At 37.1% G+C, this 251,405-nt stretch overlaps 12 protein-coding genes, 6 long non-coding RNA genes, 1 other non-coding gene and 1 pseudogene across 24 annotated transcripts; 8 read left to right on the top strand and 12 right to left on the bottom strand.

Annotated features, from left to right (window-relative positions):
- Positions 1–14,964: 14,964 nt before the first annotated feature.
- Positions 14,965–17,545, bottom strand: LOC145223115 (signal peptidase complex catalytic subunit SEC11A-like). Of its 2 annotated transcripts, XR_013859411.1 has the most exons (6): positions 17,271–17,543; positions 17,101–17,210; positions 16,604–16,753; positions 16,365–16,542; positions 16,010–16,116; positions 15,852–15,916 (listed from the first exon to the last, which is right to left on the bottom strand). XR_013859411.1 is itself a non-coding variant. In XM_080089453.1 (5 exons), the coding sequence occupies exons 1-5, from the start codon at positions 17,319–17,321 to the stop codon at positions 15,860–15,862; spliced, it is 546 nt and encodes a 181-aa protein (XP_079945579.1). In that variant the 5' UTR covers positions 17,322–17,545; the 3' UTR covers positions 14,965–15,859. The 2 variants fall into 2 exon arrangements, 1 of the variants encoding a protein (XP_079945579.1); XM_080089453.1 differs by lacking the exon at positions 16,010–16,116 and having other exon boundaries at positions 14,965–15,916; positions 17,271–17,545.
- Positions 17,546–17,962: 417 nt separating this feature from the next.
- On the bottom strand, positions 17,963–24,572 carry LOC145223114 (bifunctional polynucleotide phosphatase/kinase-like). The gene is made up of 14 exons (XM_080089452.1): positions 24,232–24,572; positions 23,797–23,981; positions 23,210–23,311; positions 23,058–23,123; positions 22,435–22,605; positions 22,256–22,339; positions 21,887–22,002; positions 21,257–21,435; positions 21,035–21,131; positions 19,959–20,049; positions 19,537–19,598; positions 19,361–19,470; positions 19,206–19,292; positions 17,963–18,274 (listed from the first exon to the last, which is right to left on the bottom strand). Exons 1-14 carry the CDS (start codon positions 24,348–24,350, stop codon positions 18,094–18,096), a joined length of 1,650 nt encoding a protein of 549 aa, XP_079945578.1. The 5' UTR covers positions 24,351–24,572; the 3' UTR covers positions 17,963–18,093.
- A 481-nt stretch (positions 24,573–25,053) lies between these two features.
- Positions 25,054–44,513, bottom strand: LOC145222274 (metal transporter CNNM4-like). Of its 2 annotated transcripts, XM_080088366.1 has the most exons (14): positions 43,608–44,513; positions 42,697–43,064; positions 41,703–41,976; positions 40,494–40,699; positions 37,308–37,454; positions 34,572–34,788; positions 33,661–33,804; positions 33,197–33,357; positions 31,819–31,962; positions 31,110–31,251; positions 29,440–29,564; positions 28,815–28,930; positions 27,247–27,297; positions 26,633–26,698 (listed from the first exon to the last, which is right to left on the bottom strand). In XM_080088366.1, exons 1-13 carry the CDS (start codon positions 43,807–43,809, stop codon positions 27,255–27,257), a joined length of 2,289 nt encoding a protein of 762 aa, XP_079944492.1. In that variant the 5' UTR covers positions 43,810–44,513; the 3' UTR covers positions 26,633–26,698; positions 27,247–27,254. The 2 variants fall into 2 exon arrangements, with proteins under 2 accessions (XP_079944491.1, XP_079944492.1); XM_080088365.1 differs by lacking the exon at positions 27,247–27,297 and having other exon boundaries at positions 25,054–26,698.
- Positions 44,514–46,420: 1,907 nt separating this feature from the next.
- On the top strand, positions 46,421–67,244 carry LOC145222273 (inactive tyrosine-protein kinase transmembrane receptor ROR1-like). Its single transcript, XM_080088364.1, has 19 exons — positions 46,421–46,829; positions 51,554–51,665; positions 52,050–52,081; positions 55,933–56,053; positions 56,467–56,642; positions 58,614–58,650; positions 58,843–58,985; positions 59,831–60,036; positions 61,268–61,471; positions 61,949–62,069; positions 62,195–62,367; positions 62,662–62,784; positions 62,864–62,974; positions 63,325–63,504; positions 63,797–63,975; positions 64,501–64,630; positions 64,833–64,952; positions 65,046–65,191; positions 65,509–67,244. The coding sequence occupies exons 1-19, from the start codon at positions 46,436–46,438 to the stop codon at positions 66,455–66,457; spliced, it is 3,657 nt and encodes a 1,218-aa protein (XP_079944490.1). The 5' UTR covers positions 46,421–46,435; the 3' UTR covers positions 66,458–67,244.
- Positions 67,245–67,567: 323 nt separating this feature from the next.
- LOC145222276 (cAMP-dependent protein kinase catalytic subunit beta) lies at positions 67,568–104,792 on the bottom strand. 3 transcript variants are annotated; one of them, XM_080088369.1, is made up of 10 exons: positions 104,619–104,792; positions 80,898–80,959; positions 79,233–79,361; positions 78,129–78,227; positions 75,949–76,031; positions 74,973–75,099; positions 73,819–73,914; positions 72,706–72,828; positions 71,726–71,890; positions 67,568–69,115 (listed from the first exon to the last, which is right to left on the bottom strand). In XM_080088369.1, the coding sequence occupies exons 1-10, from the start codon at positions 104,659–104,661 to the stop codon at positions 68,990–68,992; spliced, it is 1,053 nt and encodes a 350-aa protein (XP_079944495.1). In that variant the 5' UTR covers positions 104,662–104,792; the 3' UTR covers positions 67,568–68,989. The 3 variants fall into 3 exon arrangements, with proteins under 3 accessions (XP_079944495.1, XP_079944494.1, XP_079944493.1); XM_080088368.1 differs by lacking the exon at positions 104,619–104,792 and adding an exon at positions 85,616–85,847; XM_080088367.1 differs by lacking the exon at positions 104,619–104,792 and adding an exon at positions 82,141–82,421.
- A 1,564-nt stretch (positions 104,793–106,356) lies between these two features.
- Positions 106,357–146,847, bottom strand: LOC145222272 (uncharacterized). Its single transcript, XM_080088363.1, has 44 exons — positions 146,609–146,847; positions 145,362–145,508; positions 144,888–145,014; positions 144,048–144,384; positions 142,370–142,555; positions 141,254–141,369; positions 140,544–140,677; positions 139,870–140,079; positions 137,637–137,823; positions 136,676–136,781; positions 136,292–136,431; positions 135,654–135,779; positions 134,419–134,580; positions 132,828–132,993; positions 132,205–132,354; positions 131,448–131,654; positions 130,496–130,690; positions 130,023–130,177; positions 129,394–129,513; positions 127,997–128,113; positions 127,325–127,463; positions 126,475–126,637; positions 125,511–125,615; positions 124,403–124,620; positions 123,066–123,273; positions 122,341–122,477; positions 121,515–121,677; positions 120,769–120,974; positions 120,073–120,202; positions 119,713–119,809; positions 118,997–119,101; positions 117,972–118,179; positions 116,689–116,895; positions 116,121–116,294; positions 115,666–115,768; positions 114,977–115,110; positions 114,243–114,412; positions 112,587–112,694; positions 112,105–112,263; positions 111,353–111,497; positions 110,464–110,561; positions 109,934–110,115; positions 108,368–108,578; positions 106,357–107,824 (listed from the first exon to the last, which is right to left on the bottom strand). Exons 1-44 carry the CDS (start codon positions 146,824–146,826, stop codon positions 107,642–107,644), a joined length of 7,059 nt encoding a protein of 2,352 aa, XP_079944489.1. The 5' UTR covers positions 146,827–146,847; the 3' UTR covers positions 106,357–107,641.
- Positions 146,848–149,399: 2,552 nt separating this feature from the next.
- On the top strand, positions 149,400–151,098 carry LOC145224095 (uncharacterized). Its single transcript, XR_013859562.1, has 3 exons — positions 149,400–149,603; positions 149,666–149,734; positions 149,797–151,098. It is a non-coding gene; the product is annotated as an uncharacterized LOC145224095 (long non-coding RNA).
- A 1,016-nt stretch (positions 151,099–152,114) lies between these two features.
- LOC145225416 (uncharacterized) lies at positions 152,115–154,498 on the top strand. Its single transcript, XR_013859889.1, has 2 exons — positions 152,115–152,984; positions 154,152–154,498. It is a non-coding gene; the product is annotated as an uncharacterized LOC145225416 (long non-coding RNA).
- Positions 154,499–172,489: 17,991 nt separating this feature from the next.
- On the bottom strand, positions 172,490–174,353 carry LOC145222667 (uncharacterized). Its single transcript, XM_080088841.1, has 2 exons — positions 172,719–174,353; positions 172,490–172,627 (listed from the first exon to the last, which is right to left on the bottom strand). Exons 1-2 carry the CDS (start codon positions 174,351–174,353, stop codon positions 172,490–172,492), a joined length of 1,773 nt encoding a protein of 590 aa, XP_079944967.1.
- A 2,765-nt stretch (positions 174,354–177,118) lies between these two features.
- Positions 177,119–177,328, bottom strand: LOC145224636 (uncharacterized). The gene is made up of 2 exons (XR_013859713.1): positions 177,239–177,328; positions 177,119–177,158 (listed from the first exon to the last, which is right to left on the bottom strand). It is a non-coding gene; the product is annotated as an uncharacterized LOC145224636 (long non-coding RNA).
- A 1,043-nt stretch (positions 177,329–178,371) lies between these two features.
- LOC145224119 (uncharacterized) lies at positions 178,372–179,625 on the top strand. The gene is made up of 2 exons (XR_013859568.1): positions 178,372–179,059; positions 179,341–179,625. It is a non-coding gene; the product is annotated as an uncharacterized LOC145224119 (long non-coding RNA).
- Positions 179,626–181,423: 1,798 nt separating this feature from the next.
- Positions 181,424–184,969, bottom strand: LOC145224282 (meprin A subunit alpha-like). The gene is made up of 17 exons (XM_080090748.1): positions 184,882–184,969; positions 184,755–184,815; positions 184,607–184,684; positions 184,420–184,541; positions 184,259–184,368; positions 183,989–184,164; positions 183,765–183,867; positions 183,591–183,706; positions 183,433–183,526; positions 183,157–183,236; positions 182,945–183,089; positions 182,710–182,867; positions 182,473–182,648; positions 182,190–182,411; positions 182,009–182,117; positions 181,650–181,920; positions 181,424–181,588 (listed from the first exon to the last, which is right to left on the bottom strand). The coding sequence occupies exons 1-17, from the start codon at positions 184,933–184,935 to the stop codon at positions 181,492–181,494; spliced, it is 2,172 nt and encodes a 723-aa protein (XP_079946874.1). The 5' UTR covers positions 184,936–184,969; the 3' UTR covers positions 181,424–181,491.
- Positions 184,970–188,820: 3,851 nt separating this feature from the next.
- On the top strand, positions 188,821–192,399 carry LOC145222661 (meprin A subunit alpha-like). Its single transcript, XM_080088836.1, has 17 exons — positions 188,821–188,874; positions 188,940–189,000; positions 189,072–189,149; positions 189,218–189,339; positions 189,392–189,501; positions 189,612–189,787; positions 189,944–190,046; positions 190,108–190,223; positions 190,288–190,381; positions 190,569–190,651; positions 190,712–190,856; positions 190,901–191,082; positions 191,143–191,318; positions 191,380–191,601; positions 191,674–191,782; positions 191,839–192,109; positions 192,169–192,399. Exons 1-17 carry the CDS (start codon positions 188,821–188,823, stop codon positions 192,263–192,265), a joined length of 2,199 nt encoding a protein of 732 aa, XP_079944962.1. The 3' UTR covers positions 192,266–192,399.
- Positions 192,400–197,978: 5,579 nt separating this feature from the next.
- On the top strand, positions 197,979–199,296 carry LOC145222653 (uncharacterized). Its single transcript, XM_080088823.1, has 3 exons — positions 197,979–198,039; positions 198,120–199,177; positions 199,273–199,296. The coding sequence occupies exons 1-3, from the start codon at positions 197,979–197,981 to the stop codon at positions 199,294–199,296; spliced, it is 1,143 nt and encodes a 380-aa protein (XP_079944949.1).
- A 148-nt stretch (positions 199,297–199,444) lies between these two features.
- On the top strand, positions 199,445–200,127 carry LOC145224485 (uncharacterized). Its single transcript, XR_013859666.1, has 2 exons — positions 199,445–200,007; positions 200,088–200,127. It is a non-coding gene; the product is annotated as an uncharacterized LOC145224485 (long non-coding RNA).
- Positions 200,128–201,558: 1,431 nt separating this feature from the next.
- LOC145222652 (meprin A subunit alpha-like) lies at positions 201,559–205,808 on the bottom strand (annotated as a pseudogene).
- Positions 205,809–222,414: 16,606 nt separating this feature from the next.
- LOC145222651 (meprin A subunit alpha-like) lies at positions 222,415–225,937 on the bottom strand. Its single transcript, XM_080088822.1, has 17 exons — positions 225,855–225,937; positions 225,729–225,789; positions 225,580–225,657; positions 225,396–225,517; positions 225,212–225,321; positions 224,930–225,105; positions 224,706–224,808; positions 224,532–224,647; positions 224,361–224,469; positions 224,131–224,231; positions 223,915–224,059; positions 223,680–223,837; positions 223,442–223,617; positions 223,158–223,379; positions 222,978–223,086; positions 222,649–222,919; positions 222,415–222,590 (listed from the first exon to the last, which is right to left on the bottom strand). The coding sequence occupies exons 1-17, from the start codon at positions 225,906–225,908 to the stop codon at positions 222,494–222,496; spliced, it is 2,208 nt and encodes a 735-aa protein (XP_079944948.1). The 5' UTR covers positions 225,909–225,937; the 3' UTR covers positions 222,415–222,493.
- A 7,903-nt stretch (positions 225,938–233,840) lies between these two features.
- Positions 233,841–238,513, bottom strand: LOC145225278 (uncharacterized). 2 transcript variants are annotated; one of them, XR_013859841.1, is made up of 4 exons: positions 238,305–238,513; positions 237,995–238,124; positions 237,427–237,510; positions 233,841–234,681 (listed from the first exon to the last, which is right to left on the bottom strand). It is a non-coding gene; the product is annotated as an uncharacterized LOC145225278 (long non-coding RNA). The 2 variants fall into 2 exon arrangements; XR_013859840.1 differs by having other exon boundaries at positions 233,842–234,681; positions 237,995–238,513.
- A 4,287-nt stretch (positions 238,514–242,800) lies between these two features.
- On the top strand, positions 242,801–244,888 carry LOC145225246 (uncharacterized). The gene is made up of 2 exons (XM_080091930.1): positions 242,801–242,989; positions 243,837–244,888. The coding sequence occupies exons 1-2, from the start codon at positions 242,907–242,909 to the stop codon at positions 244,681–244,683; spliced, it is 930 nt and encodes a 309-aa protein (XP_079948056.1). The 5' UTR covers positions 242,801–242,906; the 3' UTR covers positions 244,684–244,888.
- An 840-nt stretch (positions 244,889–245,728) lies between these two features.
- Trnas-gga (transfer RNA serine (anticodon GGA)) lies at positions 245,729–245,802 on the bottom strand. The gene has a single exon. It is a non-coding gene; the product is annotated as a tRNA-Ser (tRNA).
- Positions 245,803–251,405: the final 5,603 nt, after the last annotated feature.

Raw genomic sequence — 251,405 nt, 5'->3', positions numbered from 1 at the left:
GACCTTGCCCTTAATATTACTCAAAATCGCATCTTCGTTCAAGTTACGTCGGTTTTAAAACGTGTTTCCAACTAAACAAAAATGCGTTTGTAGTCACGTCATTGGTGAAACATGCATTTTCGCGGCCCGCGAAGTAACTTTTAGAAGTTGTTTTACTGAGGCGGAATACCGTGTCAGACCAGTGAGTTTACATTTACATGATACAATCATTCTCTATTAGTGGTATATGTAACGTGGTAATTGAATGATAGAAATAGCCCATCTTTAAAATCAGCAGTTGCGATTGTTGCGTAATATTTTTTTACATTGTTACGTCATTGTATGCCATTGTTTTCACACAAAGCAATAAAGCACAGTTGGCTCTTTCATTTTGCAACTTTATATATATATTTTTATATGTATGTTTGTTCCTTATTACAATGTTGTTTTTTAATGTGGTTAATAACTTTAATGAACATTTTACATTATAATCATACAATTTTGTTGTTGTCATGTTACACTGTAACAAATGTTTCGATAGTGCGGCCCTCGGCTTACTTAAAAGTTTGTTTTTGGCCCTCAAACTTGTTTGAGTTTGAGACCCCTGACATAGACAAACATTTTAGTCGCCTATATACGTTGCGCAATAAGTGTCTGCAATAAAAAATATGAAAAGGTGTCCTAAAGTAAGGCGGCTATGTTTGAAACTTTTTTTTTGCTTTTTTACTTTTATTTTTGCTTAAAATTGCTTTGCTTTCAAGTCAAGTCAAGTCAAGTCAAATTTTATTTGCATAGTCACTTCATCATTACAGTTCCATTGTTGAACGGATACGTAAACAGCAAGGACACCGAAAAAACCGTAGGTTATCGAGTCAAGTGTCCTGTCATTTGAATTGTGGTTGAATTCCGTTTTGGGTATGTCCTGCCGTAGGATCGCAACCGACCGCACGAACCTGGCGGGGTACGTCCGGTTGCATAAGACGGTGTTTGAACCCGCAGGTTCTGCTGGCCAAATGAAACCCGCCTAAACGGAAACACCAGCTCGGTTCCTCGGAACGTTTCCTGTGATCCCGTAGGCAGACCCGGGTGTCCCGAGGACAGTTCGTTGCGACGATGAAACTGTTGTCGTCGAGCATCTCCTCCTCTGCTTTTGTAAGATCGATCTCGAGATCTCTGATGTTGTTCGCTGGGGAAGGTGCTGCACTGTCTTCGACCCGGATGGCTGATCTGAAAAAACCGAATCCTACGGCATTCTTTTTATGTGACCAAGTTATCCCGTTTAATGATGTAATAGTATGGAATAAAAAGTCAAAAAGTAAAATCACACTAAGATAAAACTGAAACACACACAAAAAAAAACACGAAAGAAAAAAAGTGAAAACTGTGGTAGTTATGACGTAGGAGAACAAGCTGTATTATATGAATTCTGGTATAGGCGAGGACAGGAAAGTGAAATAATTGTTGAGGGGTGATATTGCCTTAATAAATACAAGCGAAGCTGTTTCTTAAAAGAGGACAAGCGTGACAGAGACTTAATATCGCGTGGTAAGTCTTCCCATACTTTTGGACCTCGATGACAAATTGATCTTGTGCCGAACGCGGTGTTTACGCGTGGATGAAAGTAGTTCTGGTTTTCAGCCCTTCGGGTGTTGTAATGGTGTACTGACGTAATAGGTGTGAAAAGGGAGTTGTATGTGGAAGGTAGTGCACCAGTATGAAACGAATGCAGCAGTTTGGCTACCTCAAGTTTGTAAATGTCTTTAAATTTTAGAAGACGCAAATCATGATATAGTGGAGTAGCGCGACATCGGTAAGGGCTGCGAGTAATAGCTCGCAAAATTTTGTTATGTTTGATGTTAAGGGTTTTAATTGATGCAGCGTATCCGCTACCCCACGCCGCGATCGCATATTGCAGATAGGGGTACGCAAAAGAGTAATAAATAATACGGAGAAACTGTTGTCCAAAGTAGTCACGCAGCTTGTACATGATACCGCAGGCTTGTGCTAGTTTTCGTTCCACATGAGCTATGTGTTTCTCCCATTTTAACTGATCGTCGATATAAACTCCCAGGTATTTTGTTTCTGTTGATCGCTGTATTTGCTGAGATCCTATGGAAATCGAAAACTGCTGCGTGTTTAAGCGCTTGGAAGGACAAAACAGTAAATACGTTGTTTTACTCGTATTAAGAGATAGTTTGTTGTGGCGCATCCAGTTGTCAACATAAACGAGTTCCTTGTTTACGTTGGCCTGTAGATCAGTCAGAGACTCTGATGACATGCTTAAACACGTGTCATCCGCAAAGAGTTTCGTTGTGAATTTAGATGCCGTTGGTAAATCGTTTATGTAAAGCGAAAAGAATAAAGGAGCCAGTGACGAACCTTGAGGGCAGCCACAGGTAACGTTTAGCAGTTTTGATGTTACGTTTTCTATGCGTGTGCATTGTTTGCGGTGACTTAAATAGCTACGGAACAGTTCTAAGGGGCTTCCCCGTATTCCACACTGATGCTCCAACTTCCACAACAAAACCCTGTGATCGACTGTGTCAAACGCTTTTGATAAGTCTAGGAAAATAGCACATGTATATTTCTTCTGGTCAAGGGCGGCTAACACTCTTTCATGTATGTCATAAATTGCCAGGGATGTGGACCGATTGCATCGAAAACCATACTGGTGAGTTGTTAACATTCCATTTTTTTCAACGTAGTTGTACAGACGTTGATATATAATTTTTTCAAAAATCTTAGCGAAAGGGGACAGTAATGAAATTGGTCTGTAGTTAGTGCATTCAACTTGTGAACCTGTTTTATGAATTGGTATTACTTCCGCAATTTTAAGTTCAGTGGGGTATTCCCCATGCTGTATACACCAGTTAAAAGTCTCTGAAAGCAAAGGTGAAATAATGCTTTTGACCATTTTGATGTATTTGATAGGAATTTCATGACTGGGCACAGACTTGCAACTGTCAAGAGTGGATATATACATTTCCACCTCATCTGGGGTAGTGTCATAGAAGAAGAAGGATGATGGCTTTGTCAAAAATATTTTGTAAACAACATTCAGCGTAATTAATATTCTATTGTTTCGCTGCATGGAATTGGCAAGAATGAGCAGCACTGGCTTGATTTTTATTTTGAAATACCGTTTCTCGAACGGCGAAGTGACGATATAGTATTGCCTTCCCTGTTTTTTTCTCTCATGCGGTCGCAGCCCCGGTAGTTTTAAAACTTTACGCCTGTGCATGTATTCAGTCATTTTGCAAAAATAACGTTTTTGCACGCCTGGGGTCACCAATGTAGAAAGGTGTTTATTCCAGGTACATCTTAAAAGAATGACATAACGTTTGAATACGCCGCATAAGACGAGAGTCACAGAGAGAAGGCAATCTGTCCGGTTCGCTGTAGTATACAAAAATGCGATAATCGTAGTGAAAGAGGCCGCGAAAGGGAGCATGGGCGCACACTTTGTCGTTGCTGGTTGGTTTGGATTAGTAAAAAAGAAGTCTTCATTTCGAAAGGTAAGAAACCGGGCGTTTCATTATTCAAGGGGAATTTTTGTGTGTGTTTGAGTAAAATGTCATTATCTATCCGGTAAACGTTTTTGTAACCGACATTGCAGACCAACGTTTAGTCGGACCCATACTAGAAGGTTTTTGCTTAAATAATAAAATGAGCATGCGTGCACGCTCAGCACATAAAATGAACTAAAAATTGATAACCATTCAAAATTGCTAATGTTCTAAAAATAAAGGTTATTGTGCTGCAAAGATAAATTATAGTTCGTACAGATATAAAGTTTAAATATTTTAATACCTGCACCCGGCCTATATGTCTTTCAGCAATCTTGCTCTTTGAAGCAAAAAAACTTGACAGTGACAATGACATAACTTGATATTTTTGTCCTAGTCATGCTTGATAAAAGGTTATGACCAGTTCTTAACCAGGGCCCAGAGGGGTCAGTAGCTGTGTTCCGGGGAGGGCACGGGTGTAAATACACCAGCAACACCCACTAAAACCCAGTTTCTTTTTAACTTTATTCCCCTATATCAGGGGTCACCAAACTACGGCCCGCGAGGTCATTTCATCCGGCCCGCGACCACATTTTTTAGGTTGCCAAATTGTATTAATAACTTTGTAACATTAAAAGTCAATCTACTCCTTACAAAAGTTTTTCTGTGGGAATATTCAGAATTGATATTACCGAGTTTCATCGGATTATGACGCCCAGGATTGATCCAAAGCCAGTTTGTTACGTCACAGAAAAGACTAGTGTTAATTGTGCCCAACAAGTGCCTTCTTTTGTCACTTGTGGAGTAATATACAAGCATTGCTCGTAAGATGAGACTAATTATACAGTTTAACAACCGGTTGGCGCACCCAAAAACGCCTCGCGGGCTAAGTTTGGAAAGACGGCGCTAGGGCATGCATGTAAACCAGGGGTGGGCAAACTTTTCAGCGCAAGGGCCGCATTCAAAAGTTCTTAATCTTATGGGGCCGCATAGTATTTCAAAAAATAACTGGTGTAAAGAATTGGGTTTATTTGATGTATATACCATTCAAATCCGCTTAAAATGCTCAGATTAATAATTTCTATCTTGGTGCATAAGTTTAGCTGAACGGAGCTAACTGTTTATGACGTCATAATCGAGATTGTGACGATTGCCGTGTCTGTTTTTTTGCAATGTTTGCAGACAATAAGCGGATAAAAAGCCTGGCGCATGTGGTTCTTAGGATGGTAATCTTTTTTTCAGTCTCACGAAATCCGTTTTTAGCAGTTTGAAAATCAAAATATTTGGCAAAATAGTTTTTGTTACGTCACGACAGCCAGTACATGTATTTTAACATACATGGTCACGGCCGCACAAACTCGTCTCCGCGGCCGCAGGTTGTGCACCCCTGATTTAGCTCAAAATATTAACATAGTATATTTTCAGCTATGTGCAAATACGTTTGTTGTCACTTTGTTTGCACAAACATTGGTTGAAACGCAACAATTGTAATTGTTCAAAAATAAACAAGCATTTGTTGCAACATAGGCTGCACCACGTTTTTTTGTTAATATATTCCTTGCGCCAACATTAAACAAAGCGAGCCGCATTTAGTATCCATCTTAAGTGTGGTGTGGTGTGTGTTAATGATTCTAAAGCCGTGTTTAATGTCCGTTTGCAATGTACTGCAACGACCTAAACCTGATCCAAAGTGACCAAAGTTTTGGCGTCAACAGTACAAAGTGGGCTGTATTTGAAAACGTAAATTGCTTTTACATTTATCGAACGAAGAAATTGTTTCAAGTGAATATGCGCATGATAACGTGGCAGAAACAGCAGGCTAATGCACGTAAACACCCCGGTATTTTTTAAAACTACGCCTGTGGTTATGATACTATTCAGCGTTGCTCGGTAACTTTCTGTTTAAAATTTCCCAACATTTGGCGGGCCGCATGAACTCCTTTGCCGGGCCGCATGCGGCCCGCGGGCCGTAGTTTGCCCACCCCTGATGTAAACTATGCGGCCCGCGTGAATCATTATTAGCACTCATCCGGCCCGCAGTGAAAAAAGTTTGGTGACCCCTGTCCTATATAAATCGAATTTCACATAGTATTTGTCTATATTGAGGTTTTTCACGATTACGGATTCATGTTTACTCTATTCGACCTGTTTAAAGATGAAACTTGTACCGAATTCCAACATGAGATTGTCATTTACATTTTTAAGGGGCCACGGGTCTTACAGGGTTACTTGCTGGGACCCACGAGGCCCAAAAGTTACTTTTAGGGGCCCGCGATCTACCGAGAGGGCGATGGTGACAATTTTTGAAGTTGGGGGGCGATTTCAAAATTACTGATTGTTTAAATATATACAAGAACTGTGAGACTCACATAACTTTACTTACAAGCAGATATAATTCGCCTTGCAAACAAACACCAGGGACAAGAGACGCATCAGCTTAACCATGCTGATTTTTGAATACATTGTGTTTACTGGCGATTGCTTGTACGTTTTCTCGAGAGCAAGGTTGGGCATTAAATTTGCACAGGAGATACTATATATGTATGGTGACGGGCAATACTCTTTAAATACAACGGTAACGAGCTTTACCCCAAACGTTTTGCTTTCACTCTTTCTAACATAGACCTACAAGCGCTTCCCAGACTGCGAAGTATTTGTATTATTTAGGATTCTCCTCTAACGAGTAATGCCCCATTGTTTTCAACAAAAGTTTCAACAAACTGTTTGCGCATAATCGTAGTAATGTTTTGTTCATGAGGTATCAAACTTTCAAAGATGCGTTAGAACAGTGGTTCTTAACCTGGAGTTCGCGGACCCCCAAGGGGTCCGTGAGATGGCTTTAGGGCAGGGGCGGGCAACTTCTCCAGTCGGCGGGCCTGATATGGGAAAATGAAGTACTTGGCGGGCCGGATTCGTGAATCGATACATAAATCGCGTATTTATCCAGTGATTTAAAACGGATTTTTGACCACCTAAACTAAATACAATCAAGAACGTCGCAATTACAATACAGTCCAAACAATCTAACTGATATAACATAAAATTATTCATCACAGCAAATTTAATGCATACACCACAGACTCAGATACTGCTGAAACACTAACCACACTACACGTGGGGAAACAAAGGAAACCGTGAAAGCAGGCCACACACAAGGTTGGCAGTTATGTCGTAACAATGGATGTATGGTGCAATGGTAACAACGGCGGGAAAGTTTTTTTATTATTGGGGAGCGTTACTGTTTGTTACAACTATAACTTGACGTAGTAAGCAAGTAGTGGGGGATTCGGCAGACTGTGGCCTATATTATGCCCGCGGGCCACGTTATATTATGTAAGACCAGAAACTGTCTGCGGGCCGCTCACAATCCCGTCGCGGGCCGGATCCGGCCCGCGGGCCGTATGTTGCCCGCCCCTGCTTTAGGGGGTCCACGGAGGGAAATATGTTAAGTATCATTAACCAACAGAAGAATATTTTTAGGTTTCTCAACCGTTTTTACAATCCTGCATACGAGTGCACGCTGTTTTGCGCACCTTAATTGGGCCAAGAACATATACTTTTTGTAATTGTTTTTGCTATTGTGACATCATAACACACATGGACAATAGACTTTATAGGACAAGTGATTTGTGAAGTTGTATGTACCAGAAATATTATCAATTCGATGCGTTGGCCACTACAATACAGAAATGTCATTGATTTTAAAGGACTGTAAAGGCGGATTTAAATGCTTCTAAAGCATGAAAGTGTATAATGCAAGAAACGTGAAACATAAAAAGACTCATAGTAAATTGCGTTGGGGGTCCGCAGACTTACAAAATTCAGAAAAGGGGTCCGTGACTACAAAAAGGTTAAGAACCACTGCGTTAGAAGAATTGCGTGAAATGGACCCTGCCATGTAGTAGAACTTTAATTAAGTTTTGACTGTTGACTGAAGCTTTCGTGTTGCTGGGTGAATCTAACCGCCCACATCTGCCCAAAAGGCAGAACTTTTATTCAAATAACAATCTCATAGGGGGCGATTTTGAGCCAGTGCCTTATAAAATTGAGGCGACTTGCCCAAAAAGATGGAAGACCAGCACTGGTTTAGACAAATCTTTTTGTAAATAATGGATACAGAAAAAAATAACCACAATTAAGGATACAAAGAAAGCAAAGGTGCGCCTGTTTCATGTTGTCAATTTCACAACCACGTAATTCTGCTTTTTTCGAGCCAAAACGAGAAACATATCGGACAATAAAATCGACCTTTTTCTTTCTTGCATAGGATGTGCCGTATGGCTGGGAACCATTTGGAGGTTTCCCTATCTTTGCTATAGAAATGGCGGAGAGGAGTAAATTAATCGAATTTAGATCTCAAATCGCTTGCACTTTGGGGTTAATAATTTGTTGCTACGCCATTGTGTTCAAAATGCCAACAAAAAAACAAAAAGAAAAGTCAAAAAATGTTATGTTTTCGCTTAAACAGAATGCGCCATGTTAAATTGTATTGAATGTACAATGTCAACGAAATATTTTTTATGTACAAGGCGTTACTTGAATGTTTAGGAGCATTTCTTGTTCCCTACTTGATCTTTCTGTTGATATGCGGTCGCTCTTTTTCCCTGGGTTGTCATTGGGTCAATTCAGCCTATAGGCTGGTTTCTTCCTGTGGCGTGTATCTACTACAACGTGATTATTGCATACAGCCTCCATTTCATCGTTCATTCGTTTTCGTCCACTTTGTCGTGGTCTACATGCAATAATGACTGGAACACTTACTTGTGCATATATAGACAGGTCAATCATTTTGTATGTAACTGAAACCTCATGAGCCCGGGGTATGTTTTTCAGCAATCATTCTACCTCAGCGAAGCAATTAAGTGTATCAAGGTTGATTAAAGGGATTTTGGTGAAAAAAAATTTACCGTTACATGAAAACGTATGTGTATTAAGCACCAAAACTGAACTCAAAACTAGTAAATGTAAGTAATTCCAATAAGGTAATTAAAGGACGCACATTTAGAAATAGTGATATTTTTTTAAATGATACGTTGGCTCGTTTTTTTAAAAAAATAACTACGAATGAATAATGATTAACTGAATTCTCTGTGTTATTTATATTTTTTAAACCGACATTTGAGATGCTCACAGTTCAATATTATACTAACGTTTTGGTAATATTCCGCACAGTAACTTTCTGCAATGAAAAAATAATGATTTTTATATGCAAGGTGCTTATAGCCTTTAGATCAGCGGTTCCCAAACTGGGGTCCGCGGTCCTTTAGGGGTCCGTGAGGCAATTTTGCGGCGACCGCGAAGCGGTTGAAGTAATTCTATAATCTTATTTGGCGTCAGTTTGTGCCACTAAATAAGTTTAAATCAAAGTAGAATTGAGAATCGACTGTCTCCATTGCTAAACAATGGCCTTTATTGAATGACAACTAAAAAAATGCAATTGTTCGCGCACAATCGTAATGTTTTTGTCCTGTTTGTGATGTCACATGCTGTTTTTGGATGATTATTATGCGCAATTTTGCACAACTAGCTAAAATCCTGCAATAAACTTTCGCTTTTATGAAATACACATTTAGGCTTAAGGACCGCGAACCCTTGAAATAATGGCAAGGGGACCATTTAGAAAAAAATATGAAAAAGTTTGGGAACCACTGCTTTAGATGTTGATGTGTAGGTCTGCATTAAATACAGTGTTTAATGTCCGTTTGCAAAGCACTGCAGCAGCCTAAACTTAATGCAATGTGACCTACCTTTATGCGTTAACAAAGCAAAGTCAGAAATATTTAAAACGTGAATTGCTTTCACTTTTATTTTCCGGCATAACAAGTTGCTTGTAACCAAATCGTCGTTAAAATTGCTGATTTGACAAATCGTCCTTTCGTAGATAGCCTATGCTTAGTCAAGTGACTATTTGCAAAATAATGTGACAGAAACTACAAGCTATAAAGCACGTAAACGCTATAGTTATTTGATCCCATACCGGCAAAGAATCGCACGAGTATAGCCTACATAGCGCTTGATATTTCTGTTAATTTGCGGTCGCTGTCCTTCCCTGGGTTGTCATTGGGTCAATTCGGTGCTCTCAGACAGACTTTTTATGGTGTGTATTTACTACAACGTGATTATTGCATACAGCCTCCATTTTATCGTTGAGTCGTTTACGTCCACTTTGCCGTGGTCTACATGCAATAATGACTGGAACACTTACTTGTGCATGGACAGGTCAATCATTTATATGCAACTATAGAGCCTCGTGAGCCCGGGTTATGTGTTTTCAGCATCGTATGTGTATTAAGCAGCACCAAAACTGAACTCAAAACTAATAAATGTAAGTAATTCCAATAGGGTAATTAAAGGACGCACATTTAGAAATAGTGATCTTTTTTTAAATGATACGTTGGCTCTTTTTTTCAAATAACTACGAATGAATGATGATTATAACTGCTCTGCGTTATTTGCGTTTTATAAACGGACATTTGAGATGCTCACAGTTCAATATTTTTGTTGTTGTTTTTGTAATTAGTTTTGGGCGCTTTTTCTTTTATTTTTGTTTATTCTCGTTTGTATATTTTTCAGATTGCGTCTGTTCAACTGGTTGACTTTAACAGAAACACACATAAAATGGTAAGTATCATTGTTTTCTGTGGGTTTTGTTAACAAGAAACAATAAAATATTTAACAAAATACTCAAAACATTCAAAGTTGTTCACAAATGCAGGTAGAGCTACTAACACAGGCACTCACATCACGCCGATTTGGGAACTTCCGATAGGTTGCGCAACGAAGCAGAAATGTTTACGGTTACCATAATTGCTGAGTCAACAATTATTGCCATAGAAAATGCGTTTTGTTGCGCCACCTATCGGAAATTTGCAGGCCTGTCCTGTGAATTCTTGTGTTAGTAGCTCTACCACAAATACACTTTATAACATCTGAAAAATAAAATGAAAAAAACGGTAGAAATATTCGCTCCTATTACGAAATGTGTGTTTTAACTTACTTTTGCACATTGCAATTATCGAGAAAGATTAGTTAATAAACGAAGCCCAACAAACTATTTTACAATTTCTTTTTTACAACTATTTTACAAAACTAAAACTTACATTTAGGCTATTCCGTTTGTTTCTTATATGAACGAGAGAAGCCAATTGGAAAAGTGCTATCTGGCTGGATTGAATGTCTTTTCAATGGAAATTGTCTTATGCATTTATGTATTTAATGCATTTGGCGAAGCTGCATGTGGTGTTTTTGTGTAATATTTTGTCTTCATTTTGACCTATACTCTCGGTATAAATGTCTTGGAACAAAATTTTGGTTTGCAACATTTATCACAGAATCATTTGCATGTTTTGACGCTGCTTGGTGGTGCTCCTGCAACAGCTTTGCTATGAACATCCGACAAAACCGTAGGAACGTGGCTTATCAGAAATTGTTTGTGGAGTGTGCTATTTTCTCTTGTCTTGTGCTGGCAATGTGTTGTGTTTTCACACTGTTTTGTGGACTTCTAAGCTGGTTGCTCAAATGAGCTGATCACGATATTTAGCATCGTTTATTGTTGCCATAATATACCAGATACTATAGATGCCATGATATACCAGATACTATATTGTGCTTTCCAGTATAGTCAGTACATGTTGTAAACCATATATTTGAACAAAATCGCACATGTTAATAAAAAACTAGTGTATTGTCCTACATGTGAAACATTTGACTCGGATTTGCTGGCTTGTGTACGGTACTTAGAGGCTGCGGATAACAGTAAATAGAAGCATTGTGGTTTGTGTTTGTAATGTAATTGTATATGTTTTATATTAGAGCAGCGGTTCTCAAACTGGGTTCCGTGGTCCCTTATCATGGGTCCGTCATGAAATTTCAGAGAGACCGGGAGGGGCTTAAAGCATTTGTACAATCTTATGTAGTATATGAGAACTTGCGAGTGAAAAGCAAAAAATTAGATAGATGAATGAATTTTCTGTGACAAGAAGTGGTTCTTTACTTCATTTTTAAGTAAGAGACAGAGGCGATGGTTCGCGCACTATGTTTGTCTTGTTTGTGACGTAGTAATCCTTGGGAACATTCTCACGCAGAGATCTTACGAAACTAATCTAAATTCATTCTGCATGTTGTTGTGAAAATGCGTTCGAAATAAATAAATGAATTTTTAGTTTGGTAAATGAACAGTTTTATTTTGCCAAGGTGTTTTAAATTTTATGTATACATTTAGCTTGGACCGCGAGTGCTCGAAAAAATTGCGAAGGAAGCGTTCTGACAAAAAAATAAAAAAGTTGGATGTTTCGATCGAATAAGTTGACCAAACCATCACCACTTTCGATGCTTACCATACCACTATAGCAAGTAGGCCTACCATACGTTCTCTTTTTGGAGGTCATGTCCTTTTTAACGAAAAGCAAGTTGTCCTCCAGGGCAGTGGCGGCTCGTGCCTAAAATTTCTGGGGGTGCTGCTCCAATTTTTAGCCTTTATTGGACAAATATAAGTTGCCAATAGAGAGAAAAGCCACATATCTAGTTTTCTAATCATTGTTTGTGTAGAAAAACAAGTAATACAAATCTAAATTAGCAACTCCATTGTGACGTAATGGTTGTTACGCAATAATGTACACGGGTGTAAACAGCAGACGGTATCATTGGGGAATTTTGTTTACTTGCACAGCGACGGGCCAAACTCAATAACATGCAGTAATAATGTGGCACAAAAACACACGTGACACAGTCTCGAAACAAAGCGGTTGTAAATACGGTAAAACACAACAACAGTATAAAGAAAAAAAATATTAATAAATGAGTCGAAAAAGATCGAAGTATTTCAATTGGACAACATTTAAGTAAAACTGGTTATAACAATGACTACTAACTAACACACTTGCTATTCAGTCATTAATATGGCCATGTATCATTTAAGTAACTTATAGCCACAGTCAGCATTTTCAACATATTCCATTATACACGTCACAGATTATAATTGCCACACAAAAAAATAGCCATAAAGCTTTTTATTTGTATCATAAATGACAAATTCAACAACCACATTACATTTGTGGCAGAAATTGTTTATTCAACATCTTTTCTTAATTTTTGTGTACAACTATTAATTGTTTGTAAGTTTCTTAACTGCTAAACTTGCTGCTTTATTTGGTGGCATATTGCTTATAATTCCTTTTTTTTTGAAGTACAAAACTCTGCAACCTTTGGAAATTACAACACTCTCACTTAAACTTAAAACATATTATTAAACCTTGTGCTTTTATTTTACAACCAAAATGAATCATAAAGCTATAGTTGAAGCAAAATAATTGATAGCTTCTTCCTTGATTTCCAAATGACAACCAAGAAACTGTTTTTTTTCTATTTAGTGCTATCACTGCAAATGCAAGTCTTTTTGGAAATAATGGTGTTCCTTAGAAAAGTGTGCATCCTTTTCAGTGTTGACATCCTTTTCAAGAACCGTTTTGCCTTTAAGAGACTCATGGAAACTGCTGACTAACTGGCTTTTCCTTTAAAAGTTTCAGTAACTTTTCTAACAACAGGATATGTTTGGTGGTCACTACTATCTCCCCTGTAGAATGTTCATTCTTAAGAAACATTTCCTGTGAAGCAATTTAGCAGCTACTGTTTAAAGAAACATAACATGTCCAATATATCAATACACAAGATTGCACTTGGTTGCAAATACTGTCCACATGGTGTGTTAAGAAACCAAAACTTGAAATTGTCATCACTAAGGTATTTCAAAATTCCTGTAGCTTGTGCAATTGTTTGTTCTGCATTTAATATTGCCTGAATTTCAGTGAGACATTTAACTTCACAGTCACAAATTTAATTTTTCTTTGGTAGCATTAAGAACTAAAACTGAGTATTTCTTGGTGTTGCTTATTCCTGCATGACATTGGAGTAGCAGATGTTTGTCCCATACTTTCATAAAACTTTTTAATTCAGTTATTTATTATAAAGGTTAATTGTGACTTTTCAAGGTGTTAGATGACCTTTTTTCTTTTTCAAGATGTTAGATTTTCTTTACAGTCATCTTAAAGAGTCACGACTAACAGTCAAACAATAAATTTAATGATAGCAAAATAATTATTTAACTGCACTCACTGTCGAACTTAAATATACAGTACACGGGTTTGGCTTTGGATCTCACTGACGCGAAGCAGACAACACAACTATAGCGCTAAAAAAATTTTTTTTTTCAAATAATACAAAATTTTTATTATTTTTATTTTAATAAAATGCCGATTAATGCAATAAAAATTATTTTTAGTATACACTGATCAAACAAAAAAAACTATATGTAAAGATTGTTTTGTATAACAACTTGGAAGAGGAATGTCAAGTAAAAATACTGGGGGTGCTGCAGGTCCGCAGCCCACTCGCACGAGCCGCCCCTGCAACTGGTATGAGCTAGTCGTCGTTAAATTGAAAAATAATATGAAAACAGTCTCTATTTACGCATACCAACAAAATAACTTCCTCGCAGCGAAATGCACCAACAACTTAATCACACAATAGATTACGATAAATTTCCAGCGGCGTTTAAAGTTAAACCTTTCTTGGGGTGTAATCTCATGAGCACGTGGGTTTTTCCACACTTTTACAGTTGTCAACGCACTTAGGTGTTATACAGTGTGCATGTTTAAGCCTAAACTGCAAAGGTACTCAAAATGCTGTTTCTTTTGTATGACTAAACCTGGTTAGGGCACAGCTACGTTTGTACATTCATAAATTTTTGGTTTTAACCAAATGTTTAGTTAGTGTTACGTCGTTTTCGCCAACTGTTGTGAACATAACTTTGCCCAGCAAAACGTATAACAATTATCCTGTGACGCAACAGTTAGTGTTCCATTGCGTGACAATTAATGTTCCAATGCGTGACGTCAATTGCCTGTGTACTGTGTATGTTGCAATCATTTGTAACTTGCCTCGTGGTGTACGTTTGTGAACTGCTGACAGGCATAATTTAAATTGAAGCAATCAATCTAAACTCTGATACCTTTATTTAGCAGCTAGAAAGTATAAATAAATTGCTGAGTTTGATAAAGCTGCATTTGTGAATCATTTTGCTGGTAAGTTTGGCTTTGTACTGTAATGTGAAGTTTTGTTCTAAATCTGTAAATGTTTGGTTGTTTGTGCAGGATTTGTTCGGCCTTTAAAGCATCATTTAATACCAAAACCCCTGTGGCCAAACAGTCGGTATGTTTACTTTATTGCGTGTAAAATTGTGATTCATGCTTTATATGCCTTCGTTTTTCTTGTGCAGAAAAACCGGAATTGACCATACCATTAAAACGAATTGTCGTTCCTTTATAGTGCGTTTTTTATTGAGCCACATTGTGTGACGTTTGCGTGAAAGGGGAACACGCGACAGAAAGCGTTACAGTTAGTTTGATGTGATTTTAGTATTCCATTTTTTAAATTAGAGGCAATCAGTAAGATACATTTTATGCAGCAGTTTACATTTTATTACAAGAGTCAAAGAGAACTTTTGCTCACAATAAAGTTTGAGTAGAGGAGAAAATGTTGCAATTTTAATTACCTGAACGCAAGTTTCTTAACTATAGTAATAAATTGTTGCATCCAGATTAACCCAAACGCAGCAAAACTGACCAATAAAAAGATGAGTCTATATCCCACAAAAAATAACACCTTTTTCGTCTTTAGTTAAACATAATGATACCCAACTAACATGTTTACAATTTCCAACAATAAAATGATGGCATGCATTAAGCGATTCAAATTCGATAAAATGAGTAGTGATGGGACGATACCAAGTTTTGAAGCGAGTACCACATGTATATACCTTCGATACCGAGTACTTAAGTGTAGTGTTGTACTTAGTTGTATATCACTGGCTAATTTATCTGCCATGGCCGGGGTACAGGTGTGCACACGCACATAGCGAAACATTTAATCTCCACGTGATAGCGAAAAAGATACACGTAAACTGGCGGAACTTTTTTTCCAATTTTGTGCTGTCCGAAGCAAATATTGGCTGAAAGTTGCCCGTATTCTTGTGGTGTAAATCGGCCTTCGGTACTCGCACGTTGGTATCGAAAACTGAAACAAAATATTTCGATACCGAGTGCGACGAGTATCGATACCACTGAAATCGTTCGATACCGGGTACTCATCCCATCACTAAAAATGAGGTAAGTGCAATATATATCTTACCACTAAATGAGTAAAACTAAAAAAGAGGAGTCAAACACTAAACACTTCAAAAGGATAAAAGAAAGGAGGCAGTCTAAAAACACAAGGCAAAAGTGATGGGACAAAATATCAGCATTTAAAAAATATTATGTTGTACATTTTTGCTACTTGTTAATTGAACTTTGGCCAACAGATTGATTTGACAATAAAGTTTAAGATTTCCAGGATTGATGGAAGAAGGAATGTTGTGTCCAGACTTCCAACTCATTCTGAAACAAAAATAGAAAATTTTGTTGTTGGCAAGCAGTTTTATGCAATAAAATCCATGAAAAATTGACACAACAAAAATATCAAAAGTTAACCATTTCTCCCAAGATCCACAACATTCCAGAACGGAAGGTTAAAAGATATACACCAATCATTCCCTGTGTATCAGCACAAAGATACCAAGAAGTCCAAGCACTGCATACTAAAAAGGGATAAACTAATGAATCTTATCTCATTATTGCATTTTTCTGGTCATTTAAACTTTATATAGGTGCAAAAATTTACAGTTAAAATCAGATTTCTAATAAATTGACTTGAAAACTTTTAATAGAAAAATTGAAAAAAAAGTTTTATTTCTATTTGATGGTAATCTCATGTATTAAATCAAACTCCTTAAAATTGGATCACACAAATTTAAAAAACAAAACAGGCAAATAATTAATATCCTACCTTTAATTTGGGGTAATCGTTCATTAGTATTGTTACAATGCCAATATATGGAACAAAACCCCTTGCCCTTCCTAGTACATGATTGCGTTCTACCCATAACTGTCCTGGTTTGTACAGTTCACGATCATCAACCTCATTATTATCACCTTTAGTTAGGAATTTCACCTTACCATCTGGCCTACCAATGAAAAAAGATTGCTTTAATGATAAAACTACAGAATAAAATGCCGAAAACTTACTTTTCATGTACTTTTATAACCCTGTGCACTATTGGTATGTCTCTACCCTCTATCTTGAAAACAACAATTTCTCCAGCTTGGATTTCATCTTCTTGGTAGTTTGTTAGAAAAAGAAGATCACCTCGGAAAAATGCTGGTTCCATACTTCCACTGTAGATAGAGATGCAAAATGTTAAAATTAAAAACTTTTTTCACATTTAGAAAGACAAATTATTGAATAAAAAAAATCAAGAAATCTGGCATGACAAGTTTATGACATATTGTCAATTTGTCATACATTATAATATCTAAACAGGCAGTGCCATGCCACAAAAACATTTTTTAGCAAAAGACTTTTCTGTTTCTCAAAAGCTGCTACTGTTGACTCAAGCTGGCTTGCAAAAATGTTTGTCACATTTCTTAAAAATGGTGATCAAATGTTGAATATATAAAAACCAAAATCCTCCGCCAGCCTAATATTACATTTAAAAAGGAAGAGCAAAGCTTAACACACTAACCTGAGAACAACCACAATTGGACTCTCACTTCCAGAAACAACCATTAAACCCTTCCATATCATCAAGGCAGAAGCCACAATCATTGCAATATTGAGGAATTGAAAATAAACCTAGTATCCCAAAAATGAAAACAACTTTAAAATTATAATTTAACAAAAATACACAATTACCTGTCTCTTGTTCATCCGACGCAAGTCGTCAAACACAGCCTGGATCTCCATTTTTGATTTTTAATTATAAGCGGCTGCTACAAAGGAGAAAGTCCGAAATATTTGTCTAATGCAAATAAAAATATGCCTCAAAAGTAAATGTTTGTTTTGTTTGTGCAGCCTGCAGTGAGATTGAATGAGAGAGATGTTGATCCAAGGCTACACGGTGGACTTTGTCGTCACATTTTCATTTTTATAGCGACCATTTGTAACTTCTTTTCATAACAAAAAAGTCATAATTAGTTAGTCCTGCCACTACTTGCACTTATAACGTAATTGTAAAGTTTAATTTTGTATTGCGGACAACTACAATTGCTTGGCCTGGATTTTTGTGGCTAAAGGCCACGCTTCAAATGATCGAGAGAATCAAAACAAATGCTTGTTAAAATGAAGATGTCACCATTAACACAAACATTTGCACAGGTTCTTGCTGCTTGATATGCAGAAAAAGCTCGGCAGGTGATCGCTCGTTCATTTCTACAAGACAAGAGCGTCCGACCGAAATCAGGTAAGCGCGACGCCAAACCAGACAGAACAAATAAAACAAACAAACTTGCGCAGGTTTAAGCGAGCGCGCTACGCATAGCTTAAACGGGCCTTCAGATTTGTGCAGCGCTCTACATTTTGTGTTTGTTTGTTTGTTCACAAACCGCTCACACAAAAAGTTTATTGTTTCACATTCGAATAAAAATTCACACAATTTCCGTCACCAGAAAATAAATCGAGTGCAATGCAATGTAACAAATTAAGGGTATAACAAAAAAGTTAAGGTGATCAAAAACGACTAATCAAGGAACATGCTGTACATCTTTTGTTGCTCGTTGTCATCGAATTTTGGCACAAAGTTAAACTTCACAATCGAGTCAAAACCCTCAGCCTTCGATGGTTCAACGTAGTTTTTGCGAAACGAATAAATAATCATCGCTGGTACGATGTCGTGCTCGGATCCGGACAATTCCCTAAACCTAAAATATATATAATACTTTTTGTTTATTTTGGTTTTTAATATTTGCGTGTGGAGTAGCCTATGCATGGCTGGAAAAGTGCTAAAGGCTAATGTGGCTATAGGCTATACACATTGTAGCCTAAACCAAGTATTTAACTTTTACAAAAACACTGAACGTATAAATTATCATTTAAACTTTTGTCGATCCACAGTTAGCGTATTTTGAACAACATTTTAACCCTATTTTTGGCTTGAAACACGTTCCGTTCCGCGCTGACTAGAAAAACGATTTTCTATAGGCCGAAAAGTTGGTAAAATTACGACAAAAAGGCGAGTCTGAAGGAAGCCCAAGCCTTTCTGTTTAAACTCCTTATACCTGACTTAAAAAAGAAGAGTAGCCTTATACCTGACTTAAAAATCTACTGTAGGCCTAAACAGTTTTACCTATTTTCATGAAAGTGAATTTATAAAAGCGGACCAACCACACTTTTAAAGGTAAAAAATAAAAATGCTTTGATTTCAACACCACAAAAACGTTTCTAACTAACAACGAAATACTTACGATAAACATAAATTAATGACTGGGACCAACCTTGAAGCGTTCATATAATCCAGCGATCACAGCACATTAACGTATAAATTACAATACGCAGGGCTTAATAAAGGCGGTATACCGAAAAAGTCGGTCGTGGGTTCGAATCCCAGGCTAATATTTTTAGTCTGTGCCTTGCCGTATGAGAATGAGTTGTGGTCGGCTGATTCGTTGTTGCTCAAATGGGCCTGGCAACTATGATTTAAAATTAAACAACTAGACTGAAATCGAATCAGAACCCACAAACTGATAACTACAAGGCGATTACATGTGACCAAAATATTGCTGAAACGACCTACACATTTGACAATTGTACTCCGAAGTGTGAAAAACTCACTCCCATGAATTTTTTACTTACCTGTTATTGTGAAAAGCATGTTCGATAGTCACAGTGGAAACAAAACATCTACATTGACAACCCTGAGCTTTTGCGCAATCCACATATCTGAGACACAAAATTTAGTCAAGACCAATTTTGCAGGCATTGTTGAGAAACATTACTACAGGACAAACCGTTTTCTGGATGCAATATCGGCATTAGTGTTATCAACTACAACACTTTTTCCAGAAGCAAGTGCTTGTTTGCATGCAGCCACACATTTCTGCCAAGTTTTCATGGTGTCCTGTAGAAAACATACAGTGTTTGGTTGTTGAACTTGCACACATAAATTAATCAGCCATCATTTTACCCTGTTAACATGGACATAACCCTTTGGAAGAATATTGTTTTTGACAAACGATGATTTTCCACCTATTGTAAATAAGAAATATTTCAGGTTACTGTTGTTTGTTTTATCGCTTTTCAATGGCACATATAGTCAGTAAGTGTTTGGTTAACTGCTATACAACAGCATTTTCTGAGTTTGTGGCTTCTGTCATATTGCAAAATAAAAGTTTTGCATGACGGGGTCACCAATGTAACGAGGTGTTCATTCGAGGTAAATCTTAAAAGAATAACACAATGTACCAATACGAAGCATAAAACGAGAGTCAAAGAAAGAAGGCAATCTGTCCGGTTCGTTGTAGTATGCACAAACACCATAATCGTGGTGAGAGAGGCCGCTACAACTGTTTTCTATTAAGGCTAATGTAAAGTCATAGTAAAACTTACTTGCAGGATATCCAACCATAACTATAACCTCCTGCTTGTCACTTGTCACATCACCACCTTCGGTCAGTGGGGCATTTAATGGAATGCTTTTCTACAAAAGTTAATGCATTAAATCAGTGTTTCTTACACTTTTTTTTAGTATAGAGCTTGTTGATTTCAAATGCCTCATGCCCAATATACGAAAACATTTCACCAAAATACTTGTTGTTTGTTTAAACATTAAGAGGTATATGTCCAAATGTATTTGTTTGCTGTACTGTGTTCTAACCAGTGTTTCATACCGGAACGGAACGGAACGTTATACCGGAACGAAATAAATATTTTTTGGCTCAAATACCAGAACGAAATACCGATGTAAAAAAATTCAAAATACCGGAACAGAACGAAATACCGTTATTTTTTATTCCAGTATTTCGTTCTGAACATTTGACATGAAACAACTGCTGAAAATTTCGCGCTCTTACAATTTACATTCGTTTGACCATCATTGACAAATGTTATGTGACGTAACAACTACCGACAATAATTTTTGTGTGTTGCAAGTTGCAACTTTCTTTCTTTTTTCGCTTAATAGCTGTAAAGACCAGAAAGAAATGTTCTTTTGTTAAGACCGAAATACCGAAAAATACCGTTATAAATTTATTTCGGTCAGACCGGAACGAAATGAAAATATCGGTCCAGAACGAAATAACAAAATAAATAATTTGCTCAGAACGAATAACGTTATTTCGTTTCGTTCCGTTCCGGTATGAAACACTGGTTCTAACTGGAAACATTTATTCCATCGCTCCCCAATCACCCTCTTCAACACTCCCCTTACAATTGGAAATGACCCCAGTTGGTACTGCAGCTTACTTTGAGAATTCCTCCACTAAATAAAATTTCTAAATCCAAATATAACTTGAGTTTTATTTACAACTCAAATGCTTTGAAGTTTAAATTTGGGAAAATCTAATCCAACCTTAGTTAGGCAAGTCTTTTTTTTAACCCAAATTGTTCAGATAATTTCATTCCACAAATGTTTACAAAACCATAACATTCAAAAAGTTACTTTACATAAAAATATACAAACTTACGGGATTGAATGATGGCATTTCAAACTTTACTGACTTCTGTGACAAAAAGAATTCTTCAGGAGTAAAAAATGGAACTCCAAGATTCATTGCAAACAATCTGCAAAAAGAATATATTCATACTAGGATCAGCCCTATGCTTGGTAGACCAGCTGATTCGGTATATTGCCTTTATTAGGCCTGGCGTACTATGACGCATTGTACAGAATTAGAAGCAGTTAATACCTGTCTCCACAACTGAAATCCTTCTTTTTGCCAGGGGCCCAGTTCTTTGGTCTTCCAGCAGCATCACCCACATAAGTAAAGTCTGTCAACTCTACTCCACCATTTCCATCTTCTTTCAGCCACTTCCATGAACCAATGTTTGGTTTCCTATTTTTACCACGCTTGGTAATAGCTACTACCTAAAATTATACATTTGAAATGAATTGAAATGTTTATTTACTAGAGATAAACTAATATATGTCCAAAAGCTACGAAGCCACCAAGATAGCCAAGTGTGCACAAGGTTGTTCTTGAGCAAGAAACTTGAGCGGCATTGCTCTGACCCATAGGTACCTGATGGGTTGAACTAAATTGAAGTCACCAACTGCCGTTGTTAAAAAATCAAAAAAAAAATGATTTAATAGACTTGCTATAAAACAGACAGCTTGACGATGGACTAATTGTAAGCAAAATGCATTCAGGATTTGCTCATCCACTAAGGATACAAACAACAATTGAGCAAACAAAAACTGATAGTAAACTCTTCAGGACTGTAAGAAACAATCTACCTAATCAAGCTGGCCTCCTTAGCATTCAAATGTCACAATTTATAGGCTAGGAAAAACAGGCAGTGGTAAACTTAGAACCCACCTGTGCTGCTACATTTAGTTTCTCCAGAACAGCTTCTATCTTCTTTTTAAAGTCAACTTCTTTCACCTTCCCCTTACCAATGCCAAGTTGGTTTGTTATAATGACAACTTTACCACCTGTTAAAAAAGACTATTGCATCGAGCAACCAGCAAAAACAACAGGCTTACAAATTGGTTTTATGTCCACCAAAACAAACTTATTGGTTTTAAGTTGAAAAAGCATGTTGAAATATGCAAGAGCTAGATTTTAAGCTACATTAAGTAATACAGACATTTTCTGGTAAAACAAGTTGCATTGATTGGAAAACTTTTTTTTCTACATACAGTGTCTTTTCATAACATAGTTTTGTTTACATTTTTACACACTTACCTTCTTTGATAACAGTCTGCAATTTTCCTGGAATCTGACTAAACAGAAGTTTCCAATCTTTGTTGTCAACAGCAAATGTTTTACCTAAATTTGACACCAAGATGTGAGGTAATAAAACTTAAGGTACTAACAGGTCAGCAGTTTGCCACCTTTTATTGAGATTTAGTTACAGATTTCACCTGATTTCGTGGTAATAAGGGTTGAATCCATGTCAAATGCAACCACCCTTGATGAATGCTTTAGTCCTGCTGATTCATAGACGAGCATATCCACACCAACATTGTACCATCCTGCTCCCCTTGTATTCTCCACAGATAGCAATTCATCTGATTTTTCAGAATTGATGGAACCTGAGGTTTATTAGGAGTTGGTGTTAAACTTTTGAGACATTTTAACAAATTAAGTCAGCCCAAAGACCAATTAGGTTTCAGAATGAGTAGTTGAAAAAATATTTGGTAAAATGGTGATGTTTAACTGAAAACAAAAATGCCATTTAAAGTCTTACAAACAGATCTGGCATTGATTAAACATTTCAACATTTTTTTTTGCCATCATCTGTGAAAAGAAGTAATTCAAGTCAAACAGTACTTTTAAACATACAGGGGAGGAAGGAAGAAATAATATTAGTTTCTGAGCAGTGGACTAGAATACATCATCATGTTCAGGCCATAACTTGTTTGTCAAAAGCTTTACAGTAAAGTATGGAATCAATTTGGAACAGAAAAAGTTTGTGCAATAGACTATGATATTTTTAATATTTTCACATTTTTAGTGTTTTTTTTTTATCTAGGAGCATACTAACCAGTAGAAGGTGCAAATGTTTGTTTTTGAAGTTTCTCCAATTTTGCTTTCACCAAAGCTTCATCACCTAAGTATTTATATGCAAAAAATCAATATTTCAGTTTAATGAAACAAAACAAAAATGTTACTGAAAAATAAAAGAAACCCACCCACCAGAATCAACATTGGAGTTGCTGTCGAGTTTTGGCTTTTTTGAAGTACCACCACCAAAAAAATCAGAGATAGTCCTTTTCTTTTCACTCTTTTCTGCTTTCTCTAAAACACATACAGTCAAACTTCGATACTATGCCACCCTTTGGGACCGAGAGAAAGTGGCATAGTAGCGAGGGTGGCATAATAGTGAGGGTTGGTTGTAAAAATAGCCTTGTGACGTGACAATGTACTGTGATGCCACATTGTGTTGTACGATTGTAATTTATTACAGTATACAGTATAAGGTACAGTATACTGTATAATTTATTACAAAAAACGGATAGATCGTGCATAGAACAAACAATACCTGTTAGTTTTGTCGTGATACAAGCACGGAACGGCGTTTACATAACTCGCTGCAAAGCCGTGAAACCTCTTGACATGACCATGTTTGTTTACTCAAAATTAAGCCTTTGCCAGCTGACATTATTGTTAAATTCTCTATTTGTTTGTGATGTTACTGAAAACTTTTTTTTTTAATATTAAAATGACTCGAGGCTTCAATATTCAAATAAAAACGATTGGGTACTTCAAGCACAAATTAAAACCTGGCTCTTTGATGATCAATTGGTGTGGATAAAGGTTCAGAATGATGTGCAATGTTTCATTTTCCTTCAAAGTTTTTGATTCTCCTTTTGCCATTTCACAGTTGTTAATTGAAGAAGGTGTGGTTCCAATCATTTTCATAGCAACTGATTTTGTAGAATAATCTGCACACAGTTCTAACTGTTTCCTGCAAACAAAGTATTTCAATGAATGAATTGGAAAAAATATGAATTTAACGCAATTTTGTTTAAGAGTACGAATATTAAAGTCCAATGATTTGACATGAATAACTGGCTTATCAAATACATGTACTATTTGCAAATAGTTAGCAACAAACAAATAAAATAAATGCATTGATTGTTTTTTACTGATTTTAATAAATACTCGCAAGGCATACGTGCATTGCCAAAATTGCAAATTATCTACATATAGTCTACCTTGAACATTTTTTGTCAGAAATCTTCGTCTCAATAGAACGGCCCACATATGTCGTTGTGCCGTCCGGCAAATATATATCATCATGTTTACCGTCGCAGCTACGTAAAAACATCTCCATTTTGTGTCACAAACAGGTAGCTTGCCCAGTTGAGAAGTAACTTTGCTGCATTCTCGCAGCATCAATCAATATGCGAGCAATATCGCGGTTGCACAACAACAAGCAACTCTACGATTTGTTTACTACGAGGGGATTCCCCTTCGCACAGGAACTGATGTTCCACACCGCTTGGAAGGAAAGATATTAACATCTTTTTTGAAATCAGGTCGCTGAACCCGCTGTAGAATGCCTGACTCCACGCTGTTTTAATATCGTGTAAGTTCAGCATTTACAGTTTTTAGTCAAAAGTTACTCTAAAAAAGCTGCATTAAACAAGTATTTATGGGCAAGTCACAAGTAAACGGAGTCGTTCACCAAGTAGGCTAATGTCAAGTGAGGTTTGTCTGGTGGTTACTGGGTTGGGACATACGTCCTTAGGTGCTTTCAACAAAAAGAGTACGTTTAAAGCAAAACCGGTCAGTTTGGGTAATTTACAACATGCAGCCAAAAGCATTTGTTTTTTTCGAAAACTGATGGCTCAAAAACGCTTCTGCACCAACAGTTTATCGTTTTTGTTATCTTTATGAAGTCAAATCCTTTAAAAACAATAACTTCAACTGATTTAAGTTTTTTGCTACCCAAAAAGGTATTCGCCGCCTTTGCTCAAGGATCACTTGCGTACGGGAAGTTGTTACCTACCAGAAACAAAGGTTTCATATTTCACTGAAAAGCTGCAAGAATTTTATTTTCTTTTTATGAAACACACGAAAACAGAAAACAACAAGAACGTCTACTGTGGGACGGAAAGTGCTACTGCAAAACTCAATCAATCAACAACGTCACAAACTATATGTATAATGCGTATGGGTATTAGAAAATTGGAAATGACATTTTCTCTATTTGTACGGTATGGAGTTTGCAGTACTATAAGAAATGCTACATTGGTACATGGCCGTTGTAAATTTAAAATTTTCGTGCGTTAAAACAAGTACATTGTTTGCTACTTTACTGGAAAGCAGAAATTGCGTTGAACAATTGCAAAATAAATTCAATGAACCACTGGAAACTTTAAGTGTTTCCAAAAGTATTTTTAAGTTTACGATTTTACATTTTCACATTATTGTTGACAAATCATTGTGATTACTTTTAAACAGTAGCAACATCACAAGAGAAAATCAGAGTTACATTTTGCGCTGACAACGCATATGATCACTTTTTACTGATAAATTAAAAAAGTCAAAAATAATTTAGGGAGCACTGATAAATTTCAGTGTTTCCAATTTACAAAAAAATATGTTTTGAAGCATCGAAAGAGAGTCAAAGTCAAAAACAGAATCGCAAAGTGGTTGCAACAAACTGTGAAAGGAAACACAACAACAGAACTCGAAAAAAAAATCGGAAATGAACTGTACACAAAACATCACACAAGCGCAACGTGAAGATTCAAAGTGAACATGCATATTAAAACCACACAACCACGTAAAATTGACGTTAGCATAACGTCAACACCTTGTTGGCGCTTGTAAATTTACAGGAACGCATTATATGTAATTGTATTTCCCACACAGTGGTTTTTCTGTACAAGTATTATGATCGTAGTATGACAATCTTAGCGCTGGACGCATCCATAACTTTGCACGTTTAAGGGCAAAACGAGTTATGTACCCAAAATTATTTTTATCGGCAACTTTTGTCAACATGAAATTTGTGTCAAAAACTCGTATGTTAAAATATTTTTTTTTGGTCATAAACATAAAAATTGTTTTCGGAAAACTCGTTTGGAAACCCCTACACATGCCAAGTTACGAATGCAAAAAACGCTAGTTTAATTGCAAGCAGTGTTTTAGTGGGGATGCTTCTTTATCAAACGTAATCATTACTAACATACAAGATAACAATACAAACCGCATTTAAACCATTAAACGCGTTTAAGCAGTGTAGTTCTATCTCCAAGGGCTGGTGACGTAGATGGCTCCGAGCGGCTGACGTCATCAACGATGTTGTCACGTGCTGCCGCTAGGTCGCGCATTTCCAACCTCGCGCTGCAATTCGATCTTAAACTTCGACTTTTGCCGAAGTCCAATGACCCGCGGTGTTGAAAATCGGCATCGGGAACGCTGCGAATTAGGCCGCTGTGGTGGATTCGATCGCCGGCAACGGTGGCGTATTTTGCCGCGATCGCCATCAACTGGCCCGATGACATGCTCTTGTTTTGCTGCGACAGAAAAGGTGGGTGTTTTCGGGGCGGGGCCAGGTCTGGGTGACTCTGACTGATGCCTTTGTCGTCTGACTCTGTTGCGCCACCATCCGGAAGAAGAACTGAGGTGACGTCAGCGGCTCGTGACGTAGCGGTTGGACTGTCTTTGTGGCTTTAAAAATAAGGTTAAAACAGTTATTACAACAAACAGTAGGTTCATAGTAGTTTGTGTTCTGAAACAAGGCTAATATTTACAATACTGCATTTTTTTGTTTAGACTTTTTAATAAAATGAAAAACATGCTTGGGACAACCAGGCGTATGGTTGCGATATATTAATTCCCCAAATCACAGGCAAATCATGCATTGTCAGGCACGCAATTAAGTTAAAAAAAAACAAGTCAAAAAGTGTTATCAAACAGTAAATAAGAGTTAAAAGAGCTAAGTGGAACTGTATTCGCTTGCAAAGGTTTACTATTTGGCAATAGCCTCGATGAAGAACATTTTACCATGTTTTGTGTGACGTTTCAAGATAATGTAGCTTACAACATATTGACAAAATCCTTTCAAAAAGGGCTCGAAAAAAACACAACAATCATTGCAATCACCAAACACAAAACACACATGATTGGTGCCATTTGCCACATAAAAATGGCCAGCCATTCACCAGTCTCGACTGAATGACCGGTTTTACAACGTAAAATGCATGTGCTATTCTTACCCTTGCTTCTACAAAGCATGTGATTGGTCTGCATCAATAACATCTACATGCCTGTGTATTATGAAGAAATATGAATGAAACAGACGATTAGAAGGTGAACAGCTTTGCAGTGCAATAGCATTCGTATGTAACTTAAGGCTAGCCAGGTTCAAGCCATTACCTTGTAACTTGGTGCATTGTTAATGAAACCTGTATTTACATGCATATGTACATAAAAGTGTATGATATGAAGTCAATTTGGCTTTTAGAAATGGCATGTTTTGTTGTTAGTAAGTGAAACACTTAACATACACAAATTATCACTTATGTGCAAGTAACACAGTGCAAATGTTTACAAACACATGTTTTTTTATCATGCAATTTTGTTATCATTAAATAATTCAGTCTCACAGTTTACATACGAAAATGATTTCTAGTGTGTAGATGGCAATATAAGTTCTTTTAAACAAAGACAATTATTTTGAATTATGTATGTAGACAAACTTGCATCTAAAAGTTACTCTTTCTTTAACAATTTAACTTTACATCAAAGTTTTCAACTGAAGCTACCATTTTATCTGCATAACTAGTAACTCCATTTTAACTACCATCACTACTTCTGTTTAGCTGTTTCATTTTACCTTACATCCAGTGGTGGGATTCAAATTTTTTGTCAACCGGTTCTATCACAAAAGTCATATTTTTCAGCCGGTTATGTTACAAAAAGTCCATTGACAGTAACCAGTAATGATAACCGTTTCGCTGATCTCATAAAATATCGTGAAACGGTTCTATAGAACCGGTGCGAACCGGCTGAATCCCACCACTGCTAACATCTTAACAAAACTTCAACTAACACTCTAAATCTCACAAAAAGCCACTTGCTTTTTAAATGGTGTGGCCTTTTTCTTCTCCGAAACCGAAAATATGCGCAAACAGATGCGCCCTTAAGCGGTCATCAAAGGACTGAGTTTCTTCCTCGATTTGCTGACTAAGCATATTTGTTGTACCCGGTCCTGCTCTCTGGCTCGCTCTAGCGACAAACTGTGTGGAAGCCTCGTCTTCATCTCTGGGTCTGATAAATAACAATCTGACAAGTTTACGAAACAAAACAATAAAAGCAAGAGAGATATAATTACTTATATTATGCCATAGGCCTGGTCAATACTAAGTCAAATTGAATACTTTTATGGATTAACGCGAGAGTTACATCACTTTTTGCAATGAAGACTAAACAACAGGATATTCGTAATGGAAAACATTTTTAAATCATGTTCACAAAGATATTTTGTTGTAAAATTCCATGTTTGTTTGCAAACAAAGATATTTTCTATGAGGTTAATAAGAATGTTAATGACAACTATTCAAAAATATTCACACGTATGTCTCCACCAGCATAAAATTTTTTTTTTAATAAAAAATAGTTTTATTATCTCGCACAAAATGGACAATTGCGAAAAACATCAAAAATAAACCTAAAAGAACATTTCAGGTTGCTTGTCCATATATATTGTGCAACCCCAAGGTACAGTAGCCTCAGAATAAAGTAAGTGGTGTCTACACAGATGTTGACAAACAACAGAACTTACCCTGGTAATGTGATGTCATTGCTGTGTTGGGTAGGACTAGCCACTTCGGTCGTCGTTACGTCATCTTCAGCCATACGCACAGCACGCATGGCGTTTAAGTATTGTTTACGGCCGATCTGGTGAAAATTAAAAGATTTACCATACCACCATGTAGAAAGCATGTTCAAGTTGTTATAAAACACGTAATGGCTATTTTAAATAAAGTAAATCTCGGTTAAAGGGGTTCGGTAAATCCGGATCTTCGCCTAATAGGGACAGGTAGAAATGTATTGTAATGTGTAAGGCTTAAACTAATCGACATCGTTTAATCCGGATCTTCCACGGGCATTTTTTGTCCCAACGGGTCCGTTTAACCGGGGTTTACTGTATAACATATCTTGTCTTATTCATCGTCTTGGAATAACTTAATGAACCTATTCCAATTATAAACCAAGCCATTCGAGGTATGAACGAAAACAATACAAGTCAAATCGAGTTTGTGGCGAAAAATACTCTATTCTAGTCTAGATGACAATGAAAAGAAAGCCATTCGTTCAAAAAAAATGACGTATAACTTTGTACTAATATATGTACATAGACATCAGTACCTATTGCAGAAATAAATATTTGAATAGCTTCTACTGACCTTTACGTATTTTACGTCACCCATAGCGATGAGAGAATAGTCTGGATGAAAAATTTGCGTTGACAGTGGGGTTACGTCAGTCTGTGACGTGGGTTCAATGACGTCATGGCTACTTTTGATAGAGGCTGTAAAAACAGTAGGTCGGTTTTAATGTGGGAGTTTATGGAAAAAAATGTTAAAGATGTAACTAGAAGGGTGGCTCAGCACATATTGCCATTGCACATACACTATAGCATATTTTGAAACATTAATATATTTCCTACACTTATTTATATTGGGTCCCATATTAGCCATCGTCTTTTATAGCCTTAGTTGTTTCTGCAAGCAGAAACTCATGGGTCCCCTACACAAGCAAAGTTGTAAATAATGCATTTTGCAAAAAAAACTATGAAAAATTTTGGTGCTATCTGTTTAAACAAGGCGATAAAAAGTCTGCAGACATAATCATGCTATATGAGGTACAACTATTCAAGTCACATTCAATTCAGCAATTGTTTGCAAAATTTAACCATTGCACTGTCAATATTTTTTGCAATTCAGACTTTGTTTAAAAAATTAACCGTTTTTAGGGGTCAGCTGGGTAAATATTGGGGCTACAGGGTGAAACACAACAGTCGACACCTAATTATGGCAAAATGAACAAACTGTCAAAATTTCATCCAATTCAGACATTGTTTAAAAATCACCCTTTTGGGGGGCTGGTGGGGTAAATATTGGGGCTGCAGGGTGAAACACAACAATCAACACCTAATTATGGCACAAAGAACAAACTGTCAAAATTTCATCCAATTTGGACATTGTTTAAAATTTTACCCATTTTAGGGGGCTGGTGGGGTAAATATTGGGGGTGCAGGGTGAAACACAACAATCGACACCTTATTATGGCACAAAGAACAAACTGTCCAAATTTCATCCAATTCGGACATTGTTTAAAATTTTACCCATTTTAGGGGGCTGGTGGGGTAAATATTGGGGCTGCAGGGTGAAACACAACAATCGACACCTAATTATGGCACAAAGAACAAACTGTCCAAATTTCATCCAATTCGGACATTGTTTACAATTTTACCCATTTTAGGGGGCTGGTGGGGTAAATATTGGGGCTGCAGGGTGAAACACAACAATTGACACCTAATTATGGCACAAAGAACAAACTGTCCAAATTTCATCCAATTCGGACATTGTTTACAATTTTACCCATTTTAGGGGGCTGGTGGGGTAAATACTGGGGTGATTAAGTCAAACAAACCAAAAGGCACATCTACATAACCATATCTTCAATCTGTGAAAGTTTCATCCAAATCCAACAAAGATTTGTTGCCAAAAGTGCATGGACAAACTTCACGGCGGAAAAAAGAAAAAGAAAAGAAAAAAAAACATAGTGAAATCAAGATGCGTCCCCTTCAGGGAAGGGGACCCATAATTAGTAATTGGCCCAAATTCCGAATGACCATCTTTAAAAGAGTATGTATATTACTGCACATGTGACATAAGAATTGCTGTTTGGCACGTTTAGCATTATCTAAGCTTGATGAATTATAACTGGAGTTATGTCAGTCCTGATATAACGTTAAGTTCACTTCGACTAATCACAAAACTTTAAAGAAATAGACTATAGAAAAATCCAGGTTGCAACAAACGAACAGTTTTTAAGCATAGTAAGGACTCACATGCAGTTTTGTGCAACATTCGCTGTATAGAGTTGGTTGAATGAGGTGTGGATGGAACTTGAAGGGCATTGACACCATAGAAAGAAAATGGACCACTCTGAAACTCCAGATTCTCTTTTCCAACAACCACCTTTACTTGACCCTGTGATGAGATATGAAGTTACATGGTGAAATTATGGTTAATAAAACATGGTTGCAAAACACACATGTACCATGACTGGAACAAAAATGTTTCATATACCTTTACTGTCACAGGTAAAATATTCAAAATTTCACAGATGAAATAAGATTTGTAGCTCTGAATTATACCTTTGTCTAAACATTTTAGCAGCAAACTTCTAAATTTATGCCACACAGGCAGGCAGAATACTATAAAATCAGTTTTTTGTAACTATATCACCAAACAAATCAAACTTATAAGTAACTTATGTATGCAAATTTTGGTACTTTTTTCAGTAATTGCTGTAACAGACCTGGGTAAGGAACCAGTGGCCCGTGAGCCTAATTGCACTCGAAGGTATGATGATGTCAAACTTTCTTAAAAATTGGATATTTTAGATTGAAAAATTTGAAATAACGTTTATCAGAATGTTGACCACTCAGGCAATAGACAATTACTTTTTTCAGTTATATATATATATATATCAGTACTGTGCATGGTTTCAAATTAGGATTGCCTTTTCTTGAACAAGATCACAATAGGAATTACCTCAAGAATAAGCACAAAATAGTCACAGGGCTTGCTTCTCTGATAGATGTACAACTTCTCCGGCTTGTTTTTATTTGTTTCATAACTCAACTCCACAATCACATCTTGTTTGAGCAATCGGAGCAAAACTTTGTCAGACAAAGACTGGATAAAGTAGAAAAGTATGAAGGTTAATAAAAAACAGCATAATTCAGCAGCGAGCATGAAAGATGTAGGGTTGGGATTTAGAGCCTAAATCTGAATTTGAAAATCTTGAGATCGGGATTACCTGGGATTTTCACTTCCCAAATCTGAGATTTTTAACATTAGGGAACTGAGCCAAAGAGTACATTTTTTTTAAGCTTTCGGTCATGTTAGGAGACTGTGTGTTGCATTAAATACATATCTCTAACCTTCATTGGATTATTTTAAACTTTATACAATGATTTAGACCAGTTGTTTTCAACTGGGTACCATTCACCCTTTTAACAAAACAAAAAGGATTAATTTTAAAGCACCAAGCCAATATATATATGATAAGCTGCAGGCAGTGCTTACTGTTTCTACCTATAAGATCTCATCAGTGCAAATCAGTTTTGATCTGTGGTGTATGGCCAGTTGTGGCATCGCACAGATTAGGTGAGGCATGAGTTTTTACCCTGTTACTCCCAATAAACTATAGCAGTTGGATGGCTACACTAGCCAATATGGCCAATCTCTCATGACCAACTGCACCAATGAGACTTTATGGGTCGAACCACTGTGCACTGTCTAGAGCAGGGGCGTGCAACTGTTTATCGCAGTGGGCCACAACATACAGTTGAAATAATGCTGAGGGCCAGACAATTAAGCAACATATACATTTTTTCAACAGTTTATTTAATAGTTTATTTAAAAGGGGCACACAATCAAGTAACTCTTTGAATACTCTTTGATCAATGGGATATGTGCTAACCGTTTCGTAGAATAAATCTCAATATATTTACTGCACCTATAAATCTTGTTACTGAATCATTAAAGGCTGTTCTTTCATAATGCACATGATGATGCAACAACGGGAATATGTCGTCACAGTGGTTAAAACCTTATAAGGGTGTGACGTTGTACAAAGTCAAAAATGCCAGTGTTGGTGTACAAATGGCAGCATTCCATGCTCTAACAGTAAAAAGTATTCATAATTTATAGAGTAATTTGAAGTCTGCGCGGGCCACGAAAATAGGTGCCGCGGGCCGGACACTGGCCCGCGGGCCGTATGTTGCACGCCTCTGGTCTAGAGCTTTTAAAAAGGATCAAATTTAGCACCATTAAGTCCAAACAACACTACCATAAGAATTTAAAGAATTATATATGGTTTATTTATAATCAAATCATATAATAAAGAAAGTAAGTTAGAACCTACTTTGAAAGGTTCTACTTCGGCAAGTAGAAATCTGTGAGCAGCAAGCATTAGTTGTGGAGAAATTTTGGGTTTCTTCCCTTCACCCGGTTGTTCAGCGAACAAAGAAAGATCCAAGGGAATTTTTTGTCGCATGGTGTTCAATCGCTTGTTCTTGTTATCAGCTAAGATTGAGCAGTAACAACATAATAAGCCCAACAAGAAGCTATTGCTTTGTGCTAAATAGTTATTTCATTTTTTTGGCAAAAACTAAAAATTGTGAGACTAAGAAAAAAAACTGGATAGGGTGTCAGAAGTATTTAAAAATTGCATTTCTAACAATGTTGAATAAAAACCAAGTTGTTAGAAAAAAATGGGGCAACAAAAAGAGCATATGAGTACTTAACTCAATTATGGACTAAGAGGCTATTAAGGTATTCATTTAACCACCAATGAAAATTTTCAAACATACGAATTGTCACACTTACTGTACACATCAGTTTCATCAACAATCTCAGCTTTGATAATTTCCTCAATGACATCTTCCATCGTAATTATCCCGATTATTTCATAGAAAGGGTCACCAGGACCTTCACTGTTCACCCGATGCACAATCGCCATGTGAAATGTACCTAATAACATAATGACGTAACAGGCCTGTCTTACCTTAACATTACATTTTGGATATGAGCTTTCTCCGCTATATGTCGATCCATGTTTTTAGCACTGCACATTTTTTTATGTTCCAAGGCAGTGGTGGGATTCAGTCGGGTCGCATCGGTTCTGTAGAACCGTCTCACAGAATTTTATGAGATCAGCGAACCGGTTAACGTTACTGGTTACTGTCAATGGACTTTTTGTAACAGACCAACCGAAAAAAAACAAAAACTTTTGTGATAGAACCGGCTGACAAAAAAATTGAATCCCACCACTGGTCCAAGGTAATAGCTACTAAAAAAATACAGTACTGGTGTTTTTGTGCTTGTGTGTTAATAATGTATGAAAACAGAAAGTGGTATGTAGACAAAGGTCAATGGTAAAAGAGCATACATCATGTATTTTTTAACAATCGTCAAACAGTTTTGCAAATTTAAGATCATATCTGTGATCACAGACATTTCTTTTAACTACATAGTTTGTAACTATAACTACATAATCAAGCATACATTTTCAGTATGTTTATTGCTATAATAAATGATACATTGTGTAGTTGAGTGAAGGCAAAGGAATTCATAAAATTATTTCTTTAGATAAAACAAGCAACTACTAAAGCATGGTTATGTTGCAAAAGACTAGATTGTTTATAAAATTGTGGTCCGCATCCCCATTTGAATGATATACCTCTCACTTAACGTTATATATCATCTGAAATAAACTTGAATGGAAAAACTTAACCAACCTGTTTTAAATTCGTCGAGTAGTTTGTCAAGCGTGATGTCGTTAAACACAAAGTTCAATGGATGTTGATAAAACTTGCAAACTGTGCGTAACGCCATGCAGTCGTCAGGGTCAACAAATGCAAGGTCTTTAACAAAGAGAATGGAAACGATATTGGAACGTTCCCTGTCGTATACCGGTATTCTGGTATATCCAGTTTGCATTATGCCTCTGATGGTCTAAAACAAGAAAGATTTGATAAGGGTATATAGTAAGGGTATGTAATAACTTATACTAATAAGGGTACATCCTCTTATTAAATGAGTGATTGGTGCTCATATTAAATCAACATCATACACAATATCTCACCAAAAACAAATTTTAATTTAGTACAACTATAATTATCCTCCAAAATTGTGCAATATTCATGACGAAATAACTCAAATCAGCATAAATCAGGGTTTTGATACAGGCTATGTATATAGGACATATCCAGTATTTTACTTTACATATATATATGTAAAAACATGTTGAAATGAAAAAAAATTCAAACATAATAGAATGCTTAACTAAAATGTGTTGAGATATTTTACCTATTTTTGTTATACCCAACTTTGCAATTATTCTGGCATATTTATACAACAGCAAATTTTGCAAACTTAAATTTGAATAAAAAGTTACTTTCAAAGACCAACCACAGTTAAATTTACATGAAATCACTATGAGTTGATATTGTGTTATAATAACATGATCAAGCAGTCTAACTCATAGATAGGTTAATGATGTAATATGATCATAAGACGTGACATGGCAATAGTATCCGCCCAAATTGGTTGCTAGCCTCATCACATGTTAATCATCTCAAGAAAATAAATATGAAGTAATCAATGGCAGCAAGCGTAAAATTTTTAATGTGTGGGGTTCGGTTCTAACAATACAAAAAATTGGATTTAAGCTTCAGTAAAAAAATGCTATGATAAATATAAGATAGGTTATTACAAACCAATGCCTGCCCCTGACCCTAAATAAAAATTTCGTTTGGCATGGAAAACAAATTTAAGCCACAGTTTAAAATGAACAGGCCATAGAAAAGCTGTCTAAATATCAATTTATAACAAACAAGAATATGAAATTTTTTATTTAAAAGTATTTAGTTGGCTGAGTCAATTGCGATTAAAACTGTTGTGCATTTTAATTATATTGTTAAGCAGTTGGTTTTTGACTGGTGTTGTTAACATCAAAGGAATGGCATAGGAAAAAAATAAGTTGATCACTTTTTCATCACAATAATTTAAACATAGAAATATCTAGTGTAGACCAGACATGGGGCAATTCGTATTCGAATGCATTCAAATATAGGTTTTGCCACCTTCGTGCTGTATTCGAATGATTTTGGCTTTCGTTCGATAGTGCATGAATACAATTCGAATAGTTCATGTTATCTTTTGAACCAACAATTCATGAATACAAAAGCTTAAGTAAATTCATTCGAATACAATTCGAATTGTTCTAGGTTTTTCCCGACCTAAGAATTTGCAAATTCGAATACACAATATTTTTTACGAATACAATTCGAATTGGTGTCGGCCTTTGGCAACGTAACAATTCGTAAAATCGAATACATGACTACATTTTTACGAATACAATTCGAATTGTTGTCAGCCTTTGGCAACATAAGATACATAAAATCGAATACATGACTACATTTTTACGAATACAATTCGAATTGTCGATTACCTCCAGACTAGGAGTAGTCGAGAATATTTTGCTATATATTGTTGCCAAATAGATTTGAATACAATTCAAATTGGCAGTGAATGTGACCTGATTTGACAAGTTTTTGATTATGTTACGAAACAATGACACATAGAAGTTTAATTGTGACGTTACATAAATGGAATTGTGTTACAAAGCTTGCAACATTGGGTTGTTCTTAGCACATGACAGGTGTAGCGTGTTCATGAAGCAAACATCTCATGTAAATTTGGTGAAATTTATATAACGGAGACTTAAATCAGTCAAGCTGAGGTGGCAAACAAAGCTCGTTGGTTTACATTTTTACCAATAAATTTGCAATTCATAAACCCATGTTACTTTTTTACAGAATACCTTATAAGTTTCGGGGCGCTTTTATTTCTTTTGTTTTCCGCAACTGCAAATATCCGAATCAGTTCATTTGAATGCTATTCGAATTGTTTGCTTCTTACTACAACTGAACAATTCATGAATACAAATATCTAGAACTATTAATTCGAATACAATTCGAATTGCTACTTCTTAAAAAGTACGAAGTATTCATGAATACGAATACACACTTGGGGTTATTCGAATAGTATTCGAATTACACATTGTTGTTTTTTGGTCAACTATTCATGAATACTAATACTTGACACGTTTTATTCGAATGCAATTCGAATTGCTGCCACATTAACATTACGAAACAATTCGTGAATACGAATACTTGACTCGCATTATTCGAATACAATTCGAATTGTCGAACTTTAAAAAGTGCGTAGAATTCATGAATACGAATACATGCCTTGGTTTATTCAAATAGTATTCGAATTACTTGTCATTGTAGTTTGGTCAACAATTCATGAATACAAATACTTGACTCGTTTTATTCGAATACCATTCGAATTGCTGTCACTCAAAAATTACCAAAGTATTCATGAATTCGAATACAGTCATTCAGGTATTCGTAAAGTATTGGAATACAGGATGCGTGTATTCGACCCCATGTCTGGTGTAGACAAACCTCAAAGTCCAAGTATGATGATATATCCACCATGAAGCAATCGTCGATTGGGGTCATGACCTCCTGAACAGTTTTTGACCTCAGCTCTAAAGCCCCTTGAATGATATTGACCTCATCTTTGTCCAGATCATTATACGGATCAGTAATCTATGAAAACAGTGACATTAAATTGAAAGAATAGAGCAGACAGAAACAAAAACCTTGTTATAGGTTATTCAAACATAACAATTTAACATTTGGGTTTAGAGAAAATTTTGTTCACCCCAAAGGTTTAGTGACAATTATACTGCGGATATAGCCCAGACACCAGAATTTAATATCAACCTTGTCTTTGCACTGCTATACATGGATCTGTTCATAAGGACAATATAAAGGCCCAAATAGACGCAAAAACCCGCATGCTTTATTATTCAAATGTTTCGGTAAATGCTTATGCCATCATCAGTGATATGAGAAACCACAGCCATTTATAACCACTTGAGTCACATAAAACATTACATTTTTACATCAAATTGGGCCGTTATATTCATCGATAAACAATGTCTTTATTTACAAAGGGATTAAAAACTAGAAGAGTGGCTTTCTGATATACTTCCATTTTATATATTCTATACGATATTTACCAATTAACTATACACATCATTTGATCTACACATACGATTGTTTTTGTAAACAAAAACTGATGGGTCCCCACACGCGCGTTTGTGCGGATTTACAGTAAACAAATGTTGCGGTGATTTTTACATTCTTAAGGACAAATTTTTAGAAAGCATTAACCCAACAATAAAAAAAAATTGTTCGTATTCTTTTTGCACTATTATTGTCATGTAATTACAAAATTAAAAAAACGTAACAAAGACTTAAATCTAATCTCTTGCTTTGACCCAGATATAGTCCTCCAAGGTCGGGTTTTGAACACAATTTTTTTAGAAAGCTGTAACAGTTGTGTTACAGACACTGTAAATTAAAAAGCAATTTGCTACAAGTGTATACATAACAAATTGTTTTTCATTTAACTTTGTTTCGCAAAACGAGTACCATTGACCAGTAGTAACCTCTCAGGGTGCACACGCCAAACGACTGTTTGACGTTTTGACACCGTTTTCAATAGCACACCGTCATTCGTGTTCAACAATACTGTTAAGCCTAATTTATACATGCCTTGAGTATTGACTCCTTAATTGATTGTCAAAAAAAACGCTACGTTATGAAGAAAGTTCTGAGCTGTGTTTGTAATACCGACTAGTTGACCTTAAGTAACCCATGATCATGCGGCAGCCAACCTGACAACGAGCATTTTAAAAAACATTTATTTGGCAAAACTCAAGTTAATTTTTTCATCTTAACTTTTATTAACAAAGTTTTTCTTGACATATACAAAACCGAAGCACGGTTATTAGGTTTAAATCACGTCATAGGTGTAAAACTTTCGCCAAAACTGAAAATGTGAGTGACCACTTAATAAAACGACATAGCATTGCTGTGCAAAACAGCTGATTTCTAATCACTGAAACGACAAGTCGTAAAACGTCTGTCCGACGTCAAGCTGAGCCCTCCCGCTATCGTAAACCAGTGAGTTACTCTCTTGGTACTTCTGCCTACAGTGTCTTTCTTGACCAAACGGGCGTTAGACACATTTATGTTTCGGGGGCCTATGGGTGAACCTCTGGGTCATACGGGGTCAAAATTCACATGGACCATCTTTAGACCAATATCTGCAATGTGTGTAAATTTGAAAAAGTTTGAACCATTCTTTCTAGACCAAAACGTGGGAACAATAGCCGCGCTAAAAATTTCACGTTTTGGGGGGCTGTGGGTGAACCGGGGGATCAAACAGGGTCAAAATTTACATGGACCATCTTTAGACCAATATCTTTAATGTGTGTAAATTTGAAAAAGTTTGAACCATTCTTTCTTGACCAAAACGTGGGAACAAATCTGCGTTAGAAAGAAAAAAAGAAAAAAGAAAAAAAGAAAAAAGAAAAAAGAAAAAAGAAAAAAAGAAAAAAAAATATAGACAAAAACAATATGTGTCCCCTTCAGGGAAGGGGACCCATAATTAAATTCTTCCCTGGCAAAGGTAATTTAACAAGAGTTGTTTTTATGAATAGGAGTTCAGTGGTTTGAAAAACAAACCACAAGCTATTAGCAATAAAGAGAAATGGACAGGTTAAAAGAGTTGAGCATGTACATGGATCTCATAAAATCCCTTAGGGAGTTCTATGGCCCCTGGGGTTTGGAAAAATAGATTGCTCATAAACGCCAGTGTCAATATCATATCTACACTGTAACTTAATAACGTTGGGTACTGAACTTTCGATCCAAAGAAAATATATATTCAAGGTGGAACCAATCAATTGGCCCAATAACATTGTCAAAGTGTTCCAGTGTGTAGAATGAAAGTTGGTAGTTGGACAAAGGTATAAAATTACCTTAATTTTGGTTTAGTATTTAATGTTAGGATCACTGGTATATATATAAAGACCTTTGCACATGTATAATAACTAGGGTTCCTCTATTTCTCGACTTTTTCGTTTCTCGAGAAACAAGAAATTAAAAATTCATTTCTAGAGAATTTCGAGAGTCTCGAAATTTTTATTTAGGCCGATTTTCTAACAAAAACAAAAAAAATTCTGATTCTATGCTTTTTTGCTTCTAGTAGCGACTGCAAGTAGTGATTTGCTAGCAAACAAGCAAAAAACGAAGCGACTGTTACAGATCTAACACAACCAGGCATGACTACTGCCTGGGAAAGGTGAAAGTTTAGTGGCAACGCATGTTAAAAATCAAGTAAGGTGCTCAGTGGGCTCAAGAGGCGAGTTAAAACAAAAAATACACATAACAAGAGGTGTTGCATTTACTTTTTGTTTGTGAAATGTGTTGTAATTTCTAGAGAAATATATAAATAAAAATTTCTTGAGAAAAAAATGAATCGAGACTCAAATTTTTCGAGATTTCTTGAGAAGGAACTCTAATAATAACTTTGCAATGGAGTGAAAAACAACATGCTGTATTTAAATGTTCACATAAATACACATGCTATTGCTACACTTTCTTTTATTTGTGTAAAAATACAGGTGTTTTAACACAGAAGGCCCTAAAGAACTTACAAGGTTGAATTTATAAATCATTTTCACAATAAAGCAGACAGGAATCTTAATATTATTTAAGTTAATATTGTCTTACCTTCAGCATTTCAAGCAATTTCTTCCGGTTGTAAATAGTACCAATCTCTTTGCCAAGAATGCAATCAAGTATAAGACTGATGGGGTAAGAAATGATGAAGGTTATAACCATGAAGAGTTTTGTCAGCCAACTGGTGTAAGCTCCAACATGTAGGCCATAACGTGAACATATTGCTTGTGGAACTATTTCACCAAATATCACAATACCTAAACAATGGGACAGTATTAGAGTGTATATTGCTACAAATAGGTCAAGTTTAGAACAAAAATATGAAGTTCTGTCAATGGATTTGCAAAGGTTTATACATAATTGCATACTCTACAACTAATTTAATTGTATGACTTGTGTGAAAAAATGTGTTATTTGTTATGTTTTGATAAAATAAAAAATATGAAAAATGAACATGACTAAGTAAAGCCCTTAACAGTATGTGCTAATAGTGTTTTGCCCTGTAATCCAATTACTGTTGGTGTATTCAGGGTTTATTGTGGGTATAAGTGGTGCACCATGTTTTACAAGCTGCTCTTATGAATAATGAAAATAAACATAGAAAGTGCTTTCTCTTTTACTCAGCCTCTTCCCTGTAATAACACTTGTGTACCATAAAGCCTTACTTTTTGCCCACAGGAAATATTATTTTACAACAAAAATTCACATCCGCAGTAGCTATTGTATATACCAGGGAGTCAAACCACTAGTCATATAAGTTTAGGTTCAGTCTAAGTTCACTTGTTTTAGGGGTTCGGGTTCAGGTTTTAAAAATGTATATTTTCGGGGTTTGCAAATTTGTTCAATTTTAATTCTACTCCTAATCTACATTGTTTTATCAAGCGCCAACAAAATTTTGAGTGTGCATCACATGGCACCTTACAGTTCGTTGTTTATGACACCCTATAAGTATTATCTCACATATTGTTAAGTACGCTGTTCTAAAAAAAAATCAAAAAACAATACAGGATGCATTTTTAATGGTTTGGTTCCGGTTCGGGTTCAAAGCTATATAGATGGAATTTGAGGAAATTGATTTAATTTAGGGTATTTAATGAATTTAACCGCTTAAACCAGTTTTCGGGTTTGGGTTCAGTTCCAGTTTGACTCAATGGTATATAAAGTAACTTCACCATGAAACAGATATGCTCAGAAAAATGTACAGTAATACTCCTTCTGGTTAATATGCATTAAACACAAAAAACATGTAAGTAATTTTACCAGCAGTTGAGCCAACAACAGCCCAAATTCCAGAGGTTAAGTCTTCCAGCAAAATAGTAAGAGTGTTGTTGACCAGCACATTGCCCAGCAGCAAGGTACACAGGAGGAAGTTTCCCTTCTTGCGAATAGGATAGATCTTGGAGGCATACTTTTGCTCCGATTTAGACCCGGATTTCATTATAATTTGTAGCTCCATAGGGTCAAGAGACATTAGTCCCAGGTTGAGGCCAGAGAACAGGCCTGACATCACGAGAAGGATTGAGATCAAAACAATCTGAAAAATGTAGTTTGGGTTAGACAAATATATATATATGGTTAATTTTAATCTATTCATAAAATCTATTTCAAGTTTGTGATATAGCAAATGGAATTTTAAACTTAGTCTATCAATATTAAAATAGTAATTCATCATAGTCATTTTCATAATTGAAGTTTGAAAGAGGCTTTGCAAATTAGACTTGCCATTAACTAGAACCATTTATAATTTGAACAAAAAACATCAGCAGAAAGGTAAAAAAAAAATTTTGTACAATGTTTTTTTACCTTTCTGCTGTACAAACAGGTTTAAAAACACAAATTGAAAACATTGGGGGGTTCTTAACAAGGGGTGCATGCATCCCCAAGGGGTGCGAGAACTGTTCCTAGGGGGTGCGGGGATGCTGAATTATTAAGGTTGTTTAGGTCTATTCTATATGAATACAAAACCCGGGGGTGCGAAAATTGGTTGGTGATTTGAAAGGGGTGCAGCAAGGAAAAAAGGGTTGAACCAATGCACATCAAAGCACAAAACTTTAATTTGGCCAATCAAATTCGCATTCAAGCTCTCCATGCAAAAGTTTGCAAAAATTAGGCAATTTGTGTTTTTCCCCAGGCCCAAAATGGCGTCATTCATTGAGTCCAACAGAGGTTCTCTTGCGTAACAATGGGTTGGACAACTTGTGTTTTACAGACTTTGGTTTACATGAGGGAGTTACATGGCTAAGCCAAAAGATACCTGCAATGGTAGAGGTAGGATCGTAGGTTGAACTTCTGGTGGTTTAGGTTCTGTTACAATTGAGAGCCATTCTTTAGTCCCTTGGTGTATAAAGTGACTGCTTTCGTTGGACTTCACACAAAAGTAAAACGTCCTGCTCGAAGACACATCAACATTAATGACAGCTACAGCTGTATTGTTGTCAGTGGCTTGAAGGTAAAATGGGTCTGTGTCCTTATAATCATCGCAGTTTTCACCAAACTTGAGATTTTCTTCGGCAAACACTATGCGAGCACCGGGTGCATTCAAGTCAAGGCCGTAGAGACGAATGTTGTAGTTACTGTTTGCATAAAGCTTCGGAACTCCGGATGACCATGGAACATTGGATTCTGACAAAAACCATCAAGGTTATTTACATGATAGAAACTTGCAATGTAGCACTGACAAAAAAATCAAAAGTTTCAGGATACAAAAGTATCACATGGTAAATCAGCATTTCACAACTGGGGCCTATGAACCAGAGTGAAGCTAGACAACAATCGCTCCCCAAACATGACTCCCGAACAGACTGCGAGCATAGGCAATTATAATTGCCCATTGTATACTATTGTATACAATAGTAATATTTATAGACATCAGCAGAAAACAAATTCAAACTTGAACACCTTCAATTATGAAAATGACTTTTTGGGCATTCTTGTGTTAAATATGGTTTTATGCTCTGTGAATTAGCTTTAGACTTTAAGTTCCACAAGTTTAACATCAACATTTTATTTAGCGCTCAGCTATAGGATACTTTATGGGAGTCTCAGACTACAATAGACCTAAAGCCACTGGTCTAAACTTTTCAATTGAATATTTACATATAGTTCTTGGATAATGGTAAACCACAAAAACTAAAAACAGATCATTGAACGTGGAACGTAACTTACCATACTGAAATCCAAATATTTGTAATGAAGAAGTTTGGTCAATAATCAGCAACCAGATGCAGGCTTGCAGTAAAAATGACCATGTTCGTGATTTTATAAAACAACAGCATTTACCCATTTCAGACAACTGTAATTGCAAGCACGTAAAATAGTAATTGCCAACACAATTAGTCGAAACTCGAAACACAATCACCGCTGACATTTAATAAGCATTTTGTAAATATTACCAACAGCTGTTTTTGATAACTAAACAAATAATAACAAAACGCACAAGTCGCCCACTACACAGAGAGCTTACGAACGAGCTGAAAGTAAAAACTGATCTGAAACCTATCGCTCATCCAATATTATGCTTTGGATGAGTGATTACAATAAAAATCATAAAACAAATAGACAATTTTGTTCTGTCCCCTCATTTCGCTTTGACCAAATTATCAAGTTGAGACTTGAGAATAACTATTACACATTAGTATTATCAAAAACACGTTACTGATTTAAATGTTTAACAAAATTGAATATTAATAGTTCAATAAGGCGAAGAAACGATTGGAGCCAATAACATATAGGTTTTACACAAAGTTTGACGCATTAGTTTAGCACTGAAAAGTATAATAACCAGTGGTGTGCATATTTACAAACATAAACCAGTATCAAAAACCGCATTATTGTCAAAAAACAAAAATTTCCTTTGGTTGCAGTTTGTAAAATGTTGTATTCGCAATGTGTCTACAGTTTGTTATGAATATTCATGAACTTGCTGCTGTTGACACCTCAAGCAGTTGCTTAACATGAAGCGGAAACGTCAAGACGGGAATCAATTGGCCGTGTCGTCGAGGTGCCGAAACTGCCACTTGGAATGCTTCCAGAATTGGCACCTAGCCATCACCAATGTCGCAAGCGGCGCTCTGTACCAGAGATTATATCCCAATCGAGACGTCGCCCTTTTTTCACTTTTTGTGGAGCTTGTTCGAGCCTTTGCACTCTGGTTCGCGTTCGGCTGTCGTTCGAGGATGAAAACACTCGAAGCGTGCGAGCGTGGTCGTAGGATGAATGAGCTCGTCACAGTGTCAGCGAGAACAGGAGAAATCAATTTACGTGCTGCCTTTTTGCCCGACGCAAAACCTAATTCGGGGATTACAGGATTTGTGGAAAGTATTTGGCATGAAGGTATTGCGGGCCTAAATAGGACAGGTGCAGCTAACAGAAGTGCTAGATAGGGAAAGGTTCGCAGTCTTTAGACCGCAAGTATGTATCTATCTAAATGGGTATGAGAAGAAATGACACTATAGAAGTTTGGCAAAACGAAAAAGGCATATATTGCTTGTAAAAGTGAGTTATATTGCTATGAGATTTTTAACGTCGATTTCAGTTCTCAAACGCAGTGAAACTCCAATATTTCAAATTTGACATTATTTTTTGTAGTAAATATATTCTGCCAGTATGCAACTGCAAAGCATTGCACTATTGCAGTCTGTCGTGGTATGGACGACATGTTGCATGATGTAGTCGAGGTATGAAAGGTAAATGCGTCATAGCAACGAAACTATTAGAAATTGTTATTCGTGAACCTGACCTAGTGTCATGCCACTAAAGTAACAAGTTTAACTTTAGGGTACAAAGTCCTATTTTTGGTCCGTTTTTTCGGTTGCCATTCTTCACTACTGCGCAAATACAACAGTTGCACCCCTTGTTTTCTAATCTCAATTCTCCTGGCGCGCGGCAGTTCTGTGATTGAAGTTGAAAAGAAAGCCGAACGTCGGTTGATATATGACCCTTAGTCAAACTCCACACCCCGCAAGTGGTTTGTTTGCTTGGAATAATGACAGTTATTGCTGGTAGCCGTGTTTGTATAAAACCTAATGTCAATCGGAAAAGCCTAGGCACTAAAACTTTTTATTTGACGTGGTTTTAGTTTAGAACTCCATGTGTTAATTATACACAGATTTAGTGCCACAGATTAGAATTTTGCATGTTTGTCTTGATTCATTGCCAAGTGTTGTATAGTATACGTGGTGTTTTAAACAGGGCGTAATGTAAAGTAGTAACTAGTAAGGCAATTTGAAAAAGGAATAATATCCCACCCTTTAACATACCAATATGTACACAAGGAAATTATAATTGGTTGAATTATATTTAGAAATAATTTGGGTGTAAACATATTGTTTTATTGTTATCCCCTGCACTTAGGTTCTCCAGTCATATGTAATTGCTACAGCACTTTAGGTAACTCCAAAATTCCCATTAAATCCAAGCGCATAATAACCGTATCGTTGTCACACGCTGCTAGACCAAGGGCATAATTACCACCAACGCAGCCATCACACAACTACGAGCCAGAGACGTTTTACGCCCGCCCGGCACTTCTAAATGCATTCTCGTGGGAACGAGGTAGCCGCACTTGAGGCTTGTGACATCACACTGTATTCGTTTTCGATTGTTGCGTCACAAACAGCCTGCCAACAGCCCAGATCTGAGATTTTGTCGTCTGGTAGTGTTTTTGTCTGAAAATTGATATGTGCATCGTTGACTTGTGACTGAGAGGTGTTTGTGTGGACTTAAAATCATGTTCAAGCAGCCAGACTAACTATTTGTTGCATGCTTAATAATCCAGAAAGGATTTTTGGGTTGTTTTGAGTACGTATGAATTATACCATGTTTTCGTAAAGGCGTGTACAACTTGTACGCTTAAATAGGGTTTACATACAAAACATTGGCAGTTAATATGATAGTGGTATATTGTTTATAAGCCGTTCTAGACGCCAGGTGATGTGTTAATTATACTTCTTTGCAACAGCCCCATGTGTGATAAAAGAAACGCTTTGGTGCAAATGAAGTCTTTTGAACTGTCTATTGATCATCTCTCGCAGGGACGGCATCTGGCATCACACAATGCCAACGCTGGATATTTACTCATTTCAATTTCGCGTCTTGCTTTTTCACAGGTCACCAAGCAAGATATTAGTCTCTGTCTGGCGTGTTGTCCCTGTGAGACCCGCGCAGCAGCATACTTACCACACAAAACGACCCAAATTGGATTCACGCCTGAACTGTACGGGCTGAAAGCGATAATTGGGCCGCAAAGGGACCTACTGACTACACGCGACGGCTATTGTTTCAAGACGCCTGGAACCGCCTTGGACGCCGCCATGGGCCGTATTCGACGCCGATGGAACAATGTAATCGCTTTGCACATCTTTTTATTGTTGACGGCCGCCTGTGTTGGTAAGTACCACTTTAAAGTCATTGAAAATTCGGCGACAAAACTTGATTTAGAAAGCTAGCTTGGCATGAGCATTTGCCGAAACATTTGAACAATAAAGCATGTAGCTTTTTACGTCTTTTTGGGGCCGTTATTTTCATCATTAACCTTGTGAACAGATCCGTAAATAGTGAAGCTAGCTTTGTATTAAGATTTTATTGTTAAACAAGATGTGAAATTTTAAACGTCCCTTTCTAACTGTTTGCTGCTGAAGTTGGTATAGATCGCGGAATTTTTGTTCAACTTCCAACAAAGTACCAAATCTGTATTAGGATCTTGATTTATATCGTAAAGTTTTTGTTTAAATATCCATAAAAGCGCTGAATCTATATTACGACCTTGTACAATTTACTAAATGCCAGTCAATGTACAAACCATAAGAAAAGTGCATACACGTTTATCAACGCTCAGACGCCTTGAACCACAACAGGAGGATACCTTAACGCCTCTTCGGGGCCAAGTGTTTTAGCCAGGCCCCTGCAGTCTTGTTCTAAGTTTCAAATTTCAGCTGAAATCGTGCAAGTTTTTGTAGTTTTGGCCTTTTGCCTTGATGCGTGCATTTTTAAGTGCTTGCTGGGTTTCACAGCTGTGTAGGGGGCTTGCACCGTCGACTCTTCTTTCACTGAGAGTATGTAACCAATTTCGCGGCTGTAATAAGACCATATGACGGCTCTATATGGGTATACCTAAATTATTAGAAAATCCATTTGAAATATGGCATGCAGTTTGTCTTAAACCCTCAATAAGTCTCAGTGCCCTTACTAATTTGACACATACAAATTAGTGTTTTTGGTGAGTTTGTCGCGGAATTAATTTGATTTGAAAATAGTGTTTTGCAAATTCCACACTGTTAATGATAGAGTCAATTTCATACCTTCGAAAATGCAACCCGTAAAAACGTAATTTAATCCTCGAATTTCCAAGAAAACACCAAACTAAGTCGCCAGACGTTGTCTCTATGCACGAAATGTAAGCCGAAATCCAATCGAAATCATTTTAACGATCAGACAGTTAAAGCTTTTTTCCCATGTCAGTGTGGTCCCGCTTTTTTAGTTCTACAGATTCTAGCGGTGTTATATTGCTCTTGTGAGCATCATATATTAACCCAGGTTAAATCCCCATGACCCTTAATGCCCCCTAGAACCAATTATTCCCCTCTTATGACCTTTGATAGGTAAACAACAAACCTCTCTTTTAACAACGTAAACAGTAAGAGCTTACATCTCAAACAGGGTAATCCATTTAAATCTAATTCGCCTTGACAAGTGATTTTTTACCCGGTCCTTAAACGAAGAGGGTCGTTGCTGGGGCTTTAGGGGGCTGTGAAAAGTAGATAGGGGTCATTACACGATCGACCGCTTGCGTGGAATGCCTGGCGCCCTAATGTCGCTTTATCTCCATTGCCAGATTTTTCTGTGGTTTGCCTGGTGGCTTTCTATAATGTCGTCTGGTGCCTTTCAGAAATTAACTTAAGTCTATATTTCTTGGATTGAATATACTGGGATAAATATGGAGTTTAACAGCGACATGTTTATGTTATGATATTTTGCTGAGCTATAATTACCCCTTTGTCGTCAACATATAGGCACACATGTGGTTGCTAAGACATAAATGTAAAGGTTTTTAAATAATTTGTGACTGCTGAGCGATAGTATTTTCTGCATTTAGCTAAGTGGCTGTTATTTCGCACATTTTTCGTGTTAAATACTTTAATTGAAACATATTTTAGACGTAAAATTAATACCGCTATTAAATAACCCGGAATTTATAAGACTGTGACATTATTGGACATTGTGTAACAGCTTAACATATGCCAAAACATCTCAATTTACAAAGAAAAGAAAATGCCATTCAAACCTATAAGTGTATTTGACAATTGTGGTTCGAAAATGTCGACATTTTATGGCAGAAAACAAGTGCCGTTAACACTTTTGTGTGGCGTCGCATGTTTCTTGTGTGGAAGCGGTTAATTACTGGCTTTAGCACCACGACATTCACCTATGCTTTGCATACGGACCAATGTAGCCTAAGGCATGACTGTCGTTCGCAAAGACTTCAGCCGCTGTTTTGTGGTGATGAATCAAATTGGCGACTTGAAAGACTTGCTGTCAAGTTTTTTTGTTCACGTTAACGCAGAGTTATTCGAAATTCGTTAAGCCCGAGCGTTAAGAAACGCGTAGACGTTAAGATGCGGTTTAGGGATTATGACCCTATTTGATGAAAACCAAAAATTTTAATTAGCCTGCCCATGCGCGACATTCTCTACTCCAACTTCTTATAAAAGAAACTCACTCTTTGTCTGTAGTAGATCATAATACGCCAGGTTCATTGAAGGCGTTGTACCAAATCTATCAGCCTGTCACCCAGCATTCCCATATGGCTGTAGTATTTAGTATTGAATTGTCTGTGGTCACGGGCGCCGGCACGTAGGGGCAAGATGGGGCACTTGACCCCCCTTGGAATTTCAATGTACCTCAATTTAACATATTTCGCAGCAAAACTAATTAAAGTGGCAGCGCGGGGATTTGTGACATCGTTTAATGCTCTAACTTTTAGGCAACTCAATTGTGAAGTACACGATTTATGCCTTCATATGTAACAAATTCTTGATGCGGTAAAGTATGAGCCAAAATTTACCCTCTTGCAAAATTTTCTGTCGGCGCCCATGTCTGTGGTATTAATGATTTTCATGGGTTTAAAGTTAATGATTTTAGCAGTGCACTAATACAGTTAACATTGCATACATTTTAATTCTGATCGTTTCAAAAAGTATACATTAGCGTTTTACATTTGATATTCGCATGAAACCCACAAAACGCCAATCATTCATTGTGCCTTATTTGTCATCCCAGCTGTCTAGTATAGAAAATCGAAATTGGTAATAATCAATTCCAGCAAAAAAGCCTCCCGGGAAAATTGGATAATAAACGTCGCATATCGCTTTAAACCGCCAATTTTACGGCATGTCTGTTCAGTCTGGGACAACAGTGATTTCAATCTGTCGGTTAGCCCCAATAATTATGTTTTTAATAAAACTGACATGCATACGTTTAGTTGTTTGATTTTCAATACACTACACACTTGCCTGAAAATGGCTTTGAGCTAGATTTTTGGATATGTTTTATGTTTTATAACCACTAATGTGTTGTAGAACCAAGTTTCGGCATATTTTAATAGAACAATACTTATTACCACATTTAAAATTCAGTTTGTAAACTTGCTTAGATTACTAAATATTAACGTATTAAAGGGTGCTAGTGTAAAGCCGTATGTAAGCTATTGTCACGGTTTAATGGGAACGTAAGTTTACGAAAATGTGAACGGATATGTTGACCCTAAGTACCCGTGAAAAACTGGTATCACCGTCACGGCGTAAACACCACTCCCCTTCCAGGTATTAATCCGTTTCAACAATACATTAGTTCAATAACAAGCCTACATCGGAAGTGTGGGTTTACTCAAGCTTATGTAAACTGAACAAAAAGGACTTGTAACACAAAAATCATTCACAAAAGTGCTATTGAAATATATCTAGGCGTTCATATGTAATTGCTGGTTTGCGGTGTATTATCAACTAAGCCTGGGGAAGGCAATTTTTCCTTTTCCAAGCTGTGGTATTTGCACAAGGTTTTGCGATTTCGAGCAAACTACCAACGTGCCTTTGTAGTGTTGAGCAGAACAAAGGCAATGCGATTCCTATAGTTTTTGTGATTGTTTAACGTTCGATATGAAAAGAATGGGGGGCTTATACGTAACAGTGACGGCATTGCGAAGTGTTCAACCCCCAGGAAACCGGTTGACAATCATTGAAACTTAGGTGATTCATTGTAGATTGGGTATCACTGGTTTTAAATTCAGGATCAATTGCACTATATCACTGTCAAAAGCCCGAAGGCCACCCAAAGACCATAAAAACAGAAATTGTATGTTTGTTGTGCTGTAGTATCATGCTATTTGACTGGTAACTTTGTATAAAGCAGTCGAAGCATATTTTCACACATTTTATCGCCCTGCTAGACTGGGGCGTCATGGGATTGAGCAAATGGCTCCAAGCCATGTTTGCTGTTAGTTTAGCTGCCAAAAGGCGCGAAGTTTTTTGACGCTACTAAATCTCAATGACAAACAGTCCCTAATCCGGACCAGTCTACGCCAATCACGTAAATCATTCGCCATGAAATGTAGTGTCCTCTGTTGCTTGGGATAAATACATTTCCGTTGTCAGGTGTGTGTGGATTACAAAGTCTTGCTTTATAACTGTGAGTCATATTTTTTTCGGCCAAACAATTGTTGGTTAGTCGCCAGTTATTCATGTGGGGTATATTTGGTTGTCGTTTGGAATTGAAAGTGTACCTCTGTCTTTGGATGGGTTAGAATGCGGGTAAAAATAAATATAAGGTTAAATGGGGTAAAAACACAGCTTTTTTTGTTTGTTACAACCCACTGAAATTGCGAGGAGAAAGTATTTAGTACTGTACTGCCATTGTAATATAATTCACCACACTGAAAGCATGACACTATGCCTGCGTCTTAAGATACCTGAGTTTACCATTTATAACTCATATGTTACGACTAATGTATTCCATATACCACCAACAGCAGTGGGGTTCCTGGTTTCACAGCCGAACAAACCAAGCGCAACTTCCCCCAACACACAAAACCATTATGACATTGGTTTGTTTTGTAACAGGAAAGGAAACGAAAAAGTTGAGGAGACACACCCGTGACGTCAGGTGGGTTCGCGATCTGACGTCATCGCTGTCGTCGGCCGCTTTAGGCTCAACCGGTTCTGCCCCAGCAGGGTGAGTAAATTCAATTGATTTAACGTTTTTGTTTCGTTTTTGGCCGAAAGCAGTGGTTCCAAACTTTTTCGAATTCCTCCCTCAAGAATTAAAAACAAATTTCCCTCCTAATATACTTCCCAATACATGCTAACTAAGCCATGCGAAGATCATTTAAAATGTGGTGTTTTATTAACTTTACAGGTCATATTCCCAGAGCTCAAGAGTATATTTTCAAACCACTTGTACAAATAATGTCAATTCCTCCACTCAAGTTTTAAAATTCCTCCTTGGGTTGGAACCGCTGGCCTAAAGTATTTTATTATAGATATTAGTATTACTCAATACTTAATGCTCCAGGGCGTACTTATGTTTTGATTTCTTACATGTTATATTTTTCAACAGACGTTCACCCCCTGCCTCGACATCAGACCCAGGTATGTTCTTTCCCAATACTTGCTTTAAAACATGCGGTAACTTGCCACTTAATAGGAACTTGTAGATTTCCCACACCTCACAGTGTTATGCTAATTTTTGTACGAATGTAAGCATAATTTTGGCACAAATTAAAAAAAACTCAAACAAAGCTATCGATTTCATTTCTGGACGCCAACAAACCACGACCTGTATTTTGCCATTGTGAATCCCACCTAGTAGATTAGTGGTTCCCAACCTTTTTTGTCCTGTACACCCTTTTAGTCGATATTCAAATCTAATTCCCCCCCTACAAAATCTAATTCCCTTATATATGGCAAATGCAGCAATAACACATAGCACAGACAACCAGTAAGAGAATAATATTGTGATACAAATTCCCCCCTACAAAGTACAAAGTTCCCCCTAGTAGGGAATTCCCCCCCTGGTTGGGAACTACTGCAGTAGATCAAGCATTATGACAATTGGCCCGATGCGGAACGTCCAAAAGGCCCATATCGAATCGAACAAACGAGCACCAGCTGTTCAACGCTCATATCATATGCTGCACGTTAAACTGGTAACCTAATAACGCTTTCTGCAAATGCACCTAAAAAATCCACTTAGTTCTTATAAAACGATTTTCTCGTTTAGATGCACACTTGTGACGTTAATAGCTGCAAACCTTTGTAAACCCAAAAGCAGCAGGGTTGGGCAACCTTCGTTACCGCGAGGGCCAATTATATGTCAAAATTGGATCGAGGGACGCACATGTGCACCACACAAAGTGATTTTGCTTTGTTTCTTACCAAATATGCTTAAGTATAATTCGTATTTGATTCTAGCGACATTTTGCCAGATCGCAGAAAAGCATCAGGCGCATTAATCAGCTCAAAAATAATAATTGGACTCGTTTGTACTTTTGAAATCCAAGCGTCTCTGCGGGCCGCACAAGCTTTATTGAAGGGCCGCATGCGGCCCGCGGTTTGCAAGTTGCCCACCCCTGCCCAGAAGCGTCCAACTGATTTAAGCCAGTTTGAAACGAAATAACTTACATGGCCAATTAAGGTATCGAATTCAAGACTATAAAAAATAAAATAAAAAAATAACTATATTGTTGATAAACAAGCATTTCTGACCTGTTAGTCGCAAAAAGTTCATTAAAAACTAATTTAGAGAAAAAAAATCGTTAATGTATTATCCCTAATCCATGTCAGCAGCCGTCGGGGTCAATGACCTGCGACTGACCCCGGGTCATAAAATCGCATGGCGCGAGGCTCTCTAATCGCGGGTGCTCTCTTTATAATGCGATTTGCGCCACCTTTTGACCTCTTGATGTTAGTCGCGTTTTGGTCTACAGATGGCGATTTTGGTCTGACTCCAAGGCGTGGATTGTGTCAGAAATAAACAAACGTTTTCCGATTGGTTGCGCTTGAGAGTTTTCTAGAATCCGTGTAATCTAAACATATACAACACAGTGCTGAGAAAATGGATTGTTTTTACGGATAACTGTTCGAAACATTTGTTCATGTAGAATTTGCCAATTTACAATTTGTGACGGTTTGTTACAAACAAACCTGTTTTGAACTTTTCATCGAGAAAGGTGTATCACTGCATCTCAAAGAAGTTTTTTGTCGTTAAAAATGTTGAACTCCCAAATGTGTTTGTGTAAGCACTGTACCACAACATTGTGCAGTAAGTTTGTAATTCAATTATAATTATTCGGTAAAAAAACAAATCCACTGGCATTACAAACACTTACAATGTAAAAAAAACACCTACAAGAGTGTTGTCAACATAGCCTATTATTCACACATTTTGTTTTGGTTGTTATCAATGTTGCTCTTCTATTTGGTCTTGATTATTATTGCTATACCATACTTTTGTGCAGTGCCAAATGTTAAGTGATAAAAACTCAAGGCAGTTAGCTATCACAGTCTAATGTATTGGCGCGACCGGCCTGTACCACAAAACTACCCCATTCGTGCTGAGATTTGACATTCTGCTGACCGCAAACCCAGTTAGGGCAGCGAGTCAAGTGACTGGTGAAAAAACGTAATCTTATCCCAGGATCTGTTCATCATAAGTCACGTTTACGGCATCGAAACGCCAAGAAATCAATACCCAAGGTTCGTACTCCCTTTCTGCAATCAGAAATGCTGTTGAAATCATGCGGTAACACGAGTGAGCCATCACTTATCACTGACTAAACTCCACAGAAAACGATATCAAACTATTGTACGCTTGGTGGAACGGTAATGAAGAACTTATAGTGTTTATAATATGAGAACTTGTTGTCTCAAAATTTCAAGACGGCGCCAATACCTAGTCAATTTTTACAAGAGCTTTTCGATCGCTATAAATTCCATATTTGGAGCCCGTTAAACGCTTTATCTGTCCATCAAGTTGGTGCTATCTCATTGCGCAGCGTAATCATTGCGTCAAGGCTTCGAGAATGTTGTATATCCAAAAGATATCACATACACTAAGTATATAAGGTTAAATTAGAAACTTTTTAACCTTCCGTTTTTGCGTATTGCTAACCGTGTTTTCTTAGTATTATGGTCATTTCAATTAGGATTTTCTTCCATGTAATGTTGTAGGCCAGGGGTCGGCAACCTTTTTTGCACTGCGGACCGGTTTTACAACTAAAATTTTATCGCGGACCGGTCTTCAAAAAACTACAAATATATAGCTATAAAAACGCTTAAATTAGTTTATCATGCCCGGGATACATGGGCAAAATGTTTTATAGCATTTAACCTGAAAAATTATACTGCCCGGTAACGAACTCCTCGCGGACCGGTACCGGGCCGCGGACCGGCGGTTGCCGACCACTGTTTTAGGCGATGTCAAATAAAGCTTCTTAATTTGAGTTGTCTCGTAGATACAAAAGCATTTTCTAATATTGATTTTTAACGTTAATTTCAAGCATAACAATTGCGGTCTTTGTAATTCGGCTTTCCAAATACGGGTCGTTCTAATAGCTCTGTGATAATGATACCGTGTAAAATTGTAGCAATTAAATCGGCCGATCGAAGCAATTAACTAAAATTGGCTGGAATTCGTGTAAAACCTTACCACGTGACGGTTACGTCATTAGCCAGATGTTTGGTTTAACCCATTCTATGGATAGCGTTACTTAATATCCCAGCAGAAAATTGACACAATGTGTTCTTTGGTTGTTTTTATTCACGACTTTTTTCTCTTGAATTTGCATCGTTGAATTCGAATGGTTGTCGACAAAATTGCATGCTAACAAGTCGATTGCATTGCCCATATATGTAGTGACAGCATGTTACGTCACCGGTATGACGTACAAGCATTTCTGTTGGATAAGATTAATCAACGATAACATGTGTTGAATACCACAATATTTTTAGTTTGGTCCATTACACAACATACTACATTCAATCCTTCAAGCTAGACACAACTAAGTCAAACATGGTCTATTTGTAAACTGTAGTTTTGATCAACTGGCAATTGTACTTGACTCATCCGCCGTTTTAATGTCTTTTGTTGCGTCCTCATCAGGGTGACCTATTTATTTCATTAAAAGTATTTTCTACTTTCAAATACAAACATACCTTAACAGCAGTGGTAGGAGTTAAACATTTTGTTAGCGGGTTCTGTCACAAAAGTCATATTTCTGTTACAATAAGTCCGTTGACAGTAACCAAGTAATGATAACCGGTTCGGTTCGCTGATCTCGTAAAAATTTCGTGAGACGGTTCTATAGAGGTTGAATCCCACCACTGCTTAACAGTGTTAGAAGCAAAATTATAGACAAAGTGAAAGCTATAAAACATGAACTCAACCAATTGTAAGATAAAACACAGATTCGTAGAAACTTGGAAACTTCGTTTTTTTGCAGATGAGGAAGCATTTTTGAAACTCGATGAAGATATGCTGAATCAGACTGTGACGTCCGGTGATAAAGCAAGTTTTCGATGCAAGGTGGAAGGAAATCCATCCTCTAACATCGAATATACATGGTAAGTTGTTTATCACATCCCTATCGTCTTTGACCATTACATGATATGTTATTTACGATGTCAATTGCTGCAAATTAGGACAGAGAAAAAGGAAAAACATTAAACCCGTTTATGCGTTTTTATAGGGTTTCTAAATCTTTTATTTTAGCTTGGCAAAAGGCGCCCCGTGGTTGGGTAACAATATCTTGGTGTTTTTACTTGTTTTTAATATTTACCAAGCCAAAATTGGAAATATGTTTGGTATTTAAATACATGTATATTACTTTTTAACATGGCATACGTGCGGTTCACGAAATTTTGTTTTTGTTTTTGTCCAAATTAGACATTAAATGCTTAGGCTTGATTACTTTTCATTTTAGGGAATAACTATGGCCTAATACCTCAACATAACAATAACAAAAATTGTTTTACAGGTATAAAAACCAACAGACACTGACAGACGGAATGAGAATCAAAATCAAAACAAAATCATGGGGTTCCCGACTGCAAATAAACGATGCCTATACCTCTGACTCTGGACTATACCGTTGCGAAGCTTCCAATGGTTTGCGACGAGTTCAGGCCAGCGCATTCCTACTGGTTACATTCAGTAAGTTGTGCCCGTTTTTGGTAATTTGTGGCCGTTTGCGGTCAATGCCGGGCTTTAGTGGATTGTTGCAGCTGCATGTAATGATGCGTTAAGGGTGTAAGCCACGTTAAGATAAAGGTTTTAAGCCGGATTTTGGTATTTGCTAGACCACAAATTACCCTGCTGTGGTTGTTGTTAAGTCTGGTCACGCGTGCTAGGGAAAATCTCCAACTTCAAAGCGAGTTTAACATGGTGGAAACAATTTGCTCAGTCCGTGCTTGATTAGCCATAATATGTTGTGTAATGCTTAGAATAAAAAAATACAAAAAGGGGCCTCAAGTTTTTCGTTCGGATATCTTAAAGCAATTAGGTTCTAAAGCAGGGATTTTCATCGTTTTTTCTCTATTTATCTGTTGACAAATTTCGAGATTGTATTTAAAAATCCTTTATTCAGTTTCTACACACATTTTTTACGCGCTTGTCCTCTACAGATATCTTTATATTTTTTGTTCAGATTTGTTTTTAGAGGTAAATCTAAACCCGGTATCAAACCTCGTTCTATAACTTTATCCCATTTTTTTGGTAAAAAAAAACTGAATGTAGTTTGTGATGACAAATTTAGACACAATTTTACCTTCAACAGGTCCTTTGAACTCTATTTCATGAAAGTGTTGCTACCTTACAGTGTATTGTTTGTTTTGTCGATCACTCACGCCAAATTTCAACCAAAAACTCAGTTAAGCGAACGCAACAGCTTTCGCGAACCGAACGGAATTGTTTATGAAACAAATTTTAAGCTCGTTAGACCTTGGACGCCTTCCGTCTCTTGCGTCATAATTACCAATCGATCATGCGTAACGTCTGGCTGGAGTGAAAGAGGCAGTCAGTGCAGACCTTAAGCCTGATAAATAGGTTTTAGAGTTTGGCCAAGTTTTGCAGGTGCTGAAATTGGCGCTCTTAATATAAAAATGTGTCTATCCATCAACTGTGCTAAGCTGCGGCCCTTTTTGAGGTGACAATCGTATCAAGCGTTTTACCTTAAATTCTGTAGGCTGCTACAGTACACCCGGAAAGGATTTTTACTGTTTCTATGGAGGCTCAAATGATAACGCTTTGATTTCATAGGTGTCTTAATATTATTGTCCCACAGAATACCATTTTTGGGTGTAACATTTTTATTGTAACTTTGCAAATATACGGTCAACATAGTAAAAGCGGCTATTATCACAAAAAATATATTTTTCCTTCAAAATGTTAGCTTTAATGATATAACACCCTTGTTAAACCAAATTAAACAAAATCTAGGCCTTGTGGACTTACACAAGCTTTCACCATAAAATAGTTTTTCAAAATATGCGTATCTTGCCTAAAACGGCCACAATGGTAACATATAGCTTGATGCCCTCGAGAAAGTAAGGCAATCTTTCTAGGATCAGAATCCTGTTTCATTTTTATCATCGCATTATCAGTGCTCCAGGCGTGTCTGGTGCACAAAATATCAGTTTGTTACAGGCCTATGTCTCATCGTTTCACGAAGCCTAGCCTACATTCTTTTGCAACGGATAGATTTTGAGCTCTGTTTTGGGTCTTTTCACGCCCGTCATCGCTGGTAATGAGCTCAAAGCCGATTATTTCTTATCGTGCTTATGCTGGTACCATGGTCTATGTGGATGTGTACAGCTTAAATACAAGTACCCAGTATAACCAAATGTGCGGCGCTTGCTTTACTGCAGCCCGATAGCTTACAAATAGCGTTTAGCATTTGCTTTTGTGTAAACGACACGCTTTTTTGTCGGTTTTGTAAAATTTTGTTTCACTACTATTATGGGTATATAACGGTGAAACGTTTTTATGCATTTGCTTTTGCGAGTTTGTTCTTGACTAGGATCTGTCTTATTTGGCTGCTAACGTTAATGCAATCGATAAAAATAACAAGGCGCTTCATAAAAATTGTAAATAAATCTTTAAAATCTAACTGTTTTTGTTTTGCAGACCCGTTGCCTGCAGGAGAAAACGTGATATTTGATTCGTAAGTTGTTCTTGGTTATTCTTTTGTTCCTAAACATGGAAATTAACTTTTAAACATCAGCCTTTGCAGTTGTTAGAACATATCACAATTTGCAAATAAACCAAAATCATCATTTAAGAAAAATAAACATGTTAAAAAATGTCGGCTAGAGTTTATTTTTTTGAATTTTATGATTTCGTGATTTGTTTCCAGGGATATTTTCGAAGGCAAATGTGAAGAGTACACAGGCTATGTGTGCAAGGACTATTTCCAAGATGGAAAACAAGTTTTTATTGACGCCTTCCAGGAACAGACGATCGTAGAGCAGACTTTAACGCAGGCCATAAGCGCCATAGGTAAGTGTATTTTGCTTTTCATACCTGAACCTAAAAACCCTGAAGGTCACCCGTATATTACAAAACAAACGACTTCGTAGGCTTTTCGAGACAAAATAGCTTCAAATAAGGACAAAAACCCTTCCAAATGATAGAAAATCGCAGAACGTTATCTTTTGGGATAAACCTGCTACAGCAATTCCAGACTAATGTTTATATAGTGGGCATTGATAAGCTAAGGGCTGGTAACGTTTCGGACGAGCTTAAATCCAAACTGTTGGATTTGCGGACGACAGAAACCCAAACGTGAACAGTTTTTGATTGATAGAATAGAATACTCCTATTGTGTGTGGCCATATACGGGATTTTAGGAGATAAAAGAATGGCGTCCGTCAGTGAGTGATGACTGACATAGCCGTGTATATGTTGGGTTCGCGACAGTAAAAACAGAAAGCGGCTGGTGCTGTAGTAAAACGCCAAAGAACTAAAGTTACTAAACCAATTTTAGGCACCGAACAAAAGATAAAATTTTAAGGAAAACGTACCACAATATAAACAGAGATCGATTGTTTTTGGAATGTAAAATAGCGTAGATGTAAAGTATATTATTTGGTTTTCTGATAATATTTTGGCCTTTCAGAGGCAACTTAACCAAGTCTGTAATTAGAATACATTCAAAGACAAAAGGTCTCTATAAGTTTTGTGCTTTCCGTTGGAATAATTCGTTTCTAGGGCACACATATACAATTTGGCATTAAAACATAGAGATATTACTTCTTTACTTTGATTATTATTTAAATATCAACAATTTTTTTACTATAAAAAAGGCATAAATGCAAACATACTCAAGTTTTTTTTGACTTCAGTTAAGAACTCGAACATCGACCCCAAGTGTCGAAAATACGCTGCTGAGGCTTTCTGCTTCTTTCTATTTCCCCCTTGTGCTGAGCGGGACGGCACTCCTGTTACTCCCGCTGTCCCACTGAGGTTATGCCGTGAGGATTGTGAGCTGCTAAAATATGATGTCTGTGGAGAAGCGTTTTTTCAACAACCCAATGATCTTGTTATCAAGGTAAGTGTATCAACTACATACTTAACTATTTTTGAAACGACAATTTTAGTAATGGATTGAAACCATCGACAGCATGGCTTAAACTGACGATCACTGTTTGCCTTTTTTAACTATATAACATTAAATTAAAACCAATGGAATGGATAAAACCCTCCGTAAAACAGCATCAAAGGAATATATATTTCGCATAAGTGGCATCATCAGTTGCTGGAATCGATATGAAAATGAGTGCTTAAACAACCGTGGTAAAATAAATAAAAGCAGTTTAATAGTATAACAATAAAACACGCTAATATACGCTGTATAATGTGTGAACGGCCTAAAGTTTAAAGATCTAGAGGCCCAGACACAAGTAGTCCTTCATTTAAACTTTAAAGTCAATTTATGGCGTTCAACTGAATAAGCGTTAAACCGATCTCCACATGCTTTTGTTTTGAGTCTTACGAGTTTTACACGTTAGTGAGTGACAAAAGTACATTAAACTTAGCGCAAAATGCTTTTTGGTGGTTAAACAGCCGTTAACCTTTGTTTTTACAAACAATTAATTCAAACATACCCGAGAAATTTTACCCAATAATGTGCATTAAAGCGTGAAAAGGGTTAATGCATCGCTATCTAAGTGGTGCGTTTTGGCAACAGCCTTTGCGTAAGCGAGTTATGTTCGGATATAATGACTTTCAACATCAACGCATTAACGCCACGGGGTGAAAAGGTCGCCGCACCTGATATTAGGTTACAAAATTAGAGTCTTCTTACCCATGATAACCTAAAAAGCGTTTCTTTCTCTCGCTAAATCCTGAAAGCGACCAAAACTAAAATATGTGTTTTCTGCTTGGTTTGTGACGTCATTCGACTATGACGTCATATATATATTAATATTTGTGTAACGCACGTTTTGTTATTCATATTACGTAATTAACAATTATAAAAAGATCTTTCAATTTGCAATAAAACACAGCGACGGAACAATTGCATTGTTGGCAGTTTTTAATTTGGTAGAATCAGTTTCTTCTGAACTACAATTATTGTGTGTTATTCTACGTTCTCAACCTTTTTTCGTTGTAGATTTGTAGATTTTCATGATAAAATTAACACCCGTGGTTTAACATTCGTATACCCACAATATGTATTTACTTTTCTAATTTTTCTCCAATTTACCCTTGGAAATAATTTAATCCTGTTTGAAACCCTGTTTAAGGCTTACCAGTTATCACCCGTTTTTCGTTTTTAGGAGATACAAAAGACAGCCGATTGTTTGAAGCTGCCCCCCACCACCACTGCATTAGATGGAGAATGTACTGACATCGGTTTGCCGAGTGTAGTGGATCCCGCTCACAGATGCTACAATAAGACTGGCGAAGACTACAGAGGCGTATTGAGTGTAACAGCCACCGGACAAACCTGTATGACATGGCCAAAATCTATGCTCCTCCAGGTATGTAGAATAACTTCTCTTGGTTTTGGGGCATTGTGTTAAATTAATTAAAGGAGCCTATCTTTCCTAAAAGTATTTTAATTTTATTCCGTCACAAGTCTTTATGTTTCAAAGCTTAATGGAATACCGTGTGTCTACAGTTATTTGAAGACATAAGACCTTCTAGTAGAGTAAACCTCGGTTAATCTTGACTTGTTTGGACTAAACCAATGTGTCCGGATAAAGCGAAGATCCGCAATAACCGATGTCGATTAGTTTAAGTGTTACCACATTACAAATCATCTGTACCTCAAGTTTTGTCGAACTAGCCGAATATCCGGATTAACTGAATCCGGTTTAACCAGATTTACTGTACAAATGTTTGAATATTTCATTGCTACCATTTTTCAGACCTTACAGTCGGAAAAGCTTACTTTGAATAACGGGTTCATTACGACATCTCTTTATGTTAGTAAATATTGTTTTTTTTGGTTACAGTATCCACAACTGTCCGGCGGGCACAACTTTTGCCGCAACCCTGGTGGTCACAGGGAGGCGCCATGGTGCTACGTAGATCAGAAATACACGGTTAAGTCTGAGTGCCAAGTACCACAATGCAGTAAGTATCCAAGGGGGAACTTTTTTCATAAAATCGTGAAAACCCTTGCTGAGGAAAAGGCTTTAAAAATATCAACCTTAGATGTATGTGGTGTCAATTTTTTAGAAATTTATTTTGTTTTTTAGACTATAACTCTGAATCTCCGGATTTGATCATGATCCTCATCCCGGCTGTGAGCGTCCCTCTTCTTCTTGGCTGTCTGGTGGTTGTATTCTGTGTCGCTTGTCGCAAGAGGAAGAAGGGAGTTCAACAAACCAAGGGCACCAAGATGGAAACCAAACAACTTTCGGCAAAGAAGGTCAGTGTAGCAACTTTGTTTGGAGTAGAAATCTTTGTGAGATTATTTTCTTTAATCGCCTGTTTGGTTTAATATCTTATGACGTCGTTACTTGCGTCACGGTTTTTATTAAAGTTAATACCATGCATGGCACTAACTACTTATAGAAAGAGCGTTTGCAAAAAATGCAAGCTCCTAAGCTTCTTTCCGTGTCTGGTGTTCATTAATGAAATATAACGTATTCCTATGTTAAAAATGCAACCGGATTAGTAAAAAGAGTTTTGAACTATTTTTTACTACATTTTTTTTATTTAGACAAAGGTCCCGGAATTAAGTTCCAATGTTGTCCACGTTATTGGAGAACTCGGTGATGGAAAATTCGGGAAGGTTTTTAAGGCTCAGGTTCTCAGCAATCTTCATTATTGTCCCAATGAACCGGTAAATTTGGCATTACTATCTGCAAACTGTTGACTTTTTGTTGGACTGAACCCAGTTTCAACTAACTGTCGTCTTGCAGGTTGCAGTAAAGACTTTGACAGATCGTGCCATCGCAACCCAAGTCCATGAGTTTCAGAGAGAGATGGAAACCTTTTCCGAACTCCAACATCCAAACGTTGCATGTTTAAAGGTAAATAAAAATGCGTTTAGAATACACTTTTATTTCAATTTATTTCACAGCCCGTAAGATCGTCATGTAATTTTAATTTCTTTGTTTTAAAAGAAATTAAAAGAAATTCTTACAATTTGGCGTCAAATTTTAATGTAAGGGGGTTATCATTTTAGGCATTGTTAAAAAACGTCCTAGTAAATTGATTAAATCTAGTTTTCTTAGTCACACATAAACTGTGTGTGATTGGCTTTGGTTTATCCAACGGTAATGTACCAGTTTTTGCTAAAAAGTAAATAAAAATTGATTCAAAACATCAATAATCAAATCAATAGAAAACTATTCCTTGACAATATCTTTCGTTTTTGCAGGCCGTTGTAGTCCAGCCAAGCCTGCGCTGCATGATCTTCGAGTACACCAACAGTGTGGATTTGCACGAATATCTGGTTCTTCACTCACCACAGGCAGACTTTGCCAAACCTCCAAGCAGCGCAAGCAGCCATGCCTCGTCGTGTTTGGAACATTCCGATTTCATTAGGATGGCAATTCAGGTACCACTGGTTCTGAAACTAAGTCACTTTTTTGATAGTTTATTACTGACAATATCCACACAGGGCAAATACCGTTTAGTTTAGTGGCTTCGTTTGCGTAACAACCCGAGTGTTTACGTTTTTAATGATGACGTCATTTTAAAATGTCATAGATGACGTCATAAGCTTAGAAAACTGACGTAAAGTATATGCTATTTAATGGCCATTGGTTTGGTTTTAATAGTATTTTTCGATTCTGGTGCAGCTAGAAAATAGAGGAAATTATTTGATAGTAAAATCGTGTTTTTTCCAGGTTGCTGCGGGAATGGAATATCTTTCCAGTCATAATTTTATCCACCGGGACCTGGCGTCCCGAAATATCCTGGTGTGCGGAAACATGGAATTGAAAATCAGCAATCTTGGTGTTGTGAGGGACTCGTATCTTTCCTGCTACTACAGATCACCACAGGGAGGTCAAATGCTGCCAATCAGGTACCTCAATTTACTAACGGTTTTCATATACAAACTTGTTAATCTCTAGGCGGGTTCACTAAGCAGTGTAGTACAGTCAACCGTGTGTAAGTTAAAAATATATATGCGTTGGATAAAATATATGCTCTGACCAGTGTTTTTTTTAAGGTGTTTTGGGGGACCGTTTCGGTTTCTACAGAGGTTTCCCAAAATTTGGACTTGCAACTACAGTACTATTTTTTGGTATTTAAATGAAACACTTGCGGTCTCTTAAAACTACTTAGCGGTCACCCAAACCAAACCTTAAAAAAAACCCTGGCTCTGACAATAATCAGCATTAGAAAGTTAATGTTCAATATAAGTTAAAACTTAATAGACTTTAACTGCATGGCTTTAAAAGTATATTAAACTCTTGTCTATCAACCTACTTCTTGCTTCAAAACACAGAAAATTTCTGACTATTCTATTTCAACCTTCGTTCTGTTTGAATACCATTTAGTTTTAGTAAAGGATCGATGTGTTTAAAAACGCGCATTTTACGTCTAGATGGATGGCCCCAGAGTCCTTGGAAGGCTGGAAGTTTTCGGACAAAAGCGCTGTGTGGTCGTTTGGTGTGTTGCTCTGGGAAATTTTCAGTTATGGCTTGCAACCGTACTGTGGCTACAATAATCACGAGGTAGGCATTTTTTGTCATATTTTTCACATGTATAATATTTCTTTTTTCATATTTTAACTTTAACTGGTGTAACTAAATCTCATTAACATGAAAGCTTTGTAACTAAATCTCATTAATGTGAAATTCTGGTTTAATACTCTACGTTAGTTTTGTAAATCAATTTACTGTACTTTCAATTAATTGATTATTTTGCAATGAAAAGGTTCTGGATATGATAAGAAGACGTCAAGTTCTCACCTGCCCTGATCAATGCCCAGCCAAAATCTACTCCTTAATGCACGAATGTTGGTGCGCAAATGCTCCCCAAAGACCACTTTTCAAGGTACGGTTTCTATGTTCTGTTTTTATACGAATTATGTGCCGTACTACCACCTTCAAACCCCGAATACTAACTGGAGTGTTTAATGTATACAAGGATATACACGCCAAGCTTGTCGGATGGGAAGGTAGCAGCACGACGCGTATGACGTCACAGCTCGCGCAGGGGATTCACCGACAACTGAACGTTATAAGAGGCGAGGGTGGTCCACAGTTTGGAATGCAGCCACCACAAGGAACTATGTAAGTATAAACCAGTTGAGATGAACATAAATTCACAACTGGGATCAGTCCCGAAGCGCCCATGCAGACCAGCGATCACCAGACACTGATATATATATCACAGTGTGTCAAGCCCATTGAAGTCGCCACACCGAATCAGCCGGTCACCAAGCATTCCTATATGGCAAGGCGTAGACTAGAAAAATCTGACCAATGGTGGGATTCGAACCCACGACAAGTGTCTTTCGGGACTCGCGCTCCCGTTATGTATTCTGATAGCAAGGTTGTGTACTATTAACTTGAATTTTGACCTTACTGGGAAATTTAATATGTCTTAGGATTGACCTGCCTCCAAAACACGAAGAGATGCACCACCTTCAACCTCCATTCTCTGCATCTCCAAACGCAGTTTACCTGAACACATCTCCTCCCGGAGCTCCAAACACGAGTCCTGCATCCCGTCTCTACCACTCCCCAGGAGCCACCACAGCCTCATCAGTTCCTCCACAAAATCAAAACATGTATGTCCCCCACCCGGGCTACAACATGCACCCGATGCAGCATCAAGAGATGAGAAGTCTTCCTCATCATATGCATCCCGGATCACACAGCGGGACACATTCCAGGAGTAGCGGAAGTGCAGCCTCCTCGGAGTACAACCAACATCCTCCGATCCGGGTATCTAATCTTGCCTCACATCCGGAAGAAAAAGAGGATAATTTACCTCCTCCACCTTATGGATACACTCAACAGGGAAGGTCATCAAGGCCTATGTTGGCTAGCAATCGATCCCAGGACCGATCTGATGATGGGAGGAACTACAGCAACGATGGGACAGTTGAGCTCAATGAGGAATCCCAAGGACTTTTGAAGCATTCGCGTCCAAACAGCGGAATGCGCCAAGAGGGAAGAATGCCGCTTACAGTGTATAAAGAACAAGACACTTTAGAAGAGCCTTCATCCCCGGGAAGAGATCGGCCTGTTCTTGCACCTAAACCTAACTACTACAATAATGATGAAGAACAGAACTCTAGGAGGCAAGGGGCTGTCTCAAATGCAAGAGCTATGTCGCCTACCAGACAAAGCGGAAAAGACTCTTTAGAGGTTCGCCATCATGACTCGACCAGCGGGAAAGCTATTTCCTGTGATTCTGGTCTCCCGTGCGAAGAACAGGACATTGACAGTGAAGGGGCTGACAGCCATCGCCCCCCTAATCTCGCCCACAGGATCGGGGTCGCCCCAACGCCCCCAGATAAAAAGTTCCCTCTACTCTTCGCAACAGAGTAATTCAATTAAATCCGGGTCCACACAAACCACCACAGCCTGAAGAGGTTGTCTTGTGAATTTTGGCAATGACCACAGGGCGGTCATTTACTCGAAGTAGGCCCAGTGTTTTCAGTGTTGATGTGATTTTTTTACACTTTTCTGGACAAGAAGTTACTCATTTTTCTAGCGCAGTGGTTCTTAACTTGCGGCCCCTTTCATGTGGTCCACAAAAGATTAATTACATTAACTGGATATAGTTGCGTACAATTAATTGAATATTCAGTACGAGAAAGGCTTATCCAAGTTATTGGCCATTTCTGTTAACTGTTGGTTGTTTGATATAACTCCTCGAAGTTCTGTCTTAAAGTAATTTTAAATGCCATTGTGCTTGTTGTGGATGCTTTCTTTATCCTCACTTAACAATCGACTGGTCCACGATATTCATTTAATTGACTGGTGGTTCATGGCTTAAAATGGGGTGAGAACCACTGATCTAGCGTATCATTCCAATACACAAGGCATGCTCGTTCCTACGCACTTTCTAGTTTATTTAACACAAAATCCACATTTTTAACGATTTTTAAAGTATTGTTCAGTATTCTTTTAATACCCTATTATATCGTTTTTTTGGTGAAGTGAACATAGGCTAAAACTTTGCGTACAAGGGCTGCGATTTTCGCCTATTTCATAAGCATAGCGTATTGCTTTTCGGGCATTTTCAGAGTTCATGCTGGTTTTCTTTATCTTTGCAACGTTACAATGAAACTTTGGGAATTTTGTAAATACACTTTTTTTGGCACTTTGCAAACTGTTTTTGGATCTAACGTTTACTCGTCGAAGCTGTCCACAAAAGTAAAACAGTAAACCTCGGCTATTCCGGATCTTTGCCTAATTTGGACAAAATTCGTGGTACTAACGTGTAATGTGGTAAGGCTTTACTAATCGACATCGGTTAACACGGATCTTCGCCTAATTTTTTTGGTCCAAACGGGTCCGGATTAACCAAGGTTTACTGTTTACACTGTGCAAGCAATTTTGAATTCAGCTGAACCAACAAATCAAAACACTAGCTCCAATGATCGAAGGTTCAAGTCCCGGCTAAACCTCGCAAACAAACACAACTGACGCCAGCAGTTTTCGTTTTTGTCTATTTGTTTCGTTAAATCGCTCGTAAACAAAAAACAAGGAAATATAAAACACCGAACGCAAAACGCAACGAAAAGGGGGAAACACAAAGTAAAATAGATTCGCAACAACATGAAACCAAAGCCGCCGGGCGCGAATACAGGATCAACGCTTTCTCTTACTTAGTTTTTTTATGAATGAATTGCACACGTTTTTACTATGATGACGTCGCGGTGACTGCAAACTGCTGAGCCATCATTGCACTGGTCCACACTTCATCCATATTCCAACGTTGTGACAAGAAATTTAAAAAACGAGTCGGGAATACTCCCTTTAATAACGTCATGTAGTTTCGAGGCGGGTTAAATATAGCCCGGTAAAGGTGCATGACGTCATCTTGGGAAGGGTGCATGACGTCATCAATGACGCACTGAGGGGGCAGAGGTACGTCGAGGCAGAATACAGAAACCAGCGTATAGAAGGTTTATTTTTAACACGCACTAATACCTTATGGGAGAAAACAGGTAGAATTTACGTAAAAGTGCCGACCGGTCCTTTCGCGGTTTGAAGAAGTCGGCCTCTGCAGCACACAGGTAACAACACGGCCGAAGAAAACATCTCTGAATTGAAGAAACTGACGCGAAAAGTGGGTGTGGCGGAGGAGAGGCGGCCACTAGCAGGCGCTCGCGAGCCTCTGGCCACCGTGCAAAAATTTCGCGCCGGTTAGCAAACAGTCTCTGGGTACAACAGCACAACACAAACTAAAGATGGGCGTTACGTCACAACATGACGTCACATGGAGTGACGCAGCAACAAAACGAGACTCCGAAATTCGAGGAACGTGGCCAAAGAGCAAAATTCCGCGCAAATTCGATTTTTGGTCGTTTTTGACCGATAATGTTAGATATTTTGAACACAAAAGGCGAGGGTTGAAATTTTTTTGGGAAGCACGTTTGTGGCTTTCCGTGCTTTCCGTGTAGTTCGATATATAGCAATGCATTTCTTTACATTGCATAGTCAAAATTTGATCCATGAGAGTTTCAAAATTAGTTTTGGGGTCAGTATTTTCTCCCAAAAACGAGAATTTGCAAGCAGAACTATAGCATTTCTATTAAAGAGGTTTTAGTGGGATCCATTAAGCATTGCAGTATTGGGTTAAGTGTGTTATGGTTATGCTGTAACAGCTTACAAGAAATGGTAGGAGTTAGGATTGTGCCCTTTAGGGATTCGCCACTACAGGAACTTAAACGCTCTTCTGTTATAGGATTAAACTAACATCAGTAAACTACATTGCGATTAAATGCAATAAGGTTTCTTATAGAAGCGGCGAAGACAAATCTTATCCTAAAGTTGGATTAGGATGCGAGTCAAGAGCAAGGTCTCTACGACATCTTCCGCTTTGGATGAGGAGGATAGAAGACACATCGGTCAAAAGTCAGCAAACTCCCTGGCACACTTCTCTGTCGAGTGGATGCGGAGTTGTTCTTCTTCGTACTCGTCGAAGTTCTCAGTTGAGCCAGGATGCTTAAATTTAGGGATGAAGGGTGCTTCGAGCTGTGAGAAACAGATGCTTTTGTTAGTTTCTTTCATTTTAATCCTCAGTTTAGCACATCAAACACCTTTTGCTCAAAATACAGTAAACTTCGGTAAAACCAGATTCGGTTAATCCGGATCTTCGCCTAATTCGGACAAAAGTGAGGTACAAACTAGAAGGGTGGCTTAGCACATATTGCCCTTGCATATACACTATAACCTATTTGAAAAAAAATAATATATTCCCTACACTTATTTTGTATTGGGTCCCATATCACACACTGTCTTTTATAACATTAGTTGTTTCTGCAGGCAGAAACTCATGGGTCCCCACACATGCAAAGTTGTAAATAATGCATTTCAAGAAATAACCATGTGAAAGTTTGGTATTGTAAGGTCAAACACAATGATTGGTACTGAGCATAAACAAACATGCTATGTGGAGTACAAACTATCTAAATTTTCTTCCATATGGGTATTTTTAAAGGTTTTTCTATTGTATGTTCTATCTGAAAAATGAAGGGGTAAATAGCGAAAAATTAGACTAAAACACAACAATCAGCTGCTATTATTGGAAAATGGCACAAGCTGTCCTAATTTCATTCAATTCAGACTTTGTTAAAAAAATTCACCCATTGGGGGCTAGTGGGGTAAATGTTGGGGTTACAGGGCAGAACACAAGAATCAACACCAAAAATGGCATACTCTACAACAGGGGTGGGCAACATACGGCCCGCGAAGGGATTTTGAGCGGCCCGCAGACAGTTTCAGGTCTTACTTGATAATGTGGCCCGCGGCCACAGTCTGCCACAATCCCCCACTACTCCCCAATAGCAAAAAAACTTTCCCGCCGTTGTTACCATTGCACCATGCGTCCATTGTTATGACATAACTGCCAACCGTGTGTGTGGCCTGCTTTCACGGTTTCCTTTGTTTCCACTTTCCACACGTGTAGCCTAGTTAGTGTTTCAGTATAGAATCTCAGTCTGTTGTGTATGCATTACATTTGCTGTGGTTAATAATTTTATGTTATATCAGTTAGATTGTTTGGACTGTATTGTATTTTTGATGTTCTTGAATGTATTTTGTTTAGGTGGTCAAAAATCCGTTTTAAATCACTGGATAAATACGCGATTAATGTATCGATTCAGGAGTCCGGCCCGCCAAGTACTTCATTTTCCCGTATCAGGCCCGGCGACTGGAGAAGTTGCCCGCCCCTGCTCTACAAGCTTTCCAAATTTTATCCAATTCAGACATTGTTTAAAAAATTCCCCTTTTTTAGGGGGCTAGCGGGTAAATGTTGGGGCTACAGGTTGGAAAACAACAATCAACACCTAACAATGGCACAATGGACAAACTGTCCAAATTTCATCCCATTTGAACAATACTTAAACAATTCACCCTTTTTGGGGGGCTAGTGGGGTAAATAATTGGTCTCTACTCCAAAACTAAAAAAATATCAAATCACAATAACCCAATCCACAGTCCTGTAAATTTTTGTCCAAATCGGCAAATGTTTAAACATTTGGCCACTGGAGGGGCTTTTGAGCAACAATAGTTGATGCCTCTGACGTCATAAGGCTGTTAACACCCCCTGAATGGTCAACTGCAAAAACATCCACCAAGCAACCCACAAACACTAGGAATGAATATATGGTTGCCTTTATAACATCACACAAAACTAACGTTTGTGGTGCGCACAAACCACATTTTACATTTTTGGGGCTAGCGGGGTAAATACTGGGGTTATCATGACAAACGAAGCAGATGGCACATCTACATAACTATATCTACCATCTGTGAAAGTTGCATCCAAATCCATCAAACATTTCAGGGCAAAAAGGGGTGGACAAACTTTAGGGAAGAAAAAAGAAAAAAGAAAAAAAGAAATCGAGTAAAATCAAGATGTGTCCCCTTCAAGGAAGGGGACCCATAATGATTTTTAATGTGGTAAGGCTTGAACTAATAGGCATCGGTTAATCTGGATCTTCGCCAAATCCAGACAGTTTTTGGGGTCCAAACAGGTCCGGATTAACCTGTTTACTGTTTATTGATTGTTTAGTCGCCTACCTCGGATCGTTTTCGATTTGATTATTTCTTTAACTTAGTTGTATTGGAAACACAACATAGTGAACACAAGCAGTAATATATGGAACTGGAAAAAAATCAGAAACAATGCGGCTGATAGTTGACAAACAAATTTGTTTTTCTGGTCATCATGGATGAAGGTTTGAAATAAATCGGGTTGCTTTTATACAAACTACTTTTTGACAGATTTAACTGTTCGAAACCCAGATAGCTGCACATAATAGATTTCTGCAGTCTGATTTGGTACAAACTTCAAATCAGAATGTTTGTGTTTACCCGGTTTTAAACTAAAACAAATTCTTGAAACTGGCATGTCTTGAAATTTAGGGTCACACGAGATGTATTATCATTCTTTATAAACTTTACATTTTACGCGCTTGTGTTAGCCAATCCCTTGAACCGCTTTTGCTAATAATGAATTCCTACAAAATCACACAATAGAATTTTGAGTTGTCCATCAACACTAACTAGAGTTATATCAAAAACTGATGCTGTACAGTAAGCAGAAAGCCACCCAAGTAGTAAAACCCACATGAAACTTACTTTTCGCTGATACACAGCAATCCAGTCTATGGACTGAAACCACTTGTGGTTTTTGATGTCAGCTACTCCGTTTTTAAGGTTTCCAAACCTCTTGGTGAGGTCGACTTGCAACAAGTTTCGGAGTAGGTCCTTCAACTCAGAAGTGAAGTGTGAGGGGAATCGAACCTAAAGCAACAGAAAGTGGTGATATAATGCTATATTGCATGGCTTGGTTGATACAATTGCAACCAAGCTGCCAAAAAAGCAGACTGTTATGGCCTATAAGCTCTCATCTGTGCAGCTGGTCCTAAAGACATTAACCGCATAGGCTAGTATAGCCAAACTATGTCATTTTATTGGGACTTGCGGATTAAAAAGCCAATGTCTTTTTACCAGCTGGTGAGACTTTACATGTTGAAACAGTGTACACTGTCTGTAGCTAAATTGCGCATATAGTTGCAGTATAGTTTGCTATACACATAGAATTTACATAGAATGGTAAGATTTTTTTGGTCCATTAATGTGACTGAAAAATTATACATTTGTGAAATAAAGAAACTTTATAATCAGGCAGTGTTAAAATTGTGTACATACTAACAGTATAAGAATCATTCTAACACATATAATAAAAAGTGACAGTTGTTGCACACAACTCACTAATAGATATTTTGACTTTTTAATTTGAAGTCTTTACATGCAAGTGTCTTCATGCAGTAGATTCATAGTAGGTCAAGTAAATTTATATATTTGAGATTGCACACCAATACTTCCAATTTTACACAGTTTGCTTGAGACAGAAAGTCACATTACCAATAATACTGTAAAATTGTATGTCATGGGCTTATACACTTATACAGTACAATAACAATAGAAAAAGTATTAATCACTTGGTGGTGCAAAAGATCAAACACAGGGGTGACAAAATATTTCAACATTTCTACAACATTTAAAAAAAATGTCACAGCTAAGATTATTTATGTCAAGAAGAAATATTTCTTTACCTTTCCTGAGACAATTTTCTCGTAGATTTGAATAGGTTGATCAGCAAAGAAGGGAGGATACCCAGCTGCCATTTCATAGATCAAAACTCCTAATGCCCACCAGTCAACTGCTTTGTTGTATCCCTAAACATAAAATACATAGTAAATTTAGTCTAAGTAATTCACAATTTCAACAGAAAAGCTGTGTTTTCTGATAATAGAAAATACTGAACAGGCGTTTCGTCCACCAGGTTGCATATTTAACAAATTTGTCGTTCAACTGGTGTAATGAATTATGCTATATCCCGCTGCGCTTGTGCATTTTCGCTTGTGGTGCTCGCATTATTTCGTTCATTGCTCTGATGAAGCCCTACCGTTCTGGTGGGCGAAACGTTAGCGAAAATACAAGTTATTGACAAAAACAACTAGTATTTTGTTTAACATTACACCAGTTGAATGACAAATTTGTTAAAAAGCTGTGTTTGTTGGAAAATCTACTAACACAAGAACTCACACCAGACAACTTTGCTAAATACCAATAGGTGGCGCAAAGAGCTTTCATAAATGTTTCAAATGCAATTTGTGTAAAAATGCTTTAGGGCTATTAGGGGTTGGGGCGAAGTTTCATAATAATAATAACAATATCAACCTGAACACTCAGTTCCTAACATTAAATTGAGTTCAACTGTGTTTGTAACCAATTAAGAGAAAACATAGGAGATTCTGTGTACTTGGTACCAGCAATAGCAGCTCCACAGTTGGCTTGAATCATAACAGGAAAGATAGGGGATTTTTAGAGATTAATCAAACAAGTTTTGTGTGGATGCTAATATGCATACGGTTATTGCCCTAGCTTTCAAGCAGCTTAGGAAAAGCTGTCTGATTGAGTATAATTTAAACCAGTACTAACAGCAGGTTTTTTGGAAGCTGTAGATTTAAACACAAGATGTATTGTAGTTATATTTCTTCAAACAAATATTTGGGTGCCAAACATTTTAATTAAAACAACAGCAGTATGAAAAGTCAGTTATATATTGGATGGTTGGTTAAAACAATTGACAACTGAAACAAAGTAGCAAACAACAAAACTCAAAGTTACTTTCAATCACTTCAAACACAAAATAGACAACTCACTTTGCTAAGAATAATCTCAGGGGCGAGATACTCAGGGGTGCCACATAGTGTCCAAGTTCGTCCCTTTACCCTCTTTGCAAATCCAAAATCTGTCACCTGAAAATACATCACACAGCATGAATAGGAGTGTGAATTACACAAACTTATTTAAAAGCAAACTTTCCATTATATAGATAGCCTGCTGCTGCCAGGCTGTATTAATAAATATTGCTTTAGCAGAAGAATTTTATTGTAAAATAACCAATGTTTCAATGTCCCATATATGACATCTTCATTAGGATAATGGCATATCATAAATGTATGTGTCTTGCAGGGACTGAACGTGTTTGGCTGAGCCCTGAGCATTATTGTAAGATGCTCGGTGCTCGACCAAAGAAAACATTTGCAGTTTTGGCCCATCTCTAGTGTCTTGTATGGGACATTAAAACATTGTTTTTTTTTTAAAATCTGGTGGAAAACAATAATGTTTTTTTTTTCGATTTGATGCTGCAACACCACACACATTAAGTTTTTTTGTGTGGGCCCAGTCCATTTAAACAGTTTAAACTTTAAAGGGACTGGCCATGGATGTAAGTCGCTTCAGTAAACAAATGGTTTAAAGGGAGTTCAGTAGCCCTAAGAGAAAGTTTATGACAGCCAGACTGTGCTTAAATCAACAATATCGGTGTTGGTTTTATAGAGTGGTTTTTCAATATGCGGCATATTCATATAAAACTGTTACTATGGAATTGGCTAGGACGGCATTTTGTTGTTCATTTTCGAAGACATTTAAAGTTGAGTGTGTACAGTTTGTGTGCAAATACAGGTTTACCAATTGACAACATAGAGAAAATTTTTGGGATATTCAGATAAAGATGTGTTTAAATTTGCTCCCAACATAAATATATTAAATATTTTTATATATCGTATGATTAACATGAAAATGAAAGCTTGGCTGTGTAACATTACATATATACACTCAGTTGTCAGTAGCAACACAGAACAAAGCATGAATCAACTTGCACATAAAAATGGCGTCAAATTTTAAAACGCACTGACAGTTATATGCATTGTTGGAGGTAAAAATTGTAACGACCAGCATTGTAAAATTGAACTACCTTTCAAAAAGGCTGCTTTTGTACAAAATGAAAAGTACTTTATATGCACATACATACCTGAATGTAACCCTGGTGGTCAATGAGCAGATTTTCTGGTTTCAAATCACGGTAGATTATGTCTAGGTAGTGCAAGTATTCGAAGCCAAGGACAATTTGAGCAGCATAGAATCGAGAATGGGGTTCACTGAAAATATAAGTTTATTAGTGGTGCAAAAACAAAATAGTTTATCCGTAAGTTGGATTTTTAGTCAACATTCCAGACCTTTATACAACAGGTAAAGGTGTACAGCATTAAAGTGTGAATCGGTCAGTAAAAGTAACTGTAAAGTTGACATGCCATTTATTTCCTTGGCAGATTAACAATTTTTTTATGTTTTTCAAAATAATTTTATGTGCACAAACAGTGTTTTTTTAAGGTGTTTTTAAGGTGTCAAATTTCTCCAGCGGTTTCCCAAAATTTGCCAGTAGCCTAATAAATAATTCGTTTAAGCAAATATGGCTATTTTTTGGTATTTAAATGAAACACTTGCTGTCTCTTAAAACTACTTAGCGGTCACCCAAACCAAACCTTAAAAAAAAACCTGTGCACAAAAATTTACCATTGAAACAGGTCACATTTCTCCTGACTGAAATCTTTGCATTTAAATATAGCGCCATGATAAACTTACAAAACACATCAGTTTCTCAACTTGGGGTGTAAAAAAATAGAGGCAATTTGGTAAATTTGTTAAAATTCTCTGTGGAACTTCAGCAACAGTTTTTCCATGATTGTTTTAATGGTTACTATTCTCAATACAACCTTATTTCAAAGTAATGGGGTTTTAGACTAAGTTAGCTAAAACATGGTACACATTTTGGCAGTATCTTAAAAATAAGTAACAGTGTTTAATTTTACCAGAGGGAAGTGGAGGCATATGATTTTTAGGGTCATTTCAATAGATAATTTCAAGAAGTGTTGGTTAATACACTTTTTCAAAATGGCCTAATGGAAGGTGTCAATGGTAATTTTAGTCACTTGAGTGTAGTAACCTACCTAAATCTTCCAATTCTCCGTAAATGAGAAAACATTTCTCCTCCAATCACATATTCCAGAACCATATACAGGTAACTGTTGTCCTGCAAGTTAAAAGGACAGGAATTATTACCGACCGAAAACGCTTGTTCAACCCATGGTAAGTTGCCATTTTGTGTTTCCACGTAAAACACAAGCGCATTGGCAGGAAATTCCTTAATGATATGTTGTTGCTAAATAGGTAGCATACCTCTTATGCACATGCTATTGTAGTTTGAAGTGAATCGGTTAGTTGATGCTGTTAGTCAGCTAATAATTTTTATTTGGTTCTTATTTAACTATATTTTACACAACAACAAAACACAATTGTCAGAAACCAGATATATTTATGGATCTATCTGTTGGACAGACACAAGGCATATTTAGGTATTTTTTAATGTATTTGTCAAACCATTGTACCTCTAAAAATAATTGGTAGTAGTGTGAATGTGACAAATTTGCAAGAAAACACATAAAACACACTTAAAATTGTCACAAATATTTGCCAAAATTCATTAAAATTCCTGTTGTATACAAACTTTCAAACATTTATTACGCAGCAGGTCAAATTGAATCAACCAACAATTTTGCTTCTTAATTTTTGGCCAATATTGTCATTGATTTGAACTACCAAACTGTCTTTCAAAGAAGTATCAAGAAATTTTGCAAAACAAAAAGTACATTTGAACAAATGGAGCACCCAAAAACAATGCAATGCAAGACAATGTAATACCATGACAGTTTGTGACAATAACGAATCATTACTTAGCATCTAAAAGCAGAACTAGCACCCACCGCTTTGTAACTATAATTGGATGGTGATGTACAGGTATAGGAATGGCTAACAACACAAAGAAGATAGTGCAAACATATCAAGTCAAGCATAGACACAGCTAAGCCCCATGAAACCTAAATTACTGTGTCCTTTTGTGTGTGCAACAAAATACAGTAGATATTTATGGCAGCATAATTTGAAAAAGACATTCTCAATACTGTCATCACCTTTTTAACATTATTTTGTAACAGTTTTTGTTTAAATATGGAAACAAAGTTTTTTGAGATATCCTTTTCTGAATACTGTAAATGCTTTTGCAAAAGAAAAAAGCAACCAAAATGTATAGAAACCTACACTTCGTCCAGAATAAATTGATACTTTAGCTGGAACAAGTGTTGACACATTTACAAACAAGTTAATAAGGTACATACATAATTCAGCACCTAAAATGACTTGGCTTTCAGTTTCCATTGAGGCAAAGCTATTAGTGTGGTCATTGTAAATGATTATTACTGTTCCAGTGCAAATTGGTTAGCCATTGTTAAATACAAAATAAGCCTTATTGGCATGTGTGTGTGACAAATACGCGATGACAGTATCAAGCATGTATCTTTGCAATGGTATAGGATTAAAATGTGTGAAAAGGTAATTAGGAAGAGCTACAATGTGTGTAGTAATGACAAATGCCAGTTGGTGCTAAGTGGTTGAGTGGCTGTAATGACTATATTGAAACTGTAGCACAGCATAAAATGCTTATTAGGCATTTTAATCCCTCATGACTTACTTCTTAAAAACAAAATAAATGTTGTAGAAGCCAGTGTATTGGAGTTTACTAAAGCTGTTTTTTACGGACATTAGGATAAGGAACACTGACATTTTGCTCTAGTGCAGTGGTTCTTAACCTTTTTCCTTGCTGCACCCCTTTCAAATCACCACCTAATTTTCGCACCCCCTTCTGTAATTGCCTAAATAACAAAACCATTGTAATTTAATTTTTATACAAGCATCCCCGCACCCTCTAGGAACAGTTCTTGCACCCTTGGTTAAGAACCCCTGCTCTAGTGTGTAAAATAAGACAATAGATTAGGCAATTTCATTAAAGTCTGTTTAAAGTATTCTTATCGTAAATCTTGTAAGTTAGATGCTTGGTTGTTTCAAAATCTATGACCTTTTGAAATGCTGAATCCAAACAACGATTACAAAACACTAACCTAGATATTCACATAGCAAATACAATGGTTTATATATGGCGAGCTGCACATTAGTGAAACAATTGCAACACCGGTAGTGGAGTGATTTACACACTGCTTGCAGAATGATGAATAACAACGCAACGGTACAAAAATGGCAGCACAGCCGAGACTGTGTTACATGATAAATTGCTTACTTTAAAGGAAAAGTCCATCTTGACTAGGAAGGGGAAGTTGATAGCCTGCAAAATTTTCTTTTCATTTAAGGTGTGTTCCACCTGCTTTAACTTCACAACCTGAGGAGAAAATGTATATTTGATTGGGTACATTGTAAACATTATCATAAAGCAGTGGTTCTATACTGGTGGTCCAAGAACCACCAGTGGTCTATGATGACTGTTTGGGTGTGCCACTATAATTGTTAATAAACTGGAGCGAGCTTCATATTACATATTGAAAGATGGTCAAAATGTTATGTCACTTATTAAAATTCAGTATTAAAGAAATACATTTCGGGTTAAAACGCTTGTTGTATATGCTTACTTTACTCAAACCCCAAAATGAATTAGGCCACAGCATTTTTTTAGTTGGGCTGGGGCATGGCCCGAAACGAATTGAGAACCACTGTCATTAAGTTTCTTCAGTAAATTTGTGCACAAAATATACAAAATTTCGAAGTGGTTTTATTTAAAACAATAAAGGTGAAAACCATGCTTTCAGAACATTATAAATGGGGTCCTTTAACTGGCTGTATATGTGTGTGGTGAATAGAGTCAAAATATGGCAGAAAAATCTATATTTTAACACTTGGCTTATACTGCACTTTTAAACTGTTATGCATTATCCAGTTATCATTAAAAATTTTAATGAAAAATATATTTTTTCCTTAATTAAAATCAGCTATCTCATCGTCACAATTTAACTTTTTTTACAAAAATACCAAAATTTATCAACTAAAACTCTTTATTTAAAAAAAAAGTTATAGTGGTATGTTTACAGGTAAATAAACTGGTACAGTTAACAATAAAAACATAATGCAGCATATTATCTAACAAGGTAGCCTGTTACAAATACAGCATCAGTGACAAAAACAAAGAAGTGCATCAATGACAGGAAATAAGTCTTAACTTCTTATTTAATTGATTGCACACACCAGATTTAAATGGGTGGTTCTATATTTAGCAACAAAGACTGATTTAGACTGATGCCACTATCCATCAACCCTGGTTTGTCATGCAAACAAAAGGTAATGAGTAAACAATAGATGGGTGTGGCAAAGTTTTTATGCCAGTGTTTGGTACCTTTTGTTTGTCCAAAATTTTCATGGCATAGAACTCAGTGTTTTCCTTGCGTTTAACCAGTATCACACGACCAAATGAACCAGTTCCTAGGGTTTTTAGTCTCTCGAAATCCTCCAATTTTGCATTGTTCTGCAAAATACCAGTAACGTTAGTACTGAGAAGGCTCATATAAATGTTTTTTTGTAGCTTGTGTTAAAAATAAAATGGGCACATTAGCCTATGCCTTGCACCTGAAGATGAGGAAAATGTTAACATATATCACATAATACCATGGTTATTGTATAGGTGCAACCTGGGTGAAAAAAGTTCGAAAAAAATACTGCTTCAATGGGCTATTATATTATATTATAATCGGTTAACTTTGATCATTTTGGGTAATCAAGTTTTGTTATTTCTATTGTTCAAAGTTACATAAATTTCTACTTTTTAATAGATAATATCAAATACCAGGGCCTAGTTAAAGCAGGAACACCACTTGCAAACAAAAGACCATTACACAGACCACTAGACCATTTTAGCCAAAAGCAATTAGCCGTAGTTAATTAACTAGTGAAAATGAACAAAGATAATTGAGTAACAACTGCATGCAAAGACAAACTTACAGTACAACATAAAACATGCAAGTAACAAGAATTGGTGATGGAATTTTATTTCAAGTTAAATTTATATTTTTTTATTAACAGTATTGTTAAATTTTGACACCAAGTGTTCCTTCTGTGTATTTTCTACTGACATGCTATTTTTACGCAGTAACATACTGCCTGTTCGCTTTTAATACATAGAGGAAGTCGTTTTGGACAGACACCACAAAATGTAAACAAAAATCCATATTCAAATATACAGTGGTTTAAACTAGTGATGCACCGAACCCGACTAAAAAGGTTCGGGCCAAAACCGAATATTCGGCCATGAGGCCGAATAATTTCGGCCGAATCTAAAATCCCCTTTCTTATGGATGTTTTCAACTAAACCTTGCGTTGTTGATGCGAGAGAACTCAATTTTGACAAACTAAAATCACTTTCACAATGTATATGCTTTAGTAAACATCTAATATTTTGCAGACAACGTGGCTCGTATTTTATAGATACAACAAATAGTTAGTTCCTGATGTTTCGTTTTGGAGAAAATGAAATTTAAGGCCTAAATTCAATGCAATAAGAAAGTTCGGTTTCGGCCGAATTTTTAAAAAAGTTCGGGCCGAAACCGAAACATTGGAAAACAGTGGATTCGGCCGAAATGTTTCGGCCAACCGAAACTTCGGTGCATCACTAGTTTAAACAATAATGGCACTAAGAGTGTAAGCCTAATAAATATATAAAAAATGATTTTGATTGGGTACATATATGATATACCAGTTGATGCCTAATTACAAATTATGGTTTGAATATGTTGGGACGTGAAAAAGTACAAACAAAGTTGTAATTATGTTCTATGGGTAATGTATATTTGTGCCTAAAATAGTTTTTTTAATTTTACGTACATCCCATTTTGTTACCATTATTTCCACAATGCACAATTAAAATCACAATTGAGTATTTTTAAACTGGTCTTCTTTTTGGTATTAAGCTGTGATAAGTATAAATATTTTGGCATTTGTGAAACCAATTCATATAAAATACCCTGTTTTACGAACTACATTTTAATGAATGCAAAGAAATGCACACCTGTGTAGGAGATTCCCATTTCTTTAGAAACTCTTCTTTTGCCTCGGCCAAGAATGCTTTGACTGTAAACACAAAAACACAATGCATTATTGAAATAGTTTGTAGTACACCGTCCAAGTTTACAAAACAAAGCCACCCAAAGCAGAAAGGTAATTTCCTAAGCAGTTGGACACCCGTAAAAAAGAAATTATTCTTCAAAGCAACAAAGGCATTTTAGTGAGTTTACACTGATGGCTTGGACATAGTTAGTGATAGGTTGATTGCAAAGGCATCTGTTTTGCCCCACAGGGAATAAAGTAACAGTTACAGACCAAAGCAATCAATAGCAGCAAACTTTGGTAATGTTCCAATTCAAATGAGTTTTGCACTCGCTTGCAAGGCACTGATATGTGCTGCATCATTTTGCAAGCAACAATGTACTTGTTTCATGAATAGATAGATACTAGTTCAATGCATTTGTATCAACTTTGTAGAAATTGTTATGTACCATTTGATAAAGATGAATTTAAATAAAAAAACACACATATGAAACAATAAGATCAAATGAACTTAAGATAGATATGTTCTGCAAAATCTCTGGCTTGCAGTAATTTGAAACAAATGCCATTTCTGTTATTACCATTAAATATAAATATAGTTTTACTTGGGTAAATCAAAAGTTGTATCATATGTAGCAATATCCACACACAGTGTTTTTTTTAAGGTGTTTTGGGGGACTGAAACAGTCCCCCAAATTTCTCCGGCGGTTTCCCAAAATTTGGATTTGGCTATTTTTTGGTATTTAAATGAAACAATTGCGGTCTCTTAAAACTACTTAGCGGTCACCCAAACCAAACCTTAAAAAAAACCTGTCCACACATTCAAGAAATTGACTATTTAAACAATAATGATCCAATTTTTAGCCAGAAAAGTGCATAGTTTCGTGTGCGTTCAGTTGAAATACTTGAAAACAAGTCAAGCTGAAATAAAAAGCGGAACAAAACTTTGTCAGCGTATCTGATATGTAGTGAAGCATACAGCTTAAGTGGTGCTTGACTTAATCCTCATGGTAAGCTCTTTTTATTGTAATACGTGCTGACAAAAATCTGTGACATTTTGTTGCATTATACTTGAATAAGCTTAGTGTCAAATTGAAATCCTAAACAGCATGTCCTTTGTATCATTTTCAGTGGCTATATTTGAGTTTTTAAAGGCAACCTTATATGAAACAATACTTTAAGTTGGCATATTCAGAAAGACAAACCTGTGGCATAGTAATTAGGATACTGTGTCAAAAAATCATCAGAATGCCTGTGGTGCCTGCCATCCTTTTCCCTGCCAAAGAGCGAATACAAACCGTGCATACTGAAATGATATCTCTCCCACTGTTGGACTTTACACTGACCGATCTGATAATATCTGATACTACACACTGAGAGCAACAGACACTAAACAACAGGCTGCTGGCTCCGCAGGACAATGCAAGTCAGATCATGCTTCCTTGTTTTACTTCCTGTGCTGCTACAAGTGCACGGCATGGTATGGACGGATGAGCAAGAGAGGGTGGGGTAATTGCTCATGCGAGAGAGAGGCCTCGGACTAGCGGTCATGCATTATTAATTGCGTTATGCATCAGTATGGGGTGCAACCAGGTTGCAAACTTGAACTTGTCTAATAACATTTTGGTGCTGACAAGTTATTAAATCAAAAATTATGATGGGATTTTAAAATGTGTTTTTAAATGAATTTGTGTAATATTCTAAGCATACCAGCAGTGCAGGTCTTGTCTACAACATGTATACTTTGAATAATATATTATGCTCGTTTTTCACTTGCTAAAATAGCAGCCCAAGTAGTTAAATTCACAGTGATACATAATTCAGTAGAAAATGTTTGTGTATGACTGTATACACAAACATTCCCATCTATTTCTGTAACATATAGAAAACATTGCAGCAAAACTTTCTATATCTTAATAGCTACATACATCACTACCTCAAAATTCCGCGCAAACAGTCGTAAATCACCTAAGTTGGTGACAAACCTGGATGCAAAAAAGGTTTTAATACTCACATGGGTCCTGCTTTCGCGAGCTGCCAAACCTCTTTGACATATTCACAGCACAAAGATTCAGAAAAGATAAACAAGACAAACAAATAGGGTTCCTCAAAAAAACGTCCTTAAGTGGCTCAAATCAAGCTAACCTCATGCCAGTGGTTCAGTTACCAATGCAGAATAACGACTTCTTGTCAGAGCAAGTCAAACGGACAGCTAGGAACTAAACCAACACAGTCTTTGTGCGAGTTATGGCAAAACTCACAAAGCACAATACATTCTTGAGGACACCACCATAAATGAGAGCCATCGAAATGGGCCCAACATCAAACATACAGAAATCAATGGGACAGCGATTAATGTTTGAACAGTGAGGCTTGTCAATTTGCTTTTTTTGCAAATCACAGCAACAATAGAATGACCTTTCATTTTAGAACAAAGTGTCAGAGTGGGCATTGTATGTCAAAATATCATAATACCTGATTTAGTTGCAGAAAACAGTTTTATAATTTTTTAGGCCTTTAATATTTTCAGATCTATGTTGTGATAACAGGTACAGTATTTTGTTTACAGTGTACACTCCGTCAAGATAAAAGGTATACAAAATTAAATTTTGCCACCTTTTGTAGGCAATTTTCTTCTACAGAAAAAAAAACATTCCCGGAAAAGCAACAATTGTTAATAAAAATTTTTTCTAGGTTTTGCAAGTTTGTGAAAATAAATTGGTTATAAATAGCTATTTTGTAATAAATAGACATGATATTTTTTGGAAAAAGATTTTAATATTGTGTGTCTCAAAAAGGGACTGGCTGTAGGAATGTAAGTGAAAAAACTATTAATTCAAACTTATTTTTGTTCAAATTAACACTAAAATCATTTTTTGAAAAATAAACTGTATCATAATATATATCAGAACAAAAGTAGTTTTATTCGTATCGATAATTTTTTTTAATGAGGTATTAGCTGTGCCTAGCTATGGTGGCTGTAGGCAATTTGATAACCACATTTAACAGGAAACGAGCAACATACCAACGCGTTCCACCTATTCATGTGTTTGCTTCCCATTTACCGATAGATGAAAATCTATTTATAGCGTTTACCGACTGAATGTCAAATAAACCAAGGCAATAAAAATGCCAATTTTTGTACTACCATATTTATTTTAGACCATTTGCCAAACTTACAACATATATATTTTTATATAAATTTTGACCAATTTTTTGTTGGTTCCTCATCGTTTTACAGTATTTTTCTTTCTGCAAGCAGAAATAAATAGGTGCCACATAAACATAAATGCAAATTAATAGTGCTATTAATCTGAAGTAACCAGTTCTAGATTCAGAAGATAAACCAGTAACAAGCATTAAACAAATTAGGTAGATTTAACCTAAACCGAAAACTTGTTGTCCATGTACTATTTATATATATATCTCACCAGTGTACTTTACATTAAGTGTTAAAGAAGGTCAGCTCAAAAATAGTTAAAAGGCATAAATTATTTGAAAATGCAGTTTTTGCACTTTGATGAATTTATAAAGTTCAAATAATGACTAGTAGAGTGTATATAAAACTTCAGTTTGCTGAAAACTGTCTGTGCTAGTTTGCTAGTTTTGTAATGCACAATATGATACTAATAATGTTTACAAATATTAATGTGTTTAACCACACATAAAAGCATAAATAAAAACAAACCAATATAAAGCAACTGTTTTAGAAGTCTTTAACAAATACTTTTTTTTTATTGTAAACACGTTCCCCCAAAGTAAACGAATTTGGTTTGAATATTTTACAAGAAGCTTTTTTTTGCAAAATTTAGTTAATTTAATCTATTAGCTTTAATGGAAAAGCTTGTCTGGTAAAAAACAGGCCCTTTTTAAATTTCAAATGTATGCAAGGAAATGTTAATGCAATCTTCTTACCAATATCAGTTATTATACCTATTAAAAAAGTATTGTGTGTGTACAAGGAGTGTTGCCAATGGTATCATAACATGCAAGAGTGACATTTGTGTCACTAAAATCTATAACCATGATATGAATCTCTGACAAAACAAGGAAGAAACATTGAACGGCTTCATGTATTAATATGCAGTCACACAATTAAGGAGCCTATACATGCTTTCCTTTCCTTCCTATATGTTGCTATTGTCTTGATAATAGATATAAATCATGTCTTATTAGTTTCATTTGTAAATGTGTATTTGATTTGAAATTTAATGTAGAGCTCCTAATTTTTGTAGTGTGTTGTGTAAACTTTTAAGGGTTAAATCTTTGTGTATAGTTGCAAACAACACCATAAAATCATACAATTAGCATATTATGTTGGTGGGAGTTATTTTTTTTGCTTAAAATAAAGTGACTATGTAGAAAAACAGTCGGAAAAGAATAAAATTGACCATGTAGAAAACTGTAGAAAAACAGTCAATGAAAACATTTTCTTAACAATTAAAACAAAGCAAAAAAGCAATGTACCTTTTCTGTGTAATAATATTTTTTCTAATAATATTTCTGTACCCAAAAGCAGTGCAAAAGATCAGGCTGAAATGTCAGAGGGCCTTTCCAAAACCTCAGCAGCAACCCATAATAAGAAGCATTCCCAGGAAGCAGTGATCCATTAACAAATGCATACAAGCATCCAACAATGGCACACATGGGTCCATTAACACAGCCCCCTAAATAACTTACATGGGTCCTCCTTGGGTAGCTTAGGGGACTTGTGCCCCGCATCTTTCTTTCCAAACCACGGCATTGGTTTGCCAATCAGGGAATTCTTGCATTAAAAGATCCCACACACCAGTGTTTAGTCTTTCCAGTGCTCGATGCAAGCCCTAATGCACACTTACAGAAGCAGCATCACATAAACCAAAATACAGCCTAGATACGTTTGTAGAGCCCAAAAGTGCTGTATAGAAATGGTATCAGTTGTTAAATACTGCACAAATTTCCTTTGTTATGAGCACATGACACAGCCCTGCTTCAGTATTTGAGACTGAAATGATCACTTGCTTAAAATACACACGCAAAACTTGATGCCCTGTATTGCGGCATTGAAGCAAGACTGACGTTCCACTTGGGTTAAGCCGGGCGTTTGGACTCTAAATACAGTCAGGCGCCGTAACAAAACCCCTCCAATCCACTGCAAGGGTGTGTTGCTAAACAAACGCCTGCAACGCTACAGGTCAGCGCATCCTCTCATACACACAAACAAACAAATAGAAATGCACTACCGCGATGTCAAACTGTCGTCCCCGGCAGGGCCCTTTCTTCTATAGCGACGCGAGCCACTATTTCCGTCTCAAACCTACGCGCTGCTGCTATAAAAACATGTTCCATCCTCACTGTTCACAGTAAAAGGCCAAGGAAGACAGGTTTCAACACTCTGCCTTGTAAGCTCTTTCATACGCAAACGCATAGATGATTTGGTAACTGTCATAGGAGCGCTGTAGCTGAAAGCGAATCATTGTCATTTAAGTGACTGATGCAACCGAGAAAAAGCACCATACATGTGCAAACGTCTGTTATAAAGTTTTGACGAGTATCGTTGAACCAACCACAACAAACTAATGCCATTTAACAACGATTAAAGCAGGTTGCTTTGCGTTTACCTTACATTCAGTTAAAATGTACTGAAAGTACCACGAAATCAGACTGAACACTTGCATTTACGCCGGTTAAACTGACGCTTCACTTTTTCAAAGACCTGCACTTAGGCAGCCGGGCGCAACGCTGCATTTTCCTACTCCTCAACGGGTGACCTTTAAGGCAAAACCTGAAGGAATTTCGACGTATGTCCAAAGGCAATTACTGATGCCGAAAATGTCAACTGCGAACCATGAAAGCTGACAATGCAATTGAGATTGTAAACTGACTGTGCAGCAAAATACACATTAGCCAGTTGATAAAGTGCGGTGGGCTTTCACTAACGCCGTTCCAGCGCTTGCGTTGTGTGCGATCAAAAATGATAAGTGATTTTTTTAACTGACCGCATTCGTACAGCCAACTGTAGCGGGAAATTCGGAAGACAAAATAGACAAAAAAATCTGTTTTTGAAGTTTCTCGATGCGTAATTGGAAATTTAGATTTTCAAGAAGAAAAAAAACACGTTTTTGAATGATTACTTAAAAATGCCCATCAACATTACCAAAAAATTTGGAAACTACAACTGTGCCTCTGTTTTAAACGAATCGATTGGAAAACAATTTGTTCACTTGACCGGTTTTTATTTTTATTTTGCGAATGTTGAATTTATATTCTTGCGTTTTTTTTTGTACGAAACTTGTACTCTGCAAAAAGATCAAACAAGCATACCTGACCTATAGACAGCAAACCACTGTAAACACAACTTCGGAAAATTTGTATTTAACTAGTCTTTCAAAGCAACAAAAACTTAACAGTTCGCTGGATAGCTGTATAGACAAGTCGCCTTCGCGGTTTTTGCTAAAAGCTCTCCAGCGTCTAAAGTCGATCTAAAGGCCGCATATGATGGCTTCATCTCATCAATAAACGATAGAGCTACCATCTTGCTATGCGTTTTATCTGTAAAGCGTAGGCAGCGGAAACTGATAGGGAATGTACGTTAACCGTTTTAATACCTCTGGTCTAAACGATAGGTGGCCAAAATGCTCCGTTAGTTGAATAACCCACAACAATATGAAGGCATTTCCTGGCATCGAGGGGAAGAGGCGATTGGAGATTGTGAAAGGAAAATATGCACGATGTATTCATTTGCGAAATATCACTAAAGTTTGAGTACGAGCTTATTAACTATTCTTATTACTGGCACTGTTTAAGACTTTTTTCACGTATTAGTCAAATTTAAACACTGCGCTTACGGTAGCTACATTTTGAATGTCAAGTCTTCCAATTGAAACCACGCTTTGAGCTTTATGGCACATACACAATAAAAAATCAAACCACACTGTTATAAAACAACTAAAGCGCACTCAAAACGGATTACGTTTTGCGCTTAAACATGCCAATACAGTTCCAAGTCTCAATTCAGAATTTAATCAATAATTGCTCTCACTGGAATCGAAGAGGTCAGTCTTATTACGCAGCGCTATGACGTCAAGACTTTTCTACGTCAATGTATGACGTGTTAGCTGTCAAATGCCGATTGATGGTACGCAACAACATTCGTACGCGTCTATAGGTGTGAAAAATTGTGACGGTCTAATCCTTACATCAATAGTTGAACGTTGCGCTGACATACTACTGGTAAATCGATTAAAATGTTGCTAAATGGCAACAAGTTTTACTCAGTACTAACCTTGTTAACCTGGTTGGGTTCTGCTATGTTAATTTGCTATGTATACACTACAGCGATGTTTTTCTGTCAAAGCATATGACAGTGACAATAGTAAGTTTGTAGCGTATTACAAAATACTCTGGTGATAATGAACTTGTGGGAATAACGCAATTTAATCGACATAGTTATCCTTACGCAAGCTGGAATTATGTCTCATGCCTCTAGACTTAGTAACAATGCATTTAGTTGCGGTTTTAGCTATACCCTGAAAGAATCGATAAACTGACACCAAAACTTTAGGAGAGAAAACACACAATAAATCACAAATATCAGTGTTTTGAACATTGCCCTAGAATTGATTAACCCTGAAACAAGCTGTATTTTCTTCTCAAGCTATTAGCTTTAGTTTCTATACATTTAGTTGCAAATTTAACTGTACTGAAAGTTCGATTACAACGGATAAACTGACACCAAAACTTCAGGAGAGAATACACGCAATAAGCCACAAATACTTACACTGGATGCATTTGCAGAGCGTAAATGTCGGATAACCTACATTCCCTATTAGCCAATCCTGTAGCACACGAGCTTAGATCCATTAAATGCACAAACAACACTAGTACAAGCCACGACGACCTAGGCAAACATTAACTGCTAAGTTATGCTGTACTTCCCTTGTAGACCCTATCGCTCTACTGACGAACGACCAATGTACTGGAATCTGCAATTGCTCATGCGGATTAACCAAATTGACTGATAGCTGGGGACAGGTGGACATCGACAAACGTGGTTGATTAGGACCCCCTTTTGACACTTAGTCAAAATAATTAGGCATTTTTTGCACATTTTCACCTGTTCACTGCAATTAAACCCCCTTTTTTCAAGGCACAGAACGTAAGGCGAAATAGGGCAACATTTTTTTAGTTTTGACAATAAAATGACACGTGACGTCATAAACGCATTTGTGACAATGCTATGACGATTGCGACCAACGTCACGAAAAGGTTACCACGTCATTGGATATACACGGTTCAACTAAAATTGCTCTAAATGTGGCTGTGAAGACCTAAACTCATACACAATCAAAACATATGCCAAGTGTAATGATAAATTGTGTTTGTAACATGTGTATTCATACACCATGCATTGGTCTACTAGTAGAATTTTATCCCTAACCGATCAGTCACTTGCTGTAAACAGCAGAACGTTCAAGATGTAACGGTTTCAAAACTACGTTGTACTTTTCGAAAATCTGTTATGTTCAGAACCGCCGTTTTTACTACACAAGCGTGCAAATATAAAGCTGCTTTTTGCACAACTGTAGAAAAGGATCAGGTTTCGCGCCACCGTAGGAAGTTACAATAGGTTTTAAATTACAGTGTAATTTATACCAAGTGCGGATGATTTTACACCTCTCGACGCGTGTTTTAAATTACTGCTGTACCCATGCTGTTCTGAAAATAACAACTGCACAAAAGTTTAATCCAGAATATAACGGCCCAAATATACGTAAAAGGCGACATGCTTTATTATGAAAACGTTTCGGCAAATGCTCATGCCATTATCAGTGATATGAGGCGCCACATCCGTTACAACCGTTTGTAACTACTATTGTTCACATATGCAAAAGCTGCATTGCTATCCTTTTATTGCGTTAGACACAAATGACAAAACATACAAAAACAGTTAAACTTCAAGGCCAAAACAAAATGCCAAAGTCATAACATGGTAAAAGGCCAAGTATCTTGAAAACCACTACAGCAAGGCTTCAGGCTATTTTGATGCGATGACTTGCCTCACGTTATGTTCTTTATCGACAAAACTGTTTTCAAACTTACACCAACTACTGTAGCGCATAGGTTCTAATTTACATGCAGTCAAACCCTTGTGGGAAGTCCTGTTTGCAGGCAGATATGTATTAAATGTAAGCTGCCTCAACTAAGGCTTTTCTTGTAGTTCGTATGGTTAAACGAGTCGAGCGTGTGTCGTAAACGATATATTTTGGCGTTGGTAAACATCTAAACTGCCTAATAAATTCTGACATCTCGTCACGGAAAGGCAAATAAGGTTTAATATAGTTTTATTGGCATTACCCTACCTGTAACATATATGAGTCAAGGAAACACACATTCATTTCTGTTCTGGGATATACTTTCCCTTTAAACCCAACTGTGTTTTGCATCTCCATTTTTGGTATGATCCTTGCTTGAAATGTATTTTCCAATACACGTACTTAAATATACATGTATTGTCAAGCGCATGTAGTAGTACGTGACAAAAAATGAACCTGCGGACTTTTTACACTAAACAGGAACCTGATGTAGCAAAAATTCTGACAACTGAGTCTAAAAATAGCGGTTTCCGTCTAATTCGGCGTACCTGTCGACAGTTCAGGCGCATACCGCACTACAGCAAGTGGTAATTTTACCGCGTACCGGTACTGCAACACAACTTCCGTTGCTAAGCCAGCCAACTGATGCAAGAGCATCTTCTTCTACCGGCGCTGTAATGAATGATGGCTAAAATTAATTCGAACCCAAGCGCAAGATCAATAAGCCAAGCTTGGGTCACACAGCCAGCCAGTCGTCCCACGAGTAGCTCTACTGACGAAGGGGTCCCGAAACAAGCGGCCAGCCTCTCTTGCTCGACACGCGCGCACACACATTCAAGCGCTTGATACAGGCTCGGTAGCATACAGCGATGGGAAACGTTGCTCTGAGTGACGTGTGAGCAGGGTACTGAAGCGCAACGGCCCGGCCTTGAGCTGGCGACGACGGAAAATGTGGTGTTGCAAGTTGACCCAGCGGTTCGGCTTGTTGGTTCAGCGGGTAGTTGTCAGTGCGCCGGGCGTGTTGAGAGCATTGACGTATAAACACAAACCGCATAGAACACAGCGTGTACTGATTAGGCGAACAATTTGCAGAAGCAACTAATGCGACCATTCATCAGTGGCGTGTGTTCGGGCTTAAAAAAATCGACCAGTTAATACAGCGGTTCTCAACGCGTTTCAGGACCACCAGTTGATATGAATGAATATCGTGGACCAGTCCATTGTTAAGTCAAGATAAAAAAGCACCAACAACAAGCATATTAGCCTGAAATATATTCCTTAAATACACAACTTAGAGGAGTGATATCAAACAACTGACAGTTAACAATAAATGGCCCATAACTTGGATAACCTTTTTTTCGTATTAAACATGCAACCATTTCCGGTTTATGACCAAATATAACTAACGTCCTGTGGACCACACAAAAAGTCATTATGGACCACCAGTTTAGAACCACTCAGTTAATAGCAAACGTTTGTTTCGAATTTGAAGGCACATTCAAATTAATTCTGATATAACAACACACAGACGTAACTCCTGCTTAGTAAAGTTTACTCTTGACTGCACAAATTCGGCTTTTGAGCGAGTTAAACAACATGCAGTACTAATCTTTTAGTACAGTCAGGCATACCAATATCTTAACTCATTCAAGCCTTCTCTCTCTAATACAAAAATCTAAATGACGACTTCGGCTGTCCGTAGCGTCGTGTGCGACAACGCAATGCACTCACAACGACATATGCAGCGTTCAATTACAGCAATCAGTGGCCACAGCATGATGTTGTTGCCTACGGGCGTGGTGCTCTAATTGCTTCGGGTACCGGTGGCGGTGGAAGGGACTTAAATGGGTTTATTTCAATGTTGACTTTGCAATGCCTTGAGTTCAGCGAATTTTTTTTAATACGTTTAAATTTGGTTTGGCAACCTTTTCACATTGTAAAATGTTAATTGTTTACAAAACTGAATTCAAATTATGTTACAGGTGTGATTTGGAATAACATATAACCGCATGTTACATGGCAATTACTTCTGGACCGCTAGTTCCCCAAATCTAGACAACGAAGACTTTTCAATTGGTCACGAAACTGTTTAAAGTGATTGTGCTCACAAGTTTGTAAACTGTCGTGTTTTCACAGTGATGAAAAATCGGTTTGATCTTACAGTCGTAAAGTAACTTTAAAACATTAAAGGGCGTTGTGAGACATAAGACAATTGTAAATGAATATTTGGGCCATGAACAAAAAATACTCCAAACGATTTCATCAACGAATTTTACCAGCATGAAATAAAGTCAGAATCACGGCTAACCGCCTTCCATCGTTTTGCCCTGGCCTAGAGCAAAATGTCATCAGACCACCGTGTGTCGTTCAGAAGCTGCCCAATAGCATGTACAGCAAAGGGTGGACTTCCGCTATGAAAGATTTGCTTAACGAACGGATGCTTAACATAGTAGTGTCAAAGTAATTAGGTAGGGCTGCAATTACCAAATGGCAAATGGTTGAACACTGGTGTTTTATGGCAGTTTTTCAAGATATGGGTAACCTGAAATTTTTTTGAGGTCGCCTGTTTTTGTAGCAAGAGCATCTACTTTTTACCCCGTTTTGTAACGTTTTTTTGTTTCCCAAGGGTTTAAACTGCTGCATAATACTAATTAATTTTATTTTGATCTTTCATTGTAATATTAACAGGTGTTTTTGTTTGTGACGTTATGCGTTGTTTTTGTCTTACTGTTGAGCCTCATCTGGCAAATAAAAACAAAAAACAAATAATCTCCTGATTTTTTACCCAACATTTCGAAACTGGAGTAATAATTTTTAAGAAAACCAAACACAAATGCAACGAAAAGAGTAATAAAGCACATCCGTTGGGTGCGTCAAAAAAGATTTGGGAACCACTGTTTTAAGGCAACTGATAGCACACAGGTTAGTGAATAGTGACATAGTTTTTTTAAAACTTTTAGACAGATTAGAAACAAAACAACTTTAAAATTGGCCAAGTGAGACGACACTACGCAAAACCACACCAGTTCAAGGAAAGTAAAACTGATTTGAAACACCACAAACCTACAACGCAGGGCAGAGGTTGCAATCAATTATGTACGATCCACCAACGGCCACGTAATCTTGTGTCATCATAAATTTATTTGAGCTTAAACAAGCCAGCAAACTTCTTGGAAACTCCACCCAGACTGCATAGGTTTGGAGGCCATATATTTATAACCTATAGGCTAAATGATTTCGTTTCGAAAAGGTAACGAAAGAAAAAAAAAACGTTCGAAAATATGTTACGACCAATTGTATTTTTTATGTAGGCATCAAGTTTTATCATATTCTAAGCCAGGTATTTTACATGCCTGCCTTTTAGCCTTTTAGCAAACTTTATTTGGTACTTTGTACTTTTTTTTATATTAGCCGTTCAGAAGCCAAGTGGAATTCTTTGGACAAGGAAACCAGAAACCCTTATATCAAGACCGAAAACTAACGATAACATGAGAAAACTGTAAAGTTATCAGATGTGCCAAGTGCGAATCTTCAAAAAAAAAAAGAATGCAAAAAAACCTATAACAAGACCAAAACTGACGTTCACAAGACGAAATCGTTCATAAACTAACGATTACAACATGAAACCGACAAAGTTTTTAGATTCTATGTACTTTATTTGCCAAGTGAGTATCTTTAGAAAATAAATGCGAAAACGCCTATAGCAAGGCCACCACGTGACCTTTACAAGACGAAACCGTTAACCATTGTACTAACATTTTTTGCAAGCCAGCACACTTGCGGCCGAAAACAATGACTCAATATATAAGAATGTCACTCTTTCAAAACGTGACTCAGCAGAAACATGATACACAAAGTTAATCATGCACGCCCTTATTCGCACACATTTCAAACCCAACATCTGTACCAAGTAATATGCATTCGCTTAGCAATATAGGCAACTAATTAATGACCAAAACAGCGACGTTATAAATGCGTTTGTATAGCTGCGTTAACGGTCACATACCTGCCTCACAATAAGTGCCCAATAAACTATAAATTCCAGCGGTTTGCGCTGACAAAAATGACAATCATTAAACCCGCATACTGGCACCAAAAATAGATGATTGATTTAACCTGGTACCGATAAAAGCACTACTTGAGTACTGTGTTGGGCACACATTAACGTGGCAAAGCAGAAGCCGCGCAAACATACAGGAACCAACAAGCGTGTGTTAATGCTGATCTCACAAATTCCACATGCGCTAGAATGGTTACTGTTTTGCATGATAAATATTTTAGAGCGCCCATGAGCACTGAAGACTGAAACGTCGCTATTTGATTTGCGTAAATTTAATCTGAAAATACCCCTTGTTTCTACAACAGCTGTAACCTGAAGAACACTTTTTGGAATTGTTTGCAATCTATTAGCTATTGTTAGTCTTCCAAAACACAGTGCAGTTCTGTATGTATGAAAATGGCTAACAATAATAGTAGAAACGAAAGTTACCACAGCGCAAGCTACATTATCTCAAATACCGTACAGCAAATTTTCCATTTTGCGTACTTTTAAAATATATGTTAGCAGAAACACCATTTCGCATAATTACAAGGGATACACACATTTTGAACACCAATATTCAAATCTCTATTAGACCCTATACTTTTTCGTTTTATAACACAATTCTTTCTACAAAGAAATTCTGGCAGAATTGCACCACCAGAACCTCTTTCGAAACTACAGTCGTCACTACTACACCCTCCTCTCAAACCACCAGCAAATTTCACATAACTAGTCGACAAAAAACTGACCGTCAAAGTCCATACACAAACATCTATTACACATGGTCGGACGGTAAAATCGATGACCTACTCGACCGACAAATTCCTAAACACTATGGTCGATGGTTTGTGTGTTCTCGGGTCTAGCACTCTACACCCTCAAGTGCTTCGTGTTTTATAGTGTCGACCAAGTGAAAAGTATATTGGCTAGAGGTCAATCCCATCAGCTACTGAATAAAGCGATTTTGGTATGTTGACTAAAACCCATTTTGATGTGGATTTTGTACAGAACTAAAAAGGCCAACGAAAGCTATTTTTTACCAGCTACCGAAAAAAAAAAAAAATCGTAGGGCACATATAATAACAACGCAAGCTGATTTTTTACCTGTTTGTGAAAAATCACACGTTTAGCATAACATTTTGATGTATACTTCGTACCAAAAAAGGCCAACACAAGCAAATTTTTTACCTGCAATCGAAAAACCACGTTTAGTATAACATTTTGATGTAGACTTAGTACCGCACAAATAAGGCCAACGCAAGCTGACTTTTTTACCTATTATCGAAAAAGCGTTTAGTATAACATTTTGATGTCTGACTTGGTACCGAAAAAGGGCAAACGCAAGCTAATTTTGGCCTGTTATCAAAAAATACGTTTGGGTTTTGGTTATGGATGCTGGACGCTGTTTATTTAAATGCAAGTGCGCGTTAACCCTCTCCGAGCTCTTGCCTGATCTGTAAACTCGGCACCAAAGACAAACAAAGGAACGCAAAATTTAATGCAACTACAGTAAAAGTATAACAGCACAATATAATCGGTTACCAAGTACTCGCTTCGTTTCGTTCTGCTGTACTAAAACAATCAACATTCCAGCTAAACTAAACAGGAAACTGATAAACTCATATGCCCTTATATCAACAAGCAACATAGTTCGTAATTAACCAGTAAGCAATGGTCTATGATACTCCAATGAACAAATGCAGCAGTGACCTTTCAAATATACATTTATATGCTATAGTCCTGTTTTACGCTACAGAGCGCCCGTTAACGCACTGTAGAGTGTACTTGACTGGTATAAAACACGACAGCATACAACATACATCGTAGTCACACAATTAAGGGATGATGGTCACATACTTCCGTTGTTATAAAACGAACCGTTTGACGTTGGCACGTAACGAACTACAGACTAATATGTGCTGCAGAAATGCATCCTATCCGTTGTATAAGTCAGCAATAAAATAAATTAGTCAAAATTTTTAATGCCCCTAGATTGAAACGATAGGCTACACCTGTGGTTCTCAACCTTTTCGACTAATTACTCTCTTGACATTTCAAAACATTCACCATTTAAAAGTGTTGTATTTCAGTCATACTCATATCTCGCTAGTTGCAACAAATATCGTACAATCACCGGTCGATATTAAGAATGACTTGAAATTGGCATTTCTCAGTCCACAAAAGCGGATAAAACCTTCCAAGCGAGAAGTCGATAGTTTAATTTGAAAAGCAAACCAAACAGCCGAACTGATTGGTTTCGCCCTTTAGAATACGAAGCCACTATTTAATCCACATCTCATATCAAACCGGAGTCAAAACGGAGAAAATCAATCAATCAATAGCGGGTGCAGCTCGCTTAGTGTTGATGTCTTCGCGAGAAGGTGGATTCCTACGATCGTCCGTGCGCACTCACAAAAAGTGTGCCCCCTTCCTAAGTGCCATTAGCAAGGCGATCGATTGATTAGTCGCATTACGGGAGCTGTTGGCGCACTGCACGTACAAGGACCCCTTCATGCAGTTTAGACTAGTGATGTACCGAATCGGCGAAATTTCGATTCGGCCGAAACCGAATATTCGGCGGTTTTGCCGAATAAATTCGGCCGAATCAACCGAATCATTTATGACGTCACGCGAAGTCGTACGCTACGCGTTTGACATGAAAAAAATGTTTATTTACCAGGCAATTAGTGCAGAATAGTTGTGTTTCGTCCTCATTTCAGTTCTGTAGGGTTTAAAATTGCCTCAAGCATGATTGGCAACCTGTCAATGAGTTGCTAATTTTTTTGACAACAGTGGGAAACCGATAATGTGTTGAAATGTGTTGAAAAAGATAAAAATTGACGCGATTTTCGTTATGTTTAGGCTTTCAAAAGATTTGCGTGGTACCTTAAGCAGAAAAGACACGTTTAACGCTTTACATTTATGTTCGTAAAAGATTCGGTTTCGGCCGAATCGCAACAAATTATTCGGCCGAAACCGAATCTTTGCAAAAATGACCGATTCGGCCGAATAAATCCGGCAAACCGAATATTCGGTACATCTCTAGTTTAGACGCGATTCTACACCACGTATTTGAGTATTCTGAAACTTTGGGTACTGGTGACTTGAAGAATCATACCTAATACTATTGATTTCATTTTATTAAAAACTTGTGTTGCAGGATTCGTGGATACAAATTGGTCTGCTTAATACTCGTTCATAAACTTGACACACAACATTATTGAAAAACGTTTATACCTCTTTTTGTACCTTTCTAACTGTGCACACACACTTCTAAAGCAAACAAAAACAATATGGGTATCAGTGGTTACCAACAATGGGCAAGATAGACAATTGTCCTTACGAAGACATTCATGTAAGCCACTCAACTTAAATATGTTAACTTTCTGGTGTCAAATACACACAAACGCTAAACTACACAAAAACACAAATCCTTCCAATGAAGGTTAAACTATTCTGCCTCGTATTTTACTTCATGGTGTAAAAATGCAATCCATTTTAACACTTCCATAACTTGCAAGACCCACAAACTTGGCTAGAAGCTACAGTCTTAACACAAGCGACTGCACTAAACAGGCTTAAATCACAAGAGCGGGGTGTAAGGCGTACCGGCCCTACCGTATCGATTGTTTTGTGCCCCGGGATCAAAATTCGTCTACAGGCCTGTCCCAGTGAAGCAATATATATTAACAACTATTGATGTTGCGCTGCTGAAATAGGAATAACACACGCGCTCTTGAAAAGGAAATGCTTGAAAAACATTTGTTAGAATCAATGTTCTCGTATGTTTTACACGCACAAATTGCCTAGTTGCAAGATTACACTGGATTTATGCTCATTAAACGTTGCCAGGTGTTTAAAATTGGGCCCCGGAAACATTCGTTAACACCTGGTTTCTAAACCATTTTTTACAGCTGACAGCTTTATAGTCTGTGTAAAAAACAACAGCGAAAACTAGAAATATTTTCTCCTGTACTGTATCTTCTATTCTAGCGCTAATAAGACTGGGGCCGAGCACGCATTTTATGTTAACTGTATAAACTTACACAGTGTTTTGTCCAAACCAAACATAGCGCGTTCTTAACATATGTATGCGCAGTGTTTGCCCAGATTAGCTTATAATACGGGACTTCTGCTTGAGGATCAAAGTTCATTGAGATGGAAACGTCAACTAGAGACAAGGATACGGCATGTCAAAAGTGTGCAAAAGACAGCCAGGCAAAATTACCTTCCTTCGTGTTAAACGACTTCCAAACTGACTTCAACTACGCAAAACGTTCTTCGTATAATTCCTGACACATCAATACAGCTAAGTACAACTACAGCATGTGTGTTGAAGCTCATATTTAGTCAATTCTTTAAACCAACACGTTAAGACTATAACTGCATTTTACATGTTGCTGTATTATATTACTGGTGCTACGCCTAAGCATTACGTTCTGTTGAACGGAAGTTGGTATGTACGTGCAATTTAGTCACAGCCAATCAGGTTCTTCGTAAATGCAGTTATATGGGGAAAAAAGACGAAGCTAGTATGTACTCTTCTAAGATTATGCAGTGTTACGACCATTGCTTTGCGGTCTTCTATTTACACAATAATGTTACTAATAAAGATTGATTTGCAATTTGTTCATGCCAATTCGTGGAAATTTTGGCCACCCTGTGCCACAAACAGTTTTTTTTCGGTTGATTTACAGAGTTAACAACCGTAACGCTTGCTCTTTGGCACAAAGTATGCATTCCTCTCGAAATCTGGCTATCCCATTGCGTGCCCCCTTAGATCAGGGCTTCCCAACCTGTGGTACGCGTGCCACTAGTGGATACGTCGGAGCTAGTCTGGTAGTACGTAAGAAGCTTTCTGTCATACTCAAGTAAAGTCAGATCAAAAATTGCAACTCAACTGACGCATCTGATCAGCCCTGGTTTTGGACAAAACTCGTGTCTTGGACATTCTTTCGAAATTGCCAACCTTGCTGGTTTCAGAAATACGCCAGCCCTGTCAAAAGAATCGGCCTATTTCTCGGTCTGCCCATTAAAACACGGTTTAGCTTTAGGTGTATAGGAAAAGTCTTCAGGCGGTACGCAATCGGTATAAAGTTGAAAACCACTGCCATTGATAGTAGTGATGGGACGGGTACCCGATACTCGGTACTCGGTATCGAACGATTTCAGTGGTATCGATACTCGTACTCGGTATCAAAATATTTTGTCTCAGTTTTCGATACCGACGTGCGAATACCGAAGGCCGGTTTACACCATAAGAATACAGGCAACTTTATGCCAATATTTGCTTTGGACAGCACAAAATCGGGAAAAAGTACCGACAGGTTAGGTATATTTTTTTCGCTATCGTATGGAGATTACATTTTTCTGCATGTGTGAGTGCACGCCTGTACCTCAACCATTGCAGATAAATAAGCCAGTGATATACAACTAAGTACAACACTGTACTTATGTACTCGGTAATCGTACTGGGTACTCGGTATCGAAAGTATATACATGTGGTACTCGTACTCGGTATCGGTACTCGCTTCAAAACCTGGTATCGTCCCATCACTAATTAATAGTACATTAAAACACTAAACCGGTGGCAAATACTTTACAATTCGAGTATGCACTAACGTAAAATCTACACACACTTATGGCCTATCCAAAGAGTTCTTTGCAATTGGTTGGGCTGTCTACAAACCAGCCCATATTTTTTGTGTCCCGATGTTAAAAAATGCTGTTAAGCAACTTTACACATTATTAAACACGGACATCAATACCTATGACAGGCAATATCGATTCCAACACGACACAATTTTCTGCGTCAGTTCACTCTTCCGATTTGGATTTTAAAATACGGAACGTTACTTTGTCGACACCTAGCGGCAGAAACAACGCAACGATTTTTATTTTTATCTGACGGATTTCCACATATGGCGTGTGATTTCAATTTTATACTAAGCTGTTGCAAATTCTACCTTCAATGTGTACACGACAATAGTATTGTGTACGCGTTACCAAAACACAACAATGACAAAGGCTGTTTGTTAAAACTAAGCTAAGTTTTATTGGAATCATCCCAAACCAGCAATTGAAAAGCTCATAGGCTTTCAGGTGTATTATAATGGGTATCAATTCGGCGGTCTGCAACTTAACAATGACTGAAAGAGTCCTTGGTCTCTCTCTGGCCGTGTACAAGTACCGTACTTGGCCGTATACGATTAGTTTGCGCTACGACCACAAAAGACTAAGTAGCATATTACAAGCGACAGTATTAATCCTGTCAAGGTCAGTTTGGTAGTAAATCTAAGTGGCTCGTTTAAAACTCTGCTCGGCATCAAGTAAAAAGTTCATCCTGCAAATACGGTAAACCTCGGTTAATCCGGACCAGTTTGGACCCAAAAATTTCAGATTTGGCGAAGATCCGGATTATCCGATATCGTTTTTTAGGGCTTACCACATTACAAATCATTTGTACCTCGAGGTTTACTCGATTTGAACAATACGTATCCATAGTTGACTACATTACGCTCGTTTGTAAGCTAACTCGTCGAGAATATCCTCAATAAACCACTTTTACGCAGTTGCAATAATTACATACACTTTAAATGTAAAATAAACATAAAAAATTGAAATATCCTGTCTTTAACCGTTTTTATGATTGTACAGCAACTTATAGTTTAAACCTCAGTTTAACGTTTATTTTTTCTGCAAAGCAAAACGAGGATGTAAAAACGCCTTGAGGCTTTTCTTGGAACATAAACACTGGTGCAACGCACAATTTTAGATTTTGATGCGATCACAGCTAACGGCTGGGCTCGTGGCGTAGCAATTTTCGTTTAACATGCATTTGCGTAAAATTTTGCTGTTTTTTTGTCCTTAGTGCGTGCTCAAAATGAGGCGACGTTTTATCCCACATGTCCTATAAACCAGTGGTTCCCAACCTTTCTACACCGTGGGACCCGCAAAAATTAAAAAAAAATTCCACGGACCGGCAACAAAAGATCGCAGTGAATGCAACAGATATTTTCAAGCTTTTTGTTCACTAAAGTTGTAGTTGCGCAACATAAGGCAAGATTTAGTCATAGCCGATGTATTTAGGACGAAAAATACAACCAAACGGCAATCAACTTAACTCAAACAACAAAACACCAATCCATTTAGATACAAAATCAATGCTAGTGGGATGTTTGTTGTTGTTTCGCTTCCAGTATGAATCTCAAAATCATCTCAAAAGTAAAAAATAACTTTGTTTTACAAAAAAATGTTGAATGCTAGGCACACTTTATGACAAAACAATCATAAACGTAACAAAAGCTTTATTAAACAATTTTGCGGGTATTAACGGTGGAGAGTTACCCCAGTGGTACAGTCAAGCCTAAAATGAATTTTGCAGATACCAACAACTTTACAATAGGCCTACTTATCATTCCATTTTGAAAAGTAGCTTGGCATATAGTAAGATAATTTGCGGACCAGCACCGGTCCGCGGACCGGCGGTTGGGAACCACTGCTATAAACTACGGTTTCCCAAAAGTATACTAAAGATACAGTAAAACCGGAGTCGTTTAATTCGGGCAAAACTTGAGGTGCAAATCATTCGTAGTATGGTAAGGCTTTAACTAATGGACATCGGTTAATACGGATCTTCTTCTAAAACGGATTTTTTTTGTACAAACGGGTCCGAATTACCCAACGTTTACTGTACAATGTACATACATTTACTGGATTTGTTAAGTTTTTAACCCCTAAAATAAATACCGGAAACATTTCACATGCCATTTATGCCAATTAGTAAACGTGGAAATATAAAGCACAGTGTACGCAATGACTGTCCAAATCTTCGCTTTTATTAAGCAGCACAATCTCTAGATGTCGCCCCAGAGGGAAACCAATGCGTAGAAAAAGGAAACTGTCGCCGTTACGGGCCCGAACGAATTACAAAATCTGCTGAAAAGGTCATCGGAGCTACCTATCGATTCTACGTTCCACATTAAGACTGCTTGAAACATCGCGCATTTTTCAAATATCATTGCCAAACGCATTAGGGCACACACAGTGGAGCGCTGTGGCCCTATCAGGTCATTGTTCAAGGGCAAACAACGGTATGCTGAGTGTGTGTTGTGTACTGTGTGATTAATGAGCTGTGTGGTTTCGCTAAGCAAACTTAAATGATCGTTTCAAGCTATAAGGCCTATAAAAACCCAAGCAAAGGCCTGTGATAGTCAACACGAACACGCAGGACGCACATATAATTTCCTTATGCGCTCGCTGATTTTGAAACGGCACCCAAGCGAAATTTGCATGTTACCATTGTTCATGCCTTGAGCTGAGAGTTCAAATTTCAACGTTAAGTGCATTGGCACCTCGGGGAACGACTATTTACCCGCTTACCTGCCAAGTAATGGGCTTATTCGACAAAAATCCGTCCACAGAGAACACTTTGCCAACCAATAATTCGTGTAAGTCATGTGATATTACAAAGGGTAACCAAACAGACAACACAAAAATAGACCTGTACGCCTCATCTATTCAAAGCAGGTTTAGAGATTACTTTAATCCCTTTAAAATGAAGACTGTTGAAAATATAAGTCTTTGAAATTAGGTTATGAGACTGCTTGCAGCTGGGGTTGCTACGGACTGCTGATGTCTCGTAAATACGTCGGAAAGAACCTTTTTATCTGCGATTTTTTGGTTTTTATCAGTAATAAAACCTGGTCGAACAAATGTTGTTGGCGTGAAGCAACTGTCAATGCAATATGCATGCGGTCGTGCCTGCAACAACAGGCCCAATATACGTGTAACTTTTGAAACACCCTGTGCTACATAAGAGTATGTTTGGCGGCTGTTAGGAAGGATTGTGGTGAACGCGGCGGGACATTGACCAAAATAGACACAATTGAGTTCACAAAGCAAAGGAAAACAGCTTTCCCACCCCAGTAGGGTACAGACCTCTTGGCACAAATGTTTCCTCATTTCCGACTAGTGTTGGCCAGTAACGCGGTCAGTTCAGCCATTTGAAACATGGTTTTCAAGTGGGACTTGTACAGTGTAAAAGGTGTTACCACCTTTATACATGTCTATATATTTTATTAACCAGCACTTTGCATTCGACCAAATTAATCAGATCTTTACATACATTCTGTAATGTGACATTCATGAGGATGACAAAGTCTGTTGGTTATACAATACAACTAGCAAACCCAACATAGCACAGCCCTGTCCAAATTCTGTAAGAACTACTCATTCATAAAAGTAGTTGGTGTCATGTTTCATGTAGTAAACAGCAGCCTTACACTTAATGACAGCAGCACTGCTCAGGCAGCTTGGAGTTGATTCAAAAGGCTTTTAAAGCATTTCAAAGACAAATTCTACACTTTGTAAACCCTTTTAAGAATCCACACATAAATTTTCAAATCCTAGAAGAAATCATAGCATTTTGCCAATGATGTGGTAACTGCTTGTTCAGAAGTGGCATATGCATTGCTCTTAAAATAGCCATTGGGAACTGATAGTGTATCTTAAATGTATTGATCAGGTTAAGTGGCTTCCCATGGGATGAACTCTTTGGTTTATACCCAGCACCGAAGAATTTGTTAACACTCATCTGGTAACACTTTGCTTTGAACAGTCAAACTCACATCAACTTTTCAAGTCGAAATAAATATAGGTATTTCTTTGTGGAACATACTGTAAATTTTCAATTGTTTGAACCTGAGTTTTACTGGCAAGGTCATGGCAAAACTAACATTAAACAATTTATGCTAGTTTTTAGATTTAGTTGTACAATTGTCACAATTCAATGTTAAGATACACTAATAGACATTATAACTCTATATGTATATTTTTAATTTGTGATGGAAAAATTAGTTGAAAACAAAACACCATTTTCCTTGGCCTTGCAATTCAGTTTTATGTCAGTGCAGATACACATCTGTAATCCACATTATCAAGATTTAAAAATAGATCACATTAAACAGTAGATTTGTACAGTATGCAACCTAAGCATCATATTTTAGATGCTTAATTATTCATGGATTTTGGCTTTGCCATGCATCATATGTTTTGCATTACTGCAAGGTTTTCATACATTTTAAATGCACATGCGCCTAAACATACAAAAAAACTAATGTTTTATTGTAACATTCAATATGTGGTTATTTTTTCTGGGAATTTACAATCATACTTGGCTAAAATGACGACTGTAACAAAATCACTTGAATATATTAAACCAGTGGTTCCCAAACTTTTTATCTTTTAAGGCGCATTTTAGAAAAAACAAAAATTATTTGGCACACTTCGAACATTTGAATAATTTTTTTAGCTGACAAAGGCACTAACTATGAGGTCATAAAGCCGCTATACAGGTCACTCTCATAGTTAAATAGCCTAGTTGAACATCTCAGAGACGTGGAGCATGTTGGCCTAGTGGTCTAAGCACCTGGTACTACTACTCAACTTGATTGATTTTAATTTCAATATTTTTTGCGGCACACCTAATGGCACACTTGTGTGCTGCGGCGCATAGTTTGGGAACCACTGTATTAAACACATATACATAATAAAACATAGTTCTTACCACTTTCTGCTTGGTCCCCCTTCTTTGCAGGAGCATTCCCCATCTTGTTGTAAATCAATTAATCCCCCAAAAGATCAATGCTTATCAATTGAAGACGAGAGAGGGCAATTAACAAAACAATTAAACACCAATTTCAATGAAACTTCAATTTACTGCTACAATAAAATAACAGTTGTACATGAAACACATTTGAAAGGAGATTAATTTTGTGAGGCATACACAAATCAATAAAATTTAGAAATATAAACATTTAATATTGTATTTTTTTAATATTTTTGCAGAATACCAATGGCAAAATGTGACTTTATAAATGTAATATCTTCAGTTTCAATTGACCTCAAAAGCCTTGGTATATCTACAATGATTTATTTTAAAATGTATAATGCCAGTATCCATAATACAAGATTATGCGCAATGTAGTTAAATTATACAACAGACTTTCCAATAGACACAGTTAAAAAGTTTGTATATTGATCAAAGCCCGAAAAGTTTCACCACAAGACTGATAATTTCAAATTTAATGACATGTTAAACAATGGCACAGTCAAAATACATTTGTCACCAACAATACCGCTGCCATATATTTAGATGACAATATATGTTGCTTTGCAGGAAACTATTAAGGACTCATCAACTCTATAGGCTTCCTGTGTCAATGAATAGACAATTTTTGACATGTCCAGGCCAGTCGCATACATTGAAACCAATTAAGATGGCCTATATTGGTCCACAAAACTTAATAACATGCATAATTTATATCTTTTAGCCATTATTTTGCTGCATAAAAAAGATAGATTTCAGTTTTATTTTTAGATTTATCCAGCTATTTGCTTAAATTCCACTTGGCTTAAAAACTATGTACTTAGCATACTTACATTGGTACTTAAAAATATGACAATTTTTAAAAGACGAGTATGCTACACTATGTAACAACTTACAAGTTACAACCAAATGAAATTGTAAATCAAATAAGGCAACTTTACAAAAACACAACCTCAAACGACAAGCCTAACGAAAACATTACAAAGCGAAGAATGGCGAATATTTATTTTTGTTAGATCGTCGGTTCTGCACCACAACATCTAGAGGACACTCTTACTCAATTAGTCTCCAGTCTCCACGCTTTCAAAGCAAAATCAAATAAATAAAAGGCTCCGCGATGCACCAGACCATAGCGAAGTTCGCGGCTCTCGAGTAAAACTGCATTTGCACCAGCACTATGCCTTGCCTTGTAAAATTTTAAACACCAGAAGTCGTATATTTAGAAGCGCATAAAAAGCGGCTGCAGGCACAAAGCCAGCGCCCGCATAAAAAATCAATATTCTGGCCTCGTAAACGGCGTTAACGTATTTGGCGTGAAAGAAAAAAATATTTCAAACAGCGTGCTACATTCAGTCATTGCAAGGCCCGGCCAAGCTGGGACGCTTTCCTGGCGCCAAACAGCGACTAATTGAAAATCGATACCCTAAATTATTGTGTATGATTTTTATAGCACTATTTTCTCTTGAAGTTTAAAGCTATAACGAGATTAAAGGGGTCCAATTTCCAGTTTGTGTCCTGTGCCTGTTGTTGACAAGACCGCAACGCTCTACCGCTCACTTAAAACCGCAAGCCATTGACGCACGAACCATGCCGCATACTATATCGGGCACCCCCGGGGGATTCTCAACTATTTTAATGAGGTCCAGGCTTGGTTCCGGGTACGTATTGTGCCTTAACTTTCCAACAGCCCTGTCGATATGTTTTAACGAACGTTATTTTATTGACAAGAAGTGGAAAAACTACGCGCCAAAGCAACGGTGGTTCTTTGTATAATATTTATGTACACTTTTGCTGGGGAAATAAACAGAAAGTGCAAGCAAAAAATACACAGTAAGACACACGCATTACCGATTGTGTGAACGCATTTGAAAGGTACCGAAGTATTTTCGTCGTGAATGACCTTTTTACCGAATTAAACAGCTTTTCAATGAGGGCTGCCCATATTGCCTCTACCTATCACAACAAAACGATGCATAGGAAAACCGAAAACACAGCGAGAAAATGAAACTACAGAACAGGGTTGCGAGGAATAAAGGCATTGTCTTCCTCTGTGCAGTAATAATCGCTGGCAGTAGCGTTTGTGTCGTCACAGAAAGCAATGCAAAAATAATGCTAGTTTGTATTTCATACCGTTTTATGAGCTGCGGGTTTTAATTCAATTATAGATTAAAGACAACACATTTACCCCACTTTTGCAAAGTAGATAAATTATGGTCAAGTGTTTTTCGTGGCAGATATTGTCATAACCAGATTTTACTTTTTTTGCAAATGTTTTTACAGGTGTATAACTCTGGACTTCATATTCCATTTTGCGCTGTTTTTACGTTAAACTAAACACAAAAACTAAAAGGACAAGAGACATGCCTATCTGCGTATCTAAAAACTAAAAAACAAAGTTATTAAGTAACTGGATTGATGTTACACTTTAAAAATACCGTGTAAATAATGGTCGAATATTACGATTAAAATTTTTAAACGAGATAGCCTATGCTGTGTAGTTGAGAAAAATGGTTTCGAGTTTTAAAGCGATTTTAAAGAAGTGGTACCTTTTGCTACGAGCCAAAAGCATATACAATAACAATCTGGGTTCAGGGCAAAAACAATATGGTACAATTCTTTCAGTAAACACTTCTTACTAAACACAAGACACAACTAAGAACAGCTTGATGAAGTCAGAAGAAAATTTGCAACGTAAGAAGTTCGCTGGATACAAAAGACAGGGTAAAAAAGCAACACTCAACCAAAACACTAAAGTCCATTTTTACTAGGAGGCCAGAAAAACATTTGTTTTGAAACGAGTTAAGTATCGTTTATTGCCACAAATTACCCACATTTAGGACATTTTACTCTGATTTCTGGCCTACATACAACACACTAAGCAAAAAAAAAACAATAAAAAATTCCCCACAAAGCGAAAAAAATCAACCACGATCACGCCCCCCAGTGGCGAGTGCATAAAAAGGAAAGCGTCACAAACGTTGCTAGGCAACAATGAGTGGCTCGTCGTCGGCAAAGCCCGAAATCATGGGTGTATCTACATCAGCATCGTCGTCCAATCCGTTGTCATAATCATCACCAACAAAATAAGCTTCTCCTGATTGAGGGTCGTAATGTGATGACACGAATGTACTGTATGTCTGCTGTATGTTTCGGCGGCGTCGTACCTAAACAAACAAGCAAGTGTATAGATCAGTATACAGTAGACCTCGGTTAATCCGAATTCGGTTCCGCGTAATTTGGACAAAACTTGAAGTACAAATGTTTTGTAATGTGGAAAGACTAACTGAGCGGTTGGCAACCTTTTTTGCACTGCGGACCGTTTTTGAAACTGAAATTTTATCGCGGACCGGATTAAAAACAAAAACAAATATTCAGCAAAAAAAAAACGCTTAAATTAGTTTATCAACCCCGGGATGTAGGGGGTAAATTTAAAGCATTTAACCTAAAAGTATACGGCCCGGTAACAAACTCCTCGCGGAACGGTGGTTGCCGACCACTGCTTTAACTAATCGACATCAGTTAATCCGGATCTTCGCCTAATCCGGACATTTTTTGTTGTCCAAACCGGATTAACCGACGTGTACTCCAGTTTTATAACCTCTTGAGGTCTGCCATACACTACCACATATAATATATTAACTTCACAACTATAAAGTAATGCTCATTTTCTCAACCACGGCAATTAAAATCATAAAAAAAGAACTTACCACATATCCAATGGCAAGTGCTATGCAGATGCATAAAAAGAGTGCAGATACAGCAATGGCGATGATTTTCGACTTGGTGAAAATGATTGTTGTATGTGTGCTGGGTAGAGTGTTTACTGTTCCGAATTCTTGGGGTTGAAAGGTTTTCGGAAGAGAGACGGTTGTATTGCAGTTGTGCATTCGACAAATTGGCTGAAGGTAGGCCGTGTACCTTAAAAATAATATAAATGCGTGTTTAACGACATACAGTAGACCTCTTTTAAACCGGATTCGGTTAATCAGGATCTTTGCCTAATTCGGACAAAACTTTAAAGATACAATTGATTTGTAATGTGGTTAGGCTTCAACTAATCGACTCCGGATCTTCGCCTAATCCGGACAATTTTTTAGTCCAAACGGGTCCGGATTAACTAAGGTTTACTGCATTTAATGTTCTTTACAGTAAAAACGATTTAAAATGGCCACTTTTAACGCGACTTACACGAAGACCTGCAATCGAGTGTGGAAAGTTTAATACATATCTTGGGAAAGCCCCATTCGGTGTATCACCTAGCTCTGGAGTTCGAAGCCACTTTGAGTGGTGTATACATCAAAGGCCTAACTAATTTTCATTAACCTGATTACAACTATAAATGGTTATGAAACTTTCGTGTTTTACGTTTCTACGTTAGAGGTATGTTATTAACCATTTGTTTCGCAAGCTATTTATCCCTATGTGCATTTATAAAACAACTAAACTTTGGCTGGATTATTTATAGCCATAGGAGAAAATCAAAACTTTAAGGATCATATCATACCATAACAAAATAGATTTAGCGTTAACATGAGGCGCACCAGGCTACCTTCGGAGTGCAAACCTTTAAAGAACCACTGTATTTACCCCTTGACCGATTTCAAAGTCAAAAATTTAATCCACAATTTTCTTATGAAACTAAAAGTGTAGATATGTTTCCAATTAGTGACCTTGATTAAAGTAGATTGCTTAAGTGCATGGCAATGTAAAGCACAGAAAATGTTAACAATTGTGTCTTATTATCAATGTCAATATCAGTGCTACTGGTGACAAGACGTAGGCCGTATTGGCTTGTGTAGTTGTCAACGGCACTCCAGTTTGAGCTTGTTGGGGATAACAGGCTAAACCAGTGGTTCTCAAACTCGGTTTTCGGGGCCGCATGCGGCTCCCAACTACTTATTATGCGATTCGCACCAGACCTCAGAAAACTACCAAACATTGCTATTTTAGCTTTCAAAGTCATCTTCTTTAGTGATTTTCTCAAGGTTTCGTTTTTCTGCGGCTCCCTACACACTTAAAAAATACCATTTGACCCCGACAATAAAAAAGTTTGAGAACCACTGGGCTAAACCCTTGCCTTCTGTTCGATGCCACCCCTGGGCATAAACCACAGAATAAACTGGCTCACAATGTCCAAGTCATTGTTTGGGAACCAATGTCAAATTTAGTTCAGAAGTTGTAAACTTATACGCCAGTTAAGAACTATTTATACAGTATACATATTATTGTGCACAGGCTTGCGTGAACTATTGCTTAAGTCATTTTCTACTTACCATTGTCCGATGTGCAAATTATCCAGCACAAAAGCTCTACTGCTGTTGGAGACATCAGCAAAGTAGGTGCAGGCGCTAGTGTTGGTCATTGCCACGTTCTTGCCCGTGCATAGTGTGATACGGATCTTCGTCACTTCGCTCTTGTAGAAGGCAAGCATGTTCATAGGCACGTCAAAAATAAGCTGAAAAAACAGGTTAACTTAATGTTGTGTATAGTTTTAAAGTCAAAATTTCACAAGCTTTAGCGCCTTATTTTGGCTTTAAAAACAAGACAAAAAACGGTTGGGTCTATTGTAAGCAATGTTCATGTACATTTATTCGATTTTGTTTTCGAATATTTCAAGTTGGTGACTTCTAATCTTTCTTTAATTCAGTGAAATCTCTCGACTAAAAAATTGAGGCAAGTTAGGTCTCTACATCAAGCCCTTATTAAAAATGGAGTTATTACGGTAACTAGAGTCAGGTCAGGCAGTCCAATAACTGCGCTTTAAATACATGACTTGCTTAAGTGTTTACAAACGATTTCTCACCATGTAACTTCCAAATCCCGTTGCCTCCGGTCGAATATCAGTCGGAGGAAGAATTGTTCCGCTTGTAAATACGATTTGTACAGCTTTACCTTGTCCGCCTGCAACAAATAAACACAGATAAAAGACAGACCTGTATAAGATTGCAGAGGTAGGCATTGAGTTTTCCGTACCACAAGTAATACAAGTTACAACTCTTAGGAGTCAAAAACGGCTTGTAAATTGCCCAATGAATAACAACTTAGGGACCCATGATTGTGCTTGAGTAATTGCTAGCCCGCAGTAACGATTCAGAACTGGAGGCAGAAATGAACACTTTCTAATGTTAAGGACAGTGTTTTTTAAGGTGTTTTGGGGGAAACGGTCCCCCAAATTTCTCCAGCGGTTTCCCAAAATCTGCCAGTAGCCTAATAAATAATTCGTTTAAGCAAATATGGCTATTTTTTGGTATTTAAATGAAACACTTGCGGTCTCTTAAAACTACTTAGCGGTCACACAAACCAAACCTTAAAAAAAAACCTGGTTAAGGACGCCTATTTTTGTTTCGAACACAAAAGTCCAAATAGTCATTAAAGCTGCGATTGCTTTAATGGCCCACACTTCGGCACAGGGACAATTTTTCTGAGGTGTTAACGCCGTATAGTTAAAAGTACAAAAAACACTTTATTGCACCATTTCACCCTCAAGATTAAAGCAATGTTTTTCGATGCACAATTTGTTTTTATTCAAACAGGCGACACCATTTAGTCGCATAACAATTTAAATGCACTTAGCTTTTCATGCAATTAACCGGATTACGCAAACAACCGGACGATTTTTTCAACAAAAATGCGTTGGTATATATTATTTTTATGTGATTAACCGGATTCGTGTTATAAAAATCCCAACTTACCATGTATTTCTTGCACAGAGGCTTGGTACAAGTGGTTCTGCTTCACTTCCATGATTTGTGTGCGAATATGTTCATTGGTATAATGTAAAGATTTGCTATACACTTGCTTGCCTGTTTCCACGTCAGTAACATTCACCAAATATGTCTGAAACAAAAAAATATTTGCAATCAACTTTGTAATTTGGTACTTAGTAATTAACTTGTCTATTTTAATTACAAATGGGCTTTTAACTAGGGATGGGCCGAGCAGAGCCACAACCCGAGTACTCGGCACCGAGCATCGCTGTTTTCGATGCTGTTGCGTTGCACAAAACTTACTCTAACATATAAATGCCATGGTAACATACGAAACCATTGTTCGAAAGGGTTAACAGAAACAAAAATGACTGTTTTTTTTTAAATGGTTTAGATGGTTTAAAAACTAGTACTTCTGGGGTCTGTACAGCTTAATGCACCGCTGGTGACGTAAGGGACCTTGAAAAGCTACAAAACTAGGGTGGAATTGGGAATGTTTGTGACATCACAATGCACCGAGCATCAGCTTGAGATTATTTATCTTGTGAAAAGTTTAAATTTTGACTGTTAATTAAGACGTGATGTTTAACCTCCCTATAGTGGCTATTTAAACAAATAAACATGTTATTTTATAATACAAAAAAATTGGAGGGTTAAAACTGTACTGCAGATTTTAAATAACGTTTAAATTTTGTTGTCATTCATTTTGTTTCAATTCAAGTTATCATTATCCCTACCAGGTCATTGTTGCCAACAAACGGCGAATTCCATTCCAAATAAAGATGACTACCAATAACGTCAGCCTGCAGTTTGCTTGGCGTAAGACTGTAGTCAGGAAGGGGCGAAAGAAGTTTGATTTTACTCCATCGGCCGATAAACGGATTGTTGACTTGCACCTGCAAGCGTAGGGTTTCAGAAAAGTGTTTCCAAAATAAAATTTAAATAGTTCGCAGGTATTTGTTTTGCGTTTTACTGTACTTCTATTAAAAACAACGACAAAACTATGATTATTGGCTTATTTCTACAATCCTAGGTTTCCAGAAAAGTGTTTCAGAAATAAAAATCAATTGTCTATTTTTGACAAAATGAGAATTACATCGGCGATTTTAAGCAGTATAATTTTAAACTGTGTTGAAGGGTATTTACGCATTAACCCCGGTTGCCTTGAGTAAAACAAATCAAAGGGGAAAATTTAAGCTGATATCTTAAATACACATACCTTAAAAAAGGAGACCTGATTATGTGGAAGACTGGTAATGTTGATGCTAGTCTTTCCCTTCACATACGCTTTCTCCATTATTTCATGTTCATTAGACCCATATGACACCTGAAATACATGTTTCCAATGTACATTCTAGTTTTGGCGAAGCACAGATTGTATACCGTATATACTCGCCGATAGGTCGCGCCACCGTATAGGTCGCACTATTAGTTTTGTATTCAAAAAAGTGTAATTTAGAGTTGACTCGCACATAAGTCGCACTGAAAATCTAGGGATTTAAAAGGCCCTTTCCCTAGCTTTTTTGCATAAATAACTGGTGCAATTGGTTGTTTTTTAGCACTGAACTGCATTGCATTGAAACCGCAAAACTATGTTTTCTCAACAAAGCGGGAAAATCCAACGCACGCTGAGTCGCATGTGCGTGTGCCCTCATGAAACTGTCTCGCATTAGTATGTGCGTGCACGAGCGCATGCACCCGTATTCGATAGCACATTTCTACTACAATTCGCGTCTATACCGCGCACCCTTAATTTTTTATTGAAAATTAGTGTAAAATTTTGCGCGTTATACTCGAATAAATACGTTATATCCGCCCAATAAGCGGTACTTGCAATAACCGAAAACTTTCAATTTTGTTCCGACTTGGTGGCGATTTGCACTTATGTCGAGCGGATAGGTCGCACCTATATTTTTTTTAATAGAGGCAAAAAAGTTGCGACCTATCCGCGAGTATATACGGTAAGTAAATGACTTAAAAAATTCGGAGTAAATCTTGAGTTTCAAATAATGACTTGACATAAGTGACTTTTAACAGAACCAAACTTGAGTCAAGTCGCTTTAATAACCCCAACTCTAGTCAAGTCATTTTGAGGCTTGTTGAATGAAAAACTTGATTATATTCACTATTCATTGACTTGACTCAAGTCACATCTAAGTGAACAGCGTGACTCAACTCTATCCGCTGCTAGCGTGAATTTCGCATAGTCTTACTTCAATCAAAATATTGTTTTAAATACAGTCTCGTAAATTGGAATTGAGTGGCATGTTGTTACAAATAAACCTTTTTAGTCATTACTTTTTTACCCTAAAGCACTCGACTTAAGTTAGTTTTTTGTCATTAGATTTGACTTCGAAATTCACTTGAGTCTGCAAAATAGACTTAAGTCAAATCCAGCAAACATGACTAACTACTCGACTTTGCCCAAAGTACCCAAACTTACTCGACTCAAGTTTATCCCAAAGTACTCGACTTAAGTTAAGTAGTTTTTTTTTTTTTATTCGAGGTGACTTTGGAATTTAATTAAGTTGACAAAATTAAATTAAAGTCACATCCTGCAAACTATGACTTACTACTCAAATTAGCCAGAAATACCCTAACTTACTCCAATCAAGTTTACCCAAATATGCTTGACTTAAGTTAAGTAAGATTTTTTTGCGATGTGACTTTGGAATTTACATGCGTGGGCAAAATTAACTTAAGTCACATCCAGCAAACAATGACTCACTACTTGCTGCCGGAATAAGGATTTAAGTTAAGTCTTTGTTTGCACGTGGTTTTGAACTTTACGTTCCATAACTTTACTCAGTGCTATATTTTGTTTGGTAATTTTTTTATGTCACTAAATTTGTGGCAAAAATCGACTTAAACTTACCAGGAAAGTTAGATTCTTTGGAGAACCAAGGTAATTATGTTGGGTCCAGCACAGTTCAACGGTATCCACGCTCTGTGCCACACTTTTATTTTCACTGATTAGTGGCGGTGGTACGTACGATCCCTTGGTAGTGAAATAAACGTAGTCGGTGTATATGCTTGACACGTTCTCTATAAAATGAATAATAAAAGTTGGTTGTAGTTTTTTTGTTTGGAGTATTTAAAAATAAAATGAGAGTTAGTATTAAGTGTGCTTTAATACACCAACACGGTATATCATGGGACAGATTGTGATCAAAAATTGAAATAAAAGGGGTCGCCTAAATATTATTTAAAACGATAAAATTTTGGATCAAAACTACCGAAAAAAATTGAAGTACAGTAAACCTGGGTTAATCAAAATCTTCGCCTAATTCGGACAATTCTTGAGATATAAATAATTTGTATAGTTTCTAATTTTAACATTGGTTAATACGGATCTTCGCTTAATCTAGACATTTTTTTCCCCAAACGGGTCTGGATAAACCTAAGTTTACTGAGTAATACCAGGAAAATACCAGAATGAAGTAATACCAGAATGCATCAAGGCCCATGGCTTTTGTGACCAGTTCGTTCTGTACAATATTTTTTTAATTAAATAGTTCATAAGTGGGTCTGAATTGATCTTCCAAATACAAGATTGCCGTATTTTCATTTTTCCATAATTTTTAACTTTTTCGCCTTAAAACCACTCACTGCTGTTCACTGAAGCAACGCGCGCTCTGAAAGTCTCCTTGGAAGCAAGTTGAGACATGGTCCAAGACGATTTGCTGCCATCCACCAGTTCTTTTTTGGAGTAGAACGAATGCTCCACGTCGGTAACCATAACACTGAAGAGTAGAAAAAATATTATTCCGTATATTTATGACACCACTAAATCCTGTAAGGTCAGTACAACCAAGTTGATTTTATAAGTAAAGTAGTCAGTGTGTGTGTGTGCGTGTGTGCGTGTGTGTGCGTGTGTGTGCGTGTGTGTGTGTGTGTGTGTAAGTGTGTGTGTAAGTGTGTATGTGTGTGTAAGTGTGTGTGTATGTGTGTGTGTGTGTGTGTGTGTGTGTGTGTGTGTGTGTGTGTGTGTGTGTGTGTGTGTGTGTGTGTGTGTGTGTGTGTGTGTGTGTGTGTGTGTGTGTGTGTGTGTAAGTGTATGTGTGTGTGTCTGTGTGTGTGTGTGTGTGTGTAAGTGTGTGCAAGTGTCTGTGTGTGTGTGTGTCTGTGTGTGTGTGTGTGTGTCTGTGTGTGTGATATTGTACTAAGAAAGGATCGTAAACAAGTTTATAGGATTTTCAAGTTCTAAATTTTCAAGGATTAAGAGTTTAAATGTTAAGCGGGTTAATTGTGCGTTGAAAAGGGAATGCATGTCGTTTAAAAGTTAAAACAACACTTACACATATTTGGCAGCACTCTTCCGTTTAGTCCAAGTAAGAACTGCACTGTTCACTCCCACAGATGACATTTTCTGGCTGCTGGGTGGCTGGATTAAGCTTGGAGCTATAAACAAAATTTGAATCAAAACAAAAAATTATATGTGATAGCCTTGGGTCCTAATTGATATGGGTGCTAAAGTTTGATACAAAAGTAAATTTTTCAAACTGAAAGATAAGTCATGAAACTGCAATTTACTAAAATATATGCAGGGAATAAGATACAGAAGAATAATACGAATTTTGTTTAATCTGTTGTTATTCTTTAACAGACAATTTTTCTGCTCACACCCCAAAAGATTTTTTGCTCGATTTAGTGTTGTACAATAACCCATACAGTTTGCACATGCGCATTAAGTTAATCACCCATGTTTTAATAACTTATTTCCTTAACACATTGCTTAACACTTGAAACTTACGCAAAATAATCCAAGTGCTTGAAGCTATAGCGCTGCCTCCCTGGCTGTTTTCTGCCATAACATGCACAGTCCAATTGCCCCTACTTAATTGAAGCAAGGTTATGCTGTTTTGTGAGCCGTCAGCTCTCGTCCAGTGGTTACCTTGGTGGGCGGTTAGAGCATGAACTACATAGTCTGAAAAGATATAAATTGTGAAAATAGAGAATCGTTAGTGCTTCAAAAGTAAATAAACTATTCTAGATTAACAGCTATGGCTATAAATCGAGGATTAACTGAAAAAATTGCTCACATTTAAAAAAAAAATCTGAGTAATTTACATATTTCTTAGGTTGCTGATATAAGGATTTTATAAGACAATGCTGCAACAATTCCAAACACTTTTCTTGTCACTGGTAAAGAAGATTTGATTGGTGCTCAATTAGTTGAGACCAAACTAAACTTAGGCGAAGACTAAATTTTCGCTTTAACTTTACTAAGATTATAACAGCCAACACGTAAAACAATCAATTAACTCTTTTAATAAAAACGTCTGAATTTAAATTACACGTTTATATAATCTAATATTAACCTTTTATTTGGCCTCGTGGATACAATGGTGGTAACCAAGTTACATGAAGGCCATCACCGTTAACAGGAGTTACTTTTATTGATCTCGCGACAGAAGGACGTCCTTCAGGGGTTCTGAAACTTGCGATTGCAGATGCCCTGACGGAAAGCTTCGTCTTGGTGAAAACAATTGTAACCGCGTACTGGTAGGTGCGGTAAAACTGCAAACCTAGAAATGAAAAATGAACACATATTTTGGACTAAAGGAAAAAACACAACAAATTAAGACTTATATGGAAAAAAAACAAAAAAACATTTTAATCTAGCGTATTAAAATGGGAGCCTCATTAAGGGAGGATATTTTTTCCTGGTAAAAAAAGTTGTCATAAAAAAACTAACTTTTTTAAAAAGTTTTGAAAAATTGTTTCTTTAAATTGAAAATATCAACAGTACACAAGGATAAGCTCCTATAAGAGCAGTATATGAAATTGTTGAAAAGAATGTTTGGTTCATTATATTCGCCAATTGTTAATTCACAGAAATATATCCAGATCGTGTGACATTTAGTTACTGTTTTTTTGTGATTTTATTTGTTGGGAAGAAAATAAAACACATTTCAAAAGTTACGGAATGCATTGAACTACTTGTGAAATTTAAGAGAGGTAGTTAAAGTATTAGGCGTCGGTTTAGATCAGTGGTTCCCAACCTGGGGTTTGCCGACCCCCAAGAGGTCTGTGAGATGGTTTTAAGAGGTCCGTGGAGGCAAACATTCTTAATACCATTAACCAACAGTACAATATTTTTAAGTTTCCAGGCCGTTTTTACAATCCTACATACGTACAAGTGCTGTTTTCAAACTTTTGGATCAAAAAACTTGATTTTTGTGTGATCACAACACATAAGAACAATATAACTTATAGTGCTTTGTCCAAAGTATTGTTCACCAGAAAAATCAATTATTTGTTGCATTGATTGGTATTGCATAAAACTTTATTCAGACTTAAGGACTGTGGAGGTTGAATAAAATGCTGCCTCAAAAAGCGAAAGTATAAGAACGTATGAAACAAGAAACATAACAAGACTAGGCTACGTTGGGGTTCTGCGGACCCATAAAATCTATGAAAGGGGTCCGTGACTACAAAAAGGTTGGGAACGACTGGCTTAGATTAATCATAACTTCATATTAGAACTTAACTCAGCTTGCAAAAGCAGAAATTATTGAAAAATCTTTTCCCAATATTTATATGGGAAGTTTAGCTTTAACAAAAGATCACAAAATTTTAAACAACAAAAAATACAACTTACTTTTTTTCAAAGTTGCTCGGTTACTCTTCGATAGTACTGCGTTGGTTTTGTTGATGTTAAACATGTTAGGGCTCTCTGCTACCATGTAGTGGACAGCGAATGTGTGGTTTGGTAGATTGCTGACCCCTTGTGGCGGATCCCAGCACACAGTTTGTTGCAACACGTTTTTGCTGCTCGATGGTTGGCAAGACCGCAGGTTGTGCACAAACTATTTGTTTGAATACGAAAAGACTGTACGTTAGTTTTCTTTTCTTTGGGTTTTTACATTCATTTAGTTGAGAATGACACAAGTTGCTGTTGAAACGTTATGTGTTTTCACTACGATACTGGCTTGTTTGTTTCTGGTGAGGATTTTTAAACGCGTGAATTGTGTACCTAACTGGACGTTAGGCTACTAGATTTATTTATGATCGAGTACATTTATGCAAAACAACTAAGATGTACATGAACAAATTATTACTGGCACTACCCTTAAAGCGTTCATGTGGACCAGTGATCATGGCACACTCATTCACTAAGCATAGACAAATCGAAGCCTATCTACCAAGTATCACCATGTGTCAAGAAAAACGCTAGATAAATCTAGCTTGCGGTGGGATTCGAACCCAAAACAGGAGTTTTTTTGGAACTGGCACTCTACCAACTGAGCTACACAGGATTGGTTTTGAGCCCGTCGAAAGCCGAAATCACAAGCACCGTTGCCGGCCTCCTATGCTGCATATACCAACTTCTTGGCAGAGGATCGCCAGTTCGATACTCGTTAGCTAAGATGAACATTTATTCACTACCGAGATCAAACCTAACCCGGAGTCGTCGGTTCGAATCCCATCGTAGGCTAGATTTTTCAAGCCTTTGCTATGCTATATGGAAAATGAGACCGATTTGATTCGTTTTAATACCATCAATAGACCTGGTGTTACATGATTTATGTAAACCAGTTAACAATATTGTTTTACTATGTAATTTGGCTTTGGTGGTCATTGCTGAAAATAAATATAAGTTCGGGTCTAAAACGCAGAGCTTACCACGCAGCCTTGTTCTTCAGATGCGTCTCCACAATCATCTTTATGATCGCAGACCATGCTTCGTGGGATTTGGCCACCGTTCCGGCATTGAAATAGCGGAGATGTCTAAACAAAATTCAAATTATATTCAATGCTAAACGAATTCACTTAGTCCGACACTGTAGGCTATTGTCACATCAGGAAATTTAAGTACGCTACCAAGTCAACATTTCCTTGGTAAGTATACATTTATTTGGGGTTTAATGTTGCGTTTCAGGCAAATTTTAGGCCTGTCTGCAATTCTATAGTGATTATACAGAGACCAACCGGCCATAGAGTGCTTGCTATACAAAATATGGTTGTATAACACTCTTTATTTGCTTAGACTCCTTGCATTTAATCCCTGTACATTACCATGGTCAGTGTCATTTTTTCACTTTTCACTTTTGGTAATTTGGGAAAATGTATACTGGAGATAACAAAGAGAACAATTTTTGCTATAATATTGTATCTTCAAGCTGTAAAAGTCGCATGAAATTCCATCCAATGTTTTATATAACAGATTGAAATCAATATGTATCCCTTTGAGAAACTATTCCTCAACCTCAACTGTAAGGTTTTATTATTTTGTACATATTTTTAACTATTTATAATCTACTATAGTCATTTTTCCGCACTTTTGAGCGGTCAAATAAAAATTAAACCGAAAACAAAGCAGTTCAAGAATTTTGACTTACTGTGGTTATTGTTCCGCATTGAGCTTCGTCGCTTCCATCTGGGCAATCATTTACTCCATTGCATTTCAGAAATTCCGAAATGCACAATGAACCGCAACTGAAAAGGCAAAGGATTTTACATGATACTGTTAAACGAAAGAAAAGTGTAGCATTTATCAAATGTTAAAAACGGATCTTCACCCAAATCGGAAATATTTTTGGTCCAAACGGGTCTGGATTAACCGAAGTTTACTTTATTTTCAGTTTCGTGACGTCATAGTGAATAATTTTTGGTTTTTAGAAAAAAAAGACAAATTCAATTCATCTGGTTGTTCTTAGCGGTTGCATTAATAAAAACATTGAAATGCCTAGCAATCTTACTTCATTAATCCTTTTCCACAAGTCACACTGGTGCAGTTCATTTCGTCGCTGAAATCCAAGCATTCATCTACTCCATTACAACGGAAGGCTTTGGCGATACATCGTCCGTTACGGCATCTGAAGTCCGAAGCTAACAACACACAAGACAACGTTTTGCACGGTACCAAATTAAGACGGTTGGAGACGGGGTTTGAACCCATAAACTTGTGAGGACTAGATGGCGGTCATTCTAGCGATCATTTTAAAAACTTGAATTGTGTAGTATACAATTTATTGGATATTGTTGTCTTTCTTGTGTTATATACAAGTATTGCAAACTAAGTGTAAATGCCTTTATGTTACTTGAGGTCAATCGACTGGAACCTATGACACTAGTCAGTTCAGCAGAAACACATGGGTTCCCAATAGGTATAAATTCAGGCAGGATGTAAAAAGTGTTGTCCAATTAATTTGGAAAACCAATGTACATAAATACAGCCAAATTTGACTTATTGTCCAAAAGTTGATGTTACGTCATATTTACGTGACGTCATTCATGTGAACTTTTATTAACTAAACGTAATTCTTCAATATCGTTTAAAACACAAACAAATATTGGAAAAATCTTGAAAAAAAAACAAACTAATGCCCTTTACTCAGTTTAAACGAATAAAAGACAGATTCTAAAAAATGTTACAGCACTAAAAAATAGCTTACTGGAGTCACACTTTTTTCCACAATTTTTCTCATCATTGCCGTTTCCACAGTCGTCAGTTCCGTCGCAGATAAACTGGTTGTTCACACATGTTCGCTTGGCACCGTTATATCCACAGAACATCTGGTTGTCATTACACGGAGTGGCCGGTGTGGTGACTGTCGTGTTGGTGGAAGAACCACACTGAGGGATCCCACAGTATTCCCACCTAAACGAGTAAATAAAGAAGATGTAACAGCCTTTTTTCGGTATTGGTGTGTTTACTTCGGAATTTTGAAGGAAAAAAAAACAAAAAAAAAAGGATTTTTTGAAGTATTTTAAACGAACGTGTTTAAAGTTACATCGGGTATTAATAAAAAAACTTTATTATATGTTCGTTAAAAAGGTTATCGGTTTAAACTTAATTTAACAATAACATAGTTTTGTTTTATTTTTGTTTTGTAATCAGGACCATAAAAAACTCGCCCAAATACGCCTATGCCATTGCATAAACCGATTTTTTATAGTTTACGAAAATTTGGAAAAATTAAAAAGTTTAAAATTAAGAAAAAAAAGTACGTGAGAAATAATGGGTAAAATACGGTGCGAATATTTTATAGAACCCATAGAATTTTTTTCAAATTTACTCATAAAATCTTGTACTGACAAACTGGACAGCAAAAAAGGAAAAAAAAATACAGACAAAAACAAGATGTGTCCCCTTCAGGAAAACGGACCAATAAAAAACCAAAAAATATAAACTACCTACCTTGTGCTTTGTTCAGTGGTGTAGCACCATGGACCTTGCTGATCGTTATCGGGGTTGCGGCAATAATTGTGGTTGGTGATTTGAGGCGTATAACGGGGTCTGTGGGGTGTGTTACTGTCCCAACGCTGACACGTCTTTCCTGTTTTTGTGTAACTTCTCTTTCCTGATTGTAAAAATGAGTTTAACAAGGCTACCAATGTTAAAGCAACAGTAGGGCCAAAAGGAGACAATTTTAGGCCTACAATATTTCTTCCACAAAAGGCCATAATGTATGAAAAATAAATAAAAGCATATGATATAGACGTAGTATCACAAAGCTTCTGCGAAAATACAAAAACAAAGGGCAAGTGTTACATTTGTATTTATTTAATAAAAAAAATAAAAAAGAAGAACATTTGGGCACTTTTTTCCGCAGGTCATTTTTTTTAAGTATTGTGAGCCTAAACAATTTAAATCAGAGTTTAAAATAATTTCATTGAGACGTTTAACAGAACTATTACCATCATCAGTGAAAACGTTTTAAAATTGTCACCTTCCATGCTATGTTTTTTTTGCGTTAATAACCACTACTAAACACTCAAACAATCGTTTATTGATCAATCCCTACTTATATTCCATTTAAATGCGCAGGTCTAAGTCTATAATAAGTAGCACATAGGTAGTACAATAACATCAGAGATTGTTGCAACGTTTGCCATAGAATGTTTACCACAAACACAAGTTTTCTGGCAATTTAACACATTGTTTGTAAACCTTAATTCCTCTTCGCACAAATTGGCGATTCAAAGACTTAGTATTGACATTATCAAGTCGTGTATACAAATACCTTGGTAGCTTGTTCCAGCTCCGTGTACGCACTCGCTACCAGATGAACCAGGACAATGATATTCATCAGATCCATCACCACAGTCGTTGTCTCCATCACATTTAAAGTAGGCGAAGATACACCGTTGGTTGGCACACCTGTAAAAGAAACAAGTTAGATTGACTTTTATGAAGGAATACCTTACAGTGATTTGACTGGATTTTATCAATCACTAATTGGGACAAAGAACAAGACGACGAACTGTCATTCTTGTATGCATCCCCTATCTCCAGGCGTTTTGCACAGTTAGATGGGTGCAAGTTTAGACATAGGATACATTACATTACATGTATAGGGCCAATTTTCTTTGAATGAAGGTCCAGACCAGGCCATGGGTACACAGCTCTTTAGCTTATGCTACAGATTTGTATTTCATTGGCGGTCGTCAGTGTGTTCATTAAGCTTAAGAATCTAGCAGCTTGAGGCGTAAGTAACAGTACTTGGCCTGTGATATAATAACCATACAGTTTTTCTGTACCAAAACAGCCCTTTAAATAGTTTTGGAAGTCAAAAAGGGGTTTCATTTTACTAAAGCGACCAACACAGGAACTAGTAAATATTTAATTCTACTTTTTTCTAAGATTAGTTTTTTGCCCAAACAATACAGTTTTAGCACACCACTGTATTTGTAAGCTAACAGCACAGTAACACGTTGTTATAAACGCATACATAAACCAATGACCCACCTGAACTCCAAGAAATGACCAAAGCATGGCAGTGTTGGAATAAGAGCTGGATGTGAATTGTTACATTTGTACTCGTCGCTAAAATCGCCACAATCATTGACACCGTCACATCGCCAACTAGGGTCGTAACAACCACCAGTATCGCAATGGAGTTTGCCGACACACGAAATTGGATGTGCAGTAGCTGGAGTGGTGTGCGGTGACGGAGCTGGGAACGTAGAAATGTAATGTGTTAGGGCAGTGGTTCCCAAACTGTGGGCCACAGAGCCATTTGAATAGATTCTAATGTTTTGTAATACTGTAGATGTTATGCGCTTTGTTTTGAAAAAAGGAATTTTTGCAAAGAATTCTGAATCTTGTAGCCAAATTTCAGGAGCATGTATCTCATTAAAAATAAATTGCTGGATAATTTCGGCTGTTTTTGAGTTATTTTTTTGTTTGTGCCCAAATTTACAGCACGTGGTGGGCCACGAATCGCTATTAAATAGACATTTGGGCCACAGACCAAAAAAGTTTGGGAACCCCTGTGTTAGGGTTTAAAATAGCAGAAAGGATTGTGTTAAGCACCAAGTATATATATGCACTACAATATTAAGTTTGTGGTGCGTTGAAAAACGTTTAATTGAGCTAAAGGTGTAATACAAACCAGAGATGTAAGTCGGGCCGAGTTCGGGCTTTTGCTTTAAAAAAACGGGATTGATTCGGGCCTGACTTTACACACTGTGTCAGTAATTTTTTTCAATAAATTTACCTAGCTAATAAGTAGCCAGTTGCTGGAACTGAGCTAATGTCAAACAGCCCTGAAACGCCTTGTTTATAACGAATTGTTTATTGTGTTTGTGGTCTTGGGTCTTTTCTGAGGATTCAATGTATAGGCCTGTCAATCAAACTTTCAGGCTTAAACGGGCTTCTCAAAAACGATTCGGGTTTTGGGCCGGTTTACAACTCAGATGTAAAGAACTGGGCTTAAAGGAAACATACGGAACAGACGTCAAGTCTACATGATTATATCTGTTAAACTTTCTTCAAACACATTCACATTTCATGCTAAAAATGATTAAACTTTTATTTTAATTTTTACATGTGGTTTGTTAATAGACACTTAAGCTCTGGGAATAAGTACTGCGAAGTTGCTATAAGACCCAATTTTAAATATTCATTTTATGGTTTAGCATCTACTATGTAGTATATTAGAGAAGAATAAAAAAAATTGAATTTTTAAGGGAGGAATTTGTGCAGTCAAAACAAAAACCAAAGTATTTGAAATAAATCCATATGAAAGTAAATATTCCGATTTGAATTTAAAGTAAAGAATATTTTGACTATTTTTGACTTACTTGTGTTGGTGCAATTGTGTTCATCGAAGCCGTTATGGCAATCTTTCTCGCCATCACAGAACCAAAAATTGTATATACAAGTCCCATCACCACAAGGCTTTTTGCGCGGATCGGTACAAAAGGTCGCATTGCCTGCCACGCATCCATTTTCGTCAGACCCATCGTCGCAATCAACCTGTCCGTCGCATTTCCAAGTTGGTGGAATGCAAGAACCAGATCTGTGTATTATAAAAACCTAAGTAAACTCGGCGAACACAGGTTTGTTACGAGGCCGTGCAGAAACAATACGCTGGGGCAGGGGTTCTTAAGCATGGGTACGAAGCACCAAAGCAAAGGGTACGACATGTAGTGTAAAATTATACGCTATTTAGACATATTTGTGAAGAATGCGTAACAAGTTACTTTGTTATATGCCTTTGACTGATTGTTGGTGTGCAGTAAATATTGTTTAACTTACAAGACTGTTTTAATGCATGTAATCGACACGTAAGTTATAAATACAATGAGTTTAATTCCTATTATTACAATTTTAATTACTTCTGTCGGCCATTGTAGAGATGGGGTACTTCATACAAAGCTCAAAGGGTACAGACGCTAAAACGCTAAGAAACACTGCACTATAGGGTTAACAGACGTCCGGAATTTGGGCGTAAAATTTGTCCGGAAATAAGTTTTAAACGCACTGATAATGTCCGAAAGTTTAGCGTCCAGTAGCCTAACATTCAGTAGTTTTCACAATCCTTTTTATGGGGGACATTTTTCATGAAAAGGTTTATGTAATAACTGCCTGTGTTGATTTTTATTCATGGTGCACCCTGCTGCTGCGTACATTTACACAACGCACCTGGAAAGCTAACAATACTGCTAAAAAGACTGGATGTTATAAACTCTGTTTTGTAACCTATTTAGAAACAAAACTGCGCTTTGTATCTTAGTGTGGAAAGATATTTTATCAAAAATGGGACCGTTTCGGTTAGTAACCGCATGTCATATGAGTTGTGGGGAATTTGTGGTTTGTAAATACATTTCACCTCTGGGAATATAACCAGTGAAGTTGATACAAGACCCAATTTTAGACTATGTTCGTATGGTTCCACTCTATACTTACGTGCATTGAAACGAATATGGAGAACATGAAGCGTTTGAATGCGTTGAAGAGCAGTTCAATTCGTCTGAACCATCTCCACAATCGTTATCCCCATCACAAACCCATCTATGAAACACAACAAGGAGCACATAAGTATAGCTTTCAATACACTTACTAAACTTCACAACAAAACATTCCCAGTAATACATTGGTGAGAGAATTAGTCCCTATACGTCACAGGACTCTGACGTAACAACACCTAGAAAATTCTGGCACTGCGAATAGCCTGGGATGACCAAAACCCAATTTGCATGAACCACGTAGCTGTAGAAAGTATGTTGCAATGTAAGGATATATTTTACATAAATTTAAATTCAATTTTGCTTGGGACAATTTCTGGACCGGGGTAGTGACCGCTACAGCCATAGGGGCAACTGTATCAAATACAGATTTGTTTTTATCCAAATTAAAAATGGTTAAATAAGCGTGCTACAGGCATCTGCTCAAAGATTAGAAGCCCGATCAATTGTTATCGCACCGTTTTTTCGATACGTTTTGACGTACTTGCGCTGTATTCATTTTTCCCTTTGTTTATAGTGCACTGTGCTACTCGCATTCAGTGTTATTTACCCTGATGAATGCGACCTGTATTGGACGTCGAAACGTTGGTACAAAATTACCATTGCTAGAAGAGCTCTATAAAGTTGATATTAAGCCTGCCAGTAACAGCTTAAATATGGTAGAACGAATGATTTGACACATTATTAGGCGACCTCTACAGGCTTATCCTGCAAAATAATTGACGATACCATGTTATCTAAATAGCTGATTTTTCTTTTAACTCAAAATGTTTGAGATTTTCCCACATTTCCGGCGTCAGCTGGGGTTAAATAATCCAACACAGTAACCAATTTTTACCACTAAAGTTTCATCCAATCAAACAATGCATATTAATTTAAGTCTTATCTCCTATACATTATCTTACTTGCGTGGTTTGCATCGCTTGTTGTGGCACTCAAACTCATAGGTGGCATTGCAAGGCGGGTAGTTGCAGTTGACCTCATCGCTATTGTCGCCACAGTCATTGTCATGGTCACATTTCCAGCGTGGAGGAACACAACGACCGCTTGCACATTGAAACTGATCCGCTGCAAACAGTTTAAGCAATGCAAATTTTAAACGTAGTTTTTCTATTTGAATAAGTCAAAATGTGTACAATTATGACTTTAGAAAGGAGTACAGTCTAGTTACACCTGCCGTGAAACAACAAAATGTATTTGCGGTTTTTATTTCACATTATGTCAAAAATTTAAACCTAAGCATGAAATTGGTTTAATACAAACTGTTTCTATTGTATAGCGCATCTAAGATGAATAGGTTCATAATGGGATCAGCCCTGAAGCGTCCATGCAGACCAGCATACTTATTCATAAATCATAGTACGCCAGCTCATTGAAGGCGTTAAACCGAATTAAGCCGGTCTTCCAAGCGTTTCCATATGGCAAGGCATAGGCAAGAAGAATCAAGCTGGCGGTGGGATTCGAACCCACGACAGGAGTCTTTCCGGGACTCGCGCGCTCTGCCAACTGAGCTACACAGGCTCAGTGGTAAACCCACCGAAAGTCGAATCGCAAGTACCGATGCCTGCCTTAGTAACTTTTATGGTCTGTGCCATTCGGTATAACGTCTTCAATAGGCCTGGCGTACTATGATTTGTAAAGCAGTAGCATAAATTTAAAATAGCTATTGTGGCAAAAAAATACCAAAGTTTTAATGTTCTATTCTGGCATATATCAGTAGGTGCAGAAACATGTCGTGAAAAACACACTGTTTACCTGTACAAGCTTTTGGTGGACAGTCACGTTCGTCGCTTCCGTCCAAACAATCGTCTTCCCCGTCACATTGCCATATTTTAAGGATGCATCGCTTGTTGGTGCAAGTGAACTCATGTCCCTTACATGTTCCGTTGCTCACCTGTCAAGAGAATAGGGAAGGATAAGTCGTAAAGGAAGAAAAATCTGGTATACTAACAAGCAAGAAAAACAGACAGAAACACACCAAAAATATGAAATAAAAAGGATACCCAGACACAAATACAGGAACAGACAAAAAGACAACCACAATAAAACAAAACAAGCAAAAATTCACACACAAACACAAATGCAGTCAGATAAAAACAAATATGGTAAAAAAACCAGACAAACAGAAAACGAGTAAACCAACGCAAATACACAGACAGGCATACATAGGAATAGTAACAAACTAGGAAGGCAGACAGAAACAAGTGTCAGTAATAAAACAAACAGACAACACACACATATACAGAAATAATAGAAGGACACAAATATAGATAAGAACAAAACGGCAACTAGTAAAAATCTAAATGCATAAAAACATATAGGTCATATGCAAACAAAGTTAGTCATTAAACCGAAAAACGTACTCCAAAACATACAAAATTGTAACAAAACAATGCTCAAACAAGCACAAATTTAAAACACACTTACCACGCAAGTCTTAGATGTCGAGTCTAATACTTGTCCTGCTTGACAGCTGCATTTTTCATGACCGTTAGCTAGCTTAATTGCAACAACACCGTCGCTTCCACACATACATTTGCCCATCTGAGTAGAAACAAATAATTGATTGCAACCAGGGTTTTTTTAAGGTTTGGTTTGGGTGACCGCTAAGTAGTTTTAAGAGACCGCAAGTGTTTCATTTAAATACCAAAAAATAGCCATATTTGCTTAAACGAATTATTTATTAGGCTACTGGCAAATTTTGGGAAACCGCTGGAGAAATTTGCACCTTAACACCTTAAAAAAACACCGATTGCAACTAATACATTGTAGCACGTTTCGAAGTGACAAAATCAGTTGATATGAAACTTGGAAATGGATAATTCGCCCAAAAATGGAATTGCCAAAACCTTATTCAAACAGCAGTAACACGGTTAACCGACAGATTCTATTTCACCAAGGATTTTATTGTCTATTGGTTTTACTGTTTTATAGTTAAAAAGGCAAACAGTGACCGTCAGTTTAAACCATGCTGTTAATGGTTTTAATCTATTACTAAACTTGTTGTTTTTGCATATTCAAATAGAATCAGGGAGTCGAACCGGAACTGAACCCGAACCCGCGAACCGGTTTGAGCGGTTAATTTCATTAAACCCGAACCGAACCCGAACCGCTAATTACGATTTTCTAAAAACCCGAACCGGAGTTGAACCCCATATTTTGTTTGGCGTTGGACCCAAACCGGAACCGAACCAGTAAAAAATGCAGTCTGTTTTGTGTTTTGTGATTTTTTCAAAACAGCGCACTAAAGAATACGCCAGATAACACCTATAGGGCGTGTCAAAAATAACAGTGCACGGGTAAATTTTTTTTGGAGTTTGATAAGGCCAGGTAGATGATGGGTAGAATTAAATTAAAACGAATAAAAAATTGAACCGGTTTAAAAACCGCAAACCGGTTCCGACCGGATAATTTGCCCAAACCGGAACAAAACCCGAACCCGAAAATATACATTTTAAAAAACCGGAACCGAACCCGAACCCTTAAAAACAAAACGAGGTGAACCCGAACCGAACCTGAACCCATATGACAAGTGGTTCGACTCCCTGAATAGAATATCTTACATATACTTATGAGCCTATATTCCATATTATGTACAATTTTAAAATTTATAGTCTAAATTCGAAATTTTAGACAATCGGAAATACGGTACACGGATTAGGCAAACCTGATTTGCCAAGATTTTTTATGCAATTAACCGGACACCTTTCTAACAAATGGCTGTGGTTAGGATGTTCGATCTATATGCAAACGGGCTCTGTGATTATCCAGTATGCGATGTCCGTATTTATACTCTAACGACTTTATACTCTAGTTCAACTTACTACAGGCAAATTTGCAGTGGTCGTGACAGCCTTGGTGGGGACTGGGACACATAACTGACTGCATTTGCTGCTGGTGCAAGGGTTGGTTTTTGGGAAAGGCTGGGAACTGCGTGTAAAAATCTGCAAGGAATGTAATACATTAGTTTGTTAGTTCTAGTCTTTGTCTCAAAAATCGCTCTCCACTAAATCTATGAAACAAAAATATCATCCTAAAATAAATAAAGGACCGTATATGGTGTATTACATGACCGCCATAGAAACTCATTATAAAGGATGGGAACAAACAATTGACGATATGTATTTAGTAGTAAAACTTCTAAGAATATAGGATGTAGGTTTATACTTACATTATTGCCTATGTACTCATCAGCAAAATAATTAAATAACCAAAACTGAGGTAAATTCATTTTATTGTTATTGCTTACTGTTTTATTTTACAAAATTCAAAACATTTTACTAGTGAAATAACCCTGTATGTTATTTTGAATGCTGAACGTGTACTTAGTTTTATATATTGTTAACACAACGGTGGACAAATTTAGTTCACACAGCGAAATTTACGTTTCACCCTAAAATAGACCTAATTTTACCCACAAGCCATACAATGGGAAAAAAGAAATCACAGATACCTTCATTCCGACAACACGACTCCAAGGGATTTCAACACTGGGTAAGAAATCGGCAGGTGCCGCAGGAGTATATTTGTCAGCATGATTAACATGAAAGTTGGTAGCCCAGTACACTTCACTCTTGTATACTGACAGTTGGTTCACATATGATGATGCTAAAAAACAAAATGGATCATCACAATATCTTTCCTGTAGACTTAAACTTTAATGTTCTACTCGTTTCCTACATATGGAGAGACCGAAGGCTTTTTTTGCTTTCCCTACAACGGCAATTGACATGTAGTGTTTTTTGAAATTTAATTTAAACTGATGTAAAGTTACATAAAGCAATCACTTTAAAGGAACGTAACGGATTGATTTTCAAAGAAGCCCCAAAATGTGGTTAAAACTAGACAGAGTAAAGTCCTGCTCAAATCAAGCATGCTTTATTGAAACTTAAGTCCGAACCCGACACGAAAAAACCAATGACTTACTGTAGTAATAAGTTCTGTATCCGTCGCCGTTTGTAAAAATAGTTCGGATGTAGTTCATGTTGTTGGACGTCCAGTATAACCGATCCGTACTTGGGTCTAGTGTCATGGCTGAAGCACTTTCGTAGGACCTTAACTCTGTCACGTTTTGACCATTTAACTCAGCCTTAAATATTGAAGAGAACGTCCTTGTCGGACCTGTAATAAAAAGCAAGTTGAAAAAAAGTAAAAAATGTCCTTAATAAGCTTCATACCATTGGTTTCTAAAATGTAACAAGCGTGCAACCAGTCAGAGTTATAAACTGGAGCCCAAAACCCGGCCTGAACCCGAATCATTTTCAGAAGCCTGTTTAGGCCCGAAAGTTTGATTGACAGGCCTACATATTGAAGCCACAGGAAAGACCAGGACAACAAACACAATTGGTCTTGAACAAGGCGTTCTAGGGCTGTTTGACATTAGCTCAGGTCCAGCAACTGGCTACTTAGCTAGTAAAATGTGTTCAAAAAAACAAACAAAATAGTGACACAGAGTGTAATGTCAGTCCCATTTTTTTACTTAAGAAACCTAAGCCCAAACCTGGCCCCACTTACACTTCTGCATCCAGTAGCAGAGAAATTACTTTTAGGTGGTACATAGGCTTTCTTTAGTTTACAAGAGTTAAATGGCCAAAAGGGTATTTCTTAATGCATCTATTTATTTTAAAAGATTAGCATTGAGGATCCATTTATTTTGTTAATAGAACTTAAGAGTCTCTGTTATGTGCAAAAAAAGTTTCAAGTAAGTTGGACATCTCTTTTCAAATGAAATGTAAAAAATGAATAAGTATGTCTCCCTAGTTGCATTTTAGACCCCTGTTAAAACACCTATATGTCCGTTTCCAGTGTTTCTAAAAATAGTTCCTTAAGAAACAGTGAAACCTATATACACAATTAATTGCTAAAAACTGTTACTTACATGCAATGTAAAAATATCCTTTATCAGACTGTACAGTAAGAGCAGTCACATTGGTGCAGTTGGCCACCACTATATCCCTCTGAATTTTTCCATCCATGGAAACCATTGATAATGTTGGATTGAAGTAGTAAATGTTTCGACCAATCCAGTCGACAGCAATGCCTCCTATCTTGCTCGTGGTTTTGTAAACCAGTTTTGAGGGGAAACCTTATTGAAAAGGAAAGCATGGTTACAATAGTTCACTAGCTAAGTGGAGTCATTAACTGGAGAAGTGTTAGTTATGCGTTGGTATTTGTGCTTTGTGACTAGAGAGCTTACCGAAAGGATGTAACATATTGTAAATTAGGTACTTTTATTCAACAATGATAAAATTGTTTTTTGCCATTTGACAAGAGTTATGCAGTAAACATTGGTTAATCCGGACCTGTTTTACCAAAAAATTAGCCAGGATTAGGCAAAGATCTGGATAAATCGATGTCGGTTAGATAAGCTATACCACATTGCAAATCTTGTGTAACTCAAGTTTTGGCTGAATGTGGCGAAGATTCAGATTAATTGAATCCGTTTTAACCTAGGTTTACTACTGTAGTCGTCAGTTAATGAAAAATGCATTGAAATTTATGCTAATTTAAAACAAGTAAAGTTGATTTATTCAAAAGCTTGGCTTTACCCTTCCTTACTAACACCATTAAACATGCAAAACACCCTCCAAATAAGAATTAGTAGTTGAAAAAACAAATAGTACTGTCTTTCCCACCTGTTTGGTTATACTGTGTCACATAGATACTGCTTTGGTTCACCCAATACAGACTCTCAGTTTTGAAATCATAATCAAACTTTGTTATTCTGTGTGTTGGGTGCACTAGATTGATCTTGGATTGTGAAGCCATATCCACCTGGTATATTCCTGTAAGCAAGGGGATGTAGATAATTATCCAATGTGTAAAAAATGGAACATATAATGCAATATATTAAGGCATGACACAAAAAACAGACAATACATTTGGACAGTTTTTTGAAATTGTTTCCCCAAAACCCAAAACCTACACTTTTGTCGGGTTTGCTATTGTAGTTTCCTAAATTATAAAAATTTTGGGTTGACTTGTTTAATTTAATGGGGGTTTTAATTATGGTTTTGAAACCTTAAAAAACAGGCATCACAAGCGTGACAATAAAGGCAAAGACGTCATAAACAGTTAAGACCGATCTTCAGACTGTTCGGCTCGATTTGTGCATCAAGTTACAAATTTACCTGTTTTTTTAAGGATCTGTGAAAACGTTGTGCATCCCTGGACTAATGCAAACACAGTGCAAAAGATGATTTTCAAGAAATACTACTATGGACTACTATGAAGAAAAAGTACTATGGAGTGTACATACCATCCATGGTGGATAAAATCATAAAAGAATCATCATTTAAGGGGCAGGGAACACTTTCTTGTGCATAATGATCTTCCACCGAACCTCCTTGGCACTTATCACCTGCTAGTTTGCGATATCCCTTTGTTCTTTTGTAATATCCTCCAGGGTAACAGGTAGAGGGAATCTTAAAAATTTACAAGCATTTATAAACATGACCAATTAGAAATCCACTAGCCGAAAGATTATTGATTGTGCCCTTACAAAGTGTAACTAAAATTGTTTTTTAAAAATGTTTTGCCCTCCTAATGACAAAAATTAAATTAAAAAAAACACATAATTATGTCGAAATATTTGCTGTGTAAAATGTCTATGTTTTACTCTGCATCGCTGTTTTTAGCGAAACTACCATTCAAGTCTGTGTCTTGTGTACTTAAAAATATAATAGGAAAAAATATATTTTCTTAGCTAAATTTAGTAGTTGTTCTTTTATAAGCTTGGCTGAGTTTCATGCATAAGTGATTGCTTTCCGTGTGACAAATGGCAACTTGCGTGACCTTGTGTTCAGTCTGTTCAGTTGCATTTGGTTTACAATGGCAGCAATTGACTTGATGTTTACTCTGAATGTGTTTATATGTCAACTATCTGTTTATGATTCTATTTGAATAAGGCAATAAAATAAGTTTCCAGTTACCTTCAATAACCGATGGGTTTTATGCAAGATATGCTAAATAAAAACCACTTTATTTTTAATGGGCCCTCAATAAAATGTAAAAACTAATCACTTGAATTTTAAGCAGCCCCAACACTAAAGGGTAAAATGTATTATAAAACAGTGTGGGGTTGTAACAGACTACAAAAACAAAAGAAACCATATTTTAAGCCACTGAATGATCATGTTTAGCAATGACATTTAAGAAAGCAGCAAAATTCCGTGCACAGCTGAGCGACATGGCATTTACATTTCCTGTATGTGGGCACATGTTTTATGATGTCATAGTCATTTTAACAACGCCTGAGTCATAATGTTGACCACTGCATGTTACGACAATGCAAAGCGATGCGGATGAATCCAAAAATGTGTCATTTTGTTGCCAGTAGTGATATGTAAACATTGTGATGAGATATATCATTGACATGACAAGCTTGGAAGGAATTTTTAAGGCATGCTGCCATATAACATGTAGTGACCTAACTCAAAATTAGAAGTAAATTGTCAAACTACAGTCCTAAAAATAGGTGTTTCCCAACACAGCAGCAATTTGATATTATAACTTCTATATAACTTCTTAAATATCTATCAGCAATCAAAAAACAATATTTTTCTCTAAAATACAAACAAAATCTGCATCGTGTAAGCATCAAGAAAAACAGTTTGTGAAGAAAAATGTTAGTACCTGTATCTTACACATTTACAGGCATACATACAAAATAGTTTTTAAAATAATTTCAATTAAGGGTTACAAAAAATATTTTTTTACAAATTAATTTGTTTTCAATAAACAAAACATTTTTGAGCAAAACTATTTTATGAATTAAAAATGTTTAACAAAACCAAAATCATCTGATCAGTAAAATGGAATGCCATAAACAGCGCAAAAAATAATTGTACCTGGTAAACATCAAATGTGGAATTTTGTATGGGAACACAGTATATACCATACACCAGTGGAATGTAGAATCCTTCATCACATTCAAAGTCATCTCGAGTGCAGGGACAGGATACTGTTTTCACCGGTCGATCATAGTTGCGACCGTTAAAGCACGCAGAATGCTGAAAAGCAAAATTATAAAGTTATGTATTCAAATTTATTTAAGAGATGTCAAAATTATCATAATGTTCAACAGCAGGCCACTGTTGTTAGTGTTTAAGTTGTCTATTATAAATTGTAAATTGGATTTTTTAAATTACAATTTTGTTTTAAAGTAATATCCTAGTACAGAATTAAATAGAAATGAAGAACACAAGTTTGACATAACCTTTAAGTCATTATTTTCTTTACAAAAATGGTGTCCCAAACCACAAAAAATAGCAAGTAATGTTGAACATTAAACAAAACTTTTAGCAACAACTAAAGACCATTGCATTGCAGTGTGCAGGAGAAGATCGCAAGTCCATTATTATTATAACCTAAATAAACAGCCAGAGGCAATACATACAACAGACAACACCTCATTCAACAGGCCACTGTAAAGTGTTTCGATTTCTGAATACCCAAACTCAACACGCTTCACTGAATTGCTGAAACACAATGGTTGACTAATTTCGGTGCTGTCAACAGCCATGTTAAGCATAGATCATTCTTTTTCAAACAATATGGGGTTTATCCAATTAGCGACAATCACTTTGTACTGGAAAGTGAAAATGCAAGCACTTTCCTAGCACTTGTTAAAGACCTGAGGAAACTGGCCAACAATTGCTATGGCTCTAAAACTAAAAAAGTTACGATACTGAAATTTTGACACAATATTCTACGCTTTTAAAGCTTTTCAGCGCACTAACTTTTGTTAAAGCATGTAAGCTGCATGATAATGTATGCTTGCAAAATAACATTACCACTTCAAAAAATTTTTCAACACATTTCTTTTTTTATGTTGCAAAGTGTTTTACAAAAAAATGTGTAGCATTAGTATGTGGCATTTTTAAAAAGTTGAAAAATACTAGCCTAGCTTAGTGCTTGTTAAATGCATGTAAGCTGCATGCTAATGTATGCTTTCAACAAACATAAACAGTGCAAAAAAAACTTAAAACACATTTGTATTTTTTTTCTTGCAAAAAAGTGTTTTACAAACAAAAATATAGAGTCTTAGTGTGTTGCATAAGTAGAAAACACTGGTCTATCTTACCCGAATACGACGTTTGTATGTGGTTGTTGTGCCCATCAAACAGTTTATTCCACGCTCGTCTGAAGGGGACCAGTCTTTATAATCTTCATCGGTGCAAGGTAAAGGAAACAGGTTGGACAAATTCACCTAATATTAATAAGAATAATAGTATCAATAAAGTCAAACATCTCAAAAGAGGTGTATTACACTAGTGGCAAACACAAGTGAACAATGTTAACTGTTCAACTAAACGTTACTTAAAAATTGATAAAATTATTCACTCTTAAAATGAAGATCTTGTGTGTTTGCTATGTACATATTTTTTTCTTTTAATCCCCAATAACTAATGTTAATAAAAATTAGTAAAATGTAAATACTCTTTTGATGAAATGGTAGTACTACCCATATTACCACATACACACTCTGTAAATTACTTGTTCTTGAACAGATTGTTGGGCAAACAACTATGTACCCTTGTGACTATTATGGTATATCATGTACCTCAGTTAAAGAGTGTGATGCATGTTATACTGCATTAGTACAACACACCCGGGTAAAATAAAAGAACTGCACATTAAATAGAAGATAATCGCAGTTTGTCACAAAAACTATGAAAAAAAACAGACAGAACAACCAATGCTTTGTAGACATTAGCATACCTGAATTATAACCCAGGAGTGGCCAGCATCATTAGCAGATCCAAACACAGTGAAAACCATAGTTGTCTCGCCAGGTTCTGTCATTAGCCCATATACCCTGATTGGCTCATCAGAAAAGTGATAAGTCTGCCACGACTCACCTAGCACACAAGGGTAGTGTCATTAAATTGACATGGTTTAAGATATATTTGCTAACATATCCTAAGATAATGATACTTTACCTATGAAAAGAGCAATTACAAATCAATTGCTGTCAACTTAATTTGAGTTTATTTTTAGATTTTATAGCCAATATTTATGTACATTTTTATACGTAAAAACCCCTTCAAATGGCATTTGCAAATACAGCAAAACAAAAGCAGACAGAAAGGGTGGGTTTTTTACCTTGGTTGATTGAGTATTGCAGTTTGTTTGTTGGACCAAACTTGGAAAGAGCTACCAGTACACCACCATGGTCACCCCATGTAAAGAACCATACACCAGTTTGCATCTAAACATACACACACAAAAAACATGTAAAAAGCTATGCCATATCAGGTCTCAAATTAGTGCTATGTAGCACTTTTACTTGTATTTCATTCTGTCATTTTTTGCATTCAAGGCAAAATACTAGCACATTTTTCAACAAATTTGAAATACTAGTACCATATGAGACCAGTATGCTAACAACGCATATTGTTGTTGACAGAAACCAAGAATTTAAAGCTTACAACAAATTGAAACCATTTTAACCACAGTGCATGGTTCCTCTTCAAAACAATTCTAAATATAGACAAGGGAAAACCACACATGAAATGGAAGAAGGGTATCACACTATACAGTGGCATCTTTAAATAGGAAAATTACAATTTGCATAACCTGCAAACTATGATAATAGATACATATGGTTACCAGAAACTAAAATTTGTTCAAAAAATTTAAATGTTTACCACTTCAATATAACAAAACATTGTTTCAAAGACAAACTTATAGTATTTCAACAATAATCTTACAGTACAGTGTATTAGATTACAAATCACAAACCTTAAACACTATACATGGATCTGTAAGTAAATGAGGACCTTTTAGGTTTTTTAGGAATCTTTTATGTGACTCAAGTGGTTATAAACAGGTGTAACTAATGTATCCCTTCATATAACTGATGATGGCATGACTATTTGCCGAAACATTTGAATAATAAAGCATGTCCTTTTTTACATCTATTTGGGTCATTATTTTCTTTGTCAAACATTAAATAGTACCAAGTGTTAACCATTGAACGGGAAACAAGTGTTTGAAAGTGAAATATATCTAGTGAAAAATGGCTTTTAGGTTAACCTTATGTGTGTATGATCCAAACACAAACCTTTCGCCAGCTTTTTCCAGCATTTCTTGAGAAAAACAGATCAGGTGCTGATGATTTAAGAGTTTTTCCATAGTCACCCTGTGCAAAGACAAATCCCGGGGCTGATGGTTGCGAATATATGGGGGTCGCTCGACTGTTTGGGTAAATGTGGTGAAACTCTTGTGTTAGATGAAGTGAACACCCATCTCTGTTTTTATACAAAAACACAGGTGTTAAATTTATTTTCTAATTTATGTAAGATTTGAAATAAGCAGAAGTCACTATAGGCCTGATGTTTTTATGTAAAGGCAAATTGACATGTCCTGTTGATACACTAAGGAAAGCACAAGATTTAGATGTTAAATTTATGTTTTTGTGACATTTAAAATTAACAAGTCACTGTAAGTCACTACAGAACAGTCGTTCCCAACTAAAAATAATTTGACACTTCCTGTTAATAAATATACAAAAGCATAAGAAGTTTAAATTATATTCTGTAACATAAGAATTTATTACCAGTAGGGATGTGCCAAAACTGCAAATGTTCTGTTTGGTCGAGCACCGAGCATCTCACTTTAATGCTCGGTGCTCGGCCGAGCACGCTCGGTGCATTATGACGTCACAAAAAATCCCCTTTCTACGTTTTAGCTCTACAAGGCCTCTTACGTCACCGGTGGTGTTTTATTAAGCTGTACATGCCCATAAAGTACGCGTTTTCCACTATCTAGTCCATTTGAAAAACCATTCGTTTTTGTTTAAAGACACCCTTTAGAACACTAGTTACATATGTTAGCAGTGCATGAATATGCAAATTTAACGCTCGGGTCAGTTTGTGCAACTGCTCGGCCGAGCACCGAGCATTAAAAACAGCGATGCTCGGTACCGAGTACTCGGGTTCTGGCTCGGCTCGGCGCATCCCTAATTACCAGTCACTATAGACCTGATGTTTTCACCTAAAGGTAAATTTGACACATCCTGTTGGTAAATATAGGGAAGAAAAATATTTGACATGTTTAGTGTATGAAATGTTCCACATTTTTTTAACAAAGTCACGCACACAAATCACCAACATATAGTTGGCAAGGTAACCAACGAGGAACTTATCTCAACTAGTGTAATAGTTTTGGGGGTTAGCAGAAAAAATTTTATGTTCAAAATCTGTCATGGGATTAGGGTAGCAAATATGGGTGAACCTCTGCTATATACACAGAGTAAACACACCAGTCATAGGATACAAAAGGAATGTAAGTTTATTTTGGGGTTATACAACCTGCAACATTACTTTCAAAACTTAGGCCACAAGATGTTATAACCAGTGGTTCTTAAATTATACTTGAAATACAATTTACAAGGGCTAAATATATTGTCTAAAGTTGATGCAGTAAAATAAGGAATTGAGTTATGGTAATACAACAGCATTGTATAAATAAAGCATAGCGATATTTTACAGTAGAAATGTAAAAAGTTACTTAGTCAACTGTAAAATTTAACTGGACTGTAAATACAGAAGTAAAACAAATAATTTAAACCTTTTGCATTATGTTTCTTATCATATAAAATCTACCTGGCATTTGTTTTTAACATTAGTGACACTGTTCCTTTGGGGACATTTGTAATAATTTAAGAGGGGTCGGCTTAAGTTGGACAAAAGAAGACAAAGCACTGTTTAAGCTACGAAGAAAGGCAATTTGGTCAAATATTTTTACTACGAAACCAAACAGTGATAAACTGCCGCCTTTACCCCATGTAGCTCAACCATTAAGCTGGTCTTAAAATGTTGATATTGTTCATGAAATAAATTTGTTGTTAAACTTGCCTATAAAGAAAGCTGCTAAGAGGGCAAAAACAATGAAAAATCATTGTTTCCATAAGATGTGATTTAAAATCAATCAATACTTTGGTCACATTTCAATATAATAGAATACAATTAAGATGAACATTAATTCATAATTGGGATCAGCCCTTAAGCGTACATGCAAACCAGCGATCACGGCATACTCATGTACAAATCAAAGTTTGCCTGGCTCACTGACAACGTTATATCGAACGATAAATCAAATTAATTATTAACTGGAGCTTAATATCCAGTCTGTCAGAAACCAGAAAAATTTGGTCAAATATTCACCATATATTGGCAAAATTGAACATGAAACCCAAAAATATAAATCTAAAGCATTGCATTAACGTCAATCATCACTAGTTTTGTTATTTAGGTGGTTTTAAATTTTTTTAGAACAGTTTGAGAAATACCAACCTTGCAGAACAGTTAATTTTGTCTCCCTTGTCATCAGTGTCAGGTGTTGGGATTTTTTGCCAAAATCCTCCCTTATCAAAGGTAATGAGTGTTTGCATCGATGTGGCATCGTTGGAACTTATGTCTGATCTATGTATTATGTTGGCGATGTATATACTCCTCATACCATGCACCTTGTACACATCCGCAAATTTCTCGTCCGCATATAAACTGTACAAAGAAAGTATTTTTTAGTGTTAAAAACATGAAAAATTTCATTAATCACAAAATGCCTTGGCCAACATAGCCTTTTCTTGTCACCAGCTGCAATGATGACCTTAAAGGTTGAAACAGTGTGCACTGTCTGCAGCATTTTCATTTATTGGCTTGATGCTTTCACATAAGGCACTGTTTTTTTTAAATACTGAAGCAAATGGAACATTTCATAATGTTTTAGTGTAATTGTGTTGTATTTGTTGCGAGAATATAAGTGCCAAAAATGTAAATGAGACCAGATTCTAGTGTTATTTCAATTACAACCCTGACCACAACACGAACAGCTCTAACTGTATGTGCTTTCAAAAGTCCGCAATATTATAATTATCAAAAAATATATTTGTGTCCATTGAGACTGCTTACTGTCCAATAACATGTGCCATTTAGTACTTTGGGCACAAAGTATAAAATAAGTGTACCTGATGGTGGAAAACTCAGATGAATCCGGATTGAAGTATGTAATGTTTTCAAGTGAGAGAAAAAAGTCAACTTGATTGGGCTCCGAGACATACAAGTGTGTCATACGGGAACCGTGGTTGACACAAACCATTATCTGTACAAACAAACAATTGTAGGGCATTTGTTAAAATTGTCTTGCACTCAATGCACTATACATAGCTTTAACTTTCTCAGTAACTTTAACATTTGCATTTGTGATGCAAGTGTGCTGAACTCCATATGAATGGACAACAGATACCCCAGTGGAGAGGTGTGTTAGGGTAAAGCTGGGATTAACTAATTCAGAATACAAGCAGTAGAAGTAGAACTTTTTATCCGATTTCAAAGATTATTAGATTATTTATCATTTGGGGGAAAAATTTAGTATGTTTTTGAGCTATAGACTGACATTTTTCATCCTTTAAAAACCCTAAACGTCGGTAACCTAAAAAGGCTATAAGGTAAAATTGAACCTCTTAAAATCAGCTCATTCTGTTAAAAAATGCATAAACTTACATCACTTAATAGCTAAACATTACAGAATTGCCGGAATCTAATATCTGACGACTTTTCAATTGTGTACATATATATATATGGGTAGTTGCCATATGTGTCAAATGCTATGTATATACCAGTTTGATTTGTTTTAATTTACCAAACTCATTTTGTCTTGTCTGTTTCAGCTGCCTACCTGTGAGTCAGCTGCATCAATTATATAATATTCCTTGGTAGGAAGGTAAGTGGGAAAATTTGCCTTGCTGAATCTGGCATGTCGGTTAGGTGCCATCCACAGTTCCATTTCATTCCCTATGAAAGAAAACCAAACAAAACAAAATCTTAAATCCTGTGAAAATCTTTAACTAATTCCGAAACGTTTCAAATAGTTCTATGTCAGAGACAACCTCTTGGGCATTGTATGTCATATTTTGCATTATTTTGTAATGAAAATAGCTTACCGTGTATACTCGCGGATGGGTCGCAAATTTTTTCTTATATTAAAAAAAAAATATAGGTGCAACCTATCCGCTTGACATAAGTGCAAATCGCCACCACTAAGGAACAAAATTGAGTTTTCTGCTAAACAGGGTTAGGGGTCTGAATGTACTGGCAATGATATACAGGTTTGTAGCGAGTTGGTTATTCATGTAAATCGTATGGTCAGCGCTTGCGTACATACACTTATTATCACTCACATGTGTCAATAAACATACTTTGATTATATTAAGCCCTACAAAAAAAAAATAGGAAGTTATCTATGCAAAAAAGCTAGAGAAAAGGGCGTTTTAAATCTTATGTGCGAGTCAACTCTAAATTACACTTTTTTAACACAAAATCAATAGTGTGACCTATACGGTGGTGCGACCTATCAGCGAGTATATACTGTAGCAATGCACTATTTTTGTGAGAATATTGGTTTATTATGCCAGCTAATTTAAGTTCTATTGAAAAGAAGGGGAATCTGGTGTATATTAAGATTTCAATTATAAGAGTCAGTAACCAGCAATGTATTGGTTTAAGTTATTTTAAAAAGTATCTGAACATGAATTAGCAAACCATTTTGTGTGCCATGAAAAATCACCCCATGTGTCAATGTTGGCACACATGCCAGGGGTCGCCGACTGTTCTATGCCATAAAGTCACATTTTCAGTAAATATATACATTGTTCACTATCAAAATCAAACAAAAAGGAAAGAATCATGCTTGTGCCATTAATACCCAATTGCACTAAATATGGATAATATTTCAAATTTTGATCTGTTTACTGACACTGATACACAATTTTTCTGCAACATAAACTCTAGTTACCTGAAGCGGATTTTCTGGTAGCGAACATGGATGCATTCATAACGATAAAGTCTTCAACATTTGCAATCAGCACATTTTCTTTGGTATCGTGCAAAAAGTAAGTTTCAGAGCGAAGAACTGAAATCTTTCCATTAAGTTCACGGCGATGCACATAAAGTGAATCCTCCTTATCATATCCAGTTCCCCCTTGGAACAAAACACAGTGTTTCAAAAAAACTTAATCTACATTAACTTTAAATTTAGTGATGTTATGTCTTAGTTAGTTAGCTTAAAAGGCTAACTAGAAACGTTACACAGAGCAACTTCACAAAAAAGTTGTACGTTGTTAAATAGTAAATGAAACAAATTTATTTACAGCAAATCAATGCTTCTTTAGGCCGTACCGATTTGAACAAATTGAGAGAAACTTGTGAAAACAAAAAGTAGCAAGGTAAGAGACAATTCAAAAAAGGCTGGTTTGTCAAGAAACATGGAAATAGTAACAATTTTGTTACATCCAGCCAAAATGAGTTCTATAGAATTAATGAGAAGCGAAAACATTTGGATAAGTAAATATTGCCAAGATGTTTTTGTCAAACTGTTTGCCTTTGAGTAGGGAGATTGGAGTAATACTGGTAGATGAAAAGTTCATGTTGTTTACAAACAGTATGTTAACTTGGAATTGATTTCAACCCCTAATCTCTGATTTAAAAAAATGTGGTTTATCTGGATGTATATGTTGACTTTCGCTTTATAACAAGTTGTTTTAAGAGTGTAAACAGTACGGCGGGGAAAAGTTAATAGAAAATGTGTGTTTCTTGAGATGGTGGTGGTGCTAATACATACAAAATATGCTCTGTGCATTGCATCAAAGATATCTGTTCCTGTAAACAGAGACAAAACGCATTCAAACAGTGCAGGAATAAATCCAGGAAATGGCTGCCCCACTAAGACAATGAAAAGGAATAGTGGTTTGCACCACACACTTCCTCATGTTTCAATTAGGACAGACAGTAATTGAAACCAGGCGTTTCTATTTCACTGTTCATGCTACAGATAGGTCATGGTGGTTTCAATTGCAGAAAATTCTATACACTGATCATACAAAAGGCTTTTGTTACCTGTGCAACAATGTATTAGCAGTTTCAGTCTCATGACAACATCCTGTACTGGGCTGTTTTTTATCCAATTGCAGTAATAAACCATACTAACTGCTAACAATCACTATTGTGAGTTTTGTTGATTTGCAACATTACTAGATGCACTAGGCTAAACTGGTGTATCAGTACACTGGTTTGATATTTTTGTTTGTTTTGTTTGTGCATTTGAAACAGAAACAAATTAAATAGCTAAATGTCTGCATTTACAGCAAAAATGTAAGTGGTTTCACATCACAAAACTGAAATTCTCAGCAGTGAAAACTCACATCTGGGACTTCAGCAACATCAACAATTAAAAAAAGTATTTTGAAATTATTTCAAAAGAGGAAACTGAGTTTAAACAACATAATCAATGTAATGCATTATTAAAATAGTGATTATCACTACCAGGGTGGGCAAAATAAATATCACCAAAAAATGAAACATGCAACTGTAACATTGAATAATGCCATAAAACAGTAATAATATGCCGTTTTATATTTGTTTAAGTGCCACAGCAAAATTACTAGTATCTCAAAGCCTTGTGGTGACATATTTACCTGTAGCAAGGTATCCCCATTCCACCTTCTCAACTCTCTCTTGAATGAGGGACCATGAACGTCCGAAATCGTCCGAAAAATATAAAGGATGGTTGGACATAGTTTTATCATGTGCGAGCAGAATCCAAGGTTTTAAAGGATGGACAGTAACCATGTCGGGCACAAAACTGACATTGTTTCTTTGAATGTGTTCTCCAAAGTCTTTGGTTGTGTATATAACGTTGTTGATTTTATCAGTAAAGATATAACTCTTAATGTCAGAAGGGGCGTGATAAAACATGTTGATGTATGCATTTTTCTGCAAATGGGATCCTTTCGTGGCCGATGTCATGAATTTCTGAAGACAAAAATCATACCACTTTCTGTACATATGAAAATTGCACATACAAGCATTTTTTACTTAATGAATATGTAGTAAACAGAAAAAAATAATTTAATAATATATATACAACAAACAAATAGAGTAGCAGAGTCAAGAAGTTCGTTGAAAAAACTATCCGACAATACCATATTAAAACTTTCAGAATCACCCAGTCTATAACATGCCAAAGCCTTTATTGAAAAAGAAAAGGGTAATTTTTAGATAATATATAAATGTGGTTATATTTGACTAAACAGTTTCTATAACCTGTTTTAATTTACAGGGCATTTAAAAGTTTCATTCCACTATAGTGTGTTTGGTACAAAAGGACATCAAACAATAAATAACCACTGTGAACATCAATTGGCCAGTGGATGACTTGCTTAATGGTAAAAATAACTTCCTAATTTGCAAGATCATCCATCTTTAACAATAAATGTCCCCAAAACAGGAAGGACACTATAGCAACTTTCACTTACTGTATAGGTCGCACCATAATCGTGTGAAAAGTAGATATTGGAGGATAAAACTCTTTTGTTGGTCTCATTTTTGGTCAAAACAACAATGTCACTGCTATTTTGTCCGGCCCAATGTATGATAAGATGTCTAACACAAAAAAGTGTACATGTAGTAATAGTACATATATTTAGTGGTTAAATATTTGATAAAAAATCTAAGAAGACACTATTTCAAACATAGAGCAAACTGATTAAAACTAATTAACACTTATAAAGTTGTGCATATTTTGACAATTTTGCAAATTTTGCAACAAGTTTTAACTGCAAATGTACAAACATGCATGTAAGTATAAGATTAAGCAAAAAAATAACAAGCATTTGTATTTAGAGTGCAACTGTTAACCTTTATAAATGTTTCGATTAGATAACAGGACAAAATAACATAGGTATAAAACATATATCTGTGTGTTATCATGTATCCATTTAAAGACTTACAAATTTTTATCTTGCAGTTCAGCAACTGTGTGGTTTGGTCGATTTGTTGTGCTCCGTTTGTTTCTTATGAAAGGAATATCATGATAGTCGTTGATGGGGTTGTCTTCTACCCTTTCCTTGACTTTTTCTAACTTCTCTATGTTTCCGCTACAATCACAAGTATTTTTTTAAAATTTTGCACCATCTTATAACTAAAAAAAATTGTGAATTTTACTGTGAAACTTTGCACCATCTTATGACTACAAAAAATTGTGATTTTTACTTTTACTGTGAAAACAAACAAAAAAACATCGCATATATTTTCTAATAATGCATCAAAGACATGGTTTGCCGTTTAACCAATATCGTTATTATTCATTACAGCAATATATATATGTGATGGAATATATATGTGGCAAATCTAAACCTCAAAAATCTAATAGCAGCTAACATGTTTCTATTTTCTATTGTCACATTTACTTCTTTAACACCTGTATGTTTTTTGTACTTATGCAAGTTGTAAATGAAAGCAACTACTTTTCTTATTATAATGCCATTATATTGCTGACTTGGTTAAATTTTGCTGATTGGCCATCTGATAAATTATTCAGTAGATATCACCATAGCTATGGTAATTTATGTTAATAAATCAACAGTAGTACCTGTGTTTACAGCTAAAGGGCAAACTACACAGTTAAATATGATTACATTGTCATGTGACAACTTAAGTGTAAAATAGTTTGCCTGGAGGCATAAAGTGAAAATCTTCGAAGCTGTTTATTGTTCTACAATCAACTTCCGCTAATGGTCAGGACCTTATTTGCATCAATTTGATATCGAACGTCCGCCAATGTTCTAATTTTAAACCACAAATCAGTTTAAATTTGGTTGGATTGTTAATGCAAAAACAGTTTTTTACATCATAAAACAGTAGTTTCTTATCAAACTTATGGCATTTGTGATTTGGGGTTGGGGTAAAATTATTTTCCTTATCTAATATAGCATACATTGCCTTGAGATATTTGATTACAAACAAATTTTGACATGATATTTTTAACCTGCAATTAAGCTTTACATTTGCTTGGACCACAATAAAAAACCTCAAAAACTGTTAAGTTCCCACGTTAAAAATTCATAAGACCATATGACATAGTTTGAGAAAAAATTCACTATAGCAGTATTACTTTATTTACACCAAGCAAAACAATTGAGGTCCAACACAAAATAGCAGTATCTTCAAAGATATATGATATGATTTAAGTACTGACCTAACTCCATCTTCAATCTTCTCAGCTGTGTCTTTCACTTCAGATTCAAGGTTTGATTTTGTAAACGTAAAGAAGGAGTTTTGCTGTCCAAGTAGTTGTGGATGGACAAACAAACTCTTGCCACTTGTAGTGGATAAAAAGGACAAAATGTGCAGTACCAAAATAATAACACTACTGAAACCTAATTCCATTTTGGCAGTAGTGACATTTCTGCACATGAAATATAACTCAATGTTGATACTCAAACTGATACTCAAACTTTTAGTGTATATTGCTTGAAAAAAATGTGCTGTACCACAACAATAACACCACAGAAATCTAATTTCATTTTTTTGTTTATTTTTTCGTTGCATACCTTACATTAGTGGTTCTCAAGCTGTTTATGCATGCGGCACATTAAAGAACTAAAATATGTTGTCGTGGCACACTTTGCAGGTAAACATAACAAAAGTTGTTTAAAAATGGTAATTTTCAACCTAATCGTGATGGGTAAGGATGCTTTCAATTAACAAATAACAAAAATATGAGCTTTGAAACGTTGTCATACACACCAGTCTTTCATTCTGAAGTCTTAAAACACCAGGAAATGTTTGCACAAACAAGAAGATTTGAGCGGCACACTTGGAAACGTCACACGGCACACTAGTGTGCCGCGGCACACAGTTTGAGAATCACTGCCTTACATATTACATTTATGTGACACTATTTGTTCACTTCGGTTTTGTGGCTATATTTATATTTGCAATGTAAATTAATAGTGTGCACAATCTGCTAATCTACTGTATTCAAGTATCAAACAAGAGCTAATAGCAAAACAGGGGTGCTAATGACATCACAGCTATAAATCATGCATGGATGTCATTTTATAGGCCAAGCAACTTATGACTAAGAGTTTTAATCAAGACTTTAATCAATGTGTTAAACTATCCACATGGCCGCACAAATGATTGTTAATCTCTTGTAAGAGGAAATCAAGAAGACCAGTTTAAAGTAGAATTTTTTTGCAATTTTAGGCACTACCTTTCTTTGTTGTAATGTTCAAATGAAGAAACCTTGTAAAGCCATTCTGATGACATGTGTTTTTTAAGTGCATTTTTCATACATTATTACATTAAATGGGGGAAAGAGACCAACTCGTCTTGTCAAACTCAGGAGCGCTAACAACCAGTCCGCAAAACATGGCAGTTCCCGAAGAGATCTCGGGTGTGAAGGACCAACATGTCCACACTCCGGCGTGCACGCATGCACGACCCTTAAGTCGGCGTGCAGGCCCAATTTCAGCAGGTGCAAAGCAAGTAATAGAGGTCAAGGAAGGACAATTAAATGCCTTGGTGCAAAATTTTGCAACCTTAAAAAAAATTCCTAATTTTTGTTTCTAAAAAATGATAGCACATGCAGCTGCCATACTCTGCAGACTAGACTAACAACCTTTTTAAGCAGTACCCAACCAACCTTTGAAGAACATACTTTTAGCGATTTGTTTGTCACTTTGTGAACTGGAAAAAATATCCTTTTCTACAAATGTCATTGTGTAAAACTAAAAACAAGCAAAGACACAATGTGTAGTTGTGTACCATGATACCATCTGTAGCAACAATGCTGGCAATAAAAAAACAAACTTTTGTAAAAAAACATATTTAACACTAAACTGTTGTGTGCAGTAATGCAACAAAAAAACTAAACAAACATAAACTTCAATCTGAATCGGTGTCGGTCTTTTTGTTGATTTCTGGTTTTAGAAAATGTTTGCTCAATGTGTATTTTCCATGTTCTTGTGTTCCGAGTCCAGACACAAACATTGAACAACAACTGCCTGATGTAAACTTTTGAACTGATGGGTTCTGAATTCTAGTGTGTAGATAAGAAACTTCGCTCATAAAAAATAGAATTCTTACCTAATCTAAACGAAAACGGAGTGTCTAATGTGTACTGACTGACAAGTGACAACTGACCCTTAGGGTAGTTTGCCTTATTTTTCCGGTAGCCTATATCGAATCCGATTTACGTGTGCCGATCAAAGAAACGTCGATATTTGTATAAATATGAAATAAACTAAAAAAAATAAAGCTAACTTTTGCAGTTTTACTGCATGACTTGCACGCAGACATGCTAATTGTTGTGAAAATATTCGTCACGCCTCGCTGCCTTGAGCACGTGACACAACAAAATTGGGTTTTTTTGAAAAAAATCTTGATGAGAAAATTACTTTCGAGTGTCATTTTGAATAAGTTTGATGACACTCAATGTCTAAATTTAAGCGTTTTTTCTTTTTAAATTCAAGCTTTTTCGCTTTGGACATCCCAACAAAGTCTGGGATTGTTACTATTTTCTAGTACTTTTCGTCAGGAAAGGATGTTTACCACTTTCCGCAGTGATTATTTTTCTTGAACTTGCAAACGTATATGTGCCACATATTATGTGGTGCTAATTTGTTGTTGTTCAGTTATCAGAATTTTGCTTAAGTTGTCCTCCAGAATCATAAATGTCTGTCAAGCTATATCACTGACACGTCGTTTCACTGCATTTTTATTGTCATGTAGGATTTTCGATACTGCATGGTACATCTTTGTTGTTTGTAATTGCCGATTTCTATTGATTCCCGCTTGTTATCACTACAACTTTGTGTGACGTAATAATCGACTGGCAGTTTTGTGTGATAACGCAATGGTTTAGTTCTTTTCGTTGCTGACTTCCGTGGAGCACGGTGCTGTGTCGGTTGAATTAGAAAAGCTGTTTATTGTCGTGTTGACGATTAATAATTGGTAAGTGACTTTGTACATTTGGGTTAATGACTCCAAAATGTGAATTACGATAACGAATTCGAACATAACTGCAATGACCTAAAATTTCATTTCGCTTTGTAATAGTTGTTCTGTAGCTGTAGTTGGGTTTAGGCTAGACAAGGTGCTCAAGTTGCATTTTGTTTACGCTGTATTCCTGTTTTATCCTCACTCGAAGCGTGACTTATTCCTGTACTGTCGCCCAACACAGCTTGGTAAGGACTGTGTGTGACGTTTTGAAGGCGCATTGTAGTGATATATGTTACTGTATGTTTAGGTGTGTACCAATAATTGATGCGAGTTGGATACCCGTGCTGTTTACTCTCTCCAGTTACCACAACAGTTGGTAAGATTTTTGCTGCATTTCTGCTATTATAGCGCAGTGTGTTAATGCCATGCTTTATGTAGAAACCGTTTACTACCGTTCTCTTTGTCCTGCATTCAAAGAATTCGCCTAATTAGATCAGCGAAACACCTAATTGTGTGGATTGCTTCTTGGAGACCTTCAGGAATCGCGCGCATAACCGGGGCTTGTTCCCGGGACGTTACACTGCATAACATATTAATGGTACCTACACCAATGTATGTAAAAGCATAAAGCATACAAACTACACATTATGATATCAATCAAGCTACACTAAAGTTAAAATGTTGATAAAAGTCGAGATAATTGTTGCATTCAAACTTGCGGAGGTTCACGCGGGTTCTTCAAGGTACTGCTTATGCTACTCTCACAATTTAACAACGCAATTGGCTTGCGCTATGAGCCTCACTAAGTTTATAGTTCAAACTGCTGCCTCGAGATTCCTTGGAGATAAACTCCAGAAAACACCACTTGTATAATACGTTGACTACATTGTTGGTTTATTTGGTTATCAGCGACAGAAATATTTGAAGAAGCCTTATTCAAATAGAATCGTAATTAAAGACAAAACAGTAATTAGCAATTAACACCAAAGTACAAACGAATCCAAAACTTGATTTAAATATTTAATAGTACAGGTAATATTTCACAAACACGGCTAAGTATTAATGCAACTCTATGTCTCAGTTCTAATTAGTCAGACTTATTTTTGCCAGTTAGTTAATTATTTCTTCTCGGCCTAGTATGTCTAATGCAGGGGTTCCCCACCTTTTTACGATCTGGTACCACTTGGACGCTCGGTACTGCCACGCGTACCACTTCTTGAAGCTTACAATTAGCATTATTCAACGCTATTTGTAGCTTAAGCTATAAAACAGTAGAGGATATATATCAAGAGCAATCATTTGACATAATCAACGCCCACTGTCCCACAGCGTTGTGCGGCTTTTCAAAGCAACTGTGCTTCTTTTTGACAATTGACATGACCTGTATTTTGAAGATCGTAGTGATACGAAACAACAGGAATAGTTACGTAACAATAAGAATGGGCTTTGGGAATTTTTCTTGTAAATAAAATATAAAGTTGTGAATACAGGTTTTTGTGAAAAAAAAACTGAAGCTGCTCGCGTACCACCTGAAAAACCTTCGCGTACCACAGGTTGGGAACCCCTGGTCTAATGGCCGCAACAGATTCTACATCAGTTTCAAACTTTTAAACATTACGATCCGTCCACTGAGAAACCAATCTGCATTAAGCGCCAGTGCTGGTGCGTATATGACAATTCCGGAATAGAGAACAGTTTGTGTCAAGTAGACTCAACTTGTCTAGTTAGTAGAGCATTTACTTTAAGTAACTTAATATTTAGTTTTCAATACATGATGTCGATTGAAACAACAAAGTAAGTTCTTCAATACAAATGAGTTTCCCTATTTGCAAAACGCTAATATGGCCTTCCATCTTCACAGTCTTGGGACATTTTGAGCTGGATAATTTCTATGAAATTTTTTCGCATGGTTTCTGTTGCGTGGGATTTCGAAAATAACAACGATGGAAATAAAGATCTTGAAATGTTCGAAGATCTTCTCAGAGGTAACAAGTGTTGGTTTCAAGATCTCACTTTAGGAGTTTGCAGTTTCTAATTTTTCCCATATTAAGTAAATATATCCACAATATAAAGCCGCAATGCTGTGTTTTAAACCACAAACCTTCCCAGTAATATCACAATTCCTCTTAAATACCTTTGTCAGGGTGGGAATCGAGCCCACAACTTCACGAGTACAAAACCGATGGCACAAAATTAAAAAATATGTTATTTTTTGGAGATTTCGAAGATGAACTGATTGAAGAAGACAGGAAGAGCTACTAACACGATACGTTTCTCTTAATCCAAAAGTGCTTAATTTTCGATAGGTGGCTTAAAGAGCTGAATTATTTATTTAGCGGCTGTAAATGGGTTGGGTTGGGAAACTTTTACATTAGTAACTAATTTTTTGGGTTAGTTTTATTGAATTTTAAGTGCTATTACCTTACCCCAACCCTAATAGCCCTAACCGTTAGCATTTTTTGAGATATAGGCTACCGTTTTGAAAATTAAGCATTTTTGGATCAGGCGTAACGTATCGTGTTAGTAGCTCTACCAAGAAGACAGATGAAGAAAAGGATAAACTGAAAATATCTAAGTTGCCATTATTCTGATGTGAAACTGAGTTTGAAACTTTAATAACTTGTTTTAGATGCGGTTAATGTTACGCTTTGTTACAATATAAACAGATTTAAACAATGATTGCTGAGTTTGATGATGTCAACAAAACAAAAACTGTGTTTTAAGTTTTTGTAAATGTGCATCACAGGCATAATGAACTTTTTTATTGAATGTAATCTTTTCATGTGAAAGCCGAATAGAGAGACATAGACCGAAATGTAGGCCCTAAATATCATCAGCTATTATAGTGCAACCCATAGTGGAGATATAAGGAAAGTAAATACTTACCAAATAAAGCTTGCGGAACACCATGTGTTGGAAATGCTGGAAGTTGGTCGTGTCAATTGTTGGTGGTTCCTCATATGTCGAGCACAAGTTTTAAACAAGATTAACAAAACTCTGTTTGCTAAACTCATTGCTAAAACGGGAAGTAGGCTATATATACGGACGTTTGGTATGGATGGACGATTTTAACGAGCTGAAAGCACTGTTTTGTATTGGAAGGCAGATCTGTGGTTAGGAGGGCGTTTCATTTTTGTGGAAGTGCAGTTATGTTTGTGATTTCTTGTCTTGTATGTAATTCCGTGATTAACATCTGTTGGGTCGTTAATATCAACAACAGTTTGTTCACAAATGTAGTTGCTTCGCAAGCAATAGATGGTGTGTTGGAATTATTATTGTTGTTCGCTTCCAACAACGGGTTTCCCTGCGTAATTGTGCATTTAACAAAAGTAAATTAATCCAATTTCAAATAGCAGAAGTAAAACACAAACAGGGGCTCTTGATCCCGCTGAAATTAGGAAACAGTCTTTCATCGTTTGGTGTGTTTGCAGCGAGACAGAAGCACGGCGTAATGTTTCTTATGTTCACAGTTGATTCCAAGCAGGAGAGATGACAAAGTTAAGTTTGTTGCTTGTTGTTTGTTTGTTGGTTGCAATGATGGTTGATTCAGGACACAGCAAGAAGAAGAAAAGAAAGAAAACCACAATCCCGAGTATATCCTCAGTACAGGGAAGCGTCAATGGAGGGTAAGATGATTTTAAACAGAAAACACAAGTTTGAAATTTACTTGCAGCTGTCAGGAAACGTACAACCAAATTATAAATGATCTATGTCCTGGTGATCTAAATTCTGGCATGCGGTCCGCAAAAACTTACTGCATACAATCAAACAAAACCAATGTGTGTCTATTTGTGAGAAAACAAGGTTTTTTTCGCGTTGGTAACGCTATAAACGAAATGTTATAGCTTATTGGTTTTATAACAAAAAGTAGATTGGAACAGCAAATTGAACCCTTTATACAAAAAGTGTTTTCGTATTTGCTGCCCGCCAAGTATTTGTTATTTGCCAGTTTCGTTCAATTTTGATCGATAAATATTTGCATGGAAGTTTTTCGCAGGGTTTCTATTGCGTGGGATTTCGAAAACAACAAAGATCTTGAAATGTTCGAAGATCTTTTCCGAGGTAACAACCAGGGAGTCGAACCGCTTGTCATATGGGTTCAGGTTCGGTTCGGGTTCACTTGGTTTTGTTTTTAAGGGTTCGGGTTCAGGTCCGGTTTTTAAAAATTTATATTTTCGGCTTCGGGTTTTGTTCTGGTTTGGGCAAATTATCCGGTCCGAACCGGTTTGCGGTTTTTAAACCGGTTCAAATTTTTATTCGTTTTAATTTAATTCTACCCATCAACTACCTGGCCATATCAAACGCCAAAATAATGTTGTGCGCTGTTTTGAACAAAAAATCATAAAATATAAAACAGACTGCATTTTTTACTGGTTCGGTTCCGGTTCAGGTCCAACGCCAAACAAAATATAGGGTTCAACTCCGGTTCGGGTTTTAAGAAAATCGTAGTTAGCGGTTCGGGTTCGGTTCGGGTTTAATGAAATTAACCGCTCAAACCGGTTTGCGGGTTCGGGTTCGGGTTCAGTTCCGGTTCGACTCCCTGGTAACAACTAACAAATGTTGGTTACAAAATCTTACTTTAGGCGTTGGTATAGTTTGTACATTTTCTCATATTAAGTAAATATATCCGCAATATAAAGCCGCAATGCCGTGGTTTAAACAACAAACCATAAATCTTCCCAGTGATATCACATTTCCTCTTAAATACCTTTGTCAGGTCATGAATCGAATCCAGAATTCCACGATTACAAAACCGATGGCATAAAATTAAACAAATATTTAATTTCTTGCAGATTTCGAAGATGAACTGATTGAAGAAGACAAGGATAAACTGAAAATATCGAAGTTGCCGTTATTCTGATGTGACACCTTTTTTTGGAAATCTAATGACATTTTTATGTGCGGTTAATTGTACACTATGCTAGGATGTAAACGGATTTAAACAATGATTGCTGAATTTAATAAAGTCAACAAAACGAAAAAAACGTGTTTCAAGTTTTTGTAAATGTGAATCAAAGGCAAAATTAACTTTTATATTCAATGTAATCTATTCATGTGAAAGACAATTATTTTATTTTCGTAGAGACTTGGACTGGATTGTAGGCCCTACATATCAGCAATAAACCATTAGTGTATTGTGGGGTTGATGCAAAGTTCGTAAGTTGGAAGTAGCCTGCGTTCATTAGTTCTTGTTCCGCATTTGATTTACTATTCAACATATGCTTGAGACATTAACATCAACAACAGTGCAACCTATGGATTCAGAGACATAAGGAAAGTAAATACTTACCAAAAACTGTTAAACGGCAACGACATTAATAACCAAAGTCCTAACTGTGACCCCGTAGACCACGAGCTGCTTTCCGAGGACCAAGTGTGTTGGCTCACTAGAAACATCAACCAAATATGGATGTGCATATATGATTTCTTAATTTAATCGACCTTTTTCGATTGGATCTTTGTGGGTACCTTGAGGTCCACGCCAGTATATCGTTACTTGTAACTTATACCTCATTTGACTAACTTTGGTCTGTTCGCATATAAGTTATTCTAAGGCTCTAAGCAGTTAAGAGGGCCACGATCTGTCAAAGGTAGAGAACCACTGCTTCAACGCGGCCAATGTTTGCCATATTGTTTTTCTTTATATGTCATGTTAAACATAAATAAACATCACCCTTTTTTTACAATTTTTAAAAACAAAAATGGAAACAACATACCATCTAGGGCAGTCCAACACGTGGCACGCGTGCCAAAAGTGGCACGCAGAGCATTTGAAAATGGCACGCGAGCTTTTGCACATTCATATGGTAAACATTAGGATTTGTTACGCAATTAAATTTGCTTCTATTGATTCCTCTTGGCCTTTAGTCTAACTTTGGTAAAGATGATCATTAGTAAAGTTAAACAACCCACTTATTAAATTGCATCTTTAAAAGCAATTCACGTTTCATTATTAAAACGTGAGTGTACGTGCCATGCTTATGTTGCAATAAAATGCCTGTTTATTTTGAAACAATTGTAATTGTTGCGTTTCAATCGATGTCAGTTCAATTAATTACGTGACTACAAACGCATTTGTGGTTAGTTGGAAATACGTTTTGAAACCGACGTAACTTGAACAAAGATGCGATTTCGACGTTACACAAAGTACTCTACGCCAGTGCCCCTGCAAACTATTCGTATCTTGTGTCGCATAAACAGAATAAAAGGTTTCTGGAGTATCACAAACAAGTTTACTCGCACTTGACGACATGTTTTTTTTCTAACCATTTAATATGGTTCTACATATTGGCCAAATATTCGGATTGAGCCCGTACCGTTAAGACGTTTTAGACATGGTTTGGAAAAAGTACCAAACGTTAGCACGCGAGTATATTTTAAAACAAAAATTGGCACGGCGGTGTAATCGAGTTGGACACCCCTGATCTAGGGTGTTCGTGTTCTTACAGCTTTATGGAGGGCTTATCGCCTTTGTTTTGCCGACCTCTGCATAGTACCATCGAAACAGCCTGCAAAGAAGAATCAAAGAACCAGGAAATTTTATGTTGATTTTAAAATGTTTTAGAGAACAATATGCTGCTTAAAAAATAATAAAACAACAGATTTTTAAACGACTTTAATCAAAAACAAATTCACCAACGACATTTTAAAATCTGACTCCAATGTCAAAGTCCTTGCTTCTTTTAAAGACGATGTTTTGTGTGTTGCCACATTCGGGACTTCTTTCCTTTGGCGATCACGAAATATGCGCCCTCAAAAAAGAGAAGACATTAGAGAAAAAATGATACACACCTTTGGGTTCTTCGACAAGCTCAAAGAAAACCTACACAAGGTTATTGAGCACGTCACTACCTGCAATAACCTGAATTCAGACTCATTTCCTTTCAGCATACTTTTACTCTTCTTCTTTGTGAGTACGCAAAGCACACAGCACCACAATCCTCAATCTAATTTGTATTTAATCTAATTTGTTGTTGAACACCAAACTGTTAATACGTAATTAAATAAATTTTAAAATGTGTACATGTCCTAAACCTATAAAGCGAGTCAATTTACAAGCACATTGAACTTTTCAAAGATGAGATTACAATAATGAATTTGTAACTTAATTAAGTTAAAAGTGCATTTTCCGACCATAGCAGATTAAATTTGCAGATTAAAACTGATGGTAATAATTTATTTTTTTCATTTCGTCTTTTTTTCAGAAAGAGGCGAAGAATCAGGTACGGTAAATATTATTTAATCTCTGTGCTTCAAAAGAAAAAATAACATATATATATAGCAATTTTTTCTCATAAATCACCAAATTAACGGTTACCCAAAAAATAATGTCAACCTTTTTTTGTGTCACGCGGTGAACCGGGACTCCCTAATTTGTGTCGCGCAGACAAAGGTTTTGCGCTGAAATTGAGTAAAATCAAAGAGCAAAGAAGCTTTTGTGGTTACACAAGATTAGTAAACATTCTTACTTGGAACGGATGTTATTTAACTTATTATGTGTGTCACGTGGTGCTTTCAACAACTCAATTATAGAATGACTGTCCCGTATGTGACAGCATCACACCACAAATCGACACAATCGGCTACGTGACGTAACAACGGTATGACGTACAACGAAGGGAAAAAGGCAGAACATTACATTACTGGCACTGTTGAATATGTGACAATGTGCGTCAGTCACAAAAGGTTTGTTGAGTTGATTTTAAAGATAATTTGAACGACGACTTTAGACAACATCAAACATGCTTGAAGGGCATCGACGTTAATAATCAATGTACTAACACACCGGTTTTCAACCGGGCCCATGCCTGTTAGATCCTGGATTAGGTCTACGAATTAGGGGAGTAGCCTCGGGTATCAGAATACAGCCGGGATAGTTGGGAAGGTTTCGTGTTGAAGATATCGCACCCAAACAGCTTTCTCTAACTTTCGAGGTTACCAAAATAATACCGTAACGGTTGGCGAGCACGCCAGGACCCTGATATCTCGAAACAGTGACTTTCTATATCAGTGGTTCCCAAACTTTTTCATATTTTTTTCAAAACGGCCCCTTCGCCATTATTTCGAGGGCTCGCGGTCCTTAAGCCTGAATGTGTATTTCGGAAAAACGAAAGTTGACGTAAAAAAGCATTGTCCTTCAACTTAAAAATGAAAAAACATTTTGTTGTTGTCGTTATCATGTGACCAATGCAAAATTGCGCATAACAATTATCCAAAGACAGCATGTGACATCACAAACAGGACAAAAACATTACGATTGTGCGCGAACAATTGCATTTTTTGATAGAATTCATTCAATAAAGGCAACTGTTTAGCAATGGAGACAGTCGATTCTCAATTCTACTTTGATTTAAACTTATTTAGTGGCACAAACTGACGCCAAATAAGATTATAGAATTACTTCAACCGCTTCGCGGTCCCCCAAAATTGCCTCACGGACCCCTAAAGGACCGCGGACCCCAGTTTGGGAACCGCTGTTCTCATCAGACATTAATGGAGAACTTTTAGTTTTGACCAGTAGTCTGCATGATAGCATGTTGTAACAATTGTGTGGTTCAACCTCATCTTTCACATGATATCCAGTTTAATTTTCTTAGTAATTCTGCAAATCATTACATTTTCAGCTATACAACATTGCTTCACCTTTTTGTTATATTTTTGTCTGTTTAGTTAAAGATCCTTGTTTAGTATGTACTACTTGTAAACGCAGGTTTTTAACTGACCAATCAACTAATTGCTGTGAATCTAATTATTTATTCTCGTTGCTTTTTTTCTGCTTTATATAACTATGGGACTCAACTTGAAAATGTTGTAGTGTGGAAATTGGGTTTATGAGGTGCTTATTTTTTTTCCATTAATAAAGTGTTGTCCTCACTGTGCATTTGGTGTTTCGTCATTTTTATTAGTATGCTTTAACATGTTTAAGTCCACAAACCAGTTGAGGTATTTGCAAACGGTTTTCACACATCAACCCCAAACAACATTCAGTAAACGCTTGCAAAATATCATTTAAATCTAATAATAACCTCAAAACTGAAAGGCGTGCATCATAAGCGAAGGCAGGGCATAACCGCTTTAAAAAATGTTTTTTGCGTGGTCGACTCCTATAGCTTTTACAGGCTCCACATGACAAACGGTTAAAGATTAAATGCAAACGGTTTTCACAAGTCAACTCTAAAATACATCCAGTAAAGGCATACAAAATATCGTTTAAATCTGATCTTAACATCGAAAATGAAAGGCGTGCATCATAAGCGAACGCAGGGCATAACCGCTTTAAAAATGATTTTTGCGTGGTCGACCTATATAGAATATGCAGGCTCCAGTAATTAATTCAAACTTATATGCAAAATTTGAGTTCGATCCGTTGCGTATCGGCAAAGATATCGCCCCATTTATGTCGTCGCTAAATGGGCAGTGTGTAGTCTCTGCTTAGTAGTCTCTGGTCCAACCAAGGAGCTAGGAGACAAGGCGTATCCCGATGAAGAAAGCATCAAAATTGAAGTAATGTACACTGTGTTGTTATCAGGACTATTAGATCGAAGCCTTGTCGCTAATATTTCAAATAGATTAAACCACAAGCGTGACTTTTGGGCCGCTGCCGAGTTGGTTTAAACTTTAAACGAACAATCCCCGACAATTGTCGCAACAGTCACTACGCCCGTTGATGACAAACACGGATTTGACAATTACTGTAATTATTACCTTGAAAGAACTGAAGCATGAGTAAAAATATCGTAAACTCGGTAGCCTACTGGCTTGCGATGTTTGTTCGTAAACTGTCAAAACCGCAATAACCACAAAAGCTTCAGCCTTATCCAACCACAAAGATGTGGAGGCGAATGCACCAGTCTTGTGACAATTCTCTATCTATACCAGTGTTTCTTAACCTTTTTCGGATCACGAACCCCTAAAACATTCTTTGAAAAGCTATGGACCCCTTTGCAAACGTCAAAATTAGGTTTTAATCAACATAGCCATGTCAAGAAAAAGCTGAAAATCCCGCCTCACAGAGATAGGTTGTAGCAAGAGGCATAAGAGCAGCCATGGTTCTCTTTTTAACAGGCAAGAATACACAGCAGAAAGCACATTATACAATGCCACACTTACTATAGTAGAGTAGCCATTATATGTATTATTACATCACAAAGGCGATTTTGCAATTGCTCAAACTACTCGAAGTGCATGTTTGGCTGCCATTGTGGCCTGACCAATTGGAAACCTTATGGACAGAGAAAAATACGTGAATTTTCGGAATAATTACATTTCGTTTCACGGACCCTTTAATGCATCTTCTCGGACCCCTTGGGGGTTCATGAACCCCAGGTTAAGAACCCCTGATCTATACACTCGATTCACCCGAAAGCAGACCTACATGCGTGCCCAAAAAATTCCTGTGTTCGTAAGTTTTCACCAATAACAACACCTTTTTTAATTGAGTTTTAGCCAATAAAACTTCTGTGACTTCACAACCGAAGTACTCGAAGACAAGAACGAACGCAGTGTTGCTAAACCAACTTATTGAGCTTCGGGACTTGTTTTAAAGCAGGGGTGTGCAACCTTTGTTGCTGTAGGGCCAAATATAATTGCCAAAATTAGATCACGGACCGCACCTGTGTATAACACACAAGGTGATTTCAATTTGTTGCTAACCAAATATGCTTAACTACAAGCAAAATTCGCATTTGATTCTAGTCACATATTGCCAGGTTGCAGAAAAATAGCATTGGACGCATTAATCTGCTCAAAAACATATAGTAGTTAGACTCTTTTGTCAGTACATTTAAAATCAAAGCGTCTCTGCGGGCCGCACAACCTTTAATTAAGGGCTGCATTTGGCCCGCGGGCCGCAGGTTGCACACCCCTGCTCTAAACGAAAAGATACCGATATTGCTCCATTATTTTGTCTTTAACATTCCATCATATTTTTTGGGCTTGCTTTTCAATTCGAAAAAGTCTACTCTGTACAAAGTAACAATTCCACTGGATAGCGCTGCATATCCGTTATAAGCATCTTTTCAAGGCTTCTCCCTTTTTTAGTATTTATGGTGTCTACGAATCGCTTTGGTAAACGGACACAACGTTCGCGACACATGGAATGGAAATTCTTCCAAAAGTTTCGATTTGATTTGAACTTTATAAGGCAGTTTCAATGCAATATTTCTCATTTTTGGCAACGCTTCGCAATAAGTTAACGGTTAGACATCGTAAAATAGATGGTGTCGTCACAAAAAGTTTGTTTGCCTAAATCGTTTAGCTCAATAAGTTAGAAATCAAACTGGACTCCTCCTGTGTCCGCTAAATGTGACATGAGGAAATTGTGAAGCGACCGTCAACAGCGAGAAGGTTGTGCACTCCTAAGTTCAGGGGCGGCATTACGAACCCATCTCGCTAAATTTAGCGAGCTCGGGATTGACGCACGACCTCGTTAAGATTGATATTGTAGCGGTTGTCATGCGAAAGCATTAGATTTAAAATCATAAACTTCTAAAATTACCCAAGTCATTTAAACGTATAGCGTATTTTTATGTGTCCTAAATTTCGTGTTTGTGCGTTGGGGATTAGGCCGTCGCAATTTCCCTTTGTTACGGAGTCAGGAAACTTTTGTTTCCAGCCGTGCGCCTGCAAATGTGATTTAGTGTTCCCTGCTAAATTTCGTACCACGTGTTTTGTGCTATATAATGTTTTGCGTTTCGTTTAATAAAACACTCTAAACTCCGGAGTCTACACTCTCCGACTCTACGCACTGGAGTCACAACTGGGAACACACAGGACAGCGTGGACTGGGAACACACTGGCCTCAGTCCACAGTCGCGCCTGGCCCTGATGTCAACAAACCAACGGCCGCCCCCCAACAATATTACGAACCCCCGTCTCGCTAACCAGACATCGCTAAACTCTTTGCTAACTAAATCAAAACCACTCTCTAACGCTGTTAAACGCCCATACCATCTGTTACATCTTATTTGCCAGTATTCGCCGATTTCTATTGATTCCCGCTTTTCCTCACTACAACTTGTGTTGCAATCTAATGCGTTGTGTGACATAATAATCGACTGCCAGTTTTGTGTGATAACGCAACGTGGTTCAGTTCTTTTCGTTGGTGACTTCCGTGGAGCAAGGTGCTGTGTCGGTTGTATGAGAAAAGCCGTTTATTGTCCTGTTGACGATTATTGGTGAGTCCCTTTGTATATATATATATATATATATATATATATATATATATATATATATATGTGTGTGTGTGTGTTTTTAATGACTCCAAAATGTAAATTGCTATAACGAATGCGAACTTAACTGCAATGACTTAAAATGTCATTTCGCATTGTAATAGTTGTACTGTACGTGTAGTTGGGTTCAAGTTGCTAAAGTTGTAATTGTTTACGCAGCGCATAACAGTTGGTGAACTTTAAGTTACATTCCTTCATTTAAAGCGCAGTGCTAATGCCATGTCTTTGTAGAAACCGTTTCCATCGTCTGCTACGGTCCTCTTTGTTCTTCATTGAATGTGTTTGCGCAATAAGATATACAAAACTCCCTATCTGTGTGGACAACTTGTTGGAGGCCATTAGGAATCGCATTTCTCCCTCGTGTGACGTTCCGCGCTATAACTGGTAGAACTACTAACACTGCAATCTGGCTGGCCCCTGGTTAAAAATTGTTCGATAAGTGGCGCAACGGGGCATAGGCGTTTATGGTGCTGACTCAGCAATTTGGATTTATGGCACCATAAACCCCTATGCTCCGTTGCGCCACCTATCGAACAATTTTTAACCAGGGGCCGGCCAGATTCCAGTGTTAGTAGTTCTACCGCTATAACCGGGGCGCGTTCACGGGACGTCACATGAAAGTTTCAACTGTTTGTTGAAATAAAGTTTCAGCTGGGTGTTGAACACAATCTTCAGTTGAAATCAAGTTTCAACTGCTTCTTGAAGTAAAGTTTTAACTGTTCGCTGAACAGTAGTTTACAGTTGAATAAAGTTTCAACCGTGTGTTGAAGACAAGTTTTAACCGTTTGTTGAATATTTAAGCGATCCAAGATGAGCCAATCAAAGGTCACGACTCCTGAAGCGGTAGCTGACTGTCGTCGACGTCTAAGTGAACAGTACCTAGTTGCCGAGTAACTGATGAAGGACCACCGCAACAAGCAGATGCTCGAGACCATAGGCGCCGAGTTTTCAAAATTCAAGGTGGCGGACGTAAATTATGACATCACTAATGCGTGCAACAACACGAGCTCCAACTCAAAGCACAATAAACTTTCAAGCTCGCTCAAACATGGCGTTAAACCGTTTTGGTTCTTTGGAACGTGGCCTGAGACTCGACGCCGTGCTACGCGATGCGTATACAAAGACCGTACAGGTTACATAGCTAAAGGCTATGCCGAAGAAGTTCGAGATGAGGAACAGTCTGCAGAGGTAGTATGGTACCTGCCGCATCACCATGTTACAAATCAAAAACATATATTAGTTAGACTCGTTTGTCAGTACATTTAAAATCAAAGCGTCTCTGCGGGCCGCACAACCTTTAATTAGGGGCGCATTTGGCCCGCGGGCCGCAGGTTGCACACCCCTGTTTTAAAGTGTAAAGTTTGCAGCAGTTTAAAAGGACATCGTCAGGTGTCGCCTTGAGTTGCAACGTCACTTGTTGTATGTAACTGTGTACGGCGGGGGGCAGGAACTTGGCCGAATGGTCCGGCGCGCCTGACCCATATACAGACATAAAAACCCTGATCGGGATTCGTCCCCGGGAGAGTCCTGGGTTCGAACCCCGTAAAAAAAAAAAAAGTAAATATTTCTTTTACTGAATCCACAAATTGTCCCCTTGCCTGAAACAAGTAATTCTGCAAAGTGCAAAAGCATTCTTCCTTTATTTGTCTCAGTCTACTATTATACCTGCTTCTCTTGGCGAATAGAAAATATGCATACTTGTTGTAGCAGATCCCAAATTTTGTTTTCTGCCAACTCAAGTTGAAAATCAATAAGGGATGGACAGTGAAAAATTGACATTTACATAATTGTGTTTTACAAAAATATTACATTATTGTGCTGTGTGTGAGAAATCAGTACAGTTGGTTGATAATATAGAGCCGATTAAAATGATCGATTATCTTACCAGTTTTTTACTTTAGTTTTTATTGACCGATTCAAATAGAAAGCTACTGTACTACTTTCTGTTCAATTATGTGCCGCTTTTTGGCATTGTTCGATAGAAAAAGGAAGGACTGGATGCAGCGTCGGCAAAAAAGTTCGACTTTTAACGATGCGAGCTTATGTTTTTGCTATCAGTTTTAAAATTGTTTTTATTAACCATGCAGAAACTGTTTTGTTATCAGTATCTGCATGGTTTATATTTTGTTTTCTATTTCCATCAAAATAGTTCTTTAACGTTTTTTTTTAACGGGGTATTGTTGACCGACGAGGTTGAATATGAACAATGAAATTTAAGGCTACATTCATTCTTGTTAGTGCCCTGCTCTTATGATGGTGTTCAGAAATCGGAAAAGCAAAACCTAGCAGGTGTGTGTTAAGTTTTTATTTGTAATTCTGTGCAAAACATAGTTGAAACGTAGAAAATAAGTTAATATTTGTATGTTTTTGACCGGAGTAATTCTTGGTTAAATACCCTATGTTATTCTATCGTTTTTGCCCAATCAAAATCATCGAAGTACTTAACTATAACTTACTGTAGAAACGAAGAAAAACAGAAAGATGCAGCTAGTGGATGGGATGACAATTTGTTGTTTCTTTTGCATTATACAAGTTGGGGATTGAACTACCCGTTGCTATGGCATTATCCCAATTTGGGAAACAACCCCCAGCAAGAAAAAAATCATGGATACATTTTATGAAAGCATGTATTTAGTGTTGGTGTAAAATTAAATCATGTTACCATGTATGGATTGCATGCATTTAAAATCCAGCAAAAAAAAAATAACATCAAACAAAAGTACAATACATATAGTTATGTGATATTCAGAATGACAAGGACAGTGACAAATAGCCTAAAGGTTGAAAATGTGATTTTTTTCGGCAACTAATTGCATTGACATAAGAATTAACAAACATAGTATTACGCAGTCCCCTTAGAAAAGTGGCCAGCATCTTCGGACAACGTAACAGGTCACCTCTGCAATCTCCGTAATTACCGCAACGTACGTAACAAGAACACCGACAGACACCATCAAATGAAATACTTTAATCGGCGAACAGGGGCGGCTCGTGTGAGGGGGCTGCGGAGCTGCAGCACCCCCAGTATTTTTACTTGACATTCCTATTCCAAGTTGTTATACAAAACAATCTTTACAGATAGTTTTTATGTTTGATCAGTGTATACTAAGAATAACTTTTATGGCATTAATCGACATTTTATCAAAATTAATAAAAAATTTGTATTATTTAAAAAAATAAAAAATAATAAGTTATCTATGGCGGAGCTGTAGCTCCAGTTTCGTGACGTTTCATGACGTTTTCAGTTGTGCGCATGCGCACTTGGAAAAGCTACATGCCGGGCGAAATAGGCGAGAGGGGGCTGTGGCTCGCGCAGCCCCTCGCGTGACGTAGCGCTAGTTGTGTTGTCTGCTTCGCGTCAGTGAGCTCCAAAGCCAAACCCGTGTACTGTGTTTTTAAGTTCGACAGTGAGTGCAGTTAAATAATTATTTTGCTATCATTAAATTTATTGTTTGACTGTTAGTGGTGACTTTTTAAGATGACTGTAAGTGGGTTTCAGTTTTTACAGTTATCATTAAAATAAATAAGTGTATCTAACACCTTTAAAAGTCACAATTAACCTTTATAATAAATAACTGAATTAAAAAGATTTATGAAAGTATGGGACAAAACATCTGTTACTCCAATGTCATGCAGGAATAAGCAACAACAAGAAATACTCAGTTTTAGTTCCTAATGCTACCAAAGAAAAGTTATATTTGTGACTGTGAAGTTCAATGCCTTACTGAAATTCAGGCAATATCAAATGCAGAACAAACAACTGCAAGTAACAGGAATTTTGAAATGAAGACAAAAAAAGAGTATTTGCAACCAAGTACAATCATGTGCATTGATATAATGGACATGTACTGTTTGTCTAAACCAGGGGTCTCAAACTCAAACAAGTTTGAGGGCCAAAAACAAACTTTTAAGTAAGTCGAGGGCCGCACTATGGAAACATTTGTTACAGTGTACCATGACAACAAACGTATTGTATGATGAAGCAAAATGTTCATTAATGATATTAACTACATTTAAAAACAAGATTGTAATAAGTAACCAACATATATATAATGTAGCAAAATGAAAGAGCCAACTGTGCTTTATTGCTTTGTGTGGAAACAATGGCATCCAATGACGCAACAATGTAAAAAATATTACGCAACAATCGCAATTGCTGATTCTGAAGATGGGCTATTTCTATCATCAATTAAAACGTCGCATATATCACTAATAGAGAATGATTGTATCATGGAAATGTAAACTCACTGGTCTGACACGGTACTCCGCCTCAGTAAAACAACGTCTAAAAGTTACTTCGCGGGCCGCACAAAAACCCTTGGAGGGCCGCATGCGGCCCGCGGGCCGCGTGTTTGAGACCCCTGGTCTAAACAGTAGCTGCTAAATTGTTTCACAGGAAGTGTTTCTTAAGAATGAACATTCTACAGACAAGATAGTAGTGACACCAAGCACATCCTATTGTTGACAAAGAAAAGCTAGTTACTCAAATGAAAATGTTTCTGTAGATCTGATGTTCATGATTACTTTGAAAATAATTAATCCAGAGATGATGTTTTGACAAGTTAAATTACTAGGATGAAAAATCCTTTTTGCTGTTTCCATGATTCCTTCTAAGGCAAAACAGTTCTTTTTAACACTGAAAAAGATGTCAATTTTTTCTGAGGAACACCAATATTTCCAAAAGACTTGCACTTGCAGTGCTAGTACTAAATAGAAAAACAGTTTCTTAGTTATCATTTGGGATTAAGGAAGAAGCTATCAATTATCATGTCCCAACTATAACTTTATGATTCATTTTGGTTGGAAAAAGGAAGCACAAGATTTAATAATATGGTTTAAATTTAAGTGAGAGTGTTGTAAATTTTAAAACTTGAAGGCGTTTTGCACTTAAAAAAGGAATTATAAGCTATTTGCCAGCAAGCAGCAATTATAGCAGTTAAGAAACCAAAATACAATTAATAGTCTGTACACAAAAATTCAAGAAAGATGTTTAAATGAACAAGTTCTGAAACCAATGTAATGTGGTTGTTAAATTTGTTAGTTATGATACCAATAAAAAGCTGTATGTCTAGTTTTTTTGTGTGACAATAATCTGTAAAGTGTCATAGAATATGTTGAAAACGCTGACTGTGACTAAATTTACTTAAATGAAACATGACAATTTTTGTTGTCGAACTGAAATACTTCGACCTTTTCGACTCATTTATATGTATTTTTTCTATTGTTCTGTTGTGTTTTACCGTATTTACAACCGCTTCGTTTCGAAGCTGTGCCACGTGTGCTTTTGTTTTTCACATTATTACTGAACGTTATTATGTTTGGCCCGTCGCTGTGCGAGTAAACAAAATACACAAATGATGCCGTCTGCTGTTTACACTCGTGTACATTATTGCGTAACAAAAATTACGTCACAATGGATTTGCTAATTAAGATTTGTATTACTTGTTTTTATACACTAAACAAATGGCCAGAAAACTAGAAATGTAGCTTTTCAATATATTGCCAACTTATATATGTTCAGTAAAGGCTAAAATTTGTGGGGGCAGCACCCCCACAAATTTTATGCACGAGCCGCCACTGTCGGCGAATACGAGAAGACTCAGTCACGTAGCAATGCAGTTTTTTAACTATGAGAAATAGCCCACAGAGGTAATTCAGTGAGTGGCAAACCTGAAATCAGGGTTGCCAGATAGTGTCGACTGGATTCGGACAATATTTGTCTGAAAATCGGACATTTTAGGACAAAAAAAAACTATAGCGTATAATTGCAAACAAGGTATCAATACCGAGGTGCCAACTCCCATTTTTGTGCGCTTACGTTCCCCACACTCATAAGAGCGAGTTTTACAAAAATACAAAGTGGCGGACGTAAAACATAACAAATTTCCTATGTTTGACAAAAAATGACATGTTTAAAATAATATTTAGTTGGCAATTGCAACACGTTGCTGTAGCGTTTATCATTGGTTTAGCAACGTTAAAAACTGTTTTGTCAAGTTGCTGCTTCATATCACCTTAGATAACCATTTATTACAATACAATTGCATTGTACACAACAATGGCCAGACATTCACTGGCAGACAATTATGTGTTTAACGTCATAAACAAGGCACTAACCAAAACAAGTTGCAGTTTTAAGCCACGTTCTGTCGTAAAAAAGGTTTGCAACCTTCAAAAATAGGATTTTCGGACATATAGCAAAATTCGGACATATTAGGACAAAAAACTAAATGTCCTAATGATTTTTAGGCGTCGGACACAGCATGTGAAATTAGGCCAATTTATCGTTTTTTGTCCGAATTTTAGGCCACCTGGCAACCCTGCCTGAAATAACATATCACATATGAATAAGGCATTATGACGTCACAGCACATACGATTCACTCACCAGCAATATATCCCATCATCATTTCGCCGAAATGGTAAGTGCGAAAATTGTTAATAAGCGTTACGCACCACTGCGTGTAGTTTCCCCAAAAAAAATGTTTGTTTTTTTTAAACCATAAAGCGTGGTCAAGGTACGTACAAATCGACATTTTGAGGTCTGGGAGAAAATGTTTCAGCTTGTAAAGTCACATTTCTGGTTTCAAACAGTATTTGCCAACGAAATGACTTTAACCGATACTTGTTTACGTAGGTCGCCCATATACAAATGCATACATCGCTAATCCAATGTTACGAAACAAATAAAAAGACATTCCGAGCCTAATATTTTTCTATAAATTGGACAAAAGCCTGGCTGGCTACCATTGGTTTAGAACAGTGGTTCCCACCCTTTTTGTAGTCACGGACCCCTTTTATAAATTTTATCGGTCCGCGGACCCCCAACGTAATTTAATCTTTTTTCGTTTCTTGCATTATACGTTATTATACTTTCGTTTTTGGGTGCAGAATTTTAATCAACCTTCACAGTCCGTTAATCTCAATAAAGTTCTGTACTGTAGCAGTCAATGCCAGGGTTGCCAGGTACTGTCAGCTGGATTCGGACAGTATTTGTCTGAAAATCGGACATTTTAGGACAAAAAAAAACGAGAGCGTATAATTGCTAACAAGGTATCAATATCGAGGTGCCAACTGCCATTTTTTGTACGTTTACGCTCCCTACACTCATAAGCGCCGAGTTTTACACAAATGCAAAGTGACGGACGTAAAATATGACGTCACTTATGCGTGCAACCACTAGAACTAAAATCCAAACTTGAAGCCCAGCAAACTTCCCATGTTGGAAAAAAACGATATGTTTGAAATAATACTTAGTTGGCAATTGCAACACGTTGCTGTTGTGTTTATCATTGGTTTCGCACCGTTTAAAAAATGTTTCGTCAACTTGTTGCTTCTTATCACCTTAGATAACCATTTGTTACAATACAATTGGATTGTACACAACAATGGCCAAACATTCACTAGCAGACAATTATGTATTTAATGTCATAAACAAGGTACTAACCAAAACAAGTTGCACTTTTAAACCAAGTTTTGTCGTAAAAAAGGGTTTGCAACCTTCAAAAAATAGGAAGGAGACAAAAAGTTATTCAATCAGCAAAATTCGGACATATTAGGACAAAAAACTAAATGTCCTAATGATTTTTAGGCGTCGGACACAACATGTGAAATTAGGCCAATTTGTCGTTTTTTGTCCGATTTTTAGGCCACCTGGCAACCCTGGTCAATGCACTAAAAGAGATAAAATTTTCTGGTGTACAATACTTAAAACAAAGCACAAAGAATTCTATTGTTAATGTGTATTGTGATGTCACGATGGAGGTAACAATCACAAGTTTTCCTGATCCAAGGGTTTGATAAACAGTTTGCACTTATATACAGGATTGTAAAAACGGTTTGGGAACTTAAAAATTTTGTACTGTTGTTAATGCTACTACAAATGTTTGCCTCCACGGACCCCCTGAAACCGTCTCACGGACCCCTTGGGGGTCCGCGAACCCCAGGTTGGGAACCACTGGTTTAGAAAGAAAGAATATCGTTCAATTTTTTGCTTTTCCACTTTTAGACATAGGAATGTTGACACACACTTTATACTTTTATAAATCATGCTTGCAAAGTTTTTTTTCATTTACTTTATGCTTAGCCAAACCAATCTGGTAAATAATGATGGTTTGAAAGCACGCGACCGCTACACAGTACACAGCAATTTTAAAGTAAAGTTAATCATCATTTTTTCTTGCTAACTAAAATATACACAATAGCATTGTGTGGTTAAGGGTAAAGCTTTTGTGTTTCATGGTTGATTGAAGATGAACAAGCATCTTGTGTAAGTCAGGGTATGAAGCCTATTTGAAAGACACAGTTTAGTAACACAGACCTGGCAAACAAACTTACAAAACAACTAGTTTTGCCGTCAGATTAGGCCACGCATTGAAACAATGACGTTGTTAAAGTTATATTCAACAGAATTAACTTTCACTCCCAACAAATATACTTAAACTGTTTGTAACATTTTTTATGACGAGATTTTTAATTTCATAACCATATATTACGTGTGTATGTTTAGGTAATCCCAGTTTGAGGTTGCAAAAAATGTGCAGTTTTAAAATATTGTGCATAGCCTACTAATTACTCAAAGACCATGCTGCCATGTAAAGCACACAGTTGAATGTAATATTTTAAAAGGAAAACTTGGTATTCGAACCGTTGAGTCTTTCTGCTCTATTTTGCCACATAAATAACCTTAGGCTACAATAAAGTTTTCTGTAGTCCGAAAAGCTCTGAAACGATCATTATTTAATTTAAAATATTGCGGAAATGATTTAAATGTTCGAAAATACACTTCGTTCGATGCAGTTGGACACTTGTTGGCAACATGCCATGGTGATAGCGTTAATGTGTTAATGACATTTACTGGCATTAGAGCGTACTAACAACAACAGTAGAGCTACTAACACCATAACGAGAATCACACCCCGAATTTGATTGGTTATATCTCCAAAAATGCTCACGGTTAGGGCTATTAGGGTCGGGGTAAGGTATTAGCACAATTCAATAAAACTAACCCAAAAAATTAAAAAAAAAAAAAAAAAGTCACTAATGTAAAAATTTTATGTAAATATTTCCCAACCCAACCCATTTATAGCCGCTAAATAAAACTGCAGCTCTTTACGCCCCCTCATGCTTTTCGTTATGGTGTTAGTAGCTCTACCAACAACAACACAGATTTTTAAAGGTTTAAAATTGTCTACTATTGAAATTAATTTACTATTCAAATTTTTCAAATTCTTTCTTTTTTAAATTGCAAAAATGTCCTGCAACAATGTTATACCGCTGTTCCGGATTTTTCAATGTGACTCAGTTTTTGTAGTGGACAGAAACAGCATGCATGTTTTTTCACGGGTTTGAACCCAGGAACCTTCCGGGGACTTTTTTATGTCTGTATATGGGTCAGGCGCACCAGACCATTCGGTCAAGTTCCTGCCCAACAGTTGTACCACTTATTGCGTTTTCACGCCATTTAGCGGCTGATTGAAGTGGAGTTTGTTTCGCGTAACAATTGTACATAAACAATATATAAATACCTGCGGAACATTAAAACATATAGGAGCGCAGAAAAGTGGAGAGCACAATTGTTAAATGATGTTTCTAGCTACACCGTTACTGTAAGGCAGTGGTTCTCAAAGTATGGGTCGCGCAGGGTCAAAAAATGGGTCGGCCTATGGTGATTCATTTTTGCCAAAACGAACTATTACTGCATTAAGTAAAGACAAACGAATTTACTTAATGTAATAATAAAAGTCATCTCACTCGACCACGTTGTATAGTAAAATGAACCGATCATTACAACATGCAGACAATAGCCTTCCAATTTTGCTGTTACGCACAAGGCGATTGTAACGTCATAGCACAGGAAATAATAGGACAAGTTGATTTCTTTAGAATAAGTAATTGTTTTATAGTACTGTGTACACAACTGGTTGCCTATGTCTTTTTCTACAGCATTTCATTCATATCAGAAAAAAATACCTTTTTTATGTTTGAGGCTTGGATCGTGAGATGTTCATAAAACTCAGATTTGGGTCGCGCTCAAAAAAGTTTGAGAACCTCTGCTATAAGGCGTTATGTGGCAGGGGATTGGTGGAACCAGTGAAGAAAAAAAATCATGGAAAGAACCTGTAGCGAAATTTTGTTTGCTTGTTGGTTTTTGTCACCGTCACTTATGTGGTCACAATGTGCCTTCCTGTTCCTATTTAAAGGAGGGCGTAGCTAGTCGACGATGTGGCTTTTTCTCTGGGCGCCGTTAAACGTGGTGGTGTTGGTGCTAGTATTGGTGGTGGGTTGCCACGTGCCCGGTGTAACGTTGTTTTTTTCACATTGTTTTAAATGTAAGTCCGCGCCCATCAGCTATTCCAGTGTGCGGGAGTAATTCAGTTTCTGAGCTGTTTTGCCGGGTCCTAGGCCGGTGACGAATTAAGTAAACAGGCTTGGTGTATAAGACCGATTTATCAGACCTGCCGAAATAATTCGGTAATAAACCTATACCGAAGAACTCAGGAGCACACTAATAAACAGGAAATGAAAAAACAATCTTCTTGAATGACTTATTTGACCCCAAAATTTTCGCTTTTATATTTCACTGATTGCATAAGTTGCAGCCTCAAAGTAAAGATACACACATTTTTTTAGTTTTATTAAATTATATTTGTACAATTTTAGTTGAAAATGTGTTGCCTTCCAGCTTCCATATAAGGATTGCATTTTATTATCATACAATCATACACATTGTTTGCTTCCAAAATACACATGAATATATATTTTTCGGAAATTAAACAGAAAATTTAACGCAGTTCCACACACAGTTTAAATTAGTTTAGCAAAATGAATTAAAGAACGAAACTCAATTGTCAACAACGTCAAATCTGTTATCTGTTCGTATATTTTTTGTGATTTTTGTCACTAACAAGTCAAGTACTCGTGGCGAACCGAAATATAGTTGTGCCATTCCTGAGCTACAAGACGAAGCTTGATTGCAACAATCGGGTGATGAAACATGTTGGTCACTTCGGTGTCACAATCACTGTTCCCGTAGAAATTCTACAAATAGGAGTAACAAACATTAGCAGCTAATCTAAAATACAATGTCACTTGGCTAATCCATATGTATGGAGACTTCCTGATTTTTTACGGGACTGAACTCAGCAGGTAAGTCGGGTAAAACAATCGGACTCACGGGCCAGTGATCCTTAGACTCCAACAAAAACTGCGGACCGCGCAACCAGCGGCCAGTCGTCACTAACGCCTCTGACGTCAACCCGCGTGACGCCTCGTCCGCCGGATTAAGCTTTGAAGGAACATGTCTCCAGCTTGAAGGATCGCTTTGCCTTTCAATCTTTGCAATTCGATTAGCAACGAACGTAGGGAATCTTTTCTTCGAATTCCTGATGCTCTGTAGGACGGCAGTGGAGTCTGTCCAAAACACAGACCGATGCACTGGTAAACCAAGCTCTCGTCTCATCATTTCATCTAGCTTTACGGATAAAACTGCCGCTGTCAGTTCCAGTCGAGGAATTGACACTGTTTTCAGCGGCGCTAGTCGACACTTGCCAACAAGAAACACGCAGTGAACACGCGAACCGACGTCGACTATCCTCAGATAACACACAGCTCCGTAGGCCACGGAGGAAGCATCTGCAAAGTGGTGTAACTCCCAACTTCGCACATCGCCGAAATCATCGGGATTAAAACAACGAGGAAGACACAGGTCATGAAGCTTCGGTAAACGCCCAAGCCATTCTCTCCACTTTGTTGCTTCCGATTCCAAAATGCAGTCATCCCAGCCAACTCCACGTTTGCACAGACCCTGGAGTAATAATTTGGCTCCAAGCGTGCACGGTGCAACGAATCCAAGAGGGTCGTACAGTGAACTCAATGCAGAAAGAAATCCTCTTCGAGTCTTTGCCGTTTCAGGAAGGTTGACCTTAAATCCAAACGTATCGTTATGCACGTTCCAGTGGACACCAAGCACTCTCTCTGTGACGTCATCACTCAAGCTTTTGTTTTGCACTGCCTTTGACCTCTCTTCTTCAGGAATTTTTGACAGGATCTTCTGGTTATTACTGAGCCATTTTGTCAAGTGGAATCCTCCGCGTGACAACAAATCTGAAATCTCTTTGGTCATTTGAATTCCCTCCTCTGTAGATGCAACCGAAGTCAGGCAGTCGTCCACGTAAAAATTTCTTCTGACGACCGAAGACGCTTGTGCAATAAAGTCTTGACCAAAATCCAAGGCTGTTTGCTTCAAGCAAAAACTCGCGCAACTAGGGGATGAAGTCGCCCCGAACAGGTGCACAGTCATTTGATGCGCTGTTGGTTCATTTGTCAAATCACCTCCAGGCCACCACAGAAATCGCAAGGCATCCCTGTCCTTAGGGGTAACACGAATCTGGTGGAACATCGATTCTATATCGGCCACCAAAGCGTACCGCTCTTTGCGAAATCGAGTCAAAACACCCACCAAACTGTTTAGTAGATCCGGGCCCTGCATCAGCACATCATTGAGGGAAACGCCCTTGTGCTTTGCAGCGCAATCAAAAACTACACGAACCTTGTCTGGCTTACGGGGATGAAGTACAGGATGGTGTGGTAAATACCAGCAAACACCATCAACCGATTCGATTTCTTCTCGAGGTATCTCTCTTGCGTAACCTTTCTCGAGGTAGGACTGCATTGTGCTCACGTACTTTTCCTTCAGTGAGTGATCCTTCTCCAGGCGTCGCTTCAAGTACGTCAGCCGTCTATCTCCACGGCAACGGCAGCTCATAGTGACCTTCCACCATTTTCACGTCCTTTTGCATGATACCATACGTCTTTCTGTCTTCGCGCGACGTGGGGAAATCTAGAACAGCAGTTTCGTCCCCAAAATCTGTCTCCCACAGACTAGAGATTTGCTTCTGTAAAGAACTGTCTCTAGACTTCACGAAGTTCACCTGATACCTCGATGATGCACACGGAAGGAGTGAAGGGCCAAATAATGTCCATCCAAAAGGTGTCTTGACAGCAAACGGTTTCCCTTTTGGACCACGACGCATCTCCTCAATGAACAAGGCGTCTGGATTATCCAGACCAATCAGCAATGTTACCGTTCCTTTCTCGATCAACGGAAAATCCAAGTCACGTAAGTGTGGGGCACCCCTTCATGGGCGCAACTAGGGGGGCAGGTTCGTCGGCATGCCAGGTCCCTTTTCTATTCGCGTTATTGCGTATAACGGCTCTCGTACAGCGCCGAAAACACGTTCGTTCGCATCAAAGCTAAAAATAACTTTCAAATGACAGAACATGGCGCCGGTACAGCAGTACATCGCTTCATCGGCATGTATTGCGATGGTAAAAACGAAGTTTCAGCGATGTATTTATACAACATCCTAAATAACCGCAACAACAATCTTTGTTGGAACTTGAAAACGTATTTACATGTAAACACACAAAAATCGTTTTTCTTCGCAGGCAGTTCTCGCTTTACATCGTCTTACACGGTGACCTGGAGTAAGGCATCTGAAGCACAATCTCTTACGACTGACGAATTCCACACGTTCGGAGTACGTTTTACGTTTGAACTCAAAGCACTTAGGTAAATCGTGAGCCTTACCACAGAACAGACACGTAGCGGAAGTAGTCGGCCTCTCTGTCGAACTTCCACTGGGTTCACAACGTAGGCAGACGCTCTCGGCTTTCTCATCGGTGGACCAGGATCCTTGTCGCGCCTAGATCCCATAATCCTACTTCCGTAAAGGGAATTTTCCACCTCAGCACGTTCCGAAACAAACTGAACAAAGTGGCTAAACCCGGCTTCACGATCAGTGCGATGTAGAACTTCGACTGATCGCTCTATCCATCTTTCCTGCAAGCGATATGGCAACTTGTCAATGAGCTGCAGCATGGTGTCAAGCGAGTTAAGACCGGCATATTTATCAATATCCTCCAGTGTAGTGAGACATTTTTCCAGCAGATCTGCAAACTGCATCAGTCGTTCTGGCTGATCTCCTTTCAAGCGAGGACTCTTCTTCAAATGCTGCTCACAGGCATTTGCGATAATGTGCGGCTGTCCGTACTCATGAAAGAGCTTTTGACGTGTCTGTCGGTAACCCTCGACTGGCCTTTTCGTCAAGTGATCAATTTTAGGTCGCACTTTGTCATCACAATGTTGCAGCAGATAAACCAACCGCAAATCGTCAGAGTGAACTTTAGTGGCAACGTGCGCTTCAAAGTTGCGAATGAACGTCCAGTATTCCATTGGATCGCCGTTAAATGACATTATCTTCGGACGCGGTAGAAAACGCTCATCTGAGCTGTAACGAGGTTTCTGCGCTACTATGGGATTATTCCTCTTTTGACAATCGTATTGCGGAGTAGCATAGATAGGAGGCTGATGACTTACTTTAGGCAGATTCTGCCTATCACAACGCGGTACAGGTTTTGGACATTCGGTGACCGTTTGCACAAAAGGCCTCTCTACGGTTGGCGGACAAACGAATTCCGCTTCAAATTTGCCTTCCCATCCGCGAGCTTCGATTTCGGCTAGTTCGGCTTCACGTTGTACTTCGCGAATTTCTGCGTCGGCTGTCAATCGGCGTTCTGACTCACGCAACTTCTGTTCTTCATCACGCAACTTACGTTCGTCATCAAGCAACTTCTTTCGTCGCTCGTTCTCCTCTTTCTCCTCGTCCTGTCTCTCCTTGGCCTGACGAAGCTTTGCGCAAGCCATCTCAAGCTTAATTCGTGCTTCAGTTCTGCGGACGCTGGAACTCGTACTTGCAGAAGTAGGGCAACTAGAAGTGCAACTTTTTGCCGACTTTTTTGAACCAACTGGTGGCGGTGAGGACGTAGCAGGCTGGGCTTTTTCGATCCATTCAGCAACCCTGCTATCAAACTCCGTCTTCTCTTCAGCGTATCGCTTTAACAAATCCTCATCAAGATCTTCATTCTCGGATAAATTCGAAGTTATATGCTCCACAAGAAGTCGGTATCTTTCATTTGTAATTCGCACCGATGTATGTACAGAAACTAAGTTATTGGGACTGACCATTAAACGTTCCGTTCGGGTGTAGGCTTCTTGCAATGAATGTTGCAATTTAATGAGCTGTTCACCCTTATCTTCTTCAATCATGTCGGAAATCATTTTCTTCACCGAGCGAACGAGCAACGGTTGATAACTTCCTTTTTCAACAAGCAACAGTTGAAAACTTTATTTTCAACGAGCAGTAGTTGAAAACTTCTTTATGTAGACTCTGAACGGCCGACCTGCAAGGCTGAGCCTCACAAAGGGGTTTGTCATGTTGAAACACGCCCCGCCCTTTCCCACACAAATCACACTTCCCGAATCTCGTGTAATAATCCACAGCGACAACAGCGGCAACAACCACAACGTCGTACACAATCAAGAACGGACAGAAACAGGAATGAGAACGGAAACGGAGGCGGTTTTCTAAACAAGAAAACGAAACACATTGACATATGTCCACGCACAAAAAATGCCAATGACTAACTTACCAACTATTTTGCGACACAGGTCAACAGGTACAGTACACGTATCAACAGTTGCAAGACGATGAAACAATCGCTGCAATCACTATAGGAAAATACAGCATGCCATAAGTCACACATAAAGCCATGAATTAATTTAGGTCACAAATCGAATTAAACACTCACCGACAATCACGGTAAACAGCCTTCACTTGAAGATTAATTAGTCAGTCGTCACAATATTTAATTTAGCCTTATTCGTCTCTAAAAATGCAACACAAATACTTAATGCAGTAATAAATCACCTTACTCGACCACGTTGTACAGTAAAATGAACTAATCATTGCAACATACAGACAAAGGCCTTCTAATTTTACTGTTACGCACATGGCGATTGTAACATCATAGCAGGGGAACAGTGGGACAAATTAATCATGCGTAACTGAACGTGGAGATGTAACATACACAATTACCAAAAGTAATGCGGCAGTTTTAATAATTACAAACAACACAGCTGAGACAAAACAAACTTTATTCTGTGTTGAATTATACCGCGTAAACATTAAATTCTTTGCGTTTGTATAGTTCGCAGTCGACGCAGATTGGTGTCAACAAGATTTGGCTATCGTAAAAACGTAGAAACGAGTAATGCGCAACCTGTACTATATTTAGGGTCGAAAAAAGACGAGCAATGGGGCAGTTAATTAAAATATTAAATGAACACACGATGTCGCCACGCAACAGTTATTGTTAGCGGCGGATTTGTATTGCGGGACTACTGTTGTCTGATGAATTCGAACGTTTGAAAGAAAAGTTTAGGAAATTAATCATATTGCTGGTTTAGGCAAGTAATAGAAGATTACTATACTGTACTATACTAAAATGCCTCAGAGTTTTTTTAACCCAAAGACAGTATTATGGCAGATAGAGGAATCAGAGTGCAAGATTTGTCTGCATCCTTTGATGTATTTGTTAACATCCCTAACAATGCTAAATTGAAAAAGCCAGCTTGAAAATATTTCAGTTGTAAAGGACAGGCCTACTGCATCAGAAGGATCCATGTTGAGAGAGTCATAGGACTCGCTAAAATATACAAGATATTAAAGCAATCCATGCCTCATGCTGCACCTGTCAAATAAACTTATTTTTGTTTGTTTTATGTTGACAAATGTTATGCAATGGATTGTTAGAGATAAGTGTTACTTTTTTTGTGTATGTCAGTTAGGTTATGGCAGTTCTGTCCAGGACAATGTGTTTTGTTTCTGGGTTGTCTATAGGATTATCTGGCTGTTGCATTAAAACATCCATATTTTTATTTTATTTAGGTGAGTGTATTTTTGACAGTAATTATGATTACCAACAAACTTGGACTCTTGGACTGTGAAATACTTTTTTGTGGTTTGTTTCTTACATTATTTTACCAAATGGCAACAAAACAATAAAGGTGAATAAAAAAGATTTAAACGTTAATCAAGAGCCCAAAAAGTACATGATAATGTATTCTTATGTTATCAACAAAACATTATGGTAGCCACACTTTGACATAAAAATGTTGCAATTTGGGCAACATAGGATCAGTAAAAACACGCTTATTAAAGGGTATTTTTTGCACAAATATGTCTTTAAATGTTTACACCACAAAGTAGCAGTACTGCTTATTAGCAATGCCCATCTGTCCTTGAATCTGAAAACTTAAAAATCTTCGAATTCATGCACCACAAAGTAGCAGTACTGCTTATTAGCAATGCCCATATGTCCTTGAATCTGAAAGTAGTATTTATGATTTTTTTAATTGAAGACTGCCACTCACAAATTCCAGATATGGGAAGTTAGCACCTTCGGTAATAATTTCATTTCTTTCACTATGTGGACATTTAATCTTAACCACACCAGTTTCATCTGCCTTTACATCTGGTGTTGCAGCAAGGTATGGCTGTTGGTTGTCAATAAACAATAATAAACAGACCTGCTGGACTCATGTGGATATTTTTTGTTTTGCTGAACAAAGTAAGTGCCCTTTTTTCATACATTTTGCCATGGCATATTGCTTCTGTGGACAGTGCAAACTTCACATAGTTTTGCATATTTCTTCTTTCAGTTGCCAAAATAATATTCCTAAATTTTGGTGGTTTTATGTGAAACTTTCATTGGTTAACATTCCTTGCACTTACTTTGTTCGGTTGTGTTTCATTCAATTTTTTAATTTGTAGAAAACATTGTTTACAAGTCACCACTATACAGTACATGTAATAAATAAAGTAAGTAATTACTTTTCAATTGTTTTGCAGGGTGGTGAAACGTTTGAAGCTGATCTGGACAACTTTTCTTAACATATATCTCTTCTGTGGCTGCTAGATGTTTGCATGTAGCAACAGGTCCTCTTCCTGCTGCACATTTACATTCTGAATTTACAATTTCTCCACTGTTTTCAAGTTTCATTTTGACATGTGTCACTTACATAAACTCAGATAACATTTCAGACTAGGTGTCCTTTCAAAATAGCCTTCACAACACTGTTGGAAATTTTGTCACATGTGGACTTGAAATGAAAATAAACTTTCACTTGTTCCTCAGTTGTGTGTGGTATTTGATCCAAGCTGGTTATTTAAGTATCTATACTTGGGGCCACTGTTACTGCTACCTACATTTGGGCCACTGAGCTGCTACCTTCATTCTCCCCCAAGCTCACAGCACAAGTGAAGTTGTCATTCCTATCATAAATCTGAAGTCTATCTACAAGTAGTTATGCAGAGAAAAAAACAAGAAGCTATTGCAAAAAAAAAACAGAAATACAACGCATCTTAAAATTAAATCCTCTTTCTTGCCAGTTGTTTTGGTACATCTTCTATTTAACTCGGATTTTAATCTGTATGTTGTCCATTTAGAATAATCCATTTCTACTTGATTTATGTTGTCAAATAGCAGTGTTTTTTGATAAAAATATGACGGAGTGGAGTTGTGTTAATAGAGTAAATGCGAAATTTGAGCGCGTTTGTGCCGTTATGACAACTATAACTGTTGCGTGGCGACACCATGCGGAAATTTCGATCCTTAACTGCCCCATTTCGACAATTCCACCTATTCGAGGACCTGCTTCACTCGGATTTTAGAAAAGGGTCAGAAAAAGAAAAGCCGGTCAACCCATGAGAGGTACTGCTTATCTTGTTGCCAAAAATGAGATTTCGAATTACATATGGCAGGACCTGCATTACTTAGGATTTAGAAAGTCGCCAACAAAGGAGGACAGTGCCGCATATGTAAGGAGCTGCTACATTCGGCGTTCAGAAAGTTGTAGGAATAAAGAAAGAAAAACTGGCGTTAGTTAAACGTTTGCTAAGTGACCTGACTAGAAAGGAAAATTATTCTTTGGCTAATATAAATTTGTTAAATATCTTCATTGGTTCCTTGTTCAAAAACGTAGTGATAAATAATGTCAATTTTAAGTTTTGTTGTGTTGTGTAGTTCAAGTTTGCACACATGTGTGTACACTAAGAAGTGCGGACCATTCTAAATAACTCTTTCTATATATATTTTTTTCGATCAATAAATTTTCTGGACATGCCAAATACACCTGCTGCAATTTACATTCTGCAACTTTCAGGTTATAAGTCCAAGTACAGAAGTAGGTCAACATAATTCGCACGTTGTCCACACTAATTTATAGTTGCAAAGTAATGACCTTCACCCTGCGTGTTTGCTAAGTCAAGCGATACTAGTGTTCTTTTCTGTGATATATTTAAATTTGTTTTACAAAGCATAACACATAAGACTCTCGTAATACTGGCGAAAGTTTGTACTCGGACTGATAAAAAACAAAAACGAAAAAATGCAAATCAACAGTTAAAACAGTTCGATAAGTTTGAGCGTTCGTATGTTTATATAGGGTGCAACTGTACATATTAGCGCTGTTGTCACAGATAATAAAGAAATACAGTAGATAAAAACAGCATTTGAAGTTGAAAACGATCATCTTTAGACTAAACTGGACTTTATCACATTTTGTATGTGGTCAATTTTTTTAAGTGTTAATGTATAGATGCTTTCCCATGAAAAAACTCATTATGTTCAAATACTTTTATGTTTGACAAATTATCAGCGTCATTCAACTAAAGTAAACAATCCTTACTTATCTTAACATTTTCGATAAATCCTTGTCTGCACTAACTGGTGTTTTGATAAAAGCGGGGGTTGTTTGGCGAACAAATATTAACTCTGTAACGACATAGAGATTGGCTTTTTTAAAATCAACACTCGTTTAACATATTTACCACCTGAGTTTGTTAATGCGCCAACCCGTTGAACACTCAAAAACATTTATTGCTGTAACAACAAAATCACATCGATATACGCAAGTATGATTGTATCTCCTGAAGAAATTACAAAACAAATGTCGTTGACATAATTATAAAGAGATATTTTTAATGCACATACAGGCTCTTCTACTGTTTATCAATATCCACAGAGAAGTTAACGTGGTCCTCTAGTGGCTTAAAGTTTACACCGTTGTAGTCAGGAGGTGGCGTCTTGCCTGCATTGCTGTAAAATAAAAATAAAATGATTTTGTGCACACACAGTTAACTTACCAACCTCAACTTACATAAATGCTTTGACCACATGAGTCAAATGATTCTGGTTTTGGAAGTTAAAAGCAACCAGGACCACAATCACTAAAACAATGACAATGGACCCCGTAACAGCCGCAATGGAAATTGCCTCGGATTCCAACAAGACATTTTCATCAGAGTAAGAGGGTCGAAGTAATGGTTGGCTATTCCTGTTGCTGCTGTTCTGTGTCAGCATCATTGAACTAGGTTTCTTGATCTCCTGATTTGCTACTCTAAAGGTGTTTGGTGCTGCGTTGCTCATATCTAAAATATTATAACATTATGACATTGTTATGTGTAATAAAATATTGTAACATTGTAATCTTTAGCTTGAAACAAAACGTGTGATTACCCTTCACATCTATTGATATCATTAGTGAGTTGTGTTTGACGAAATGCCTGGTGCCTATGATGTCGCTTATCGGCATAACTCTACTGAATCCAATTCCATTGTTCATCCACTGTTTTAAATAAAAAAACATGTTTTAATTGCTAGTTACTAGTTCAGGCAACACACAAAAATTATTACCAACCCCTGTCGGTTGACTCCAGCAAGATTCGCAATCGTCGTTTGTGATAAAATGGCTATATTGGTTCATCCTGATAAGTGCATCGGATTCTTGATCAACCACTGACATTTTAATATTTCTATCATAGAATGGCCACTTCAATTTATCATCATTGACACCCATAGCGACGTAGTAATACATTGCCATATTGTCACCGTTGGAACCTTCCTTTCCAACTGGAAATACCTAAAAATTATTTGTCATTTTCGTTTTATTGTATTTTTGCGAATTAACATCGTTTACCTACCGCTATATAAAATGCATATCCATCATCAGTGTACATAATGGGGCTCAACACGTAATCACCGGGTGATGAACTAGCAAGTAATTCTGCATAGTCGTGGATGACAAAATAACTAGTTTCACAAGGTTTGTCTAGAACTGTAATGTCGTCGACTGCTATCACATCAAGGGTTTGACCACCTACAAGCAAATACGTGGGGCATTAAAACTAACGATGTCACAAAAAGTGGTTAAGACATACCTGAATTAGCTGCAAACACAAGTTTGTATTCTGCTGGTGCTGAAATGGTAAAACGCTCAATGTTCCAATAAGTTTCGTGGTCCCCAGTTAGTGTTGTAACAGGTGATCCCAGTTGTAATATCACGCCAGTTGATGGGTCAATTGTGGCAACATACACGCTATGCCAATTGTTTTAGTTTAATCTATGATGACTGATTCATAACAGAACATTCAAAAACATATCTGATTTCGTTACCGTAATGATGCTGGGCTGTTGGTCGCAAGATCCATGTAGTAGGAAAACTCGAGACACTGCTGGGGCACATTTGATTTCAAGCGCATTGCTCTCATATTTGCAATTTCGTCCAAGTCTGCATTACTGTCAAACAGCATATAACTTCCTAAAAAATTAAAATTAAAAATATCATCAGTTTGTTTTATAAGTGCTCGAGTCGCGTAGGATGTTACCGTATCCATTAATCCCGCTGGTTCCATCTGTATTCGGCACGTTTTGTGAAACTATCACAGATGGTGATTCAATAGTGTATCTAAATATTCAAGTTTGGAATAAACATTTGCAAACTTTTCTATTTTCAGAGACGGTTAAACGCTTAAAAAAACTTAAAAACTTAGATATTTCGACCCATCGGTCATTGCAGTCTATAATGTCAGGTACATATCAAAACGTGCTGATGGCATACAAAATCACAACACATTATGACAAACACAAAAGGTTTGCGGTACCTCAACCAGTCAGCATCGTCTGTAGAATCTTGTACATAGCCGCAAACAGATTCGCTCTCAAAGTTACAAGCATATGAAACTCTCAGGGGCTTCGCTAATAATAAAAAAACAAACAATTATAACAAAAACAATTTAAAAAGCAAACAATTAACCCTTACTGCATTGGTACATGCGGTTAATTTTTGTCACGTCCCCAACACTAAACGTTCGTCTTTGACCAATCACGTCTTGAAACGCAGGGTCAAGTGTTATGATGGTTTTCTGACCATTTGATCTGGAATTAGAAAGTCACGTATTTGAAAAGAAAACAAATGACATGAAAATGAACCTACGTGAAGGCCGTATCTGAGTAATGCATAACGGAATTGTAGTCGTATGGTACCCTTCTGTCATCAATCACATCGTAACTGTAAGAGTCAAAGTTGCTCTCTTTACCTAAACCGCAAACATTTAATACGATTAAGAATTATATGCTGAAATAACATTTATCCGAGCACACTTTGTTTAATCAGTATAGCAATGGTGTTATTTCCTTTGCTACCATCAGCAAATTTACCTGGCGTGACGTTTTCTGTTAGAATTGTTACGTAATCATTTCGATCTGTCCGACTTTGTTCATGATAAATTCCTAGGGCGTGCATTATTTCGTGTATAACCGTTGACATTGATTCACATCCAGATCCAATAGAAATAGTTTGCTTTCCACCAGTCTGACCCACGTTGGACCAACACCTAATATTTTATTAACTTGATTTAAAATTTCTTTATTGTTAAACATTTACTTATTTTATTTACTTTTACTAATTTGGTTAAAAAAGCAGTGTACCCGTCTAAAGGTTCAAAGTAAATGTAATTGGTTTCAGTTGTCCTGTCGACAAAGCTTAAGCAAGTCCGCATTTCGTATTCACGAAGAGCGTCTTCAATTGCTGCTAATGCCTACACATGAAAGCATAGTAAAAAGAAACAAAATTATCGCATTATTTATACCTGTAGATTGAGATCTGGTGAATACGAAACCGGTATAGACCTGGTGTCCCAGTATTTTCCCTCGTCAACTAAAGTGTTGTAAGTGTTCACTGATAGAATATCGCCATCACGAAGACTTTTATCTGCATTGGAACATAAAACGATGCAATTTCGGAGTTTCATGGTAATGATATTGAGTGACACATACCGGCGTTTATTTGGAAGATATCTCTTTCTTGAAATGCCTCAAACACTTTGATGCTGATTTGTCCTCCAACAAAAAGTTCTGAAAATTCGAAATTTTTAGTGCCTTGCGTCCTTAAACTGAAATGTTGCATAACAAAATATTTTCTTACCGCTTTTGGTCGAAACTCCCCCACCACTATTAATTTTAAACTCTCGTGGCGTACGATTGGCCTAGGAACAAAAAAAACTTGCTTAATAACTGCGTATGATGTAATTGCAGTTAAAAGTTATAGATACCTGAACTGCAAGGACGCTGAAGAACACGAGGAAAATAAAAAATAGATTCCGCATGACACTTGTATGAATCAAAATTTAAAAATATTTTTAAAGCTTACTTATAAATAGCTTATACTTGTATATTGTATAGCACCGGCACAATTTCTACAAATGTAGATCAACACGCCCCAATTAGTTAACTGCAGTTATAAATTATTTAATCAACAAAGAAATCAAAACTATTTGTGTTAAATGGTGCAGTTGATGAAAACAACATCATAATGCACCAACATGCAGTAACGTATCTGAACTTAAAAGTTAAATCGATCCATGCCTTGCCGATTTGCCAAGAAACCAAGGAACTGCCTTTATATACACCGATTTATGCCAAAAATTGCAACAAGTCAAAGTACAGTAGGTAAACAGCACGCATAGCATGCTGTTGATTTCTTGCTTGCGCAAGTTTATCACAAACCAAATATTGGTAGATCGATAAATTGCCCACATCCTGTTGTTGCAGTCTTGCATTTAAATTAGTTTCGTGTTGCATAGCACAATGGTTTTTTGTATGAAAAGCATTGTGTTGCATCGAAAACAAATCAACGTTTACACAATGTGTGCCAGCACATGTTCCATGTTGTTGATTCTATCAAGCAAAAGTTTATTGCATACGAAATATTGGTAGATCGATAAATTGCCCACGTCCTGTTGTTGGAGTCTTGTATTTAAATTAGTTTCGTGTTGCATAGCACAATTAGTTTTGTGTTGCACAGGAACTTTTGTTTTATATGCCAATTTTGTCAAAGAAAAGATCTGTCACGTGAGAACTATTGTTAATAAGCCTGTATTTGATTTGAAAAAGTAAAAGGGCAGCCCAACACTACTTTCAAACGTGGCAATTTTTGTTGTGTACGTGGGCAACTATAACTTGCAAAACCATTAGATCAGTGGTTCTTAACCTTTTTTCTGTTGTTACCCACAAAATGTTTTGATGGATATCAATTACCCCTTTTTAGAAAAACATCACCTAATATTTTTTGGGTCCAAATTAGTTACTACTACAAAAGAAACAAATGCTACCTCACGCCTATAATGCCTATCACTAACTGGACTATACCATCAATTGTATACGAAACAGATGTTTACGAGAGACTCTAGTTCTAGTTTTATGACATCACAAATAGCATGGTTACGAGTGAAACATATTGAGACTTTTAGAGTAGAAGCGCATGACAACGTTTGCCATCGAAGTTACTTCTTTTTTATTTTGAAAATGTGGCAGGACGCCGAGAAATCTATTAAGATTGACTTTTTATTGAATTATTTTGAATAAATTTTACCCTCATTACAAAATGTTTGCTGGTTGCAATAATGATAACCAAGAATCTAATGATAACTATAACAGAAAATCTATGTTACCCCTTTTAAAATGCCAAATTACCCCTTTGGGGGTAATTACCCACAGGTTAAGAACCACTGCATTAGATTAACTGACTGTGAATCGACAACAACATGATTTGAAGTATGTATCCAAACCTTACACATAGTCACTGTATAATTAAGTCACATTGCGTATGAAGCTGATATAGAGACGGAATTCCAAGCGTTTCGTTGGCGTCGCTTTGCCTACTGCTGTTCATAAACCTGTAGTGTTATGGATTAATGTTATTTGACTGACAAGTACTTTGTCATCTAGTGTTTTACTCCAAAATATAACCCACCAAGGAAGTCGTGAAGGAGTTGACCAGTTTGCCTGCTTTGTAAGGCAATATTTGTGATATTATTTTTCCATTTGGTGATCGCGCGCGGTCAATAGTGTAAGAGAGGTTTATGTTGGCCGAGCAGTCTCAAGGTTGTAATCGCGTCACTAAAAATTAAATAGATTTTGCACCCGAAATGTTTTCAAAATCAATCTTTCCGGTCATTCTGTGGCATAGTAAAATCCACGCTTTAAAACATAACAAGCACAATGTTGGAAGCAGAAACCATATTAGAAAATTGCAAACTATGCTTGTGTGCATATTGGCGAAAATAGAAATAACGCAGTATATTAATCTGCCATTTTTCATTTTCCTGATATTCTTCTTTGCAAATAGCATACCCTTGTCTTTTGTTAGTAGTATGTGTCGTCATAGTTTTGTAGCGGTTGCCACATGATTTGTGCAAATTTCGCTATAGTTGTTTCAAAATTAGCTCGGTTTAACTTTCTAGCTCCAAGCTCGCTAGGAAGTGTTATAATTCAAAGGTTTGATTCTACTGGATTGCCAAACAATGTTTGAACTTTGTAATATTTCCTGTCGCAGTTAATTAGGATGTAGATTCGTATCTGTGATCTGATGTTTAAGTGTTTTAACTTTGTGCTTTGTTCTGTGCTGTGATTGGACGCTGCTTTATGTGGGAATTGTGCACGATATATATGATACCGTACTGGTCCATTTCAGCCCCTTTCCCTTCTTTGTGCTTTTCTGAAGTAATAAACAAACGAACTGAAGTGCAAGGCATCTGTTTGGACTCTGTCCTGACAAGCTCGGGGACTTGGGAGGTTAAGGAGGGTGAAACCTATTTGGTTTTTAGTGACGCGATTACAACCTTGAGACTTATCGGCCAACATAAACCTCTCTTACACTCTTGACCGCGCGCGATCACCAAATGGAAAAATAATATCACAAATGTTGTCTTACAAACCAGGCAAACTGGTCAACTCCTTCACGACTTTCTTGATGGGTTATAATTTGGAGTAAAACACTAGATGACAAAGTACTTGTCAGTCAAATAACATTAATCCATAACATTGCAGGTTTATGAACAGCAGTAGGCAAAGCGACGCCAACGAAACGCTTGGAATTCCGTCTCTATATCAGCTTCATACGCAATGTGACTTAACTATACAGTGACTATGTGTAAGGTTTGGATACATACTTCAAATCATGTTGTTGTCGAGTCACAGTCAGTTAATTATTTGTGCTACTGAGAGCTTGTTCGTTTAACCTTTCCCCAAACTAATCAACCTATTGCTCGGTCGGTAATAGTAATACATCAGGGAACAGTCGACTGCATCCACGAACAAATAGTTTTGCAAGTTATAGTTGCCCACGTACAGAACAAACTTTGCCACGTTTGAAAGTAGTGTTGGGCTGCCCTTTTACTTTTTCAAATCAAATACAGGCTTATTAACAATAGTTCTTGCGTGACAGATCTTTACAAAATTGGCATATAAAACAAAAGTTCCTGTGCAACACAAAACTAATTGTGCTATGCAACACGAAACTAATTTAAATGCAAGACTCCAACAACAGGACGTGGGCTATTCATTCTTTATCAAATATTTGGTTTGTGATAAACTTTTGCTCGATAGAATCAATAACATGAAATATGTGCTGGCACACATTGTGTAAAAGTTGATTTCCAGTGCGGTTTTGTATGTTTTCAATGTAGCACAATGCTCTTCATACAAGAAACCATTGTGCTATGCAACACGAAACTAATTTAAATGCAAGACTGCAACAACAGGATGTGGGCAATTTATCGATCTACCAATATTTGGTTTGTGATAAACTTGCGCAAGCAAGAAATCAACAGCATGCTATGCGTGCTGTTTACCTACTGTACTTTGACTTGTTGCAAAATTTTTGGCATAAATCGGTGTATATAAAGGCAGTTCCTTGGTTTCTTGGCAAATCGGCAAGGCATGGCCGATTTAATTTTTAAATGCAGATACGTTACTGCATGTTGGTGCATTATGGTGTTGTTGTATCAATTAATTCCACTATTTGACACAAACAGTTTATGAAACAATATTTGGTTTCTTTGTTGATTAAATAATTTATAACTGCAGTTAACTAATTGGGGCGTGTTGATCCACATTTGTAGAAATTGTGCCGGTGCTATACAATATACAAGTATAAGCTATTTATAAGTAAGCTTTAAAAATATTTTTAAATTTTGATTCATACAAGTGTCATGCGGAATCTATTTTTTATTTTCCTCGTGTTCTTCAGCGTCCTTGCAGTTCAGGTATCTATAACTTTTAACTGCAATTACATCATACACTGTTATTAAGCAAGTTTTTTTGTTCCTAGGCCAATCGTACGCCACGAAAATTTAAGATTAATAGTGGAGGTGGAGTTTTGACCAAAAGCGGTAAGAAAATATTTTGTTATGCAACATTTCAGTTTAAGGACGCAAGGCACTAAAATATTTCGAATTTTCAGAACTTTTTGTTGGAGGACAAACCAGCATCAAAGTGTTTGAGGCATTTCAAGAAAGAGATATCTTCCAAATAAACGCCGGTATGTGTCACTCAATATCATTACCATGAAACTCCGAAATTGCATCGTATTTTTATATTTCAACACAGATAAAAGTCTTCGTGATGGCGATATTCTATCAGTAAACACTTACAACAGTTTGGTTGACGAGGGAAAATACTGGGACACCAGGTCTATACCGGTTTCGTATTCACCAGATCTCAATCTACAGGTATAAATAATGCGATAATTTTGTTTCTTTTTACTATTGCTTTCATGTGTAGGCATTAGCAGCAATTGAAGACGCTCTTCGTGAATACGAAATGCGGACTTGCTTGAGCTTTGTCGACAGGACAATTGAAACCAATTACATTTACTTTGAACCTTTAAACGGGTACACTGACTTTTTTAACCAAAATGGTAAATTAAATAAAACAAGTAAAGCTTGGCAAACTAATAAAGAAACTATAAAAACGGTTATAAATCAAGATAATAAAATATTAGGTGTTGGTCCAACATTGGTCAAACTGGTGGAATGCAAACTGTTTCTATTGGACCTGGATGCGAATTAATGGCAACGGTAATACACGAAATAATGCACGCCCTAGGAATTTATCATGAACAAAGTCGGACAGATCGAAATGATTACGTAACAATTCTAACAGAAAACGTCACGCCAGGTAATTTGCATTGTACGTGATTAGCAAAATGAAATTTGCTCATGGCAGCAAAGAGAATTGCATCATTGCTATACTGATTAAACATAGTGTGCTCAGATAAAAAGATATGTAATTTCTGCCTATAATTCTTGATCGTATTAAACGTTTGCGTTTTAGGTAAAGAGGGCAACTTCGACTCATACAGTTACGATGTGATTGATGACAGAAGGGTACCTTACGACTACAATTCCGTTATGTATTACCCAGATACGGCCTTCACGTAGGTTTAGTTTATTTGGTAGTTGTTGTTTTTTCTCCAATACGTGACTTTCCTTTTCTAGATCAAATGGTCAGAAAACCATCATAACAATTGACCCTGCGTTTCAAGACGTGATTGGTCAGACGCGAACATTCAGTGTAGGGGACGTGACAAAAATTAATCGCATGTACCAATGCAGTAGGTGTTAAATTTATGATTTCCAAATTGTTTTAGTCTTTATTTTTGTTTTTCTGAATATCAGTGGAGCCCCTGAGAGTTTCATATACTTGTAACTTTGAGAAAGAAGCTGTTTGCGGATATGTACAAGATTCAACAGACGATGCTGACTGGTTGAGGTACGGTTAACTCCTTGTGTGTGATATAAGCTTATGTGCTTGTGATACTAATAAGTAGTTAGCATTGACGATTTTTGTTACCGTCGGGTCATAATATCGCTTTTTTATTTAACAGTCCATTTTGGTTTTGTTTACAACGGTTCATTTTTGATTTCGTTTAACGTTAATGCCAAATTTAAACCTATAGATACACGATTGGTGAATCACCATCTGTGATAGTATCACCAAACGTCCCGAAAACAGATGGAACCAGAGGGATTGACGGATACGGTAAAAACGGACGCTAACTAAATTACTAAAAAATGATAAGATTTTATTGATTTTATGTAGGAAGTTACATGCTATTTGACAGTAATACAGAATTGGACGGAGTCGCAAATCTGCGAGCGATGCGCTTGCAATCAAATGTGCCCCAGCAGTGTCTCGAGTTTTCCTACTACATGGATCTTGCGACCAACAGCCCAGCATCATTAAGGTAACAAGCGTAAACATGCGTTTGAAGGTTCTCTTGCAATTTAGACTAAACGGAGACAATCGGTATTGCGTGTATGTTGCCACAATTGACCCATCAACTGGCGAGATATTACAACTGGGATCACCTGTTACAACACTAACTGGTGACCACGAAACTTATTGGAACACTGAGCGTCTTACCATTTCAGCACCAGCAGAATACAAACTCGTGTTTACAGCCAGCTCAGGTATGTCTTATTTCCTTTTTGTGACGTCGTTAATTTTAATGCCCCTTGTTTTGCTTGTAGGTGGTCAAACCTTTGATGTAATAGCAGTCGACGACATTACAGTTCTAGACAAACCTTGTGAAACTAGTTATTTTGTCATCCACGACTATGCAGAATTACTTGCTAGTTCATCACCCGGTGACAACGTGTTGAGCCCTATCATGTATACTGATGATGGATATGCATTTTATATAAAGGTAGGTAATCAAAGGTAATTCGCAAAAATACAATAAAACGTCAATGACAAGTAATTTTTAGGTCTTTCCTTCTGGATACGGAGGTTCCAACGGTGACAATATGGCAATGTATTACTGCGTCGGTATGGGTGTCAATGATGATAAATTGAAGTGGCCATTCTATGATAGAAATATTAAAATGTCAGTGGTTGATCAAGAATCCGATGCACTTATCAGGATGAACCAATATAGCCATTTTATCACAAACGACGATTGCGAATCTTGCTGGAGCCAACCGACAGGGGTTAGTAATAATTTTTGTGTGTTGCCTGAACTAGTAACTAGCAATTAAAACATGTTTTTTTATTTGAAACAGTGGATAAACCGTGGAATCGGATTTAGTAAAATTATGCCGATAAGCGACATCATAGGCACCAGGCATTTCGTCAAACACAACTCACTAATGATATCAATAGATGTGAAGGGTAACAACACAATTTATTTCTAATGACTGCAATGTTTTTATGTTATAATATTTTAGACATGAGCAACGCAGCAACAAACACCTTTAGAGTAGCAAATCAGGAGATCAAGAGACCTAGTTCAATGATGCTGACACAGAACGGCAGCAACAGGGATAGCCAACCATTACTTCGACCAACTTACTCTGACGAAAATTCCTTGTCGGAAACCGAGGCAATTTCAATAGCGACTGTGACAGCGTCTATTGTCTTTGTTTTAATGATTGTGGTCCTGGTTGCTTTTAACTTCCAAAACCAGAAGCATTTGACTCAAGTGGTCAAAGCATTTATGTAAGTTTAGGTTGGTAAGTTAACTGCATGTGCACAAATTCATTTTTTTCTTCTTCCAGCGGTGCAGGCAAGACGCCACCTCCTGACTACAACGGTGCAAACTTTAAGCCACAGAAGGGCCACGTAAACTTCACTATGGATATTGATAAAAAGTAGAAGACCCTGCATGCGCATTAAACATAAATTTGTTTGTAATTTCTTCTGGGGGCTCACTCATGTTTGCGTATATCTATGTGATTTTGTTGTTACAGCAATAAATGTTTTTGAGTGTGCAACAGGTTGTTGCATAAAGAAACTCAGGTGGTGAATATTTTAGGGAGTGTTGGTTTGAAAAGAGACTAGTTTCTTTGTCGTCACAGAGTTGACATTGTTGGCAAAACAACACCTTATTTTGTCATAACACCAGTTACTGCAGAACAGGAATGATCGAACATGTTGAGATAAAAATGGATTGTTCAAACTTTAGCTGAATGCAATTTTTAAAGCTAAAAATTTAACAAACATAAATGTATTTGAACTTAATCATTTATCTCCTGAAAAGGCATTTGCGTATCACGAAGCTCTTGTGTGTTGTTCCTAGTAAAACCAATTAAACAAATTAAAAATATAACACCGAAAACAACACTTGCATTGCTTACCTTAGCAAACACTCAGGGCGCAGGTTACCCTTTGTTAGTTTAAGATTGGCAATAATTTAGTGTGGACAAAGTGCGAATTGTGTTGTTCTAATGCAAAAATAACCTGTTAGTTGCAGCATGTAAATTCAAACAGGTGTTTTTGACATATTCAGCAAATTTATTTATCGAAAAATATATATATTTATTGAAACGTTATTTTGAACTTTCCGCACTAGTGTGTGGGGTTCGGTGTAACTATGCTATGTAACTTTTAAATATTTTCTCTCGCAGTTAATTAGGATGTAAATTTGACTGGAGCCATGTAAAAATTAATAGGATGTACGAAGTGACGGAAGCGCGTAACTATTTTATTTAGTTGATGATTCAGAACCGGCAATTACCGTAAAGTGGCTAATCATTAGAATTTAATTTCTTAATTAGTTACAATGAGCGTTTTGCTATATTCAAACGTCTTGCAACTTTTAGCAAATTACCCTGATTGCATTGATTAGAGATTAAGTTTTTTTTGCCTTTTAAGTGACCTTGACCCACTGCATTATTTAAAGACAAGACAAGATAAGTGCACGCCTGGACTAAAGTTTGTTAGGGATATTCGCGGACCTCTATACCTTTGTGTACCAAGCCTGTGTTACGCAACAATGCATTGAAAAACACCACAAAATCTGAAGCTTGCACGCGAGATTTTTAGTCTTCAGTCAACTAAGAAACGTCAACAAACACAAATGCGTTACACTTGTTCACACAATGGCGAATACTTTAAAATGCCGAGTTGTTGATATTTGTTGAGTGAACAAGTGTTAAATATTCAGGTAAAATATTCATAGAATTGTGTATTTCACAAATTCAGTACACTTTGGGGTAAATTCATTTTAATTCTCTCTATTGAGGTATAGCACCTTGCGTTGATTGCTTATTGTGACAAATTTAAATTCGAAAATTTGAAGTTGAGTTAGTCTACAATAGCTTGCACTTTTCTTTACTCATCTACTTTTATAATTTTTGTCAACACGTAATCATTGGATGATAAACTAGCAAGTAGTTCTGCATAGTCGATGTACCCCAGCAGTGTCTCGAGTGTATCAGAAGAAAGCCTTACTTACGTGACTGTCTTTGTTTTGCCGACCCCAGAAGAACTCTGAGAAGAATTGGGGCACCCAAAAATCGCATCTTTTCTTTTTTAACTTCTCTACCCAGCCTCAATTTGCAGAAACCACCTGCCAATAGCTTCGCCGGTCACCAAAATCGCAAACTATTTTTCTGGGTCTCCGGGTCTGCAGTCCTTCATTTTGAAATAAAAGTGCATGAATGAAGGCAAGCTTAATTTCTGCGAAGTTGGGTTTATTAGTAAAAACGTGGTGAGTTATGTAAAGCTACTTACATCTCAGACTTTTCCAAAAAAATCTGCAACATTTATTCCTTATCAATTTAGGTCACCGGACGATCATTTTTAGCGACTGTACACATTACAGACATAAATATAGGGAGGACATATTAAAATATTTTCTTGCAGCAATAACTTGAAATTTAACTAAAACATATGCAAATCGTAGGCAGGCAAAAAAGGTTGCACGCCACTGGGTTAGAAGATGCGATTGTCTATAAAATCGAATTAGAATTTGTCAGAATAAGCAATCATAGTAAATTGCTATTTTCAATAAGAAGCAATTCCTCTTAGCTAGAAAGCCTTAAAAATATTTTCCACCGTGATGTACCAAGTTTTGTAAAATAAACTTACAGAGAAAAGCTATCAATCCTGGTTAATTTATTCCGGCAACCAATTACTGTTATTATTACCACTTCCTTTATTGCCCTTTAGACATTACAGACACTTAAGATGCCTATGTAACAAAATACAATTGTTGTTTTTTTAGATTGGTAAAAAACGGCTGAGATATTTTTATTTGTATTATTCAATATCAACCCCTGTGTCTTAGTACATTAGTGCGCTTTGGGAGTTTTCAAAAGTATCGTAAATACGCAAACAAAAGTAAAAAGGCATTAACAGGCTCTGAAACCTGACTAACCGTATAATTCGGTTCACCAACCTGTGTTTTTGTTTAATTCCTCGGAAGTTTGAAAGCAATAACTTTAAGCATGGTCGAACAGAATTAGCTTTTATTGTTGTGTTGTACATTTTTACAAAATATACATTTGTGCCTTTAACAAATCAATAAATAAACCTATTTTGCAAGGATGCAGATCTACATAAACTTATGAATGTCTGAATGTCATTATATTATTCATACAATGACAAGACATAAAGTTTATACAGAACATTTTGTCTGTTGACCAACTGCATCCTCATATCAAGTTTATAGAGCTCTTCTGGCAAATGCTCCTTCATATGTCGCGATCCAATAGGTCACCAGGTGAGTCTGGAGGTCCTGCTCCTCCTTTTGCAGCGTTTATCCAGATGTCGGGTTCCACTAGGCCACCTGGTGATTCTGAAGGGCCTTCTGCTCCTTTTGCAACGTTTTTCCAAATGCCGGGGTTCACTAGGCCACCTGGTGATTCTAGAGGTCCTGCTCCTCCTTTTGCAACATTTTTCCAGATGCCGAGTCCCACTGGGCCACCTTGAGGTCCTGTTTCCCTTTTGGTCACACATTTACGATCAGCCAACTCTGATGACTTCAATCCACTGTGGCTGTAACACATTTCAGTGCGAAAAATCTTGCAGCAGTTGTTTTGTATTGTAACACACCATATCCTCGATTATTAAACCAAACAAATGACACAAATCTTGTTACTTTTTCTGGTGCTTGTTGTCCTAAACGTTCAAATTGGATTGAAGGAGTACAGAAAGTTTTGAAGCATATAATATTGACTGTAAATCACCAACAATGCACTTAACAATTATCGACACCTACATCATAGCAATACAGCCTACACATGGAAAGCTGATATTACATCGACGGTGCCTGAGTTGGCGGATTTGTTACATCTGCCGAGTTTGCTAAACAATTTTGTTCATACCCTGCGGCTGTTAACTTGGCAAACTAGCCATCTACTGGAACGGATATTTCATACAACAGAATGCCTACTAAAATTTTTGTAACTTTTGCCCTTCGGAAGCAAATTATTTACTACTTTCTAAAACAAACTATTTTATTTTATTCTTTGCGATTAAATTCCTACTGGATTTGTTGTTGTTGAGGTATATGTGAATAATACAGTATTAAATGGAATACTTAAGTTTTATCAAGCAATGTGGTTTACGACAAACAGTTTATATCACCTATGTTATGTATTTAAATTCTACGTATTGCGTATAAAAAAGAAAGACAAACAGAAAGTAGACACAAACCTGACAGCAGTTGCTTTGCGTTTGTCCATCAACACTCCCTTGAAATATTTACCACCTGGGTTTCTTAATGCAAGACCCTGTTGCACACTCAAAAACTTTTATTGCTGTAACCACAAAATCACATCGATATAGCCTACGCAAGTATGATGGCGCCTCCTGAAGAAATCGTACGAAAACATGCAACCGGCTTCCATGAAACCAGGGAGTCGAACCGCTTGTCATATGGGTTCAGGTTCGGTTCAGGTTTTTAAAAATGTATATTTTCGGGTTCGGGTTTTGTTCCGGTTTGGGCAAATTATCCGGTCCGAACCGGTTTGCGGTTTTTAAACCGGTTCCAATTTTTCTTTGTTTAAATTTAATCTACCGATCATCTACCTGGCCTTATAAAACTCCAGAAGAATTTTGATAGTGCACTGTTATTTTTGACACCCTCTATAAGTGTTATCTCGAGTGCGCTGTTTTGAAAAACAAAACAAAACATGAAACAGACTGCATTTTTTACTGGTTCAGTTCCGGTTCGGGTCCAACGCCCAACAAAATATGGGGTTCAACTCCGGTTCGGGTTTTTTTTTATTCGTCAGCACAAATCACTTCCTGTCAGTGGCGCATACCCGAAAAATGTAAAAACGTTACCAATTCCCAAAGACAAGAGGCAATAATAGGCATATTTAGGAATCCGTTCGTTGCAACTGGTTTATGTTTTGGAATACTTCTGACTTGCGGTATTCTACACAAAATATGATGCTTAGGATAGTAATCGTACTTCTTGCGATCATAGGATTGTGCGGTAAGAATATATTATGCGTTTGGTAAGTGCTTGGATTTAATTTAATTAACTAAAACAATCTTGTTTTTACAGCTTCATTTGGATGTGAAGGTATTTCTTGTCAATTTTGGAAAGGTTTTGAAATTAAAAATAACTTATATTCAAAAAAATCTTACCACAAATGCTTTAAATTTACCGTTCTTTCTTGCAAATGCAGATTGACTCATAATTTTCCGATGTTTTGTAGATGGGAATAAATGGTCTAAGATATCCATCGAAGCAAACCGGCGTAAGTAAAAGAATTAAAATAGTTTGCCGGTTCGCTTTTCTGCATAAAACACTAAGTTTTTTGCAGTACACAAACGCAGGAAAAACATAGCATAAGCAGCCAAAAAATCTGCAGTAAGGTATAAACATATAAAATATAACAACATAAGTTTACCTTTACTTCTCCTGGTGTATTTGTCCAGTTTATGGTCTATTTCCACCTTTTGTGTGTAAAAAATTGTTTTTACCAATTTCAAAAATTGTTTTTAAAAACCAACAGTTGAGCTAAAAAGGCTCTGGTGTTTGCAAACTCCTTGTGTTTGCTGGGACTAAGAAGTGGTCACATTGCCGACGATGCAATCTCTGCTTCGTCGTATTTTGATCCTAGCAACGACTTACATCACCCTAGGAACAGCAGACTTCATACTCCCCTCAGACCCGGATTACACTACGGGTCGTGGGTTGCGCAAAATAGTAAGTTATACCTTTTATACATGGGCAAGCAATGCCTATAAAAATGTTTGCACATACGTTATAATGCTTTAGACAAGTTTGTGTCGTTTTTTAAACAGTTAACACATCAGTAAAGTGAAAGCATCTAAGGCTGATTGCTGATATCGTATATTTTTTTGAAAAAAAGAACGATTTATGTAGACAATGGGTACAATCGTTTCTTGTTTAATATTAGGGGTGGCTGGGGAATGGATTCAAGTCGATTTGCTTGAACCAAAAAGAATCACTGGAGTCATCACACAAGGAAGAAACCAGCTTGAGCAATGGGTGACACGGTACAAAATTCAGTACATGAGGCCCCATGAGACTACTTGGCAAACTGTTAAAGATGCTTCTGGCCAAGATGATGTAAGTTACCAACCAATATCCGACAAGTTTGTAATGAATAATAACGGCGTTAGTTACTGGTGTCATTTTAAAGCCCAGCATTTTTCTGTCCGGGGTAGTTTGATATTTTTAACTAGCCACTTATATTTTGTCCAATGTGACGCACTGTCCTAATTAACTTGCCTTGGGTTGTAGAAAAGCAGTCCATTGTTGAGAGGATCATTCATCGGTACTCTTCGTTGCATCGTTTGAAAAAGAGTATCGCCTGGCTGCTTCGATATAAGAAATTTTTACTGTCGCGTGTTCGGCGTGACAAAGCTGTGGTGGATAATCATGGATCATTGTCCTTTGAAGAATTAAATACTGCCGAACTGGAGTTGATTAAATATGTGCAGCGAAAGCATTTTAACTTCGAGCTTGCTGCGTTGGAGAAGGGCTCTTTTACGAAGACCTCTGTGAAACGTCACATGTTCAAACTGAATCCAATTGTTGTTGACTCCGTGCTTCGAGTTGGTGGTCGATTAGAGAAGGCTTTTATCCCGTACGATGCCAAACATCCGATTCTGCTGCCACATTCGTGTCATTTTACTGACTTAGTTATTGAGAGACATCATCGTCTTGTTGGACATTCTGGGATAGGCCACACTTGGTCGCCGCTGCGCCAAAGGTTTTGGATACTTAAAGGTGGAGTAGCCGTACGCCGAGTGATTGGGAATTGCCTGTTCTGCAAGAGACGAAATGCTTCTGCTGGAGTACAGAGGATGGCAGACCTTCCTTCAGCGAGATTGCATCCAGACGAGCCCCCGTTTTCACACGTAGGGGTGGATTATTTCGGTCCCTTTCCAGTTAAGCAGGGACGAAGCATAGTGAAACGGTACGGAGCAGTGTTTACCTGCCTTTCGATTCGAGCTGTCCATATCGAAGTTGCCCACAGCCTATCTACAGACTCGTTCATCGACGCGCTTCGTCGTTTCATTGGTCGGCGTGGAAATCCTGTAAATATATATTCCGACAATGGGACGAACTTTGTCGGTGCAGAACGGATACTGAGAGAATCACTGCAGTCTTGGAACCAAGTACACATTGAGGAGTACCTGAAACAAAGCGGAATTCGTTGGTCGTTCAATCCCCCGATAGCCAGTCATATGGGTGGTGCGTGGGAACGAATGGTGCGCTCCATCCGGCGAATTCTGACGTCTCTGATGACACAGCAAGTTGTATCCGACGAAACATTGTCTACGCTTTTTGTTGAGGTTGAGTCAATACTCAACTCGCGTCCTCTTGTTCCTGTCACCTTTGATCCCCGCGATGATGAGCCGATCACACCCAATCATCTCTTGCTTATGAGATGCAACTCGAAGTTGCCTCCTGACTTGTTCGATAAAAAAGACTGTTACGTGCGGCGCCGTTGGGCGCAAGTGCAGTACTTGGCGAACCAATTTTGGATCCGTTGGGTTCGCGAATATCTACCGAACATCATTTCCAGGCAGAAGTGGTTCCAGAAGAGGAAAGATCTCCAGATCAACGATGTGGTTCTCGTCGTGGATGATTCACAACCACGCTCCAAGTGGTTGATGGGTCGCGTTGCAGATACATTTCCCGATAAAACGGGAACTGTACGCTCGGTGCTTGTGCAGACGCGATACAATCGTGTCAAACGACCGATTGCAAAACTTTGCTTGATTGTCGCCGCTGAAAGCGATGCTTAGTGTGCTGTTTTGTTTATTGAATTTCGTTGAACGTTCGATGTTTGTTTGTGTGTGAAATGTATTTACCCGGGTCATACATTTAGGTGGAGGTATGTTACATCTCCACGTTCAGTTACGCATGATTAATTTGTCCCACTGTTCCCCTGCTATGACGTTACAATCGCCATGTGCGTAACAGTAAAATTAGAAGGCCTTTGTCTGTATGTTGCAATGATTAGTTCATTTTACTGTACAACGTGGTCGAATAAGGTGATTTATTACTGCATTAAGTAAATTCGTTTGTGTTGCATTTTTAGAGACGAATAAGGCTAAATTAAATATTGTGACGACTGACTAATTAATCTTCAAGTGAAGGCTGTTTACCGTGATTGTCGGTGAGTGTTTAATTCGATTTGTGACCTAAATTAATTCATGGCTTTATGTGTGACTTATGGCATGCTGTATTTTCCTATAGTGATTGCAGCGATTGTTTCATCGTCTTGCAACTGTTGATACGTGTACTGTACCTGTTGACCTGTGTCGCAAAATAGTTGGTAAGTTAGTCATTGGCATTTTTTGTGCGTGGACATATGTCAATGTGTTTCGTTTTCTTGTTTAGAAAACCGCCTCCGTTTCCGTTCTCATTCCTGTTTCTGTCCGTTCCTGATTGTGTACGACGTTGTGGTTGTTGCCGCTGTTGTCGCTGTGGATTATTACACGAGATTTGTGTGGGAAAGGGCGGGGCGTGTTTCAACATGACAAGCCCCTTTGTGAGGCTCAGCCTTGCAGGTCGGCCGTTCAGAGTCTACAGTGTCAATTCATCAAGTTTCAAACCTGCATTAAAAAGACGAATTGTAAAAAAGTTCTAGGTATTACGTATAAAGTGATTCACTCTTCCTAAGCACTTTTTACTAGAAGCACTTACTAAACAACATTTTATCACTTTAGTGTTAACTTTGCTTGTTTTGCCACATAACATAGAGAGCATATTTGCATTGCGAAATGATTAACGGATTATTAGCCTTGCGTTGAACTTCAGTTTGCTTTTTTGGGCGAGGGTAGTGTTTTCTGGGGACGTTGCTTAACATGGAGCTGAGCAAATTCTTGTGCTAACCGTATATAAGTACACCTTGGCGTATGCATGGGGATTAATACAACTATCAACAATTATCATTTTGACAAAACAAGTTAGTGCGCTGCGTTGTACGCAAATGTCTGACAAATTATAGCCGGACAACTGTGCTTCACATTGTGATATTATTCAGTTTAGCGCAATTTATTGTTTTCTTCACTGTGCAGTGCATAGTAATGATAGTTTCACCTAAAGCAGGGGTGTCCAAAGTGCGGCCCGCGGGCCAAATGCGGCCCGCAGCGGCGTTTCAAGTGGCCCGCTGCTGTTTTTTAAAATTGTGTTGCGTATGGCCCGCCATCGTCCGGATTAGGTTTTTAGGATTGGCGACTTCACGCAAAAGCCTTTCATGGAACTGTATTTCCCGGTAAAAAGGAAGCGTACATCGTGCTGACGCAACAAAATTTCACATTTTCTTAAATCCCGCATATTTGTGTTCCTAATTCTAAAAAAACGTTGGCCCGCGGGAGCCTTCACTTGGTAAAAATTGGCCCCCATTAAAAAAAGTTTGGACACCCCTGACCTAAAGCAAAATATAAGGCGCAGACCACAATAAAGAAGACAATAAAACATGTATTTTCTGCAAAATTTGCCCCCACATGCAGAATTGTTCGTTCCAGAATCAATACTCCTCTATCTAAAATCAATACTACGAATTTATTAATACATCAACCTGTTGCACGCTCAAAAACATTAATTGCTGTAACAATCAAATCATGTACTGTACCCATAGAGGCATGTAAATTGCTAACTCTAAAATAATTATTATACAAATTTCGTTGTCATATTTTGAAATATATTTTCATGCCCACGCCTTCTACTTTTTTTCAATATTCACAGGAAAGAAGTTTACGTGGCCCTCCAATGCCTCAAAGTTAGCACTGTTGTAGTCAGGAGGTGGCGTCTTGCCTGTACCTCTGTAAATAATAAAGATCAAGTCATTGGTATAATTAACCATTATTTTGACATAATTAACCTACATGAGTGCTTTGACCACTTGATTCAAATGCTTCTGGTTTTGGAAGTTAAAAGCAACCAGAACCACAATCATTAAAACAATGACAATGGACGCCGTCACAGCCGCAATTGAAATTGCTTCGGATTCCGACAAGGAATTTTCATCAGAGCAAGTGGGTCGAATCATTGGTTGTCTATTTCCATTGTCGCTCTTACGTTTTAGCATCGATGAACTAAATCTCTTAATTTCCCGATCTGCTGCTTTTAAGGTGTTTGGGACTGCGTTGCTCATATCTAAAAAAGTTACTTTGTCTGTAACCTTTAGTTTCTCCTAAAACGTGTTATTACCATTCACATCTATTGATATCATGAGTGAATTGTGTTTGACGAAATGCCTGGTGCCAATACTATCGCTTGTCTTCATAAATTGACTATATCCCCATCCACCGTTTACCCACTGTTTGATAACAAAGTACGTTATTATAGCTAGTCATTAATTCCTGAAACATATTAAAATTAATACCAACCCTTGTAGGTTGAATCCAGCAAGGTTCGCATCTGTCGCTTGTGATAAAATGGCTGTATTGGTTCATCCTGAGCAGTGCATCGGATTCTTGGTCAACCACTGACATTTTAATATTTCTATCATAGAATGGTCACTGTAATTGATCATCATTGACACCCATGGCGACTTGGTAAAACATGGACAAATATTCGCTGTTGGAACTTTAGTATCCAGCAGGAAATACCTAAAATTTGCCACAGTCGTTTTACCGGTTAATTTGCGAATTAACCTTGATTACCTACCGCTACATAAAATGCATATCCTTCATTAGTGTACATGAGAGGGCTCCACACGTTTTCACCGGGTGATGAACTAGCAAGTAATTCTGAATAGTCGTGGATAACAAAATAACTAGTCTCACAAGGTTTGTCTAGAACTGTAATGTCATCGACTGCTATCACATCAAGGGTTTGACCACCTGCAAGCAAAAACGCAGGGATATAAAATTAACAATGTCACACAAGCTTGGTCATTCAAACCTGAGTTAGCTGCAAACACGAGCTTATATTCTGCTGGTGCTGAAATGGTAAGACGCTAAATGTTCCAATAACTTTCGTGGTCTCCAGTTAGTGTTGTAACAGGTGATCCCAGTTGCAATATCACGCCAGTTGATGGGTCAATTGTGGCAACATACACGCTACGCCGATTGTTTTAGTTTAATCTTTGTTGACTCATTTATAACATTCAATCACATGTTAGTGTTTGATACCTTAATGATGCTTGGCTGTAGGCCGCAAGATCCATGTAGTCGGAAAACTCGAGACACTGCTGGGGCACATTCGATTTTAAGCGCATTGCTCGCATACTTGCAACTCCGTTCAATTCTGCATTACTGTGAAAGAGCATGTAACTTCCTACAAAAATATAAAAACATATTATCAGTTTGTTTTGTGTGTGCTTTAGTTAGCATCCGATCTTACCGTATCCGTCAATCCCGCTAGTTCCATCTGTATTCGGAACGTTTGGTGATACTATCACAGATGGTGATTCACCAATCGTGCATCTATAAATTCAAATTTGTCACAAACTTTCTGCTTTTAGAGACTGTTAAAGAAATCAATATCATGACCCCTCAGTCATAAAAATCGAAAACGCTAGCTACTTCATGTTGTTAGCACAAAAAATCACATATAGTATACATAAGACGTTTACCGTACCTCAACCAGTCGGTATCGTTTGTAGAATCTTGTGCATAGCCACAAACAGATTCTTTCTCAAAGTTGCAAGTATATGAAACCCTCAGGGGCTCCGCTGAAAAAAATAAAATATATAACAACAAAGGCCATTTGGAAAGCAGAAATTAAAGACTTACCGCATTGGTACATGCGGTTAATTTTTGTCACGTCCCCAACACTGAATGTTCGCATCTGACCAATTACGTCTTGAAACGCTGGGTCAAGTGTTATAATGGTTTTTTGACCATTGGATCTATGTTTGGAAATACCCTGATTACAAAATAAATAAAATTACAAAGCAAAATAAACCTACGTGAATGCCGTATCTGAGTAATGCATAACGGAATTGTAGTCGTAAGGTACCCTTCTGTCATCAAGCACTTCGTAACTGTATGAGTCAAAGTTGCTCTTTTTACCAAAAAGGAAAACATTTAATAACTTACGACTCAAAACTATACTGGCTGTAAGAGCTGGAAGTTTTTCCTGACACATTGCGTTTGATCAACATAGCAATGGTATAATTCGCTGTTGAGAGAAAATTTGAAGTTATTTGGTATGCTAATACCTGGGGTGATGTTTTCTGTTTGAATTGTCACGTAATCATTTCGATCAGTCCGACTCTGTTCATGATAAATTCCAAGGGCGTGCATTATTTCGTGTATTACCGTTGCCATCAATTCGCATCCAGGTCCAATAGAAACAGGTTGCTTTCCACCAATTTGACCATAGTACGACCAGCACATGTTGTTTTAGTAACTTGATTTCACACTATTTTTATTTTTATTCTATTTCTTTGTTCCAAAATTTGCTTGATTTATTTACTTTTACTAATTGGTAAAAAAATAGGGAAGCCTACCCGTTAGAAGGATCAAAATAAAGGTAGTTAGTTTCAGTTGTCCTGTCGATAAAGCTCAAGCAGGTCCGCATTTCAAATTCACGAAGAGCTTCTTAAATTGATGCTAGTGCCTACACAAAATTTTGTGAAGGAGGCATTCGTAAAATGAAACAAAAGTGTTGGACTGTATGTACCTCTAGATTAAGAGCTGGTGAATACGAAACCGGTATAGACCTGGTGTCCCAGTATTTTCCCTCGTCAACCATCGTGTTGTAGGTGTTTACTGAGGCAATATCGCCATCACGAAGACCTTTATCTGTGTTGGATCATAAAAAAACGATGCATTTTCAGAGATTTTTGTAGAGAGATAGAGTAACATTTACCAGCGTTTATTTTGAAGATATCTCTTTCTTGGAAAGCTTCAAACACTTTAATGCTGTTTTGCTCTCCAACCATAAGTTCTGAATAGATCGAAATATTTTAGTGTTCGATGTGCGAAAACTAAATCTTGCATTCTAAAATATTTTCTTACCACTTTTGGTCAAAACTCCACCTCCACTGTTAATCATAAACTCTCGTGGCGTACGATTTGCCTAAAAACAAACAAAATAAAGATCATCCTGATTCCATTGTATGATGTGATTGCAGTCTAATGTAATAGATACCTGCACTACAAGTACGCTGCATAACACGAAGGCAATGACAAACAGATTCTGCATGACACTTGCAAGAATCAAAACTGAAGCAGTTTTTAAAGCTGACTAAAACTATAAAAAAAACATCAACTGTTGTATAACACCGCCGCGATTTTTAGAAATGTAACTCAACACCCCATTCATTTAACAGTGTTATAGCATTTTTTAATCCACAGAAAACCTAATCTTGTTGTGCAATATTTATTTTTGTATTAAATGTAGTTGATTACAAGAAAATCATATTGTACCCACATTCAGTAGTGTATGTGGTCAACGCTAAAAAAGCTGCACTTTTCTATTTGTGGCAATACCGTTGTTGCATTTTTGCACTTAAATTAGATTCGAATAGCATATCACACTTTTTGTGTTTTAGGAGCATAGCCCGGCACCCGAAACAATAACTGGAACAATCTTTTTTATAAACTGGAACAATCTTTGTTATATTTGTATCATTTTGTTTGTACGTCATGATTTTAAATTGCAATATTTTTGCGTTTACGTGTTACCATCCAGTTTATGTAAAAATTTTGCAACTTTTGCAAAATGCTGCAACTAGCAGCCAATATTTGCTGTAAGCTGATGTACAGTAATTGGACAAAACAATTCGCTCGTTGCTTGCACTACATGATAGCTAACTAAATATTTGCACTGTGATAACTTGCTCCTCAGCTGTTTGCTAAGACAAGCAACGTATCTAAAAATAAATTTCGTTTTAAAGTACGTAACGAAATTTGCAAGTCTGTAAATTTCATTTTACCACATTAATATCTTCCTTAGAACAACCTGCTGCAAAGTTGTCCCAACAGTTGAATTATCCATACTTCTTACAAATGCTGCCATGTCGACATTTTTGCTTAAAAAGTTTGCATTTAATTGTAAATCGACAACCCAAAGTGAATTTGGAATTGTGGCAAAGTTTGTTTCGTACGTGGGCAACTTTTAACGAAACCTTTTGTTTTCTAATGCACTTCTCAGTCCTTGCAATAGTTAAAGTAGTTTCGGCACCAACTCGAACAGCTCTTAGTAACACAAGAATTGAACTGAATGTGATCCAACAACAACATGATTTGAAGTAGTGATGCACCAAAGTTTCGGTTGGCCGAAACATTTCTGCCGAATACGCTATTTTTCGATGTTTCGGCTTCGGCCCGAACTTTTTTGAAAATTCGGCCGAAACCGAACTTTTTGATTGCATGGAATTAATACCCAAACTTTCATGTTCGCCCATACGAAACATCATAAATTAACTTTTTGTTGTATCTATAAAATACTTGCCACATTGTCTGCAAAATATTACAAGTTTAGTGAAGCTTTCGCATTATGAAAGTGATTTTGGTTTGTCATAATTGAGTTCACTTGCATCAACAACACAAGGTTCAGTTAAAAACACCCATAAGAAATGCGGTTTTAGGTTCGGCCTGATTCGGCCGAAATTATTCGGCCTCGTGGCCGAATATTCGGTTTCGGCCCGAACCTTTTTAGGCGGGTTCGGTGCATCACTAATTTGAAGTATGTAACCAAACACTACAGAAAGTCACTACATAAAAAGGTCACTACATAAAAAGGTCACTACATAAGCAATACAAGAACTTTCGGTGACGTGACAACAATGTATGTTTTACCATTATTTTTTTGTTATTAAGTTATATGTTTTAATGTATGGACTTTGTCAAGTAGTACCCTGTTGAATCAAAGGAAGTTGTTATGGCCATACATTATTGACTTTTTTGACATGGTATTGCAAGGTAAAATTCTTTACAGAAGCTTGTTTAAAATTTTGCTTTCACGGGCTCTTGAGGGGGCTCGAACCGCAGGTTGCTAACCACGGCAATAAATGAATTTTTTATCAACTTTCAAAATGTTTGTGCCACTTTGTTGACCGTCCCTTAAGATTATTTTAAATTTATAAATGTAAGCTGTGACTCATTGCGATAAACAGTTGTACGTCCCAGTTTCAAAGCGTTAGTTTACCCATATCACAGATAAGCAGAAAAAGCGGCCGTAGAGTGGGTTGCCATCTACGGCAGAACAGACCCAGAACGCGAGCTCAATTATTTTTAAAATAACAGTGCACTTGAACCGAGAACTCATGTTTATTTCGGTGTCCTTGCTGTTTTACGAAACTGATCAATGACGACAATGTGTCCAAATAAACTATGCATGACTAAAGTTAGTGTCACAACAAACAGAAAATAAAAGGGTTAAAAATAGATAGATTTTAAATAAATTCAGGTAAGATAGTATTTACAATAAACAATCAACCAATGTGTCCGATTGAGAAATATACCAATATTTGCGAAAACAATTTGTCAAATATGGAATCGATTCAAGGCCTAGGAATCACGTGGACACATTTTTGTTATAATTTCGCTTTAAAAAAAACCGGTCTCGGGTCGTTGTTTGTGCTTGTACTTTCGGCTTTAAGTCTTTTTAGCCTAAAACTTTTAACTTTTTTTGTTTTAAACTATCCTTATAGTTTGAAAGTTATTGAAAATTTTGATATTTAGAATGTGAAATCAAAAGTTTAACAGAGCCTATGCGATATTTGTGTTCGCCTGACCCGGCGGTGTATCGGCATACAAAACACTGGAGTTGTTTGTTGTTCTGTTTAGCAGTGTCAACTGTTTGAACTCACTTAAATCTTTTGTCATTACCAGTTAAAAAAAACTATTTTACCTGTTTATTTGGCCACAAGTGGGCAATAGAATTACAGAAAGGTTTTGAATTTGTTCTTTGTCACTCAAAGCGGAACCAACTTCTTTGTTACAAGGGGTTAAACATTAGTGAAAGTGCCTGTGGTTATCCAATCTCACAATTTGAGCATTCAAAATAGTTGTTAGGTTCAGTAGAGGCGTAAATAACTTACATCAGGGGAAACAGTTCTTGTTTTGACAGTAGGCATGTAGTCAAAAGATTTTTTTTAAATAACGGAAAGCGATTTAAATATTGTTTAAAAACCATTTTACCCGACAGTTTTTCACAAAGCGTTGGGTTAAAAATGGGCCATGAGCACATTTTAAGTTGCTTTAGAACAGTGGTTCTCAAGCTTCTGTGGAGACGTGGCACCACGCGGCTGAGAAGCTGACAGTTAGAGTTGGTGTTCAGCTGTGGTTGTGTCGCGACTGTATATCTGCGCTGCTTGCCCCTTTAATCGTTTTACTCTTTTAATTTTTTAATACAAGTTAAATTGGGTACTGACAGCCCGCCATTGCAGCAGAACCGAAAAAAGGTGTAACAAAATTTAAACCGATTTTTTGGAGTGGAGGGGTGTCTGTCCCAAATAGAAACCAATCCATGTCATGTCCACATGATCAATTTTGCACAACATTGTCAATGCGATTTTTTAACAATATATTTTAATGCTAATGTTCATTTGGATCAGTGTGGTCCAACTTTATTTTGTTGCGGGCCATTCAAAATCGTTATCTTACTACGCGGGCCAAGGTTTAAATTTGTGCAGGAAAACTTTTTTTTTTTCTGGGTCAAACTCTAGGGTAACTATACACCTTTTTATTTCTAGAAAAGTTTATTTTTATATTTTATAGTTATTTACTTTTTATAGTTATTTAAGTAAAAGCTGTCAAAAACATTCAGTTTCCACTCTAGCGCAAAAATGCCCCTGAACGTTTTTTTTTATTACATAACAATGTCTTGTCATGCGTCAAAATAGGAGATTTTGCAGTATTTAGAGTGTGCCAATCCTCACCACTCACAGTTCGTTATGACACACACCAACACGTTTGCGATTTACAAGAAGTCCTTAATATAAATAACCAAAAATACATTATACATAGTATGTTGGTTGGATTATCAGGATAAGATCAAACGATAAAATAGTAATTCTTTAAAACGACTTTAAAAGAATGTATCCAGTACATAAACAAGCTCTCGTTTTGTTTTCCATCAAGCTACTTTTCAGATCGGATAATTGTGTTTCTGTAAGTTTCTTACCATAGACTTTGAGGTAATTAAGAGGTGATTCTTACCATAGACTTTGCATAGTAGGCCTACTGCCTCTAAATTATTTCCCATTAAGCACTGCTCTTCACTCAGTCGCCTTATGGGTTTTAATTGTTTTAAACTATTATATTTTTACATAGACGGCTTGGTATTTTAACTTACAGCATTTTATAAGACTGTACAGATATATCATTGATTCGGTTGAATGGGAGGTTGAATTGTGACTCTGTAAAAAGAAGAACTGTTGTTAATAATGGGAACCATTTGTTCATGAGGCTTGTTTTGACAGGGAACTGAATTACGTTTAGAAATCATCGTTCTTATGTAGGACCTGCCGTGTACGTCAAAAGGCTCCTATTTCGCAGTTTGTCATAAAATGACGACGAAGTTGGGACCTTTGTTGTGTAAAGCGGAACCACTAGTTCAGTATGAGCTGGATAGTGTTGCATCAGAAACTCTTTGTTTAACGCTGATGTCAAACAAAGCAGATGTTTCACTGATACTCTTTGTTTGTCACTCTTTTATCATCAGCTCGTGAAGAATAGAATGATAAGATACTCGCAATAGGTTTCAGAGGCAGTTTGGAATAGACGGACATAAACTTGACCTGTTGATAAAAAAAATGTGACAGAAGAGGTTTCAAAATTAGTATACACTGCACGCATTGTTCAGGCAACTGTTTGAGCAAAGAAGTTTATCCAGTAAATGGTAGATTTTATCCAGTAGATTATGAGAATAAAATAAATCCGTTTTATGAAAACTAATGCGAATCACCCAATGTACCAACGCTAAGGCCACAATTTGTTGCTGTGTACAACTCGTTATAAAACTGCTGTCGCTCACATACCTCAACATTTCTTCTTTCTTGTTTTGACAGAAAGAGGTGACTCTGTAGCTGCAATAACAAACAGTTAATTATGAGTGCATCCAACTCTCGCACCACTAACGCAGTGGCCAATCCCCAATCCATGGACGTAGTTAAAACATCTGAGTCAAACCGCACTGGGTTTACATTGGTTGCAACAGGAACCTTTGATGACGCGGCTTTCCAGCTGGAAGTACGAAAAAATAAATAATCAATCCAAATCGATGGTAACTGGGAAGACATTAGAACCAGCCTTTTTGATAGGTTTGATGCCAAAAAAATAGTGATGCTTGGCGGCTCAGTAGCCGTAGTCTGCTATGCCTTATACAAGGGCAAGTGTAGGGCCTATGATTTTGCTCCAAGCAGTTTGGCGTTTAAGGTAGATGTGGATGAAGTCGGTGAGGAGAAATTAAGAAGACAAATTTCATCTGGCGCATTTAAAAAATTATTCACGGTGAATGCAAAAAGGCTATTCAAGAGTTTGGGATGACTGACCTTCGCGATTTTCAGTTTGCTGTATCTGTCGCAGGTAACGGGGTATATTATTACTCAATCCGTTTGTTCACCCTGTTGGCGATGTTATGACACAGAAATATTAACAGCCAACCGACAGTATAGTAAATCAAGAAAAATAACGGTAGATGTATTTTTTTGCTACTTCTAGTTTTAAGAAATTGTGAACATTAATCACTAAAAAGGCGTTTTGCCTGTTCGATTTAAATTTTTGTTCGATTTTAAATATTTTAATTTTATGGTTCAGTAAACATTTTTTTTCTGTGTTTACCAAACGAGATTATGGCAGCAATGTTGAATTTGCTAATGAATTGTTTTGTTTACACCAGTGGTCTCCAACCTTTATCGACGAATTCCCCCCTTAACATTTTAAAACATTTTCATTCTTCCCCAATAGACTATTTTGTAACTTAGATGCTAAACCAAACAAAAATCATTAAAAATTTGATCTTTTGCCAACTTCATAGGTATATTCCCAAAACTATCTCTTTATAAACCACATGTAGAAATCAAAGTAAATTCCTCCCCGTTTGGGAACCCCTGGATTACACTCTTTGTAGTCTCTGAAAGGTTTCATTTAGGAATTGTCTTGTACAGATAACAATAGAAAGGGACAGGCGGACTTTAACCTACAACATTGAAAACTCGACAATCAAAATTCTAAGGCAGCTATTGCAGATTTGTTCGTCGCCACTGTTGAACCTGGGGCTGAAGTACCAGGTAATATTGCTACTTTTTATGTTTAAAGGCCCTGAAAAACTAAATAAACACAAGAAAGTAATTGTCTGTAGCAAGTGAAATTAAAGTCCGTTGGTAATTCGAACACTCCGGCAATTTCCTAAGTATTATTATGGTTATGCCGTAATATTTGGGTAAAATAATCTAACCTAACAAGTTTTATGTTATAGAGTTACCAAAAAGAGAAGAAACAACTTCAGGTAGCTCAAACAAGGTTTTTTAATTTTGGTAAAATTTATTTTTAAATTGAAAACAAACGTTTTTAAAATATGTTTGTTAAATTTAAAACGGCAGATCGTTTGTGAGCAAAAGGCAAATGTGTGATTTGGATTTATCGCACAAACAATAAGCTACTTTTTTAATTCAACCTAAAAAAGAGAGTAAATAACTGTTGTTGTGGTTGTTGTTAGGTCAGAGTCACTGCTATAACATACGTGGATCCACACTCGAGAATTCTGCTGTTGCTGTGACCAACATGACTGAATTAACATACAAGGGCAAGCATGAACCGAAACCAAGCGAACAAAAATAAAATGAAACTCAATGTCACTTATGTTTAAGTAATTTTACGCTTTGTTTAAAAGATAATTCTCACGATATTTGTACAGCATTCCTAGTGACGTATTGGATAACAAAATTGATACAGCTTTTACCGTCGTACAGAAATTTTTTCTTAGCCTTATCTTTCTTCGCTCTTTGTATGTTTTTTTGTAAATTTCTTAAATACAGTTTCGCAACAAAGCCTGCACGCAACTTATATCTTTTTTATAAGTGCTTTGATATATTGAACCCGTCTCCAACCTGTATGCATATGTACATAGCAATTAATAAACAACAATAGAAAAAACAAAACAAAACTAACAATAGTATTTGTAATACAGATTGCAGAAAATGATTTGTCTTGTTGTTGCTTTTGGCCAAGTAACAAGCTTTCGAAAATTAAAACAAATTCTGCGGGATTGGTTTATTGTCGAAATGTTACTTACCCAGTATGCGCTCTGGCGACACCTTGTAAAATGTTTTTAACGGCAAATTTGCTTGTCAGTTTTACACCTGTTTTGATATACACGATGATAATACCGCATATCAGCCAAACTCTCCCTATTAAACTTTAAACTTATCATAGATAGACATTGCTATGTAAGCGCACAACATGACATTAGCAAACGGAACAAAGTGTTAAGTTTAACATATTTAACCGACTCATGTTAATTGCAAATCGGCTAGTTAGTCTATGCCTAACCCATCAAGGATTGAGGGCAGCATCACAGCTTCCAGTGTCACGACGAACAACCACCAATGCGCACATTTTGATTGCATTTTCAGCAGTCTTATACCAGTCATTAAGTAATTCTTTGCCATGCTTCAATTGGATTATTGACGGTGCTGCATGTTTTTTCAGCACTACTTGGCGTCTAGATAATGGTGATGAAAAGGATTGACCTCCTTCACTTCCAGGCATAGCTTCACTTTAAATCAAAACGTTTTAAACAAACGTTTCGAAAACTTCGAATGTAACGTCTACTTGGGTGCTCCTGGTGGGCACAGACGTCCACTCTGGCACTTCTAATTTGATTCAAAAACGCGCCTGCCAAATCCCAACTACAGGCTTCTTCCCGCTAACACTCCACACAAGGTTGCAACAGTTTATTTGAAACAAAGCCCTTGATGGCTTCAATTAGCAGAATGCAGTTACTTCTAGACTGGCGGACGGTTTTCTAAAGAAAATATAATGGCATAAACACAATGAAAAACGCCGGTTTTACAATATTACACTCTTACCCAGGGGTGTCCAACACGTAGCACGCGTGCCAAAAGTGGCACGCAGAGCATTTGAAAATGGCACGCAAGTTTTTGCACATTCAGATGGAAAAACATTAGGATTTGTCAGGCAATTCATATGTTCTATTGATTCTTTTTGTCCGTTATTCTAACTTCAGTAAAGATGATCGGTTACAAGGTTACACAAATCCACTAATTAAACTGGTCGTTTTTAGACTCGATTCGTCTACTTTTAGGCGCTTGAAACTGTCGAATTCTGGATAATTCCGGGCCTTTATGCTGTCGTATTATATTCCATGTTATGGATTCTGCGCTTTAACCGACATGGTATTGTTACGAATAATATTATCAATTTGTTTATTGCACTGTTTTGTCACTCGTTTCGTTTGTTCTTTTGTCACAATATGTTGTTCGTTTCCCATAATATTATTTATTTGTCTATTGCACAGCAATTTCACCATATGATACTTATTTCCATGTGTTGCTAATATTATCACCTTTGTTTATTTAGCTGTTTCTTCACTGTGTTAACACTAACTTTGTTTGTTGCTTCGTCACTGTATGTTATCTTTTATTTTTATTGTTTTCCATTTTTGCGTTTCGGACGCAACCGTCCTTGTTGCCTTTGGCATTCCTGCGTGTGTCCCTAATTACAAACATCCTCGGGACTTTGCTTAATTTGCCCCAAGAATAACTGCTGTTTTTCCTCGTGGCTGGCTCCCTAACGTGAGGGCTGTGAAAATGTGATCGGGCAGACTTGGTTGGTCGGCCTTGGTAGAACGTGCTTCTTGGCTTGTGAGATCTTTTACTAATTTGTCTGTTTTCATATAGTGTTTTTAAAGTGCTACGTTAGCCCGATTGTGTTGTCGAGAACCGTGCTTATTTTACTCCGCTTTTATAATAAGAACAAAGGATATATTGCATATTTTGTTACTGTTTTGCAAAAGAAGTAAGAGTAGCGCGCGATCTAGTTATTGGTTTTACCGGCTAGCCGTTAGAGCAGCCTCCTGAACCTTAGGCGCAGAAATAGTAGCGCTACAGTATGCTATAAAAGGTTTCTGGAGTATCATCAGCAAGTTTACTCGCGTTTGACAACATATTTTTTTCTACCGTTAAGACGTTTAAGACATGGTTTGGAAACAGTACCAAACGTTGGCACGCGAGTATATTTTAAAACCTAGATTGGCACGGCGGTACTTTCGAGTTGGACACCCCTGCTCTTACCGAACAGTTGGACCAGGACTTTAAACAAATATTTGTCGACGAGCAATCAAGTCAAACTGTAAATAACATAGTACGCTTTAAACCAGGCACATTGTCACAACAAAGGTTTAACAATACAAAACAATAGTTATTGGCATAATGTTGACAAAGATAAACAAGCAAATAAAACAACACTTACCAAAACAACTTATTGGTCACGAATTACTGGCAGACTTTATGTGCGTAGCAACACGAAACAGGTTACTTCAGATTTAACAGATAATTTACTTAATTTTCCTGAAAACAAACGACACTAGTTTCCTAGCAGTGTTGCCAGGTCAAATTGTGGAAAGGCGCAACTTTACCCGTCAAAAGTAGCCCAAAAGGAGCCCAATTTTACAAATACCTGAAATACAATTGATTTTTACTGCTCTCACCTGTTTTTATTCAGGTTTCTCCGTTTCAGATTTAATTTTTGTGCATTTCAAACGTGAAATTGAGCTGTTTCCAGTAACACTGCATTGAACACACTCTGTTTACCCACTTTTTTAAAGTTTTGTAATCTCTACTTAAAAAAATATGTTTCGCATTAATAACAAAGTAAAATGACCTTTGAAACAATGGTCTTTGCCAAGAGACAATTCTTATTACGTGGTAACAACGAAGGCGTTTATTAAATTTCTTTGTTTGAAAAATTAACATTGCATTGCGTGGACTGAAAGCATTCTTTTACTTAGCTGGATGTTAAGTCTTCGACGCTCGGCAGTTTCATTAGTTCTTTTCTTGTCGAAATTTAACTTACAACGTTTTCCACGTCACAATAATAAATGCAATCATTACTCGTCATACGGTAGAAAATGTCATTTACAAGCCCGCCCAAAAAGGCGCAACCCGCAACTCATGAAAAAAGCCCGCAACTCGATGTCGAAAGTAGCCCAATTCGGCGACAAAAGCGCAACCTGGCAACACTGTTTCCTAGACACAACAAACGAACTACCGACGTTTCCAGCAAACCTGTCGAACACGAGGCGCGAAACTATCCACATGATAGCGCTATTTACACTGAAAATTACAATATGGGGAAACGGTAATCAAAAATAATTTGCGATGTAACATAGACAAAACATAATCATCGTTGGAACTGCGTATTTCACCAACTGCCACCAAGTGTATGCATCGATTCCGACACGTAAGGGGAAGGGGAAGCACTTTTCCCACTTGGAATTTTATTGTACCTGAAACTTAATGTATTTTTTCGAAAAACATGACAAAAGGCAGAGAAAAGCTTAGTGGATGTCTTAACAAGCGAGTTTAACGATTGTTGCTTTATTTGCGTATCTGGTGCTCGTGCATACCTGTCAATCAAACTGTTCTAAGGCCCCATGCGGCCGTAGGACAGGATTTACCAACAAAGCCCTCATAAGGATTACCAACAACGTGTTTTTACTCTTCCGCATTGCGAGTAACTCATCCTCATAAAGCACATAGCGCATTGACACTCCCTAATGTAATTTGATTTAGACCTGTGCGTTCAAATTCAATTCACATTGTGTTTTTATAAGTGACGCTTTTGTGGTTTGCAAGGGTATTCAGTTGAATGGAGTCGAATGATCCTCGCGTGCAAGGGTTAGCAGTTTCGGCATTTCCTATGACACAGAAAATTGCCATTCATATGTATTTTGTACATCTGCTCTTTGCACCAGGTGATTTTTGCAGCAATAATCTGCAGCAAACTTTGTAATCAATGGAGCTGAATAGTTACGCCAAACAACTCTGCCTTTATGTGGATTTAAGCACGCAGCAAATCAGCACTCCCTAATTTTTGTTCCGACGGGAATTGAGTTAAGTTATTGTATAAGGTGATGCTTTTTTGTACTTGGTGGAGTTTATTAGTTGATTGAAGTTGAATAAAAAATACGTGCAAAGCTCATGTCTGCTAGGTGTTTTGTGGCACAATTGTTGGTGATGATTTTACAAACCCGACAATATAAACTCCGGACAGCGTTAAACATTTTGCAAGCAGGAAGATGTTTACCTGGAAAGAAATTAATGACTGAAACGCTTTAACGTTAACAAAACATTTATGCCTTGTAAAAAATAGTTTTACACTTTTACCTGTTGGCATTCGTCAAAATATCAGCACTTTAACAATTTTTTGGTACGCTATGTACAAAATAGTACTTAATGCGACTCAATTACAAATGTCCAGCAGCACCTACACGAAATTTGTTACTCTTAGTATCAGTAAACATACAAGACGCAAGATTTAATTTGTACATTTTTCAAAGCAATCGCTGCAATTCTGTTTTTAACAGCTTCGGACATTAACTGGGCGGAATTCATTAAGAGTTCTTAATGTAGATCAAAGGTGTGCAACCATTATCACTGTAGGGCCAAATACAATAGTCATTATTAGATCGCTGGCTGTAGCTTTATATAACACAAGGTGATTTTACTTGTGCATATGAAATGTCTACTCTATATTGAGTTAACAATTACAATTAAAATTCGCATTTAATGCCAGTCGCATATTGTCAGGTGGAAGTAAACAGCACCGGGCGCATTAATCTGCTCAAAAATATGTAAAAAAAATTCTTATAAAATTTACAAATACATTTTTAAGTGGATGCAGGTTCTTCTACTGTTTATCAATATCCACAGAGAAGTTTACGTGGCCCTCCTGTGGCTTAAAGTTTACACCGTTATATTTAGGAGGTGGCGTCTTGCCTGCACTGCTGTAAAAATAAAAAAAATGACTCTGTGCACGCGCAGTTAACTTACCAACCTGAACTTACATAAACGCTTTGACCACTTGAGTCAAATGCTTTTGGTTTTGAAAGTTAAAAGCAACCAGGACCACAATCATTCAAACAATGACAATGGACGCCGTCACAGCCGCAATTGAAATTGCCACTGATTCCGACAAGGAATTTTCCTCAGTGTAAGTGGGTCGAAGTATTGGTTGTCTATTTCCATGGTCACCCTTATGTCTTAGCATCAATAAACTATCTCTTAATCTCCTGATCTATTACTTTTAAGGTGTTTGGTGCTGCGTTGCTCATATCTAAAAAAAGTTACATTGTTGTGCAAACTTTAGTTTCTCAAAAAAACGTGTTGTTACCCTTTACATCTATTGATATTATGAGTGAGTCGTGTTTGACGAAATGTCTGGTGCTAATAATATCGCTTGTCGTCATAAATTGACTGTATCTCCATCCACTGTTTGTCCACTGTTTTTAGGAGAAGTATGTATTTGAACCCTACACATATTCGCAGTGTCAGTACGAGAGTTTGCGTATGAAACTAATGTGGAAACAACTATGTGCCTTTCGTTGACGTTGCACTGACTATTGCTATGTATATACACACAAAAATTCCATCAGATAGGTTATATCAGCACTTAATAAAATCACTTTTTTGTCTTAAGAAACAAAAACAACAAAACATGTTTATAATTTTGTTATTTTGCGAATAAGAAACTAAGTTATCCAGAATTTATTACGCCGCGTCGGAAGCGGAAATATATACGTTGAACTTTAATCGATAGTTGTTTGGACATGGCGTGGAGGTTTTGTGGTTTTGTGGTAAGGCTTGACTGAATGCGAATAAACATCGCGTGCAGAGCTCAAAACTCATGTCAGTTTTCATGTGCACGGTCGCGTAACACAGCGTTGGAAAATGTTGTTTTTGGGTTAGATGTATGGCAGTCTAAAGTATATAGTGGTGTTTAATTCTTATAATATACATTCTACTTAAAGCAGTGGTCGGTAAGCTTTTTTGCACTGCGGATCGGTTTGAAACTGAAATTCTTATCACGGACAGCTCTTTAAAAAGCACAAATGTTCAGCACTGAAAACTAATTATAGTTATTACAACTTTGACTCAATGCAAACCTTGAGCAAGTTTTATGCGGCCCGGTAGCAAATCCCTCACGGACCGGCACCGGGCCGCGGACCAGTGGTTCTGACCACTGATTTAAAGGGTGGACACTGAACGAAATTTTATAACTTCCATGTTATAATATCATGATAAATTAAATAAGCACAAAACATTTACCCCACACCGGAGATTAATGACAGAAACAAACTACTAAAGATCTTTATTACAGCACAAAAATCGGTAATGTACAAATTAGAACACAAAAGTAAAATCAACTACATCAAATACATAGCTGTTATTACATCGATTATTTTTTGGCAGGTTAATCCCATGAAGGTATTCTATATTTATTTTTTGTCTGTTCAATAACTATTGTCCAAACAAAATATTAAACAACTATATGCCTTCAGGGGACCATAGAGATCACCTGCTTTCCCTTTTTCCTAATATCAGGTTCAACATATCCTGGCAAAGGTGGTCTTGCTTCTCTTTTTTCTACTCTTTTCTGAATTCCTGGTTGCGTATAGCCTGGAGGTTGTATTATTTCCCTTTTCTTTACACTTTTATGGTCAGCAAATCTGAAAAGCATTTAAATGAGGAATTAATATGATTGTGGCGTTTGCAAACTTTTCGAAATTTTAACCAACCAAAATTTTTTACATCATTTAATCGAAAAAAATAGCATCATTTTGCTTTGTTGCCTAAAGCATGGGTCGGCAACCTTTTTTGCCCTGCGGACCGGTTTTGAGCCTAAAATTTGATACCGGACCGGTCCTAAAAAAACTACAAATATTTAGCAACAAAAACGCCTAAATTAGTTTACCATTACAGGGATACATCGGAAAAAATGTTTTAAAGCATTTGACCTGAAAGATTATACGGCTTGGTAACAAACTCCTCGCGGACTGGTATTGGGCCGCGACCCGGCGGTTGCCGACCACTGGATTAAACAACCTAATTGTTTTACTCATTAAATAATCACCTAATTATGCCATATCCACCAACCTCCCTGTAATGTTAAAGCACCAATATCGAGCTACATCATTGCACTTGATGTAAAATTATTTGGAAGTGGACGATAAGTTGAAGTTCAAACTTAGCTATAAAACCCAAACAGAAGGTTGTTGTTCTGTGAATTGACTATTTATCAAATTGCAGGTTGGGAAAGTTATATAATTGCAACTGCTTTTGCACGTTTTCAGAAAACAAAACTAACATGTTTTGACTGATTTAACCTTTTGAAGTGGATCATTTGCATCGACTCGCATTTGCGTGAGAAGTCGTTTTAATTTTAAGATTTATTACATACATTTTCGGCGCCATACATAAGGAACAATGCAAATTGGCAAACAAAATTTGATGCAACAGACCAATAATCCTAAAATGCTTTCTATTTTACAAAAATTGTGTGTACTGGAAAAGTAAAAACTTGAAACACTAAGTTTAATTGTATTGTTTTAGATTTTCATTTTTATTTATATTAAGGTAGTGCATGAAATGAAAGCTTAAATGCGCAAAACTGACCCGACTGCCTTTGCTTTGCCGACCTCTGCATAGTAGCATATCAGAAGGACGCTGACAAGAATGAGGGCTCCACAAAATTTCATCTTTAGTTTTTAAAATTCTTTACCCAGCATCAGTTTGCAGAAAACACCTGTAAATAGCTTCGCCAGCCACCAAAGTCGCAAATTATATTGCCGGGCCTTTTTTCTGGGGCGGCTTGCCTGCAGTCCTTCTTCTTTTTTTCCCAAAAAATACACGAGCAAGACAGAAGGCAATCGCATTTTTTGCAAATTTTTGGTTGATCAGCAAAACATTATTATTTATTTAATTCGTCATGAATTTTAAGTCAACCGACGAGCAATGTTAGCACACGAAACCAAATATGAATTTTAAAAAAGAAAATTTTGTGTTTTACTATTTTCTTACACTCATTCATAGCTTGTCACGCCAGTGCTGGAGCCAGGTGAGGGCCTCTTCCGTGATGTCCCTCAAAGATTGGTCAACGCATGCTGGGCCAAGAGGGCAGCGGGATAATATATGGTCCATCGATTGAGTTTCTAGGCCACATTCGCAATATACATCCTGTACGAAGCCCCAGTTGTAGAGGTTTGCATTGGTGCGCCCAACAGCGAGCCCCATTTAGGGAGCATCAGTCCCTTCTTGTCAAGGTAGGTATCTTTTGGAGTGATTCCGAAGGGTCTGAAATGGCGGGTATTTTTCTTACACTACTAACCTGAAATACCGCCGAACTACAAGTATTATGAAAGTAGATGTGTAACGAAAGGTTGCAAGCTATTTTAGACTAACTTAACTTCAAATTCGACTAACTCGAATTCAAATTTGTCACAATAAGCAATCATTGCAATGCGCTATTTCTCAATAGAGAGAAGTAAAATAAAGTTACCCCAAAACGTACTGAATGTTGTGAAATACGCGATTCTCGGACTATTCTGCCTAAATATTTAACACTTGCTCACTCAACAAATATCCACAACTCAGCATTTTTGAAGCGCAACGAATCGACACAAAGACTTTTTTGCAAGTCATGAGTTTTCGCCATTGTGTGAATAAGTGTGACGCATTTGTGTTTGTTGAGGTTTTTTAGTTGACTGAAGACTAAAAACCTCGCGTGCAAGCTTCAGGTTTTGTGGTGTTTTTCAATGCATTGTTGCGTAACACAAGCTTGATACACAAAGTTAAGGCGTTCCGCGAATATCCCTTACAAACTTCAGTACAGGGCTGCACTTACTTTAACTTGTCTTTAAATAATGTAGTGGGTTAAGGTCACTACTTCTATAGTTTCCAAACATATCGCGTGCAACACAGCCAATAAGTTAAAAACGGTTTGTGATGACCACTGAGGAGTTAATGTAACTCTGGCTAAATTAAAGTAAAAATACAGCAATGTATCTACAACACAAACGGTAAATGACTTAGGAAATATAGGAAACGAATAAGCCTAAACGAAGAGAAAACTAGACATCCTACCGTTAACGAGACAAACCAATAATGACCGGAAGGAAGTGACCGGACGTAATAAAAAGGCAAAACGGAACATGGAAAAACCAGAACACGACACAGAAATGAAGTTCACCACAATCTCCCCCACAAAAATAAATAGGGAGCAAACATAAAACAAATGCCAATAGTTGTATCAATCATTTCTTACACGAAATCCACAACTTTGTAAATCCACAAATACGCAGCCCACAACTTGTTGTTGCAATTTAGTAATTAAACTAGTTTGGAGTGGCATAGCACAATGTTTTTATGTATGAAGTGCATATAACGTTACATTAGAAACAAAACAGATTTTAAACAGTATGTGCCAGCACGCACTGAACATTGTTGATTCTATGCGCGTACCAAATTATTACAAACTAATTAAAAGTTTATTGTGAAAAAGTCCATAACTTGTTGTAAGTTTGTGTTTAAGTTAGATACATAGCACAATGGTTCATGTGTGCATACCCCGGCACCCGAAACAAAACTACTTTGTTGCATGTCACTTTTTTAATAATAAATAAAGTTGAAAGCAAAATAAGGTTTTTGTACTGAGTACAACAAACAGAATGGTGTGTGTTAAAAAGATTTTCTAACAGGTAGAACTCAAGCAAAGTTTGTTCTGTCTGTTTTATTTTATTTGGACGTCACGTTAAAAAATGCGGTTTAATTATTGAAAAGTGGATCCTTTTGCAAACATGCACTGTGTACATGCTGCAACCAACAGCTTATTTTTGCTGCAAGTACAGAAGTAAGACAACAGAATTCGCACTTTGTCCATACTAAATTAATGCTAATCTAATAAATGTAAAGTAATAATTTTGGCCCCGGAGGTTTGCTAAGGCAAGCAATGCAAAGTTTGTTGTCTGTTTCATATTTAAATTTGTTTTCCAAAACACAACACACCATATGATGTGCAAAGCAGTACAGTGCCTCGTGCGAAAGGTTGTATTGACATAATACCAGAAACAGAATAGGCAAATAAACTGCTGAAACAATTCGATATTTTCGGGCGTTCGTATGTTTTTAGTGTGCAGCTATAAATATTAGGGCTTTTACAAAATCAAAAGGACGTTAAGGTTGTTATGTCTGAAGTTTTTATGTCAAACTTTCAAGGTGTTACTGTGAAATGCATTTACTACACAGCCATTGTTAGAATACTAGTATTTTTCATTGTTTCCGATCGTAACTACAATCAGTTTTATAGTCATGAAATAAATCATGAGGTTTAAATACTTTTATGTTTGAAACCTATTAGCGTCAAATAGTTCATTTAACAAAGGTATGAACAATCTTGTGTTACCCTAACATGTTTAACTATCTCTGTTTTGCTGCAAACGGCGTTTTGATAAAAGCATATGTTATTTTCCTCACAAATATGTATAAACTTTGTCATTCCATAGAGCCCATCCCAAAATTAAAACCACTTGAGTTTCTTTATGCAACAACTTGTTGCACACTTAAAAACATTTATTGCTGAAACAATAAAATCACGTAAACATTAAGGCATGTATAATTGCGCCCAAAATTGTACAACAAATTTCGTAATATATTTTTTTTGAAAGTGGATGCAGGCACTCTACTTTTTATCAATATCCACAGAGAAGTTTACATGGCCCTCCCGTGGCTTAAAGTTTGCACCGTTGTAGTCAGGAGGTGGCGTCTTGCCTGCACCGCTGTAAATAAAAAAAATGAATTTGTGCACACGCAGTTAACTTACCAACCTGAACTTACATGAATGCTTTGACCACTTGAGTCAAATGCTTCTGATTTTGGAAGTTAAAAGTAACCAGGACCACAATCATTAAAACAAAGACAATAGACGCCGTAACAGCCGCAATTGAAATTGCTTCGGATACCGATAGGGAATTTTCATCTGTGTAAGTTGGTCGAAGTATTGGTTGTCTATCTTTATCGTTGTCCATCTTTGTTAGCCTCATTGAACTAGAAATTTTAGCCTCCGGATTGGCTATTTTAGAGGTGTATGGGGCTGCGTTGCTCATATCTAAAATAACATTACATAGTTATGCAGTCTTTTAGTTTGAAATAAAACATGTTGTTACCCTTCACATCTATTGATATCATAAGTGAGTTGTGCTTGACGAAATGTCTGGTGCCAATAATATCGCTTGTCTTCATAAATTGACTGTATCCCCATCCACCGTTTGTCCACTGGTTTATGAAACAATATTGGTATTATGGCTAGTTATTAATTCCTGGAACATATTTAAATTAATACCAACCCCTGTCGGTTGACTCCAGCAAGATTCGCAATCGTCGTTTGTGATAAAATGACTGTATTGGTTCATCCTGATCTGTGCATCGGATTCTTGGTCAACCACTGACATTTTAATATTTCTATCATAGAATGGCCACTTCAATTTATCATCATTGACACCCATAGCGACGTAGTAATACATAGCTAAATATTCGCCGTTGGAACCATCAGCTCCAGCAGGAAAGACCTAAAAATTAGTTGTCATTGCTGTTTTATTGTTTTTTTTGCGAATTACCTTCGTTTACCTACCGTTACATAAAATGCATATCCATCATCAGTGTACATAATAGGGCTCAACACGTAATCACCGGTTGATGAACTAGCAAGTAATTCTGAATAGTCGTGAATAACAAAATAACTGGTCTCACAAGGTTTGTCTAGAACTGTAATGTCATCGACTGCTATCACATCAAGGGTCTGACCACCTACAAGCAAAAACGCAGGGACATAAAAACTAACGATTCCACACAAATTAAGTAAGAAATACCTGAATTAGCTACAAACACGAGTTTGTATTCTGCTGGTGCCGAAATGGTAAGACGCTCAATGTTCCAATAAGTTTCGTGGTCGCCAGTTAATGTTGTAACAGGTGACCCCAGTTGTAATATGTCGCCAGTTGATGGGTCAATTGTTGCAACATACACACTATTCCGATTATTTTAGCTTAACCTATGTCGACTGATTTGTATAAGAACCTTCAAACGCGTATTTGCGCTTGCTACCTTAATGATGCTGGGCTGTTGGTCGCAAGATCCATGTAGTAGAAAAACTCGAGACACTGCTGGGGCACATTTGATTTCAAGCGCATTGCTCGCATATTTGCAACTTCGTTTAAGTCTGCATTACTGTCAAAGAGCATGTAACTTCCTACAAATAAAATGAAAACAAAAAATGTCATCAAACTGGTTGATGGATGCTCAAGTTGCTTTCGATCTTACCGTATCCGTCAATCCCGCTAGTTCCATCTGTATTCGGAACGTTTGGTGAAACTGTCACAGTTGTCGATTCACCAATCGTGTATCTAAATAAACGTTTGCAAAATTTCTAGAGACTGTTAAACAAAATTAACTCGATATTTTGACCTATCGGTCATTGTTGTGGATAATGCCAGCTGCTTAATGAAAACATGGTGTTAGCACAAAAAATTACCACATGTTATGACATTCACAAATGTTCACGATACCTTAACCAGTCAGCATCGTCTGTAGATTCTTGTACATAGCCGCAAACAGATTCGCTCTCAAAGTTGCAAGTATATGAAACTCTCAGGGGCTCCGCTGATTATCAGAAAAAAGAGATATAACGGAAATAATTTGAAAAGCAAGCATTTAACACCTACCGCACTGGTACATGCGGTTAATTTTTGTCACGTCTCCAACACTAAACGTTCGTCTTTGACCAATCACGTCTTGAAACGCAGGGTCAAGTGTTATGATGGTTTTCTGACCATTTGATCTGAAATCAATAAGTACCTTATTTGAAAGGAAAACTATTAACATAAAAATAAACCTACGTGAATGCCGTATCTGAGTAATGCATAACGGAATTGTAGTCGTAAGGTACCCTTCTGTCATCAATCACATCGTAACTATATGAGTCGAAAGCATACTCTTTTTCTGAAACACAAACAGTATCTAACAGTTAGATTGTAAGACACGATGTTTAAACAGCAATAGAACAATTTTCTTTGCTGATACTAGCAAATTGTAACTTACTAATCATAAACTATGCTAATACCTGGGGTGATGTTTTCTATTTGAATTGTCACGTAATCATTTCGATCTGTCCGACTCTGTTCATGATAAATTCCAAGGGCGTGCATTATTTCGTGTATTACTGTTGACATTGATTCACATCCAGTTCCAATAGAAATAGTTTGCATTCCACCAATTTGACCCACGTATGACCAACACCTTTGTTTGAATGATTTAAAACCATTTAATTATTAGTCTATTTCTGCCCATATCTGCTTGTTTTATTCACTTTTAATAATTTAGTCAAAAGTAATTAGGAGCCTACCCGTCTAAAGGTTCAAAATAAATGTAATTGGTTTCAGTTGTTCTATCGACAAAGCTCAAGCAAGTTCGCATTTCGTATTCACGGAGAGCGTCTTCAATTGCTGCTAATGCCTACACAAGAAAGTTTTTAAAGAGGCATTAGTAAAAAAAAAACCAAAAAATATGAGACTGCTTATACTCGATACCTGTAGATTAAGATCTGGTGAATACGCAACCGGTATAGACCTGGTGTCCCAGTATTTTCCCTCGTCTACCAAAGTGTTGTAGGTGTTCACTGATGCAATATCGCCATCACGAAGACCTTTATCTACATTGGAACATAAAAAAACGATGCAACGTCGGTGTTTTATTGTAATGAGTGACACATACCGGCGTTTATTTTGAAGATATCTCTCTCTTGAAATGCCTCAAACCTTTCAAAGTTGTTTTGCCCACCAACCAAAAGTTCTGAAAAGTCCTAATATTTTAGTGGCTTGTATGCGAAAAGCAAAATGTTGCATATTGAAATATTTTCTTACCACTTTTGGTCGAAATTCCACCTCTACTAATAATCTTAAACTCTCGTGGCGCACGATTGGCCTAGGAACAAAACAAATTACTTGATAACTTTGTATGATGTAATTTTAGTAAAATGAAACAGTTACCTGCACCACAAGCACACTGAAGAATACGAAGAAAATGACAAATAGACTCCGCATGACACTTGTAAGAATGAAACCTAAAGCAATTTTTAAACCTTACTGTAAAAGAATAAAAAACATCCACTTTTTAAATACCACCGATACGACTTCTAGAAATGTAGATTAACACCCTAATTATTGAACTGCAGTTATTATTATTTTTCGACAAAGAACCAAAATCTTGTTGCATAAACTGTTTGAATCAACAAAGTCATAATGCACCAATGTTCAGTAGCGTTTCTGCACTTAAAAGTTAAATCGGTCCATGTCTTGCCGATTTGCCAATCAACAGTCTATATATACTGCGATTTGTAGCAACATTTTTGCAACAAGTCAAAGTACGGTAGGTGAACAGCACGCATAACATGTTGTTGATTACTTTCTAGCGCAAGGTTATCACAAACCAAATATTGGTAGATCGATAAGTTGCCTACAACCTGTTGTTGCAGTCTTGTAGTTTAATTAGTTTCGAGTGCAAAGCACAATGGTTTCTTATATGAGAAGATCGTGCTGCATCGAAAACAAATGAACGTTTGCAACATGTTCCAGCACATAATACATGTTGTTAATTCCATCGACAAACGTTTATCACAAACAATTATTTGTTTAAAGATAAAAAAACCCACAACCTGTTGTTGTAGTCTTGCATTTAAATTAGTTTCGAGTAATGTAACACAATGGGTTCTTGTGTGAGTGTAATAACGCTTCACCGGAAACAAAACAACTTTTGTTTTATTTGCCAATTTTGTTCAAGATAAGACTTTGAGCATAATATGTTCGAGGCCTGCGTCACCGCCACTAATAAAATGGTGTTTAGAAATACAAATAGAATTTTGTTCTATTTTTATATTTTCTGTTTCAAAATCATGACATCAAATTTGAAATGCAATTGACGTCATGATTTTTAAATGCAATAATTTTGTGTTTGTTGTCACCAACAAATTTAACTTTTGCAACATGCACGGCGTCCTTGCTGCAACTTGTACGTAATATTTGCTGAAAGCCTAAGAAAGTATAGTAGTTAAACAACACGATGCGCACTTTGCCTACATTGATTGATAGCGAATGACATATTTGAGGGCAGTATCACATGCAGGTCCTAGTGTCACGAACAATCACTAATGCGCACATGTTGTAGTAACATTAAAAAGTAAAAGTACGCATACTGAAAAAAGGAAGGTTGGAAGAGATGGCAACTTCAATTCTTCTCAAATATGCAATTGTTTTTCACAGTTGTTTTACAATTGTTTAATTTTTGCCAAATGCGTTATTTAGTGCAAAAAGCCAATATATCATATGTGTAAAACCTGAATGATGCGACGACGAGGTAACTGTGAAAGTTTCCACTTGTGTGGATGTGATGGGTATGAAATCTGTTTAGTGTGAAGCAAATAACCGATTGATTACAGAGTACCGAACTAAAAGATGAGAAGCACTAGTTTACTAGTATCTATACGTAAAGGGCAAACATAAACCTTATGCACTCCAGACAGCCTGTGCTTTGCCAAACTTAAAAAAGCGACACGACAATATTATACCGTTTACGACTGTTTGCTAATGATGTCCGTGGCTTAAAATTGCTTGATTATAATCAACTAATCAAACCTCAGCAGTTTTCTTGTAAAAACCGACAAACTGCGTTTATGGAACTAATTGCAAACTGACCAGTATTTACAAGCGAAATTTAAAAACTAGATACGAAGTCGCCTGACCTGTTTATTCATAAACAGTTTTTCTAACTTTTTCTCTGTTTGGGCACTTTGCAAAGAAATGGGGCAACTCATATTAGGAAATGTACATTTTGGTGTCAGCTATCGATTAAGTTGAATACTCTGACAAATCTACCTACTTTATTTATTTATCAGTGAGATTACTTGACAATGCAGCCATTTTTGCATTTGCAAATGTTTATGTCCTCATTCCAAATTACCTGAACAAAATTTATATGATTGGTTTTTGATTCTTGTATTTGATTAAGCACACAACATTGCAATGGTATTCACATTTAGCAAAACAAAGTGACATCGGCGACAAAGCACCATATAATGAAAAAAAATGCATGTACAGAAAGTTTACTTAAAACGAAAAAAAACCTTTCTGGTTCCCAATAATTTTTCTGATATTTATTTATAAACCGAAATTGGTCACTACAATGATTTACAAAAAAACAATTTTAGTGCATTTTTTTGTGGTTTTACCAAACCAAAATATGTTTAGTTTTGGAGATAAAGAGGGCAATAAATGACAATCCATATCTTGCAAGCTTGTGTTCGAGGCTTAAAGCTTGATCGAAGCCGAACAACCATTTCCTACTTACTGCAGTGCAGAGTCACACTCAACAGTGTATAGCAGTGGTTCCCAAACTTTTTTCTTTTAAGGCGCATTTTAGAAAAAACAAAAATTATTTGGCGCACTTCGAACATTTGAATAATTTTTTTAGCTGACAAAGGCACTAACTATGAGGTCATAAAGCCGCTATACAGGTCACTCTCATAGTTAAATAGCATCTCAGAGACGTGGAGCATGTTGGCCTAGTGGTCTAAGCACCTGGTACTATTACTCTACTTGATTGATTTTAATTTCAATATTTTTTGCGGCACACCTAATGACATCTCGCGGCACACAAGTGTGCCGCGGCGCATAGTTTGGGAACCACTGGTGTATAGGATGGTTAGGAGCCCTACGTTACATTTCGTTTAAAGTTAAGTAATAAAGTTATTTATTTCTACCGTGTGTGTTTAGCAATGATTCTTATGCAACAAACTTGACAATCGAAAAATATACATAAGTTATTTGGTGATATTTGAAACAATCCACACTTTTTAGTGTACAGGGATTGGTATAACTATACAAAAGTAAATTTGTTCAAACTTAAACTACAAAACCCACACAAAATCAAAGCTGACTTTACAGCATTACGTATTTGAACAAGAAAGCAATAAAGATATTTTTCACATTTGTATTGTCCAAGACCTAATTGTCAGTGTTAGTGTGGTCACTTGTTAGTGTGGTCACGCAAACATTCAACTATGCAACCAGGTCTTGTTTCTTTTTTGTACAAGTTTCTGAACGCCAAATGTGACAGCTCCTGGCATATACGACACTACTTCCCTTTTTTGACGACTTTCTGAAACGAAAGTGATGCAGGTCCTGCCATAAATAATTCGGTTTCTTATTCTATGGCGACGTACTTGACGCCAAGACGAGCAGTGCCTCTCATGGGTCGACCGTCTTCTTTTTTGACGCCTTTCTGGAATTCGAGTGAAGCAGGTCCTCGAATAAGTGGAATTGTTCATCGTTTTTTGTTGAGTTTGTCGAGTGAAACAGGTTGGTCCACTGTTAAGTGAAAAGGCTGCTCTTTTTTCGACGTTTTTCTGGACACCAAGTTCCGCTAATCCTCCTACAGGTTGCTCATTGCTTGTTTCCATGTTTTTACGATCGTCAAATCTTATTGACATCAATCTGCGTCGACTGCAAAATATGCAAATGCAATGATTGCAATGTTTAAGTGGTATAATTCAACATAAAATTAATTTACTTTTGTCTCAGCTCTGCTGTTTATGATTACAAAAACTTCCACATTACTTTAGCCAATTGCTTATTTGTAGCGATTGCGACATTCATTTGTGCAATATCTGCCATAATTGTTTAATGAATTCGCTCGTTTGACTGTTTCGCTTAATGCTCGCAAGGAAGTCAAATAATCCGATGGATTGATTTAAGTGGATTGTCAAATCATGTTTGAACGTTCTAATATTTCCTGTTGCAGTTAATTAGGATGTAGATGGTACTTTGTATGCTGGTGTTCACGTGCTTTAACAGATTTGTGATCAAGGGTCGAAAAAATGATGGAGCTATGCAATAATTCATTGGACGTGTAAACAGTAACACAAGCGCGTAATGATCTCTCATTAGTTGTTTATTCAGAAGCCGAAAATTACCGCAAAGTCGAAAATCATTACAATTTGGCAACTTAATCAGTTACATCAGGCTTCTAATTCAGGATTACATCTTTAACCCATTCTCGAATTTAACATTTCCTCGATTTCTGTCTTTCGTTTCTAAAGCTCAGGGTGTACTCTGCGAAGTTTAACAACATTAACATTAATTAAAAAACATTAATCTGCGTTCTCACAAAAGAAATTAAATGCAAAAATTGCAATAGTTAAATTGTTTTAAACTCACAAAAACGTCCTGAAACTTGCAGCTTTGAAAAGAATTATTTGACTTAAAAATTAAGTAATCAATGTTTTTAAACAGCGTCGCACATTAGCTACGCACAACACAAGAGACAATATTCCATTCCCTTATTTGTACCGTACGGGATGAGACTTGTGCACTCAGTTTAAGTTCACGAATGTTGTGTATTGGGTAAAGCTTTTGCGGTAAACGTGGCTTAACGTTTGACTGAGGATGAGCAAACATCACGTGTTAACTGTAGACTGGTACACTTTATTATATGTGTAAGGATTAAGACAAACCACTCCCAGAAGATCAGCGTTTTGTTAAGGACAAATAGTAAAGTTTTGAAATTATTGTTGGCATTTATTCATAAATTTTCTCACACAACTTATTTATGATCAAACAAATTACTCAATTCAACTATTTGAAAAGACCCATACCACAGGCTGAATATGTCCTACGCCGTATTTAAACAAGCATAAGAATGTATATTTCCAAAGGTCAAAAATTTTAAGCGGTTGAAATACTACAACTTAAAATCAACACGCGTTTGAAGCTAAGTCTGATATTAACCATCATCATCGGCATTTTGGGGTTAAAAACAACAGTACTGAAAAAAAGTAAGAGGTACTCCAATGTTACCAATTTTCTGCACCTAAGTATACACAAAAGCATAACACACACCTGATGGAATTTGCTTTTTCCATCTCTGCATGGTAACATAGAAGCAGGACCCCGAGAAGAATAATGGCATCACTAAATTTCATTGTTTATCTTTATGGTATTTTTTAAGTATATCTAAAACAAGCACATAAAAATGAAATTCTAAATCAGGAATCAAACGACAAACAAACGTATTTTTAATTCGAAAACTGCTGGCACTATCACGCGCTCGAATCTTTTTCAGCCATATTTTTATGAACTGTCAGTTGCATTCTTTTCTGTAGTAACTCACTCTGAGAAAAAGGGGCACAGAAGAAAAGGCAAACTCAATTTTTCTCCTATATACAACCGTTTTCTACTATTTTTGCTAAATTTATCCAGTATAAGTCGTGAAGAGAAACAAAAAGTCCATTGGTCAATACGTTAATAAACTGACTGATTGGAGGTTGAGATGTAAAAATAATTACTTATTAGTACTAAAAAACTAATGAAAAGTTAATATACAGAATTGCGTTTCCATTTCTCTTGGCTACAAACTAAAGCAATCACTCGATTCAATTTTTAAATTTCGCCAGAATATTAACAGCAATCAATTAATGCATGTTAGTTCGTGAAAAATTGTAAAAAGTGCTAAATAAGGTAGTTTCTATTGTTCAGGCAAGTGTATAATTGGCACAAAAATCTAAAAAAAATATGATGAGACTTTGTGATCCATCAGTCATTATCAGCGTTCTCATGGTATGCTATTATGCAAAGGTGGACAAAGCAAACACTTGTATTTACTACGACCTTATTAGCTTGGTTTGTTATTGTTTGGTTGGCACCTCGTGCAACACAAAGTTTTCATTTGGCGAATTTCAAATATAAAATGCTATAACAGCTAAAAAGCTATTTTTTTGTACAATTTTTCTCCGATATGTCTATTACTGCATAATGTAAAAATTATCAAGCTAGTGCAGTTTTCGAAATATTATGTTTGCCAGTACAATCTTTTCAAATGTGACTCAATATGACGTCATTGCCTGAATATTTATAAAATGAACAAGAAAGTTTTGACAAACAAGCTTGTAATGTCACAACAGATTTAGCTTAAAAGGTTAATTGATTTCTCAGTGCTCTGTTAAGCAACCCCGTCATGGAAAAATACCGTAAACCCAGAACTTGCGTGCGATGTCTGTTCGGCTCCAATAAACTGTCAAATCGCAATAACCACAAACGTTTCACCCTCACCCACCCACGCAATGGCGCATACGCATGCGTTAGTGCACAAGTCGTTGTGACAATTCGCTGACTATTTATTCATATCAACTTTTATTCATATCAGTTTAATTTTTTTGAATGTCCAAGTTTCTTACTGCTGAACATATTACGTTTGTTTCTCATATATCACCTACACCAGCGGTTCCCAAACTTTATGATATTTTTTTTAAAACGGTCCCTTTGCCATTATTTTGAGGGCTCGCGGTCCTTAAGCCTTAATATGTATTTCATAAAAATGAAAGTTAATTTCAGGATTTTAGCTAGTTATGCAAAATTGCGCAAAAAAGTCATCCAAGCACAGCTTGTGACATCACATACAAGACAAAAAGCATTACAATTGTGCGCAAACAATTACATTTTTGATAGTTGTCATTCAATAAAGGCTTTTGTTAAGCAATGGAGACAGTTGATTCTCAATTCTACTTTGATTTAAACTTATTTAGTGGCACAAACCGACCCCAAACAATATTATAGATCTACTTCAACCGCTTCGCGGTCCCCCCCAAATTGCCTCACGGACCCCTAAAGGACCGCTTTGGGAACCGCTGACCTTTATACACTGTCTCGTAGGGCCACAAATCACTATTTATTCGTTACGACGGTAAATCGGCGATAAAGCTTGGTTTGTCATTTGTTGCTTCCCTTATGTACAATACGAAGTGATTATTTCTGCATTTTTCGATATGAAAAGTCAAACCATGCCAACTTTTAAGCACCAGTTTTTTAGATATATTTTAGGTAATGCATATTGCTAGTGGAAACTAATCCAATGCTATTGGTTTGTTATTTTTTGAACAAATTGCAGAGTATATAACAGTTGACAGAGTGAGAGTTTAGGAAAACCTTTTACAAAACAAAATGTGACAAATTTTTACGTCATACCCCCAAATTTATTAAATCATGTGGACATTTTTAGCATACATCTTTACTGCCACAACTGGAACCGCTGCACCTGATATATTTTTTTTCTAGGGTTGTGTTAAATAAATGCTATGTCAAAAAACAGCCAGAAATTCATTGCGATATTGGTTCGTTTCCAGTCAACTAAGATACCTCAAACTACAAAAAAATTAACTTAGCTACACAACAGTACAAACGCATGCTTCAATGATTTTTTTGAGCGAACTGTTTGTACCCTGATGAAGACGACCTGTATAGGACGTCGAAACGTGGGAATAAAATTACATTTGCCAGAAGAGCTGTATAAACTTGAACTGTTTGTAAATTAACAAACTATGCTATAAACTTATCACCTAATTTTTAAAAATTAAGTCTTAAATGTTTATTTTTTTTCCAGAAGTAAAATTGATTTAGTTTAAATGAGCCTAATTCGCTAGCGTAAACAGTCTCAATGTGTTTGAATATATTTTTGTCATTAAAACTACTTTTGTAATAGAAATATGAAAATAAAAAATGGCAATGAGATTCTCTGGTGCCTGTTGTCTTTTCATGCTACAATGGAGAGATCAGCAAACTAAAATATATGAGATGTTTTGTTTTGTACTTTTGCTAGGTTTGCAATTAAACAGAAAACATTTTCGAAATTGATTTGGGGATAGCTTAAATCAATTAAACCAAATCAAAAGTATTTTAAAAAGGTGACATTTTTATGATATTTTTTTTCAACGAAAATAGAAAGAAGGGATTGGTGTCATCAAGTTTTGCTGATTGTAAAAGCGACAAAAAAACTGTTTATAAGAATTTGATAACAACTGTGTTTTAAAATCTTTCATGCCTAAAAACAGCGCATTGTTATATAACTAACCAATTTTTTGTTGTTTATGTAAAATATTACACTCTGCAGTCTTTGTAGACAAGTATGCAGTTTAAAATATAATTATGATAAACGTTTCCAATAAGGGTTAACTACATACATTTTTGTTTGAGACTGAAGGCCCTTGATGGTTAATTTGATTGCATTCGCGAACATCCGCAATCACAACAGTAGAAAGCGAAGATCATAAAAACCTGATCGCACTAGCATCTTGATTCAAACTACGTCCTAAAAAATCATAAAGCACATGTCCTCAGTTGTTGTGTGATTGATGTGAAACTTGCAAAGAAAATATGCACAGAGTGCTGTAACCATAGAGCAAGCGTGCAAAATGTTGTAAAAAGCAATCAATCAATTAAAACAAGTAACTAACGCTAGAATGGGACATAAACTTGTCGTTTATGCATTTCTTGTTTCACTTATTTTGTTACCAAGTCTTAGATATTTGCAAAAACAGCAATGTATTACACATGTTAGCTATACAGAGTCTGCCAAAAGACTTCAACAAGATAAAGTCAATCTCAATAAAAAATATTTGTAATCCAGTCAGTAGTTTATTCTGTGCATGTACAAAATGTGGAACGATTATACGTGATAACCAGAATGTTTAGTCAACCATCTATATTGCATACCAAGGTCATTTATGCCAAAATGGTAAGTTGTTTGTAATATCAAGAGACATAAAAATACGTTACACAAAAGAATCAAAGTTATTTGTTTACACAATTCTTGTAATCTTTAAATTGAGCAACAAACTATGTTTTACGCATGAAGTGTTTTAGTTTCTTAAGCTTTATACGACAAAACAGCTTCTAAAAATTGTTAGTGGTTTAATTTTCTTTTTCAGTCCAGCCTGGGGGTGCAGGAACTAGATCTGTTTCTCTTTTTTCTACGCCTTTAAGATCCTTGAATCTGGACAACAAAAAATATTTTTTTTCTTTTTACTGTATTCTAGAAAAATGATTTTATTATAGCTTCGGAGGATGGCTTGTTCATTTTAACTGATCAATTAAAACAAATTCACTTTCTTGTAAGTTTATGCAGCAAAGGAGTTTCAGCCTGTGGCATAAGAAAAAAGGTAAATCAATAGTGTTTAGTTACTAGCTTAAGTGCTACTGGTAAACGATCCCCTTACTCTAAAGCCAGCAAGGGTTGGCCGCTATTGGGCTTACACTGTTGTAAGAAATTATATCGGCGGTGCGATTTATAAATTCTGGATACATACTCTTCTTTACAAAGGCAACATCTAAACCGTAAAAAGCACACAACTACTTTAGGTGAACACCAGATCGCTATTACGGCTTTATTTGATTGCGCAAACTTAAATCATCCCACGTATATTTGGATTTGTTTCAAATGTCAAGAGTTTCAAATGACATATTTGGATTTGTTTCAAATGTCAAGAGTACATTTAATTCGTGGATCAAACCAGAGAGGTTTTCGATTTATCAGGTTGGTAAAATCATGAATGCCACAACAACATTCGCTAAAATGGTTAAGTTGTTTCTCATTGCCCTGTTCAGCAACCCCCGTTATGAAAAAATACCTTGAACCCAGAACTTGCAAGCGATGTCTCTTCGTTTCCAATCAACTGTTAAACCTCAATAAACCACTAAAACTTCACCCATAGCCAGCCACACAATGGTGCAGGCACATTAGTCATTACACAAGTCAATGTGACGATTCGCTGCTTATGTATGTGCATCAACGCTGAGGTTTCTCACACGTCACTGTAGAGAATTAGGTCACCTTCGTACCTACACCATGTTGATACATTGTTTATTGACAATGCAGTGGTCGGCGACCGCCGGTCCTTGCCCGGTTCAGGTCCGCAAAAAAATTTTTTTTACCGGGTCGTATACGTTTTTAGTCCAGATGCTTTGAAACATTTGCGCGTTCTTCCCAGGAATTATAAACTAATTTAGGTGTTTTATTTCCAATACGTGTTACATTTTTATGTGACTACTTTAGGTTTACTAATTACTGAAAGTGCCATAAATATTGACAATGACATTTGGTGATGCCATTATCCTTCAGCGTCCTGCGTCTATGTTACCATGCAGAGTTTGGAACAGCAAAGTCCATCAGGTGTGTACAGTGCTTTTGTTTATAACTTACGTTTGTATGTTTATATCCAAGGTGCTGTTTCTATTAAACAGTTGCATTTATGAATTTGTTCTTTCGAAAATAAGTTGTGTAATAAAATTTATGATCAAATACTAAATTTTATTTCAAAACATATTTGTTTTCACAACAAAACGCCGGTCTTCGAGAAACTGACATCTAAATCTAAAAAAACGTACGAGTCTACAGTTAGAACGCGATGTTTGTTCAGCTTCAGTCAAACGTTAAACCACCTTCACCGCTAAAGCTTTACCCAATACACACCATTCGTGAACCCAAACTGAGTGCACAAGTCTCATCCCTTCCGGTAAAACGGAATAATGCCTGTTGTGGTGTGCGCAATCGTCTAATTGCACCATTTCCGAGGGTGCCTTCGAATACTACAGGTGCGCTAGGTGCGCTTGGTACCTCGCTTGGTAACCTTTTTTCGTGCAACGTAACTTAAAAATAGTGCAGATAACTCTCTATGGTGCGATTAAACTCAGAATAGGTACGACGTAAGTCGAAAATACTACAGCTGTCCTGTTTTTATGCGTCAAATCGTAAATACTGCAGTTAACGTTAAAACACGCAAATAATGCTGGAAAAGTGTTACGATAGTCCCAACACACAAGCAAAACCCTAAACCCTAAACCCTAAACCCTAAACCCTAAACCCTAAACCCTAAACCCTAAACCCTAAACCCTAAACCCTAAACCCTAAACCCTAAACCCTAAACCCTAAACCCTAAACCCTAAACCCTAAACCCTAAACCCTAAACCCTAAACCCTAAACCCTAAACCCTAAACCCTAAACCCTAAACCCTAAACCCTAAACCCTAAACCCTAAACCCTAAACCCTAAACCCTAAACCCTAAACCCTAAACCCTAAACCCTAAACCCTAAACCCTAAACCCTAAACCCTAAACCCTAAACCCTAAACCCAACCCTAACCCTACCTTAAAAACAGTACATACAGCATTATTACGTTACGTCGCAGTAACTACGAGTTTACTCGTTTCAAAAAAGGTTACCTGCACTATTTACGGGCTTTGTTGAATTAGAACGAGTTACCTGTAGTTTACCAAGCGAAGTACCTAGCGGACCAAGCGCACCTAGCGCACCTAGCGCACCTGCAGTTTTCGAAGGCACCGTATTTCGGATATCTGACAACTGGAGGCAATCAACCTCTAGAAACAAAACGTTACGCTCGAAACTTACAATTGAAAAAAAAACTCTTGTGTGGTATAAAGCGAATGTTTTTGTTTTTGAAAAACAAATATACCGTTTAAAATGCCCAATGCAGACAATCTCGTATTTGTGCTGTTTCTTGTGTTGTTATGTTGTTGATTCAGAATGTCATAGAAATCGAAACTGTGAACTTTCTACTAATGGTGTTGTATATTTGCTTTAAACTCAAACAGAAAATCTTAGAAATTTCCAATCAATAACCTTGATACAACAAATTTTAAATTGTTATATGTCACTATATTAACTTTTACCAGATTAAATAACGCAATAGTTTTGTTATTGAATAATTAATTACCATAATTACCTAATTATGTTAACCCCACACCACGGCATACATGCTTCCCTTTTTTGTATGTTTTTACGATCAGCAAATTCCGATGAAATCAATCTATATTATCAAAACACAAAATATCAAGTTTTAATATTGCACTTGATTTAAAATTATTTGGAAGTGGACAATAGGTTGAAATACACACTTAGCCATAAAACCCTAACAAAAGGTTGTTATTTTGTAAATTGACTAACTATCAAGTTATGCACGTTGGGTCGGTTTTATAAGTTTAATTGCCACTGCTTTTGCACGTTTTCACATAAATAAATCACACATGTTTCGACTGATTTAACCTTTAGCGGTCATCATTGGCATCGACTCGCATTTGCGTAGAAAATCTTTAATTTTAAGATTTAATACATTCGTTTATCACATGATGCAACAGACCAATGATCCTGAAATGGTTACTATTTTACAAAATTTGTGTGTACTGGAAAAGTAAAAACTTGAAACACTAAGTTTAATTGTATTGTTTTAGATTTTCATTTTTATTTATATTAAGGTAGTGCATGAAATGAAAGCTTAAATGCGCAAAACTGACCCGACTGCCTTTGCTTTGCCGACATCTGCATTGTTGCATATCAGAAGGACGCTGACAAGAATAAAGGCTCCACAAAATTTCATCTTTAGTTTTTAAAACTCTTTACCCAGCATCAGTTTGCAGAAAACACCTGTAAATAGCTTTGCCAGTCACCAAAATCGCAAACTATCCTGCCGGGCCCTATTTTCTAGGGCGGCTTGTCTACATTTTCTTTTCTCTTTTTTTTAAAATTATACGAACAAGACAAAAGGTAATCTAATTTTTGCAAATTTTTGGTTGATCATTTATTCAATTTGTCATTGTCACGTACCATTTTCATGGGTACGCAAAAGATTGAGACTGACTATTGGAAGTTCCTTAACGCTCGTGCGTGTACTCTGATCGGCAACCAACCTTTCTTTTTTCATTTATTCACTTTCAACAACCGTATCCTAACATAATCAAACAACGAAAAACAACCAATTCACTAGTCCGACGTCACTTTAAGTTATCTCTATTATAGTCTTTTTATATTCTCCCCTTGAATCATGAGAAGGAGGTTCTTATAACGCTTGTGCAACAATGGTTGGGATAAAAGGCGCTAACTTTCTGTGACCACTTCCAACAGATAAAACAATGAACACTGCAACGGGCAACGGCAACGCGATAAACTGGCACATGAGAACATTAACTACACAATAGCGCCTGGAACTGGAACAATATATTCTAGACCAGGGGTGGGCAACATAAGGCCCGCGGGCCGGATCCGGCCCGCGACGGGATTTTGAGCGGCCCGCGGACAGTTTCCGGTCTTACATGATAATGTGACCCGCGGCCACAGTCTGCCGCAATCCCCCATTACTTGCTTACTACGTCAAATTACAGTTGTAAAAACGGACAGTAACGCACCCAATAGCAAAAAAAATTTCCCGCCGTTGTTACCATTGCACCATACGTCCATTGTTACGACATAACTACCAACCTTGTGTGTGTCCTACTTTAACGGTTTCCTTTGTTTCCACACGCAAAGCCTAGTTCAGGGGTGGGGAACCTGCGGCCTAAAGGCCACATGCGGCCTTTTAGGGCACTAAGTGCGGCCTTCGATGGCAAAATACATTTTTAAGATGTTGATATAACCGACTGCACCAGGCGCTGAAAAACATAGACAGAAACGTATTTTTGATTTTATTGCAGATTATTTTTTGATTAGTTCCAGGGCAGCGGTTTTCAAACAAGACCCATGGTCCCATAGTGGTACATAAAGCGATTTCCATAGGACTACCAAAAACTCCAGGTTCAGCAATTTCTAGGTTAAATAAATCCTGAATGTTGTAGTGAAGATGAAAATGTAGTGAGGAATTTTAATTAGCTTGGACCGTAAGTCCTACAAACTACGAGGAAATAGCAAAACGACTATTCTGTAAGTCAAAAAGTTTGAACATCACTGTCCTTGGCCTGGGAAATAGTCTATGCGGCCTACACGAGTGTCGATAAATCGTTTGGTAGCCTTTATAAACAAAAAGGTTCCCAACCCTGGTTAGGTGGTCAAAAATCCGTTTTAAATCACTGGATAAATACGCGATTAATGTATCGATTCAGGAATCCGGCCCGCCAAGTACTTCATTTTCCCATATCAGGCCCGCCGAATCGAGAAGTTGCCCGCCCCTGTTCTAGACGGACAGAAATTGCCTGTGATCCGTTGTAACTGGGTCGCGGGAAGTTGTCATGGAGCGGTCAAGAACATTTGTGGCAGTCATGAATTTTAAGTCAACACACGACCAAATTAGCACACTAAAACAAATATGAATTTTAAAAAAGAAAAATTGTAATTGTTTTACTATTTTTCTCACACTGCTAACCTGAAATATCGCCGCACTACAAAAATTATGAAAGTAGATGTGTAAAGAAAGGTTACAAGCTACTGAAATAGACAATGTCATTGTAGGCTAACTCAACATTAAATTCGATTACATTCGAATTCAAATTTGTCACAATAAGCAATCATTGTAATGTGCTATTCCTCGTATTAAAAATTTCCATTAAAATACTGCTACAAAAAGTTGACAAAACTAAGTACACGCGTATAGCAAATGCTTTACCAACATCTGCATAGTAGGATAAGAGCACTAGAACACTGAGCAAACTAAAGGCGGCACAAATCTCTATTGAAAATATTTATCTGCAGTGAACAATAGTAGTTTGCAGTAAACACCAAAAAAATACTTCAACAGTCACAAGAGTCGCATATTTTATTGTCGACATATTTTTGGGTTGCCGTTCAACTGGTGTAATGCTAAACAAAATACTAGTTGTTTTTGTCAATAACTTGTATTTTGCTAACGTTTCGCCCACCAGATCGGTAGGGGTTCGCACAGACTTTTTCCCACTCTGCATAGGTAAAAGATTGATCGGTAGGTTGCACTAAATTTAAATGCCCGACTATAAAAGAAGCGAAGAACTTGGCCGAATGGGGCAGGAACTTGGCCGAATGGTCCTGCGCGCCTGACCCACATACAGACATAAAAAAACCTGATCGGTATTCGTCCCCGGGAGCTTCCTGGGTTCGAACCCCGTGAAAAAAAAAAGAACTTGGCCGAATGGCCTGGCGCGCCTGACCCATATACAGACATAAAAAAACCTTGATCGGTATTCGTCCCCAGGAGTGTCCTGGGTTCGAACCCCGTGAAAAAATAAATAAATAATCGAACAAAATTTCAGTTTTTTAAAGTTTTCAGTCATATTATTTAACCTGTTAGTCTTCGATAAAACGGGCTAAAAATGTTACTATTTTTTTGTTTATGTACGAAAGATACTGTTGACTAACTTGGCTTAAGATTCACGATGATGCCTTTTTTTCTTTTCAGTGTTCTACTTCGATGCTACTATGCAGAGGTCGGGTCATACATAAACCTCGACATTAGGTTAGTTCAGGGGTCGGCAACCTTTTAGGCGAAGCATGCCTATTTATTTGTTATTTCCATGTGTTAATGACATTGCGTTCCAACATTTTTTTAATAATAGTGGTTTGTGCCAGCTCATACCAACAACAAGGAAAATGCAGAGCGTTTTGTGCATGTAGGGTGGATTTTAGGACAACGGCATGGTAAAAAACTGAAAACAAGTAGTGTAACAGATTAAATTGTTACTTCAATATAATTACGCATATCCGTTAGCGTGCCATGAAAAAATACCTCGAGTGCCAAGGTTGGCACCCTTGCCAGGGGTTGCCTACCCCTGGGTTTCTTCCCAAGCCCAAATACTGATTGAACTTTTGAATAAAAAGAGTTTTGGAAATAATTAACTTTTTTTCATGTTACTGAGTTAAATGTTGCTGGCCCGAAAGCCAATATGGCCAACGGTGAGATTTTTCAAAACTTGTTAAACTTTTGCGGTGAACGTGGTTTAACGTTTGACTGGAGTTGAACAAACATAACGTGCTGACATTTAGCTCGCAATTATCGGAGTACACATACGGAATAGTACAACCACCAGCTACAACAACCAAATTTAAAAATATAATTCAACAAAAATATCTTAGAATGCAAAATATAATCACGTGTAAAGCTCAAACTGATTTTTTTCAAACGAAAATGTTACTACGACAGAATTATATTTTGTAAAAAGTTTGCAAGAACAATGTCTTTAATTTTTTTTAAATCGTTTATTCAAACAGTTTTTGAAGCAGATTGTTTCTTGTAGCAGTTTTAGAAACAAAGTGGATGTGACCAGTTTAACTGAACAAGGTGCTCTGTTGCCTTAAAGTTATTGTCATGGTTTTGAGATTATCAAATTGTTTTATTTGTTTCTTGTAGAGCGTAAATAGTGTTACCAATAATCCGAAACATGCAATGAAAGAAATGTGATCCAAAAAGCAATTAGCTTACATGTAATGCTTTATAACTGCCAAAAGTTGTGGCAAACACAAATTTAAAACCAACCTGAAGGTATTTGATGTGCGTTTATCTCCATTGCAACATGTGAGCAACACGTGGGCAAGAATTAAGGCACCACACAACATCATTGTTGCAAATATTTTACGCAATATTAATTAAGATGCACATAAATTCATAACTGGGATCAGCCCTGAAGCGTCTATGCAGACCAGCGATCACGGCACACTCATATATAAATCACAGTACGCCAGGCCCATTGAAGGCGTTATACCGAATCAGCCGGTCACCAAGCATTCACCACCATATGGCAAGGCGTAGGCTAGATTTTTCTAGCCTACGCCTTGCCATATGGATGAATGTATTTTGGGTATACGTTTTAAACGTTTATTTCCAGGAAAAACATATTTCCCTTATCGGCCTATTTAGTGGAGCATATTCAGTGTCTTATTTGTTATTAATGCGCGTATCAGAATATGGAATATGTCCCTCCCTGGATCATTTTCCTATAATTGGGATGGGGTAGTGTTTCACTGGAGGTAGAAATATAACGCCCAATATATTAACTCTGAAATCAGCCCTGTAGCGTCGATGCAGACCAGCGACTGAATTTGGAGTTTTTAAATCTATGCAACATACATGCGTGGTTGATAGATGGTAAACGCACAGCAGCTTAAACTTACACTGTGCTGTAAGGCGTCAATAAGACTGTTTGGCAGTGCTTTGTTGCAACTGTGCTGCAGAAAAGTGATGAAGCAACAAAATCAAGTCTACAACTCGTCCCACTCCAGTCAACCGTAAAATTTCGCTTGCCACCAAAATGTTTACTCTTGCCCATTCTTACAGGCCACAAGCATCCCGGCAGAAGAAAAAAGGAGGTCACGACTGTGTTGGCGGCATCTGAGTTTGGTTTTCGTGTTTAAGACCTTGTGGTAAAAACGCTTGACCACGCCAGTCTACATTAGTTGAGAGGCGCAAATGTATAATTCTGTTTTCCGTTTTAGTTGTTAAGAAAAGATATCATTGAGTAAAAAATAATAAAAATGAAATATTTTGCTGCTTTTGTTGTTGTCAGCGTCTTACTTGCATGTTGTAATGGAGAGGAACGCAAAGCAAATGCTGTCAGGTTTGTATTAAATTTTATGCTGTATTCTGTCTAATACTTGTTACATTAAAAAGCATTCTTATGGTTAAGTTTACAGATTTATCTTAACTAATCTGATAGCATTTAAAGCATTATTAGAATTTATGGGACAACTGTTTCTTTTAAATGAAAACATTACAGCCCGAAAACTTGTAAAAACCCTATTTCAAGTAGCCTACAGTTGACAACGTATGGTAATAAAGACAACAGAGATTGTTAAAACGATGTGTTCTATAAACAAAAATTCATTAGCAGTTATGTTTTTGTTTAAACTATTTTTAAGTCGGTGAATAGTGTTCCTATCCCATTTAATATCAATGCGATTAGGTCACTGTAAAACTGTGTCATTAAAGGCAGCAGAGGCCGTCGATGGTTTGGTAAAATTGACCACATAACATAACGAACCAACAATCTAGTAGGAATCGGCCTACAAGGATTTTAAAGTAATATACTCTAGTCTCCAAAATAATCAAATCACTTGCTTCAAAAGAGTTGTAGTTTTTGCACTCGGAACTTGTTTGTATGAAACACACGGTCATTGAGTTGTCTAGTTTGTTAAGTTATAACTGCAAGGCATCAACAAAAATGTTTAGCAGGTTCGTGTCATATTTGACATTTACGCGCGATGTTTGTTTCTTAATGCGTACGCTCAATCAATAACAGAAATCATGTCATGCGCCAAACAGAATATCTTGTGTTATTTAAATCTAGTTTTCAAATGGCACCAAACGTAAAACAAACACACACAAAATAATCTAGTTTAGGGCGATATTGCGTGCTAAGTTTCTGCTTTAAATGTAATATTTTTTTGCATGTGATTGTTTTACAGAAATGTAGAAAAACGAGCTGCAGGACCGCTTGGACCACCAGGTGCTCTAGTGGAACGTGACATCATCCGGAAAAACGTGGTTAAAAGAGCAGCAGGACCCCCTGGACCACCAGGTGGTCTAGTGGAACGTGACAACATCCGGAAAAACGTTGTTAAAAGAGCAGCAGGATCCCCTGGGCCACCAGGTCGTCTTGTGGAACGTGATAACTTCCGGAAAAATGTGGTTAAAAGAGCAGCAGGACCCCCTGGACCACCAGGAGGTCTAGTGGAACGTGACAACATCCGGAAAAATGTGATTAAAAGAGCAGCAGGACCCCCTGGACCACCAGGAGGTCTAGTGGAACGTGACAACATCCGGAAAAATGTGATTAAAAGAGCAGCAGGACCCCCTGGACCACCAGGAGGTCTAGTGGAACGTGACAACATCCGGAAAAATGTGGTTAAAAGAGCAGCAGGACCCCCTGGACCACCAGGTGGTCTTGTGGAACGTGAAAACTTCCGGAAAAATGTTGTTAAAAGAGCAGCGGGACCCCCTGGGCCACCAGGTCGTCTTGTGGAACGTGACAACATCCGGAAAAATGTTGTTAAAAGAGCAGCGGGACCCCCTGGACCACCAGGTCGTCTTGTGGAACGTGACAACATCCAAAAAAATGTTGTTAAAAGAGCAGCGGGACCCCCTGGACCACCAGGTCGTCTTGTGGATCGTGAGAACATCCGGAAAAATTTGGTGAAAAGAGCAGCAGGACCTCCTGGACCACCGGGACTACCGGCTTATCTAGTGAAACGTGACATAGAGAAAAACGTGGTTAAAAGAGCAGCAAGACACCGGGATCACAAGGCTGAATAGTCTGAATCGAAGCAAGGTGACTCTGATTCAGGATTATCAAAATGATTTCCTAGAACCCCATAATCAGTTTGGTTTATGTAATAATTAGTCACCTAACATATATAGACCAGTATAGTATTTTTTCGTCAATTTGAACAGTTTTTACGATGTATGTGTATATACTAGCGACTTGGAAATCAAATAAAACGAACACGAATCACCACTACCAACAAAGTGCGTAGTATTCCTAAGTTTGCAAGTTTAAAAATGCAAGGTGAACGAAAAATTAGTTGGAAAATTTATGAATATTTTGGGTCAAAGAATTATTCTCTAGAAGTAGGAAAAATACCCAATGTATTAACTGGGAAGGAATCCATGTAGCACACTGTTGTAGTGGATAGATGTATAGGATACAGCCGTGGTAAATAAATAGTAAACGAACTGCAGCTTTCACCGTAGAGCAAGAAACAAGTCATCAACAACAAATTAAGTTTGGTCTTTTCTGTGCAGCAGAAAAGTGGTGAAGTAGCAAAGTCGAATCTGAGCTTCGTACGCACTGTCTGTTCCAATCCAGTCAACGGTGAAATTTTGCTAGCCTCCCAGGCTAACCCTTTTTTAGCCGGAGGCCATAAAAAAGTCAATCTTGCAGACCTCAAAGTTAACCCCCAAGTCCTTCGATAGAAATTGATCGATAGAAATCCCCCTTCAATAGAAATTGATCGATAGAAATCCCCCTTCGATAGAAATTGAAAATGTGATTTAACTTGCTTCAGGTTTTTCATTGGTAGCCTACAGACGTTAAATATATGCAACATTTTCAACTACAAAATCTAACACGAAAAATTTTGCCTTAAAAAGCAGGAGAACTGATTTATCTGTTGCAAATTTGCAAGCTGGGTTTTATGTTGGAATAAAACAGTAGATGGCAAAGTTAAGATGAACATAAATTCATAACTGGGATCAGCCCTGGAGCGTCTATGCAGACCAGCGATGACGGCACACTCATCTATAAATCACAGTACGCAAGGCCCATTGAAGGCGCCATACCGAACTCCACCATATGGCAAGCCTGCGGTGGGATTCGAACCCACGACAGGAGTCTTTCCGGGACTCGCGCTCTACCAACTGAGCTACACAGGCTCAGTGGAGAATCCGCCGAAAGTCGAATCACAGCATGTGATGGTGAATGCTTGGTGACCGGCTGATGGTGGTGAATGCTTGGTGACCGGCTGATTCGGTATGGCGCCTTCAATGGGCCTGGCGTACTGTGATTTATAGATGAGTGTGCCGTGATCGCTGGTCTGCATAGACGCTCCAGGGCTGATCCCAGTTATGAATTTATGTTCATCTTAACTGATATTGGTCAATCTGGCGATCCCCTACTACGAAGCTGACATGTGCAGCATACGAGGCAGGCAACGGTGCTTGTGATTCGACTTTCTGATGGTGGTGAATGCTTGGTGACCGGCTGATTCGGTATGGCGCCTTCAATGGACCTGGCGTACTGTGATTTTTAGATGGCAAAGTATTACTACAGTTCAAAATGGCGATAATGTGCTCACCAAGTGACAGTCTTATCCAGAAATTATCCTGTTTCAAAGCATAAGCTTCCAGGTGTATGTAGACTTTGTTTTACTTTTTTTGTAATTGAGGTGGCAAAGATAAATTGTACACATCACAAAATGCATTTTTTCTCAAAAAAAAAAAAAAAAAAGGAGAAAAGTACTACGCATTTTCGCACAGACTTTTTCCCATTCAGTAGGTAAAAGATTGGCCAGCCGGTGGTGCCAAAAGTCAAACGCCTGATCATGAAAAAGACGGAAAGTTTATCAGAGGACCATTATCTAAAAAATGTCAGTAATTTGGATTTAACTTGTCAGTCTCCGATAAAACAGTTTAAAAATGTTATTCTTTACTGTTCTTATTTTAAGGATATTGCAGACTATCTTGTTTTAAAAATTGACGATAAAATTTTGTGTTGCGGTCATTCTTGTCAGCGACCAACTTGTATGTTACTATGCTGAGGTGGGCCAAGCAAAGGCTATCAGGTATGTTCATGTGTAAAGAGTTCCTCGACATTAGGTTACCATTACTGTGTTAAGTGTTGCAAGTCCTAGGGGCAATATAGTGACAACGGTTTAAGATTTGCCAAAACTTAATGTTATTTTGTATTTACTTGAAACAAATTTTGACGTTTTGATGTAAGTTGAGGTTACAAGACGGTTTAGAAGCTACTTTTTTAATTATTCCGAGTACATGTTTCTTAAAACACTTTGGAATGATTAGCTTTTTTGCAACTGCATTGTTCAGAATGTAAGTTAATGGGTATAACAGTCCTGTGTGACCCATTTTGCTCTTTGGAAATGTTCGACGTATTTATTTTTAATAGATTTTAATGGAATAAACATTCCATCGATGTCTTTGTAAAGTCCACAGACTTGACGCCAATACGTTTCTGTCCACACCTTGTCTATTGAACTGTTCACACGCGATTTCTATTCATTTGCAGCCAAGTGATAAACCCCACCTCTTCAATTCACCTCGCTTTTACCAATGTCCAATAACAAATTACAACACACAAGCTTCTGTTCTCAAATTCTTATTGTTGGATATTAGGAAGTGTTGATTCGTCTACGTCAGCGGTTCCCAACTTGTGGGTCGCGACCCCAACTAGGATCGCCTGGCGATTTGCCTGGGTTCAGCTAAAGCAGTGGTTTCCATCTCGTTATTTTTTCACTTTATCATTATTTTTTAAGACCTCCAGAGGGCGTCGTTGAGTCAATGATTCAAAAGAACGTGGAAAAAGAGAGTCCTGGGTTCGAACCCCGTGAAAAAAAACAAGCAAATATTCAATGGATAAAACGACCTCCCCGTGGCTTGGTTGGAGAGCAGCAAATATTCAATGGATAAAACGACCTCCCCGTGGCTTGGTTGGAGCAGCAATACAAAGAAGCGTGAAGAAAAGGGAAGCAGACCTTCAGTGGTCGGAAACGCGACGCCCATTAGGCTTGGTTGAGTCAGTAATACGCGAGGATTAGCTAAACTTGTTGCTCAGTCAACGGACAACGTCAACAAAATAATGACAATAATAATAAACTGTGGAATATAACAGTAAAATTAGTAGTTTAATAAGTTTTTAATTTTTTAAACAACTTATTTATCGTTTAGTTTAATACATAATGCAAAAAAATAAAAACACCTACTAAAGAACTTGCATAATTTGTTCCAAAATCTACATAAAGATCGTTTTTATTTATTTGATCGTTTCGCAATTGTTCGGGCACTCTTAAAAATTATACTCACCAATGTACCGAGGCACCGGGACTGAGCGCCAAAAAACTCTAAAAAGTTTTTTTTCTAAAAAGTCAAAGTCGTAATTTGTATCATTATAAAATTAAGATACGATCTTTTAACAAAACAAGTTTTTTCAGCTGCTTAAGTTTGCTGCCTAGTAAATCTCATGCAACTGCCTTAAAAAGCTGATTGCAACCCTGGGAAAAAGAGACCATTTATCCAGTACATGTCTTTGATGATAGTAATATCTGTATTAGCTTACCAGTCTCTGCTTAATACAACAGAAATTACATCCAAAACGTTTTGTTTTGAACAAAGCATATTATTGTGAAAGAAATTGCATCTTACATGGATACTTAAACACAATCAGACCGATACTTTTTATCAGCAGCAAAAAGCGTAAAAAGCCTCTGAACAGTTAATCAAATTTGACAAAAAAGACAAATCGATTTGTGTGTATCACACAGGGAGTCGAACCGCTTGTCATACGGGTTCATGGTTCGGTTCGGGTTCACTTGGTTTTGTTTTTAACGGTTCGGGTTCGGTTAGGTTTTTAAAAATGTATATTTTCGGGTTCGGGTTTTGTTCCGGTTCGGGCAAATTATCCGGTCCGAACCGGTTTGCGGTTTTTAAACCGGTTCAAATTTTTTGAAAAATCGTAATTAGCGGTTCGGGTTCGGTTCGGGTTTACAGGAATTAACCGCTCAAACCGGTTCGCGGGTTCGTGTTCAGTTCCGGTTCGACTCCCTGGTATCACAGTCACACAACGTCGCCGTCAACTTTTTAAAATTATGCCAAACTGTCAATTTGTCAACGAAAAAAGTGCTCCCGGCGCGCCTGACCCTATATAGACCTAACAAAATGATCGAAATTCGTTTTCGGAGAGTCCAGGGTTCGAACCCCGTGAAAAATAATGTCTACGGCCTTGGTTTGTCTTTGACACAAATGGGTACGCAATAGATGTATCAGTTCGACAAAGGTTTGTTTTCTTTTTTAATATCGCAAATATTTATTCAAATTTATGTGATATAGTCTACATTTAATTTACCTAAGTTACAAGTTTTCTCATTACGTTTGCCATCGCTATAGTATGAGTGATAAGATTTTAATTTTCCTGAAAGACTACGTATTGTAAACGGCCTGGGATGGATGATTGTGCTTTTCTGTTTATCAAATTGGCATTTGTGGCAAACTGACATCGTCGACTTCATTTATTGCATGTCCGTCTTTCGAAATAGAATGACCTACTGGTAGAGTAGGAAAATGGTTCTTAAGGCGCGAGCAGCTGCGCTACGTCCTGGTTTCTCAGACCTTCAAGTTTTGATATGCCAGTCAATATTAGTCATATGCCCAAATGTATGATTTTATTTACTTTTTGTTCCCCGCACAAGAGATAATTAAGTAAGAAACAATAGTAATGAAATTTAGTGGTGTTGTCTTTATACTTGTCAGCACCATGTTCATACGCTGCAATGGAGAGAAACCCAAAACAAATTCTCCCAGGTTTCTATTAAATTCATGTTTGTCATGCAGTTCTTCAGACATTTGAAATAAATACATGAGTATTATTCATTGTTTTGTCGTCCACATGTATGCTAGGCAAAGGTTAGATCTTCCATTCCATAAACTATAGTACAGTGCCGGCAAAAAAAATCTTTACATTCGGTGGGCAAAAAAAAACTTTACATGTAAATTCTGCATAAGTTCTTAGCTTACTGTTTTTGCCAAAAGCATTGTGTTACAAAAACGCTTATAGTTATTTCATCAGCTACTCACTGGCTACACTTCACCGCAAAGCCATTGCTCTGCGTGCCCAGTGTTGCATTACAGCTTCATGAATAGTAAGGTCGGTGAAATCACACAATATTTTGTATTTTCCTAAAGTTTCGAGGTCTTGTAAAAAAAATTTTAAACACGAAAATGGGTCAAAAGAAGATGCAAATGAAAGAACAATCTTGTGCCTTGACTTTGCTAGAGAATACAGATTCCGTGATTGCTGTTGCCAGGGATATTGGGGGTCTCAAGAAAGGTAATTTATCATTTAAAAGGTCAGCGGCGTATTTGCCAAACAGGATGGCTCCGAAGAGGAAATCAGGTTCTGGCGCAGCTAAGAAGACTTCGCCAAGTACGGATAAGCTTTTAAAGCATGAAGTAACCTCACATCCATCTATAACCGCCGTTGAATTAAAAAACAAGCACCCTGAGCTTCTCCACAACGTTTCAAACAGGACAATTCGTCATGGACTCCACAAGGATCTTAAGCTACCATGTCGCCGTGCAGCCAAGAAGCCCATGCTCACTGCAGCAATCAAAGAATTTCCCTTCTTTAACAATGTCAAGGCACAAGATTTTTCTTCCATTTGCATCTTCTTCCGACCCATTTTAGTGCTTGAATAAAATTTTGCAAGACCTCAAAACTTTAGGAAAATAAGAAATATTGTGTGATTTTACCGACCTTATTATTCACGAAGCTGTAAAGCAACACTAGGCACGCAGAGCAATGGCCTTGCTTTAAAGTGTAGCCAGACAGTAGCTTATGACATAACTATAAGCGTTTTTGTAACGCAATGCTTTTGGCGGAAACAGTAAGCTAATAACTTTTTCCAGAATTGACATGTCAAGTTTTTTTTTGCCATTGAATGTAAAGATTTTTTTTGCCGGCACTGTAGAAATTGTTCGAAATTATTGCAGTTTAGGCAATAAAAAAAAACGAAAAAAAAAGATTTTCTAAACTAAAACCGTGATCAAAAAGGCAGAAATGGCCTCGTACGTCAACTAACAAAAATAGTTTTAGGGCCCCCTCGACTGGTCCCACCAACGTTCCCCCCGAAATAAACTCAACTCAACTCAAGTATTAAGGTTAAAATCGTAATAATTAATCAGCAAGTAGGCTAATCAACAATTTTGTTTCTGAAGGCTGACACTTTTTGTTTCATCATTTATAAGAGCCACTATTTTGTATGAAATATGGGCTGAGTGAGCCTTTTCTTGACTAGATTTTCTATGAGACTCCGGCATCGACAAGAATGTTTTGTAACACAACTGTAACAAAAAAGATGGCAACTTCTGACAACCTTTCAGTCAAACTATATACCTATCGAACGGTTGTGCAAACGAGACATTCAAAAATCAAACACTAGATAAAAAGGTTCTTCAAAAATCAAAACTATACTTTAAAACAGTTGTACAAACCCTCAACATTCAAAAGTTTTTGATTTCTGTTAAAGCGATTTTTAACTGGACCTTCAAACGATCATAAATCCGTATTTTGAGGCAAATTGAGAAACCGTTTGGTCCAAAAATATCGCTTTAACAACAAACGTAAATGGATGCACCAACCAGTTTAACTAAAAGAAGATTTTTATTAGATATGAATTTTATTACTTTGAAAAATACCTATTGGTCGAGTTTTATAATACGATTTCTATTGTAACAATATAATCCGTAAC

The sequence above is a fragment of the Phallusia mammillata genome, chromosome 4, assembly GCF_965637545.1.
Source record: "Phallusia mammillata chromosome 4, kaPhaMamm4.hap1.1, whole genome shotgun sequence".
NCBI lineage: Eukaryota > Metazoa > Chordata > Ascidiacea > Phlebobranchia > Ascidiidae > Phallusia > Phallusia mammillata.
Note: the sequence above shows the minus strand (reverse complement) of the source record. Positions and strands in the feature narration are given on the sequence as shown.

What these genes read in the sequence shown, in the direction of transcription:
- LOC145223115 (XM_080089453.1), bottom strand. Translation starts at nt 17,321, where the DNA reads ATGGAGATCCAGGCTGTGTTTGACGACTTGCGTCGGATGAACAAGAGA. An exon ending in GTCGGATGAACAAGAGACAG is followed by an intron (nt 17,211 to 17,270) that starts GTAATTGTGTAT and finishes TTGGGATACTAG; the next exon opens with GTTTATTTTCAATTCCTCAA. An exon ending in GTTATAAAAGTACATGAAAA is followed by an intron (nt 16,543 to 16,603) that starts GTAAGTTTTCGG and finishes TTTCATTGGTAG; the next exon opens with GCCAGATGGTAAGGTGAAAT.
- LOC145223114 (XM_080089452.1), bottom strand. Translation starts at nt 24,350, where the DNA reads ATGGAGATGTTTTTACGTAGCTGCGACGGTAAACATGATGATATATAT. An exon ending in TCTGACAAAAAATGTTCAAG is followed by an intron (nt 23,982 to 24,231) that starts GTAGACTATATG and finishes CTTTGTTTGCAG; the next exon opens with GAAACAGTTAGAACTGTGTG. An exon ending in AAATGCCATCATTCAATCCC is followed by an intron (nt 20,050 to 21,034) that starts GTAAGTTTGTAT and finishes TAACTTTTGTAG; the next exon opens with AAAAGCATTCCATTAAATGC.
- LOC145222274 (XM_080088365.1), bottom strand. Translation starts at nt 43,809, where the DNA reads ATGTCAGCGGTGATTGTGTTTCGAGTTTCGACTAATTGTGTTGGCAAT. An exon ending in AATTGCTTGAAATGCTGAAG is followed by an intron (nt 37,455 to 40,493) that starts GTAAGACAATAT and finishes CTGTTTTCATAG; the next exon opens with ATTACTGATCCGTATAATGA. An exon ending in TGATGAAACTGATGTGTACA is followed by an intron (nt 33,358 to 33,660) that starts GTAAGTGTGACA and finishes GCTCAATCTTAG; the next exon opens with CTGATAACAAGAACAAGCGA.
- LOC145222273 (XM_080088364.1), top strand. Translation starts at nt 46,436, where the DNA reads ATGAAGTCTTTTGAACTGTCTATTGATCATCTCTCGCAGGGACGGCAT. An exon ending in AACAACTTTCGGCAAAGAAG is followed by an intron (nt 62,368 to 62,661) that starts GTCAGTGTAGCA and finishes TTTTTTATTTAG; the next exon opens with ACAAAGGTCCCGGAATTAAG. An exon ending in CCCAAAGACCACTTTTCAAG is followed by an intron (nt 64,953 to 65,045) that starts GTACGGTTTCTA and finishes AATGTATACAAG; the next exon opens with GATATACACGCCAAGCTTGT.
- LOC145222276 (XM_080088367.1), bottom strand. Translation starts at nt 82,240, where the DNA reads ATGCACGGTTTGTATTCGCTCTTTGGCAGGGAAAAGGATGGCAGGCAC. An exon ending in TCCTAATTACTATGCCACAG is followed by an intron (nt 80,960 to 82,140) that starts GTTTGTCTTTCT and finishes TTGTGTTTACAG; the next exon opens with TCAAAGCATTCTTGGCCGAG. An exon ending in ACCACCAGGGTTACATTCAG is followed by an intron (nt 73,915 to 74,972) that starts GTATGTATGTGC and finishes ATGTATTTTCAG; the next exon opens with GTGACAGATTTTGGATTTGC.
- LOC145222272 (XM_080088363.1), bottom strand. Translation starts at nt 146,826, where the DNA reads ATGTGCAGAAATGTCACTACTGCCAAAATGGAATTAGGTTTCAGTAGT. An exon ending in GAACTGCAAGATAAAAATTT is followed by an intron (nt 145,015 to 145,361) that starts GTAAGTCTTTAA and finishes TTTTTGTGTTAG; the next exon opens with ACATCTTATCATACATTGGG. An exon ending in AGGATATTTTTACATTGCAT is followed by an intron (nt 130,691 to 131,447) that starts GTAAGTAACAGT and finishes TTTTTATTACAG; the next exon opens with GTCCGACAAGGACGTTCTCT.
- LOC145222667 (XM_080088841.1), bottom strand. Translation starts at nt 174,353, where the DNA reads ATGAGCTGCCGTTGCCGTGGAGATAGACGGCTGACGTACTTGAAGCGA. An exon ending in TACCTGCTGAGTTCAGTCCC is followed by an intron (nt 172,628 to 172,718) that starts GTAAAAAATCAG and finishes TCCTATTTGTAG; the next exon opens with AATTTCTACGGGAACAGTGA.
- LOC145224282 (XM_080090748.1), bottom strand. Translation starts at nt 184,935, where the DNA reads ATGCGGAATCTATTTTTTATTTTCCTCGTGTTCTTCAGCGTCCTTGCA. An exon ending in CACCAGATCTCAATCTACAG is followed by an intron (nt 184,369 to 184,419) that starts GTATAAATAATG and finishes TTTCATGTGTAG; the next exon opens with GCATTAGCAGCAATTGAAGA. An exon ending in TACTCAGATACGGCCTTCAC is followed by an intron (nt 183,707 to 183,764) that starts GTAGGTTCATTT and finishes TTCTAATTCCAG; the next exon opens with ATCAAATGGTCAGAAAACCA.
- LOC145222661 (XM_080088836.1), top strand. Translation starts at nt 188,821, where the DNA reads ATGCGGAATCTATTTTTTATTTTCCTCGTGTTCTTCAGCGTCCTTGCA. An exon ending in CAGAGGGATTGACGGATACG is followed by an intron (nt 190,652 to 190,711) that starts GTAAAAACGGAC and finishes GATTTTATGTAG; the next exon opens with GAAGTTACATGCTATTTGAC. An exon ending in GATATGCATTTTATATAAAG is followed by an intron (nt 191,319 to 191,379) that starts GTAGGTAATCAA and finishes AGTAATTTTTAG; the next exon opens with GTCTTTCCTTCTGGATACGG.
- LOC145222653 (XM_080088823.1), top strand. Translation starts at nt 197,979, where the DNA reads ATGAATAATAACGGCGTTAGTTACTGGTGTCATTTTAAAGCCCAGCAT. An exon ending in CCAGCATTTTTCTGTCCGGG is followed by an intron (nt 198,040 to 198,119) that starts GTAGTTTGATAT and finishes CTTGGGTTGTAG; the next exon opens with AAAAGCAGTCCATTGTTGAG. An exon ending in TGTCTACGCTTTTTGTTGAG is followed by an intron (nt 199,178 to 199,272) that starts GTTGAGTCAATA and finishes CTTGCTTATGAG; the next exon opens with ATGCAACTCGAAGTTGCCTC.
- LOC145222651 (XM_080088822.1), bottom strand. Translation starts at nt 225,908, where the DNA reads ATGCGGAGTCTATTTGTCATTTTCTTCGTATTCTTCAGTGTGCTTGTG. An exon ending in TCAGTGTGCTTGTGGTGCAG is followed by an intron (nt 225,790 to 225,854) that starts GTAACTGTTTCA and finishes TTTTGTTCCTAG; the next exon opens with GCCAATCGTGCGCCACGAGA. An exon ending in TACTCAGATACGGCATTCAC is followed by an intron (nt 224,648 to 224,705) that starts GTAGGTTTATTT and finishes TATTGATTTCAG; the next exon opens with ATCAAATGGTCAGAAAACCA.
- LOC145225246 (XM_080091930.1), top strand. Translation starts at nt 242,907, where the DNA reads ATGAAATATTTTGCTGCTTTTGTTGTTGTCAGCGTCTTACTTGCATGT. An exon ending in CGCAAAGCAAATGCTGTCAG is followed by an intron (nt 242,990 to 243,836) that starts GTTTGTATTAAA and finishes ATTGTTTTACAG; the next exon opens with AAATGTAGAAAAACGAGCTG.